Source organism: Ambystoma mexicanum, chromosome 6q (genome assembly GCF_040938575.1).
Source record: "Ambystoma mexicanum isolate Mex_15411 chromosome 6q, UKY_AmexF1_1, whole genome shotgun sequence".
Lineage (NCBI taxonomy): Eukaryota > Metazoa > Chordata > Amphibia > Caudata > Ambystomatidae > Ambystoma > Ambystoma mexicanum.
Window position 1 is genome coordinate 786,074,275 of NC_090937.1, and position 288,358 is coordinate 786,362,632.

Sequence of the window (288,358 nt, forward strand, 5' to 3'; positions counted from 1 at the left end):
TGAAGAACGCCAGAAAGCTGGTGCCTTTCAAAGGCAGAGGGACGACCTGGCGTCACAAATGCAGGCTCTTGGTCATGAAAGGGATACCTTAGGCCAGGAAGTCTGCCATTTAAAAAGAAAAATTGAAGGAAATCACTTGGCCCTCCAGGGGCTGGGTGACCTCCAAAAAGAGCATCAGGGGTTGCTAGATCACACCAGGAGGGTGGAGGAGGCTCTGGCAAGAAAGGAGCAGGCCAGTAGGGATGGGACTGAGGAGGTAACCCTCCTGCAGCAGAGACTGGCCCAGTACCCCAGGACCAATCAGGAGGCACATAGAGAAAAGGAGGCTGTCTGTCAGCACAATGATAGGCTCCAGCAACAGGTAGAGATGCAGGAGAGACTGATAGAGTCTAGTAAGGCCTTAACTGAGGAACTGAAGGCGCAGGCTCTTGCATTGCAACAGGGAGCAGGGGCTGACAGAGATGAAGTTCGCTGGGAAAGGAAACACCTGAGCATAACCTCAGGAGCCCTAGTACCGGAGGCCGTCATCTCTCTCAGGCCCTGGACTCTGCAACCCCCTGTCCCCTGGTACACATGAGCACAGGGCCACAGGGATGGCAGATTACTATCCAGCCAAAAGTATGAGGCTCATAGGCCAGTACCACCTCGGAATGGAGGGGCGGGCATCCGGGTATGGGCACCCAAGCACAGTGCAAATTAGTGGGGAACCCCAGGAGAGTAGGCCCATTAAGGGCATCCTGAAACCCTCTGCCCAGTTAGGTCAGTGGGGGGGTACCCATCAAATCATGGCAGCAAGGAGGGATCTGAAGACTCCTCTGAGCGTTACAGGACACAGGAGACCAGGTCCCCACATTCTGCCAGCCATTGCCAGGCTCGCAGAATCCAGAAAAACTTGGAAGATCAGACGGGCACCTCTGGGAGCAGTGCTTCGGAGTCAGAGGATGAATGGACCAAGGTGACCCGAACCAAAAAGGCCCATAAGGCAAAAAGGGCCTTGCTTCAGGACCCATTTATACAAATAAAGGCAATAAGGAGTGTCATCACGCCTTATCACAAGAACGCCAAGTATTCTGTTTGGGAACACTTGGAGCTTTACGAGCAAATGATGGAGACTTTCCATTTGAAGGACAGCCAAAGCTGTATTCAATATATAAAGTGGACCTTCTCACCAGGATACTCCAGTTTCTTTGCAGGGCTGGAGGACCAAAACCATTCAAGATGGTCCACCTCCAGGGCGGCCATCTTGAAACATTTTTCTGTTCACAAAAATCCCCAAGAGGCTCGCAAGGCAGCCTACAATTTACAATGTGGGGAGGATCAGGCCCCACAAGAATTTGTGCAAGAATTAAAGCGTGCTTTTGCGCAGACCACCAGAAGGGTGCGCACGGACAGCAGAGAGTTCATCAATACGTTTTTCCATGCTCTGCCCAAATACATCGTGACCCAGCTAGTGAGAGACTTTCACGAGAAGAGGTCACTAGACTGGGTCATTGAACAGGCTACACGGATCTATGAGGTGCAGAAGCCCATAGAAAATAAAAGTAATGCGCAGAAAAACCCCAAAACCAACAGCACCCCTGCTGCTGCCAAGGTGGCGGAGGTAAAGGTTGCCCCTGTTTTAGATTTGGAGATGGGGGGGCCTAAAAACCTGCCTGCACCAAATAATTCACAGCCTAGAAGGCCCTCGGGCCAGTCACAGACAGGGAGTCGAGGAGGTAGTCCCACAAATGGGGTCCCTCGCTCCCCTGATTATGTAAGTCCCCGCTACAAGGGAAACAGACCAATCCTGGGTTATGTGTGGACTCCCCCAGCCCAAGGGGGGGCGTCCAGTCAAGCACCTAACCCAGAGAACTTTCCTCCAAACTTCCCACAGGAGGGCAGAAATTCACCAAACCCTGGGTCGAACTTTTTCCCCAGGTATCCACAAGGATTCCAGCCCCAAACTCATCCATCCTTCTTTCCCCAATTCCCTGAGCCCAGACAACCTAATCCGGGAGAGGGGAGGCCAAGGGTGGAGGGGTCCCCAAATCTTCCCAATCCGGGGTAATACCAGAGAAGGGATAGCTACCCTTCCCGGGATCAGCCCAAGGGAGAAAATAGAGCCCCGTATCAGCCTGAGCGGGTTTCACAACTTGAGCGCCAGGTCCAAAGTATGGCACGGGATCTGGGTCACATACTGAGGGCTCAACAGAACCCTCAGATGAGCATGCCACCGCAGAATGCCCCAAACCCTGGGCCTGGTGCTCCAGAACAATGACGGGGGCAGCACCCCGATAACCCACCGGTTCCCAGGGAGGAGGCACAAGGGGAAGGGGGGTGTAAAGCCTTGGAGGAAGCTTCCTTCCCAACTGGTAAACAGCCCCTGGAAAACCAGGAACCGGAAACAAAATCTCCTACCCCTGAAAGTCTGCCACCCAAAGAGCAAAGAGGAGGTAGGAGAAACAAAGGACCCAAACAGACCCACTTTGTGGAGGAGGTACAGGTCTTCCAATTTGAGGGAGAGGGATCCTCAGAGGATCCTGGGAAAAGGATCCTCTCCTTCAGAGATGGGGAACTCCTCCCAAGGAAAAATGGGTCCCAAGAGATTCCAATCCAGACTGGGTAGATGTGGGGATTGAGCTGTCGCTGCCCATCATCCTATCCCAGAACCAACAAAACCAAAAACCCCTGGTTCAAACCCATCCTGGTGACTGCCTCCAAAAAGGCAGGGGTGGCCCAGAACCGGAACCAGGGGAACCTAAAACCGAATCAACACACTGGGGAGATGTGGAGACTGAGCTACCGCCGCCCATCATCTCATCCCAGAACCAACAATACCAAAATCCCATTGGTCCAACCCATCCTGATGACTGCCTCCAAAAAGGGGGGGGGGGGCGGCCCAGAACCCGAAACCAATTCCAGTTGCCAACTTTTTCTTTCAGATTCCCCAGGCTCTCCACAGAATTCTGCCCAAATCTCTTTGCTAGCAATGTCCAAAACCAGACAATTAGCCCACCATTTGTCCAAAAATGTGCATTATCTGTGCCCCCTTGAGGAGAAGGAGGGAAGATACTAGGCCCCGGTACAAGTACAGGGGCAGGGTACAATCTTGGCGCTGGTGGACACTGGATCCCAAGCTACCCTTCTGTCCAAAAGGGCCTTTGATAAACTAAATGCAGGAAGGGGGGAGAATTACCGTATCCCTCTCACCTCTCTTCCTGGACAACTGCAGAACTTTGACGGGAAGGAAATTCCTGTCGAGGGGACTGCAGATTTGGACATCAAAATTGGGCGACACAAGGTGAAACACCCGGTCATAGTAGTGACCCCTTGTTTACTAGGGAATGACCTCCTGAGAAGGTTGTCACCCCTAATAGATTGCGTAAACATGGTCCTCTGGACTCAGACTAGCTGACCAATAAAATTAAAACAGAGTGTCAACCATGTTAGTTTAAATGGCACCTGCCACATGGTTGAACAAAAATCTGACCAAGTAGAATTTCACTTCCAGAACAACCAAATTCCAGACGTGACAGTAATAGCAGTAGGACAACAGACTGGTGATGGGGGGTCCTCTCTATTTCTGAAAATCAACCTTCCTTCCAGTTTAAGGTGGTATTCCACACTGGAAGGAAACACTCTGAAATTCTTTACCAATCCACAATCAGACACTCCCACTCCTATAGTCCAGAAAGAGGTGAAATCAGCTCAGAGCCTGGCTGATATTCAGCAAATTGGAGAGCAGTTGTTCATCCCTGTTCAGTTAAATGATGGGAAGGACTCCGTTCTCGCCCGAGTGTGTGTGAACAACGGTAAGAGCTTCATCAGCGAAGCCATATTCCGACAACTCCCAAAAGATCCAGCCATTCCCACATTCAAACTGATAGACAAATGGGAAATGGACCTGGAAGCACCTAATTCCAAACATCTCCTGCCAAGCAGGTGAATGCTCAAAATCTCCATTGGCAACAAGAGCATAGTCCATAATTGTTGGGTCGTGCGAGACGTCACTGCCGCCTTTTACTTAGGCAGTGACATTCTGAATCGCTTTGCCATTAGTTTGGACCTTATAAACTTCAAAGCTTGGTCCCGATTAGCGGATAATCCCATGGGCTTTGATGATCCAGAAAAAGCATTTAGGTCAGCTCAATTGCTACCTTATGCAGTTGAAATTCAGATTAAAGAGGAAGTCACCATCCCAGAAAGGACCCGACAATTCTCCCTGGAAGTGAAAGTTAAAAGAGGACAAAAATTGAAAAACCCTGATGCTTACATACATCTAAATGCTTCTCTCCAACAGCAAGGGTTGATGTTAAACCCAACTCCATTAGTCAACATAGAACATGACACCATTCTAATAGAGGTGGATAACAGCGACTTAAAGAGTATTACTCTAGCCGCAGGCACCATTATTGGAATGGACCGACATTTTTCCATTGATCTAGGAAATGAACTGTTAGGACCAATCCCCAAGGACTGTTTTGACAGTGACAGTGAGGACAATACAACACCAGGCAGGATTTTCACCCGGCATGGGGGGAACTTCCTGGTGTACACTTCTTGCCCTTATGGTAAGGAAGATGTGACTTGTGACTTCAGGAGGGATGAGGTGATTTTCCAGGTCCATGAGGGCTGCCTTTCCCTCCTGAAGCCTCCAGTCCAAATTAACACTCTGACCAGGGACTTCTCCACCCAGCTGGAGGAGGCCGCTGAGATAGCCAAACCAGAAGTCTTTCCAGGCTTCAGGCAGATGGTGGAAGAGAGAGTCAACCTAGCTGATGCCTGCGTGACTCTGGAACAGAAGCAAAAGTTTGAACAAGTTTTCTTGGATTTCCAAGATCTCTTTGCGGTAGACTCATATGACTGTGGTCGCACCAACATCCACACAACAACAATTCCCACGGACCCTGGCATGACTCCAGTGTTTGTGAAGCAATATCGCTTGCCTCTCGCATCCATGGAGTCCCTTACTGAAATAATTAAGAACCTTGAGTCCTGGGGAATAATCCGTCCAGTCCACAGCTCCTTCAATAATCCGGTGCTGGGAATATTGAAGCCAAACGGCATGTGGAGACTCTGCACTGACCTTAGGGAGCTCAACTAACGGGTCCATACTTCCCGATGGCCTCTGCCCTACATTGACCAAGGGCTGGCCCAGATTCAAGGGTCACAGGTATTCACAGCAATAGACCTGACCAATGGATACTGGACCGTGCCTGTCAGTAGGGAGGACCAATACAAAATGGCCTTTACCTTTGGGGGCCAGCAGTACACATGGACCCGGACTCCCTTCGGATACCTCAACTCCGGCAATGAATTCAACATTTTCCTACATAAGGCCATGCCCGACCTGGGTGCGTGGGGTAACCTGGCTTATGTAGATGATGTCCTCATCAAAAGTTCATCTGTGGAGGAACACATAGCAGAGATCCATTGTGTTCTGACACAGTTGAGGGCCGCCGGAGCAAAACTTTCCTTTCAGAAAGCACAGTGGTGTAGAACCTGTGTTAATTTCTTGGGGCATGAGATTACTCCTCAGGGTCTCTGTGCCCAGGAAAAGAAAGTGGAAGCACTCCAGAAACTGAAGGATCCCACAACTCTGCGGGAACTAAGGAGCCTCCTTGGACTGACTAATTATTGCAGAAAGTTCATTGAGGGCTACGCAGAGATCACTAGACCCCTGATTCATCTCTTGAAGGGGGGGGCAAGTGGGAATGGGGTCCAGAACAATCCGAGGCAATAAGACAACTCAAGAGAAGCCTCTCACAAGCGCCTTGCCTAGCTTACCCTGTCAGAAACAAGGAGTTCTTCCTGGAGACAGGGCTCTCTAATAAGTGCTTGACGGCAGTATTATACCAAAAGCATGACAAGGTCAATAAAGTAATCTCCTATGCGAGCAAAACTTTTTCCACTGTGGAGGAAAAATTCAACGATTGTGAGAAGGCACTCCTGGCAACGGTGTGGGCATTGAAGAATTAACGCCCGTTTATCCAGGGGGAACACATCATAGTGGAGACTCCACACCAGCCACTGCAATATCTCCAAAGTGACAGAATCCAGGCCGGAAATGTGAGTAATTCCCGAATTACTTCCTGGATTCTGTCAATGCAAGGCTTTCCTGTGGAGGTCAGATATGGCCAAAACAAGAAGAGTCCCCTCGCGCAAGGTCTGGCTGACTTGCATGATTGGGCCAGAGAAAACTGTCTCGAGGACGAAAGTCTAAAAATCAAGGACAACTTGGAAGCATACCTTAATTCCCCACACAAAGTCTTTGAAGAAGACAAGTGTGAGGGAATGCCCACTGTCTATGTGGATGGATGCTCGTACCATGTTGACAACAACGGGGAGAAAGAACTGGTGGCCGGCGTAGGGAATGCATGGGTGAAGGAGTTTCCAGAACCCTCCGCAGGATACAAAATTGGTCCCCGAAGTAGTCAGGTGGCAGAGTTGATGGCTGTGCATCAGGCCATCCTCACTGCTGTCCAACATCAACTCCACAAACTGGTCATAATCACAGATTCCGATTATGTACGGAACGGGTTCGTGGAGCACCTGGTCAATTGGAAAACCAGAGGCATGGTATGTGCTAATAACAAACCCCTGAAACATGGGAAGTTAATCCAAAATATTGATGATCTGGTCACATCGAATGGGATGACCATCAACTGGAAAAAGATCAAGGGTCATTCCAAAGTAGAGGGACCAGACAAAACTGGAAATGACTTAGCGGATCAGCTGGCCAAAATGGGGCCATCCAAGGGGATCTAATCGAAATAGAGTCTCTGTTGGGGGAAATCCAGGTCACTGCTATCACTAGGTCCCAGAAAAATGCTCACAATGATCTTTCAACTGCACAATGGAGTAAGGAGACCCCTGATGCTGATTTGATTACAGCTCAGAAGGGGGATCCAATAATTGGTAAATTTTACCAACACATTGAAGACCCTGAGAACTTTCCCCTGACGGATACCGGTTACATTGGGAAGGAGGACCTAAGAGTGTTGATGAAATGTCCAAAAAGGTTCCGAATCCAAGACGGTTTGTTGGTAAGGAAATCCCAAGCTGGCCATGATCAGTGGGTGGTCCCCACCTCATTCCGAAGCCTGATGTTAAGTCATGCCCGTGATGCGGCCACCGCCGGTCATAGGGGGTTTCACACAACACTGGAAATCTTTTTTTTTTTTTAAAACATATTTTTATTGTTTTCATAGGTAGTACAGAAAGTGAATATTCCCAAACTTTCCCATGCCACCCCCCCCCTCACCCCTCCCGTCCGGATGAGAAGTTCATGGTCAATTGTTCTCGGTGTCGATTAAGAAGTGAAAAAATCTGTTATTTTTATGTAGTGCGGGCACCACTGTGCCATATAGTCTGTTTGAAGATATTCTAGTGCTCCTCCCCATTCTTTTGTGAAGGTGCCTTGTGTTCCTTGGATATTGTGTGTTATCTTTTCCATGGTCATTTGGGACCAGACTTTATATATCCACGTGTATAGTAGAAGTGGATCTTTCTTCTTCCATCCCTGTGCGATCGTGGCCCAGGCCACGATGACCAGGCCCATAAGACTCCTCCATTGCGCTTTAGTGAGTGTATTGGCGTGTTGCCCTTTTAGTCCGCAGAGCCACAGTTTTTCAGGAAAATGTTCCGCTTCCGGAAATATTTTCTTTAGTTCTGAGATTACTTCTGTCCAGAAGCCTTTGACCTTTGGGCAGTCCCACCATATGTGCCTCCATGTGCCTATTTCTGAGCAGCCCCTCCAGCATTGGTTAGAGGACTGTGGGAACATGCTGTGTAGCCTCTCTGGGGTGTAGTGCCATTGTGTAATGACTTTTGTCCACATTTCTCTGGTTTGGGCAGCCCGGGTTAGTCTGGGGACATCGGCCCACAGCAACTGCCATTGTTGTGGTGTGATGTCCTCTCCCAGAGTTTTTTCCCATTTTTTGATATACGCCCATTTTATGTCTTCCTCCTGTGTGTTTATGAATTTATAGAGAGTGGAGACTAGCTTTTTGTCTCCTGAGTTGGTGAGGAGAAATTTTTCAAAGGTGGTAAGCTCCCTCGTCGCTGCGTGTGTTATTTCGGGTGTGGATAGCCAGTGTCTGAGTTGTTCATATTTGTATCTGTCCGCATTTGTGAGGTTCCATTGTGTTTTGCAGTCGGCGAAGGATCTCAGTTCTTTGTCTACGAACATTTCCCCAATTTTTCTGCAGCCTGCTTCCTCCCAGTTCTCATAGGCGCCGTGTTCTGTTCCTGGAGGGAACTGCGGATTCCTGCAGATTGGTGTGAACGGGGCAGGAGCGGTAGTAATGTGCCCTTTCCGTGTCTGCTCGTCCCAGGCATTCAATGTGGCCTTCATGACCTCACTGATACGCAGGTTCGGGTGTCTGTGCTGTTTTGATTTCCACAATAGGTCCTCCAGAGGCGTTCTTGCGACCGCCCTGTCCAGGGTCACCCAGATCGTTCGCTGATTGTCTCCCAGCCATTCTTTCATGATCCATAGTTGTGCCGCTCGATAATAGTTTTTGAAGTGTGGGAGTGCCAGGCCCCCTTCCTTAGTGTGGGACGTGAGGACTGATCTGGCTACTCTAGGGGGTTTTCTATTCCAAATAAAAAATGAGACTGCTTTGGTCAGTGTCTTGAAGAAGGAATCGGGGACTGCGATCGGGAGGGATTGGAAGTGATACAGTAGTTTCGGGAGGATGTTCATTTTGATCGATTGGATTCTTCCCCACCAGGAGATATTTAGGGGGCACCACGGTTCTAGGTCTTTTTGTATTCTTGCCAGGAGATAGGGGTAGTTGCTTTTATATAGTGCCTCTACCTTCCGTGTGAGGGTTATACCCAGATATTTTATGCCTTCCTCTGCGACTTTTAGTCCAAACTGCCCTGCAATTCTATTGTGTGATTCCATGTTCCCGGCTAGGGGTAAGATTTCTGATTTGTTTTTGTTTATTTTTAGACCGGATATGTCTCCGAATGTTTCTATTAGGTGGAGTGCCGCAGGGATGGATTGGGCTGGGCATTCGAGAGCCAGTAACATGTCATCTGCGTAGGCTATTACCTTATGTTGTATCCCCGCCATCATGATTCCCATGATTTTGTCCAATTCTCTAATTTTAATTAGTAATGGTTCTAGGAACAGCGCATATAGGAGCGGTGATAGAGGGCAGCCTTGTTTTGTTCCTCTAGAGATTCCCACCCTCTCCGTGACCACCCCGTTTACCGCTATTCTAGCTGATGGGGAGGAGTAGTTGGCCTTTATCATATTTATATATTGGGTCCCGAATCCCATGTGTGCCATAGTTTTGAAGAGCATTGACCATTCAACCCGGTCGAATGCTTTTTCTGCATCTAAAGATAGTAGGACAGCAGGGGTGCGGGTTATGTTGGTTTTTTCTATTAGATGGACTAGCCTTCGTGTGTTGTCGTGCGTCTGTCTCCCTGGTATGAATCCCGATTGATCTGGGTTTATTAGGGAGGGAAGCAGTGGGGATAGTCTGGCGGCCAGGACTTTTGTGTATATTTTTGAATCTAAATTGATCAGGGCGATCGGTCTGGATGAGCCGGGGAGGGAGGGATCTTTCCCTTGTTTGTGGAATACCAGTATTTTAGCTTCATTCATGGAAGGGGTAATGTTCCCACTATCTCTGAAGGTGTTTAGTAGTCTAGTGAGGAAGGGGGTGAGGAGGTCTTGATATTGTTTATAGAATGGGGCAGTAAAGCCGTCCGGGCCTGGCGCTTTGTTGAGCGGGAGATCTTTTATTGCTTTCTTCACTTCGCTTTCCGTTATTTGGGCCTCAAGGTCCGTTCTAGCTTTTTCTGATAGTTTTTGAAAGGGGACCGAAGTCAGGAATCCGTTTTGGTCTGCCTCGTCTGGGTGTTTAGTTTCATATAGGTCCTGGTAGAACTTCCTGAATGTGTCTCCTATATCTTCGGTGCGTGTCAGCTGTTCTCCTTGTGTATTTTTAATGCACCGAATGGTCATTGTTTTCCGCTTTGAAGAGAGTAACCGGGCTAGGTATCGGTCAGCCTTGTTAGCTTTTATATAGTATCTCTGTTTGAGGTATAGGAGGGATCTCTGGGCCCTCCTACTGCGGAGGAGGTCCAGTTGCCCCTCTGTGTGTTTAAGTGATCTTTTTAAGCTCCTGGTGGGGTTCGCCAGTAGTTCTCCGCGGATTTTTGACAGCTTCTCTTCCAGATCAGTTTCCCACTGTTGTGCTTGTTTATCCTTTGCTGATTTGAGGGCTATTAAGTGGCCCCTGATCACCGCCTTGAACGCCTCCCACACCGTACTGAGGGCTGTCTCCCCTGTATCGTTATTTTCAAAGAACTCTGTGATTTTGTCCCTAATGGATTCTCCCATCACTGGGTCCGAGAGTATCTCCTGAGGAAGTTGCCACCTCCAGATTCCTTTCTCTTTCTTTGGGGTCGACAGGTCCATCCAAAGGGTTGCGTGGTCTGACAGAGAGATGGGACCCAGTTCCATGTTTTGAATTTTGCCCAATTTCCCCACTGACACCCAGAAGTAGTCGATTCTTGACATCGTGTTGTGGACGTGTGAGTAATATGTGTATCCCTTGGTTTGGCCCTTATGTTCTCTCCATGCATCGCACAATGCCATACCCTCCATCCGTCGTTTAAGTCGATCCGACGGGGCGCCTTGGTGGTGGGGCCCACTCGTGCTTCTGTCAGTCTGAGGATGCCAGGCCATATTAAAGTCCCCTCCTATGATTATTTCACCCTTCGCATACACCTCCAGCCTCCCCATCGTGTCTCTCAGGAAGCCGTCTTGGCCTGTGTTTGGGGCATATACTGAGGCCAGTGTCAGTGTGGCGTTGTGGAGCTTGATATTGGCAAAGGCGAACCGGCCGTCTTTGTCGGATAGTTTGTCAATCAGGCTTGCTTCCAGACCCTCCTTAATTGCTATCATCACTCCCGCTCTCTTCTCCGCTGCGTTGGATTGTGCCAGTATTTCGTAGCCTCTGAGGCGAATTTTCCCCCTATCCTGTACTTTGATATGTGTCTCCTGGAGTAGTAGCACTTCGGCCTTTTCCTTCCGTAACATGTTCTCCACTTTTTTCCGTTTCACTGGAGAGTTCAGACCCCTTACATTTAAGGTCACGAATCTTATCTTCCCCATTTCATATGCCCTTTGTGGGTGCTCCTTTCGCCTGAGTTGACCATTCCCCTCTCTCTTCCGGAACGGGTACGTCCCTCCCACCCCAAACTGTTAACATGTCCCCAAACTTTAACTGTAGTCCAACTTGTGCTCCCGAGGAGGGCCCAGGTACCTAAGGTAGCTCTGGCGTTCTGCCTGTCGCTCCCTGCCCTCTGTTGGCTCGAGGCGAACCGTGCGGGGAATCCTAAACCCCTTGTCATCCCTTGGCCTTGATGTTAGTCGTTCCGGTACCACACCAGGCCTATTTAATTGCTCTGTCCATGTTCCATCATCGGGTGTTGTTCCGCCTTGAGTGTTCCGCCGTTGGGCACCAAGTATCTTTGGCTATGGATTTACGTCTACTCGGTTGTTTTGTTTGGCGCTTCGTTTCCTCTTCCTTGCCGTTTCCTTTTCTGGCGGACCCTTTCCCACCCCCCTGGTCTGCTCTGCCGTTCCCCCCTTTTATTTTCGTAATTGGTCGATGGTTCATCTATCTGGAAGTTCAGGATGCTCAGCCCCTCTTCCATGGTGGTCACCCTCCTTTGCTTACCCTCCCAGTCGAACAGAAGGCCAAAAGGGAAAGTCCATTTGTATTTTATCTCTTTCTTGACCAATTCTCGAGTGAGTGGGTTCATTTCTCTTCTTTTCTGGAGTGTTGTGGCAGATATGTCTTGAAACAGCTGGATTTCCACCCCGTTCATCCGGATTTGCTCCAGCTGCCTCGCTCTCCGTAGTATAAGTTCTTTTTGCGTGTAGGAGGATATAGCTGCCAACACGTCTCTGGGTCTCTCCCCTGGTGCTCCAGTGCGCCTTGGGCCCACTCTATGAATGCGGTCTATCCCCACTGTCTCTGAGTCTTGTGCCTCTATGACGTCTCTGAAGACTTCCTGCACCGCTTTCCGTATATCCTTGTCCGAGACCGATTCTGGCATATTTTTTATGCGAATATTCGACCTGCGGGACCTGTTTTTGAGGTCTTCGCACTGTATTTCCAGGTTGTGGGTCAAGCGGACAAGGTGTTCCTGGGTTTCGCTGTTTTGCAGTGCCTCCTCTTCTGCGTTCTGCAGTATTTTTTCCAAGGTATCTGTCCTTTCTTCCAGGTTCGCAATGTCTTGTTTAACATCATGGATAGCCTGCTGCATGTCGTGTTTGATTGCAGCGAATTGGTCCTGGACTGTCGACATGAGCTTGTCTTGTAATTCTTTAAACCAGGAGTGCATGTCTTCTTTAGTTGGGGGTAGACCGCTGGAGGCGTTGTGGGCCGCTTCCGTCGCGGGCAATGACGGGGTGGCCTCCGGAGGCCTGCTTCTTGTCGAAACCGGGGTATCCACCGCTCACATCTGCACCAGGTTGGAGTCCTGCCTAGCGGTTTGCTGGTTCAGTTGAGATCCCCCTCCCTTCACTTTAGCTCTTGACATAGTACCCGCAAAATTGTCCGTGACTGTCCTTCTTCGATGGGTGGTGCCCGGCGTTAAAATGGGCCTGCTGCGTGCGTCGAGTTGAGCCGATGGTGATTCAGGGGGGGGGGGATTTCGTCTCCCTTTTGCACTGCGTGGGCTGGGTGCCCTATAGTTCCCACCCGATCTTGCCTTGTAGGGTGGGGGGATGCGGGGTTCCCCCTAGCGGTTTTGGGGTCCGCGCGGGGGGAGAGCTGAGCGTTGGGGGGGGCTCACCTTCCAGTCCACCGGTCCGGAGGACTATTGCTGGCGTCCCTCGGCTCTTGGCTTCGGGTTGAGTTGTTTGTTGCTCCCCCGCTCCCCGCGCGATCCCTTCGGTGTCTGGTGGCGTCGATTCTGCTGTGTTGGGGTTCTCTCCCACCCGGGCTGTCCGTATCATCAGCTTCCTCTGTGCTGCGCGGTAAACCACCTCTCTCCGTTCCCTCGTTGCGCTCCGGGCCTACCCCGGGCCGCGTTGGATGGTTCGTAGGCGCGGTGGGGGGAGGGGTGGATTCCTCTCCGTGTCGTCTCTGGAAGACGGGGATCGGGGAGACTTCCACCGTATGCGTCCTGTGTCTATGGACGATAGTCGGTGCCGGGTATGAGGTTGGCCATCCTCCGGAACGTAGCTATTTACGGTGCTGCTGAAAGGCCCGGCGGGAGCGAGTCTCACACACGTCTCGCTGTGCCGGCGGCCATCTTGGAATCAACACTGGAAATCTTAAGAGAGGTTGCATACTGGCCACACATGGGGCAGGACCTCGACCAATACTTGAAGGGGTGTCTTGTGTGTGCACAGTTTCAGCCATCATCCCCCACACACCGTGCGCCTCTCCAAAAGACGGGGATGACACTGCCATGGTCAGATTTGCAAATCGACTTTGTAGGCCCTGTAATTCGCTCGTCTAGAGGAAACAAGTACATGTTGACCATTACATGCTTGTTTACCAAGTGGGTGGAATGTCTCCCGGCCCCAAACTGCAAGGCAGAAACAGCAGCTGCCCTGATGATTAACCACATCTTTTCCCATTTTGGTCTACATCAAAGGATTGAGTCACACAGAGGTAGCCACTTCACCAGTGAATTAATGACAAAGATGTGGGAGATACTGGGGGTTAAAAGTAAGCTACACATTGCTTACAGGCCAGCTTCTTCTGGAGCAGTAGAGAGATACAACCGAACCATTGTGAGCATATTAAAAAAGTTTGTGGCAGATTCTGGGCCAAGTTGGGATATCCGACTACCTCTGGTCCTAATGGCCATCAGATCTACCCCTTCATCTGCAACTAAAATGTCACCATTTGAGTTGATGACTGGACGCAAGATGGTGCTTCCTCAGCATTTGCTCTACAGGACCCAAGAGCAGACACTGATAAATGCCTCCACAACTCATGAGTATGTGGAGAATTTAAGGAAACACCTCCAACATGCTTTTTGCCTATGCTCAGTGGAATATAGAAAGATCAGCTGAGAGTATGAAAACGCACTATGATTTGAAAACCACCAGGAAGGAATATGATGTGGGGGACCGGGTCTATCTATACAATTTCCAAACGAACCAGGCCAAACAGCGAAAATGTTTGCCTACATGGAAGGGTGTTAGGTGGAAACCTGTGCAGTTCCCTCTGGGACCACTGCAAAAGATTTAGGACTACAGGTGTTTGGCAGTAAACCCACTTGGTAGCAGTCTGTTCCACACAGATTCACTCGGTAGCTGTGGCTGAGCAGTCAGACTTCTCTCAAGAAGAGTTGAGCAGTATGTGGAGTATACAAAATAGTGCAATTCTTCACAGCAAGACAAGCAAACACGCAACGAGGCTTATTGTAAAGATATTAAGGTATTTATTTATAACAGAACATCTATGAAAAACACTATAGCACTAGCACGGCAAACAAATCAAACACAATTACTCTACGAAGAAGAAACGATCAATCCCCCCAGCAATATCTCGACAACTCTAGGTTCTACTGGTACCACTTATTTTCAGACAGAGGTGTATACCTCAACCTAGATGACACTCGAATAGTAGTTAGGACGGGAGAGAAAAAGATAGGCAGGTTACGAAATGAACGCAGTTCAATACTTCGCGGGTAAAATGCAAGGCAAGAAGGCAAGAATCAGAATAGATCATTAAGTTCAGAGGCCAGGGCCACTCGGAGAGAGGCAAGGCGCTATGTCCTGAAAAAGTCTCTAGTGGAGATGCATTCAAGTCTTTGTAGCAAATTGTTATCGGCAGATTGAACCAGTTCAGAACAATAAATGAGAAAAGCTTGGAGGCGACCCAACGGAACGGAGAGGATTAAGACACCTCACTCGAACCGATCGAAAGGGAAGCCAGGCGGACACGGTACCTTGTTGTGGAGGGCAGCTCCGGCGGGGGCAGTTGTTCCTGGTGGTGGATGCACGTCGGGTCTTTGCCAAGAGTAGAGAGGTTCTCGTCATCGAAGAAAGTGAAGTCCGGTGCACCACCAGGGAAGAGACCAGCTGCGGAGTGCTCCGTCACAAGGCACCACCTTTTGGTCGCGGTACAGGGGTAGTGGCTATCCGGTTGCCGAGGTGCACTGCACGGGCAATTCGACCACTGCGTCCTGAGGCGAATAAAAAGCAAAGGGGACTGGTTGCTCCCACCAGTCAGGGGAAGAGACTCTCCGGCAGGGAGATCTCCTCTGTCGTCGGGAAGTGGTGAGTCGGCTTCGCAGGGCTCCACCGGAGGTGTCGTCGTTGCAGGTCGGCTCAGCGTTACCCTCGTCGGATTCTTAGGTCCTGTGGCGACTTCTGAAGATCCAGTCCCAAAAGCCCTGCTTTTATGCAGAAAACCCCCATTCATTCAGCCTAGCTGTCAATCAACACATGCTAAGTGGTGAGCGGGAAGGCTCACCACTTGGGCCAATCACTCCAGAGTGCGACCGGGGTTGGCAAGGCAACTCGGTCCAGGGTGCCTAAAGCCCCTCCCACACCCCTGTGGTAACCCAGACAGAATGGCACCACTTTGGAGGGTCTCTGTACAGAGCCCGCCAAAAGTGGAACAAAGGGCTCAACCTTTAGGAGTCACAGAGACGAACACAGACGCCATTTTACAAACCGAGTTCTGGCAGAAAATACCATCCGATAAACCTATTTAAGATAAGTAAATCGGTGCTACGTTAGAGATTAACGAGAAAAAGTATCAATCTCCAACAATGGGACGAGTCCCATAGGGTTAGGTTCGGGGTCGAACATAACAAGTAGTTTCCACTGCCACCAGCCAAAACTCTACGAGGGGGGACGGGACAGTGCCCCCTCGAGTAACAGGTCCAGGAGTTATCGAATTAAACCTACTAGTATGTCCAAAATAAGATGGTTTGTACTAGTCCTGTTAGTAAATTTAGGTCTAGTAAAGCCAATGGTGACTTTACATGCCCGGAGAGACAGTAGTCAGTCCCCGGGTATGGAGTCTATGGTGGAGGTCCGCTAGGACGCCCTAGTGTTACGGCACGTAGGGTGCAGTGTAACACACATAGAAAAACATATGAGACCCTATGGAGTAAAAGACCCCATAGCCCATAGAACACATTGACATTCAAAGGAATTACACACATACATGTCCAAGAGTGGGAGGAAAAGAGTCTCACCCTTGGCAGGATGGAAAAAACAAACTCCCGAAATCCAGCAAAGCTGCTGGGGGACTCACTAGGTTAGGAAATTCAGCCTAAACAGAGAATTCTCCCTAACACTAGGAGCTGCCACACCTGCCAGATCTCTGGTAAGGTTGGCTCCAAGAATGTGGCACCTTTAGTGCCTCTCCTGGTTGTGGGAGTCCCATTTGAGAGAGTAGGGATTGACATAGTTGGTCCCCTTGATCCTCCAACATCCTCAGGCAACAGGTTTATACTTGTTGTAGTAGACCATGCTACTAGGTATCCTGAGGCAATTCCTATGAGGACTGTTACAGCTCCGACTGTGGCTAAGGCCCTCCTTGGTATTTTTACCAGGGTCGGGTTTCCTAAGGAAGTAATCTCTGACAGGGGGTCAAACTTTATGTCCCACTACATGAAAGCCATGTGGAAAACCTGTGGAGTTACTTACAAGTTCTCAACAGCTTACCACCCACAAACCAATGGGTTGTTAGAACGGTTCAACCGAACCATGAAGAGCATGATAGGTGCGTTAGAGGAACCCCTTAAGCGTAAGTGGGACCTTCTACTGCCATGCCTTCTCTTTGCTTATAGAGAAGTCCCTCAGGAAGGCGTAGGTTACTCGCCCTTCGAACTACTCTATGGTCATCCCGTCAGAGGTCCATTGGCCCTGATTAAGGAGGGGTTGGAGAGTGCTCCTTCCCCCAAGCCAGTCAGAGTGACTGACTACGTGATAGGTCTCCGGAGGAGAATGTCACACATGATGACGGAAGCAAGCGATAACTTGAAAGCTGGACAAGCATGTGTCAAGCACTGGCACGATCAAAAGGCTAACATGGTTGAGTTCGCTCAAGACCAGCTCGTTCTCATTATGATCCCAACAAGGCAGAGGGCCTTGCAAGATAAGTGGATGGGACTCTACCGAGTAGTGGGTAAACTCGGAGAGGTTAACTATCTGGTGGACTTGGGCAATCCCAAGGAGGCTCCGACAGTCTTTCACACCAACCGACTTAAAGCGTATGTCTTACGACCTGATGTAGGAGCGTTGCTTCTAGCATCATCCGAGGAAGAAGAAGAGAGTGAAGCTCTTCCGTATCTCCTCAGAGGCTTACCTTTAGACGAAAAAATTGAAGGAGTAAATCTTTCCTCCAATCTGACACCCGAGCAACAAGACGAGTGCAAATCTATGTTGAATAAGTTTGCCTCCCTGTTCTCGCTTTCACCAGGCTTGACCCCTTGGGGCCAGCACGACATACTCACTGGTGACTGTCTGCCAGTCAAAAGCAGAGGATACCGCATGTCGGAAAACATATGAACCCACATCAAAGGTGAGGTCAGCAAGATGCTTGATCTCGGGGTAATAGAGCCCTCTACTAGTCCATGGTCTAGCCCAGTTGTGTTAGTACCAAAGGCCGGATCTAAAGAACTTAGATTCTGCGTGGATTATAGAGCTCTTAATGCAGTCACCAAGACTGATGTCCACCCTTTACCAAGAACAGATGAGTTGGTGGATAAACTTGGCGCCGCCAAGTTCCTCAGCACATTTGACTTGACATCAGGCTATTGGCAAATAGCCCTGACAGACCATGCCAAGGAGAAAACTGCATTTTCTACCCCCGTTGGCTTATACCAGTTTAAGGTAATGCCGTTCGGATTGAAGAATGCACCTGCTACGTTTCAACGGATGGTAAACCAGGTTCTGAATGGGATGGTCTGTCAGGGCTCAATTTCCAAACGAACCAGGCCAAACAGCGAAAATGTTTGCCTACATGGAAGGGACCCTTTGAAATTATAGACAAGATCTCCCCTGTTGCCTACAAAATCCACATCCCCAAAGGTAATTTGGCAGAAGGGGAAGATAAGTAGGTCCATATTAATCAGCTAAAGTGTTGCCATCCTAGGCACACTCTGCAACAACTGGAGGAATCCTCTGGAATCCCAGAAGGAGCCGCTCCAGAGTAATTCAGTTCCAACCCTAACATATCCCACATATAGTTTCTAAGATATTATGACTCTTGTAAGCGACTGTCTCTGAATTATATCGTGTTTTTCAAAAGAAAAATGCTATGTCTATTGAGTTATAAAATGTACATGCCGCCCCACTAGATCAATAGTAGTGGAAAAATGTCTATGAATAGGTATTGCCGCTTTTGCTTTATCATCCTAGGAGAGAGGAAACCATGGAGACTGACCAAGGAGGACGACTGGGAGCAGAGACCCGAGGGGCCCGGGGTACCGCCCAATATTCCCATCAGGACCGGCGAGGAGAACCGATCGATCCAACTGGGTGGAGAAAAAGATGCTGAACTGTGCCATCTACAGAATTGGAAGAAGGTAATGTGGACATACCAGCACAGGGCTCAAAACATCCTTTGCACCCGACTTCCCCTCGACTCGAATCAAAGCGCAGTCGGGCGGGGTGTTTGTCAAGGGTTTTGACCCATGTTGAATCAATAGACTGGGTAGATGTGGGGATGAGCTGTCGCCGCCCATTATTCTATCCCAGAACAAACTAAATCAATAGACTGGGTGGATGTGGGGATGAGTTGTCGCCACCCACATTCACGCCAGAATCCAGGAGAACTGCGCAGTTGGCACAAGACCACTCCAAAGATACAACCTTCTTGTGGGGGGTTCCACATCACCACTCTACTATAAGGATGCCATCAAAACAATGTTAAGCAAGGGTCCTATTCTATCAAGCAAAAGACCACTCTATTGAAATGCAGTAATTCAAGACAGGTCCCAAAAATGGGTGCAGTACCAGCTTTGTCCACAAACCGGCGCTAGCGGTCTAAACTCTGACAGGGAAACTGTATTTAGGAGTTGCAAGAGGGGCAGGGACTTCAAATCCTGTTGGTTAATTAGAAATCTTAGCCACCTGCTGTTCCCAGAGGCCAAGAGGCTGAGAACTCTTAACACCCCAGAGACTCACAACAGGATGCAGGATATCACATGGCCCTTCTGAGTGAGAGGGAGGGGGTTTCCCCTTCAGACTTGAGGAGAGAGACAATAGCCCCTTTCAGTTGAATGGGGTATCTTAATTTTGAATGTTGGCTGTAAACAAAGAGCTGCCTGTGAGCAGAGACATGTGATCCCTGACCCACCCAGCTTCAAGGGGTGGGCCAGACTTGAGTGTGGATTCCTAATGCAGCAAATATATATTTTATAGAAACATTGATAACTTATTGTAACCAAATGACAGGAATGTACAACTTTGAAATTCTTAGTATGAAAAATGCCCTCACGATTTGAGTCCAAACTCCAATTTCTACGGTGTTCTAGGACCAAACCCCGCTATTTATTGATATTACAGACACCGGGTTTATGCTAGAAACCTAGTAAATAGCTGGAATGTGTGGAGAAGGAGGGTGTACAGTTGTGTTATTTTTGATGAAAATTCAATATTGCAAAACCAGTCAAAAAGCGCAAAAGGTTGTCATTTTTGAATGCAAGCCCCCAGGAAGATCAGAGGCGGACAAGCATGGACCATAAGGAATATATAATGTGTACATGTAATTTCAACAAATTGTGTATCTGGGAAATATGTATTTGAATCAAATATAGATTTGTGGGCAAATTGACCAGTGGAGGATCCTCTGACCCATAAACAGACCTCAACATGATGACAATCCATTTCCTTCCCCCAATCATGGGAGAGGGGAGAATTGGGCCAATGACAAGTAGAGAGGGGCAGGCTCAGTTATGCCAGCACACACCCACTTCCATAACACATAAAAAGAGACTGCTGGGACAGGTAGAGAGATTAATTTTCCATTTCTGCGGAGCATTTTGACAGCCGACATCCCATACAGACAGAGACCAGAACCAGGGACCCATAGACTACAGAACTCTGAACCTAGAAGGCCCACTGCAAGCAAAAGTATTCTCAGCAGGCCTTCAGAATCCAGAAAACCTAACCAAACTATTCAACAGCCGGGCGAGCTGTTTGAAATCTTTGCCAAGAACTTTTGCCGGAACCGCAGACCAGACCCAGACCGCTGTGAGCAGAACCAGAGATCCGGATCGCTGTGAGCAGAACCGGTGCCTGATTGACCCGCCGAGCAGAGAGAACCGCCGCTGGACGTGTTGACCAGATCCGTGACGAGGCCTATTTCAAATTTATATTGTGAGTACCTAGCAGAACTGTGCAGAACCAATCTCTTAGTTAAAATAATCTAATTCAAGCTATTTTAACCTATTTAGAACTACCTCATAGGAATCGTGTGTGGCATTCTGTCCTTTTTAAAGCTGAAAACTGTCACCTGCCATTTTGAACTTTTAAATTTCAAATCTGAAAAACTACCTTCACGAAATCGGCCGTATCTCCGGAACCGTTTGTGCTAGGAGCGATTCTAGGCTTTCCAACGAACCTAGAACCGACTTCCTACTCCTTATAGTGCCTCCGCAATCACGCTCGACGCACGTGATTAAATTTGCCACGATTTGACATTTTGCACAATTTCAGCCACGTGTAAAAATCAGCAGCTCCTTGCTTTCCTTTGCTAAAATTCCTTTTAACCTGCTAGTTACTCCTAGAGCATTGCCAAAGTTAGCCTGAGCTAAGATAAACTAGATATCACCCACCCTGAACCTCTAGAGGGAATTAAAAGCATTTTTAGCACATTTCTCACTTCATTGTCATCACATTCAAAGCATTTTGGGCCTGTGTTTCAAACTTCTACCTGTTTCCTCTAAGCTTGCTGGGGGGGACTGAATTTCGTATTGTATTTGATTGCATTCCTGAGAACTGTGTGCTCCTCTTTCCATCTCCTTCCATTTCTTACATTGCATAGTGGGGGTGAATTGCCAGAGAAAAAGTGATTATCTTATCTTTTGCTAAAATCATATCAAGTATTTCTGTACTGCATTTTATTCCTCATTGCTTTTCCCTTGAAACCATAAAAGTACTTTTGCTACCTTATCCATCCTATACTAACTCCTCATTGATTGTAAACAAGTGTGCTAGTGCCAGATTACCCATTGTTGATCAACATTATATCCATAAGTGTGATATCAATTATTAATTTATTATAAAAGTGTGATATATATCTTGTTAATTTTTCAAATAAACCTTTTAATTTTCAAAACAAACCTCCTTCTTGGCTCACTGGGGTCAGGGGGATTCTAAGAGGGGGGTGTTATACAAGGGTTGTCATCCAGAGCACTGAACTGGACATAAAAATACATCAATAAGGGTTTTCCTCAGCATCCCAGACTAGGCATTGACTTAGCTGTAGTGTTGATGGAATATCGCTTACAGTGTTTACAGTATCGAGTTACATACTGAGGGCTTGGAAAAGAAGAACAGCTAAAGTCTGTAGAATTATTGAGATGTATCGTAAAAAAGTTCTTAATTATGAACTAACACATGAATTAGTATGCTTTTTTATAAATTGTTGCTTTAGCAATTTTATATGCACAGGCTTTTCATATATTTATATCCTTGCTGTTCTTTGCTTAACAACCCAAAAACAACTTCTCTATGGCTGTCCTGCAACCCGTAATATCTCCTGAGATGCCCTGTAGGACAGCACACAGGGTGCTCCTGATGGAAGTCAGCTGGGTGCCCGCTGTGACCTGGTGTTGGCATTTCCTCATCCCAGATGGTGTATGGGGTTCTTCGTGGCCTCTGTGTGCATGCACCCCTCCCTTGGTGCCTTGTTGTTCCTTGCTGTGACAGGTCACTCGGGGTGGTAGGTGGAGTAGAGCTAACCTGCCAATCTGGTGGTGGAGTTGGGGCACCTGAGGTTGCAGAGCTCTGCACACGTACATCACCCTGGGCTTCTGTCAGTGACTATATCTCCTGCTCTGTCTTGTCATCTCCTTCCAAGGACAGCATCTCTGAGAACAGCTCTCTGGCTACATTCTATTATGCAAGAGAATGAGTCAAAATATTGCAGCCACATGCTAGTTTCATACAACTACCCTAATTGAGGGGTATTTCATTACTTGGACATGCTTGGAAATAATCATTGCCCATACTTAATTGTATCATGCCTGTCACACTTCCCTTTCCAATGCACTGTGGGGATGGCAGCCCAGGTGGCAGGATTTTAATTTGGCCATTGTGATGAACTTGTGTACATGTAATCACAAAGTGCTACATTTGGGGCATCTAGCTCATTCATAAATGTGACTGGAAAAATGTCCCCTTATTCACAGAATGGTGCAAAAGACCTTTTGCAAGCAGTTGAAGAAAAATGAGAGCATGCGTCTAAATCAGCCGTGTAATCTAACCTGTTTAGCAAGTAGCCCCAGTTCCAACCAGGTGAAAGTGGGAAAAGCTTCGGGAAAAAAGATTTTACTTACTTCTTGCCCCAAAAGTTGTTCACTTTGCCCCAAGTCTGGTTTTGCGGCACAGCGAGTAGAGCGCTCGCTTTGACATCAGTGCAGAGCCTGCTGACGCAGGTTCGAATCCCGGCAGCGCCAAACTCAGCGTTTCATCCTTCCGAGGTCGATAAATGAGCACCCCACACCGTGGGTAATAATAAGCAGCGCTCAGATACCTGAGGGTTCGTAGCGCTATATAAATGCCAAATTATTATTATTATTATTATTAAGAAAATGTCACTTTCATTGATTTCACTTTTCGCTTATTAATGCTGTTTGTCCCTTTTAGGAACTTGACCTAGAGAGGTACACTTTCATGAATACAGACCATTTGCAGTCACTATGTGTGTCACAAGCAGTGTTTGGGCCCGTGTACTGCATGTGATAAATTGTGAAGCACAATGTGCTCATCAAAATCTGTGTGGTTTCAATTGCAATTTGGGAGTCCAGCAAATTGAGGCTACATTTTGTTTAAGCAGTAGGCAAGTTGGGACAACCACCAAGGTAAAATACATTGGGGACCATTATGTGTTCACAGGAATTACTCAATCACTGTTACCACTTGTAATTGTGAAAAATTGGCTTGATCAGAAGTGGCATGAAGACAGTGTTAATCAAATGTTCACAGACCACTGGACTCAGTGGTAATTCTGCTGCGATAATTCCTCCAGTTTTTGGCAATGTGGAGAAAATACCTCCATCCAGGTTTTGGAGGTATCTCCTCCACATTACTGCCAAACTCATAGTCTGGCGGTTTGGTAACATCTGCTGTAATTCTGTTACCACCACTGTTTTAGCCACATTGGGCCTCATAATATGTCTGGTGGTACCCCACCGGTAAATCTGTCTGGATACCACTACATAGAAATACTGTTTCGGCCGTTTGCTCTGCTGGAATTAAACGGCAGATTACAAGTGGCGGTAAATGCCGTTAATCCCCACTCCTTGGAGTCCTGTAAGACTCCATGGGGGATCTGGCGGTATTACAGGCACTGGTAATACCGGTGCCGGTAATACCAGCATTTTCTGGTGGTGGGGTGCCAGAATTAAAGGCAGCTCGGAGCTGCAGTTAAATCCGGCCACCACACCACCAAACTTGTAGTTTGCTGCTGCAGTAACGTGTCAGTAAATGGGATTACCGCACCAGCACGATTACTACTCAAAAGTAAAATGAACCTAAATGAAAAAATGTAGACTGCAAAACTAGAAGGACCAACCAGCCCTATGGGACCTCCAATAAAAGGCAACAAGTGGGACGTTCTATTAGTTTTAAACTATGATATGGCATCAGAAGCACATAACTTGTGAATATGTGGTGTTGCTGCGATGGTGAATGGGGTATATATTGTGCTGAAATGTAAACCTCCAGTTAAAGCATGCTTCACCGCAGGCTCAGAAATGTGAGTTATGTATCCAAAAGCGCAAGGAAATAATGCCATTTTGATGGTATCAGGGTGAGGTGAGAAGCGGATGCGCTTCGGTGTGTGTCCTCTCTACACTCTGTTCTGTCATATCCTTTCGCGTTGCTTTCCTTGCTTCCCTGTTGATCTTTTGAAATATGTGACTCACGTTATGACCGATGTTGAGGAAGATAGTAATTACAAGCGCTTCTTAAAATAAAAAAAAAAATGTGCAAAGCTTTTCTGGAATCGATAAAGTTCCCTGCAATCGCAAAACGAGCTCAGCCTTTTTCAGAGATAATACGCAGTTGTGTTTTGCAATCCCTTTGATGACATATTTGGCGTCCAATTGCGAAATACGTCTTTGATTATTTGCTTTAGTCTCTGAAGGTTCCTCGCTTTTATGAGCAGTGCAGAGTTTTCATGTAATTGTGCTGCAGCTCTCTGGCAACAGCTAATATTAAACGGCAAGAGATACACTGAAGTGAGCAAGAGAGAAAATATATGGTTTGATGATGGATAGCAAGACAGGAGATGATTCTATATTTCTACACACATGGCTTATCCCTACATGTTCATGGATGAGCTCTGCTGTGGTGTCTTAGAATATATGGACGCTGCTGCTAGAAATGTAATTCTTTAGTTTCACATAAAACAAAAGCATAAAAGCAAGGTGTAATGCATTTATGCTTTCATTTTGTCCTCCATCTCCTTTTTGTGTCACCTGGATTCACACCTGCAAAAGATGTTCATGCAGCTGTAAAACCAGTGGCTGTCTATGGAATACACGTTGCTTTTACCTCTGGTATATAGCAGATGGATTCCACAGAAATCCATTATGAAATGCCCCCGGCAAAGCATAATTTGCAGGCAGTGTTTTATTTCTCACAAAGCGGAGAGTAAAAGCGAAGAGTAAAGGCAACGTGGCCTTGATTTGCTCTTCGTGTTATTTTATGTTAAGTTATGCATATTTGTAATGTGTGCTTGATTTGCTCTTCATGATTACACTCTGCTTTGCTAGAGATGAACATTTTATGTGGGTGATTCAACAGCATGCACGTGCTGACGTTGGCAGGAAAATTCAATTTGCACTTGATTGAAAACGACCCCCTCTGTTTCTCTACAAAGAATCCCAATGTATGCACCTGCTTTTCTATCTGCTTTCAGAGCGCATGCTCATCCTACAAGCTAATTTCCTTTTGGTTAGTTACTGAGCACTGACCTACTTTTGGGATGTAAGGAGGGATTGTACATCGGTAGGGTTTATAGACCCCATTACAGGGGCACAGGGGAGCCAGTAAAGTGCAGCATTATTACTGGCATACCTTTCAGTGTCTCTGGGAATAGTTATCATTTACAGTTAGTGGGGAACAACTAACAGTGGGGGGATCAGAAAGGGGGTGGGTGGCAAAGGTCATTGGTCAGGAAGCATACCGGTTGGGATGGTGCGCAAGGTTCTCCAGTGGAAGGTTCCTGATTTCTTTTGTGAATTGCATAAGGAGGTTTGCAATCCACTGCTTACATGCTAATGGCTAAGACGTTCAACTGTACTGGGGTATACCTAAAGAAAACATGATCCCTGGTTCGTTCTTTCTTGAAATAGTGACTTTGTGGGCCAGGCAGCAGGGAGCATGCATGTAACAGTTTTGTGTATTATTCAGCTTACTTGGAAAATGGACCATGCTTGTACGGGTAGACAGTAACGTTTCGTGAGTGTAAGCTTGATGTGGGCACATTTGTGGAAATCTATGCTGCAGGGTGAAGTAGAATGGGGGACAATTCTCAGAGGTTCAAGGGTGGTGGGTTGGCCAGTATGCATGCTTTTTCCTCTGCTAAGGCTGGTGCAATCTGAATCTCCTTTGCTGTGTGTGTTTTGAAGAAGAGAAGAAGTGGCTGTCTAAGTTGAATCCTGGAGACTTGGTGCCTGGTTTCATCTGAAGGATAAAGCCCTTAAGGTTCTTAGCATAAAAGGCCTAAATGTGGTGGTGTTCGGAGCTGTTGCTGAAGAACAGGGCTTTTGTCAAGGTGGGTTTAAGAGTGAAGTAGTTGCTGGAAATCTAGGTCTGGATCATGGCATGGATTCATAAGTGAATGTCTTTGATGAATGATACTTTAAGTCAAAACATACTGTTGGGTGCTGTGGCTGGCTATCAGAGTTCCCAGGGGACACATGCAGAAGATGAAGATCAAGGGTTAGAGCGTATATCCCTGCAAGACTTCACAGGTGACTGGTACAGAGTGTGATCTAGCGATATCTGCAGGGACAAACAGATGGCTGTTTTCTAGGAGTATGTACACTCTGATGCCAATGGACTTGAGTAATATGATGATAAGTACTTGGTGTCCCCCTTTTCTGATGGCTGCATAAATACTGAGGAGTGCCATGAGAAAGGAGGGTCTATCATCGAGGATGTGGAGAGCCTTGTCTTTCACTTGTATGGTGGTTTTTGCTTCTGGATCAGGAGCTGATTGATAGGTCTGTTCACAGGCACTGGCATTAATGTGTACTTGAAGTTCGGCGGAAGCAGCTCTTTCAAATAAACTGCAAAGGAAAGGAAGTTGTATAAAGGGACTGCAGTTTCTGAGGTAATCACAGTCCACATTGAATTCTTGCTCTTGAGGACTATATATGCGATTTTGAAAGAAGTTGGGGAGGTTCTCTGATTGAGGCATACATTGATGATTACCAGTATTCTTTTCTTTTTTTTTTCTTTTTCTTTTTTTGAGGAATTTCTATCGCGCTCATAAAGAACCAAACTGTAGTATAGAGGGAAGAGCTTACTTGGGTGTGACTTGTTGAAGGCTTGTAAAGTATGCTGTTGTTTTGAGGCACACTAGGGTCTTTGCTAGGTCTTCCATGATGGTAGTCCTGTATCTGTTTTGCATAACATATAGTGGTGGAACCATACTCTGTGTTTGAAAGGAGTACAGAGAACAACTTAAATCATGGTTCAGAGTAATAACCCACTACACCCAATACCCCCATGGCATGAACACAAGACTTGGTATTTCCAAATGCATATATCCAGTTTAAGTCCTACCTTACCTGCTCAGTAAGAATTCTACAGGAACCGTTTCATATACCCAGGTTCCGCAGTGTATCGCCACATACCACTTTGAATGACAGAAATACCTTTGTTTGTTCGTTCGCTACGCTTTATTTTGGCTGTGAATATGTCATGAAAAGTAACACAGTGCAAACAGATTAAAGATGCATCAAAACAGATATATTCTTTGTGCATAAAATTCTTAAAAATCACAAAGAAAAAGAACTATATAACACTCCTAGTATGGGTTACAAAGCTCATAGATCGTACTCCATAACTAGCAGTCAGTCACCTAATACATTTAAGAGTGTAGAAGAACTCTCTAAGCTAAAGGCAAGAAACATGTATAACTACAAAAAAGCAACTCACAAGTTTAGAACAATAAAAGTCGCAAAGACTGGGCTGAAATCTTCCATATACATTTACAAATATTAAAAATGCTCTTTGACTTAAGTGCAATTTAAGATGCTACTGTGCAAAGAAGCAATTCGTAAACCTATAATTCACTATCAGAAAACACCAACAGTCACAAACCCCATGTATTGCCCTTCAAAAAAAGGGCGTATGCCTAATATCGACCTTCATATGCACAGGTTCGTCCTCATATACCCCTTCTGTGCATCATAATCCAAGGTTTAACTATTATCTAACTGGGTATTTCTTCAAATGCCAACATATCAGGACAGTATCATGGCCCATTTCAGCCTCACATGTCTGCATAATGCCTGATATTCTATGTTTTCAATGCCCACATTTAACTTATAATGAACAACCACAATACTACATGCACAGGATCAGCATGCCAATGTATATGCATATATTCTGAAAGCAGCTGTGGGAAAGTCAGAGTTCTGACCTCATCCCAATATGTGTGTGCTACTCTGCTGTTATGGGTAGTACACCTACCACCGTATTTGGCAAGAATAAATGGATACCAGGCATCAGGCAAAGGTGGTATATGCAGTGCGCCCCCCTCGGAATTTATACCCCCTGAATAAGGGGTTATCCCGTCGATGTGCAGGTGTTAAGAAAGGTGATATTCCCTTCTCCTCCAGACCTGTTTCTTTGTCATATTTAAGGTCAATGACAGCATGTCCTTATGCAAATCTAGGGAATTAGAGGATACATGAAGCAAACACATTGCCCTGCATTATAGCTGAAGAGCCCAGGCACAGCAGAGAGCTGCTCAGGCTATACGCGCACAAGGGGAGAAGACAACACCACATCACAGGAACCTGCTCACCTACTTTGGGCTATAAGGAGAAGCACCAAGTGTAGGAGGAGACCAGAGGCATTGGAGCAGGCAGGGCCACTGAGACAACTGGCAATGCCTGGATCTAAATGCAGATGATTGGAAACAAGGTGAGATTTTTGACTGATACAAATAAAGCCCCCAGTCCTTTTGAAGCATCAGATTAGCCTATTATGGCCTCATTTGTATTCAAATACGAAACATTAACCAATACCACGTCAGGTTTGAAAACCCCAGCCAAGTAGGCCCAATTTTAAAGCCTCACATCGATAGACTAAGCAAAGCAATTATGCGAAGCAGACAGAGATCTGGGGACACAGAGATCAAAATGTGAAACCCAACCAGAGGGGGAAATATCTGGGTATGGAAGAAAAGCATGTAGGCTGCTTTATCCTGTGGTGTGAAGTGAGCTGAGTACTATATATAGTGTGTATATTAGAGCATATGGGAAAATCTTGTTCTTATGATAATTAATATCAGGTGCCGGCCCTGTGGTGTTGGTTACGTTGCTCAACCCACAGCAAGAGCAGTTTTTGGACTACTTATAACTGTGGTGCCATTTGATGAATTTGCACGAAACTTTACAAACTATGTATATGGCAAACTCTGAATCAGCTTGTAAAGTTTTGCACGGTTTCGTCGAACAGCGCCAAAGTTATAAGCTGCCCAAAACCTTTGCTAACCAGATAGACATGAATAGGAAAATATTTTGCTTGTGCCTAAAGCCCAAACCACTGGAAGGATTTGCACCAAACTCACACAAGAGGCGGCGGCCTAGTCCCCAAAGCATGTGTTTGCAAATGTGGTGTTAATCCGTCCAATAGATTTTTTTTAAATGCCCAAAATGCAAATCATGACAATTAGTGATATCTGCGTCCGGTCCGCGGACTCACTTCCTGATTCGGTGTCTGCAGACACTCTTAACTAATCAGAGAGCTGCTTAACCTTTACAGACATTGGGGGTAATTCTGAGTAGGGCGGTAAGGGTTAACGGTCACCGGTAACGAGACCAGTGCCGTTAAACCCCTACCGCCCTATTCTGAGTTCCCTTTGCGGGTTGGTACTTTAACGCCTGCTTATAGCAGGCGTTAGAAAACGAACCCGCAAAGGGACTTTGAAGGTAATTACGGTACCGTAATTTACGGTACCGTAATTACCTCCTTCCCCATCCCCATTGAGCCCTGTGGAGGCAAAAATGGGAATGGGGAAGGGCCCTGGTGAATGGGGAATTACCGGTCCCTCCAACCTTGGAATGGACCAGTAATTACTCCATTCACCAGGCCGGATTTGGGACGAGTTGGGAGGCAACTATGGAGCTAATAGCTCCATGGTTACCTCCAAACTCGGAATGAGGGCCATTGTACGTTCCTTTTGATCGGTCAGTTAAAATGAGAGGTGTGTCAAAACTTTTGCAATGGATGTCATGTTGGATCCGCGTTCTGCTCCCGTGGTCCACAGACATCGCAGTAAAAAGATATTAAAAAACACAAAATTACACTAGTCAAAGAAATTAAACAATCTCTGGGGAGGTGAGGGATGATGCAGATGGGCTACTAGCGCCATGGCTGCCTCCAAACTCGTGTCCGAGTCCGGGTTCTCTGAATGGGGATTTACCGGGTCATTCCAACCTTGGAGTACCCGGTAAGTCCCCATTCCGAAAACCATTCTGAAAACCATTCCTGTAGGGCTGATGGGAATGGGGAGGGAGCTAAATTACGGGCCCGTTATTAGCTCCCTGGTCCCTTAGCGGCTCCCACTAAGGACGGAGAGTTTTACCAGCCGGCCTTAGTGGGACCCGCTAAGGGACCTCGAAATGCGTCGGTATGGGGTTAACGGCACCGGCATCCTTACCGGTGCCGTTAACCCCTTACTGCCGCACTCGTAATGACCCCTATGGGCCATGAAAAGCCAGAAATCAGGTGTTTTTTCATCTCCCATGTCTGCGAACATATCAGATGTTCGGGACATTCCTGTGATGTTCACAAACTTGACAAAAGTGTGAGGACATCTATGCATGCGTCTGGATTACAGGGTTGGTAAAGAGCGGTTTTTGGATGGGTTATAACGTTGTCACCATTCAATGAAACTGCATGAGATTTTGAGATTTCATTTTAAACCCATCTTTGAATGTTTTAGCAATGTTTGGAGCCGCTTTGCCAAGAGTGGGCAAAATTAGAGGCGCATCCCAAAATTATTGAATGCCTAATACATTTGGTGCTGTTTGATGTATCTGCACAAATATTTGCAAAACGATTGTAGACCCAACTTTGAATGTTTTTGCAAAGTTTGGTGTGTTTTTGTCAAGACAAGGCAAAATAAAAGGGTGTCTTCATATTTTTAGATGGCACATAACGTTGGTGCCATTTGACGAATATGCACAAACGTTGGCATATACATTGTAGACCCAAATTTTAATGTTTGTGCAATGTTTGAATACATTTTATCACGTGGGGACTCACCATGTTTTGTACCTACATTTTGAAGTTTTCCAAAGAATAAAACACAGACCTGAAAGCATGCTTTTGCAAATATGTGTGCCTTTTATTTTTTGAAAAATGTCATGATGAAGGTACAAAAAATTGAAATTTAACTTTGGAGACTGTGGCTACCCTATGGCTATGGCTGTGGCCAGATTCCCTGGGGTATGCCAGACAATCTGGCCACAGCCATAGCCACATGGGAACGGTAATGAGCCACCAGGCACTGGCTATGTGGTCAAACATTTTTAAATCAGGATTGGCTTGAATGGGAGAATAAAATCTGGGAATGGCAATGGGGATAAAGTGGGCATGGCCACCTGGAACTGGCTATGTGGTAACATTTTCAAAATTGGGATAGGCTTGAATGGGAAAAACACATCTTGAACGTCAATGGGGTTGTCTACTTTGATTTTCCTTTGGGGCCTGTGGAATTGCTGAAGCCCATGCTCCATGGATTGTGGAGATTTGCCATGGCTGCAAGCCATGAGCACTGGCTATTGGTCGCATTATCGAGGTATAACGGGCAGTGGACTAGGATGCAGGCTAGGTGCAGTGGATATTGGGGTTAGTTTGGTGGGGCTGAGGACATGGTCAAGATTTTCAGTAAGATCATTTTCTTTTGGTGGAGATGATGCGCTGCAATGTGAGCAGTAGGAAAGCCAGAACTGCATTTGGAACTCCTAAAGGTGATTAGGAATAGCTGCTGCAGTCTAGCACAGGATTATTGAGAACACTGGCAAAAGACAGTGATGGTAAAGTCATGGCTTAAGACAAATCAGAAGTCATGATGTTGGACAAGTTATGGAGGAAACAATAGGAGGATCCGTAAACCGTTGATAACTATGGTGAAAATCTCAAGTTGTTGCAGAACATTTAACATCACCTCTTCCCACCTCTTGCCCAGAGATTGAGTTGTGCTGTTATCCAGCATTTTCCATTATCGGCATCCCTTAGGGCCAGTTTTTCCTCAGCCCAATGACCCCCAATATGGATTACAAAAGATACCTGGAGATTTGACATTCTAACATGTTTTAAATATTCTGGATCAATGTGACACCCAGCCCACATAAGGGTTTGTTGCCAAAATGTGGGCACATTGAAAGCCCAATATCCCTAAACATCCACTCCTTCCTGTAGGTCAGCCCTAGTGCCATGTCCTCTCTTAACTCCTGGTTTCCTTGGAGAACCATTGTCTTCTACAGGATCCCCAATACCAGTGCCAACTTCACTGGCAGGCCAGCATGTATATAGCGACACCTGTTCTTTCTAGGGACAACCAAAAAAAACAAAGAGTGAAATTATGTTTTGCAGGAGTTTAAAAACACAGAGAATGATGCATGCGTTTGGCAGAAAACAACACAAAAATCTCAGATATCGTCACACAATCTTGCAGATGGTAGAATCGCAGGGAGTATGCATGTCCTTTACATAAGGCAAGATGAAAATTCAAAGATTGACACATAATAAAGGAGGCATTACAAAATTACATAGAGTGAAATTTTACTTTTGCTAAGAGTAAGATAAAATCTAAGAGATGGCTCAAAAACAGATATTGGACATACAAACACACAATCACAGAGATTGACAGGTGATATTTGTGAGTGGAAAGAAATAATCACAGAATGGCACATGAACTCTGTAGGCAAGAAGATAAACTCTGAGTGGTTGTCCACAGATGTTCTTAAAGACAACAGTAAACGAGAGATATTGAGACATGAATTTTGTGTGAGAAATATACAAAATTTCAGAGGGGGTGTGATTTTTGGGAGAGAAAAGTCACAATCACAGAACTTGCTGCAATTTGTGGAACAAGATCATGAAGTTCCAGGGAACGACATAATATTTGCAATAAAGAGCATACAATCAAAGACAGTGACATGGGGTTTATGCAATAGATTATGACATGTGATTTTTCTCAGTACGGAGAGTGACATTATCTTTAGAGGATGCAATACAAGCTCTGAGAGACTGACATTCAATTTTAGCAGGAAGAACATACTTTATAGACATTGGGGCTCTTTACGGGTCCAGCGGTAACCATGCCGGTGGGTTGCCGTTGGACCCATAAATATTTACCGGCGCCTGACTTACCGGTGCCACTGGGTGATTACATCCCTGGTAGCCCAGAAACTCAGGCGCCAGTAAATTGTAAGTCCCCTTTCCCATAGAGTCCCATTGGACTCTATTGGAGAGGGGACCATGGAAGCACCGGCACCGTTGCTAAATGTGCCGGTGCTTCCATGGCGTCTGCCTACCGTGGCCGCTGTGTCCGGCAGGGTCAGACTTGTTGTGCATGGCGGCACGGGCAGTCAGACCTGTAGTATGCTGATCCGGAAAACAACATAGCCGGTAAGCTTACTGGCACCTTTGTTTCTGGACGGCATACTTGTAATGAGATCCATTGACTCAACATTTTTGCAGGAAACGCATACAAAATCAGAGTGCTTATTACCAGATTTTCCATGATGCAATGGAAAGTCAGAGAGATTTACACATGATTGTTGTTGGAGAGAACACAAAATTAGAATGAACGCATTGCTTTTGTGAGAGAGAACCAACAATCGTAAAGACTGCCTGCTGATTTCCTTTCTTAGATCAGACAGTGGCACCTGGAAACACGTGTGTGGAGGTGCCATACAAAGGTCCAATAAATAAAAATAAATAAAATAAGTAAGGCACCTGATTTGAATATAGAACATAAAATTACAGAAAAGGGCATGATTTTTAGAGGAAGGAACATAAGATCATTGAGAGTGTCAGTCAATATTAGTGAGAAAGCACTCGCACAGATTGTGGCATGTGATTTTTACAGGAAAGAGCATGACATTATAGGAATTAATACCAGAGTTTCTGCAAGGTAAAAGAAAATCACATAGAATGACAACTGAATTTTGCTGGAGAGGACAAAAAAATCCATGAGGGTACTGTGGTGTTATTAGGCGAGAAAATGCACAATTATGTGATTTTTGTCGGAAAGAGCACAACAACACGAAGAGTGACACATGATGCTTGATGGTGGCAACAGAAAATCACATAGAAGATACACACCATTCCCAACAAGAACATGTGATTTTTATATGAGAGAAAACAAAATCACAAAGCATGGCATATGTGTTTTGCCATAAGGCGACAAAGTCATTAAACGGTGCACATAATGTGTGCATGTTAATAGATACAATCACAAAGATTAATTTGGGATTTTCAAAGGCGAGAACGCAACTTCACAGAGAGTGATACTTGATTTTCGAGGAGGCAACACTAAATCCCAAAAGCACAAGTGATTTTGTATTAATATGAACCACAAAGAGAGATGTACATGTTATTTTTGCTATAGAGAACAAACACAAGGGCACATTATATATGTTTTCTGGAGACAATACCAAATCACAAAGAGTAAAAAAAAATGTTTTCCATTAAAAAGATAAAATCAAAGGGATTATTGTGTAATTTTCTCAAGATAGGGCAACAAATCATACAGATTTACATGTGATGTTTTCATTAGCCCCCTTAAAAGTCTACAGAAATCAGTTTTTTTCAGGTGAGTATTCAAACTCACAGTGAGTGACATGATTTTTTAAGGGAGAGTACATAATCACAAATTTGGTGGGAGAGAATACAAAATCACTGAGAGATACCAATTTTTTATAGTAATTTGGTTGTCATCTAATCTTTGAAAATTAAGAAACAAGCAGATTACAGAACAAAATGTATCAATAAGGTTGAAACATAAAAAGAGTTGCATATACATAAAATGGTCATGCAACATAATATCAAATTCAGGCAAATCCATTTTGGAAAAGAGATGACAATAAATGAATATGGGTTAAATTCATTCACGTTGCAGGGATCTCAAGTATTCTGTAATTGCAGTGATTATTGAAGTTATACGACCTGCTAAACACAATTTCCAAAGTACTTTATTAAAATCAAAGGTAGGACACGATATGTAATAATTAAAATAACGTTGACATTTAAAGGACAGCACTGAGCAACAACATAGATTTTTCCATTGTCTCTATTACTGAAGTGTCATTCCAGTAACAGCAATATATGAGTTGTGTAGCAATAGATTTGTATCTGAAAATAATTTCTCTGGTTGGAATTAAATTCCAACAAAAGCGGATACAATTGCATCTAATTGAGCGATGAGGGTAAATACTCAATAAAGGTGAGGTTTATAATCGATTTTTATGTGTTTTAACGAGACATAAGAGTGTATGGTGTCAATTGTAGCTGCCCAATCTTGTCCACAAAGAATCTTGTTCACACTGTCAGGATTTGTGAGTAGACCTTTAAGAGAGTGACCTAAATCAAAAAGAATGGATAGACTTCCTTTTGAAAATAAAGTTAAGTGATATGAGAGGCTTGCTCGATTTCTTAATATAATGTCCTTGAGGTCAGTATATAGACAAAAACTGGACCTCATTTTAAAATAGAGACACAAGTGTCTCCATAGGGCTCTTGATCTTAAAGAGTGAAGGCCAAGATCGTAACGCATGGTGGTAACAGGTGTCACGTTAGGGGACATGGAAAACTCTTCTCCATAGATTGGCCCCGATCTGGGACAGTAAGTCACTAATCCAAAAAGGTAGTAACTCTATTGCATATAACAATTGTGGGATTATTTTGCACTCATAAAATTTAAAAACAGGGATCACAGAGTATCTAACAAATCTGAAATCAATGCACAACAATTGATTTCCTAAATTTGCAACGCGGGAAATCAACCAATCTTTTAATTCTGATTTCAATTCAAATGCTTGAATCTGAAAACCTAAATATTTAAAGTTGGACACATGATTAATGGCTTCATTGTCAACGTGCCAGCAAACAGTTTTATGAGATTTGTTAGATTTCGTTACCCATGGCATAACTTTAGTTTCCGTTGGGTTTACTCGAAGACTGTGAGCAACTGCAAACCCAACAAAGGCCTTAAGTAGGCATTGTAGGCCTACAGGAGTGGTATCGAAGCTTAGAACATCGTCGGTGTAGGTAAACCAGACAATTTGAACGTCACCAATTTTAGGTGCAGAAAGTGATGCTTCATTCAATACGGTTCCTATATTGCACACATATAAATTAAATAATACACAACCTTGCCTTACTCGTTTGGTGGTTTCCATTTCTTTTGATAGAGTGTCAACCTGATCTAACTTTATTTTAATATGTGTGTTGGTATGAAGAGCTATAAGTAAGCGAAGAAGGCCAAATGGAATTCCACAGTTATGCAGTTTAGACCACAATATATTGCTTTCGACTGCATCAAAAGCAGTTGAAAGATTGATCACAGCTACATACAGAAGTTCTTTGTCCCTGATTCGAGCCTGGGGATAGCAATTATTTTAGGGTTAAACTGTTTAAAGATGTGCTATGGTTTTTCCTAAACCCAGTTTGGCATTTTGAGATCAAGCCAGCAGCGGATTGCCATGCTTCTAAATGTTCAAGAAGTGTGGCAGAGAAGATATCTAATTGTCGGCGTCTAGTATGGCTATTTGACGATAATTAACAGGATCAGAGCGTGAACCACTCTTAAAGATGGGAATAATAAGTGCAGTCGACCACAAAAAAGGTACAGTGTTAGTTTTTATGATGAGGATGGTAAAAATAGTTGCCCATGTTGACGGATTACCTTTAAAGAGAATATTAGTAAGATTGTTCGGCCATGGTGCGTCAGATGAACTATTGCGTTCAATGGGGCAGAACACTGATTCATAATTGAAATGTAAAGACCAATGTGCGATCCACTGGAACTCAGCAATAGAAGTGGTTCGAAGCACGGACTAAGTGCAATTTGAGTCATTAATCATCGACCAAAAAGCATGGCTGTCTTTGTTATGAAGAGCAAGTAACATTAATTCTGCATCATGTTTCCTAAGTGAAGCTTTGTGTTCTTTCAGCCAGGTTGTGTACCTATGCTTGGCTAACTTAATTTTTTGATAAAGCATATCAGGATTTACTTCAATAGATTGTTTCAAATTTCTAATTTCACATTGAAGGGACCGTTTCTGCGAGATATTCCGGATCAATGTTGTAGACTTCCCAAAAACCCCTTGAATGTGGATGCAACAATTTAATGAAATTGCCAGTCTAGTGTAGTATGTTTAAGAAGAGTGTGCACTTTCATGTTACCTTTCTGCACACAAGCTGGGTTCCAAAGGTAAACGGTTTCCAGCCTGATTAATCATCACTGTAGAGAGAGGAGTAAGAAGGGGGAGACTTAGAGAAGAAGGAAATCGAAATGCAGTAGATAAATAACCATGATCCCTGAGTCCTTTTTTACATGCTGCCAATTTGATGCAGCGAATATAGAGTAAAGGTGTTGCAAACATATAGTCTAAAATTGAGTAAGTCTTACTGTTGGTCCAGAGAGATACATATGGTCGTTGTCCAAGAGAACTCAAAATCACAGAGAATTAAGTGATGTTTACGTAAAGCATCATGAATGCAGCGTCTGACACAGAACAGTTGTGATTGGCAAAATAAAATCACTGTGATCAACACATGATTTTCCTGGAAGAGAACACACAATGCAATGTAATTTTTAGCAAGAAGAAAACAAAGTCAAAATGGTAAGGTAATGTAAGCAATATAATATAGCACCCTTCTGACCCTGCTGCCAATAATGTTGGCCTCATTGCAGTTTACTTTGTAAAAAAGTAGGCAGAGAATGGGTTGTAAGGTGAATAGCAGTGAAGGTTTGTGTGGAAATGTGTGGTGCTAATGAGTACACATCAGAAGTAGAGATTACATGTGTGCCAGGATACACTAGGGTGGGTTAGCGATAAGGGGGATAGTCTGATGGGCAATGCATGTAGTCTAAAATCAAAAATTGTAGTTGTGATGAGTCAGTGAGGGAAGGTAAAGTGGGAATGAGGAATGGGGTCCCTGCTAAGAGATTTATTTGAGGTGGTGGATGTGATGCTGGAAATGCATTGGAGGGACAGGGCCTCCCAATACTTGTCCTGTAGTCCTTTTTTCACTTGTGTTCTGTATTGTTTTCTGCCCAGGAATCCATGTGGGACTCCTGGCAGTGGAGCTCTTCCTATTTATGGTTTGGTGTACAGACCCATGGGAGACCCTTATGGCACCCATGGGTGGGGGTACAACCGTGTGCCCGAGTGTATGTTTTTGGGCACCTGTGTTTGGCCCACAGAGCAGCATACCGGCTGGTGGCACTCCATGCTGAATTTGACAGTTGCTCTGATTATCCCCCATTTTGGGATACCCAGGTACTGCCATTGGAATCGAATCAGTGATTTCTGATATGAAACAAGATGGCCCCAGTGGCCTCTTGCTTTCTATTGCCTGTTACCTTGTTTTCCCAAAGTCCTGGGAAGAACTGACTCTGTCCCTTCCCCCTGACTGGCTGTTGGGTGGAAGTTCCATATATGGTGTTGTTGGGAAGTCCAGGCCAGACTGGCTGGAGCCTTCCTAGTGACTGTATGTTGTGGTACACCCTGTGGGTGCGACCTGGTTGAATGGAGTGTGTGACCAATATGCACTTCTTGTTGTGGGTGTCTGGTTTCTGGTATGAGAGACAAAGACTGTGACAGACCTGCCCAAAACTGGTATGAATGCAGTGGGTAGTGTTGAATGGCTGGGTACTTGTCCCAATAAACATTCCTTGTTGTGAGTGTCTGAGAGGGAGGAGTATGGCCTGAATGCACTGTATGCCTGATTGGCTGACTGACTGCGTGAATGCCCTTCTGCATGATTGGCTTCTGAGTGTGACCCAGCAGTGTGGATGAGAGTCAGAATAGTATATCTGGGGACCTCTCACCACTGGAAATTGTTCAGAAGCTGAGTCAACACTTGAAGAGTAACTGGAACTTCTTACCCTCGACGCCCCGCTGGAAGAAGAAGAACTGCTGCTGCATTTGCTTCGACCCGATCCAAAAGCTGTCGAGTTTGTCGAGGACTGATCCGAGAGAGGACCTGGCTAGGCGCCCTCTTCCCGTGCTCCGAGCGACAATCGAGCACCACCAACCTTCGCCAAAGCACCCTGAAAGTCAGACCCTGGAAAGGCTGCCGACCGGAGATGGGAATCGCTAAGGAAAACGAAGTGAAGCACCCGGACATCGATGTCGTCGAAGTCCATTGCTGTTGACCAGGGTTTGGAGTATCGCCGTAACCGCTGGAGGCCCATCGAAGCCGTGTTGCCCAGAAGAGGGGACCGCTTGACACCGTGCCGCTGACGACCTGAGCCGTCCGCTCCTTTGCCTAAAACTGCTGAATCAAAGGACTCCCTTGTCCGCACCGTCGACCGCTTTATCCCGCTGGAGAAAGTCGAGGACGCTGATGCGCCAAGGAGAATCTGCCGGTGGGTTTCCCACCACTCAAAGACCACAAATACTTCAACGACTCGATGCCCTTGTTGGGCCACAGTTCTTCAGAAACTTTTTGCGGTCCTGAACAATCCAACGCGGAGGTGCCCTGCACACCTCATCCTCACAGGACGTCATCGACGAGCACCGCCTGGATCGAGGCCGTGGTCTCGGCACCCCCGAACATTTAAACAACGCCGTCAACACCAAGTTCACCTTCTTTGACGCCTCTCGACGATCCGTGGCTACTGCTTTAAAGGGAGTCAATCAAGAAGGATCCATCGACGCCTCTTCGAAGATCGGGGGGTAGAAACATTATAGAAGGAAATAAGACTTGTAGAACAATATATGGACTGAGCTTGTTATATCTCTTTATTTTAAAGGTTGCCCAGGTGGGGGGTTCTCCACAAAGAACTGTGTTTAACAGTAGAGGCCAGTATTCTGCCAATTGTTCTAACCAACTGCTTTCCTTCTATGTCTATTATTGGTTACCTTTATTAATTGATTTTTGTGAAATTTAACCAGAGTACAGTTGATGCACTTTAATGAAATCTGATAATAATTGTGGTACCACTTAGAACTGTATATATTTGCCATTGTAGATTTTCTGAGCACAAAGTGAATTATTGTGATAGCGTACATAACCTTGAATATTAATTATATAAGGACAGTGTTTCAGTAATACAGTGTGTGGACATTCCTTTGTGGGGGTTTGGGGACTACACTGTACTTAAGAACCAGCCTGCATCACCTCCTGAGAAGCTAGGGCTTGATTGCTTGCCCATTGCTTCCTTATAGAGATTCTTGGCTGGGGTCCTCTGTGCCTCTCCTCTGCCATATAGAGCAGGAGTACAGACACCCCCCTTCAGTCTTTACGCTGGTGGCAGAGGTGGGATGTTTATGGTTTTAAGAATCAGTGTATAACCGTGCCACTTACAAAATATCTGCACTTTGTTAAATTAAGGTTTAGTTTGGTACAAGGTAACTGCATCACAAGCAATGGAGTCTATTGCAAATGGTAAATTGACTAAGATGAGCTTAGAGGTTCTCCAGAGTGCTTTTGAAGTCAGGGAGTTAGACTTTGTGGATAAGTCTAGGGCTGAGCTCATAGCTGCCCTGGTGGACTACCAGACTGATGATGAAACTCTTGAAGGGGGGATGTAACCAATGAGGACTCTGCCCCTGGGGTTGTTGCTGAATCTGTTTCTTGGAATGCCACCATTCCTGCTTCCTCTGTTCCAAACCCCAGCAATTCTGTGGAACTTGAGTTATTAAGGATGAAATTGGCCTTTGAATACCACAAGTTGGAAATAGAAGCTGAGATGAAGAAAAAGGAGCTGGGACAGCAAGTGGAACTCAAGTATAGGGATCTTGAACTCAAAGACAAGGACACTTAATGTCATAGAATCCAGCTAGAGAAAGCTAGAGTGGAGAATTCAGCTAAACCCGTTGAGAGTGTTAGGTCCCCAGCCACCAAGTTTATGAAAGATTTGGTTGGTGTGTTTGTGGAGGGTTCAGATATCCTCCAGGAAACAGGCCCTGTCCCAGGCACAGGGACATTCTGGATCTATTGGGAGGGTGAGCTCCTTGTTAGTGAGCCCACTAAGCCTGAACCTGGTGCCCTCAAGAGGTTGGTGGTACCCCAGGTTTACCGGCCCCTCCTACTGCAGTTGGTACATGAGGTGCCCTTAGCTGGTCATCTTGGTACCAAGAAGACTAACCAGAGGCTCTCTGCCCATTTCTACTGGCCTCGGATGGGAGTAGAAGTGGAGTCCAACTGCAGGACTTGCCCAACTTGTCAGTTGGCTGGCAAGACTGGAGGCAGTGTCATTTCCCCACTGCAGCCATTGCCAGTGGTTGGCAGACCTTTTGAGAGGGTGGGCATCAACATTGTCGGTCCCCTTGACCCTCCAACTTCAGGTGGACATCGGTTCATCTTGGTCCTGGTTGATCATGCCACCAGGTACCCTAAGGCTAGACCCCTTTGGACTGTTACTGCCAAGGTGGTCACCAGGGCTCTCCTGGGCATTTTCACCTGTGTTGGATTCCCTAAGGAGGTTGTTTCTGACGAAGGATCCAACTTCATGTCTAGTTACATGAAAAGCATGTGGAAAGTGTGTGGGGTAACCTATAAATTCTCCACCTCTTACCACCCCCAGACCAATGGTCTGGTTGAGAGATTTAATTAAACTCTCAAAGGCATGCTAGAAGCTTTGGTAGAGCCCCTAAGGAGGAAATGGGATCTCCTCCTGCCATGCCTGCTGTTTGCTTACAGAGAGGTACGTCAAGAGGGTGTTGGTTTCAGCCCCTTTGAGTTACTCTTCGGACATCCTGTGAGGGGGCCCCTTGCCTTGATCAAAGAAGGTTTGGAGGCCACCTCTCCAGGTTCCATCAAGCAATTGGGGGACTAAGTGTTAGGCCTCAGATGGAGGATGACACAGATGATGGGTCAGGCAACAGCAAACCTCAAGGCCAGCCAGGAGCGAAAAAATACTGGCATGACCTTAAAGCCTTGCAAGTGGATTGGACTCCGGGACAGGAAATCCTTGTGATGGAGCCTACCAAGCCCAGAGCTTTGGCAGACAAGTGGACTGGACCCTTCAGGATCATCTCCAAGATGGGCGAAGTCAATTATCTGGTGGACATGGGAGTCCATGGGGTAGCCCCTCAGGTATTCCATATTAACGGGCTCAAGCCTTTCCACAGGCGAGCAGAAGTCTCATATCTCTTGCTAGCTTCAGAGCAAGAAGAGGATGAGAGTGAGCCCCTTCCTGACTTGCTGCATAACAACCCTCAGGATGGCTCAGTAGAGGGAGTACATCTCTCTCCTAATCTGATGACAGAGCAGCAGAAGGCCTTCAGGGCTTTGCTCCGCAAGTACGCATCTCTGTTCTCACTGACACCAGGACTTACACCGTGGTGTAGGCACAAAATTGACACTGGTGGCAGTGTGCCTGTCAAAAGCAGGTGCTACCGTATGTCAGATACAGTTCAGAACCACATCCAGGCTGAGGTTGCCAAGATGTTGGATCTGGGTGTTATTGATGTTCTCTGATGTTGAGTTTTTTTATTATAGTAAGGGGGTGGTCATTCAGATGAGACAACCCACCATTGACACTGTGATTCTTTGAGCAGGAGGTACAGCTGGCAAGTATCCATTGTAAAGTATAATTGTGATCCTAGTCCCTGTGCGAGTCGAGACATTAGGTTGATGTATTTGAATGCTTTGTTAATCTTATGCTAGACCTTAGTGCCCAGTGGGGTTTGTAATCATGGAATTTCCTTATGAAAGATACTGTGACCTCTACACAGTAAGCACATTGGGTGGAGCAGAGGGTATTTTCTTGATAGGGAGTCAGTGAAGAATATCAAGTGCAGAGATAATGTGCTCAAACCATTTCATCCTGAGAAGTATTCAGACTGCCGTATTTTGGGCTCTTCATAGTTTGTCATTAGGTATTCTGGGAGTCCAAGATAGACGCTTTGTGCATATTACAGTCTTTTTTAGGACTAGTGTTGTCACAGCCAAAATCCTGTGGTTAAATAAGTAAGGTGTGATGTGAAGTGTAGAGTGTGGAGTTGGAAAAAACAGTTTTTGACAAAATAATGTCTGTCACCTCCGGTTCAAGTATGTGGTTCATGTCCTATGTGGTTCCATGGTTCCTTACCATGGAAGATAGTACTGGCATGGGCGCTTTTCTTCAGAGAAAGGGAGTGTGGTGGTGCTAGAAGGATCTGCACTGCAAATATGGGTATTGTTTTGGTGGGGAAACCTGTTTTTGAAGGCATAAACACAATATCAAACTAAATAACACATGATGCTTTTGGTGAGAGCGAACACAAAAACACAGACTGGCACGTGAATTGTCCATGAGAGAAAAGAAAATCACAAAGCTGGACAGATCGTAGAGGCTGCATAAAATCGTAGAGGGTGATGTGATTTTTATAGGAGAGAACACAAAATCACACAGAGACCCAAGACATTGGGGGCGGGGGTCAAAACATTACAAAGATCCTCATTACACGGTAGGCGGTAGCCATGGCTACCCCTTTACCGCATTCTGGGTCCTTGTTCCCGGAATAGGGACTTACCGGGTCATTCTGACCCTGGAGGACCCCGTAAGTCCCCATTCTGGGAACCATTCCCCATTCCCATTTGAGCCCCCATAGAGCTCAATGGGAATGGGGAAGGAGCTAATAACGGTACTGGCGGTAAGGGATTACCGGCACCGGTGCCCTTACCGGTGCCGGTAATACCTTACCGCCTACCGTGTAATGAGGCCTTAAAACTGAAATGTGATGTTTGCCGGGGACAACATAATATCACATAAAGTGCTGCCTTTCACAAAGAAAAACACAATAACTTGGCCATTTTTGAAGCAGAAAACACAACATCACAGAGAGTGGCATGCGAATATTTTACAGGAAGAATACAAAATCACAGATAATGAATGATACATGATTTTTGCAGGAGTGAGCACAAAATTCCAGAGATTAAGGTAATCGCTGTAATGAACAAGTTGGTTTCCTGGGAGAAAATACAAAATCCAAAGTGATTCTCGTCAGGGGAACATAAATGCACAGAGAAGGCCAAAGGTCTGTGCAAGGCCACATGCAGCAGATCATCCCTGATGGCCAGAGAAGTTGGATGAAGCTAAATTGCATGGACATCAGGAAGTGAGAATATTAAGTTGGAGAAGACATTGAAAGTATTCGAGGTTATCCAAGACCAAACCAGGCCATCACTCCTGACCTCTAGATATCTCGCCTGTCCATAGCCTTTTACAGGGCATGAAGCTTACACAGGAGCCACACATTTAAAGACAGAATTGGGTCCCTGAAGATGGTCCACGAGCCCAAAATGCATTGGACACCTCTATGATGCTTATATGTACAGAATAAATGTTTCTTTTTATGAAAATCAATTAAAAAACAAGAACTATTCTTCCTACTTTATATATTTGTGAAAATCACAGAAATTCAACATATATGTATGTGTACAAAATAATGTACCACTCATTCATGTAAATAATTCACAACCGGTCCTTCCAGACGACAGAGCATTTACAAACCCTGTCATTTTCAGTTGTAACTTTATATACACCAGAGTGCAAGTGAGGTGTTTCTGGCAACAGGTTGAAAGAACAGAGAGAAAGCATCTTAATTAATCAAAGTCATAGATTTAATAAACCCAGACACATACAAAAGCCACAGCGGTGCCCACTCAAATAAGAAGTGTTTTCAAGAGAGAACAAAAACCACAGAAAGTGAAATGTAGTTTGTGAGGAGGAGAAAACACAATTGGACCAGCATATGATTTGTGTGTGAGAGAACACAACATCAAAAAGAATTACACATGATGTTTGTGGGAGGCCGTAGAAAATCAAAGATTGGTGTGATTTATTGCAGTGGAGAACACAAAATCACATATATGAACACATGGTTTTTGTTGGTGACAAAATCCAGAAATAAAAAGTTATTGTGAAGAAAAAGACACAAGTGACACGTGTTTTTTCGGCAAAAGAGCACACATTCAAAGACCTTGACAGTTGATTTCTTTCATACAAGGCGTTATTTAGTAATTTGAAGCTGATCGCCTACTCATAATTCTTCTTTAAAGTTTCAGTCTCCCACATTATTTCTCAATTCATTGCATGGCTAGACTTCTACTTCTAGATCCAATCAAGACTTTGAGCTCTGGAAGAGCATGCATGTGTCTTAAAATCATGTTGAAACTGATCATTAAATAGTCAAGAGGCATGCAGTTCCCTTGTTAGTACGTTCAAGCATGTTTACTGCCAAATAGCACGCTTTAATTTAAAGAGTTCAAATGCTCTACTCTTACTCTAGTTTCTTTATATGAATCTCAGTAGAAAGCTCCATCCTTTACACCAAAACATGTTGCATTTATCTTGGCATCTTTGTGTTTAATAGGTCCCAATATGCTTGGTGCACTGACAGCCTCCCACTTTTTACATTTTATGGTTAGCTTCCATGCTCAATGTGGAAAAAAAGGAGAACAGACTACCCCTCCCGCGTAACACCTTTAGTAACCTTGGGCTAGGACCACTGTCCTAAAAATTGATTAAATCATCTGCACTTTCACCAGAAATCTGTTAAAAACAGTTTAAGGATTAATTATTTTTCAGTAAAACAATTTACATAACAAAACCATATAGGGTACCATCCAATAGCAAATCACATGGACGCTCGCACAATTAATGTATCCCAGTAAACACAACCAATTAAAACATACCCACCAAATATCATAAATGATATACAACTCTAACAGACCCACATGTTCTATTTCTAATGTACTGCTAAGAGCACTTCAATTATCTATGTATGATTTTTTTAGCTCTTTCTAAATGTTGCTTGGTTTTATATACTGTTGCAGTGGTATCGTAGGTTGTGGAGTAAGAGAAATCATGCTAATAGGACAAAAGACTAGTGCATCTATCTAGTCAAATACAGGTTGACACACAGAGGGTAATTCATAGAATTTCGCAGAAAAGTGTCGCAAGCGGCTGGCGCAGAGTGTCCGCGTGCGATTGTCTGCGCCAGGCACGTGCGCTAAAACCGATTTCCGTGCACAGCGTATTCATGGATTTTAGGCTCCCAAACCAGCCGTGGCGCAGAGAATCGCAGCGACCCTGCAGCAGTGCCAGTAACGCCCGAAGAACGCCCTCGCGCAAGGAAAAGCCATCAAAATCGCTAAATCATCGCAAAGGGCTGCGCTAACCCTGGACCAGTTCACCGGGCTGGCAAACAGCAAACGCCAAGCGGGGAACGTGTATTTCAGGGGTGCGCGGGAAGTTCCACACGCGATTGGCCCAGTGCGAGCAAGGTATGTGAATTTCAGGGGTGCGTGGGAAGTTCCACACGCGATTTCAGCAGGGTACGTGTATTTCAGGGGTTCGCGTGAAGTTTCTCACGCGATCAGGCCTGGGGGAGCGTGCTACGTGTATTACAGGGGTTCGCGTGAACTTACTCATGCGATCGGGCCTGGGGGAGCGGGCTACGTGTATTTCAGGGGTTCGCATGAATTTTTTCACGCGATCGGGCCTGTGGGAGCGGGCTATGTGTATTACAGGGGTACGCGTGAACTTCCTCACGCGATCGGGCCTGGGGGAGCGGGCTACGTGTATTTCAGGGGTTCGCGTGAACTTTCTCACGCGATCGGGCCTGGGGGAGCAGGCTACGTGTATTTCAGGGGTTTGCGTGAACTTTCTCACGCGATCGGGCCTGGGGGAGCGGGCTATGTGTATTTCAGGGGTTAGCGTGAACTTTCTCACGCGATCGGGCCTGGGGGAGCGTGCTACGTGTATTACAGGGGTTCGCGTGAAGTTGCACACGCGATTGTCCCAGTGCAAGCAGGGTACGTGTATTTCAGGGGTGCGCGGGAAGTTCCACACGCGATAGTCCCAGTGCGAGCAGGGTACGTGTATTTCAGGGGTGCGCGGGAAGTTCCACACGCGATAGTCCCAGTGCGAGCAGGGTACGTGTATTTCAGGGGTGCGCGGGAAGTTCCACACGCGATAGTCCCAGTGCGAGCAGGGTACGTGTATTTCAGGGGTGCGCGGGAAGTTCCACACGCGATAGTCCCAGTGCGAGCAGGGTACGTGTATTTCAGGGGTGCGCGGGAACGCGATACCAGCAGGGAATGTGTATTTCAGGGGTTCTGGGGAGTACTACACGTGAATTGGCAGTGTGGGTCCTCCCAGGTGTACGCTCCACAACCTCCACGGCCCCTGCAGGCAGCCCACACCACGGGGGACTACCCTGCACCCCTACTCATGTCCCGCAGGCAGCCCATTCACCATGGGCATGCCCCCCAGCCAACCCACATGTCACCTTGCACTACTGATTAACAATGCATGTCTCCCACCACCCCCACCCCCCAGCAGTGCAGGGGCAGCCTCCACCAGGCCCCCACTCATGTGTCCCACCACCCCCAGCCCCCAGCATCCAGGGTCACCCTCCACCAGGCCCCCACTCATGTCTCCCACCACCCCTACCCCCCGGCAGTGCAGGGTCACCCTCCACCAGGCCCCCACTCATGTCTCCCACCACCCCCACCCCCCGGCAGTGCAGGGTCACCCTCCACCAGGCCCCCACTCATGTCTCCCACCACCCCCACCCCCCTGCCACCATGGGCAGCACCCACCAGGCCCCCACTCATGTCTCCCACCACCCCCACCCCCTGCCACCATGGGCAGCCCCCACCAGGCCCCCACTCATGTCTCCCACCACCCCCACCCCCCTGCCACCATGGGCAGCCCCAACCAGGCCCCCACTCATGTCTCCCACCACCCCCACCCCCCTGCCACCATGGGCAGCCCCCACCAGGCCCCCACTCATGTCTCCCACCACCCCCACCCCCCGGCAGTGCAGGGGCAGCCTCCAGCAGGCCCCCACTCATGTGTCCCACCACCCCCACCCCCCAGGGGCAGCCTCCAGCAGGCCCCCACTCATGTCTCCCACCACCCCCACCCCCCGGCAGTGCAGGGTCACCCTCCACCAGGCCCCCACTCATGTCTCCCACCACCCCCACCCCCCCGCAGTGCAGGGTCACCCTCCACCAGGCCCCCACTCATGTCTCCCACCACCCCCACCCCCCTACCACCATGGGCAGCACCCACCAGGCCCCCACTCATGTCTCCCACCTCCCCACCCCCCTGCCACCATGGGCAGCCCCCACCAGGCCCCCACCCATGTCTCCCACCACCCCCACCCCCCTGCCACCATGGGCAGCCCCAACCAGGCCCCCACTCATGTCTCCCACCACCCCCACCCCCCTGCCACCATGGGCAGCCCCCACCAGGCCCCCACTTATGTCTCCCACCACCGCCACCCCCCGGCAGTGCAGGGGCAGCCTCCAGCAGGCCCCCACTCATGTCTCCCACCACCCCCACCCCCCAGCCACCAGGGGCAGCCTCCAGCAGACCCCCACTCATGTCTCCCACCACCCCCACCCCCCAGCAGTGCAGGGGCAGCCTCCAGCAGGCCCCCACTTATGTCTCCCACCACCCCCACTCCCCAGCAGTGCCGGGGCAGCCTCCAGCAGGCCCCCACTCATGACTCCCACCACCCCCACCCCCTGCCACCATGGGCAGCACCCACCAGGCCCCCACTCATGTCTCCCACCACCCCCCTGCCACCATGGGCAGCCCCCACCAGGCCCCCACTCATGTTTCCCACCACCCCCACCCCCCTGCCACCATGGGCAGCCCCAACCAGGCCCCCACACATGTCTCCCACCACCCCCACCCCCCTGCCACCATGGGCAGCCCCCACCAGGCCCCCACTCATGTCTCCCACCACCCCCACCCCCCGGCAGTGCAGGGGCAGCCTCCAGCAGGCCCCCACTCATGTCTACCACCAGCCCCACCCCCAAGCCACCAGGGGCAGCCTCCAGCAGGCCCCCACTCATGTCTCCCACCACCCCCACCCCCCGGCAGTGCAGGGGCAGCCTCCAGCAGGCCCCCACTCATGTCTCCCACCACCCCCACCCCCCAGCAGTGCAGGGGCAGCCTCCACCAGGCCCCCACTCATGTGTCCCACCACCCCCACCCCCCGGCCACCAGGGGCTGCCTCCAGCAGGCCCCCACTCATGTCTCCCACCACCCCCACCCCCCGGCAGTGCAGGGGCAGACTCCAGCAGGCCCCCACCTATGTCTACCACCACCCCCACCCCCCAGCCACCAGGGGCAGCCTCCAGCAGGCCCCCACTCATGTCTCCCACCACCCCCACCCCCCAGCAGTGCAGGGGCAGCCTCCAGCAGGCCCCCACTCATGTCTCCCATCACCCCCACCCCCCAGCAGTGCAGGGGCAGCCTCCAGCAGGCCCCCACTCATGTCTCCCACCACCCCCACCCCCCAGCCACCAGGGGCAGCCTCCAGCAGGCCCCCACTCATGTGTCCCACCACCCCCACCCCCCAGCCACCAGGGGCAGCCTCCAGCAGGCCCCCACTCATGTCCCCCACCACCCCACCCCCCAGCAGTGCAGGGGCAGCCTCCAGCAGGCCCCCACTCATGTCTCCCACCACCCCCACCCCCCAGCCACCAGGGGCAGCCTCCAGCAGGCCCCCATTCATGTGTCCCACCACCCCCACCCCCCAGCAGTGCAGGGGCAGCCTCCAGCAGGCCCCCACTCATGTGTCCCACCACCCCCACCCCCCAGCCACCAGGGGCAGCCCCCACCAGGCCCCCACTCATGTGTCCCACCACCCCCACCCCCCAGCCACCAGGGGCAGCCTCCAGCAGGCCCCCACTCATGTGTCCCACCACCCCCACCCCCCAGCAGTGCAGGGGCAGCCTCCAGCAGGCCCCCACTCATGTCTCCCACCACCCCCACCCCCCAGCAGTGCAGGGGCAGCCTCCAGCAGGCCCCCACTCATGTCTCCCACCACCCCCACCCCCCAGCAGTGCAGGGGCATCCTCCACCAGGCCCCCACTCATGTCCCCCTGCACCCCCACCCCCCAGCATCCAGGGTCACCCTCCACCAGGCCCCCACTCATGTCTCCCACCACCCCCACCCCCCGGCAGTGCAGGGTCACCCTCCACCAGGCCCCCACTCATGTCTCCCACCACCCCCACCCCCCTGCCACCATGGGCAGCACCCACCAGGCCCCCACTCATGTCTCCCACCACCCCCACCCCCCTGCCACCATGGGCAGCCCCCACCAGGCCCCCACTCATGTCTCCCACCACCCCCACCCCCCTGCCACCATGGGCAGCCCCAACCAGGCCCCCACTCATGTGTCCCACCACCCCCACCCCCCAGCCACCAGGGGCAGCCTCCAGCAGGCCCCCACTCATGTGTCCCACCACCCCCACCCCCCAGCCACCAGGGGCAGCCTCCAGCTGGCCCCCACTCATGTGTCCCACCACCCCCACCCCCCAGCCACCATGTGCAGCCCCCACCAGGTCCTCACAATCCCAAATCATGTGCGTAATGGTCAGCCTCCACAGCCAAAAAGCCCTACCAAGTAACCCATTCACCCACATGGAAATGGAAATCACATGTTACACCCCCAATGTTCATGAAGCTAATGAACCCATGTCCGTCACACACATTTTTTGCAATTGAATGGGAAAACACACAACATGACATGCATGAAACCAATGAGATGAAACCACACAGTGAACTATGGCAACAAAAATGTATTGAAAAAAATAAAGAATGCTAAAGAAAGAAAACTAACTACAATGTAAATGTGAAAAAATAAGCTGCATGTCCCCATAAAAACACAAAACTGGAAATCCTAATCCTAAAAAATGTTGTCCAAAGTGAAATTTAAAAAACTCTCCATGCAACAAAGAACTATGTACAAAAATAACAAGGGTCCATGATCCCAACTGAACTAAGGAAACCTCCTAAAAAACCTACCTAAATATCAACTATATACAAAAAGTGGAGCAGTGTCCGTCGACTCCAAATCATAATAAGAACGAAAGGAAACCTAAAACTAAAGAACTATATACAAAGGCGGCGGGCAAGTCCAGCGGCTCACTCTGTGGTGTCCCGGGCCAGGGCATCATCGAACTCCTGTTCGATGTCCCGGAGGCGGTCCAGTTCCATGGCCCCGAGGGTCCGCAGGGACGACGCTGTGTCCTCCTCCAACCCCCTGCGGATTGCCACGAGGCACTCGGCCCGCCTCAGGGCCCTCCGCATGGAGTTCTCCGCCCTGACCATTGTGAGCCGCGCCTGTTGCGCCCGCCGCCGCTCCGCACCTATGGCGTGGCCCAACCGCTGCCACACGGAAGACACTCTCTGTCCTGGGTCCCCCTGCCCTCCGGCCGATGCCTGCCCCTCCGATGTCGAAAGCCCCGAGCCTTCTTGTCTCCCACCATGTTGCTGCTGCTGCTGCTCTGCCTCTGCCCGTGCACTGCCTCCTGCTGCCTGCACATCCTCCGCCGGCTGGGGTGCACTCGTTGATGTGGCCACCCCTGCTGGACCTCCGACTCCCGACTGTGGCAGGGATGCCTCCTCCACCAGCCTGGCCGCACCGTCAGAGGCAGCTCCACAGGGCACCCAGGTGACTGATGGGTGGGAAGATGGCACAGAGGACGACTGGCGCGTAGGGGGTCCAGTTGAGGAGGGGGTCGGAGCAAGCCCCATCAGACAGCGGAATCCGGCCTGGGTGACCTGTCCCAGCAGGCTGACGTGGTCAACGAGCCATTCGAGATGACGTGCATTCTCTCCATGAAAAGACTGCAGGTCACCTCGCATGGCCCGTTGACGCAACGCCACACCAGCCAGGACAGGCTCAACCCGGACCTGGATGGCCACATCCGCAGGCAGAGGAAGGCCAGTTGACGTCAGCTCATTCCCTGCCTGAAAACGGGTCTGGACGTAGGCATCCCTGCTGGTGCAAGATGATGCAGGGACAGGATCGGGGACAGGATTGCACACAGGCACCTCCGCGGCCGCCTGTGCTGCCTCATGTCCCTGGTCCTGCACTGCACCACTAGCACCAGTGGGATCCCCACCTCCAGACCCCGTCTCTGGTGCTTGCGTGGCCCCCTCCTCCACCAAACCCCCCACCAACCTGGATGACTCCGTGCCATCTTCCGCTGTTGGGCCCTGTGGGGTCCCAGCTGCCCCTTCTGCTGCCGAGGAGTCCAACTGCAACCTCCGCCTCTTGGACCTCCCCCCGGCAGCTGCGGCCTGGGACGCGGCACTGGACTCCTCACTCCCCGACGAGATGACAACACGGGAGGGGAGCCGGGCCTTGCGTCTCCGGCTGGCGGTCGGATCCCCGCCGCTGTGCTCCACAGCACCTTCTCCGCCCTCTTCATCAGTTGACGCTGCAGACAGGGAGAAACAAAACACAGGCATCAGGGCACTGTACAATGGACACATACACGCATGACAGTTGCACATGAGTGGCATTGGCAAACCTCAGACATGTCATCACAATGCCCAACACACATGTCATTGCAACTGGCACACATGAGCCATACCACAGCCATAGCACAACTGCCAGCACCATCCCTACACATACAACAGCATCAGCAGCCAAAGGGGAGCCAGACATCACATGCAACACAGGAAGTGCACCGCACATGTACACACACCACCACACTTGCATGCATGTCTACACCTCTGCCAAGTGTCGCACTGTTCAGACGGGCATCCATGTCACATCTGCCAATCAGGCTTCCACATACCGCTGTCACATGCATCCATGTTGCATCACTGTTGCACCCTTGTCTAATACACACACATGCACATGTACACAGTGTTCATACATGCAGTCGAAAACAACATACATGCCTGACATCACGGACATGTCTACTTACATACACATTCATCCAAACATGTGTGCACGCACAACTGCATTTGCCATGCAAGCCCACACACACAAGCACCATCCATGTCTCACACATTACAGCCCTCGCATGTGTCAGCCCCACGGCCCTGTACACCCCCACCCATACTCCACCCCATACAAACAGATGTGCAACCGGCACAATGGCGAATGATCACCACACGCCCTGCTCACAACCAGGATGCATGTACACTCCAGACGGGTCTGCTTCTCTAGGACCTGGACGTGGAGCGCTGGGGATATGCGTTCCAGGACCCCCATCTGTTCTTCCGACAAGTGGCCCCGGCGCCCCTTGGCATCCGCTGCCTTCAAGAGGCGCCGGGCCTTGTTCAGGGTCCTGGACCTGAAGTCCTCCCAGCGCTTCCTGACATGTTGTAAGTCCTGGACTGCCACCCCCTCCGCGTTGATGGCAGTCACGATGTCAGTCCAGATCCGAGTCCGTCCTTCCTTGTCGGCGCGGGAACTTCCAAAGAGGGCATCATACTGCCCCAGGACTTGCTCCACCAGGACACCAACTTCGGTGGCACTGAAGCTGGTGCCCCTCTGCCTCTCTGGCCGGGGGTTGTCAGTGGTCGCAGATGGTGTTTGCCCCGACATGACAACCCCAGAGGCAGGAGTGGGGGGGGAACTGGGTCCTGGGGCTGGGCTGTGGAGCGATGGAATTCCAGTCGGGAGTCTTCGGTTCCAGCAGGGGTGGTCACAGCAACAGCACCCCTGGCTGATGTGCAGGCAGCAAATGGCAGTGCACATGGGCAGCAGGCGGTCAGGCAGCAGCAGATGGCAGGTGGGAGCGTGCTCGGGGCTCTGGGGGGCAGTAGTTCGGCCTTCTGGGCAGGAGCGTGGTCTTCCGTGTGCTTACGCGTGGCCAGCTTGGTACGGAGTGATTTGGCACATGAAAATCCTGCACGTCAGCGTGAAAACCGAGGAAAGGCCCTTAGCGCGTAAGCGCGTCAGCACGCATACGCGATTCTATTGGACCAACGGCCCTCAGCGCCTCCCCAAAGCATCTGAGCACATCTATAGGAACCGCAAGCACTGGCATTCCATCAACGTGCAGGTAGTATGTAATGCCAAGGGAATCATCACCTCACTATATGCCAACTATCCTGGGTCAACTCACGACAGCTTCATTTACGAATGTCCACCCTAAGCCGGGACCTAGAAGCTGGCCGGCATGGCGATACATGGCTGCTTGGTGAGTATGAATGCCACTGCACATGCATGCATGTCAGATACTGAGCAAGGTCACAACCCCACCAATGATACCAATCACCACCTCCACAGGGGACAGTGCCTACCCTCTCAACCCCCACATGATGACGCCAATTCGGAACCCCACCACGCCACCCCAGGTAAGATATAACGCAGCCCACATTACAACCCGGGGCATAGTGGAGCGCACATTTGGAGTGCTGAAGTCACGCTTTCGCTCCCTTGACCGTTCTGGTGGGCAGCTGTTGTACGCTCCCCCAGTAGTGTGCAGGATCATAGTGGCAGCATGTGTCCTGCACAACGTTGCAACACGCCGGGGCCTGGCCGTGGACATGGTGGTGCCCCCCCATCCCCAACCACATGCACAGCCGCTGCGCATGGGAGGGGAAAGGGCACGGGGGGAGGCAGCCCGTACACAGCTAGTGGCTAATTACTTCACATAGATATCACACCCCTGTGGAGTGCACACTGCCCTGGCACATTCCATCTGACAATCAATGATGACTCAACCTGACACTGATCCTGAATGTCTGGAGAAAGAACCGTGAAAACCATATCAGCCTGAGATTGTTCACCTGGAAGTGTCACAATGTGTGCATCCCTACCCACACTGACACCACCAATGCAGTTTTGTGAAGTTACAAATTCAAGCAGCTGAAATGAATACCCACTTGCAAAATGCAACAAGAGGACAGTGCCATGTCAGCCAACCCAACCCCAGCACCGCCACACGACACACCGTGCCATGTCATGCTATTTGCACGTAAACAAAGTAATCCCCACAACATGACACTAGTGTCACAATGTACAGTGTCCCTATTAGAAAATTGCAAAACATGAAATGCTCACAGTAATGCCGGACCAACAACAAACTTGAGCACGTACTACCATTAACATGACATCACTAATGTATAATATTAGTAGTCTCACCACCTGGAAATGCCTGCACTCCCACCACTACCAACTGTGCAGTGTTGGCGCCTGTAGAGTTGTAGGTGCACTGCTGCCAACATGGACCACATCTCCAGACTAGAGGTCCTTGTGTAGACATGAGGAAGGGACCTGCAAATTGGGAGGTAGACACAGAAGATGAGTTACACATCAATGCAACACGCAGTGTACAACACAACAGCATTATGCACTAGGAATGTATACACAGTATTGACTACAGACTGCCCACACAGCTCATGGGAGTCCAACGTCACTGTGTAATTCACTGTCACTTGGGCAAACCCTTTGCAAGCCCATGGAAACGGGAAGCAGGAGGGGTGTGTGTGACTCAAACCCAAGCATCTGAACCAAATACATTACAAGCCTGCATGTGCCCAGCCACAATGCAGCGTATGCCCACAGGAACTACGGAAGCCAACAAATCGTCCCAAAAAAATTGGGAATAAAAGAAATAAAAATAAAAATAAAACAAAATAAAAATGAAAATCAAAAATGGCTATTGAAGGGCCCGGGGGGGTTGGGGAGGCAACCCAGGAGGTCCGAGGACAGGATGCACACCAGAACCCACCTGCGTGGATCCTGGGAAAAAAAAAACACCTCCATGGGCTCATGGCCCACACGGCTACCCTATTGTGGGAGTATCACTGCTGTCGCTATTATCACCCTGTGCAGCTGCATCCGGAGGTGGTTGCACTATGGGAGGCAGCCCACGCAAGGCCCTAGTCTGCTCCTCCATGGCTGCAAGCATGCGGGTGTGGTAGGTCTGGTTCTGGAGGATGAGTGTGCGGAGGTCCCCATGCAACAACTCACGGGATGCCCGGACCTCCGCCCTCGTTGCCTGCATCTCAGCTGAGAGCGTATGGGTGAGACGCTCCAGCTGCTGTTCTGTCCTTTGGTGTGTAGAAGCCTCAAGCTCAACAAGAGTCATCCTGAGGTGAAGGAGCTCCTGCCTCAGGGCTTCCCTGTGGCCCTGGGACTCAATGGAGATGGCCTCCTGCAGAGTCGCCAGTGCCGCCCGCCTGTCCCTGTTGGACCCCAGCATGTCCTCCCTGTGTGACTGGCAGATGGTGTCGGTTGCCTGCTCTAGTCGCTCCATCAGCCTTTCAGGGGGGACAATGGAAGTGGCCACCCTATCCATGGCCTGAGCCATCATCTCGGATGATGCTGCCTGTTGGGTTGCCATACCGTAAATGGATTGCTCCCATGCAGTATTGCCAGGTGCCGTACGGCCACCACGTCGGCGGGCACCACACCTGTCTGGGGCAAGGCGAACTGCGCCTTGCTGTGCCGACACTGCCTGAGGCTGCAGGACTGCATTCCCCCTCTGATCTGCTGGCCCAGGAACAGGATCAGATGTCGCGGAGTGTGACCCTGCATCCGTAACCACCAAAGGCGTAGCTGCCAACACTGACATCCCCATTGAGGGTTCTGACCCTGGTGCAGGTGGGTGAGACAGAACAGAATCCCTCCCTGGAACACTCACCTGCGACGGCACGTAGGTCTCATCCGAATCAACACCTGAGTACAGCTCGGGGGTGGTGCAGCCAGAGACACCCCTTGAGAGCAGGACCTGCAGCACTTGTGGGTTCTCACCCACCATCACACCACGTCCCTCACTGGTGGTTGGTCGGCCCTCGGGCCCCTCCTGGGTCAGCACCATCTCCACAACCCCAGCAGTATCAGGTGCGTCTTCCCCTGCAAAGACATAAAAACAAAGAAATGGAAACAGGCATTAGCACCATGGCACACAATGAGGGCTGAGAAGCAAGAGAAACAGTACTTGTTTGACACATGTCCCACATGACTAAATCCCTCCCATGCATGCAGCCTCACTGCGTATGAAGGGCAGGCAAATGGCACACACTGATGACACCAAGATTGGAGATGAACACATTTTCTGCATGCTGCCTGGCAATGGCATCACACATTGGCCTGTGATTGGCAGGTGAAATACACATGCCATCACACAGATGGCATGTACCATTGCTATTGAGTGAAGATGGAGAGGAGGGCAGCACCTATGCATACTGTCCAGTTTCCGCATGTAATAGCTTTTCTAATTCTAACAGGTCAGATTCTTCACCTGGAGCTGCCAGTCCGAAATGGTGCAATTGCACAGGGACATGTTTGAACAAATGACATCCAGGTAACAAAGTCACTCAACTTTACCATAGCCATGTCAGACATGTGACTAGAGAACTGCGACATGCCTAGTAAAAGTGGTGGAATGGTAAATATCTGACTAAATGAACTGTGCTAAATTTTGCAACAATGTTGTGGCAAGGTGACACTTCAAGGGCAACTGGCGTGCAGTTGGACTACATGTCTACTGTTGGCAGAAGGGATACAGCTATGGCCAAATGCAGCTGCGCAGGATGTATTGCATGAAGCACATGGATGACCCATACGACTCAGGCGCACACACTCTCACCTGGCACACAAACAGAAGCCCTCACACACACCATGCACATGGATGACACACACATGCATGTGCACTCACCGGACAATGCCTCGTAATCAGCCAAATCTCCCACGCCTTGGATCTGTTCCTCCGTGACGTAGGTCCCAGCGACTGACTCATGTGGAGTGAGTTCCATGTCTACTACTGGAGACCCACCTCCAGTCACTAGAGTTGCGGCATGACTTGAGGCCAGCTTACTCTTTGCCCTGCGCTTTAGGTCATTCCAGCGCTTATAGCAATCATTGGCTGTGCGCCTCACGATTCCAAGGGCACTTACGATGTCCGCAACGGTCTGCCAGTGTGCCTGGCGTTGTGCAGGTGTGGTCTTGGATCCTGCAACAATGACCATCTCGTTGTCATGTGCAGACACATACTCGACAAGTGCATTCAGTTCGTCATCCGTGAAGCTGGGCTTCCTGGACGGGCCGGACTGTGTAGCCGTGTCTGGGGCATCAGCCTGTGCCGGACGAGCACTCTTCCTCTTCCGCTTGGAAGGTGGTGGTGATCCTGAGTGTCCTGCGCCGCTCTGGACACTAGGGGCAGGAGCCCTGGTGGACTCTGTATCAGGAGTGTGGGATTGCACACTCAGCATGGGAGTTGGTGCAGGCATTGGCTCTAGTGTGATGTGTCAGGGGGAATATCAGCAGCATGGACTAGGACCAACACTGTCCGGGCTGGGTGTGTGAGGGCTGGGGTGGATGGAGCCGCAGCTGCCCCTGCAGCCTCTCCGCCCTGCCTACTTGGTGCAGCAGATGACCTTGCTGCCCCAGATGCACGTGGCATGGTGACATCAACGTGCACCAGCGCACGTGTCATAGGCCTGCTGACCTGGAAATCAGCCATGGAGTCAGCCAGGTCTGGTGCCACAATGGGCTGGTCCAACAAGGGCTGAGCATGGATGGTGTCAGCCACATCAGCCTCAACGGGAGGGGGGGGATTATGGGTGCCCTTGACTGGTCCTCCACACATGGGGGGACAGGCTCACCCTGCAAGTAACGACCACGTCCCCTACCGGATCCACCACGGCCACCACTTGTGGCTCTTCCACCTTTGCCACCCTTACGGAATCCTCGCCTCCCAACCATGGCACTGATGTTGATGTGCGTATGGGAGTGGCTGTCAAATATTGTCCTGGGCAATTGGGGGTCAAAGGGGTTGGGTACCAGATGGTAATTGTACCCTAGTGCTCTTGCAAGGCTGATTGTAACCCCTGGGGAAAGATGACGGGTCACGCTACGCACAGGAGCCCCAAAAAAGGGAGATGACGTGCACGCAACCCCTCCTAGACCACGTGTGCAGAAAGAAAAACCTGCACTACGCTGTGGCACCCAGTAACACAAGAATGAACGTATGCGTGTCACACGCAGCCTAGAATGACCTCTGAAGGGGTAGGCTACACACGGGGCAAGCACAGATGTTAGATGCGTGCGTGACTCACCGTCTGTCAGGTAAACGAGCGTGAAAAAGGAGCGCGTTTGGTTGGCAACACCCCCGCCAAAAGAAGATTTGTACGCTGTCTGAGGAGACAGGACAACAGTAGAAGGGAACACTGTTTGAGGGAACAGGCCCAGGTAAACCAGTAAAAGAGAAAAAAGAGAAAAATCTGTCAGAGGTAACAGGGAATACGAACTTGAAACGCCGTGAAGTAAATCGCGTGTGAACCGACAAGAAGTACAGAATTCACCCACTCGCTCTCCACGAAAAGCACGAACAAGGAAATGGTGTTCTACGCGTACCTTTTATACAGGCCCACACGTCCAACGTCACTTACGCGGCGTGTACGCGCTAGGGCCATTTCCACCAATTACACGCTTTGTGACTTATGCGTGTACGGCCATTTCCACCAATTACACGCTTTGTGACTTATGCGTGTACGGCCATTTCCACCAATTACACGATTTGTCACTTCTGCGTGTACGGCCATTTCCACCAATCACACGCGATGAGACTCTGACGTGCAGTCTTTCCACGTGTGCTCTGTCATCACGTGCTGTGTGGGAAACACCCGTGCGGGTCACGTCACAGACGCGCTTACGCGCTGATGGCCTTTGGTCCAATAGAATCGCGTATGCGTGCTGACGCGCTTACGCGCTAAGGGCCTTTCCTCGGTTTTCACGCTGACGTGCAGGATTTTCACGTGCCAAATCACTCCGTACCAAGCTGGCCACGCGTAAGCACACGGAAGACCACGCTCCTGCCCAGAAGGCCGAACTACTGCCCCCCAGAGCCCCGAGCACGCTCCCACCTGCCATCTGCTGCTGCCTGACTGCCTCCTGCCCACGTGCACTGCCATTTGCTGCCTGCACATCAGCCAGGGGTGCTGTTGCTGTGACCACCCCTGCTGGAACCGAAGACTCCCGACTGGAATTCCATCGCTCCACAGCCCAGCCCCAGGACCCAGTTGCCCACCCACTCCTGCCTCTGGGGTTGTCATGTCGGGGCAAACACCATCTGTGACCACTGACAACCCCCGGCCAGAGAGGCAGAGGGGCACCAGCTTCAGTGCCACCGAAGTTGGTGTCCTGGTGGAGCAAGTCCTGGGGCAGTATGATGCCCTCTTTGGAAGTTCCCGCGCCGACAAGGAAGGACGGACTCGGATCTGGACTGACATTGTGACTGCCATCAACGCGGAGGGGATGGCAGTCCGGGACTTACAACATGTCAGGAAGCGCTGGGAGGACTTCAGGTCCAGGACCCTGAACAAGGCCCGGCGCCTCTTGAAGGCAGCGGATGCCAAGGGGCGCCGGGGCCACTTGTCGGAAGAACAGATGGGGGTCCTGGAACGCATATCCCCAGCGCTCCACGTCCAGGTCCTAGAGAAGCAGACCCGTCTGGAGTCGAGCGGTGAGTGTACATGCATCCTGGTTGTGAGCAGGGCGTGTGGTGATCATTCGCCATTGTGCCGGTTGCACATCTGTTTGTATGGGGTGGAGTATGGGTGGGGGTGTACAGGGCCGTGGGGCTGACACATGCGAGGGCTGTAATGTGTGAGAAATGGATGGTGCTTGTGTGTGTGGGCTTGCATGGCAAATGCAGTTGTGCGTGCACACATGTTTGGATGAATGTGTATGTAAGTAGACATGTCCGTGATGTCAGGCATGTATGTTGTTTTCGGCTGCATGTATGAGCACTGTGTACATGTGCATGTGTGTGTATTTGTCAAGGGTGCAACAGTGATGCTACATGGATGCATGTGACAGCGGTATGTGGAAGCCTGATTGGCAGATGTGACATGGATGCCCGTCTGAACAGTGCGACACTTGGCAGAGGTGTAGACATGCATGCAAGTGTGGTGGTGTGTGTACATGTGTGGTGCACTTCCTGTGTTGCATGTGATGTCTGCCTCCCCTTTGGCTGCTGATGCTGTTGTATGTGTAGGGATGGGGGTGGCAGTTGCAAAATGGCTGTGGTATGGCTCATGTGTGCCAGTTGCAATGACATGCGTGTTGGGGATTGTGATGATATGTCTGAGGTTTGCCAATGCCACTCATGTGCAACTGTCATGCATGTATGTGCCCATTTTACAGTGCCCTGATGCCTGTGTTTTGTTTCTCCCTGTCTGCAGCGTCAACTGATGAAGAGGGCTGAGAAGGTGCTGTGGAGCACAGCGGCGGGGATCCGACCGCCAGCCGGAGACGCAAGGCCCGGCTCTCCTCCCGTGTTGTCATCTCGTCATGGAGTGAGGAGTCCGGTGCCGCGTCCCAGGCCGCAGCTGCCGGGGGGAGGTCTAAGAGGCGGAGGTTGCAGTTGGACTCCTCGGCAGCAGAAGGGGCAGCTGGGACCCCACAGGGCCCAACAGGGGAAGATGGCATGGAGTCATCCAGGTTGGTGGGGGGTTTGGTGGAGGAGGGGGCCGCGCAAGCACCAGAGACGGGGTCTGGAGGTGGGGATCCCACTGGTGCTAGTGGTGCAGTGCAGGACCAGGGACAGGAAGCAGCACAGGCGGCCGCGGAGGTGCCTGTGTGCAATCCTGTCCCCGATCCTGTCCCTGCATCATCTTGCACCAGCAGGGATGCCTACGTCCAGACCGGTTTTCAGGCAGGGGATGAGCTGACGTCAACTGGCCTTCCTCTGCCTGCGGACGTGGCCATCCAGGTCCGGGTTGAGCCTGTCCTGGCTGGTGTGGCGTTGCGTCAACGGGCCATGCGAGGTGACCTGCAGTCTTTTCATGGAGAGACTGCACGTCATCTCAAATGGCTCGTTGACCATGTCAGCCTGCTGGGACAGGTCACCCAGGCCGGATTCCTCCGTCTGATGGGGCTTGCTCCGACCCCCTCCTCAACTGGACCCCCTACGCGCCAGTCGTCCTCTGTGCCATCTTCCCACCCATCAGTCACCTGGGTGCCCTGTGGAGCTGCCTCTGACGGTGCGGCCAGGCTGGTGGAGGAGGCATCCCTGCCACAGTCGGGAGTCGGAGGTCCAGCAAGGGTGGCCACATCAACAAGTGCACCCCAGCCGGCGGAGGATGTGCAGGCAGCAGGAGGCAGTGCACGGGCAGAGGCAGAGCAGCAGCAGCAGCAACATGGTGGGAGACATGAAGGCTCTGGGCTTTCGACATCGGAGGGGCAGGCATCGGCCGGAGGGCAGGGGGACCCAGGACAGAGAGTGTCTTCCGTGTGGCAGCGGTTGGGCCACGCCATAGGTGCGGAGCGGCGGCGGGCGGAAGAGGCGCGGCTCACAATGGTCAGGGCGGAGAACTCCATGCGGAGGGCCCTGAGGCGGGCCGAGTGCCTCGAGGCAATCCGCAGGGGGTTGGAGGAGGACACAGCGTCGTCCCTGCGGACCCTCGGGGCCATGGAACTGGACCGCCTCCGGGACATCGAACAGGAGTTCGATGATGTCCTGGCCCGGGACACCACGGAGTGAGCCGCTGGACTAGCCCGCCGCCTTTGTATATAGTTATTTAGTTTTAGGTTTACTTTCTTTCGAATTATGATTTGGAGTCGACGGACACTGCTCCACTTTTTGTATATAGTTGATTTTTAGGTAGGTTTTTTTAGTAGGTTTCCTTTGTTCAGTTGGGCTCATGGACACTTGGTAGTTTTTTATACGGACATGCATGTTTTTTGTTCTCATTCACATTGTAGTTATTTTTCTTTCTTTTGCATTCTTAATTTTTTTTAATACAATTTTGTTAGCATACTTCACTGTGTGGTATCATCTCATTGGTTTCATGCATGTCATGTTGTGTGTTTTCCCATTATATTGCAACCATTGTGTGTGACGGACATGGGTTCATTAGCTTCATGAACATTGGGGGTGTAACATGTGATTTCCATTTCCATGTGGGTGAATGGGTTACTTGGTAGGGCTTTTTGGATGTGGAGGCTGTCCATTACGCACATGATTGGGGATTGTGAGCACCTGGTGGAGGCTGCCCCTGGTGGCTGGGGGGTGGGGGTGGTGGGAGACATGCGTGGGGGGCTGCTGCAGGCTGCCCCTGGTGGCTGGGGGTGGGGGTGGTGGGACACATGAGTGGGGGCCTGCTGGAGGCTGCCCCTGGTGGCTGGGGGGTGGGGTTGGTGGGAGACATGAGTGGGGGCCTGCTGGAGGCTGCCCCTGCACTGCTGGGTGGTGGGGGTGGTGGGAGACATGAGCGGGGGCCTGCTGGAGGCTGCCCCTGCACTGCTGGGGGGTGGGGGTGGTGGGAGATATGAGTGGGGGCCTGCTGGAGGCTGCCCCTGGTGGCTGGGGGTGGGGGTGGTGGAAGACATGAGTGGAGGCCTGCTGGAGGCCGCCCCTGGTGGCTGGGGGGTGGGGGTGGTGGGACACATGAGTGGGGGCCTGCTGGAGGCTGCCCCTGGTGGCTGGGGGGTGGGGGTGGTGGGAGACATGAGTGGGGGCCTGCTGGAGGCTGCCCCTGCACTGCTGGGGGTGGGGGTGGTGGGAGACATGAGTGGGGGCCTGCTGGAGGCTGCCCCTGGTGGCTGGGGGTGGTGGGAGACATGAGTGGGGGCCTGCTGGAGGCTGCCCCTGCACTGCTGGGGGGTGGGGGTGGTGGGAGACATGAGTGGGGGCCTGCTGGAGGCTGCCCCTGGTGGCTGGGGAGTGGGGGTGGTGGTGAGACATGAGTGGGGGCATGCTGGAGGATGCCCCTTGTGGCTGGGGGGTGGGGGTGGTGGGAGACATGAGTGGGGGCCTGCTCGAGGCTGCCCCTGGTGGCTGGGGGGTGGGGGTGGTGGGACACATGAGTGGGGGCCTGCTGGAGGCTGCCCCTGCACTGCTGGGGGGTGGGGGTGGTGGGACACATGAGTGGGGGCCTGGTGGAGGCTGCCCCTGGTGGCTGCGGGGTGGGGGTGGTGGGAGACATGAGTGGGGGCCTGCTGGAGGCTGCCCCTGCACTGCTGGGGGGTGGGGGTGGTGGGAGACATGAGTGGGGGCCTGCTGGAGGCTGCCCCTGCACTGCTGGGGGGTGGGGGTGGTGGGAGACATGAGTGGGGGCCTGCTGGAGGCTGCCCCTGGTGGCTGGGGGGTGGGAGTGGTGGGAGACATGAGTGGGGGCCTGCTGGAGGCTGCCCCTGGTGGCTGGGGGGTGGGGGTGGTGGGACACCTGAGTGGGGGCCTGCTGGAGGCTGCCCCTGGTGGCTGGGGGGTGGGGGTGGTGGGAGACATGAGTGGGGGCCTGCTGGAGGCTGCCCCTGGTGGCTGGGGGGTGGGGGTGGTGGGACACATGAGTGGGGGCCTGCTGGAGGCTGCCCCTGCACTGCTGGGGGGTGGGGGTGGTGGGAGACATGAATGGGGGCCTGCTGGAGGCTGCCCCTGCACTGCTGGGGGGTGGGGGTGGTGGGAGACATGAGTGGGGGCCTGCTGGAGGCTGCCCCTGGTGTCTGGGGGTGGGGGTGGTGGGAGACATGAGTGGGGGCCTGCTGGAGGCTGCCCCTGGTGGCTGGGGGGTGGGGGTGGTGGGACACATGAGTGGGGGCCTGCTGGAGGCTGCCCCTGGTGGCTGGCGGTGGGGGTGGTGGGAGACATGAGTGGGGGCCTGCTGGAGGCTGCCCCTGGTGGCTGGGGGGTGGGGGTGGTGGGACACATGAGTGGGGGCCTGCTGGAGGCTGCCCCTGGTGGCTGGGGGGTTGGGGTGGTGGGAGACATGAGTGGGGGCCTGCTGGAGGCTGCCCCTGCACTGCTGGGGGGTGGGGGTGGTGGGAGACATGAGTGGAGGCCTGCTGGAGGCTGCCCCTGCACTGCTGGGGGGTGGGGGTGGTGGGAGACATGAGTGGGGGCCTGCTGGAGGCTGCCCCTGGTGGCTGGGAGGTGGGGGTGGTGGGAGACATGAGTGGGGGCCTGCTGGAGGCTGCCCCTGGTGGCTGGGGGGTGGGGGTGGTGGGACACATGAGTGGGGGCCTGCTGGAGGCTGCCCCTGGTGGCTGGGGGGTGGGGGTGGTGGGAGACATGAGTGGGGGCCTGCTGGAGGCTGCCCCTGCACTGCTGGGGGGTGGGGGTGGTGGGAGACATGAGTGGGGGCCTGCTGGAGGCTGCCCCTGCACTGCTGGGGGGTGGGGGTGGTGGGAGACATGAGTGGGGGCCTGTTGGAGGCTGCCCCTGGTGGCTGGGGGGTGGGGGTGGTGGGAGACATGAGTGGGGGCCTGCTGGAGGCTGCCCCTGGTGGCTGGGGGGTGGGGGTGGTGGGACACATGAGTGGGGGCCTGCTGGAGGCTGCCCCTGGTGGCTGGGGGGTGGGGGTGGTGGGAGACATGAGTGGGGGCCTGCTGGAGGCTGCCCCTGGTGGCTGGGGGGTGGGGGTGGTGGGACACATGAGTGGGGGCCTGCTGGAGGCTGCCCCTGGTGGCTGGGGGGTGGGGGTGGTAGGAGACATGAGTGGGGGCCTGCTGGAGGCTGCCCCTGGTGGCTGGGGGGTGGGGGTGGTGGGACACATGAGTGGGGGCCTGCTGGAGGCTGCCCCTGCACTGCTGGGGGGTGGGGGTGGTGGGACACATGAGTGGGGGCCTGGTGGAGGCTGCCCCTGGTGGCTGGGGGGTGGGGGTGGTGGGAGACATGAGTGGGGGCCTGCTGGAGGCTGCCCCTGCACTGCTGGGGGGAGGGGTGGTGGGAGACATGAGTGGGGGCCTGCTGGAGGCTGCCCCTGGTGTCTGGGGGGTGGGGGTGGTGGGACACATGAGTGGGGGCCTGCTGGAGGCTGCCCCTGCACTGCTGGGGGGTGGGGGTGGTGGGAGACATGAGTGCGGGCCTGCTGGAGGCTGCCCCTGGTGGCTGGGGGGTGGGGGTGTTGGGACACATGAGTGGGGGCCTGCTGGAGGCTGCCCCTGGTGGCTGGGGGGTGGGGGTGGTAGGAGACATGAGTGGGGGCCTGCTGGAGGCTGCCCCTGGTGGCTGGGGGGTGGGGGTGGTGGGACACATGAGTGGGGGCCTGCTGGAGGCTGCCCCTGCACTGCTGGGGGGTGGGGGTGGTGGGACACATGAGTGGGGGCCTGGTGGAGGCTGCCCCTGGTGGCTGGGGGGTGGGGGTGGTGGGAGACATGAGTGGGGGCCTGCTGGAGGCTGCCCCTGCACTGCTGGGGGGAGGGGTGGTGGGAGACATGAGTGGGGGCCTGCTGGAGGCTGCCCCTGGTGGCTGGGGGGTGGGGGTGGTGGGACACATGAGTGGGGGCCTGCTGGAGGCTGCCCCTGCACTGCTGGGGGGTGGGAGACATGAGTGGGGGCCTGCTGGAGGCTGCCCCTGGTGGCTGGGGGGTGGGGGTGTTGGGACACATGAGTGGGGGCCTGCTGGAGGCTGCCCCTGCACTGCTGGGGGGTGGGGGTGGTGGGAGACATGAGTGGGGGCCTGCTGGAGGCTGCCCCTGGTGGCTGGGGGGTGGGGGTGGTGGGAGACATGAGTGGGGGCCTGGTGGAGGCTGCCCCTGGTGGCTGGGGGGTGGGGGTGGTGGGAGACATGAGTGGGGGCCTGCTGGAGGCTGCCCCTGCACTGCTGGGGGGAGGGGTGGTGGGAGACATGAGTGGGGGCCTGCTGGAGGCTGCCCCTGGTGGCTGGGGGGTGGGGGTGGTGGGACACATGAGTGGGGGCCTGCTGGAGGCTGCCCCTGCACTGCTGGGGGGTGGGGGTGGTGGGAGACATGAGTGGGGGCCTGCTGGAGGCTGCCCCTGGTGGCTGGGGGGTGGGGGTGTTGGGACACATGAGTGGGGGCCTGCTGGAGGCTGCCCCTGCACTGCTGGGGGGTGGGGGTGGTGGGAGACATGAGTGGGGGCCTGCTGGAGGCTGCCCCTGGTGGCTGGGGGGTGGGGGTGGTGGGAGACATGAGTGGGGGCCTGCTGGAGGCTGCCCCTGCACTGCTGGGGGGTGGGGGTGGTGGGAGACATGAGTGGGGGCCTGCTGGAGGCTGCCCCTGTTGGCTGGGGGGTGGGGGTGGTGGGACACATGAGTGGGGGCCTGCTGGAGGCTGCCCCTGCACTGCTGGGGGGTGGGGGTGGTGGGAGACATGAGTGGGGGCCTGCTGGAGGCTGCCCCTGGTGGCTGGGGGGTGGGGGTGGTGGGAGACATGAGTGGGGGCCTGCTGGAGGCTGCCCCTGGTGGCTGGGGGGTGGGGGTGGTGGGACACATGAGTGGGGGCCTGCTGGAGGCTTCCCCTGCACTGCTGGGGGGTGGGGGTGGTGGGAGACATGAGTGGGGGCCTGCTGGAGGCTGCCCCTGCACTGCTGGGGGGTGGGGGTGGTGGGAGACATGAGTGGGGGCCTGCTGGAGGCTGCCCCTGGTGTCTGGGGGTGGGGGTGGTGGGAGACATGAGTGGGGGCCTGCTGGAGGCTGCCCCTGGTGGCTGGGGGGTGGGGGTGGTGGGACACATGAGTGGGGGCCTGCTGGAGGCTGCCCCTGGTGGCTGGCGGTGGGGGTGGTGGGAGACATGAGTGGGGGCCTGCTGGAGGCTGCCCCTGGTGGCTGGGGGGTGGGGGTGGTGGGACACATGAGTGGGGGCCTGCTGGAGGCTGCCCCTGGTGGCTGGGGGGTTGGGGTGGTGGGAGACATGAGTGGGGGCCTGCTGGAGGCTGCCCCTGGTGGCTGGGGGGTGGGGGTGGTGGGAGACATGAGTGGGGGCCTGCTGGAGGCTGCCCCTGCACTGCTGGGGGGTGGGGGTGGTGGGAGACATGAGTGGGGGCCTGCTGGAGGCTGCCCCTGGTGGCTGGGAGGTGGGGGTGGTGGGAGACATGAGTGGGGGCCTGCTGGAGGCTGCCCCTGGTGGCTGGGGGATGGGGGTGGTGGGACACATGAGTGGGGGCCTGCTGGAGGCTGCCCCTGGTGGCTGGGGGGTGGGGGTGGTGGGAGACATGAGTGGGGGCCTGCTGGAGGCTGCCCCTGCACTGCTGGGGGGTGGGGGTGGTGGGAGACATGAGTGGGGGCCTGCTGGAGGCTGCCCCTGCACTGCTGGGGGGTGGGGGTGGTGGGAGACATGAGTGGGGGCCTGTTGGAGGCTGCCCCTGGTGGCTGGGGGGTGGGGGTGGTGGGAGACATGAGTGGGGGCCTGCTGGAGGCTGCCCCTGGTGGCTGGGGGGTGGGGGTGGTGGGACACATGAGTGGGGGCCTGCTGGAGGCTGCCCCTGGTGGCTGGGGGGTGGGGGTGGTGGGAGACATGAGTGGGGGCCTGCTGGAGGCTGCCCCTGGTGGCTGGGGGGTGGGGGTGGTGGGACACATGAGTGGGGGCCTGCTGGAGGCTGCCCCTGGTGGCTGGGGGGTGGGGGTGGTGGGACACATGAGTGGGGGCCTGCTGGAGGCTGCCCCTGCACTGCTGGGGGGTGGGGGTGGTGGGAGACATGAGTGCGGGCCTGCTGGAGGCTGCCCCTGCACTGCTGGGGGGTGGGGGTGGTGGGACACATGAGTGGGGGCCTGGTGGAGGCTGCCCCTGGTGGCTGGGGGGTGGGGGTGGTGGGAGACATGAGTGGGGGCCTGCTGGAGGCTGCCCCTGCACTGCTGGGGGGAGGGGTGGTGGGAGACATGAGTGGGGGCCTGCTGGAGGCTGCCCCTGGTGGCTGGGGGGTGGGGGTGGTGGGACACATGAGTGGGGGCCTGCTGGAGGCTGCCCCTGCACTGCTGGGGGGTGGGGGTGGTGGGACACATGAGTGGGGGCCTGGTGGAGGCTGCCCCTGGTGGCTGGGGGGTGGGGGTGGTGGGAGACATGAGTGGGGGCCTGCTGGAGGCTGCCCCTGCACTGCTGGGGGGAGGGGTGGTGGGAGACATGAGTGGGGGCCTGCTGGAGGCTGCCCCTGGTGGCTGGGGGGTGGGGGTGGTGGGACACATGAGTGGGGGCCTGCTGGAGGCTGCCCCTGCACTGCTGGGGGGTGGGGGTGGTGGGAGACATGAGTGCGGGCCTGCTGGAGGCTGCCCCTGGTGGCTGGGGGGTGGGGGTGTTGGGACACATGAGTGGGGGCCTGCTGGAGGCTGCCCCTGGTGGCTGGGGGGTGGGGGTGGTAGGAGACATGAGTGGGGGCCTGCTGGAGGCTGCCCCTGGTGGCTGGGGGGTGGGGGTGGTGGGACACATGAGTGGGGGCCTGCTGGAGGCTGCCCCTGCACTGCTGGGGGGTGGGGGTGGTGGGACACATGAGTGGGGGCCTGGTGGAGGCTGCCCCTGGTGGCTGGGGGGTGGGGGTGGTGGGAGACATGAGTGGGGGCCTGCTGGAGGCTGCCCCTGCACTGCTGGGGGGAGGGGTGGTGGGAGACATGAGTGGGGGCCTGCTGGAGGCTGCCCCTGGTGGCTGGGGGGTGGGGGTGGTGGGACACATGAGTGGGGGCCTGCTGGAGGCTGCCCCTGCACTGCTGGGGGGTGGGGGTGGTGGGAGACATGAGTGGGGGCCTGCTGGAGGCTGCCCCTGGTGGCTGGGGGGTGGGGGTGTTGGGACACATGAGTGGGGGCCTGCTGGAGGCTGCCCCTGCACTGCTGGGGGGTGGGGGTGGTGGGAGACATGAGTGGGGGCCTGCTGGAGGCTGCCCCTGGTGGCTGGGGGGTGGGGGTGGTGGGAGACATGAGTGGGGGCCTGGTGGAGGCTGCCCCTGGTGGCTGGGGGGTGGGGGTGGTGGGAGACATGAGTGGGGGCCTGCTGGAGGCTGCCCCTGCACTGCTGGGGGGAGGGGTGGTGGGAGACATGAGTGGGGGCCTGCTGGAGGCTGCCCCTGGTGGCTGGGGGGTGGGGGTGGTGGGACACATGAGTGGGGGCCTGCTGGAGGCTGCCCCTGCACTGCTGGGGGGTGGGGGTGGTGGGAGACATGAGTGGGGGCCTGCTGGAGGCTGCCCCTGGTGGCTGGGGGGTGGGGGTGTTGGGACACATGAGTGGGGGCCTGCTGGAGGCTGCCCCTGCACTGCTGGGGGGTGGGGGTGGTGGGAGACATGAGTGGGGGCCTGCTGGAGGCTGCCCCTGGTGGCTGGGGGGTGGGGGTGGTGGGAGACATGAGTGGGGGCCTGCTGGAGGCTGCCCCTGCACTGCTGGGGGTGGGGGTGGTGGGAGACATGAGTGGGGGCCTGCTGGAGGCTGCCCCTGTTGGCTGGGGGGTGGGGGTGGTGGGACACATGAGTGGGGGCCTGCTGGAGGCTGCCCCTGCACTGCTGGGGGGTGGGGGTGGTGGGAGACATGAGTGGGGGCCTGCTGGAGGCTGCCCCTGGTGGCTGGGGGGTGGGGGTGGTGGGAGACATGAGTGGGGGCCTGCTGGAGGCTGCCCCTGGTGGCTGGGGGGTGGGGGTGGTGGGACACATGAGTGGGGGCCTGCTGGAGGCTGCCCCTGCACTGCTGGGGGGTCGGGGTGGTGGGAGACATGAGTGGGGGCCTGCTGGAGGCTGCCCCTGCACTGCTGGGGGGTGGGGGTGGTGGGAGACATGAGTGGGGGCCTGCTGGAAGCTGCCCCTGGTGTCTGGGGGTGGGGGTGGTGGGAGACATGAGTGGGGGCCTGCTGGAGGCTGCCCCTGGTGGCTGGGGGGTGGGGGTGGTGGGACACATGAGTGGGGGCCTGCTGGAGGCTGCCCCTGGTGGCTGGCGGTGGGGGTGGTGGGAGACATGAGTGGGGGCCTGCTGGAGGCTGCCCCTGGTGGCTGGGGGGTGGGGGTGGTGGGACACATGAGTGGGGGCCTGCTGGAGGCTGCCCCTGGTGGCTGGGGGGTTGGGGTGGTGGGAGACATGAGTGGGGGCCTGCTGGAGGCTGCCCCTGCACTGCTGGGGGGTGGGGGTGGTGGGAGACATGAGTGGGGGCCTGCTGGAGGCTGCCCCTGCACTGCTGGGGGGTGGGGGTGGTGGGAGACATGAGTGGGGGCCTGCTGGAGGCTGCCCCTGGTGGCTGGGAGGTGGGGGTGGTGGGAGACATGAGTGGGGGCCTGCTGGAGGCTGCCCCTGGTGGCTGGGGGGTGGGGGTGGTGGGACACATGAGTGGGGGCCTGCTGGAGGCTGCCCCTGGTGGCTGGGGGGTGGGGGTGGTGGGAGACATGAGTGGGGGCCTGCTGGAGGCTGCCCCTGCACTGCTGGGGGGTGGGGGTGGTGGGAGACATGAGTGGGGGCCTGCTGGAGGCTGCCCCTGCACTGCTGGGGGGTGGGGGTGGTGGGAGACATGAGTGGGGGCCTGTTGGAGGCTGCCCCTGGTGGCTGGGGGGTGGGGGTGGTGGGAGACATGAGTGGGGGCCTGTTGGAGGCTGCCCCTGGTGGCTGGGGGGTGGGGGTGGTGGGACACATGAGTGGGGGCCTGCTGGAGGCTGCCCCTGGTGGCTGGGGGGTGGGGGTGGTGGGACACATGAGTGGGGGCCTGCTGGAGGCTGCCCCTGGTGGCTGGGGGGTGGGGGTGGTGGGACACATGAGTGGGGGCCTGCTGGAGGCTGCCCCTGGTGGCTGGGGGGTGGGGGTGGTAGGAGACATGAGTGGGGGCCTGCTGGAGGCTGCCCCTGGTGGCTGGGGGGTGGGGGTGGTGGGACACATGAGTGGGGGCCTGCTGGAGGCTGCCCCTGCACTGCTGGGGGGTGGGGGTGGTGGGACACATGAGTGGGGGCCTGGTGGAGGCTGCCCCTGGTGGCTGGGGGGTGGGGGTGGTGGGAGACATGAGTGGGGGCCTGCTGGAGGCTGCCCCTGCACTGCTGGGGGGAGGGGTGGTGGGAGACATGAGTGGGGGCCTGCTGGAGGCTGCCCCTGGTGGCTGGGGGGTGGGGGTGGTGGGACACATGAGTGGGGGCCTGCTGGAGGCTGCCCCTGCACTGCTGGGGGGTGGGGGTGGTGGGAGACATGAGTGGGGGCCTGCTGGAGGCTGCCTCTGGTGGCTGGGGGGTGGGGGTGTTGGGACACATGAGTGGGGGCCTGCTGGAGGCTGCCCCTGCACTGCTGGGGGGTGGGGGTGGTGGGAGACATGAGTGGGGGCCTGCTGGAGGCTGCCCCTGGTGGCTGGGGGGTGGGGGTGGTGGGAGACATGAGTGGGGGCCTGCTGGAGGCTGCCTCTGCACTGCTGGGGGGTGGGGGTGGTGGGAGACATGAGTGGGGGCCTGCTGGAGGCTGCCCCTGTTGGCTGGGGGGTGGGGGTGGTGGGACACATGAGTGGGGGCCTGCTGGAGGCTGCCCCTGCACTGCTGGGGGGTGGGGGTGGTGGGAGACATGAGTGGGGGCCTGCTGGAGGCTGCCCCTGGTGGCTGGGGGGTGGGGGTGTTGGGACACATGAGTGGGGGCCTGCTGGAGGCTGCCCCTGCACTGCTGGAGGGTGGGGGTGGTGGGAGACATGCATTGTTGATCAGAGTGCAAGGTGACATGTGGGTTGGCTGGGGGCATGCCCATGGTGGATGGGCTGCCTGCGGGACATGAGCAGGGGTGCAGGGTAGTCCCCCGTGGTGTGGGCTGCCTGCAGGGGCCATGGAGGTTGTGGAGCGTACACCTGGGAGGACCCACAAGGCCAATTCACGTGTAGTACTCCCCAGAACCCCTGAAATACATGTACCCTGATGGAATAGCGTGTGCAACTTCCCGCACACCCATGTAATACACGTACCCTGCTCGCACTGGCCCATTCGCGTGTGGAACTTCCCGCGCACCCCTGAAATGCACGTACCCTGCAGAATTCGCGTGTGGAACTTCCCGCGCACCCCTGAAATACACGTACCCTGCTCGCACTGGCCCAATCGCGTGTGGAACTTCCCGCGCACCCCTGAAATACACGTACCCTGCTCGCACTGGGACTATCGCGTGTGTTACTTCCCGCGCACCCCTGAAATACACGTACCCTGATGGAATCGCGTGTGGAACTTCCCGCGCACCCATGTAATACACGTACCCTGCTCGCACTGGCCCATTCGCGTGTGGAACTTCCCGCGCACCCCTGATATGCACGTACCCTGCAGAATTTGCGTGTGGAACTTCCCGCGCACCCCTGAAATACACGTACCCTGCTCGCACTGGGCCAATCGCATGTGGAACTTCCCGCGCACCCCTGAAATACACGTACCCTGCTCGCACTGGGACTATCGCATGTGGCACTTCCCGCGCACCCCTGAAATACACGTACCCTGCTCGCACTGGGACTATCGCGTGTGTTACTTCCCGCGCACCCCTGAAATACACGTACCCTGATGGAATCGCGTGTGGAACTTCCCGCGCACCCATGTAATACACGTACCCTGCTCGCACTGGCCCATTCGCGTCTGGAACTTCCCGCGCACCCCTGATATGCACGTACCCTGCAGAATTCGCGTGTTGAACTTCCGGCGCACCCCTAAAATACACGTACCCTGCTCGCACTGGGCCAATCGCGTGTGGAACTTCCCACGCACCCCTGAAAGACACGTACCCTGCTCGCACTGGGACTATCGCGTGTGGCACTTCCCGCGCACCCCTGAAATACACGTACCCTGCTCGCACTGGGACTATCGCGTGTGTTACTTCCTGCGCACCCCTGAAATACACGTACCCTGATGGAATCGCGTGTGGAACTTCCCGCGCACCCATGTAATACACGTACCCTGCTCGCACTGGCCCATTCGCGTGTGGAACTTCCCGCGCACCCCTGATATGCACGTACCCTGCAGAATTTGTGTGTTGAACTTCCCGCGCACCCCTGAAATACACGTACCCTGCTCGCACTGGGCCAATCGCGTGTGGAACTTCCCGCGCACCCCTGAAATACACGTACCCTGCTCGCACTGGGACTATCGCGTGTGGCACTTCCCACGCACCCCTGAAATACACGTACCCTGCTCGCACTGGCCCATTCGCGTGTGGGACTTCACGTGCACCCCTGAAATCCACGTACCCTGCAAAATCGCGTGTGACACTTCCCGCGCACCCCGGTATACACGCACACGTATTTTTTGTCAGCGGGTCCGTGTTTGTGGGTACCCCTTTGCACGTCATTTGTCCTGGAGGGCCACAGTATAGGACATTCATCATGGCAGTATATAGGTGCAATTTGTTGGCGCACCTTTTGGCACACATTTCTTACAGCCGCAGAGACGCTACCGCCTGCTTTCTTGTGGCGGTCGTGTTTGTGCCTGTGCGCTGGTTTGAGCGTGCACTTTTTTGCCCTATTCTATTCCATGAATACGTGTTGTAGGCTAGCCTGTGGGCGTTCCGCGCACTTGTGCCCTGTACTTCCCCCGTGACGGCCACGTTTTGGCAAGTTGTTCCCCATTCCGAGTGTTACGCCGTGTTCCGCCTACTTTTGTTGCGTGCGCCGCGCTATGTGCGATTTTCGCTCTGGCCTGTGCGATTTTCGCTGTGACCTGGCGCACGCTGTTAGATGGCCTGTGCGCCAACGTGCGCTGCGCACTTTTTTATCGCACATCCGCTGGTTTTCTTGCGCACAGACTTCCATGAATCGATGTGCGCTGCTTTTCGTGCGATTTTCGCACTTGCACTGCGAATTTCGCTATTCCACTGCGATTCGCACGTTTTTGCCCACTTGCGCCGCGCTAATTATTCCATGAATCGGCCTGACAGTGTTTCGGCCCCTTATACAAATAAGTCCGTCCAAAGACTTGCTTGCTTGGTCACAACCGGGGCCTTCATCAAGACGAAAACATTTCTTAATGTGGGTGTGAATATGGAAACCTCTTCTCCTCATATGGGTAACTCTTTCCTTTGAAACACATCTTTAGATCAAGTTTTTTCACCTCCCATAACAATTTGGGATGTTCTGGTAGGTAGATCATCTTTTCTTTCTTATTTCTTCTTACCTTTTTCTGATACCACAAATGGTATATTGCCAAGTGTCTTCCAGCCTACTTATTGCAGAGTTTTTATGCTCAGACATCGTTTTGTTCATTGGTTTTCACTTTTTGCCCAGATATGTGTCTGACACATATTCCAATATAGTTGAATTGAGTAGAGATGTGCATCAAATCTCGAGTCTACAATGCATTTTGATAAAGGTAATATCATATATGAATTCCTATGTTGTCTATTGAGTATGCTGTTATTACCATCATCAATATGATTTTAAGCTGTCCCAAAGAGTCCTGAGATCATGAAAGGGGCATTGCAGTCTATGAATTCCTTCATTTGTATTCTGAGATCATCAAAGAATATTCTATTGTAAAATATGGTTCTGCCTATGGTCCATTATCTTGTTTTGTGTTAAAGGTTAGAAAATTATTTATTTTATATATTGTAATGGCCACAGAATGCCAGTTAAGTGAGTTGGGTACAGCAAAGACATTCAATCTGTTTTTGAAGCCGATCTGAATGTCAGTGAACGAAACCTAGACATTGCAGTACTTAGTTGGAGTTCTCTCTAATTATCAGCGAGTGGAAATATATTAGCCAAGGATTACCTGGATTTGCTGTGCCTCAGACTATTCATAAGCAAGAATTTGTTTGGTTACAGAGAACTCATAAACAATCAACATGCTAAAAGCAGAGGAAACATTGTTATGTTGCATCCAGTGAGTCTCTGCAGCTGTTTCATAACTTTGACGGATCTGAATTGGAGGTATTGGACTTGAGAGAACAGGTGAGTAAGTGAATTCCACATTTGAATTTCTGCTTTGATTTAAATAATACAAATGTGCTTGCTTATGCCCTTCATTAGGTGTGTTGCGAGTGACATAGAGCTCAGTATAAGGCTTGCATTAACAGGTTTGAGGGAAATGCAAACCATTCAAATTTGAGATGGTTTTAAGGCCTTTAAATGTATCAACATTACCAGCGACACAACATGAAAAGTTACACCAAGTTTGAATCATGCATAGTAAGGCAGGCTGTCACCCCCTCACACGAAGGCACAAGCTCCATTGTCATGCATGGGTGGCTTGTTATGCACTAATAGGCCAGTAAGGCAAGTTGTATAAGCCCCTCCCCATTGGAAATATTTGTGTTTTTCTATTTCTAGTTGCAATGGGACACCTTTAGAAATGTATTTATTGCAATATTTCCTTGGCTGCTGAGTCTTCCCCCATTAGCAATAGAAAACAACTATCTATAGTTTTATGGGTCACCTCATGCCAGAAGTGGAAACTAGGCTTTTCTGTTTCCAACACAAGCACCGACCCACGTCGGAAACATATTTTTACATGTTCACAGATGGACCACAATGTCTTCAGGTCTCTTGGGAGGTAAATTGTGTAGGCATTTTCTCTGTTGATTCATTTAAGAGTACATCTCTTAAACGTTTATGTTATGACGACTACATATCAAGTTGGTCTTCTAATGCAATACATTGGGCCAGTTTTGTCTGACATTGTGGCGAGATTGAATTCTGCCCGGAAGAACTAGAATGGAGTGAAAGGGCTTCTAGGTGCTACGACCAACACAAGTGGAGTTTCAGTCACCAACAGTTAGAAAGTGAGTATACCTCCTTCTCCTTTTTATTTGCAGCAAAGGCTCAAGTCATGCTATGATCTTCAAAGATTTGATTTAGCAATGGAAGGCTTCACGCATAACAGTATGGTGAACTTTAAAATAAAAGGACCCTCTGAAAAAGGTTCTAAAAAAAAAAACACTGCAATTAATCTTATAAAGCAAGCCTGGGATTCAAACTTAGGTTGTTCTGTGCTATCTTGCTACCAAGACAAGTGCGTTGCCCTTGAGCTAACCTTCTTGCCTTTGCTCACCAAAACAGTAATAACCTACCCCTCTAGGGAAGGCACACAGAGTATGCAGGCTATACAAAACACTCTGGAGCTCATTTTTCTAAAGCCTCTCAGCGTAAGACACTGCTAGCTCCAGGATGTCACCTTGGGACAAAGCAAGTTATTCGAGTATGTTTTAAAAAAGACGCTCAATTAATATTTATTTGAGTCAGGCCTCTTTGGATGGCTTAGATCATCCCTTGCCTGGTCTCTTTGTATCGAAGTGTCTCTTGCTGCAATTACATTTCATTGCCAAATCACTTCATGACTGCCCAGGTCAAATGGGCTCTGGTGGGTAATGCTTAGCCCTCAGAGATTCTCCATCTCACATGTAATTAGTGAATGTTAATCGCCATAGAACAATAGACATCCTGGGAACAGACCACTCTTCATCCTCACATGCATGTAATAAACGATAGTTAATGACTGAAGAACAACAGATTTCCTGCACCTCACACCATCCAGCCCAGCTGCTGGGAATCTGTAAAAAAATAAAAACTTCCTTCTAACATGGTCTCTCAATTACCCTTCTCCAATCATAGTCATGCAGGCATTTGGAAATTGAAAAGGTACTTGTTTTTATATGTCTAGCACCCTCCAAACATCCCAATAGGCCTCATTACGAGGCAGAGGGTAACCCACTGGTGCGACCTGTGGGTTGCTTCCGACCCCGTAACAAAGGATACACCGCCTGGCTTCCCGGTGCCACTGAAACATTACAAGACCCGGCGGAGCTGGAAGTCAGGCGGCTGATCTTGTAAGTCCCCATTCCCATGTAGTCTTATAGGACTCCATGGGAATGGGGACTCTGAAGCACCGTCACCCTCACTGACAGTGCCGGTGCTTCCATGGCAACTCTGCCTGCCGGCGCCGCTGCACCTGGCATGGTCAGACCTGCCGGGCTCAGCGGCCCCCGGCAGGCAGACTCGTAGTGTGGCGGTCCAGAAACAAGGGTGACGGTAAGCTTACCAGCACCCTTTTTTCCGGACCGCCATGATGATTTATATCTTTTGACAGTGGGGCTACTCTTTGAAAATAACCTCTATTCTGTTCAAGCACAGTTGGGGGCTTGGCAGTCTTTTAATGTAATACTATATTCTCTCTGGTTAGTAGCTTTGGCTCTTTTAATACCTGTGGTGCCAACTGACAACTGTATAATATTAGTTGCCTGGCCAAATTCCAGATATTTTGAAAAACGTGCACGTGATTTTGCCTACTATATTTAACTCTCCTGAAAGGGGACCATATTTACTATCAGTTGAGGATATTTCAAATAGATGCTGCACAGCAGAAAGTATAAATAGCTGTCTATATATGGATGTTAGTGATTCAGTTATAGACTTTATTGGCTGGCAGGCCCACCTTGTTAGAAAGAAGAACACCAATGTTATGGCACAGAGTACTTTATGACATAGTCTCTGGAGGATAGCTGAGCGGAAACGTGTTTGCCTTGGCAGCAAGACAATGCAGTGCAATGCAGGTTCAATTCCCGCGTCCACGCTTAGAAACCTCTGGGTATTTATGTGCGGTATAAATAGCCTATCATATCATTGATGATGAGTAACAGGTCCAACGTACACAGATAATATGCTTGCTTGAACTTCTCCAATTCAAACAATTAAAAAAAAAAATATTACAAGGCTTTCCCCAGCAGACGAACATGCATCACACAAATTCCATAGCTGAGAAATGGTGAGCTAACTCTCAACTGGATTGCTTGAATTATACCAGCGATGATACTTCTGTGAGCCATTTCTCCTAGAAAATTTTATCACATTATGTTCATCCTTATGAATCTTAGTAAGGATCTGAACTGTTGCATTTGCACTGGCTGTCTTTTTTGGCCAGTAATTCTGGGGCTTTGAATCTCTTAGACCCACTAATAACCTTATATTGATATGGTAAGAGTCATTTATAACGCGCCTGTACACAAGTGTTTCTCAACGTGACAAGAGAAGGAAGTGGAAAACAAAGGGGAACAAAACAAACGATCATATTAGGCCCTGTGTCATTCAGATCATGCAAGTGCAAGAGGATGGGACAGGAGAAGTGCCAGGGGGAGGGAAGGGAGAACACAATAGGCAAAGCTCAGTAAGTGCCTACAGGGTGGCCGGTTCTAAGTAAGTGCAAGGACGCAGGGGCCTGTATGGTTGCAGATACAGTCCCTAGTGTGCAGTAGGCCCAGAAGCACTGCATGGGGCTACTTGCCGTGAAGGAGCCTGTTCTCCATAACGTTCAGAGGGAGGCCAGGTAATCCTTAGTGTAGCAGACGAAGTCAGCAGGGGAGAGAGAGAGAGAAAGCAGAAGCGAAAAGGAAGGTCTTGAGTTGCTTCTGTAACCTGAGGTGCTCCTGCTCAAGTTTGAGAGAGGCATGGAGGCCATTCCAGAGGGAGGCACCAGCCGAGAAGAAATATCTAACTGCCATTCTTTGACTGGAGAAGCATCTGACCTTCAGAGAGTTGGAGGTGGATGAGCAGAGGGCTCAAAAAAGAAAGTGCTTAGGAAGAGCGAGTTGGATGTAGTGTGGTCCCCAGCCTCAGAAAGCCTTGTGGAAAATGCAGAGGGTCTTGAACTTGATCCTTGCAGACAGCAGGGGCGCTTGAGGCCAAGGACACGCCTTGCTGTCCTGTTCTGGATAGGTTGTAGAGGGCAAAGAGTAGACACAGGCAGATTTAGAAAGAGGCTGTCGTAGTCCAGCCTAGAGAGAACCAGGGCTCTGGAGCACTGAGCTTCTGGGGAAAGTGAGAAAAGGAAGACTACCTCTTAGGGGTTGCAGCTGGTAGTGGGACTTCTTAGAGACGTCCGTGATGTGAGGAGAGAAGGAGAGGGAGGAGTTGAAGATGACACCAAGGATGTTTGGCTTGCAGGAAGGTGCGGGTAGAGGGCTTAAGTCGGGTGCACAGAGTGAAAGAGGGAAAGCAGGAGCAGGGAACCCATTGAGAAGTATCTCAGTCTAATTGGTATTCAGGAAGAGATTGTTAGTGGCACACCGTTCCTGATTCGTTGATAGACAATCAGGAATGAGCAAGAGAGGAGGCTGAGGGGAGCCTGAAGGAGAGCTGAGTGTCATCCGAGCGTCATCTGCATAACACTGAAAGTTAGAAGAGAAGGTAGGGCTGAGATGGGCCAGAGATGCTAAGTAATGGTTGAAGAGCCAGAGTCGGAGGTTAGAGCCCTGGGGAACACAACATGTGCATAGAGAGGTGGTAGAGAGAAAAGACCCCAGTTGGACTTGGGAGCGTCGATAAGCGAGGAAGGAGGTCAACCAGGCTAGGGCTTTATCCATGATGCCCAGGTTGTCATGGAGACGATTGATTAAGATGGCGTGGTTGACCATGTCAAAAGCAGAGGAAAGATCAAGGAGAATGAGGACAGAAGGAAGAATAGAGTCCGTATTTGAGAGCAGGTCTTCACAGGTGTATAGCAGAGCGGTTTCTATGTTTCTGGCTGCTCTAAAACCAGACTAATGGTCATGGAGACAATCAACAGCTTCAGTATGGAGAGTAAGATGGGATATGGCCAGCCTTTCCAGGAGTTTACCCAGTGAAGGAGTGATAGAGTTTGGGTGGTGGTTTTCCAGAGCAGAAAGATCGACAGAAAGTTCCTTCAGGATGGGGTGCACAAGGGAGTGCTTTAGGGTGGAGAGGAAAGTTCTAGTGGCAAATGAGTGATTGCAGAAATCATCCAAGGCTGCAGCAAGGGTGTCAATGTGGTCCTTGATGGTTCTGGATATGCAGGGGAGCACCTGCTTGGACAATACTTTCATAGATCAAACTTGCCTAGACACATCATCAGGACTGAACACAGGGAAAGAGGAGAACAGAGGAGGAGTGGTAGAGGCGGCCGGAGAAGGGCAGAGAGAGGGGGAGGAAGAGGAAGAGGAGAGAGAGGACAAGATGTCCTGATTTTTAGTGGTCAAGTGAGAAGCTAGTGCCATGCAGAGTGCCTGGGAGGGAATAGGAGATGTGGAGACTGCAGCAGTATTGACCAGCTCCTTGCAGATTTTGAAAAGTTTGGCTGTGTTGTTAGAGGCCACAGAGATCCAGACTCAGATGTTGGCTCTCTTCTTGGACAGGACAGAGAATCTGTATTGCCTTTGGAGCATGTGACAGGCAAGTTTGTCAGGGGATGCACCTGATGCCCTCGACTTCCTCTCAGACACCCTGTCCTTGCGTCTAAAGGTGCTGAGGTTGGAGTCATGCCAAGAGTTGCACTTAGAGATGGGCTTCAAATGGATCTTCATGACAGGGGCAAGGACATCAAGAGTGTTAGTGATAGAGAGATTCAGGTAAGAGAGGGCTGTGTCAGAGTGTAAGTCAGCCGCAGGCATAGGGGGAGGTGAGAAAGTAGTGGCAAAAGTCTCCACCGACACACGCTTCATGGTCCGGATGGCTTCACCTTGGGGACAGAGTGTCAGGTGGGAAGAGAGAAGAATGGTGAGAGGGTTTGAGAGGGGCATGGCAGAGTAGATGAGAACATCCAGGGTGTGACTGGCAGAGTGTGTCGGGCCAGAGGGTAGAATAGAAAGAGAGAGAGAGTCAAAGAGATTGGAAAAGAGCCCAGAGGAGGGGTTAGAAGCATCCAGGTGTAGGTTGAGGTCACCAAGGAGGAGAAGTTTTGAGGTAGAGGCAAGGAGAGAGGAGAAGAAGTCAGCTCACTCAGAGAGGAAAAGAGCAAACAGGCCGGGTGGCCTGTAAATGGTGGCTGCAGTAAGAGAGCGATCAGGAGAGATAGAGAGCCTGCAGACCAGGCATTCAAAGGAAGAGTAGGCCTGCATAGGAATGACAGAAGCAGAGTTACTTGACCTCCTGGACGGTTGTTTCTGGGCTTGGACAGGATCTTGTAATGATCGGGGAGGAAAATGTCAAAACACGTGACTGAGCTGGCCTCGAACCATGTCTCAATGAGACCAAGGACATCCAGATCAAGTGCTTCGACGAGTCAGCAGATGTCGGAGGAGTGTTTGACAACAGAGCGAGCGTAGCAAGGTGAAGCAGATTGCCACATCTGAAATACATGCGTGGGGTAGTACATGTAAGAGGTACACACTGCAGAGATTGTAGAGGAGGCCGCGAGTGGGCTGAGGAGGAAGAAGGCACTGGGGGCATGCAGGGTCACACAAAGGAAGCCACAGGGGGAGAATGAGTAAACACACAGCAGTGATGGCACACCTTGCGAGGGGATCTAGGGTGGGAAAGAGCCTAAAGAGACCCAGTAACTGTATTACAATAATACCAGCAGGAAGATCTCATGTGCACTCTTTACCTCCAATCCTGTGATGTTTGTTGGCCCTAGTGAACACTCTCAGATGAACCAGTTGCAACCCTGAACAATTATGCAACCTTAGCATATGCCTGAGGAGTGTCTTTTCCCCTTATTTGTATGCTCTTCCCGGGGAAAAGGATGGGGACAGGTCTAGGACAACGATTTCATCCAAAATATTCTGGAATGGGGACACACCTTCCTGTGATGGCATGATGGCACAGGAGGCTCTGGAGGAACTCTTCACTTCAATGGGGCATCAGTTTTACCACCCATGATGTCAATTGTACATTTTCCTGGAGTGGGTTTGATGTTTTATCTTGTGGTCCATGAGATTAGTCCACTCTCAGGTCATGGACAGGAGGTTCACTAAGTGGTAGGGGAATTCATCCTTTAAAACCTAAGTCTAAATGGCATGGTTTACTCCACTTGGGAGTTTACCCAACCATCCATCTAGTAGAAAGTGAAAAGCTAAAAACCCACTCTCAATTCCCCAGGGTATACCTCCAGGGAAAAGGCCATCACCAAAGTTAATATTCTCATTAACTATTGCTGCCTTTGTTAAGAGACATACTACAGGAAGAATATTCAGGGCATCTCGGCCAACCAAGTGCTGTGTAACCAACAAAGGAAAATAGAAGTACTGAGACAGAGTGCTTCTCCACCAAAGACTCCTTGTGGAAAACTGGCCAACTGCTCCTCTGAGAGATCCAATTACAGTGTCACTGTCCTGGGGATAAGTTATCCCACTGGATTTGTGAGAGACTCTGCTGAGGCAGGCATGAGTACGTTTTGACCCCTTCCACTTAACAACCAATCAACAGTTCCTATGTTAGTCATGCAAGCCCTTCTAGGTACTATGACCACTTTTTATAAAAAAATGTACACTCTTTACACCCTCTCTACTTCTATTCTGGTTGTTCTCCTTCTTATTGTCAAATCACACCATATGCTTGTTCCTCCTCTCCCTGACATCTGCAGCTTGGAGTTGTACAAGAAATGTCAGCCTTAAATCAAATATGACAGCTTGTACCTTCTTGCTCTAGCTAATGTGGGCTTTTATACACATTGATGTTCTCACCCACCTCCTACTAATTTCCCGCTCACATGAACCAACCTCCACATGGTGATTCCCACCAACCTCTCTTGAATAAACCTCTTCCTCAAGTTTCCAATCCACTGATTGGTTAATTAGGCCCACCTCCTCCTGATGTTTCCATCTTGACTTCTTATCTCTTTATCCAACCCCCTTCTGATCTTGTGTACCATCCACCTCATGATCACTTATCACCCCATCACTTCTCAAACCTCCTCCACACTCCTTTCCATCTCTCCCATCTCCTTCTATCTCCTTCTGATCTTGTCTTCCTCCATTAAACTCATGTCTAATTGTTCAACCTCTTACAAATCCTTAACTATCTTCACAAACCACTCATAGCTCCTGCCACTAGCTTCTACTCAAAATACCCACCCTCCCTTACGGAGACGCTATTATGCACCTGTGTATGCTTTGGATTGCTAAGGCTTGGTCAAGCATTTAAAAGGATGACCCTGTATTTTGGATTTTTCCTCTCTATTCCACACTGCACAGGTCCCACCTGTTGTATAAAGATTGTGGCGCATATGCCTGGGGTCCACAGTGGATTTACATAAAGTTAATATAAGGGAAAGTATTTTAGAACTGGGCACGTTTTTCTTGCTTTGGCTTCCACTTCCACAAAGCAAACTCTGTGTCATAGGGCACAGATTACTCACAGTGCAAGTATTGAAGAAAAATCTACCTTGCCTCCCTTTTTCTTTCATGTTTCCTGAGTATGCAACACAAGAAACTCTGATGTGCCTCAGATCTCTGTGTGGGCTGGTGGAGTGAGCACTGCAAGACAATCTAGGGTGCCAGTGATGTCTGCGTGGGCTCACTGTGCAAGCACGGTAGTAAAATGTAAAGGGCCTCTTATGTCTGAGTGGGTTTGAGAATGAAGTAATGTTCCGCTGGTTTCTGAGGGCTTTCCGAGTAAGGGCTGGAGAAAAATTGAATGTGCATCTGATGTCTGAGTGGGGTTATGCTTCCACACACACAAAAGGTGTATTTGCAGTGTTACAGAGTTTCTTTGCTCACAGTGTACAATTCACTTGAAGGGACATTGTTTGCAGACTTTTGGGTCTCAGAAATATGCACTGAACTTCTCTTTGGCAAGGTGGAGTGCCTGGTAATAATGATTCCTGTTGTTCTGGATTACCTAGTGTATTTGTATTTATTACTTTATTTGTACTTGTATAGTCTTTTACGCCAAATCGCAGTACATGATTAGGTTGGTACAACAAATGTCAACATGGAGAAAATCCAGCAGAGACTAGGAAGATAAGAGATGCTCTTTAAGGTGTGTTCAGAACAGAGGATAGGAAGAAAGAGAGCAAAGAACCAGTGGCAGCATATTCCAGTAAAAGGGGGTAAACAGAGTAAATGAGCAGAAACAGGATTGGGCACAGGAGGAGCGAGGGGCATTGAGGAGAAATAAAGAGTAGATCGAAGAGTAAGAGTGTAGAAGGAAACAAGATAGGAAAGATAGGGAGGCGAACGATTATGGAGTGATTTAAAGACGAAGCACAGAAAATTGAACTTGAGTTGACAGTGGAAGGAAAGCCCGCACAGAGAGGAGAGTGCAGGATTAAAAGAGTTGTGAGCATATAGAGAGTATAAGAGATACATTGAAAAGTTAAAGATAGATTTGAGTGGATATAAGTGATAAGCCTGAAGACCGAAGCGCAAGGAGGATCAGTAGAAAAGTGAAGGGAAAATAAGGTTGTTTAGTGTTATGATTGACATAGTTTAGTGTTATGAATGGAAAGAAAAGGACTAGCCTTAAACATATTAAAAAGATGCACTCTACAAAAATGAGCAAAAGAGGTTAAAAAAGGATAGAGAAGAATCCAAATAAACCCCAGCATTACAAGCAACATACAAGAGTGTCAGATCAGAGGGGGGAAACAAATAGAAGAAGGGAGCTGGGGATGGAGAACAGAAATATTGGGAAAGAAAACAACTTTACTTTTTGAAGAAGTTAAAACAAGGTAGTGGTCGGCCTTTCAAGATTGGATGACCGAAAGATGAGATGAGATAATAGCAGGAATTTCAGATGAAAAAGAAGAGAAAGATAGAAATATTTGAGCATCATCCACATAGAGGAGTGAGCTGGATGGGGATTCAGATTTTATTCATACATCAATGATCAAGACGACACAAATAATTTGGCAAAGTTCATCTGTTTTAATGTCAAGTATCTAAAACAGGGAGTACAACGAACATCAGCAATTGCTCGGTCCTCTGATTCTTCTTTCTTCACAAAAAACTGATTTCTTATACCCATAATTGGTCATCATTGACATTTTGACCTGAGTCATTACCAACATCATCCTACTTGGCAAACTACAAAAACCTAACGGAGGGTGTGATTGGATCTAAGTGTTTTTCTAAGTATAGGCTCTACATCTCTATAGAGCAGTGGAGGAAGGTGATAGGATACTTAACATCAGGTGGGACAACTAAGCCCTCCCTCAAAAATGGCCACTATGAATGTCATTAAATATATGATATTCCATTGGCTACACAAACTATAGGACCCTTAATTACGCAGTCCCCTACAATTAGTTAGCTCCTAACCCCCATCAGTACTTTTCCACCTACGTCTAGCAGCATGCAGACTGAACAACTAGTTGTGGGTGAGCTCGTCTTAGGACCAGTTTCCCACCAATTAGCATATCATCCATCATCACCTCAATGGTCCAGTGTCAATTAGTGTTTGAAGTTTGGCCTTGAGTCTGTACTGTGTTCTGAGAATTTTTAGGGAGTGTAGGCACCAGCCGGCCTTCGTGCGTAGGTGTGACCATCTTGCCCGTCCAACTTCCCGCTGCTGCGTGAATGGACACCATGAAATCAAGCTTTTCTTGTATTTGATTTTATTCTCCAATAGTCCTCTGACGTCTTTTGTTTTTGCTTGACCTTTCTGAACAGGAGCCTCTGTTCCTTCACGTTAATTGTATCCAATATCAGCCAATTCCAGTTTGATAAGACCATGGCTTTTTTGGCTCAGTCAACTCCTTAGCTGAGCTTTTATTCTGTTTAATTCAATTGCTTTTTCTTAACTGCGACACTGAAATGAGGCCTTCTTGCTTTGTTCAGTACTGCTTATATGTGCAGTGGAAACATCCATGTTTTACTTGTCCAAATATATCTATATATGTATATGTTGGCACTTGCTGTGGTCTAACTATTCAAAGGTATGTGGCTAGCTTCATGATTGTTTTGCTGCTTGCATCTCATTGCATTTGTACACATTCAAACTAAGTATCTTCACCAGATCTGTGGCATAAGTTTCTTCACCTTCATCTCAATATGTCACTTATCCTGGAAACTTTCTTGATGGTTTATTAATCGTCTGCATCCTCTGGTCTGTTTATCTCTTCTATGGGTGTCAACTCGATTTTGTATGACGTCACCATTCATCTTTGCCTTTTACTTTCTCTGCTTCTTCAGGAATCTCGTTCAAATGGCCATCATATTGTCTTGTATGCAGGTATGGTTTCCTTAATGGGTACCTTACCTCCCATACTCTCTTAGGTATAGGTATTCTTATGGTTACAGAGTCCACACTCTTCTCTTTGTTTGTTTAACTGTTCTGTGTATGTCACATACTTTGGTTCATACTTTTCAGGTAATGTAGGCAGGGAAGTTGGATCCTCCTTTACACTCCCCCCCTCTTGGTGATTCATTGACTACTCTCACATCGTTTTGTACATCTAGACATCTTGGTCTGAAGAAATGCTTCTTAGGGATCCATACTTGTATTACGCCCTTCATGCATCCAACTGATTTCACATGCTCATCCTTGTTCCATGTCATGAGCATGCACTGTCCACTTGGACTGCAATAGATCCATCTTCCCACATACTTCTCATGGTCTTTTGGACGTCGTTCCCTAAGGTGCATGGATACTGGCCTTCACAAAGTCTCTGCTTTCTTCATCAGTCAGATCTTTAAGCTTCCATCCTGGTTCAACATCAATCAAGATCTTCATCCTTATGGCTTTCTTTGCCGTTTTCTTGTACTGTGAGATTATTATCTTGATCACACATAATCCAACCATCACTAACAATAACAGGGCTCCAAGAAATTTGAACATTTCTTCCATCCATTGTGGAACCCAAGAGAAGAGATTTCCAAACAAGCTGTCATCAGCAATGTCTTCTACTTCGTCTACCATCTTGCCATGGAGTTTCATCAGCATGTCTATAGCCTCTGTCAAGGTCCCATTCTCGTCATCGTGAGACGGTATGAACGTGCAACATGATTCTCAAAGTTTTTGCACAAACACATCCGTCCATAGCTGTAATCATATCCAGGACGTATCTGTTCTGGAGAGTCATCAATCTTATGGCTCTCAGTCCTTCTCTGATTGCATTGAATCCTTTTATGGTAGTGTTAATTGTCTGCAGCAATTACCATCTGGTGATCCGAAGCCACTTGGTATTTGCTCCAACCTGGATCCTTGGCAGGAAGATTAATGTGAATACTGACTGATTACTAACAACATTAATTTCAAGCTCATGTATCCTGCCATCTTTTCTTGGGACAGGAATAACTATGAAGGTTTTAGGCTGCTTTGTAGTTGCCAAACGTACATCTTCCTTATGCTCAGGAATATACACAGGAGTCTTAGCTCCATTTGCACATATGTAAAATACAGTTCTCACAGTCAGTGAAAGCAATATGAGTATAAACACAATGCAGGTGTAGAGGACACAAAGGTATGTCACCTTACAACATTTACTTTTTGGACAATGTGTGTGTCTGTTCTTGTGGGCCAACACAATGTTGCTGTTAAAATTCCCCATCTCGATCATTTGATGCTAAGGAAGGAAAAACGTATTTTAATGATTCTGCATTGTAGATTGCTCATGGAAGCTGGTGTCTTGATCCAGTAACTCCTCCTCGATCAATCGTCTGCTAACTGGATGCTAAGAACAACTTTATCGTTAAGCCTGGAACCAGTTTTTTCACCAATCAAGATTTAAATGTTCCTTTATTGCGAAGTAAAATGACCTCTGTAAGTCTATACGAGCTCGACTTCGTAGATCAGCTCCCAATCGATACCTCAGATATGCTCCAGTCCAGACGACATGTTGCTTCCCTGTCAGAAATAACAAAGTTTGTCCTTTATACACTTTCTTGATCTGTCCCTCGGAGGAAAGTTTCTACACCGTTCTGTGATTTCTTTCAGAATAGATGCTCACTTGGATTATAATTCCCTCCAAGATCACATTCAAATTTGCAGTGTTTCTTGGATCTCTCAGGAAGGTTACCACATCAGTGTGTTTCCCAACAAGATGCAGGTATTCCTCAATTGGACGAAAGAACACCACACTGACTAGTCTATGAGCTGCTTCTTCTGATAGGGGTATCTTTCGCACTGTACTCTGTCAGCTGCAAGGATTGTTCAGTGATTACTATGAGCAATCTTCTTATAATTTTCTCATTGTCAGGATCTCAAATGAAAGCTGGAATACGGCAAGTTCTCGTTACGGCGAGTATGTTCCTAGAAAGGTCATCATTGGGTAACACCATAAGTGGATCTAAACAAAAATTCAGTTTGGAATGAATCGGGGTATTGTACCCTCTTCCAATTGCTGTATCCACGATCAGAGTCTGGCATACTCCTCTTCTTATCAAGGCTTTAAATATGCCTCAGTCCAAAGTCAAGAAGCTACTGTGGCTTTAAGAATGCAGATCTTCCCTTAACTCTGCAAATAGGATGTACAGAGTGTTTGAATGTTTTCTTTGACCCATTTATGATTAACTCAAAAGGAAGTGTCCAAAGCCAAGCCACACCAAAAGGTTCTTTAATCTTTCCACTTGTCAGGTTATGTGTCCTTCTTCCTTGTCATAGATCTCGTCAGCACGTGCTGTGGTTCTTCCCCGATGATTGCAGCTTCTTCATGGAGGGGTGTAGGCAGAAGAGTTTCTCCAGAGTAGATCTTTACGTCCCCCAGGAAGATCCAAGCGCGTCTACCCTGCAATATGACAGCAGATGGCTTTACGTCCTCAAAGACAAAGGGACTGTTGAAACGGGGGTCATCCCACTTTTTGCTTGTGTGGTTACGCACTAGGACTGCATCTCTGGGGTGAAGTTGGGGAAGACAAAATTGTGGAGGTTAGATTGTTGAAGCATCTCCTTCTGTGTTCTGTACTGCCCTACTCCCTAGTCTCTGCAATATTCCTGAAATGACAGAAATACTGGAAGTCATATATTTCAGATAGTTTCGCAATTCCAATCCCAGCACTTCTGCTGTCCGCTGAGCATCACTTCTAACTCAGGATGGAGGCATTAGGGGTCTCCTAATTCACCTTCCTCTCATGATTATGTGAGTCGTAAAATGGTGGTCAGAGCTTGGTTGGGTCCTCAATGCATATGATGCCAATGGTAGGCCATGATACCACCCTTTCTTCGGAGAAAGCTTTAACTTGGCTATCCTTTCCTTGAGCAAGCCATTGAGCCTCTCACAGATCTCATTTCCTTGTGGATAATAAGCGGATGAAAACGTGTGCGTTATACCAAGCAACAAGCTGATCTGTTCATACATTATCTGACCTCATGACTTCACATACTACCCATCTAGGAAATACTTCCTGTACTAGAAATTTGGCTGCAAAAGTGGAGTCTGGGTGTGTACATGAAACTGCCTCTATCCATTTTGAGAAAGGCCACACCACAACAATTAAATATCCGTATCCATTGCATACTTGTATCATGTTGAATAGTCGATATGCAAGTGCTGAAAAGGGCCATTAGGTCTCGGAATGACTCCCCTAACTGTGTGCAGTGTATGCCCAGTTGTGAACTTTTGACAAACTATACAGTTTACCATACAAAATGCAACATGCTCCTTCAAATTCAGAACAAACCACTCCTCAGAAATAGTTGCAGCTAGAATCTCCCTAGTTGTGTGTGCGGGGTAGTGTAGCTGTTCCAGCACCACCCTTAATAAGGCTATAGGCATCACTGGTTTACCAGTACTGTCTTGTTGCCACAATGCCTCAGAGGAGTTTAAAGAACACCCCCTTTACACACCCATGAATTATTTTCCTCTTGGAGTTCTATTATCTGTGCTTTGGTCATATGACTATATCCTTCAACCATCGTCATCATTACAGTCATTCTTTCATTCATATTACATGCTGCTAGATTTCCACGTGAGATCAAATCTGTCCCTTTTGTGTGAGCTGCGCGTTTAACGACTGCTATGCCCACTGGGAGCTGTAGTGCCTTAATAAGCCAGTCCAATAAGTCTGCGTGCTGCACTGGTGTGCCGTCTGCTCGGAGATAGCCCCTCCTTTTCCAACATGCTAATCCTGTGTGCACCATCGATGTCACATAGGCAGTGTCGCTGTACCATCACTGTACACTGTCACTTCCGGGTCTGTGTGATTCTCGAGCGCAAGTATCAAAGCCAATAATTCTGCAGCTTGTGCAGAAATATAATGATATGGTAATTGAGTACTAACGAGCACCCGAAATTCCCCATTTGCTAGGTGCTTTACCACAGCAGGGCCTGTGTACCTTTGTCCATCATTTTGATTGATTCTCGAAGACCTGTCAATAAACACAATCTCTCCACTGTTAGTGCATTCTCCTTTATTCTAGGGATTTCATCATCAAATTCTTCATAGTTTGTGCAATCGTCTATGGGCTCTCCTTCCGTGTTTGGCTCAGCAATAAACATAGTTAGATTCACTATTTTGCATCAAACTATTTTGATTGCAAGATTTGATATAACTACTTCATAGGCAGAAGCCCTTTGAGAAGTCAATGTGCCTTTTTGTTTTTCTAAAATGGCAAATAATGCATGTTCAACAAATAACATCATAGGGCATCCCATCACTATGCTTGTGGCCTTCTCTATGGCGAACGTGGTGGCTGGCAAACTTTGTTTGCATGGCAAATGACCTCTCATCACTGGGTCTACGATTCTACTGTAATTTGCAAGGGGCTTGTATCCCAATGTGGTTATCTACGTGAGCACTGCTGTCATAACAGTACCATCTCTATGCGAGAATAAAAAGAATGCCTCTGCATAATTGGGGATTCCGAAAACTGGAGCCATACAAATGGCTTTTTTCAATTCATCAAACCCTACTTCCATTGCCTCAGTTCACACAATTGTTCTTGCATTTCCTGTGCTTTCTTCAAGGCTTGTAAGAGAGGCTTTGTATACGAGCTGTAGTCATAGACCCATGTGCTGGCATAATTACATAGTTCCAAAAGCTCTGCATCTTTTTTATTGTGTGTCGCTTAGCTGTTTTTAAAATGGCCTCAGCTCTTTCAGGAGTAATTTTCTTTCCTTCATGTGAAATCAATTGGCCTATGTACAGCAATTCGTGTTGACAATATTGTAACTTTTCCTTTCATCCGTTGTCAGCAAGTATAATCATCAGCTGAACAGAATCACATCTGCACTCTTCCTCCATGGTGCTGCAACCTAAAATGTAATCCACGTATTGGAGCACACCGCTTTCTAAGGCAATATTGCTCAAGTCCATCTGGAGGACTCTATTGAAAATTGATGGGGATTCACAGTACCCCTGGGGCAGCCATGTGCTTTTCAGGAAAACTTGTCTGAAGGTAAGCTAAGTCACATCTTGTGAGTCTTTATGCAACGGGATTGAGAAAAATACATTTTTCAAGTCAATCACCGTGAAATATGGTGCATCAACAGTAATATTATATAGAATTGGAGATGTTTTCGGCACTAGAGGGAACTCAGCCTCTACAATTTGGTTTATTGTCCTCAAATCTTGTGTTAAATGCCACAACCCCCCCCTTAGATTTCTTGATAGGATAAACTGACGTATTACATGGTGACTCTGACATCACTAAGATACCCTGCTCCATCGTGGCGGAAATTGTCTTGAAAATTCCTTAATCGAGACATTGGATACTGCTGTGCTCAAGGTAAAATTGCTCCTGGTTTTAATTTAATCTTCACTTCCCCGACTCCCTTTAGTAGGCCTATGTCATAGGGGCCAGTGGTCCATAATGAGACTGTCATGGTCGTGAAGTCAGGGGCGCAGGCATGCAGGGGTCACATGCACAGGAGACCTGGGTGGACACTGTCCTGGTGCCTTTGGTGCCAGGCTCATGAACAAAAGTAAATAAGAGCATCCATTTAACATCAACAAGTTTTATTATGGACATAGCACTTCAGATGCATTAATCTTGAACATTCCATCCATTAAGCAGGATGCATTAACCTTGAACATTCCATCTTTTAAGCATCCCCAAGTGTATTCTTGGGTGTGACTGCTAATGGATTGCCTTTGCACGTGCTCACTCTCTAGGAGTGGCAGGGTGTGGCTGGTAAACTGGCCCTAATGGGCGTGCCCACGATCTCAGCTATATAAGCTGCCCTGATCTTCAAGACAGATGCTTTGCGTTATTCTGCACTTGCAAGCAGCGTAACGCTCACAGTCGCCTGAGGTCAGACTTACCTTTGAAGATCCTGCTTCCTGGACAACCTTCTTCCTGCCAGCATACTTACCAACTCGGGGAAGCTGTTCTTACCTGTCCATCTCTTCAGCGAAGCAAATATTCATCTTTACACCTTCCGGAACGCCGAAATCCTCATTTTGGCACCGTAGCACGACACACTCCATTGTCGACAGCAGCACCTGCAAAGAAATACAGAAGACAAGGTTAGACATCGAAAAAACCATCAGTTTAAGGTTGCACTTTGCCATACTTCATGCTTGTCCTCAAACCATCACTTACCTGCTGTCAAACATTGCAGTAGCATCCATCTTTCATCCGGCCGCGTCTCGCGTCTCACAGCTGCATTGAGGCCGCATTTCCATCTAAGGGAAGAAAACAGAAGAGAGACATTATTGCGGGCATAAATAGGGGCAACATATAAAGACATTAAATAGAATGAACAGCATCACAAGAGCTCAAGAAAGACTTACCAATCATAAGGAGAAGCATAGTCACAGCTGGACTGGACTAATCCTTATCAGGGATCAGTGAAGGAACTAGATCCCATTCGACGCACCCCTTCCAGAAGTTGCAGGACGGAGAGCTTATCTTCCATAACTAACAGGTGGGCTTTATGGGCCGGCGTATGCTCACAGAAACCGTACTTTGGGGTGAAGGGTTTGAGAGGTACAACAATCACAGATTGGCGCACTCACACACTGTTATCTCCATGCAGGAGCAGTACCACCACATACCCCCGCTCACAGCTTTTCTACTGAGGGAGAGACCTGAAGGGGGTGTTTCAAGTTCAGAGAGGGCTGCAACCGTGCCCCAACGCCTCTGCAGAGACCAGGTGAGCGTAACAGAATGTAAAGCCTCTAATACTCTCTGCCTGGGCGTTATGGAAACTTCAGAAACAGATCAGTTAGCCCTCTTACTAGGGGAATTACGGGCTGAAGTACATGCTTCAAGACAGGAAACCAAAGCATTACAGAGAAATCTTATTGTAACTCAAGAAAGAACTGACAAATTGGCAAGACAAATGCTACAAGCACAAACAGGACAGGTTCCACTTCCTGGAGTGACCCATTCTTCTCATTCTTCCACACCACAACAATCAACACCGGTTCATGTCATTCTTCCAGGAGCAGTGCATCTAACCCCTCCCAAATGATTAATCGGCGGCCCAAACAAGTTCGCTGTATTTATGAACCAATGTCGCCTTCATTTCTTGTGCAGACCAGGAGCCTTTCCTAATGACCAAGCCAAAGTGGCATTTGTACTCTCGTATTTAGGAGGTAGATCAACGGACTGGTCTATACCTTTGGTAAATCAAGATGACCCTTTACTCTGGAACTTTGGGAATTTCCAACATGAGATGGAGAAATTGTGTGCCCTTCATACTCAAGGACAAGCTCTGGACAACCAGTTGTTGTCACTCAGACCAGGGAGTCAAGATCTATTAACCTATATTGCAACCTTCAATCGTCTCATAGCCCAGACCAACTCGCCAGAAGAGAAGAGGACTACACTCTTTTACCGAGGGTTATGTGGCGAACTTAAGGATGTGTTGGTGCAAGTGGTGAATCCCCCTGAGAGGTGTGCGGACTACATAGACCTGACGGTGCAACTCGATCATAGGTTGCAGAATCGGAAAATGGATGGAGCTAGATCAGAGGGACGGTCAGTTTACGTACCACCTTGTGAGAATCAGACTAAACCACATGAACAGTCTGAGCCAATGCAAATTGGTGGATTACAAAGTCCCCTTACCAAGGCAGAAAGGGAAAAAAGAAGACAACAAGAACTATGCTGCTATTCTGGACAAGCAGGTCACTTCCTCCGTGACTGCCTGGTAAAACCACCCAAGAAAACGGTTGGGGCAACAGACAAAACTGATGAAGAAGAAGAACAGAACTCGGGAAAAGCCAATGCCCGGCAAGTGTAGGGGTCCACTTGCCGAGCATGAAAAAGGAATCCGTACAGACCTCACATCTAGTCCTTCCAGTGTTTTTGGTGAATCACAAGCAACCATACAAAAATACATGCCTTGGAGGCATATATTGATTGCGGAGCTGTGGGTAACTACATTGACCAAGATTTGGCTCTCTGAATAGGCCTTCCTCTCTGACAGAAGCAGAAATCGGAAAACGTCACTGCTGTGGATGGTTCTCAGCTATCATCCTGCCCGGTGACACAATACACAGAGAAAGTCAAGGTTCTGTGTCAGGATGGGCATCAAGAGGACATTACTTTAAATCTCCACAGTGCTCCTCAGTTCCAGATGATATTGGGAATGTCCTGGCTGGAGACCCACAATCCTAGGATCGACTGGCGAAAACGAGTTCTGTCATTTCCTCATGATTGTGCCGACACATGTTACAAAAAAGATGACACCAATCTGAAACCAAAGAAAGGAATCATGTTGGGCCTCATCAGCTCCTTACCGCTTGAATACCAAGATTACCAGGATGTCTTCAAAAAAGAGCAAACCAACGTTCTGCTGACGCACAGACCCTACGATTGTCAAGTAGATCTTGTACCCGGAGGCCAGATGCCTTGCAGCTGCATTCATGCTCCGACAGAACAGGAAAATCAGCATCTTAGAACTTACCTGGATCAGTACCTGGCGAACGGTTTCATTTGCCCGTCCAAGTCACCTGCCTCCTCACCATTATTCTTCATGCCCAAAAAGGAAGGGGACTTAAGAACTTGCATTGACTATAGACCCATCAATCAGATCACAGTAAAAAATCGATATCCTTTACCAGTTATACCAGAACTCCTGGACCAAGTGAAACATGCTGAAATCTACACAAAACTGGATTTAAGAGGAGCATGCCATCTTGTAAGAGTAAAAGAGGGAGACGAGTGGAAAATGGCATTACGCATGAAGTACGGCCTCTTTGAATACCAGGTCATGTCCTTCAGACTATGCAATGCCCGGAGGCTTTCCAATTCTTTATGAATGATTTACTCCGTGAACTACTGGATGTTTGCGCTCTTGTTTACATTGACAACATTCTTATATACTCAGAATCCATGGAAGAACATGTAGGCAATGTCCGGGCAGTCTTAGAGAGGCTTTGACAACACCAATTGTATGCCAAGTTGGAAAAATGTTTTTTCCATGTAACCGAGGTCGGGTTTCTCGGTTTTATGCTCACACCACAAGGTGTACATATGGATACACGAACGGTGGATGCAATCCTCCAATGGCCCTCACTAACCTCCACAAAAGGAGTGCAAAGCGTGCTCGGATTCGCCAACTTTTACCGTCGGTTTATACCTGGGTTTTTACAAATTGTACATCCAATTACCTCCTTGTTAAAGAAAAATAAAACAAAAGTTCCATTGGTCGTCAGGCTGAAGAAGCCTTCCAGAAGTTGAAACTAGCATTCACTACAGCACCAGTCCTTCGACACCCACAACCAGACCTACCTTACATAGTTGAGACAGAAGCTTAAAAAATAGCCATGGGAGCAGTATTGTCACAATGAGACCCTGAAACAGGACAACCACACCCGTCGCATTCTGCTCCCGCAATTTTTTAGCCCTCGAGTTGAACTATGCAATCACAGATAACAAATTACTGGTGATTAAAGCAGCATTCAAGGCCTGGAGACATTACCTTCTTGGGGCGAGACATACAGACAGTCATCATGGACCACCGTAACTTGCAATACTTGAAAACCGACAAAGCACAATCCTCGCGTCAACTTTGTTGGGCTCTCTTCTTCGTGGAATACGATTTTATTATCACTTATAGACCTGGAGTACACAATGGGAAAGCATACGCTCTATCACGCATGAGTGAAGAAAAAGAGGCTTTTACAGCATCCAAACCTGTGGCTATAATTCCTGAGGAAAGGATTCAAACCAGTTCACAATTACATACTATTTATATGCCATTTGCATGTCATGAATTGCCAACATGTGTTTCGTCCTAAGAACTTTTTCAAGGCATGAATGGGCAGGCATGGTGGGGCAGTTATGCGATCACCGTGAGCCTGCACCTCGCAACGCGGCCCCTCCGGGCTCTAGAAGCTACTCAGCTACCCACATACAGTTCCTACCTTGCCTGCCCATAGACAAAGCGACCCAGCTACCTACACCCAGGACCCTTTTTTATAATCACTAGGACTTCAGGAGCTCTGTCCCATTGGAACTTCAATACCAGGCTGCAGGAAAAACGTTAATCCAGCTAGACAAAACAGATCAGCGTGGGGGTCAATTTTTCCTATAAGCCCTTTATACCTTCCCTAAGGGTGCCAAGTAAACACCATTAAGACATCCCTCTGGTTACTATGCAAGCAATCTGAGTGGCTGTGACACAAGCCCATCGGATCATAGGCAAGCATATATCAGCCCTGGTGGTGGTGGTGCAAGACAAACTGCATTCAGTCTGTTCCTGATAACATCCCTGGAAGTTCTAGGTAGACAACTTCTGGACTGTCCCAAATAGCAAGTGTGTACTAAGCAAAGGCAAGTCAGACTTTCCCAGATACTGGTCCTGGTGGTGGTGTGAGGTAAATAGCATTCAGATTGACCTTGATGCTAGCACTAGGGATGCCAGATAAACAACACTCATTCTGTAACTGGGTTTGGGGATGTTAGCTGAAAAGCATTTAGACTTTTTCGATACCTACCCTGGTGGTCTTGCTAAGTAAACAGAACTCAGACTGTTCCTGCTACAAACCCTGGTGCTGGTGGTGCTAGCTAAGAAACATTTGGACTGTTCCGATACCAGCCTGCTGGATGTCCAATATAAAGGGCTTATACTGTCGCCGATGCCAATCTTGGGGTCTTAGGTAAATAGTACTCAGTCAATCCCTGATGCCAGCCCCGGTAGTTGTAATAGGTGAACAGCATTCAGACTGTCATGGCCACCCGCCCTGATGGTGTAGCTTATGTTATGTTATGTTAACTGGATTTAAACCATGCTCAGGTGCCATATACATAGTGTTTAGAGACTATCTGATCTGAAGGAGAGATGGGTGGATTAATTTAGTTGGGGGAATTGAAAGTGCAAGATAGCCTTGGTGTGTTGATTCATGCAAACCAAATATGCACTGAACTCTCTGTGTGGGTCAATATGGTCCTCAACCACACTGGCAAACTTCACTTGAATTATGACATCCTACTCATCCAGTTATACAGGATTTCTGATGTCTGAGTGGAATTGTTTTACACCACATGCAGACCAAAGTTCATTAAGGTACCATCACACAAAAAAAAGATAGGACATCCCAACCAAAGCAGACCAAAAAAAGAAAATTAGTAAAAGAATTTTAAGAGATGAACAGAACATCAGGAGGTTGTTCTGCTGCATAAGGTCACTTGCAGTGCATTCCCTAACCAAGGCACTGCTACAGCGAATCTTTGTTCATCTCTTGGTTTATTGGTTTAAAACTTGACTTTGGGGTATAAAGGAATACCTTAATTCTGTAACATATAGTGCATATATGATATAAGGATGAATCTATTGTTCCAGATATTTTGACACCAAGCCAAGTAAGCATTTGTAATATGAGGCAGAAATTCTTATTTACATAAAATATTGTTTTTTTTTCAATAATTGAATTGTATAAAAAGCCGACTTTAAGGTTTTGTTGATTTGAGTTTTAATATTAAGATCAGCATGCCAACGGCCACCTATACTTTATTTTATATTGAAAGCCAAGCTGACTGGTAGGCAAAGAAAGGGAGAAGTGTTAGACCAAGATGAAATAGCAGAGGAGAGTTTATTTTGTGCTCCAAGAGAATTACCTTTATTTTATTTGGATTACACACAGGGACAATCTTCAGCATCCATAATTCTACTTTGGATATACAGCTCATTAAAGTAGATCATGGTTAGGGAGATTTTTAACTGTATTTGTTGAAGAAGAAAATAATTAACCTTTTAAAAATATTACATAAATACACATTAATAAATACATACAACAAGATAGTTCACTTTAAAATAATCTGTAGCACACTCATTATTTTTGTTTCCCAAGAAATCTAATTTTGGATAGACAATAGAAACCTGTTTTCCATACCATACATTTTCAACATCACAAACATCCATGCTATAAACTAATTGTTTAAAGTGCATAATTCGTACTGTGAGAACGGTAGGACATTTCATAACCAAATGCTTTAAATTCTCAATTTCAGTCACACTATTGCAAAATTGACAAAAGTCTAACTCTTTAGGTAGTTGAATATGTACATAAAACCTTTCTATGGTAGACAATAAATTTAATCTAAACCTCATATAATTGTTATGCTATTGGGCATTTGGAAATTTTATGAGGTAAGGTGCCAGTGTTCCAACATTTTTGTGTTCTTCCTTCAAATGGGCATAAAGGCTATACTTTTGGATGGCAGTGCAGGGGTCAATCCAATCTTTACAGGTTACAACCAATTCCACCCTGCATGGGATCTGTATGAGCATTTCACGTGAGACCTCCTGATCCTGCAATAAATTCATACAATTTGTAACACATACATTAAACAGATTAACTTTAAATTCTAATATTATAGAAGGAAAATCAATAAAAAGGGAACCCGCTGGAGGCTCCAGGAATTTATGAAAAAAGAACAATTGCTTCCACACTACCCAACCTCTTAAACATTCATAATAAATTACAGAATTTGGCAAAATGTGTGTTTTATGCCACATCAACATAATCAAATGTTTCCACAATCCAGGGTTGCATAGTCTCAACACCATACATTAATGTGGGCACTAGCGTGTCCACATAGAATTTGATTAATGGGAATAGAGAAAACCTTTCATTTTTCCGATGTACTTTACACATTTGGGCAGATAACATTGTGGCTTTATGATATAATAATCCACATTGTAGCTTTTAGTAGATCATGTGAAAATTGGAAACCCCATGTAAATTGAGTTATCCATAATTTCATGCTTTTAATATTAAATATTTTAAAAATGTAGGTCTTCAAAAATTTGAATTTACTGGTTTCAAGGCTGATGAAAGCTAAGATCAGTCAGCATCATTAGTATAGTTAGCCTTGCTAGGGTTTGTAAGACAAACAGCTCTCACCCTCCCCATATCACCCCCAATTGAAATAGTTCATTCCTCAAACTGATGTGGGTGTAACAAGTCAGAGATGAATATTATACTGGAACTATTTGTTTGATTCCTTATTTCAAACATCATAAACAATTTTCAATGGTATAGACAGAGTTACTCGATCAGTTATTGTTGGATGAATAAACTCCACAAATTCAATGTCACGAGAAGAGATAAATCACGGACTTGGGTTTTTAAAAAAAACAGTGCCAGTATATTTGATCTATTGAATATAATTGTGCAGTCTTCTGTAAAGAAGTATTTTAATAGAGGCCTGGGAGGGAGCTTTGACATATTAGTCGCCACCTTCCTTTTCAGGTAAGATGAAGCATAAGATTCCAAAGTCATTAGAGGAGATAACAAACATTGAGATTTAAATCCTATACCATTTCCCTTTAAATACTTGTAGCTGTGAATTGTGAAGGCCTAATCTGCAGCCCTCTCATTGTTTCACCGTGAGTAGCAAACGGGGCACTTCTTGATGTTGAGCAGAGATCACCCTGGGCTTCCAGAAGGGGTGTAGGCACCTTGTCAGTTGCAATCCCTTCCTCGGATCTTTATTGGTTGCCACTTTCTTCTGTTTGGATTTCAAATTATTTAGATCCTGAGGCACACTCTCAGGGTCAGGAACATAGTTACTAGACAGAGTCTCATTTACCGTTAGGTTATGTATAGATTTTCTAGACAATCTCCTGTTAACTGTTTGTAGGATTTTACTTTTGTTTATTAAAGGCAACGTCACAGTTTTAGGACTTCGGGAGTTTTTACTGCTTGAACCTATGATAATATTTTGACTGTCTGCCCTTTCTTCTAGGGCCCGTTGATAGGTAGCACTGTTCAAATTGATCACCCACCATTAGAGGCGTCTAACAATGGCAACACCCTAGGTTGAAGGTCAGTCATTGTCGCACATTCCTACAATGAATTCTACTGAGATTGCACATGAAGGAAAGTTCTTAAGGCTTTCCCTAAATCCCTAATATTGCTTCTGTTTTTATGGCATTTAAATATACTCTATGGAGTTTCATTCCACACATATGATGCCATATAAATTGGCAATGACATTAAAACAAAGATTAAAGCTTTCAAAGCTGTCAGGGCCCATTTACCCTGTTTTATTATGGTCAAAAGAAGTCATGTTTCTTTCATGACCACTTATATAAGAGGAAAGAGAAGACAGCTTGTTTAGAAAACTATCAAAGTCCATAAAATTATGAGGAGTATTTACAAATGGAGTCTTGTGTATCAAGTGTGTTATAATCATTTATGATTGCATTTCTCCCTTTCTCTGTTGTAAATATAGCTACCACATTATCCCTTATAAGGTTAGGGGACAGTTGCAGACTAGTTGGATCAATGTCTATGCCCTTTTTGCCACTGTCACTTGGGAGGACAGTTTTCATGATCTTTGCCTTTATGCCTATAGTCAAAGGTTGAAAAAGTCTTGTGATCTTAGCAGGTCTATTGGAAAAGGAATTTGATAAAGTTGAAGTTATTTTAATTTACCAGAGTAGAAGAGAGCGGTCAATAGGCAAGTCACGTAATGGTGGCACCATCGCAATGTCCATTATCTTGTTCTCAGGCATCATTACTTGCAAGGCACATTTACTTTGAAAATTGTACATATATAGAAAAAATGCCACCCTAGCAAAAGGACCTATATGCATCTGCCTATAGTCAACTGCTATGCATCTGCACTTGTCTGCACTCCGTGAAGTGCTTTGTGCTAAATTGTGGTCTTTCACGGCACCATGCGCCCCTTCCAAACTGATCTGGGGAGAAATAACAGCCCACAGCATGTCCAATCCTCTGCTGTGCAACTGCACTTTTGGTTGGGGATTTTAATATTTATTTAGACCTGCGTGCCATCTGTGTGAGAATGAAGCTTGAGTCCAAACTTGTCAAAAATATCAAAAAGTTATCAAATATAGATGTTAAATAGTAGCTGTAACACGGGGAACTCTATGGGATATCCCAATTAATCTGCATTCATCTTAACTTTACTTGTTGCATTCTACCGGATAAATATAAATGAAACCATGTAACAACGTCACTTAAAACGCTGATTTGGTTGACTAGTCTTGACAGTAAGATACCAAATTCTGCTGTTTCAAATGTCGCAGATACACCTAGCAATACAAAGAGTATCAAATGACCATTATCAACGTTGGACAAAATATGGTCCCATACGATAAGCAGTATGGTTTGTGTACCATGCTTGGGCTGAATATATGTGTGGTTATCATAAAGCACTGCTTTTGAGTGCTTTTCCCTAAAATCAAATTTTGGTGTGTCTCCAACTGTGTATCCATCATTTTCTACTGTTATTGAGTGCTTTTGGCTCAAATGGAATTTAGGTGTGCTAACAATTTGTTAATGATTTGTAAATCCGGGCATTTCCAGCATGCTCACTGATTTCTATCTGCCTGGCCACCTGGTGTGATTCTGTTGTTGCATAGTGCCTCTGACCCTCCCCCTACTTTCCTTTCGCTCCCTGACCCTCTTGTCTCTGCCCTCATGGTGCTCTCCTTCTCCCCTATCTTTTCTAACTGCTTATCCAACTCCTATCCTCCATCTCTTACAACGTCTGGAGGGAAGAAACTAAACAAGGCACTCCTGAGTTCCAACCCTGGTCTGCCCATTGCAAACACCTACATAAATGCTACCTCCAGACATACTATCACTGACATTCTCGGTTCTGTTCCTTCTTCTAACCTATGGACCCCCTATATGGTCTCTGTCCTCTCCCCTTTCTTCTCCTCACCCACTATTGGCGGCGCCAGGTGGGAAGTGCTCTTGGCTCATTTCTCATCTTCCAAATGCACCATTAATGTCTATCCTATTGACACTATCATGGAACAGGGCTCTAAGCCCTACCTCCACCTTCTTGACAGGCGTCTTCCTTCTCTCTTCAACTCCCCCCTCTCCTACCACCCATCCTTCCTTCACCCCCTCCGGTGGTGGCACCCCATGCCTTCGCCCCCCTCGCAAATCTTTTAAAGGGGACAACCAACTTCACTTAGCTACCCTCAATTTTTGTACTGCTATAACACACTCCTCTGACATCTGACACCTCCTTGAGACATGGTTCAAGGTCAGTTCTGTCATTGCTTTTGAGGGCTACAAGATCCTGTCCAATCCCAGGACCTGCCAGCCTGATGGTCGAGTGGCTCTGATCTTTCCTGAGTGGGTTCCTGCCTCCATCATCCCCACTCAAACCTACCTATCCTTTGAAAGCATTGTCTGCAGGCTGATTGTCTCACCTACTTTCTCTCTTACTATTGCTACCATCAACAGACCCCCACTGACCGTTCTTCCTCTTCTTCTCAGAATGGTCTGACCTGTCCTCCTCTCTTCTTGTCTCCTCCCCCAAACTTATCTTCCTTGGGGACTTCAACATCCATCTTGACAATCCTTCCTTCTGGCCCAACCCACTCTGCCAGACACACCATGGATGATTTCATCTCAATAGACATCCATCTCTCTAACCCTCTCACTACCCACCTTGACCTACCCTGTGCCCTGATACCTCCGCCTGCACTGCCAGCCTCCTTCTCCATCATTCGACCAATGAAGCGTGTGTGCATTTGCCTCTTCCTTCACCTCTCCTGTGCCCCCTTCATTAGACTCTCTTTCTGACTCTATTCTAGCTAACCTCCATCTCTCTATCTGTAACACCATGGACATCCTTGCCCCCATCATGAGTATCCGCATGAAGCCTGCCCCCAAAGGCAACTCTTGATAGGACTCTGACTTGGGCGCTTTGAAACGCAAGTGCAAAGCTGCAGAGCAGAAGTGGCAGGCATCTAGTTGATCCTATGACAAACTGGCCTGCCGCCTGCTCCAAAGGCAATACTGTCTCTCCATCTGCTCCAAGAAGAGGGCTCATGTCCAAGCCTGCATCTCTGGAGCCACCAATAACTTGGCTGAGCACTTTAAAATCTGCAAGAAACTTGCCATCCATACCACAGTCTCCTCCTCCCCTCCTACTCCCCAGGACCTGGGAGGCCCTCTGCTCTGCAATGGCCATCCACTTGTCCTACAAAACTCTGGACATCCTGTCCTCTGTGTCTTCTGATCATCCCCCCTTCTCCCATCTCCCTTGCCCCCTATACTCCTGCTCTCTCTCTCCCATTGCACCAGATGAGATCTCTAGAGTTGTCCGCTCTCTGAAAGTCTCCTCTAAACAGATGCTTATCTGCTCCTCCAGGATCATCAAGGACAACATTGCCTCTCTCACTCCAGCCTTGGCCGACCTCTGCAACCACTCATTTGCCACTGGCTCCTTCCCTCAACCCCTCAAGATCTTTCATGTTCACCATCTCCCAAAAAAGCCATCTGCTGACCCTTCTTGCCCGGCTAACCATTGCCTTATCTCCATCACCCCTTTTTGGGCAAACTCACAGAGAAACTGATCAACCCCAACTGACCATCCACACTGAAATGGCCAGCTGCCTCACGACCAACAGTCTGGTTTTAGGGCTGCCAGAGGAATGGAAACTGCTCTCCTGAACACCCCTGAAGACCTACTCTCTAATCTGGATTCTAACTCTGTTCTGATCTGCCTTGATCTCTCTTCTGCTTTTGACACATTCAACTACTCCATCCTCATAAACCGTCTCCATGATGCGCTAGGCTTCACGGACTGGGCACTGGCATGGCTTCCTTTCAAACACACCTTCCCAAGTGCAAATGGCCATTTTCTATCCTCCACCTCACTCTCTACCTGTGGAATCCCTCAGGGCTCTTTCCTATCACTGTGGCTCTTCAACATCTACCTGGCCCATCTGGCCCACTTGACCTCCACTTTCTCCCCTCATTTCCAATGTTATGCAGACAACACACAGCTCTCTTTTAAGCTGCCTTCATCTACCTCCTCCTCCTCCCTCATACCTGAATTTCTGGCTGCTATTCAGGCTTGATGCTCTGCCAATGATCTCTGCCTTAATGTCAGAAAGACAGAGATCCTTCTCATTGGGATGCCTGCTCCTTCATTCCCCCCCACTCTCTGGCCTGACTCCCTGGGTCCTTTCCCCTCACCCACTTGTGAGGCAAAAAACCTTTGGATCAACTTTGTCTCCTCTTTCTCTTTCTCTCCACACATCATGGACCTTTCCAAGAAGTCACATTTTCAGTTGCGTCTTCTAAGGGGCAGTCTACCTTTCCTCACCTTCCCTAAGAAGCTCAACATCTCCAAAACCCTGTTTCTCTCTAGGCTAGACTACTGCAACATCCTCTTCCTCAACCTGCCACTTTCCCCCCTTTGCCCCCTTTAGCTAATCCAAAATAGCACTGTGAGACTTACCTTGACCTCAAGCCCAGGGACTGCATCTCTCCAGCCCTAAAATGTCTCCACTGGCTCCCGATCACCGCAAGGATCAAATTCAAGACACTTTGCATCATCCACAAGGCTGTGTGGGGCCTGGGACCTCTCTGCAGGTCAAACACTTCTCCAGTCAGAGAGTAGGATGTAAATCCCTTTTATTGGCTGGCTCCTCCCTCCCTCTGGAATGCCCTCCCCCTCTTGAGCTGGATTTTCTTAAGTTCCGGAAACTTCTCAAGAATTTCCTTTTCTCCTCTTCCTTCCCTCTTCCCATCCCTTGCTAACTCTCCATCTTCTGCTGCAACTGGGGCTTGGTCCTTCCTTTCAGAGTCATTCATGGGCCAGACCACCCCTTACCAGTCCCCCAAGCATCATTTGCCAGCATTTGGCCTCAGGCTCCCTTCCCTGGACTAGCCCAACGTGGTCCTCCTGTCCACTGTACTCATCCTCCTCCCACCTTCCCCTAGCACGTGCCTCCTTGACCTGCCCAGCACTTGCCTGCCCCTCCCTTGGGGGTACCCCACTCCTGCACTTCTCCTTCTACCCCCCCCCACCCCTGTACTTACCGCCTTGTCATTCACTTGCATGGTAGGATTGTTACAAGGCCAATATAACCATTTTTGTTCTACTTTTTTGATTCCAATGCCCCTCACCCCCATCTTGTCTTGTGGCACCTGCAAACACCTGTGTATAGGTGCCATTCAAATTGTCCAATAAAATAAAATTAAAATAAATGTGTTGTCTTCTATATGCTGTTGAAATTTAACTGTCACTACCTGTTATTATATTTTGGAGGGCAATTGAAAGCCAGCTCCTGGGCGGTAATTGCTCAGAATTTAGGGGTTGACAGAGTATTTCTTAAAAGGCGGGAAAATAAATGAAAGCTTCAGCAAATCTAACAACTGCAGTTGAAGATTTACTAATGAAAAAATGTATATGACTTAAAATGGATGTCACAAAACAATTAGCTGACATTGGCAGCAGTGCGTCTCAAAGAGATTGGTGGGACATAAATTCTGTAGAAGAGGTAAAATGTCCACTGATGATCCAGACGAGAACTCAAACTGAACTGAAGAGGGGTTTAAAACAACCTCTCCTGGTTTCAGAATAGCTTCATGCTTGGTGGTGCTCTGCCAGGTCTCCCTCTGATATATTGAATTGAATAGCCACAGTTTGGTCCACAAAGATATTATTTAGAGCAACACAACTTTCACAAGATGTCATCTTGTAGGTAGGCTTTATAGAGTGTTTCATAGTTTAAAAAAGTATTCTGGGTGCATTTTGTATTGTTGTATTTATAAAGAAATGTTACACAGACACATTGTATGCCCCTAATCTAAAAATCTAAACCAACATTAGAAATGCAATGCCGGTTGTAAGGGTGCAAACGTAAGAAGTAAGGGGTCATAGTTCTGGCTATAAACATTTATTAGAAGATAAAAAGGGAAAAAAAAACGATCTCACCCTAACTCTAAGAGGGGTTTTCCTGCCTCAATTGAAATGACTAGTGTCAGAATGTCCAAAGCAAAAAGTCCCAATGTCCAGTGTCAAAATCCAAAATCTGTCCCTTACACACTAAACTAACTAAAGTGAAGGAGATGTCTTCTTGGCCCAGAACAATGACTCCCTTTCTCTGAACAAAAGGCAGTTCTTTGTCTTCATTAGACTTTTCAGTCCAGTGTCAGCCACACCATGACCGTTGGGGGCAATGTCTCCCTACCCCTAACCTTTCTCAGACTTATAAGATAGTTCTTGGGGTCACCGCATCATCGACCCTGGTTGGCAGCTCTGGTGTTGTCTTGCGGTGAGCTGCACTAAAGAAGGACAGGTTGGGCACACTTCCAAGCTGCACCTGGGCTGTAGACCAGTGTTCCCTCTCACCAGGTACTATGATGAAGAAGAATAGCCTGGATGCATCCCAAGCTGTGGTGGTTCCTTACCAGTCCCACCCCTTACCAGTCCCCCAAGCATCATTTGCCAGCATTTGGCCTCAGGCTCCCTTCCCTGGACTAGCCCAACGTGGTCCTCCTGTCCACTGTACTCATCCTCCTCCCACCTTCCCCTAGCACGTGCCTCCTTGACCTGCCCAGCACTTGCCTGCCCCTCCCTTGGGGGTACCCCACTCCTGCACTTCTCCTTCTACCCCCCCCCACCCCTGTACTTACCGCCTTGTCATTCACTTGCATGGTAGGATTGTTACAAGGCCAATATAACCATTTTTGTTCTACTTTTTTGATTCCAATGCCCCTCACCCCCATCTTGTCTTGTGGCACCTGCAAACACCTGTGTATAGGTGCCATTCAAATTGTCCAATAAAATAAAATTAAAATAAATGTGTTGTCTTCTATATGCTGTTGAAATTTAACTGTCACTACCTGTTATTATATTTTGGAGGGCAATTGAAAGCCAGCTCCTGGGCGGTAATTGCTCAGAATTTAGGGGTTGACAGAGTATTTCTTAAAAGGCGGGAAAATAAATGAAAGCTTCAGCAAATCTAACAACTGCAGTTGAAGATTTACTAATGAAAAAATGTATATGACTTAAAATGGATGTCACAAAACAATTAGCTGACATTGGCAGCAGTGCGTCTCAAAGAGATTGGTGGGACATAAATTCTGTAGAAGAGGTAAAATGTCCACTGATGATCCAGACGAGAACTCAAACTGAACTGAAGAGGGGTTTAAAACAACCTCTCCTGGTTTCAGAATAGCTTCATGCTTGGTGGTGCTCTGCCAGGTCTCCCTCTGATATATTGAATTGAATAGCCACAGTTTGGTCCACAAAGATATTATTTAGAGCAACACAACTTTCACAAGATGTCATCTTGTAGGTAGGCTTTATAGAGTGTTTCATAGTTTAAAAAAGTATTCTGGGTGCATTTTGTATTGTTGTATTTATAAAGAAATGTTACACAGACACATTGTATGCCCCTAATCTAAAAATCTAAACCAACATTAGAAATGCAATGCCGGTTGTAAGGGTGCAAACGTAAGAAGTAAGGGGTCATAGTTCTGGCTATAAACATTTATTAGAAGATAAAAAGGGAAAAAAAAACGATCTCACCCTAACTCTAAGAGGGGTTTTCCTGCCTCAATTGAAATGACTAGTGTCAGAATGTCCAAAGCAAAAAGTCCCAATGTCCAGTGTCAAAATCCAAAATCTGTCCCTTACACACTAAACTAACTAAAGTGAAGGAGATGTCTTCTTGGCCCAGAACAATGACTCCCTTTCTCTGAACAAAAGGCAGTTCTTTGTCTTCATTAGACTTTTCAGTCCAGTGTCAGCCACACCATGACCGTTGGGGGCAATGTCTCCCTACCCCTAACCTTTCTCAGACTTATAAGATAGTTCTTGGGGTCACCGCATCATCGACCCTGGTTGGCAGCTCTGGTGTTGTCTTGCGGTGAGCTGCACTAAAGAAGGACAGGTTGGGCACACTTCCAAGCTGCACCTGGGCTGTAGACCAGTGTTCCCTCTCACCAGGTACTATGATGAAGAAGAATAGCCTGGATGCATCCCAAGCTGTGGTGGTTCCCTCGCCCTAGGGGGCAGACCTGGTTCCCTCTCACCAGATACTGCGATGAAGGATAGATTGGATGCTTCCCAACCTGTGGTGGATCAATGACCTTGATGGGCAGAACTGGTTCCCTCTCACCAGGTGCTACGATGATGAAGAATAGCTGGGATGCTTCCCATGCTATGGTGGGTCCCTGACTGTGGTGAGCAGACCTGATTGTCTCTCAACAGGTACTGTGACGAAGATGAATAGCATGGATGATTCAAAGTTGTGGTGGGTCCCTGACCCTGGTGGACAGACCTGGTTCCCTCTCACCAGGTACTGCAACGAAGAATAATAACCTCAATGCTTCCATCAGGCTGTAGTGGGTGATACAGGCTTGGTTTACTAACCTGCCAAGCACTTTATGAATTGTTCAATAAGTCCCAGTTGTCTTTATTTGGGTGTGAGTCCCAGACTTGCAGATCCAATCTCAGTTTTCCTTCTCCTGCGCTTGGTTCAATCTCCAGACAAGGCGTAGTACACCTATGTGTACTTCTTTGCCTTCTTACGTTAATATTGAGTTCCCAGACCCTTCTTTCCGAATTTCGACACAACTTCCTACGGCCTCCATCACCTTCCCGTCTGCATGCGTGCCTTGTGAGATGGCAGGCGAAGTTGTTGGCTCTGTGGTGACCGCTGGGCTCGTTCGCAGGGTTCTGGCACCTTCCTGGAGCTTCTCGTGCTCTGTGGCAGATCTTCAGTTGCTTTCGTTTCCAGGCCGGCGTAGTCTGTGCTTCCCACGCTTCCTGTGCACTCTGATGTTTAGTATGGGCTATGCAGTCCTTGCATCCTGGACCACCTTCAAACTCTTTCCTTCTTCTTGGTGTGCCGGTCAGCACCCATCTGCATGTCAGGTTCCTCCTGGCTCTCACGGTTCCTCCAGGGAGGGCTTGATGACCTGTCAAGTCCTTCTTTTGTTTTTATCCTGTTTCTCCCAATCAATGTCTCTGAACCTCTAGAGTTGTAAAACTGGGTCCAATAGAGATTCGCTATAGCTCTGCATCCCCTCCTCATCTCAGTACTAAGCCAGTGCGGGTGTGGTAACTCACTAGGAATGGTATATTCTCAGTACTTTATATATGGACTGATTCATCAAAGTACATAGGGTATGAAGGTAGGGGTGAAGAGGAATGAGGTGATTGAAAAGAAGGGTAACTGTGGGAAAGGGTTCTATGGTCATGGGATTGGTCACTGGTCCTAAAGGGAGTTTCCCCTCCCACCCGCTGAGTACTGACCTCAGGGAGACTGTCGGGTAGCGGCCTCACCACCCTGGCCTCATGGGAAGGGGCTCCCCCTTTGAAAGCAGTGACGATATTGTGAGATTCGTCACAAAGTAATATGGCTCAGTGGGATAATGCATCTATTGCTATTATATGGCCCCAGCACCATATAATAAGTTGAATGTCCAAGGTTTGCATCTCAGAGGATCTGCTCAGCATTCTCCTCCTCTCAAGATGATAAAATGTGCACTTTCCGACACTTATTATGAACACCTAGATACAATTTAGCAAAATTATAGATATGTGCATCTCAAAAATAATGCATAAAATGGTTTACCACTATAATGGGATATTTATTCAACTAAATTCTGGGTCTATCCCCCTACACAATGCTGACAATTGTCCACATCAAGCCCTGACCCAGCAGACCACTAAGCGAGTGGGTCAGTACATATGACTGTGCACAGATTCTCTTTGCAATTGGTGCCAGAGAACCCCTTGCAATGACTGCCATCACATAGAGACCAGTACATTCCAAAAGATGGCAAGTAAGGGTCGGAAGCTGAAGGACACACAGTGTGATCACACCATAAGTCAGTTGTCAATTATTGTATAGCCCATATTTTGTGAGGCACACATTTGCAGTCAGCATCTGTGATGTCTGTATGTTATGTATTCGCTCTGCATTGCAGAGCTCATGTGCTTTTTATGACACAAAGATAGATTCATTAAAGAGCCCACCTGGACTTTGGACAGTGAGTGGCTACAATCAATCACATGAAGTCAATGGTGAAATGTAGTGAAATATGAGACACAAAAGAGAAAGCGAGGGCCATGGGGCGTTGAGGAAGACTGTGTGGGTGAAAGGACGAAAGGAAGACAGAGGGGAGGGAGACACTGATAATACTCCGGGCAAGCCTGCTTGAAAATGGGCTACTGTGTCAGGTGAAAGCAAGCCTTCACACCCGCTTATTGAAATATATCACCTTCTCCTTAGAAACCATAACCACAGTGCAGACTGGTCAAACTCAACCATCTCAGTGCAAGCACGCCTTCCTTTGCAGTTGCCTTCAAGTAATACATGAAACTAATGTTTAATGAAGAGTCAGTTGTCCCCACTTCACAGTGCCATTAATTCATTAATCTTTATAATGCTCTTACCGGAACCAGTCACTCAGAGCTGGACTGGGATTCAAACCTGTGCTGTCTTGATTCCTAGACAAACGTGACGCCACTAAGTTATCTGTTGAGGGTGCGTAGACGGACACCAGAAGAATTACGCAGATAGGAGCTTTAGTGCAACATACCTTTAGTGGTAATTTAAGTCATAGCCATAGAGCTCAACTGTGTCAAACCATCCCTCAGCATCCCCGCAACGGCTCTGCTCCCCTGCTCCGTGCCAACCACAATGCAGCTCATATCCTGCATCATGGTTACCACAGCTTGGGGAACTAGATCCACTGTGCGATATGAGACGCAGTACAAGCTCAACACTGCACACCTTCCCCCTTAGACAGCAAACTCATCACAAAGTCCTATAGCTTGGCATGAGCACTCTGCAAATGAGTGCTCCTTCTTGTTCCTTCTGCCTTCACCTGTTGATATTGAAATCATGTCTGCAGCAGCTCTCCATTGGTCCCTTCTTCATCCCTTGACATGGTGCTATCATTGTTCGCTGTCCGTCCTGTCACTACCTCAGGTCCTACAACCATTCCTGAAACAACAGTTTCAGATGGCCCATCCATACTTCCATTCCATACACTAATCAACATTCCACATGCAGACAGCCCTGCTGTAGGATTGACCTCCTCACTCCCAGTCATACCACTCAACACTCCTTCCTCACACTTCTTCCTCTCATAAACTCTCCACTCACCTTCATGAAACGTAACAGGTTGTCTTACGCTCCACTGTGGTCCATCAAATATTATTACTCTAGCTCCAAGAGCTTTCCTTATCTTCTTATATCTCAACAAATATGGAACACTTTTCCCTCTCACTATGGCATTCCAAACACAAACCTTATCACCTACATGGCACTGTTCCACATGTACCCGTTTCCGTCCCTAAAATCACTTCTTGTACCTTCCCTGGCACTTCTCTGCCCTTTGGATGAACTCTTCTTTTTTCACCTTAACTGGACCAGCGGTACCCAGCCATTATGGTACCAACTCACTAATGGGTTTCGTCCCCCTTACAGACACAAATGGAGATACTCCCATAGTGGAGTGTGGAGCAGTCCTACATGTCCAAACCATGTCACTAATTTTATTTATTTATTTATTTAAGATATATAAAGCACTGGCAGGTGCGGCAGGCTCAGAGAACTAAAAGCAACAGATTAGCAGGAAGAAAAGAAACGATTGAACAATTGCATTTTCAAAACTCTCCCAAAAACAGAGTAGTCAAAAACAGTTCTCATGTCATCAGGAAGGGCATTCCACAAACTGGGTGCCAATATCAAGAAAGATTGAGTACCCAGACATTTCCGGCAAAATGTAGGAACCTTAAGAAGCTGGTGCCAATTTGAGCGCAGATTTCTTGCTGGACAATATTTTATCAATTTGTTTTTCAAAAAGTGGGGGCCAGCAGCATAGAAGGCTCGATGGACTACACATAGGGCCTCATTACGAGATTGGCGGCAGCCATGGAGCTAGTAGCTCCATGGCTGCCCCCAAACCGGTCTCCTTTACTGGGTTCCCAGAATGGGGGAATTACCGGGCCATTCCGAGTATGGAGGGCCCAGTAATTCCTCCCTCTGGGAACCCGGGCCCGGACCTTCCCCATTCCCATCTGAGCCCCCATAGGGCTCAATGGGAATGGGAGAGGGTGCAAACAACTGGCCGATTACGAGCAGCCCGTTGTTTGTTACCTCTTCCCCTCGCGGGACCCAGTAACGACGCCTGGTTTGACCAGGCGTTCCTTAACGGGTCCCACGAGGGGAGCTTGTAATCATGCGGAATGGAGTTAACGGGTCCGCACCCATTTGCGGAACCCCTTAAACCAATCCGCCGATCTTATAATGAGGCCCACATAGTCCTAAACTCAATGCAAGCAATCAAAGTCATGGTCCCATAACATCCAATTTTGACAAAAGGGCCAATTGCAGGGTCCCCCTTACAACTTGATTAAGTCTCTCCACAAACTCGTTCTCATTGGGATAATATAGGGAAGTTGTTTCATGATTCACCCAAATTGAACCACATTTTCAGCCATCACTACTGACGGAAACCCTTCTTTCCGGAACAAACCATCCAACCATTCTACCATCACATCATCAGGCCATCTTACAAACAGTCATCTACTATGGTAATCCATCAGAATGAACATGAACTTCTTTGCCTGATAACAGCTGGGCAGCAGACCAATAATGTCCAGTCCTTCTTTTTCACAGGGCTCCATCAGTATTATGACTGGACACAAAGGTGGTTCTACTGAAACACACGACTTGTCACTCGCTGCACTCGGGAAACAATTAGCCACCATATGCTCTACTTCAGCATCCATGCTAGGCCACCAACACATCTCCCTATTTCTCCTTTTGGTCATGTTTTGACCTAATGCGCCTTATGAGCCAAATCCAGAGGCCTCATCTTCCTGAGGGGAACAATGTTCTACCCTCTAAACAGCGTGTTACCCTGAATCCACAATTAATTTCGAAACTTGTTAAACTGTGCACTCACCTCTGAGGAAAGCTTCAGCCATCCCCTTTACAGTAATTGATATACTCTATTCAACTCAACATCAGCTGCACGCTCTTCACAGCATCTCTCCCACTCCAAAACACACCCCTTTGGTCACCTGTGTGATCACAGCTTTCTGCTCATAAGGCAACATGTGCATACTCTCTATGGGGAGCCGTGACAGGCAGTCTGCAACCACGTTACCTAAACCAGACGTATATGCCACAGAGAAATGATACTCTCGTAAAGCGAGAGCCAAACGGTTTATCGTAGGTGGCACACACATATTCCTCCCTACCCGTTCCTGCACCAACTGCTTGTGATTGTCTTCATTACGAACTGTACACCACACAAGAAAAACCTAAAGTGGAACACTGCCCAATAACACGCCAACGTTTCTCAGTCAAACGTAGAATAATCCTTCTCTGCCCCCTGCAAGGCCCTAGAAGCAAATGCAACCACTACCTCATGTCCATCTCTCAACAGTGTGATTACTTCTCCTTATCCCACCACACTCACATCAGTGGTTAGTAGCGTCTTCCGGCAAGGATCGAACAAGCACAATGTAGGGGCAGCCACTATCTTCCACTTGATCTTCTGAAACACACTTATGTGAAACTCAGCATAATCAAAATCTACATTCATTTTCAGCAAAGTATTTTAAGGGGGCACTCAACATAAAAAATCCCTCCACAAATTTGCCATAATATTCAGCCAACCCTAGGAAGGCCCTGAGTGTATCCTTGTCATGTGGCGCTGGGGCCATCACTACAGTTCTCTTAAGGGGACACTCAACATAGAAAATCCCTCCACAAATTTGGCATAATATTCAGCCAACCCAAGGCCCTCAGAGTATCCTTGTCATGTGGTGCTGGGACATCCACTACAGCCTCTACTAAGCTCTGTGTTGGCTTGATACCTAAATCATTTATCATATGCCCCCCCCCAGGTATGATACCTCTCTAATCTTTAACTTACATTTCTCCTTCTTCACAGTTAGCCCAGCTTCCTGGAGTATTCCCAGTACCCTCCTCAAACACACATTATTCTGATGTGAATTAGAGTTGAATCTTCAAATGTCATCCTGAAAATATCTTACATTCTCCATCTCACCAAACAGAAACTGCACCACCTTCTGAAAAACTGCAACATCTGGTGCCAGGCCAAAAGGTAACCGTTGGAACCCGTAAGCCCCAAAGGGCATCACAAATGAGGTAAGCACTCTCAAATCAGGGTGTAGTTCAATCTGGTGGTAGGCACTGTACTGGACAAGTCACTTGACTTTTAAAATCAAAGACTCAGAGGTTAGGGTATCCAATAAGGTGAAGGCACTAGGTGTTTATCTGAAAGCATCTCTGGGAGCTGATGCTCATGTAACACATCTTAAACAATCTTGCCAATATCACCAGAGACTTCTCAGATGGATTAGGCCCATGCTGATTAAACAAAATAGCTCCATCATCGCCAGAGCCACAATTTTATCTAGATTGCACTATAGGAAATCACTGATGATGGGGGCCAGCAGTAAATGTATTAAACAATGCCAGGTCATCCAGAACAATGCGGTAAGGACAATCACCGGAAAATCAAGAAGGGAACACATCACTGAGGAGAGAAAGTCCCTCCATTGGTTGGCCCTGGAAGACAGCATTTCCTTTAAATCAATGTCCTTTGTCCATCACTGCCTATTTGGATCCGCCCCTGCCTATCTAAAAAAAGAAAATCATCACTCCATATGAACCTAGCCGTGCCCTAAGGTCCAAAACCCAAGGTCTTGTGAAAGTCATGCACTCGAAAAGAGCAAATGAACTTGGTTGGGCTTTTCCCATCAAGGCAGCTGCCAAATGGAATGAACTTCCCAACCAACTAAGATTAGAGCCAAACTACTTACAGTTTTGAAAAAAACTGAAAACCCTGTTGTTCAAATAAATGAACTGTAAAAAGACAAGACTTAAGCACTCTGACATATTGTACCTATGCCATGTTGTCCCGTCGCTTCTTGTTGTCCTAGTCTCATTGTAATGCACCCTGATTCCTGCGGGCTGCGGCACTACAGATATTAATAAATAATATAAAAAAGAATAAGTCTATCATCGTGATTATTCAGTGACCTTAGGTCGACACACATCAAAATCATACCATCTGTTTTTTTAGCAACCACAAGTGGTGATACCCATTCTGCAGCTTCAAAGAGTTACAAATATTACTTCTGTTTTACAAAATATGTATAGTTCCTTCTTGAGCTTATCCCTTAACATCAAAGGCACAGGTCTAATCTTCCAAGCTACTGCCTTTGTTCAATTTTTTAGAATAGTAGTGTGCTAGAAGCCTTTCAAACAGCCCATCCTGTCATTAAAGATATCTTTAAATTCATCGCACACACCTCCTTCCACTAGCATCACTGGTTTACTAGCATTTGGATCCAGCACCCTTCCTAAAGATTTCCGATACTTCCAACTTTGCAATGACACACCCTTATCTATAACATACACCATTCGCTGAGTGTTCTTGCCCCTAAATTCAACCTCCACCACCCTTGAGCCCCAAATCTTTATCAGCATTCCTCTGACAATTTAAAACCCAATCTGCTGAATGCCTCGGTGCTGATCATTGTGTACTTGGACCCTGAGCCTACCATCATTCGCTATGGCAGACCATTAAGCCTCACTTTTCACCGCAGGCCTTTTATCATCCTCTTCTACTGTGGCAATCAGGAGATAATACAGATCAACTTTCAGAAACTGCAAATCACCATCTACACACCTCACATTACCACTTATCTTGTTTTACAGAGTGTATTCGCACTTGCCACACTCTACATTCTTCACAGGACAATGATTCTCGTTGAGATGTGCTCACTGTCACTACACACACAGCAAACAGGCTTGCACCATTGGGCCTGCTGGATGATGTTTTGCTTGGAAGTTTCCACTGTGGTTTGGGACCTTTCTGGGTACCATCCCCTTTCTTGTGCACCTTCGTAGTCCTAGTGTTCGTGCAATTAAAATCACTCCAGAGTGCACTGGATAACGTCACTGAATAGGCAGCTGATTGCTCTGCCAACTTGCCATGCTTTTGGCCTGTTCCAGGGTGAGCTCTTTTATCATCAACAGTCTTTCCTGCAGCCTTTTGTTTGAGGTATACCACATAATCTTGTTCTGAATATGCAGTGCGTCAAATTGCCAAATTCATAGTTCTTTGTTAAACCATGCAAAGCCACCACATACAAGCTCACATTCTTATTGTGTTCCTGCAAACATGGTGTTCCATCATCACGTTTATGCGGGGACGAAGTGTTCACTTAGTGCATGTTCTGTTGCCTGATATGCATCCTACATCCTACACATCTCCTTCTTCCTCTCCTATCTGCACCAGGGGCAGCATCTCAAAAGCTCTCCTTCCTTCTACACTCAGACTGTTCAGCAGTATAGCTTGCATCCTCTCTGAAAGAATGTTCATCGCACCCATGGAAAATTCATCAGTGTTAAGCTAAAAGGACATCAGGGATTGAATGGTTACCTCCATAGTACATAAGATAATTAAACAACCAGTACAAATTAGTTACTCTCAGGGGGACACAAGGGCAGAGTGACTCCTCAACAATGACCACATGCAATCCTTCCAGTTAAGTGCTTTCCACTCTCATCCATGCACATAAAAACAAATATGGAAGGAACTGCAAAGGGCAATGACTCTTCTTGCTCCTGTAGCACCGTCACCCAGGTGTTCTCAGCTGATCATTCAGCACAGTGGTGCTGCACAGCCACCACCCACCAAAGGACGCTGCGTCTTCCAAAACAGATCTGCAGTGCCAAACATATCTTTGAACAGACGGGCACCAGTAAAAGGATGCAGAGAGGAGCTTAATTGCAGCACACCTTTAATGTTAATGTTAACTCATAGCCATGGAGCAGCGGCCCATCCAACCATCACTCAGCATCCGTGTAACTGCTCTGCAACTGCTCTGCCCCCCCTGTCCCATGCCAAACCCAGCATCATGATTTTCACAGTGAGGGGATCCAGAACTGCTGCGAAAGGACGGACACGGCTCAAACTTGCCACTATACTATCCTCCAGGACAATGAGTTTAACGCTTCCAATGCCTGCACCTTTGCACTTCCAATGATTTCCCCTTTAAAGGTGACATATGTATCTCTAGCAAAATCAAATACAATATATCTATATTTATAAAAGTGAAAATGTGTGTATTTGTGGCTAGGTTTGTGGCATTTGCACCATAGTGCACTGCACCAAACTGCACATTGCCAGGGTGAGGCAGCAGGTGGGGAGAGAGCACAGTAGGTCCCAGCATGCAGCAACACACCAACTCTCGCCTCCCCACAACATCTGCTCCAGGCTATGTCAGCCAGCCACACAGGTCCATTCTCAGTGCAGTTTACTTCAGAGTGTAAAGCACAGCAAGCGATAAGCGAATTGCAACAGCGACCTAGAGGATAATTGATTTTCAACAATTGATGAGATTGTTGTCATGTCTGTCCACAGAACCTGTTCAGAGAACGGGTACTTTTTGCTAGTTACTATTAAAGTAGAAAAACAGCATGCAGTGAGATTAATCTTATTCGACAGGCTTCTCAGTACTGGTGGGAAGGGGGTGGAGGGAAAGGCGTGTCATCAACGTGTCAGAGGACGGATGGAAATAGAAGAAAAGCTAGCACACTGATACAACTGTGCCCCAGACACGAGGATGGGCCTACTTAGGTATTAGATGACAATGGGCGTGAAGTGACTGGGCTGGAAAATAGCTAAAGGGGGCTTGCAATCCGCGTGTGCTTCCTCGTATATTATCATCCCCCATGTGTGTACCTTTGACTGAATAGGTGTTGCTTGCAAATTACTTCTTTCTATAAATACTGTGACCCTTACTTAAACGTATCCTGAGATTTTGCAGAAACAGTTGGAAATATGCATTCAACAGTGACATCCATATTTTTAAAAAAATGTAGTAGACCGTGAATATCAAATTCATCTTATCGCAGTCTCCAAATAAACGCATAGCTGTGGGCATGCGCAGCAGACCGAATAATAAAACATGAGCAACAGCAAGATTCAGCACCCTTATCTTTCATCTCATTGCCCTTAGACAGCGGCTTAGACATTTGCTCAGTCAGAAAATTCGCGAATTTAATTACATAAGCAGATGTTAAAAATGTAGCCAGGCCAATTCAGCAAACTACTGTGGAAGTTGTAACAACGGTTAACTGCGCTTGAATGCCTCAACAAAAAGACAGCAGCAGAACCTGTCTAAATTGTAATCAATAGTTATTTGATTGCGAATGCACCTACATTAACTCTTAGGACAGTACCCACCAAGAAACCAAGGAAGGAATTTTTATGGGACATGCCCCAGCCTGGATTTTGTCATGGAGCTCCAATTATGCGGATGTGTCAAATTCATGAGGTATTCTTTAATGCCAACATGAATGTTGAGTTCGCTGGGAAGACATGTAGCACGATTCCCATCCTGTAGGTCCGCAAGCTGTACGAACATCCTGCTTCTGTGTTCTTTTGCCACTGTGTCCTATTTGCAGGGTCAAACCATGCAGCTATAGCACAATCCACACAGTTACACATCGCGAGTCTGGCATTGCTGTGTTTATTCAGGTTTTCCCATATGTGCAAACCACTGGGATGGCAATGCAGTCCCCACCACATCTGCTTAGAGAAGGCCATAATATGCACGTTTGGCTTCAGGCCCTCAACCTGACAATGCACGGAGCCGCGGGTCAGACTGTGCCAGAATCACACTTCAAAAGACAACGTTAGAGAGGAGTGTCAATTGACTTCCCTCCACATGATTTTGGTCTCATACATATTTTTGATTTGTTCAGTTTAGTAAATCCTGTAAAATGTGTTATACATAAGAATGGTTGGCGTATGAGCTGTTTAACACAGTGTGCCTGGTCTGGAGTGTTCACATGACTGATGAATGCAACTTTATGCTCTACTGATGTCAGCTGGAGTAAAACCTGGGCATTAGGTGTACCTGGGCATGAGGTGAACCTGGGCATGCGGTGTACCTACCTGTTGGTTCTCAATGTACGTGTTACTTACTTCTTTAAAGTACCTCTGTAACGTAATACAACATTTTTCACTTTACCTCTGTCATCCAGTTGGCCAAAGCTCATATGCTAACATGCTACTGTCACATTCACAGAAGAAGACATGTAATGTGGCGCCAGGGGACAAATCACAAAGCAAAAACTCTGAATTACATTGACATATTTCGACCACCAGTACTTTTTAGTACTTTGACATCAAGTACTTTCTAATACTGGATGTCAAAGTACTTCAAAATACTTTCATTAACAATATTTTGAAATACTTTGACAACCGGAAGTACTTTGACAGAAGTACATTTCGAACCACCCTATATATCCAGCTCACACACAGATCTTATTCCAGCTGTGCCCAGTAGAACGTTCAGTCACATCCTGGATTCGACTGAATGTTACCTCTTTGAATGTGACAATTTCACATCAGTGTTAAGCAAGTGAATGACAGGTGATCAGGAATAATGGCACGTGAAACCCAGCCTTAAGAATATTTAATTAATTGCAACTTCCAGTTTATTGTGCCCCAAATACCCATATGTATTTAGCTGATGAGAGCCTAACACACGCACATGACAATAGTGTCACTTTTGTATACCTCTATACCCTCATCGGTGTAGGGAGTACCATGTGTGGCGAGGAAGATCTTACTTGTCCAATTATGCAAAGCAGATATGTCAGGTAAAGTTTGAATAACTTTGGAGCCAGCAAACATCCCAGATACAAACCTTTGTTTTAAGATATTGCTTGCCCAAATACTCACTTCCTTTATACCACTTCTATCACTCAGTTCAAAGCTTTCTTTAATTTTAGGATTTAAAAAAAAGCCTAAAGCCATGGTTCATTCAAGTCTATTTTTTCAAAGACTTGAGGTCCGCAAAACAGCAGTATACATCGAATCCCAACCTTGTGTACCACAGGGCTGCCTGCCACTGTCCTTAATGGGAGTGCCAGTTCTCAGATCCTAAATCCCGCTTGCACTCATATTATACTGGTCTCTGCCCCCTTCAGGTACCTACGATGCAGTTTGGAATGGATCTCAGGGATTGAGTCCAAAGGGGCATTCAGGTAACAGAGGCAATAATCTTGCATCTGGCTTCTGAAATGTGAGAAAAATATGGGAACATTTACAGGGTGGAGGCATCTTTCCTATTTAATGTACCTCTGCACAAAGATGGCAGAAGATATTCCAATGTAACTGATGCCTCCTGCTTCCCCAACTAATTGCACATGGTCTGTTCTATCAATATATTAATCAAATGAAACTGTAGTATACAAGGCATCTTCAAAATGTTCCCCCCAAAAATATTACGCAGGTACAAGATCGAAGTTATGACACTGATCCCCTTGAATGTGCCGACTACAAGCAAAAGGGAAAAATACTGGCCGACAAAGCACAAATCTAATACCAATGAAGGAAAATAACCAATCAAGACATTTGATAAACGAAGTACCCAAGTTTATCTAATTCTAAAAAGGCACTAGCATCTTCTACAGCATGGATGCCCTTATCTAGAAACATATCCGATTTTGAGGATACCCCACATTAATATTGTGAAGAATTCTAACCGGGCGTCACACACTGGACCAGGACCTTCGCCCTCAGCTTTAGATGTAGCGCACGATTAGAATGCTTTTTCTTTAATTTCAACAAATTCAAATTGTGCTGATACCCGACTCATTTCACACCCCCTTTTATGAATACCCCGGTTCACAATGGACCATGAACCAGGCCGGTGGGTGGTAACACAATATTTATTTATTTTAATTTCAAAGAAAATCACACAATGTTTATATTGGGTAGCAATCACCAATGGGGTGATAATTACAATGAAAACCACTGAAATACACTAGGGCAACCTTCTACAAGAACATATCCAAAGCACAAATGAATAGGAACACTTTTTCAATTAGGATAGATAACACCAGAGTTAAGATTTCCCCCTGCAATGTTCCCTCAACCCACAATTAATCTAATTCTAAGTGGATAGACCGAAGCAGAAGGTAGTCAGGGATATGGGGCAGCAAACAGAATCCGACCTTCCCTCACAAAATAAGAGGCACAACAGATTGTAAAGCCCCTTGCAATGGCATAAAATGACACTTGGAAATAGACAAATAAATAATGAATGTGCGGTTAACTCTATGAGACAAATATGATTTCTTACAATAGCAGGAATGTAGGTATAAACACTGGCAATCACCAGACAAGGTACCAACAAAGGCATACAGTTCAAAACCAAGTTGAAAGTAAGAACACGATGCAGCCGGAATCACACGTTGGAAAGTTGCATTTTACACAGATGGAGTTTTAAGCATAATCTGTATTATGTTGCTTTTTATCTAGTTTTTAGGGTTGATTTAGATTTAATTTTATACACAGACCTGGTACTTAGGATTTTTGTTTTGGGAAGGTGCTTCTACAGCGTAACACAGTATTCCAGCCACACAAAGTACCACTACCTTGAAGGTTAGCCTGCTGTGTTAAGCTGGCATGGGTGAATAAACAGTAGTAAGAGACTTCACAGGGGCGATTTATATAACTGATTTTATAAAATCCTGTTTTTGAGATTGTTCCTCAGCAGGGTTGGATTACACCCTTGCCTAAAAACCTCCATTGGCTCCTACTGGTTGCTCAATCTATAGACCAAAGACCAATGTCATTGTCTGGTAAAAAATTGTCTGGAAAAGTATGCAACCAAGCATTTACAAGAACATGTGAATGACCATTTTCTTTACCGATCCCTGCTTCCTGAGCTGACATCAGTGGGCAAAACATGTTTCTTTTCTAAAACTAAAGATTGCCCCTTACATAAGTCTTTAATTGGACCAAATACTGTCACAAAATGACCCTGTAAGTGGTGAGAGCCCCCTTTTAATTGATACATCTGGAAGGGGTAACAGTGTGGCCAAATTCCTAACCACTAAGGTGAAGATAAGGATCTTCAAGTACAGAGCAAGACCTTCTCCTCACCCATTTCAGGGGAACATTTGAAGTTACCTGTTGCTAGATCAGTCCTGCATGCCGCACAGAAATGAACTCCCAGGACTCTGCCAATTGGATGTGCCAAAGCTGCAAATGTTCTCTGGCGACATCGTAGCTGGGAAGTGTGAAAGAAGGACTTACATTTTTCTCTGAGATCCTGGGCATGAACCCACAGCATCCTAGGATCAAAACTAACAGACTTGGCCTCTATTTAGTGCTTCAAACTACTTTGAGTCAGCTCTACTGCTGCTCTTGACCAGTTTCGAGCCACTGCAAGACCTGAAGGAGCTGCCTTTGACATTCTACATGTTCAAACTGCTTTCAAGCCGCTGACTCGACCATCACCTGTTTCTTCTGCAGCTTCCCAAACTGATTGCCACTGTGGAAACATGGTTGGAGCCAGTCAGTCCGACTCATCTCTGCAGTTGAATCACTGCATCGAGAGACAGTTGAGACTTTAAAGTGCAAGGATATACAAATCACCTGTTTCTAAGGTTCCTTCAAGTCAAATTGATTGCCTCTTTTTGAAGTGCTCCTTGTAAGACTGCCATCTAACCGGCCCAACTGTCTTGGTGCTGACTAGACCCCATTGAAAACTCACAGAAGTCTGGATCAATGCTGTTAAGGATACAGAAGAAGAACACAAGTGATACCACAGTAATTCTATCCCTGTGGCCTGGCTGAAAGGGCCCCAGTGACAATTAAAACCCCACTTGATACCTTTTAAAAAAGACATATCCTTAAAATTGAACATTGCTGCAAAGACAGTTGCATGCATATACATTTCTTCACTCAGAGAGACACTTGAAACAAACAGAAAAGTGTATATATTCTGGGCATTTCATTACAGGAGTGGGTTGGTATTGTTTTCACTAGTTTGTCTCTCCTTTTACAATGATGTACGCATCATATTGTTATAGAATATATTTCTGGCATTTCCTTTGTTTTGGGACCACATTATTATTGTTGTTTTGCATGCTTCCTTACTGGCACATGCATCTTCTTAAAGTGTATATCCTGCACTCAGCTTGTCTTATCATGGAGGTGAAGGAGCTTGTGCCTGCGTCATCTTTGCAATTGAGGTGACTGCTGGTTTAGTAGTAGTATGGAGCTTAGCAGGAGTTTAGAAATGGCTACTCCTGCATGCATTTTGTCACAAAGAGCCACTGAGAGTTTGATGTTATTGGACCTTTAGGCAACTTCTAGCTCCTTTGAGCTCCTTCGAACTCCCTCCTGCTATTGCATACGAAGCAGGCAGTAGAGAGGTTAGAAGAAGCAGCCGTTTGCCTTAAGTCCTGCCTGAGTAAAAGGATAGTGAAAATGTAGGTTAAATGTTACACAGGGGTCGCGTCTGACACCCTTACATTTTCAATGTATATATTAAGATACTTCTTGATTTAATTTTCTTAGACACATGCAAATCCATGGATTTTCAGGTCAGCCCTATTACTAGCTCCAGTAGTGATTATCTTATTGTCTTATGCTGCTTAGGCATCTCTGGCGATTAATACAGGAATTTCATTGTGCTGCTATCCGTTGTCCTATAATAATAACGGGGTACCAAGATAGATTACTGCAACCCATTCATACTTGTTAATTCAAAACAGTCCCTTCAACAAATCCAGATATTGCAGAATGGTGCTGCTATAGTAGTGTCAAGTACCCCCACCCCAATGCAATCACATATCACATATCACATATCACCAGTTCAGAAGAGATTACATTGCTTCTCTGTGAGAGAAAGGGTTATCTTCAAGACCCTAATGATGCCTCATAGAATCCTTTAGGGTTAGTGCCTTAAAATCTGCAGAACCGTGTCAAATGACCCTCTCATATTATAGATTTATGCTCCAAGATTAAATGCATTGTGGCCATTCCATGTTCCAAGCACACCAGGGCCATAAGCAGGTCCTTCACTATGCTAGAGGCCAAACAATGGAATGTTTTGCAGGAGGAGATTCAGTGATCTTACCATTTGCAGGGTTAGTACCTGATCCCTTCAACTGCCCCACCCGATGACAGAGAATGCATAGCAGCTGGACATGTGAAAGTATGTTTCAGGGAGTTTAAAATCCCATATCACAAAGGATTCCCAGGCCCATCTCTCAAAGATTGATAATAGGAGTGTGGGCATAGCTTCTGAAGTTTAAACTGATGAAACGTATTTTTTACTGTATAAGTCAAGTTATCCCAATGTTGAGTTCTGGCATGAATGCTTGCTTAATAAAAGAAGTGTTTTTGATGAATGATACAGACAGCATTCTCCTAAAGAAACTATTTTGCCTCCTGAAATGTATTCACGTGGAAAGGTTACAATTCAAAATGATGATATTTAGACCAAACAAGAGAATAGAATTGGGTGGTACTTGGATATTGGAGTCCATTAATTTCACTGTACAATTCTACCAAATTATCTGACCTCAAAGTAACAAATTAAGCAGAGTGGTAAGTAGTGTGGTCTCTGGAAATCTAATTCAACAAACTTCAATACATGATTTATATGGATATCGAATTGGAAAAAATATATTATGTTTTATATTCCAAATGTTGGTTATGACTTGGGTATTAGGAAGTTTACATTTATACAATATTTTAATGGTTATACCTGTGACATAACAGAGCCAGAGCTCACTGAGCAATACATTTCTGAATGGCCTAAGGAGACCTTTTGGCTGGTTTCCTTAACATGTAGGTTGGGGATCCTTCCCTTCTTAGACTATGAAAGTGGCTGACAAGGGATACATTGTAAATTGAGGACATGTTGATTTTGTAATTTAGGCACAGAAACATAAAAACATAAAAACTGATTTGAAGATTGTGCAGTTCTGGAAAAAATAGGAAATAAGAGATAGGTGTTTGACTAGAGTAGGCTCATGAATAGTGGGATATGGGAACATCGTTATGAGGATATTCTATACATTCTAGTCAAACAAGTTATGTACCTCTTTTAATTGATGTTTCTGTGAAGAATCAGAAAAGCTGAATAGTCTGTAATGACAGTTCTGAATTTTTGTAAGTACAAATTGTTTTTTTGTACTTCTATCATTTTAATAAACAATTACAAGTTGGTTTATCCTACCGAATACTACTTTCCCGGTCTTCATCTATGTTGATTCATTTCCATATGTCTTTTTGGTATCAATGTGCTGTGGTCAGTCTTATTCCAATCGTGAACATGCAACTTTTCTAGGAATGACCCTTGACCTCAGGAGACAACAAATTAGTCAAGGGAGGATGCGCCTCATTTTAGTTTTGCTGAAATATCAATTTAGAATCAACCATTTTCCATCTGAGATTCAAAGACTCCGAGCGGAAAAGCCAAACTTCACCTCCCTTGACAATTTGTTTCTACACTTGAACAATAGTCTGATGCACCTGAGTTCTTCAATGTCTACTCTTATTTGGTCCAGTAATTGTTCTTGTACTTATCTTGCATTTAAATTGTCACCTATAATGAAATCTTGTTCAGGATATTTTTTGTATTCTGGTTTCAAGAATTCAATTAATCATTTGCCTAATTACTTTATTTTAAAAGGAAGAAGAGGAGTGTGTTCTTTAATTAAACATAGGTGTAGAAGTGGGTCAACAAATGTGTTTATAGAGACTGCCATTTAAAAGATTTTAGAACTGAAAAAAAAGTAAATGCCATACTTTAAAAATCAAAATAAAATTTCAACCCTGTAAGACACAACTACAATATTGTTGTGGCTCACCATGTAACAGGTTCTCCAATCAAAACATAACATTAATCTACTTGCAAAGACTGCACCTAACAAATCAGACAATTTTTGTCTGATTTTTGTCAGACAAATCAGAGTGCTATATTGCAGTCATGTTACACACAATTCATTCTTCAATGTCAATCCACAATGGAGAATAAATAGTATACATGGAATAAACATGAAACAAAATAATTACACTTACTAGTGGCAAAGAGGGTAACATCTCCTTACCAAATAAGAAGCTTTTTGCAAATGAACCCACTATGAAACGTTGGCTAATGAAGTCACACACCAGTAGGGTTGGGTGTAATTTCTGCTTGCGAAGCAAAATCAGTGAAATTCCGTTTCCAATGTCACTTTGCTGTAAGAGTGGATTATTTTCCTAGTCTATGTCCTCAGCGAATTTCATTTTCCTCGGTGAGGTTACATTCTTTTCAGAAGTTTTGCTTCAAATTGACAGAGAATTAGGGTGCTATAACACTGCAAAACACCGTAAATAGTTGACAATTAGTTGCAAAACCACCCAGATCATGTAACTCTGTACAGGGATTTTACACAGAATCCTCTAATTCTGACTGTTTTAGCCAGCCCTACCCCCAGGTCACTTTAGAATCTCTGCTTCAAGAATTGTCGCTCACAAGAAACACAATAGTTTAAGGGCCTATTTCACAGAGGCGTTTCATAATGGCAAACCCCCCTTTGGAAACGTTGTGTGAATTAGGCCCTATTCTCCACAACGGAAACCAAACAGATCTGAAAATATTGTTTTACAGATTTTCAGTCAAGGGTCCTCAAATTATAAAGCCGGAAGACAGTGTGGAACCGTTGTGGCACAAGTTTTTTTGTTGTTTGTATTTTTTTTTAAAATTAGCATTCGGTTTGAAAATTAAACTTTACAGCTATTTATAAAACAAACAACAAACATCACTCAAGTTAAAGGAAAACATATAGAGTACGAAACACAGAATACAGTGCAAGTCGGAAAACTGCAAATTAAAATTAAAATACCACCATGGCTCCATAGGAGGTCCGAGCCCCCTATAGCAAATTCTGTAAGGCCAATGAAATGGGCAGCTATCAACATATGATATAATATGATATAATACGGTGGCTGGCTTAATGTCTTTCCAATATTGAAAACACTGCTTTCAAAATGCTAGCAGAGCCAGTGTTAGTGAAATTTGATTGCCTTGTAGCAAAGTAGACCACCAGTCGTCCACTGTCTAGGTGGTCAATTGCACCAAAACAATTCCCAACCATCTCACTATTTGCAGCTTTAACTCTGGGCATACTAGAGTCAGAGGGAACAGTGTTTCCCTCTCGACTTTACATAACCTGCATTCATATTTCGAAGATTATTTGCTTTCGTACTTCAATTATTTCACATGTACGCATCAAGTTCTGTCGAAAACGCAGAAATTGGCTTCTTAAATGTGGGCTTGGAAATGTTTCCAAGTATCACAAAAGTGTCCCTCTAGATCTATGTTCCCACCCCTTGTGGCCATAAAGATTAAATTCTCTCACCCTCTCCCTGGTATTGATCCAGTCCTGATAGAATAGTTTTCTTTTTGCCTTAGCAGGATTTCTCATCAAAGTATCTTCTGAAGAACTCAAATCCAGCAAGATCTTTATGCAGGAATTTTTCCATGTCACCAATATACATGTCACCATTGTTGTTCTGTAACGCTTTATTTAATACTTTAAAGCCTCCCTCAGACAAGTTATTGGAATTGGCTAGGGCCGACACAGACCTACAAGATCATTAAGAGGTGCGTAGCTTGCAGCCAACAGATATGACTCTTTATACATCATGACTACCCAACAAAGTAAATACTTTTACAATCTAATACATGTGTGCATGTTTGTATCTGTGCAAAATAGCATTACTAGATCACACAGTAAAAATACCTCTCACCATCTTGCAAGATGAATATCATTTTACTATAGCTGTTAATACGCCTATATTATGCAACCATTCGCTTTTACATGAGTTTTATGCTGTAGGTACTTGGTATATAGGGCATGTGTCAATAAGATGTGCCTCACATAGACTCACTGATCAGTGCCAGGCCTAAAACACACAGCTGATTGACACCACAGGAAAAGATTCTATGATGGTCATGGTTGGGGATTGGATGAGATGTTGGTGGAGTCATTTCCCTGGCCATAAGCATGAGGTAAGTGGGACCATAGCCAACAGATGCCTACATGCCATGTGACCGTCCTCGCATCCCCTCTCCTCCATACCTGAAGTCCCATGCCAACAGGTTTGGATCATAGGTGGCACTGTTGTGTGATAAATACTCATAGCTAAATATATGGGGGAGAAAGTACAGACGCATTTTCAGCTTCGCAGAGCAACATTTCAGTTTTCCCTGAGACCTACTTATACTTGAATTCACTTTGATTTCATCTGTGTGGGTCATTATGCGGAGGTAGGAATAAAGGGCCGTTGCTGTGCAGGCTGAATAGATAATGTGTCTTTACCTTAGTCTCTTTGCTTTGTGATCTTTGTCTTTTGTAAGTTACTTGCTGCTCAGATATATTAAAGACATCCTGCCAACCTGCATACAAGATCAATAATGTACTCGGATGTTCAAATGTCTGAACCTGCAGGCATTAGCACACCATGCTTTCCTATATTTGCTCAGACATTTTCTTAATTCAGCATTAGGTCATTTAAAATAAGCATTAACAAAGCCAGTATGCCAAATACCTTTCAGCTATTTTTTTTATGTAGAGTGATCACCAATGTTTAAGTTTTGATGGTGCAATGCATTAAGTCCCACACACATATTTCTCAGATGGTGGTCACAGAACAAAATGAGTAACACAAAAAATAAAAATAACATAGACCTTTTTTAGATCTAGGTGTACAGATCACTAACAAAAGAGAAACATGGCAGAGGGCGTCTGCCAAGGGTCTTGACATGCGAGGTCCTCTCTCTGACCCCCTCCCTCCTCTCTGCTTTCAGCATGCCCCATTCCCACTCTGTGACACTCAACAGTGTCTCTGAACACTTGCCCTTCTCCACATCTCTGCGTATCACCAGGGGAAGCGTGTTGCACTGTTGAGTATCCACATCGTTTTGCTGCTCCTCTGGTGTGTTGCGCTTCCTCGTGGTCATGCGTAGACTGCAAATGATTTTTTTCACATCAAAAAAAGAGGGTCTCTTCTCTTCAAGTCACCATATTTACACAACAATACTTTTAGTATCCAGACAGATGCATAATGGTGCTCCTGGAAAACATTTTACATTTCTAGCAGTTCTGGAAATTGCATTTTAGGAAAGCACAACATACACTCACAAAACTGTTGCACATAGTGGACCCTATTAAATAAACATTTCATAGATATAACAACCAAATTCAATTACATTTTTAATTGTATTCCCAAAGTTTAAATGGTGCTATTTCCACGGTAATCCCAGTGTGCTAATAAGTGTCAACCATTTGAGTTTAGATATCAATGATTGCTGTTGTTGGTGCCTTGTGTCTACACCCAAAAGAGGATTTGAACGTTAGTGTGCCACAGTTGTTGCTGAAATGCGGTACTAGCAGTTTGTTTACTGGCATTGCTAATGTGGTTATCTTGACAGTCCCTGGCTCAAAGTTGGCTGTATTGTGTCGTGAATCACATATTGCTGACACCCTCTGTGTTTTATGTGGAGCATCTTTAAGTACTTCAGCCCCCTCGTTGTCCTGTGTTTGCTATTGGATAGTCCTTCTTTCAGTGCTGTCAATGATAGTTCTTCTAGTGTGTGCTGATCCTAAATAGTGAATTGAAATGACTTCCACCCCACAGGAGTACAAGAATGAGTAGCGGCTAAACCGACTACTCAACCCACACACAAAACAAGAGTGATTCCAATCATAAAGGTGAAACCAGCACAGTTTCGAGATATATCTCATTTGCCTTTTCTAATAATGTGGACCAAGGACAGGTTATATAGTCTTGAGAGTGTTATGAATGTGAGAATTTTGCAACCCACACACCAATAGTACAACAATCCAAAAATAAAGGACTGTTCAACCAAGATTCTATAAAAATATAAACATTTTAATTAAACACACCAATATCCAATAAAAAAAGGTTCTAGAAAAAGCTAACAAAAACCCATCACTCTAAAGGAAGACAGAGACATGCAGAAAAAATCAACGCTTGCAAAACCAAGACAATTAAAGCATGCAAAACCAAAGCAATTATACTTAAGGGCTCTAGGGCAGAAGGAATTTGAGGGAGAATGTAGTTCTCAATGGCCAGTTCATTGAGCAGGTAAAGGTGTATGATTATGTGGGGCCTATGACCATGGAGGACTGTAAATGGACAACAAAAATGGAAAGGGCTGCCGTAAACCTGGAAAGGCACAGTGGTGCACTAGGGAGATTTGCCATAAGCTCGGGAAATGGACCATGCAGTATGATGCTGTGAGCCTATAAAATGCAAGCAAGGCAGGCTGTTTTGTATGGGACATAGTTGTGGAGGGCCAGCAACTGCAGTAAATGATCAGTGTTAGAAAACAAGTTTCTTAATAACATATTAGGACTCCTGCACCGTTGTGTTTATAATGCTGTTATAAAGGTATACCGCTATTTTTTGTAGCTACATTATGACACTTGTCAAATAATAAAACACTGGCACATTTGCAAAAACATGCTTGTAGGTCCTTGCCAATACTACGTACACAGGTTTGCTGGAAATCCACCCATGTTTTATTTTTTCAAAAGTGTCAAATGTATGCACATACAATCATCATATAACCTAGCCCCCACTTGACAAAATCCATTCAGACTTTACGAAACATCTAAATCTAGATCTATAATCTTTTTGCAAACCTTTGTGTAGATTTGTCAAATGGCACCACATTTATAAGCCTTTACAATATTTTGGGACCCCCACTCTAATTTTGCTCCCTCTCGACAGGATCCCACCAAACTCTGCAAAAACATGTATATCTTGATCTATTATCAGTTTGCCAAATGAAGTTTAAATTTGTCAAATGGCACCTCATTTATAAGCCTTTACATTATTTTGCTACCCCCCCTCTAATTTTGCCCCCTCATGACATAATCCCACCAAACTTTGCATACTCACTCAAAATCAGCCCAGAAATATACATGCAAAACGTCATGCAGTTCCATTCAGTGGCGCCAAAGTTATAAACCATCCAAGAACTGCATTTCACCAACCCTGTAATGCTGAGGTGTTCGCAAACTTTTCAGGACTGTTTGCAAACATCCGAACTGTTTGCGGACTTTCGCGGTAAAAACCACCCTTTTTTTGCTTCTTGCGGCCATATTCCATCCCATCCTCATCACCTCTCACCTCCCCAGAGATTATTTGATAAGTTTGACAAGTGCCATGTTGTGTTTTTTAATATGTTTTTACCGCAATGTCCGCGGACACTGGCCAATGTCCCAAGATGGCGGGCGTTTCCAAAAATCTGACGCACCTCACGCTTCAAGCCAACCAATCAGCGAACACGTTGGGTGTCCGCGGACATGACGCAAGTCGATTAGCCAATCAGTGTCCTGTCCGCGGAGCGAACAGGGAAGTGTGTCCGCGGAGATAGATATCACTAATGTTTTTGCTTTATGTTTTGGTCATTACGCCCCCTCCCCCTGGCACATCACACATATATTTATGGGATTTGCCTTACACTAAAGCGCCTAGGCGGGTGAGATAGGTTCATCTCCTTCCCAACATACCCCCCTTATGTTACTTTTACATTAACAAATTCCTCTGCATACATGCGTTCATTTTCTCCTGTCACTCCAGGCTCATATGGCAGTGTTCCCTTTATTGGCACCCAAGCTCTACATACTGACCGCAAACCTTATCCTACTTGCACCTATTCTTCCGGTGTGTTTGTCATATAAATACATACCCCATCTCCAGCTAGATCTACCCAAATGTCATTATAATTTTCACGGTCAGGGGGTGGGACAATGATGGCGTAGTATAAGCGGTCTACTTCATCTCCATAGTAAAGAGGGTGCATTTGGGGAGTGGAATGGTCAGTTTGTATTTCAGTATCTTTTGTATTGCGAGATACCTTTGAAACACCAATTGATACCATCAACATTGTGCTACTGGGCACTGCTTTGGCACAACAGCCGAGTCCCATTTGGCAGGTGCAGAGATGACAAAGATGAACATGATAATAGGTACCAACAGGTACCAACAATGGCTCCTAACCAGGACGGGGCCCAATTGAAAGTCAGATTCAAATCCCTCCTTCTTTCTTCATGCGAGCACCTAGTCCATGTACTGCTGCAATTATATGAAACAGTGACTTGTTCTCTTCATATTCTGGAGGCACGAATATGCAGCAGGAATCGCCATTCTTGTGGCAAACACTTCATTCCATCACCGACAGCATGTCATTCACATACCTGTTCTGCATTGTCATCAGTCTTAGTGCTCTCAGTGGGACCTTTATGATGTTGAATCCATGTTCAGTATCATTTGCCATCTGGACCAGTACCCAGTGTACAATTTGCAGCCACTTGGCGTTGGCTGCTGCTTTTAAGCCAGGTAACAGTAGTGAAGCAAAGAGTGTCTCTGCTGAACTGAAAAGTCAGTATTCATCTGGTATCTTGGCTAGCAGAGTTTTGCATAAGTAGTTAGACCTTTTTCTTATTTTCAGTTTTTCATATTGCCCCCTTCTGGGTAGGATGCAGAACTCAGGTGATGTTAGTGGGTTTTGTTCTTCGAATGTTGGCGGAACGGTTGAGGCAGTATCTGGGATCGGCCTCCATTTCAGGTGTTCTTCTGGGACTACTAATAGCGCTGAGTGCAGCGTGGCCAGCGAACAATAGCCCCTCCATGATAGTGGGAGGTGACAGTATGCATGTTAGTCACAGACCCAGCTTTAGCCCTTACTGCCACTGTGCCCCTTTTCAAGACTGGAATCAACAATGTTATGTTACATTATTCATTACAGCCGATGAAGACAGTGCCCTCCCTGTGTTCATAAATCTCTCCTCGGTGCACTTTCACTGGCTTTTCCATTGTTGCAAACCATGTCAATTTTGTAATGTGTTCTGTCCATATTTGTGCACAGGTGTTTCCCACTAAGGCCACTACTTCTTCCTCATCCCCCAGAAAGCCAGCCGCTATGCAGCTGAGCATTGTTTCTTGCCACTTGTTATTTAGGTATTTGAGTCTCTCAATAACTAAATATGGTTGCTGTAAGCATTTGAGGTTTCTTTGGTTGTTGTTGCATTGCAGGGGGTCTGGTTCCACAAGCTCTTGTTGCATGCTGTGTGCCTAAAGGTGCCTTTTATTCAACAGAGTGTAAGATGAACCAGGCATTGTGCCTCTATAATTGGAACTTCCTGTGGTCCTAAAACCTTGGGTACCCCCGATATGTGCGGTATTAATGAGCATACATAGCAACTGGCATTGATTGTTTGTCTTCCTACCACCTCATGTCAGTATACCAGCTATTGGACAGCTCAGGATGCCAAATATCTTCAATGGAATCCAGGCCTACGTCATGGTATGCATCATATTTGGGCCTACATGCTTGCCTTCTCATTCTATCATGTCTTGAAATATATCTTTTTGTTAGTGTACTACTGCTAACATTGTTACTGGTATTTGTGTTGCAAAATATGTCTTTAAAAATGGTAGATATACAAAATTGAGAACTGGCTACCCCTCTCTCACTGCTGCCAGGTTAGGCCGAATAAACTACAGAATCATGCTGGGCAAAATAAGTCACTTACCAATTAGTGAATCTTGTGCATATAACAAGAACAAAGAGCGAGAGAGAAATAACCATCTTATTCAAAAATTGAAATACAGTCACAAAATGACATCTTTTATATTAATGTATTAGTATCAAAAACCAATCAAAAATTAGTTAAAAAAGGAAGAACAAAGCGAGAGGTGCAGCACCAGTATTAAAGTGAATATAAGACATCACTGACTACTTCTCGCTTACTTTTAAAACAACACAGTATACTTCATATGGGGTTCGTCATCTTAGTCATGGCCACTCTATCTATTTAGGTGGTTAACAGATACAAGACTATATACTTTAGCTAGTCTATTGTCATGTGTCGACATGTTTCGGCCGTCTAAACATATGAAACACTATCCCTAGTGTCTCTACAGACGATAAGTTGTAGGGCCTTCTTCAGGACAGACAGATTTCTTTTCAGATGGTAAGCCTCTTTTCCAATCCCCCGTTGCAGAATAAGTACAGTCTAAAAACAAACATATATACATTAATCACATTATAAAAAATGGTTCCCTTCTCAGCAAACATCTCTAGTTTTTTGTTTTTAACATTTAAATGCATACATGTTATTGATCTCTTATGCTCATTTCACATTATACCAAAGTAAAATTGTAATAAAATTACATTCTGTAGGTTACATTGGCCTTTACTTACATCATGGTAGTACTTGAGATTTATACTAGGGAAGACCTAGTAAGGGTAGGATTAAATCACTATTCCCAGGCATTCATGGATCACCTCCCGGCCCGATTTTGGAATTTGCAGGCTAGTTTGGGCTCTGAAAAGAAGCCCAAACATATGTTTTAGTTTCATACTTCTTATAAATCATCATGTCACTTCTTAACACACTGAGTGACTCATTGTAAATGGTTAATATTAGTAAAAACTTTATTCTAACAACATTTTTATTTTTTGTCGGTCAAGTTGTCCTGTCTCGTTTAAATGAATACTATTATCAAACCTATTTAATCTCAAATAGATTTATTCTTCAAGTTTTTATAGTTATTCTCACCACAGCACTGTTATTTACAGGGGGTGTTTACTTTAAAAGAAATTAATTGGAAACACAACTCACTCAACTTACGTGATTTTGTCTAAACCGATGTGAACTTTGTGTGCAAATTGTTAGGAAACTCGTAGGCGAGTGCGGACATGCATACACTCTGGAATTCCACGGGTAGCCATGCAGCTATCACAGGACACCAACGCACAGTTGAGAATCGAAGCGTCTTACTCGCAAAACCTGCGAAGATATAAGCAGCGAGAGCAGGCAAGCCATCGGTAAAGAACGTAAAGAACCCGTCATTCTATCTAGGAAATGCCCTTTCTAGCATAAGCACTATAGCATTCTTCCAGACAAAAGTCTGTGAGAGCACACACAAAGCACCGACTTAGTTCTCTAATTCAAACGGGGGAAAGGAGGGGGGGAGGCAGGAGGGGGAGGAAAGGAAGGGAGGGAGGAAGGGGAAGAAGGGAGGGAGGAAGGAGAGGGCAGGGAGGAGCACCGCGAGACCACTCAGACATGAAAAAATTCACACATACCAAATGGGTATCGGACATTATAGCGCTCACCTAGAACTCTGATGGTTGACTCCTTCCGCAAAAACACGGTCGCATCACAGCGATCGTGGTCCAATTGTATCGTTGTTTGCTTCCGGTTAAATGCATGTCTTCCATTGTCACGTGGAAACTCCCATCAGTCCTGTTAAACCTAGTTAAAGGGACAGCACAGTCCAAATGTGGCTGAGACCGCTGTATACGCGATGTTGAAAGTATGTTTGTGTTTAAACCTTCTCTGTTCAAAGTTACTTTTGAGGGCTGATTAGTTTGAAAAAAGGGGAAGGAGAAAACAATAGGAGGCTCCACCGCATATTTAACGGCATAGAGTGGTAGACAAAAAGGGGGCAGAACTGTCTTCATGTCTTATTTGATATTTTATATTTATTTTTCAGAAAGACATGAATTGTCATAATGTTCTCAAAAAAGACGCCAATTTATCTCAAAGTAATAAGAGAATTACACTCTACTGCTGAATTTAACCCTGTAGTTGCCGTATTGAGGGAATAAATCCTATTTTGTTCACTCAAACTCAGTAACATTTCTCTATTACCTCCTCTTTCCCTTAATGGAATGGTTTGTAAAACAAACCACAACATATCAGTATATTTATGTTTTTCTGCCTCGTAGTGGGCAACTAATGGTTTATTTGGAACTTTGTTATTCAGACACGACTTGTGTTCGCAAATACGTTGTCTGATGCATCTTTTGGTCTTACCAATATAGATTAGATTGCTTGGACATTTGATTCCGTAAATAACCCACATTGATCCGCAATTGGTAAAGCTGCGAAAGACCAAACTTTTGCCATTTAGCTCTATTTCTTTCAAATTGTTTGTGGAGGCACAGGCAACACATTTGCCGCATTTAAAGTGTCCCACCACTGGTGGCATTCGCCACAACGTGGTCTGAATAGACAATTTCTCTTTTCTGAGATATGAGTACACTACTAGGTCTCTCACATTCTTTTGTCACCTGAAGGCGAAACGTGGGGTAGCTGGTTCAAAATCCGACGTTTTTAGGATATGCCAGTTCTTTTTTATAGTCCGTCTTAGTTGGTTACTTATGGGACTGAATGTGGTTACACATGTCATTTTGTCTTCTTGTACTTTGGGTTCCGGATGTAAACATCTGTCCCTATTGGAGTGTTTTGCTCGCTTATATGCCGTGTTTACTATTCTCTTTGGGTAACCCCTATTTTTGAGTCTTTCTTTCAGATCTTTTCCTTCCTTCACAAAATCTGTGATATTAGAGCAGTTTCTCCTGATTCGTAGAAACTGCCCAATGGGCAGATTTTCACGTAAAGCCAAAGGATGGAAACTATCAAATCGAAGCAACCTATTCTTATCTGTGGGCTTGCGGAACTGTGTAGTCGACAAATGACCACTCTCAGTTTTTTGAATCAACAAGTCCAGGAATGGGATGGAAGATGAATTCCATGTCATTGTGAATTTGATGTACGTACTCTGGTTATTCAGCCATACCAGAAAATCCTCCAGCAGCGCCACGTCAGCTTTCCAAATCATAAAAACATCATCTATATACCTATACCACTGTCCCATCTGTTCTTTGAAGGGGTTGTTGGCATGGTATATAGATGTGGTTTCATACTGGTCCATATACAGATTCGCCAGATCAGGGGAAAATGTTGCCCCCATACTGGTACCATGGATCTGGCAATAGAACACGTCATCACAAAGAAAATAATTCTCTGTTAAAGCTAGGCGGATTCACTCCAAGATAAAAGGGATAGGAACAAGATCATGGGTTGTTGTTCTTTTGTTTAAAAAAATCTCCATAATTTTCAAACATTCTCCTTGGGGTATACTAGTGTATAGAGCTGTTACATCTAATGTGACTTGTAAACTGTCTTTTTGACATGGTAGGTCATTAATGATATTAACCATACTTGTTTTATCTTTTACAAACAACCTCATCACCTTGACAAAAGGTCTTTGGAACCAGTCTGAATACATCGACAAAGGTTTGAGAACCGAATTTATGGTAGACACAATTGGTCTGCCTGGTGGAGTAACTGCATCTTTATGCACTTTCGGCAGAAGATAAAATGCCGGAATTGTCAGATTTTCTTTGACCAAAAAGGAGTATTCGTCCTTTTCTATCCATCCTTCAGTTATTGCATGGTCCATCAGGCCTTTGATTTCATCCTTCAAGCATGTAGTAGGATCGCGGTCGAGTTTGCGATGGAAACGAGGGTTCTCAAGGTGTATTTTGATCTCTCACTCATAAAGGAGTTTATCCTATAGGACAATACCTCCGCCTTTATCAGCTGGTTTTATGTGAAAGGTCTGATTTTCTTGTATCGATAAAAGGGCTTATCTTTCCTCTCGACTCATATTGTCTTTGTGTCGATTATTGGAGGATATTCGTTTTTTGCTCTCTTGAATGATTTTATTTTCAAAAGCCACGATAGCTGCAGATACCATACTGTTACAAGGAACAAAAGATTACAGAGGTTTTAAACCTGTTATACTTTGTTTTTTACTCGATGTGGTGGAGTCTTTAAAGAAATACTGAAGTCTGATTACTCGAAACAATTTCTGTAGTTCTAGTTGGGTTTCAAAATCTTTGGCTTTTGCTGTGGGAACAAAACTTAAGCCCTTTTTCAGGACTTGTGTTTCTGCCTTAGTCAATTGGTGGTTAGATAAATTGAAGACTGGGATTACCATGTCATCGCATGGCCTCTATTTTACTCACACTCATCCGTTTAGGTACATGTGCTTGTGTGTTAACACTGTTATTTCTCTCATGGGAAATGTTATGCATCTGCACAGTGGCATTGTTGGTTCTGTTTAACAATAGAATTCCCTTTATGTTCCCCCTCCCCTCCTCTTTTAGATGGCTTGCCCAGGTGGCTGTGATGTGTTGCTAGGAGCTGTGGGATGGGTGATGTAGCTGATCGAATGCAAGTGCTACGAGATCCACAGGCATAACCGCCTTCCCAGTGCACTCTTGTCGCCATAATAGATCAGTAGATCAGTAGGGTGTTGTTTAATCCCTCTTTTGGACCATGGTTCATTTTCTTCATTCAGTGCCTTACCCTTCAGCTCGATAAGCTGTGTAATGGGTAGCGCTGTGTATGGTGTGTTTTATTGATCATGTGATGGTGTAGTTATCATGTACCGTCTACAGAAAGAGGAAAAGGAGATGTGATATTACGGCAAGTAGTCACGTGACTAGGACACGGATGCAGATCTCAGCAGGCGCCGGAAAGAGCTTGAGTACGCGCTGCAGTACACAAGAAAAGAGTCCAAGCAACATCAAAAATACAGCGCAGCGGTGAAAAGATAATTTCGATCAGCCCAACATGGTCGCAGCTAAAGCAGCATGATATGCTCAGTCTGTTGCTTTGACAAAATACAACAGCGGCCCAAAACGAACCTTCCATTATAAGAAAACTTTCCATTACCCCTGCTACTATTTACAAGACGGCAGAGAGGTTGGAGCTTCACATTAATAGAAAGCCACCCTAAAAAAAGAGCTAGCTTCCCGTTTGCATCAAGTTGCACAGAATGTATACTGAATAAATTCAGTCATGGACATGCTAATTGTTGATTAAAAAGTACTCCCCTGATGAATTTCCCGTTATCAATCTTTCTAAGGACAATGGGAATGAAACATGAATTGTACTTAGAATCATTTAAAGAATCCCGTCATTTGTATAGGAGACTCCAGTTAGACATCACAACTGTATACTTATCACAGATGCTAATAATGCAATGTGTGTCATCTGTTCTGTTTAGTATACAATCGAATGTGTTGTTTGCATTGTCGATTGCGACCACGCATGAAATCATACTTTGCTCTCAGTAATTTCTTTTTCTTTTTTTATTAATGGTGTTGGTTTCTAATATATAAGCAAATATATTTCATAGTAGTTACCTGGGTCCTACCATAGGACCACCTCTTTAGATTTTCTTTCACTTTTTCCTTTTCAGTTATTTTTTTGTCTATTACACTGAGATTTAATGTGTTACATATGTATTTTAAAAGATTTAAAAAAATATTTTTGTAATAAAATATAGAGTTATATATATTCTTTCAGAAAACAATTGTGAGTGTCATTTGTTGCAACTGAGGAGGGTAGTTCTCAAGGATTCTGGACAGATGGTCTTAGATCCCTAAGGGTGAGTTTTTAGAGGTGTTAGGATCTTTCTGTGGACGGTACGTGTAGCATGGGGCACGGTTCTAACCTCTGACTCTAAAAAGAAAACAGTCCTTTCTTAGTTTTACAGTAGTTATGACGTACTCTGAAATTACTGGGACAGGGAGATTTTAGCGGCAGCTTCTACTGCAGCGTTCCCTAATGAAATTTCATCAGTGTTACTGGTGTGGGCGGTGCATTTAATGACCGCTACCACAGAGGGTTGTGCGGTGTGTGGCGTGTTGTACGTATTGTACTGGGCAACCATCTGCTCTGCAGAAACCCCTTATTTTCCATTGTGACAACCCAGCATGCACTATTGTAGTGATGTATGCCGAGTCAAAATAAATGGTCATGTGGCATCCTTGTAATGCATGTCGTACCTCGATAAGCACCACAAGCTTTGCCGCTTGTGCGGAATAGTGCATGGGTAATCTCATCATCACTAGTGTTTCATAGTCTCCTCCCTTGAGGTGCACAACTGTGCCCATATGCCTTTGTCCTATGTCTTGGTCAATTGTTGCTGAACTGGCAACAAAGAGTACTTCCCCTTCCTCTAATGGGCAATATTTTGCTTTCATATGTGGCACAGCCATGTTGTTGTCAGTCCTCGTCTGTACAAACTTCAGTTAGGAACATGGCAGGATTTACTGTTTTGCATCGTACAATATTAATTTTCGGGCTTGAGATGATAATCTCATACGCCGAAACTCTCTGTGTGGTTAGGGTAGACTTTGGGCTTTCTAAGATGTCGAATACGGACTGCTTTGCTTACAGAGTTATTGAGAATCCCATTACAATTGTGGAGCTCTTTTCAATTGTGAAGGCAGCAGCTGCAAGTGCTTGTTTTCATGCAAACTGGCCTTCCGTAACTGAATCAAGTGTACCGCTGTAATAGGCCAATGGCGTGTGGCCCATTGTACTCTTCTGGGTCAATACAGCGGTCATAAGTGTGCCGTTTGAATGCAAGAATATGTAGAATTATTGTGTGTAGTATGTGGTTGTGAGAACTAGGGCTGTGGATATCACTTCTTTCAGATCATTACTGTGCATTGAAGTTTGTGATTGCCTTTCTCTGCTTCTTTGAGGCGGCCTCGTGTATGGGGCATAATCTAGAATGTAGTCGTTCCACAACCCTAGGAACTTTTGCATGTCCTTCACTGTCACAGGACTGGGCGTGGCACGCACAGATGCTGCTCTGTCTGGTAATATTGTCTTGCCGTTTACTGATACCAATTGACCCAATGGAGTCTGGCCCTGTCACCTTGTACCCCTTGCAGGCCAAACAGAGAGTAATGGAGTCCCTTTGTCAGTCCTGCTCACTGTAACTGCAAACAAGCAAGTCATCCAAGTAATGGATGACAGTGCTGGGCCCCTGGACATTACTTAGCTCAGCATGACATATCCTGTTAAAAATGCTTGGACTTTCACAGCACCGTTGGGGCAAATAAGTGTGTTCATAGCACGTTCTGCCAGGTGTAAAGGCAGTGAGGTATTGTGAGTCAGGATGCAAAGGAATGGAAATGAAGGCATTTTTTAAATTGACCACGTGAAGTGGGTCACTTCTTTAGATATACTAGATAAAATGGTGGCTTGGTTTGGGACTACTGGAAATTCTTTCTGTAATACATCATTTAGAGGGCTTACATTCTGGATCATTCTTCGCTTGCCCCCCATGGCCTTTTTCATAGGGTAAATTGCAGTATTGCACATTGAGGTGGAGGGCACTATTATCCCTTGGCTACGTAGGCCTGTATTGTGTCTTATATTCCTTCTTCTGCCTACCTTGATAGAGGGTACTGTTTCACTCTGGGTTATACTGCTACAATCTTTAGTGTAATGCGTGCTGGGGTCACTTCTTTTAGAAGCCCTACATCATGTTGGTTGGTCATCCACAGTTGTGGGGGCAGACACTACAAGTCTGCCTCAATAAAGGGAGGTGGTGCGACAACAGCCATTAGGGGCACTGCACCCTCTATTACTGCACCATAATCTTACAGAGATGCAGATCTCTAAGATGATTTTTCCGTCATTGTCATTGTTTTCGATAAACATGTCTGGGTCTACAGGTATTCCTCAGACCACCAGCTCACGTGCAATGGCATGTATTATAACCATCACTCCCCCCTACTTTTACATACAAATCTTTAGTATATGGAACCATAGAAATTGCCCCAGAAAATCCCTTCATGTTGAGAGCTTTGCCAGATAATGTGAAGTTCACTTCACTGATGCATGATTTCTCAGTGCCAAGTCAACATTAAAAATGAGTTGCTTGTTTCCTGTCTCTGCCCCCACGAAGTGTTCCTATTCAGGGTTAAGGGTCATCGACAGGAGCGGACATGCAAGTGCTCTCTGTGGGCTACCTAATCAGGGTATGTATTTGTCCGCGAAAATGAGGTGGGGTTTCCTCCCACCACGGTTGTGACTTGGAACGAGGTAACCGTTTCATTGGGTGCTCCGTTAACAGGGTTAATTTTACCTGTCTGCTGGAAAGTGTTGTGCAGTATATATTGATGTATCATTTGCTGTGGTTGCTGCTGTGGGGGAGGGCCTGGTATCTGTGGGGGCAATGGCATGTAGGCTTGGTGTATTTCTTGGTATGGAGGTTATTCTGGGAGACAGCCTTTGAGGGGCCCCTTGAGGAGGTATACCATAATTTTGTTGACTGTAACTGTACCCCATCCCCAGTCTGCTTCTACACTCTATGGAGAAATGCCCCCATTTTCCACAGTTCCAACAGTGTGATGGCCCCACACCTCCTCCACTCTGTCCCATTCCTCCAAATCCCCCTCCTCCAAATTCTCCCTCCTCTTGATCCTCAAAACCCACCTCTTCTTTGCTGTTGTCCTCCTTGCCACTGTGGGCCGAGGTACGGTGTGTTCCCGCCCCACTGTCCTTGTCCTCCTACTGACCACACCACAGATATTCCAGCATTCGCAAAACCTTGGGTGTATCTTGCCACTTCTGTCTATGCTGGCGTTGATGATGAAGCCTCCACAGCGACCTTAGGTAATTTATTTTTTACTAGTTTTGCCTCCTTTGCTTGTTGCCTCTGAGTTGTTTCCTTGTCTTAATTGTCTGCAATGGTGAACTATTATGCTCTATATTTCCAGCCACCAATTTGCCTCAGCCCCCACAATTGTATCTAGTGCCTTCTGTACCTCTTTGGGCAGGCCCTGTTAACAAAGAAGTAGAAAAAGGGTATTGATAGATCCCATGTGTTACCTGTTTCTGCTCTCCATATCTCCTAAACTTTAAGAATTAATTGAGCTGCATCTTCATCGTCGCCCATAGTACATTGCATGATCATCTGTCGGGTGTGTCAGGAAATGCTTGCTGCAGCTCATCCCATATTTTCTCTTGAATCTTATTAAAGGATGCTCCATCATGTGTGTCATTTCCGTTTCCCAGAGTTACTCTTGGGTACCCCGCTTTACCCACACATCGGCAGCCTGATCTCCAATAGTAGCTACCAATAGGTTTTGATGTCTATCTGTTAGGGGTGATCCTGCTGTCTGTCTTTCAAATGCATAGATCCACTTCCCCAACCTCACTGCAAGGGCCAGGAGTGCTTTAACTAGATTATATTTGTCCATCTATGCCCATGGCACATAATGAGGCCTGCCTGTCCCCTTATGTATGAGAGGAATTTGCAGTTGTGCTTTGTTCCCCTCAATCTTCTTCCCACTTCCCTTTTTGCTTGCTACAGCCATCTGGCCAAACCTACTCCTTAACCTCCCATCCCATAAACTTTCCACCCTAGGAGTCCCTTCGGGTGCCTGTTCTGCCTCCATATCCTTGTCATCCTCAAACTCAATGAATGTACTCCATCCGTCAGCATTGTCATATCCTAGGCTGTCCACCCGTTAACTTCCCTCTCCTTGATTTTCCACATGCATGTTTTTATGGTTGTATTATCTATCCTGAATAGGAGATCTCCTGCCTTCCATCCATCTTGTGCCTGTTCTTCCAGTCTGTTAGCTTTCACTTCACTCTATTCAGTTTTGCTCTTGCTGAGGCCAGTGCCACCTCTAAATCTCTCTTATTGACATTGACATGTCCTGGGGCATCTTGGTGCATCCAGAGGGGGCACATATGGGGGCACATATGGGGGCAGTGGGGCTGTTGCTGCTGTGGACACATATGTATGGTTAGTATAGCGTCTGTCGCTGTCCCGCACTCTTGTCCTCGCAATCGCCCTTGCTACTGTCTGTCCATCGTCCCCCTTCCATTCTTCTTTGTCTTTGAACATCTTCCAAAGGTCTAATATCTCCTTCCTTCTTTGTAATTTTGTCATTTATATTTGGCTGTTAGGGATATGTACATATGTTCTAGCATGCCCTTATTGTGGGAGCCCTGCTCTGGCCAAGAGCAGGCTTCCCCCCGCCTCTTGTTTCGTTCACCCACCATTGATGGTACTTCTCAAGTCGGTAGGGCATTCCACATATACTCGATTGGGGTCTTTCCTCCCATGTTGGTGGTGGTCACCCCCTTGTTGCCATTATGCTTGTACTAGCGTTCTACAAACACGATCACTTTTCACCCCCCACCCCTCTGTCAAAAAATTCAGAAGTGTTCTTTTCTTACTCCCCATTTTCGTCTCCACACTGTCGTTCACACACTCCACACACTCAAATATTCCACATATCAGACAATGCTCCTCATGGGCCTCCACACTACACAACAAAAACACAAATAAAACAAGCTAAAATAACAAACTAAAATAATAACTATTACTTTTCCCAAGCCCTCTAATTATGCAGGGCTCCTATATATTTTCTTTTTCCTCCATTAGACAGTAAGTGTGGTGCCACCTTCTTGCCTGACTCGGGGAGGCTCACTACCATTCCATTTTCCTTTCCTTAATGTATAATACCAAAAAACAAAATGATCCACGTGTGTGCCACACTTACAATTTCAATATCTGTGTGTCCATGCTGTTCACACCCTCCCATACAGCCCCCTGCTTGTTATCCCATGCAAAGCTATACTCACGTATGCATGTTCACCTGAACCCTCTGTCATGGGATTCCAACATCACCAGCCTGCACTTCTCCTCGGAGCCACGCCACACTACAAAGAGCAGACAGGAATTCTGCAAAGATGGCTCCTGCAAGGCCACTGGGAAATATGTGTTCTTTGGGACTGTTCTCTGTAGGTGGGCTGCCTGGATACCTGCACAGGTACGGGGGGTGCCGGGATCACTTCAGGGTTACCAAATGAAGACACGCCCACAAAACGCTCACACCAGATATAATACAACCCTGAACAGGGGGTCCTGCTTCCCATCTTGCATCAAGCACCAGGAATCTATGAACACTTCATTGTCGAGACAGAAGCAATAGAAATTAGACGCCTGGGAGGATTTTCATCATGGTCTTTATTTGCTGAAATAACGGGACACACTCAAAGGCATTTTTGCCTCTAACTTGCTTTATAGTGATGATTATACAACATTTTTATGCAAATGACCACCTTGTACAGGGTATTCTTTTAATAGGTCACTCTAGTCAGAGAAAAGACATTCCTTCAGTATCATTGGATAGCTTATCGTGTGTGTACAAGAAGCCCACATTAGCATAGGTGGCATCCAAAATGTTCCCTGACTTACAAAGCTGATATGCTTATTTTAGACTTGGCTGGACACAACTATGGCGGTGCTTAACTCCTGCCAAGAACATTTTCATTCACAAATATATAATCCTTATCTGATTGCTAAGGTCCTGCCAAGTTAGTTAGTGCTTTGTACTGTTGGAGAAATATATATATACTTTATTTTGTGTTTGCCAATATAATACAGCTGTTCTCTCAGAATAGTATGCATGACACACATTGTGCCCTCTTCCATAAGTACATAGATACATGTATCTAAACTTCCTTTTTTTATCAGGCCTTATCACAATCTTGTTTGCATTTTCTGTAGATGTCAATACTTATCCTGACAAACCTAATTATCTCACTGTGAGATGCTGCCAAAGACGGTCTCCAAACGCATCAGACTCTGTTGCTTGTCTGAAAACTCCTGGCATGGTTCATACTCCTCCACACCTGGTTTAGGACTGAAAACCATTTTGTACTTGAGTATCCATTTTGAAATATATTTTTGTCTGGCACTGTATTCTTCTTCAGGGAACTATTCTTTATTTAATTAAGCATCTCTCACTTTGTATCCTTTATTCATAATATATCCGTATACACGTATGGTATGTGTGTGATATTTAAAGCACCCTTAATTTCCTGGGCCATCGCAACTCAAATGTGTGCAGTGCCATGTGCACTTTTTACTTTTAATCAAGGCAATCTAATCCTGATTTCTACAATGATGGAACTATTTGTTCTGCCTATCATAATATCTATAGTCAGTTGAAGGGGGAGGGGTTGACACACCCTATACAACCCGCTAGCAATAAAAAGGGCAAGAGAGTCTTGCAAGGATAACACGTTTTAATCAGACAGAAATTAGGTTTGCCAGCAAAGAACTGCGCTGCTGAAGAACGTTCTTCCAGAAAATGGTACAAGCAGAACATTATATGGAAACAAATCATCATCAGTGACGTAAACATATACAGTAGAAACATGTGTTGCTGGTTGGTGAGATCCTATACATGGTCAGCCCACTCCATAGAAGATGCCAGGCCTTTGGCTCCTGCCCCGCCCATACGTCTTCCCTCTTAAGGGGGTCTGTAGAGCTCATCACCTCCAGGGAGCCAAGGTTGAGTTTGCTATTAGTTACTGTGTAAGACAATGCTACTCTATCATTATGGCATGCACCTGGGAGGCTTGGGGACTGGCATAGGGAGAGACTTAAGATCGAGCTGATCCACACATTCTTCGCTCATTCAGTATCGCACTATCCTTACCCAAGGATTCCACCCTCATTTTGGACTATAATTTATTCCACCCATTACCTCACATTACAAATTGTGTCATATAAGAAATCAGGTGGAATGGTTGTCTTCTTTTAGATCTTTTATGGCCAGTGAGTTTATGGTTGGTGGTCTGGGGTCAAGTACAATCGTGGAATTCAGGGGTCTTGGACTTAGACAGTCTTGGGTGTCATAACTCATGGTTGGCTGGGTGGGGGTCTGAGGCCTGCTGTGGGCTGGCTGCGATGAACATGCACTGTGAGGCACCTAGTACTGTTTCTAGGACATGCAGGGCACATTCCTTCTTAGGATAACATGTATATCAACAGTTGTGGAACAAATGAAAGTTTCTATGGAGGCTAACAGCATGGGTCCATTTATAATCAGCGATTGGTCCTATTCAGGTTTTTTCATTAGGTTCATGAACTATGTTTACTGCGCAGTCATGCAGGCGCAAATGTTTGTACCATTAATACAAAATAGCGCCTGTTTATAAGCACGTACTAAGTCTAAGCATCTACACTTCGAATGGTATTGTGTTTGTGCAGGGTCTCTTGATGAGCCCCCCTCACTCCTTTCACATAACACATGTATTTATGCAATTCCCCTTACTCTAAAGCACCTAGAGGGGTGGGATATGTTCACCTTTTTCCCAATAATACTTATACCAAAAAATTGTACATAGTGCTCCTATAAATGCACATATGCAATGTGCAGTGACAGAAGTGCGTACATAAAAGGGGCAGTACAGATGGACAAGTGCTGATGGGAGCCCAGAAGGGAAGTGTCAAAGGATCCCAAGATGGCAGAGCACTAGCTAACTGCTGGGGCAGAGGAGTTCTTAACCGTATTGTCCCTTTCGCAAAAAATTTTTCTGTCAATTGAATACCTTTTCACAAGCGAAATTGTTTCATAATGATACATCTCTGTATACAAGTTATTAACAATTCCTCTTTTAAGATATATAAAACAACTATAATCCTCATTTAACAAACATATTTTTTATAATGCATACTTATGTGAGTCTTTATCAAAAGCGCATACCAAAATAGGCAAATCCGAGTAGACGTTTGTCTTTGCCGAAAGCCAGGACCTCTGCCCACAGCAGAAAAGTTATATCACTATTTTTTATACTTAAGTTTTGACAATTTCAAAAATGTAAAACACAGGACAGATTTCCAAAAGCATTTTTTCGGGCCCTTGCTGATGCTTCTTACACAACTTTGCTGCAATCCCATCCAGCACTCTGGGCTGCAGCAGCAAGCATATTTTCTTTTCCCATTTAAACCCAAAGCTTGGGGCATGCTGCATACCCCAATAAATAAATCAAAGTAGGCATTTGTCCATGCCGAGGGCCAGACCGATTGTGCATGCACCAAATTTACTTACATCACTATTGTGTGTGCTTACATTTGGAGACTTTGGAAATATAAAACACTAAACAGATTTGCAAAACCATGCTTTCAGGTCCTTGCTGATGCTCCTCGCACGGGTGTGTTGTCCTTCAGTACAGCACTTCAGGGTGTAGCTGCAAGCAAAATATTTCTTCCCATTCAAATCTAGGGTTCGGCCATGCTGCATGCCCCAATAATCCAATCAGAGTACACGATTATCAAGTAATTGCAGATCGGTAGAATGGGCAGATCACTGCGCTTCATCTAGTACTTAAAACAGATTACCCTGCTGCTGGTAATAGGGTTCTTTTGTGAAGGTGCCCTTCCTTCTTCAAGTGTTAGGTTTCGAATAGGAGAGTGAGCCCTGTTCACCTCAGCACTGGGTTATTCAATAAGCAACTGTTGTCGATTGCAGCAGTAGAGGCATAGACAAGGTAGGGCCTGAGCGGGCAAGGCTCAGCCAAAATCTGTAAATGCCCACTCAGCAGATCTGTGTGGGCATTTACAGATGTGAATGTCACTGCGGTGATCCCAACAACACTAGATTCACGCCCCACGTGTTAGAAAATCCTGGCTACGTCTCTGATAAGCAGTCTTCAGAACCATTCTTGATGATATATTTATTGTTAGAACTCAGTCGACACGTAATTCGACTCTCTAGAATCTTTCTCAAGGCATGTGGATTGTGGGCCAGTCATTGCTGCGAGGCTGCGGAAATGTGTCCAGGATCCAATCCCAATATCCTGTCCCACTATGTTCACAAATAAGGGTGGATAATGATTTCAAGGACTGACCTGGTGACCACGTGGGCGCCTGGTTTGGCATGCTTGGCAGGGCTTTAAGTGGGCCGGGGCCTGCCGGGGCTGAGCCCCGGCACGCTCCGAAATTTCGTTTTGAGGCGGGGCCCTGCCGGGGCCCAGTAATCTCCCCTGACAGCCCCGGCCACTACACGAAAAGGCTTTTTTTTCTACAGCCTGAAGCTCTCGCTCGTGTGCGAGAGCTTCAGGCTACAGAAAAAAATGCCTTTCAGCCATAATGGTGGCGCCGCACCTGCGAGGCATCCCTTTAATCAAGAGATTCCCGTCGGCCGGCGCCACCATTATGGAGAAACGTGAGGCCGCTGGAAGCAGAGGCCTTGCTTTCTAAATACTGGAGCTCCCGCGGATTCGCGGGAGTTTCAGTATTTAGGAAAAAGGCCTCTGCTTCCAATGGCGTCACCCTTTCAGCCTTAATGGTGGTGCTGCCCCTCCCCAGCTGGCGAGGGGCAGCACCACCATTAAGGCTGAATAGGCAGGCGCCGTCCCCTGCCAGGCAAGCCTATACAAAATAAATGCAGAGATCAGCACCCTCTCCCCCATAGGGGAGAGGGTGCTAATCTCTACAAAAGGCTGCCTGGCAGGGGTGCCAGTAGCCCATTGAGCCGGGGCTCGTCAAGGGGGCGTGGCCTAACGGGCCATCAAGACCCCCGCTGTTAGGCCACGCCCCCTCGATGAGCCCCGGCTCGATTTGTAGTGCCACTTAAGGCACTGATGCTTGGTAATTATCTGTTGATTAGTATTGTCTCGGAATGTATGCAGAGATAGTCATGGCAATCTGTTCATGCAATTCTGTACAGCACTTCCGCTGTAGCCACAGACAGAATTTTAGCCACAGGGCTGAATTTATTTTCCCATTCTCGATTTTGAAAAGCTTCACCACATAGCCAGTCTGGCCACAGGGCATGACTCGGACAAACTGCCCACTGTCCACGGCCAGCGGCTATACTTCAGTTACAAATTGTATATAACTATTTTTTTACCTACATTATGACACTTATTCACGCAAAAAACACAGACACATGTGCAAAACCATGCTTTCAAGGCCCTGCCAATGCTCTTTGCACAACATTCTTACAAATACATCCATGTTTTATATTTTGGAAAGCGTCAAAATGTATGTTCATATAATAGTCATGTAACTGTGCTCCCAGTTGGCAAAATCCATTCAGACTTTGCAGAAAAATGAAAGGTTCGATCTATAATCTTTCTAAAATCTTGTGTGCACATTCGTCAAACAGCAACAAAGTTATAACCCATCTAAAAATGTTGAACCCCCCCCTCTAATGTTGCCCCCTCTTCACAGAATCCCACCAAAAACATTCAAATCTGTGACTTAAATCGTTTTGCAAACTTTTGTGCAAATATGTGAAATTGCACCAAATTTATAAGCCTTTCAAATATTTTGGGACCACCCTCTAATTTGGATCTCTCTTGGCAAAACAGCACCAGACTTTGTAGAACCATTCAAAGTCACGTCTAGAAAAATATCACACATTTTCATACAGTTTCATTGAGTGGCGCTAAAGTTATACGGCGTCCAAAAACTGCTTTTCACCAACCCTGTAATGCAAAAATATGTATGAATGTCCTCGAACACCTGACATGTTCGCAAGCATTACAGGGATGTCGTGAACTTCGAAGGTGGAAAACTGCCTGTTTTTTGGCTTTTTATGGTCATATCCCAACCCATCCTCTTCACCCCTCAACACCCTAGAGATAGTTTCATTAGTTTGACAAGTGCAATGTTTTGTTTTTTAATATGTTTTTACTGTGATATTCAATGACAATGGATGCTGTCCTCGAATCCAGCATGGCAGGCGTTTCCAAAAAATAGGACACACCTCATGCTTTCCACCATCGGGTGCATCCGATGTCCATGTACATCACGCCACCCTCTGGGCCAATCGGAGAAACGTCCGCAGACCCCACAGGGAAGTGAGTCCGCAGACCGAACCCAGTGATCACTAATTTATTTGTGTCTACTTTCGGGCTGTTTTTAAAAAATGACTCACCAGATGTACACCATATATACAAAAACACACTTGCGGGACCAATCCGACGATCCTGCACAAATTTGATGAAAATATGTCCAGCGGTTTGGGTTTTAGGCGTGAGCAACCTTTCTTTTCCATTGTGTCTCTGGGAAAACCACACATTTTGGGACCATCCATATAACTTTGTTCTCCTGCATGAAACCTCACCAAACTCTGCAGAATCACTCTGACAGGGCCATATACTTTTTAAACATTTTTGAGAGGATTTGTCAATGGGGGGCAAAGTTATAAGCCGCCCAAAAAGTGCTCTTTCTATGGGTTGAGCAGCTTCACGATAACTACAGGGTCGCTACTGAAGGCCCTGTGACATATGTGTATATATATATATATATATATATATATTCAGTAAAAAAACTTTGTTAAAGGGACGTTATGGTTAAGTTGCGCTACTAAATACCTATGAAATTCAGTGAAAAAACGTTCTTAAAGGGACGTTATGGTTCAAAGTAAAACCGAGAAACAAAACCTGAAATTCGGCAGTTATGGTAAAATAAGCAACCATAACTCACGCCGCCACCGTGCACTGCTAACACTAACACCCAGGACATCAAAGATGACATCACAAATGTCATTGATGACATCACTGATGACATCACATGTCTGACTCCCCCTTTTTTCCTTTCCTGACATATCTAGGCCACATGATTTTCTTCAGTAACAGTCAGGAACTAAAAATTGTAAATTACTATATTCGTAGACTTATCCTTCAAGTATGTTCTTAGAATAATTCCCTTATGGTCCAGTCATATCATATGAAACATATACATAGGAGAAGTCACAACCTTGAAAGACAGCAATCCTTTTTGTGCATTAAAATTATCAGTAGATTTATCAGCACTTTCTGATACTTTTGATGTTTTTTTATTACTGTACTTTCCATGTATATGCTCATATTTTTATATGTTGTACTCACATTATTTTCCTTAGGGTCCAGACACATCATGTGATATATATAGATAGGGTAAGTAACAGCTTTGAAACAGAGCAATCATTTCTCTGCATAAAGGTAATCAGTTAGGTTATGAATACTTTCTGCTACTATTGCTGTTTCTTTTTCCTACTTCAATTCCCTTGTAAATATTCATATTTGTATGTGGTGCTGTCTCTTTGTGATTTGTGTATAATAATGCAATTATGTAGTAAGTGGGTTTTATTACCTACTTATCACAAGTTTCACTGTACGCAAAACTCTAATATGAAAACAGTTATCATTTCAATATTCAACATGGCAAGCTTATGAATATTGCACCTCCATCATGTATGCTGCACACAATGCCTATGTTTCTACATGAGTACCTTAGTATACTGGATTGAAGTTAATAATAGAATGCTATTTATATCAATGCATAGCTTAATGCACTGATTAGCACTTGATATTTATTCCAATAATCTTTGACACTTTTTTTATTAACAGTACACTAAGAATCCCTTGTACAGACTTTTCATGAAAGGTAAATGCACATGTGATGTCATCAGTGATGTCATCAATGACATTTGTGATGTCATCTTTGATGTCCTGGGTGTTAGTGTTAGCAGAGCACGGTGGCGGCGCGAGTTATGGTTGTTTATCTTACCATAACTGCCGAATTTCAGGGGGTTTTCGGTTTTACTTTGAACCATAACGTCCCTTTAACAACGTTTTTTCACTGAATTTCATAGGTTTTTAGTAGCGCAACTTAACCATAACGTCCCTTTAACAAAGTTTTTTTACTGAATTTCATAGTTTTTTAGTAGCACAACTTAACAATAATAACTTTGATTTTATGTACATATAATATGGAACATACTGAACCCTTTCTACTGAATTTGACGGTCCGCAGACATGTTTGGACAACACCTAAAAACTCTGGGGAGGTATGTGTAATAGTTATATCATAACATAGGAACATTTAACAAATTCACAAAGCAGCACACATACAAAGTATATGTAGTAATACTTAAAAAATGTTACCCATATATGTAACACACTAACCATTCATGTAAATACAATATGTTTTAAAATGGAATATACCAAAAGAAGATAAAGTGGCTTCCACCATAATTACCTCACAGACGCTCCACAACCAACAGCAAGACCAGACGCATACACTACTGATTACATATCTCACCAGATAGAGTAAGTGCACTTCTTTTTACTCATATATGTATAAACTTTCTATATTAGAAAAAAAAAACATATTACTTTTTTGTTTTCTCACAGAAATGTGTAGTACTCTCGACTGGCTAGAGGAGCATTTCCCACGAGAGGAAATGTTAGAAAATAGTCCACCTAATGGTACACACTTTACTATATAAACCAATTAATAAATATTATTTTGTATACATTTAACATATACATTTTTTTATTACAGACCATACAACAATTCCAAGCATCTCACAACAACAATCAGAGGATATCACTCTACAGCAGATTAATAAAAAAATGGACGACCTTATGCAAAATTTTATGGATTTGAAAAACTTTGTGGAAAATTATGTGAAACCCCCAACAGCACACCATTGTCCAACCTGCACTTGTCCCCCCTCACCCTATCCCACGCAGTTAACCCCAAACCCTGTCTATGGACAAAAGCGTTTCGATGAGATTTCCTTCCCTTCTTCACCTGATCCCAGTTATCTAGAAATCCCTAATTCTCCTGTTTTTGTTTCCGTTTCTGCCCCACCTTTCCAGTCATAATTGTATATATATATGAAATAAAGTTACTTTTCTTATATTGTGTTGTAATTACTTTCAGTTCCTTGTGATAAAACCAATTTAGGTGTCCACAGACACCGCGGTTGTTCGGAAATGTTTGTAAAGAAACGAAAATGTAACTGTCCTGAGGACACTACATCTGTCCGTAATGTTCTCATGCAAGTTGAAAATGTTCTAAGAACACTCGTATTGTCCTGAAATGTTCGTTAATAAACGAAAATGGAGGTGTCCTTAAGAACACTATGCCTATTCGTAGTGTTCGATAGCAAGCAGAAACTGTTCTAAGAACACTCGTGGTGTCCTGAATTGTTCGTAAATAAACAAAAATGGAGGTGTGCTTGAAACGCTATGTCTGTCCTTATTGTTAGCAAATAAATTAAACTGTGCTAAGAACAAACGGCTGTCCGTAACTGTTCGTTTTACATGTGACTCACTTTTAATTAGTTCAGGACCCGAACACTGTCCGCAGAACATCAACACGCATGCGCAAAACAATGTCCGTACATTGGGTGTCCTACGGACGACCGCAACCTTAGCGAACATGCTCACAAAACAATCATGTGACCGCACCCACGCTCATCTCGTGCTCTAAATGCGGACACTGTTCGTGTCCCCGACCAGTTTAAAAGTACATTTCCAAGTAATCCACAATATTTCTCATTAAAAAATCACCATACCACAAATCCCACATACTAATCCTAACTTTCCACATAGTTTTTGTGACTTTTTGAACCTTTTTTGATGTTCGATCTGTCTTGCGGATGGCGCGCATGTCCGCGACCCACGCACAAGCACCCCAATATAAGACCACGTCCTAGAGAGCATTCTCATTGTGTTTCTGACTATTCCACAGAGCACACAGCATTTTGCTGCATACTTTGCAGATTTTGAGATTTCCATCTCCAAGCCTATGATATCCATGGCTCGACTATTACCACATGGTGCTACATCTACCTCAGCACCACCCCCACCCCCTCCACCACCACCATTTCCCCAAGGGCCTGAAGAGGGGAACAGGAGTGAGGATACAGAGGAGGAAGAAGAGGATGACGAGAATGAGGTAGAGGAAATCCCTACTACCCGCCGTCGGCGTGAATCTTGGGTGTGGCGGTTGTTTACCGTTCATGGAAACGGTCCTAAGTCTCATGCGAACCGTGTCACCTGTAATGAGTGCAAAATGGTACTCAGTCGCGGGAAGCATGGTTCGTATAGCTTTGGGACCACTACCATGAAGCGACACCTGCGCTCATTCCACACAGGGGCCATTCGCAAGGTTGTACCTTGCGAGAAGCGTAGTAGGTTGATTGCCTCTACTTCATCCTCCGTCCCTGATCCTGTCACCACAAGGAACACCTCTGTGGGAGAGCGTCTTCCTCAAGCTGCCTCACAGGCCATACAGAATTCTGATGACCCTTACCTTTCGAGGGTCACAGTTGTATGTGTGTACTGTGACACAGTACTCTGCAGGGGGGAGCGACTTCGGAGTGCTTTTGAGATGATCGTCTCAGAGCACCAGAAGACCTGCTCACTACCCAAATAAAACCCACTCTACATCTTCCTCTCTCAGCTCGCCCTTTCTAATCCCTTTGGTTGGTGTCCCCCCCCTTTACCCTCCTTTCCCTCCTCTCCTAGTGTGTTGTGTATAAAAAAGAACAAAAAAAATAAAAAATAACAAAAATCTAAAATAAATAAGGCTCTTTTCAGAGCCGCCTTTCACAGTTAAAAAATAGAAGTGAAGATACAAAAAGCATAGCCATTTCCATTTCGTGAAAGTCTGCAGACGGTCCGCGAACAGAAAAACAATTGCATTGCTACCCTATTGAAACCAATGGATTTTTCTCTAACAGGAAGTGGTGGCTCTGAAAAGAGCCTTTGGGAGGTGTTTGAATATAAAACATTTTAACTACGTAAGACGTACTTCAAAACGAATGCTGTATTTCTAAAAAAGGTTGCAATGCATTTTGTACATTTCTCAGAAAAATCTGATTGCAGGCATAAGTAAGATGGACTCCATCTTTGCGAAAAATGTATGTACTAAGAAACAAAATATTTTCATTGTTAAAAGAGCACATGCCAAAATCTCTTAGGAAGGCACAAACAGCCTTTTTAACATCACGCCTTGCTTTCTCCATTTGTGGACCACATGAGAAAGAACGAAGCTACACTTGTCTCTGCGCAATCCGTGAAAAAATTATTTTAGAGTTTGGAAACATGTCCATTATCTTCTGAAGTCCTTCTTTCATTGCAAATTGCAAAGAAATTCCAGACACATGTCCTAAACTGTTCCCTCCACAATGAATTACAATTATGTCTGGATGTTCCTCTATCCTCAAAGTTGCACAGAGAGGTAGCAAGTCCAACCACTTCATTCCACGCACTCCATGCCAGTGCACTTCCACATGTGGGAATCAAGATCTATAGATACTCCACAGCTTTCTGCATGCACCTTCAACCAATGAATCCACGAGTCTCCCAAAATCCATACAATCTGTGTTTTGAAACACTCAGCCATAGCTATCTGTTCTTCTCTCTGCAAAAACAATATCTGAGAAAACCTCTCCTAGCACAACACACTCACTAAACTTTACTAACCAATCCCTTGCTTCATCCAATCTCATTTCCATACCTCCCCTCCCCAAATTCCCCGGATGTAATACGCGGTGTCCTAGAACTACCGCCATGTCCGCGAACGTATCGTAACATATACAGCCCTTCTACCATTTCGATTTCACTCTCTGTGCCATTCCCTCATTGGATGTAGCTAAGCAATCACATGACCATCCACCAATCAAATCCAATAACTCTACATGTAACTGCATCATCATAGATCAGCACTACAAATGTACGGTGTATCTCTCGGAGTACAAGTCTCATACCATTGACAACCACGATCTACGAGAAATACTATACAAATCTCCAATATTTCTACTTGCAGCTTGGTCCATATCCATATACATGAACAGAAAGTACAGGTATGCATATTTTCTACACAGTACATGAACACATTTTCTAACCGACTTTTCCCTTCTATAATCTGAAAAATGAATGGACGATCATTGTTTCATTGTCCTAAAATGACCTGTCACTTACAAACCTTTATATCGTTTAATTTCTTCATACACACACACACACATGCAAATACTATTAAACTAACATTTTTTAAATAAAATATATACATGACATATAATCACACAAAATTAACATACACACTCTATGATCAAATCTCAAACAATAATATTTGTACAAACACATAATTGGTTTTAATGTTTTTCGTTTATATAAGTACTTACATACATTTATATAGGACAAGCAGACTATGACATTCACTCACTGTTACATGCAAAAGCAGGCTATGACACATAGCTCTCAACTCACACGCTTTTGGTGGGTGTCACCCGCCTTGTAAAGGACTGACTCACCCGCCAAGACTCCTGCACGCCCATTCATTCCAATGGGCGTCTCACCCGCCAAAAACAAAATCAGGTGATTTCACCCGCCTTTGCAACACACATGGTTGAGAGCTATGATGACAATGACTCACTATTACGTGGAAAAGCTTAGTTACAAGAATAGTGGTATACGTTGGTAGATTATGAATTCCACAAACCATAGTAAAGATATTTTCTTTCCTACTCTTAGTCATAATATAGTTTTAATGGTTTTCTGGAAGGCGCTGAGCATTTCAATTTAAAAAAATCTATGTCTAAAATGAAAACAGTGCTATATAGCAACCAAATTACTAATTTCTTTCTTCTACAATTGCAGTGAAGCCCATTCTCCTGAATAGAAGCAGCCAATTTTGATTTACAAAGAACAACTAAGAAGCAAAAGTAAGTAGATTGTTACCATAATATTTGATTTATAACTCACACACACTGTACGGTGCATCCATGGTATTTCTGTGCCTAAAAATAGAGATTCTGCACCATTCTGACCAAAAATCCCCCCGGTCTTAAACGGTGATCTCCTGTCAGAATGGCCCTCAAATTCCTATTTTTCGGCACACAAATTACCCAACTCAGCCGCTAGAATGTAGATGTTGTAGAACAAACAACTGTTTTAATTGTATAGCTTTACCTATATTATTCATTCTTCTCCACACCACCGGCTTACTTTTTTCTGTCATCTGAACCCCAGTTTAGTAAAACATTGATTGAAGAATACCCATCCCTAGTAGTTCAACTTCCCAGTTCACAATCACACACCATTACATACATCTTTATCATCTTACTCAAACAATCATGCACACAACACACATGCTTTGCAGAAAACCCCAACCCATACCTTCTGTATTTTTTTCAACAGACGCTAAAGCATGCCCACCAAAAAGCAACTCCGTAGAAAGGGACGCAGAAGTAGAGCATATGAAAAGAAAAGTCTCCAACATAAACACCCATCTATAGCAGAATTTGTAAAAAAACGTTGAAACACAACAGCTAATACAGTCATGTTGTGAAACAGAAGAAGTTTCTAGTGCAAAAACTTTGCCTCCTCTATCACAAAGTAAAACGACCCAAAAAAATATTAACAGAAAATCAACTATCACTACAAATAAAACGTCTTCTATAAATCTTGATATAGTACAAAGTAAGCATACCAAGAAAAGTATATTAGCCAAAACGCTCCGTCACAAAGTCCTTCAAAATCTGATAAAAAAAGGAGAGAAACCAGGTTCAACACTTCAAACCTATCGTAGGAAAGTAATCTTAGAAGCGTTGATAGACAGTGCAATTCTTCTCAAAAGAAACGTATTTATTGTTGTGTTAAACAGAATTAAACCACTAACAAAACTAATAACTAAATTACAAAAAAGACTTCTCAAATAAACAAAATGTCAACATAAAGAACTTCTTAAGTATCTGCAGAGGTGAATGTAGTCACACTATGAGCACAGAACCATACTTTAATGAAGAAGCGTACAAACAAAAGCAAACAAATACAATTGCCATACATAGCAGTGGTCGAGGTTATGAAAAAGTTAATAATACCATAATGGAACAAGAAGTACTCCTTACAAAAATATGCCCTGAAAACTTAGAATTACCCCTCCATTCAACTGAATCAGAACGTCTAGTGTACAAATGGCCATGCACGTCAATATGTAACATTCCTAAACAATTTTTCAAGTCTTTACGCCAATTCCTCAATCAATATGTAAAAAGCAAAGACAAAATCAAAATTAAACTACTGCAAAAAATGGATACCTGTCCAGTGCGCAAATACACAGGACTACAAGGACATTCATTGGTCTGCATTACAGGACCTACTTGTAAAACCCCCTTCCATGATATCAAAAGAATATCCACACATTATTCAACTATAAGAAATCTAGTCTATAAACTGTACTATGCTAAAAGTCCTGCTTTAGCACTAGCAAATTTAAATAACATTCTTCTACATGGTACAGCAAAAGACCTACTTCAAGAAATTGACTGTATCCAGAAAAAATATTTTGGAAGTGAAAGCCATTTACAGAATGAAATTGCTTTAAACCAAATTAGCAACAATTCTACACATGGCAACCTTTTGCTAAACACATACAAAAAAGAAATACTCAAATTTAAAAGTACATCAGCTGAAGTACCAAACCATGTATGTGTATGTTGCCGCAGAACTTTTTATAAACGTAACACGAAAACTGTAGACCTATCATATAAAATAGAAGACAATGAAGATTCTAAATGGTTTGAATTAGCTCTCTACCTTGTAGCAGAAAACAAATACGAAGTAAGTGACCCCTTAATACTTTGCAGTTACTGCACTACAAAACTTGACAACAACCAAACTCCTTCACATGCTATCACAAATAATTTGGAATTATACCCACTACCAACACCCCTACAACAACTTAATTTATATGAGAGCATCATAATTCAAACAGTACACCCATTTCAAACAATAATACGCCTTCAACCAAAAACAGCGGTCGGAAGCGGCTGATACTCTGCGCACAGATTTTCAGTGCGGCTTGACTGCCTGGACTGACAGCGCCGAGTAAGCGTACGTGTGAACGTGCGTTTTGTGTGGGTCCTTTCCTCTAACAGGAAGTTGCAGGACCCGGACCATCGTTCGAGCAAACGACGGCATCGGACAGAGCGAAGAGCGAAGACTGCGCTTAGCGTGCCCAGAAGCAGAAGCTGGAGGCTGTGGCGTGCCCGCGGAGGCGGCGGCTCGAAGCAGCCTGTGGGAGCGAACTCGGTGATCCCAGCGATCCCAGCGTTTCCTTTATTTACATACTCGCGAGCCGCGAGCCGCAGAGGGCCACAGAGGTGAGTGCTCGCATTGGATCCAAGAATCATCACGTTTGGTGGGCCACATAGCATCGCTAGTATTAACTAGTATTAATGTGTGACCAATATTGACCAATATTGACAAACTAGTGAAATTAGTAACACCCACCCTGATTTGCTCTATTAACACCGACAGCATCCTTGCATGATCCTGAGCTTGCTGGACAGACAGTGAGACAGTTAGCGAATCCTGGGTTTGTGCTAGTATTCAAAACACTAACATCGGTATTGATAGAGGGTGGGTTGTTGCGATTCACATTCATTTTTATATAGCAGTGCTCTTGGGCTGCAAAGTCCCTTTACTAATCTCCTTAATGAGTTAATGAGTGGATCAGAGATAACTCTGAGTTAACCCGCAGTTCGATAATAGAACTTTTGGAGCTTAGGCAACTTGGTCCTAGGCAACTTGAAGTGGACAGTAGAAAGGAAGTGGCCGGGTTCAGACAATAAAAGCAAATAAAAAGGGGGAGACTGCGGGAGATTTTACTCCTTTGATCCCCCTTTTTTGTTCCTTGGCCTAATCTTTAATCAACGAAGGGATAAGAAATGGCCCGTTATAACTTAAGGAGTGGACAACACGTTGATGACTTAAGAGCCCCAGAATGGGATGGTTCCTATATTGAAAAATCACTGTATAAGGATGTAAATCCCGCTAATCTCCAAACTCCGATTGCCTCGACAAGGAGCAACATTATAATAGAGGCACAAATCCATCAAGAACTTCGAGTAGATAAATTAACGGAGGGAGAAATTACAAGAGACTCAACAAGGAACACCCCATTCAGACAGGTGAAAGAATACACCTTGACATCAACTAATATAAAAGGGACTATTGATTATTATTTCCAGAAACCAGTTCAAGAAAATTTAAATGAACCTACATCATATTCTCCAAAAAATTGTAATCAAAACATTAATTCACAAACGGAGATCAGTGGATCTCAATCATCTATCATAGCTACGGAACCATTAAAGACCCCAAATCATCTGTTGAACTCGGTGCAGAATATACAATTGCATGAGGAAAGATTAAACTCAACAGCGGCATCGAGAGGGGATACGGCCGCGTTTGATGGAATCTTATTGGACTTACCAGAGCAAATACCGAGTATGATACAGGGAAATAAGAACCAAGACCCAAATGATGGTGACTCCTCTCTCTCGGCTTTAAATTTTGTTTTAAATTCCTTGGTGAAGGTCTTTGACCTTCTAAAAAAAGATGTGCAGACCCACACAGGGATCTTAATGGAAATGACAAAAGACATTGAACAACTAGAATTTTCAGTCACAGGCCAAAACAATGTAATAAACTGTTCAGTTCTGCCCCTAATGATAAAGATGGAAGATGGTTACACAAAGCACAGTGGAGATTTAATGGAAATTAAGCACCAAATGACTTCTCTTATGAGTGAGAATAAGGAGATAAAGGAATTGTTACTACAAATGAATGAAAGAAATGTACCGCCTTCTTCATTAATACAAGATCTAGCAACTAAAACTATAAATTTAGTCACTGAAACGAGTACTTTTGAGGATGATACTCCATTATCAGAATCAATAATGGAAGAATTCTGCCGATTAGCACAGATTGCTGAGTCAACGGTGGAACAGCCGGTGGAAGGTCGACGGGAAATTATAGAGAATCTTGAAGACGAGGCAGAAAATAACTACATGTGGAAGAAGAGCTCGCAACAATCTTATAAAAGAAGGAGGAGAGAAAGGCGGAAGAATCAAAAACAAAATAATACAGATTCAAAATCGCGAGGTCGACAAGAAAATAAAACAAAAAATGTGAAGAATATTGGATCAAAAAAATCAAAGATAAACAGCTTTGTCAAGGGGATTTCAGATCCTGTGAAAATCAATGAGAACCAAAATATCTTGGATAAAGATGGTAGAAGTAAAGGCAACAATTCTCCTCAACAAGAAAAAATTGCCGGGATAAATAAATCCAGAAAACAACAAAGGAAAAGACTTGAGACTGTTAGGATTCCCGAAATAGAGGTAGAAGTACATCTGGTAAAGAAATCAACGAGTACCCAAACAGAAGGAAAAACAGCTGATCTGGATAGAAATCACCCTCGACAAAACGTGATTAGATCAGAGATTACAGGGAAATTGTTAAAAATAGCTCCAATATTTCTTCCAAAACAGAAAAATGTTTTCAAAGCACCAATGCAGACCCAGACTGGCATAAGAATCGCTCCAATATTCAATCAAATAAAAACAAAGACTAGCGATTTGGTAATCACTCAAAGGTCTAGGCTGGGATTTGCAAAGGACACAACATGCATTCAAACATCAACATCGAATACGGATGACCACGATCAAACCAAAGAGGCAAGAAGAGAAGAGACTATAAATATCCCAGCGGGAAACTCATCCTCCGATATGGTAATTGAAAGAACAACATATCTCCAAGAAGATCTGAATCCATACGCAATCCCGAGACTGTGGTTTACTAATGAGGAAAATCGTAAGTCTGGTAAACCATTGAATAGGAGCTCGATTCTATCACTGGTTAAAAAACTTCCAGAATTATATCTATTCTCAACAAAAGACATTGAATATGTTCGGTTCCCGGAGCCAGAATGCATTAGCTTAGTTGAAGTTGGATTTGTTTCTAAATTGGGGGTAAATGCTTTTTTAAATCTACAAGAAAGATTAAGGGAGGTGGGTTTGGAAGTATATGAGCAATTGCCATCTTACATAAAAGAAATGATCGCAACTGAGGAACATGAGTTAACCAAGGGAAATATCTCCTTACTGCATGAAACCAACCGGGGGAAAAACGAAAACATTATTAATGATGGATCACAAATAACATCGTGGTCAATGTTACCAGAGATAATTATGCAAGTCTGTCAGAAGTTGGGTGTATCACAAAGGTCTCTTTAATAGTGACAAATTGAGAATCACTAGTTGGAATTCTCGGGGATCCAGTTCATTTAAAAATAATAAAATGAGTGCGTTGTTGTTTGGGGGAAACGATCTGATCTTGCTACAGGAAACATGGTTAGTAAACACCCCGGAACTTGAAGGCTTTGCTTTGATATCACAACCAGCTAACTGCAAAGCCAAGGGAAGACCGACGGGAGGTTTGCTGATCGCCTGTAGAAAGATTTTATTTAAAGAAATAACAATGTTACCTTGTAAACAGGAAGGAATACTGGTGGCAAGAGCGACCATTTCCCCCAAAGGTTCACCGGGTAAGGAGATAATAATTGTGAATCTATATTGGAACCCCGTGAGGGAAAAACTCTCTGAGTTTCTAAAATCAATTGCGACAATCCTTTGTGACATCAATATAATACACTCTAGAGCACACATATTGGTAGCAGGAGATCTAAACTCGCAATGTATCAAATCCAAATGCCATACAGGGAAAATGAAAGAAGCAACAAATAATGGAAGAAAATGGTCGAACTTCTTTGAAGACTGGAATTTAAAATTCCTAAATGGCTCTATAGAAGGTGATGTTCAATCGACCACAACATGGGAGAGGGGTTCCTCGGAATCGACACTAGATTATATGCTTTTATCAACTGAATGTTTTCGTACTTGTACACAGTTTTCAGTGGTTGATGGTGGAACAAGTGATCACAAGCGATTAGTCGCTCATTTAAATTGGTTCAGTGAGGAAAAAATAGAAATCTGGGACCAAAGAGTTGAAGTTAATGCACAAAAAAATCAGTTGACAAAATATAAGAGAGAAGGGGAGCGGTTAAACAAAGCCCTGAATGGATTTGCCAACTTGGGAGAACTAAATATCTTGCACCAGCATTGTGACCCATCACGATTTCACGAATTTTTATGGTCAATCGATCCCCCGTCCAGTTCCCAAAAGGGTTTGCAGCGAGTACACAAACACTTTTTTGATGAAGTAGTTTGGGAAAAAAAACGTGAGACGCAAAAACAATTAAGACTTGCTAAGAAACAGGCCAAAAATTTACTAGAACTAGAAATAGTATCGAAAAAAATTAAAAATGATCTGAAGAATTGGACTAGACAACATAGAGGAAAATTATGGCAGAAAGATGGAGAAGAGATGCTGCGCGCTTTACAAAATAATTCCTCGCGGAACTTTTGGTCACTAATAAATGCTACCCAAACACATCAAACCATTGCTCAGACGAATAATGTGTCTGAAGCAAGTTGGTTAACCTATTTCGGTACAAAATATCAAGAGCCAGTGGGAGGACAAAAATATAGAAGTGACAATGGAAATTGGGGTTTAAATTTTGACAAAGATTATATTTTAAACTTGATCATTAAATCCTCGGCGTCGAGATCTGCGGGCCCAAATGGACTAACCTATCAAGTCCTTAAAGGAAATAAGACACTGTGGGCCGAAATCTTATATACCTTATACATTAAAGTAATCACAAATAGAATAATTCCATCTTCTTGGAAGACAGCAATTATAATCCCGATCTTCAAGAAGGGGGATCGTAAAAACCCAATTAGCTACAGGCCAATCACACTGCTTGACGTAGAAAGCAAGTAGTTCACTAGTCTAATATTAAAAGAGCTTGAAACATGGGCGGAACAAAACAATATAATCCCTAAACAGCAGACTGGATTTAGAAAAGGCCATTCAACTGCTTTGAATGGCATAATATTAGCTTCACTATCAAATCCGAAAGATAAAAATAATAAAGGAAGACTTTATGGAGCATTTATCGATTTGTCAAGCGCATTTGACATGGTAAATCGAGATAAATTATGGAGTAAGTTGGAACAACAAGGGGCTCCCAAAACTTTAATTAACATACTAGTAAAACTTCATGAAAGAAACACAGCTAGGGTAAGATTAAATATGGATGATTATTTGTCAGAATACATAAACATAGATAGGGGGGTCAGACAGGGTTGTATGGTTGCTCCATTTCTCTTTAAGTTTTACTTGGGCGACTTTGGAGCTGCCCTAGAATCCTCATCACTAATAAGCCCTAAGGTGGGGTCCTTGGCCGTTAGATGGCTCATGTATGCGGACGATATAGTCCTTTTTGATAGGTCTCCCATTGGCCTACAAAGATTGTTGAACGCCCTTGACAAGTACATGAAATTAAACGACCTGGTGGTTAACCCTGACAAATCTAATATCGTAATCTTTGAGCAGAAAGGTCGCAAAGAAATAAAATATCGGTGGTCAATTGGCAATAACCAGATACCGGTCGAAAAAGAAGTAATATACCTTGGCATCACAGTGCATGCAACCCCTATAGTTGAGAAACAGTATGGTGAAATCCTGGCTAAAGGAACTCAACTGATAGCTCAGATGAAGAAGATTGCCAGCCTGTATGGCAAATTTTCAATTATACCCATTATAAACTTTTATGTGGCCAAAGTAATCCCAGTACTATTGTATGGGATTGAATCTAAACCTTTATTGTGGTCAATAGACTGGCAGAAAATAGAAGGTTACATTTGGAAACAGGTATTAGGATTGCCTAAAGGACTACATACGATAACTCTCAGATACGAACTTGGATTAAAATCTCTAAAATACGCAGTTGATTGGAAACTCTTGTCTTTGTATAGGTCTATTACTGTGCCAATGACTAACACATTGGCCCTCATTACGACCCTGGCGGAGTGGGTTTACGCCAGCGTTATTCACGGCGGACCCGTCCGCCCTACTACGAGTTCCCGTAGCGCCATGGAACGTTTTCCGCCTGGTTTTTCCGGGCGGAGAAATCCATGGCGCTACGGGACCTTGATGTTAATTACGCCACCGTATTTTGCGGTGGTGCAATTAACGCCTTCCCCACTCCCATTATACCCTATGGGGCAAAAATGGGAATGGGGAAGGGTAAAATGGGGAATGGGGATTTACCGCCCCGCCAAGGTCGGCAGGGGGCGGAAAATCCGCCAACCTCCATGGCGCTATCGGCAGCTTTCCGCCGTGCTCCGCGGTGCATTTAGCACCGCGATTTCCGCCAGGGTCGCAATGAGGGCCATTATATGAAAATCTCCTAGAAAATATGAACTTAAATTCCTCATTCACTTTGACAGAACTCCAAAAGATAGCAGAAAACCTGCTAACTTACTGTGAAACAGATAAATTAACACTGAGTTTAAACCCGCTGAAAGTTAAAAAGTCCTTATCTTTGAGAGATTGGATTACAACAGGGGATATGGTGAGATCAACCTCTGTTCGCGAAGGGTTTTTTAAGTACGGGAAAAAACAAGGTGTAGTACCAAGATACTTGATGAAGTTCCCTAACCCAAAAGGAAGACAAAATTTTATGAGGGTACGGTTAAACTTGATTAAAACTGGATCAGTGTTAACTAAATGGGGAGTCACTGAAGGGGCCCGTAGTCTATGCACGGAATGCACAGACCTAAGTAAACAAACGCTAGAGCATCTGCTAAGATTTTGTGAAGGCACCTGGAAAATTAGAGTGGAATACTTAGGGAATTTAGTTGGGTCTTTGGATAGACTATCCTCCGATATTTTTTGGGAAAGAATGATTGCGGGTCATGAAATAAAATTGACATTAAATGTCCTTAGGGTCTTGCAAAAGACAGGTTTTATATCGTCAGAATACTGTTGATCTATTGTTAAAATAAGGGGAAAACTGCTTTTTATAGGTAAACTAGTCACAGATGTGATGAATTTTAATATGCTAATTTTATAAATTTGTGACGAAGTAATTTGGGAATGTGATCTAGATATATTTTATGAATATGATGTTGTTGTTTTTTTTTTATATATGTGGATATATGTACTGTCTTTTGAATGTGAAAAAAAACCCAAATGAGGTTATATCACAATTAAAAATAAAAAAAAAAAAATAAAAAATTACCTCCCTCTGAATTGGTAAAAGGCATTTGTGGAAAAACAGTTTATTTACCATTAGATCTAAAAGAAAATGTGCATACTCTAGGAGTGAAGCGTCCAATGCAGTAATTTTTAATTATTTTAGTAAATGGAGTACCTACAAAAGACAAAAAATATGGCAACTGCTGGTAGATTTACATAAAGTTAGACAAGCCTTACAATATCTTAAAGAGAATAATGAATATTAGAAAGAAATTAATTTTGAAGAAAACTTGAAAGATACAACTGAAATAATTCAAGACACGCAAAAAGCTGGTCAATTTGAGCTACAAGATCCTGCTACAATATCAAATACTTTAGACCATTATACAATTCATCCTTTGCACTCTAATGACACCATAGAAGATGCACTGGAAACATACCAAATGGGTCAAACAAAAGGATCACCAATCAGCATATGGGAAAAAAGTATAGAAGCAAGTGCTTTTCCTCTACTCTTTCCTACTGGCAAAGGAGGAAGGTATGATGATAGACCTATTCAAATATCAGCTTCAGAATACCACTCATTACGGATGTATTCTGAAGATCCCAGATTTAGACAAAACGTGGAATACATATTCCACCTACTCTTTGAAAGTGAACTAGCAACTTTATGTTACAGAGTTGCACACATATTAAAATCAGGATCCCACTTTCAAAATATGACAGCTACACAATTATTACAAAAAGTGCAACAAAAGGATGAGGTTTTACAATCAAATATTACAAATCTATTAGCAAATATGCGTGGTACTAAAGAGTACTGGTTTCGACGTCACAGAGATGTACGTTGTATGATCAGAAACCTTGGCCCACCCACTTGGTTTGTTACATTAAGTTGTGCAGAATATGCATGGGAAGATTTACATGATTTCCTACGCATATCAAATAAAAACAAAACAAACATAGATATACTAACACGAGGAGAACTTTGTTCTTTGGATCCTGTTAATGTTTCAAGATATTTTCACCATTGCTTCATTGCTGTGCTACATTTTATTTGTAATAAAACTGTTCCTCTCCTTGGAGAAGTGCAACACTTCTTTTGGTGAAAAGAATACCAGGCCAGAGGAACACCACATATCCACATGCTTTTATGGATGAAAGATGCTCCTAAACTTGGTCAAGACAGTGATGCCACTGTTTTACAGTTTATTGAAAAATATGTCACTTATAAAATTCCATCAGAATCCACAAATAGTGATCTTCATGCACAAATTTCACAATTTCAAAGACATAAATGTGGCACATGTTGTCGTCGCAAATACAAAAACAAAGGGAAATACTACACCAAATGCCGATTTGGTTTCCCTAGACCAGTTACAAATACAGGTCAAGTGAACAACCTCATGTCTTCAGTTAGACCACTTTGATCATTAAAGACATGTTAGAACGGTTGTCTAAATAGCCTGTTTCTTTCACAGAGACAAGTTTAACGTATGCGTTTCACCACGCATTCGCAACACACGTGGCTGGAGCCATGAGGGTTGCAAAAAGAATAGCCTTTTGGGGCTTACCAGATTTGCATGAAAGTGATCAGGTAGGACACTCTTCTGTCCTTATACTATGTACATAGAATTTTGTAACGCTGATAATAAATGAAAATTCTGTTTTTCATTTACTTTTTCTGGCGTACCAATTGAATATTCGTGGGACAAACATAATGGTATGTGTGAATTCGATTATATATTGTATATAAATCATTCAATGAACTTGTATTAACATATGTATGACTATGTGTAGCTTGATGATGTAATCAAGAGCCTATATACAGCCCTGATGAAGGTTTACACTGAAATGCATTGGCTTAATGTATATTGATGGCAAAATATAATCGCCCAACAGATCACATTCAGAATAAATTTAATTATAAAAACAGGGATGTGAATAAAACATTCCTGGCCAAAACTGCACAGATCTAATTGATGCTTTGATTTGAAGCTTTGATTTGAATTTATGAGAGCGTTGGATTTAAATATTTTGGGAATTTGCATCCCTCTCTGAGGGCCAACTGAGAGGCGCCAGTTATAATAAGGCAAAGTTGCCTTGTATTCTTTTGTTTGTGGTTTATGGAGGTCCTTGTGCTATAGGACCAGTTCAAACAGGCAGCTTCAGGTCAAAAAATTACCTGAGAGAAGCAGACATTGAGTAGAAGCGAGTAAACATTGTGGTGCCCACCTCTCCGGTATTTCTTCAAGTAAAGAAATGCAACCAATAATGGAAATTAGCGCCACAGACGAACTAGATGTATATGGTATGACACTACCTATGTGTGACCAAGCCACAACAAGACTAAATAGTTTAGAAAAATCAATCTCAAACACAGCAGGCTTATAAAAGATATTAAAATTATCCTTAAATTGCAGAGTAATGCTTAAACGTAACCTTGACGTGGACCAAGGACTAGTTAATGGAGCACTGGGTACAGTTGTTGGCTTTCAAATATACCCACGTGACAACAAAATTCAGTTTGTCAATATACTCTTTGACAAACTTTCAGAAGTTAAAAGGATAGGATGCTCAACAGCTCGATTCCTTCTCTTCAAAAACATTTATGTACCCAGAGAACAATTTTCTCTAACTCTTGCATACGCAGTCACGATTCATAAATCACAAGGTCTTATCCGAGTCAAAGCAATGATAGATATTTGTAACACAGTCTTTAAAGAAGGCATGAGCTACATAGCACTATCACGCTTACGTACACTTGACGGTCTATTTCTAATCAACTTTGATGCAAGTAAAATAAACGCTGATATTCCTTGCATTTTAGAATACTATGGACTTTGCTCACTATACACTCCCCATCTAAACACACATTCACAAAAAGTAAAACGTTATAAAAGAAAAATAAATCAAACAGAAAAGCAACAGGCTGTCACTGCAAATCCTCCAAAGAAAGTAAAAGAAAGTAATACTACATCAAGTACCACAAACAAAAAAGAATCAATTAGGGAAAGTAAACCAGGTACTTCTTCAAAGAAGGAAGACAAACTCCAAAAAAAGCAGTCAGATACAGAACTACTTGGTCCATTTAAACTCTCAAATATAGTTGCTGTAAGTTGCTATGCAAATGTAGCAATGAATATTCTATTTCAATTACCACCAATTGTTGAGAACATTTACTTACACAGTACAGACCCATTGTGTTTGCAAATGTTAGTACTACAGAAATGCAGCAAACAATCCTGACAACACGTATAGTGTTTATGGAATAAGACAACAATTCGACTACTGTGCTGGAATGGTGAAATTCACTATAAACTTACAGGAAGATCCACAAGAATTTCTAATGTACTTACTACAAGTACTGGAAAACAAAAACATACCTCTACTAAATACACATTTAGAACAAACTTTCACCACGCTGTCTGCGGACGTCCGCGAATCCAAGATGGCGGGCGCTACCGAAAATCTGACGTGCTTCACGCTTAACACCGTCCAATCAGCGAACATGTCGCATGTCCGCGGACATCACGCAAGCCGATTGGCCAATCAGGAAACTGTCAGCGGAGTGAACAGGGAAGTGTGTCCGCGGACCGAACACAGATATCAATAATTTTTTTTTACCTACTTTTTGGTCATTTAAAAAAGAACTACTGGACGGATTTTCACTAAATTTGCAAAAGCACGCTTTCGGGACCAAGCTGCTGCTCCTGGTCCAAATTTGGTGAAAATCCGTCCAGCGGTTTGGGCTGTAGGCGCGAGCAAATTTTCTGGGACCCCCCTATAAATTTGCCCCCCATGGACGAATCCTCACCAAACTTTGCAAAAAAATTGCAAAGTTTGGTGAGGATTCGTCCAGGGGGAGCGAAGTTATAAGCCGCCCAAAAAGTGCTCTTCCTATGGAAACAGCAACTTAACCATAACTACATGGCCACTACCGTGGCCATGTAATATATATATATATAATGTATATATATATATATATATATATATATATATATATATATATATATATATATTCAGTAAAAAAACTTTGTTAAAGGGACGTTATGGTTCAAAGTAAAACAGAAAAACGCCTGAAATTCAGCAGTTATGGTAACATAAGCAACCATAACTCGCGCCACCGTGCACTGCTAACACTAACACCCAGGACATCAAAGATGACATCACAAATGTCATTGATGACATCACTGATGACATCACATGTGCATTTACTTTTCATAAAAACTCTGTACAAGGGATTCTTATAATGCTGACCAAAAACTGTCAAGGATCATTGGGATAAATATCATGAGCTAATTAGTGCATTAAGCAATGCATTGATATAAATAGCATTCTATTATGAAGTTCTATCCAGTATACTAAGCTACTCATGCAGAAACATAGGCAGTGTGTGCAGCATACATGATGAAGGTGCCATATTCATAATCTTGCCATGTTGAATACTGAAATGATAACTGCTTTCTTATTAGAGTTTTGCGTACTGTGAAACATGTAATAAGTAGATAATAAAACCCACTTAATACATAATTATTACGGACAAAACACAAAGAGACAACAACACATACAAATATGAGTATATACAGGGACAGTAAAGTAAACAAAAAAGCAGAAGTAGTGGCAGAAAGAGTTCATAACCTAACTGATTGTCTTTATGCAGAGAAACTATTGCTCTGTTTCAAAGCTGCTACTTACCATATGTATGTGTATCACATGATGTGACTGCACCCAAAGGAAAGGAGAATCAGTATTATGTATACAAATATGAGCATATACAGGGAAGGTATAGTAATAAAAATAAAACTATGAGAAAGTGCTGATAACCCTAATGATTATCTTCATGCACAGAAAGGATGGCTCTCTTTCAAGCCTGTGTCTTCGGGTATGTATATGTTTCATATGATGTGACTTGACCCTAAGTCTACAAATATAGTACCTTTTCAATTTTTACTTCTTGACTGTTACTGAAGAAAACTATGTGGCTTCGATATGTCAGTAAAGGATAAAAAGGGAGAGCGAGCCATGTGATGCCATCAGTGATGTCATCAATGACATTTGTGATGTCATCTTTGATGTCCTGGGTGTTAGTGTTAGCAGTGCACGGTGGCGCGAGTTATGGTTGCTTATGTTACCATAACTGCCGAATTTCAGGGATTTTTCGGTTTTACTTTGAACCATAACGTCCCTTTAACAAAGTTTTTTTACTGAATTTCTTAGGTTTTTAGAAGCGCAACTTAACCATAACGTCCCTTTAACAAAGTCTTTTCACTGAATTTCCTAGGTTTTTAGTAGCACAACTTAACCATAATATCCCTGACTTCATATACATGTAACATAGAACATACTAACCCCCTCGTAGTGATTTTCATGTCCGCGGACTACCGCCATGTCCGCGGACATATCGAAAATCTGAGCGTGGAGAATATAAATTTAAATAGTGTGCCCCATTTCCCCTTTGAAGTTGGCTCTGAAAAGAGCCTTTTTTTTGTTTTTGTTACAGATGCTTGACAGACACCTGTTATTTTGTATTTGTTTTCTTGTTTTTTTCTTACTTTACTCCTAAAATCTTCACATAACCTTCTCCAAAGCAACCCTTACATTCCAAAATAGAAAGGCATTTCCCGTAAAAGATAAAGAAATGCCATCTTCTTTAAAATTAACAGCATTACTGGCATCAATATTCTCATTATTACAGAAGAACATACCAGCTCTAAGCATGAAGGCACACATGCCTCGGTTGATGACACACCTAGCAATTTTTTGCTGAGGACAAAAAACTGAACTATTGTCCCATATTGCCCTAGGTAGTAATCCAGAAAAAATTACTTTCGCATTTGGAAGGATCTTCATTACGGCTTGAACCAAGCGTTCCAAATCAGCCAACATAGTAGGGGCACTGACGTTGCCCAAATGGAAAGCACCATAGTGCAAAACTACCACATGCGGACTGTTCATCGTGGCCATATTCTCACAAACTTGTACAATTCCCTGTACATTGCAATCAGGCACAGTGCTCCACACCACATCCACTCCTTTCACATCAAAGTTCTTTGCAACATGCCTGCATTGAGCATACTGTTGTAAACCATACACAAACATATCTCCAAACACCAACACTCTGACTTTCTCTACTTCTGCCATCTTCACCACACACAGTCTCTTTCAACACAAATCCACAACCTCGACATCTGATTGGCTGATCCGTACAGTCTTCTTTCCATGTTGGATTTCCTGGAAAAACCCGGATGTAGCACGCCCTGTCCACGAACAGCCGCGATGTCCGCGGACAGCGTCCACTTTACTCTCTGTGCCATTCCCTCATTGCATACAGCTAAGCAATCACACAATACGAATAACGTCCTCAGAACACCCCCATTTTGTGAATTTTCGAACATTTCAGGACAATTATCATTTCATTATTCAACATATTAACATTACAAATATTATACTTTCATCTTGTACTCTGCACACAATGCTATGTTTCTCCATTAGTAGCTCAGTATACTAGATAGAATCCCATAATACAATGCTATTTATATCAATGCATCGTTCAAAGCACTAATAACAGTATGATACTTATTGCAATATCCTTGACACTTTTTTCGCAACATTATAATAAAAATCCCTAGTACACAAATTCCATGAAAAGTACATACACATGTGATGTCATCAGTGATTTCATCAATGACATTTGCGATGTCATCTTTGATGTCCTTGGTGTTAGTCGTAGCAGTGCACGGTGGTGGCGCGAGTTATTTTTCATAGCTTACCATAACTTGCGATTTTCAGGGGTCTTTCGGCTGTACTTAGAACCATAGCGTACCTTAAACAAACTTTTTTTAATATCACGCAAACAATATACAAACATGGTGTGCAAAAACCAACTTCTCACAGATGGCTTTACACAGAATGTTGCAAAGTAAGAATTTATGCTCGTTCACAGTGAAGGTCAGCTGCTTCCATTTTTTTCTCGGGCCCCGGAGAGGCTCACGAAGCGGACTATAAGGTTGTATTGTGTTTTGACCTTGACAGACAGAGATTGTGATGAAAGACTTCTCTTGAAGGAGTGTTGCTAAAATGTAAGAGAAGATAAGGATGAAATTTCTGAAACGAAACCACTTTTATATATTATATCACTATGCGAAAGATCGTTCGCACACGCAGAGTCGTATTTTGGGACTGCACTACTCGTAGACAATGGAAATTGCAATTGTACTGTAAGTAACCCTTTAGATTATTTTATACCAAATATAATTATAATAGCGTAGCATTAAAGACCGCTCAAGTTGAACTTTTTGTTGAAAGTGGCATAATGTTTTCTACCGCGCACTATCACCGCTGAATTTATCCCCTGTCGTTTAGAGGGCTCTGAAAAAGGCAGACGACACAGGGTGGGTTAATAGAAATAATGTAACCGGTCTATAGGCGGTCAAGCGCTCTACTCGCTGTGCCACTTCACTGTAGCCTGTCAAGTGGCACAGCGAGTACAACGCTCGCTTTGACATCCGTGCAAGGCCAAACTCAGCCTTTCATCCTTCCGTGGTTGATAAATGAGCACCACACACCGTGGTTAATAATAAGCACCGCTTAGATACCTCACAGTTCTTAACGCAATATGAATGGGAAAATATTATTATTTTATTATTAACATACTCCGTTGCACTATCTTCGATAACAAATAGTTTCACACCCTAATAAATAAAATGATGATTTTTAATGAAGATCGGCTGGTGAGACTAATTTATGTTTTTTAAAACAGATATGTGGCCCCATTTTGCCTATGTAACGATTTACAGAGTACAGCGGATGGGGTCTTCAACTGCCAGGTGCAGGTCCAAATATGCAACTTCATGACCCTCACCATTTTATGGGACAATCGCCAAGTACCAATATGCCCTTACGCAGTACTAGCGGCTACAAACAACATACCAACCAATAGGGTGGTCTAATGGCTCGTTGTTGGAGCAACCTTCCGATTATCAGAACGACCATTTACTGCTTTTATCATAAACCAACAGCCTATCTACCGCAAAGGAACAACGTGTGGCTCAAAATAAACTTTTGCTGATCGACAGCAGAGACAATAGCAAATCGCTGAATATTCACTAAACATTTCATGTGAAATAAATGTACTTTACCAAATGTACAATCCTGCTGTTTACTTTTAAACCACAGTTTCATATTCCGAATTGTGGCGCACTGAGTTGTAAGCTGATCTAACACCCTCTGTACCGCAAAGGAACATCGCGTGCCTCAACGTGAACTTTTGCGGATCGACAACAAAGACAAATGCAAATTGCTGAATATTCTCTAAACATTTGATGTCAAATAAATGTACTTTACAAAATTTACAATCTTGCTGTTTGCTTTTAAATCACTGTTTCATATTCCGAATTGTGGCGTACTGTGTTGAGACATAATGGGGGTAATTCATAGAATTCAGCGCACAAGTGGCGCACGCGGCTGGCGCACAGTGTGCGCGTGCGAATCCCTGCGCCAGCCGCGTGCGCCAAAACCCATTTCCGCGCACAGCGTATTCATGGATTCCAGCCACCAAAACCAGCCGTGGCGCATAGTGGCGCAGCGACCTTGCAGCAGCGCCAGTTACGCCCCCAAGAACGCCTTCCGCGCAGGGAAAAGCCATCAAAATCCCCAATCCAGCGCAAAGGGCTGCGCTAACCCTGTACCAGCACGGCAAGCGGGCTACGTGTATTCCAGGGGTTCACGTGAAGTCACTCACGCGATCGGGCCTGGGGGAGCGGGCTACGTGTATTTCAGGGGTTCGCGTGAACTTTTTCACGCGATCGGGCCTGGGGGAGCGTGCTACGTGTATTTCAGGGGTTCGCGTGAACTTTTTCACGCGATCGGGCCTGGGGGAGCGGGCTACGTGTATTTCAGGGGTTCGCGTGAACTTTTTCACGCAATCGGGCCTGGGGGAGCGGGCTACGTGTATTTCAGGGGTTCGCGTGAACTTATTCACGCCATCGGGCCTGGGGGAGCGGGCTACGTGTATTTCAGGGGTTCGCGTGAACTTTTTCACGCGATCGGGCCTGGGGGAGCGTGCTACGTGTATTTCAGGGGTTCGCGTGAAGTTCCACATGCGAATAGCCTGGGCGCGTGTATTTCAGGGGTGCGTGTGAAGTTCCACACGCAATTTCAGCAGGGTACGTGTATTTCAGGGGTGCGCGAGAAATTCTACACGCGAATAGCCTGGGCGCGTGTATTTCAGGGGTTCGCTTGAAGTTCCACACGCGAATAGCCTGGGCGTGTGTATTTCAGGGGTGCGCGAGAAATTCTACACGCAATTTCAGCAGGGTACGTGTATTTCAGGGGTGCGCGAGAAATTCTACACGCAATTTCAGCAGGGTACGTGTATTTCAGGGGTGCGCGAGAAATTCTACACGCAATTTCAGCAGGGTACGTGTATTTCAGGGGTGCGCGAGAAATTCTACACGCGATTGGCCTGGGTACGTGGATTTCAGGGGTGCGCGAGAAATTCTACACGCGATTGGGCCTGTGCGAGTGGGGCAGTGTATTACGTGGGTGTGCGGGAAGTTGAAGAGGTGAATTGCCAGTGTGGGTCCTCCCAGGTCTCCCCTCTACCCCCTCCACGACCTCTGCAGGCAGCCCACACCACAGGGGACTACCCTGCACCCCTGGTCATGTCCCGCAGGCAGCCCATCCACCATGGGCATGCCCCCCAGCCAAGCCACATGTCCCCTTGCACCCCCACCCCCCAGCAGGCCCCCACTCATGTCCCCTTGCACCCCCACCCCCCAGCACTGTGGGGCACCTGCCAGCAGGCCCCCAACCATGTCCCCTTGCACCCCCACCCCCCAGCAGGCCCCCAACCATGTCCCCTTGCACCCCCACCCCACAGCACTGTGGGGCACCTGCCAGCAGGCCCCCAACCATGTCCCCTTGCACCCCCACCCCCCAGCAGGCCCCCAACCATGTCCCCTTGCACCCCCACCCCCCAGCACTGTGGGGCACCTGCCAGCAGGCCCCCAACCATGTCCCCTTGCACCCCCACCCCCCAGCACTGTGGGGCACCTGCCAGCAGGCCCCCAACCATGTCCCCTTGAACCCCCACCCCCCAGCAGGCCCCCACTCATGTCCCCCTGCCCCCAGGTCCTGACGAAATGCAATCATGGCAGTAATGGGCAGCATACCCAGCACAAACACCCAGCCAAGGATTGCATCCACCCACATAGTAGATGCAATTACATGATACAACCCCAATGGCAAGTATGTAAATGAACACATGTCCGTCACACACACATACACAATGGGTGCAAGTGAATGTCAAAACCCATATCATGACATGCATGAAACCAATGAGAAAATACCACAAATGTAAGTAATAAATATATGTATTAAAGATGAAAATGAAGTAAAGAAAAAAAACACACAACAATGGGGATGACAAAACAAATGGTCCATGTCCGAGAACTAATAGAAAAAATCAAAAAACAAAGGAATCCAAAAACTAATGTAGTCCAAAGCAAAATAATGGGGGGAAAAAATAAGGAAAAACCATTGCCTCATGGTGAACAGAAATATAAATCCAACAAATGTTTTCCAAACATCAAACTATGTACAAGAAGATCCCAGGGTCCATGAGCCCAACACCATAAATAAAACCTACTACTACTAACTAATGAAAAAAATATATACAGAAAAGTGGCCATTGTCCGAGCGGTCCAAAAAAAACTTAAAAAATAAAGGAAACCTAACACTAACTAACTAAAGAACTATATACAATGGCAGCGGGCAAGTCCTGCGGCTCACTCTGTGATGTTGCCGGCCAGGGCATCATCGAACTCCATGTCGATGTCCCGGAGGCGGGACTCTGTCCTGGCCCCGAGGTCTCGCAGGGACAACCCCGTGTCCAGCTCAAACTCCCTGCGAGCTTCCTCGAGGCACCCAGCCCGCCTCAACGCCCGACGCATGGAGAACTCCGCCCTGACCATGGTGAGCCGTTCCTCTTCCGCCCGCTGCCGCTCCGCACCTATCCGCTGGACCAACTGCTCCCACACGGAAGACACTGCCATCCCAGGGTTCTCCTGCCCTCCGGCCGATGCCTGCCCCTCTGATCTTGATGGCCCCGAGCCATGATGCCTCCCACGTCGAGCCTGCTGCTGCCTCCAACGCCACTGCCTCTGCCAGCACGACGGCATCCAGGCTGATGGAATCCACCGATGCCGTCGTGCACGTGCCCTGCCAGATGATGCCGGCACATCCTCCATCTGCAGGGGGACAGTTGCTGGTGTGTCCACCCCTGCTGGACCTTCGACTCCCGACTGTGGCAGGGATGGGGTCCCCACCGAGCTGGCTGCGTTGGTCGGGGCAGGTCCACAGGGGGCCCTGGTGGCATCTGGGCCGGAAGACGGCATGGAGCACGACTGGCGCATAGCCCCCACAGAGGAGGAGAGGGTCGCCAGAAGGCCACACACATGTAGGAAACCCCCGACCATGGCGGCTCCCAAATGGTTCACGCACGCACGGTGCTCTTCGTGATGATGTGCATGCTCCTCCCGGGAAGCATGCACCTCATCACGAATGCCAGCCGTGCGCAACGCGACACCAATCAGGACCCTCTCCACACGGCCAGGGGTCCCCTCGTCCGCAGGTAGAGGAGTGTCAGATGACATGGACATCTCCCCTACCTGCGGACGGGCCTGGGATGGGGCATCCCTGCTGGTGCATGGTGGTGCAGTCACAGTGTCAGGGACAGTGACATGCACAGGCACCTCCACGGCGACCTGTGCTGCCTCCTGCCCCTGGCCCTGGACTGCACCACTTGCACCAGCGGGGATGCCCCCACCAGGCCCCATGTGTGGCTCAGTAGCGGCCTCCTCCCCCTCTGTGGAAACCACCAACCTGGATGTCTCCACGCCGTCTTCCGCCGGTGCAAGCCCCAGTGGGGGCTCACCCACCCCTTCCGCTGCAGCCGTGGCGGCATCCCCGCCGCTCTGCTCCACAGCGCCTTCTCCGCCCTCTTCTTCACTTGCCACTGCGTAGAGAGAGACATAGAACACAAGCATCAGGGTACTGTACAATGGTCCCCTAGACAGGAAGCAACAGCAGATGAGTGGCACTGTCATACACCACTTCCATTATGTCCCTCCACAACACATGGGTCAGTGCAGGCAAAACACATACAGTAACAGGCATGGCGCATGCCATGGACATTGGCATACATGACCAAGGGACTCATGATTCATACAATGTTGGTTTTAAACTCACATGCATCATGGGTCTTGCCATCACATGCACACACCTCACCGTAGTTCCATCCATCTGGCCTCGTACACCACAGACGCAGTGGATACAAGGATGACTAGGCTGCATCAGTGAATCTGAACATTGTCACAGACATGTGTCATGCATCCATGGCATTTACAAGTCACAGACACGCAGGTCAGACACACACACATGGACACCATACGTGTACATGGGACCAGTACCCATCCCTCACCCCCACCCATGTCCAGGAACAGAGACTGCCATGCTTCCATGTGTCCATTCCGCACAGAGCCCCCCATGTTGCAATAGAACACATCACTGTACTCACATGCCTGACCATGATGTCCCTGCACACACACATACGTACATGGCCTATGTCACACATACAGGCAGGTATCAGACAACCAGCACACTGCAACATGCCCTGTCTCACACAGCAATGCTTGGCCACTTACCGGCCAACTCCAGATGGGTCTGCCTCCGAAGGATCTGGGTGTGGAGCGCTGGGTCTACGCATTCCAGGACCCTCATCTGGATGTCACTCAGGCGTGCCCGGCCCCCCTCCGCGAGGCGCCGGGCCTTATTGAGGGTCCTGGACCTCAAGTCCTCCCAGCGCTTCTTGATGTGCTTGATGTCGCGGGTTGCCACCCCCTCCGCGTTGATGGCAACCACTACATCGTCCCAGATCCTCTCCCGTCCTTCCTTGTTGGCGCGTGGTCTTCCGAAGAGGGCATCATAATGCCCCAGGACATGCTCCACCAGGACACCAACTTCCTTCTCACTGAAGCTGGTGGCCCTCTGCCTCTCTGGTTGGGGGTCGCCACTGGTCTCAGATGGTGCTTGCCCCGACATGGCGACCCCCGAGGCAGGCGTGGGTGGGCAACTGGGTCCTGGGGCTGGGCTGTGGAGCGATGGTATCCCAGTCGGGAGTCTACTGTTCCAGCAGGGGTGGACACAGCAACTGGACCCCTGCAGATGGCTGATGTGCAGGCACCAAATGGCAGGGCACGGTGGCAGCAGGCAGGCAGGCAGGCAGGCAGCAGCAGATGGCACGTGGGAGGCTGCTCGGGGCACTGGGGGGCAGTAATTCGGCCTTCTGGGCAGGAGCGTGGTCTTCCGTGTGTTTTCGCGTGGCCAGCTTGATACGGAGTGATTTGGCACGTGAAAAATCTGCACGTCAGCGTGTAATTCGAGGAAAGGCCCTTAGCGCGTAAGCGCGTCAGCACGCGTACGCGATTTCATTGGACCAAAGGCCCTTACAGCGTAAGCGCGTCTGTGACGTTTTGCGCACGGGCGTTGCCCTGGCAGGGCTTGGAGATCCCGCGTGCCTTTATGTTCTGTACGTGCTTTTCGTGCGGTGCGTGTGTTTTCCATCCGTTGGGGTTCACACGCTATTACTTCACAGTGGGTGTTGGCTACGCGTTCTACTACACGCAAGGCAGACGGTGAGTGGTACCCCGCTCCCCCAGGCCCGATCGCATGAAAAAGTTCACGCGAACCCCTGTGATACACGTAGCCCGCTCCCCCAGGCCCGATCGCGTGAAAAAGTTCACGCGAACCCCTGTGATACACGTAACCCGCTCCCCCAGGCCCGATCGCGTGAGAAAGTTCACGCGAACCCCTGTGATACACGTAGCCCACTCCCCCAGGACCGATCGCGTGAAAAAGTTCACGCGAACCCCTGCGATACACGTAACCCGCTCCCCCAGGCCCGATCGCGTGAAAAAGTTCACGCGAACCCCTGCGATACACGTAGCCCGCTCCCCCAGGCCCGATCGCGTGAAAAAGTTCACGCGAACCCCTGCGATACACGTAACCCGCTCCCCCAGGCCCGATCGCGTGAAAAAGTTCACGCGAACCCCTGCGATACACGTAGCCCGCTCCCCCAGGCCCGATCGCGTGAAAAAGTTCACGCGAACCCCTGCGATACACGTAGCCCGCTCCCCCAGGCCCGATCGCGTGAAAAAGTTCACGCGAACCCCTGCAATACACGTAGCCCGCTCCCCCAGGCCCGATCGCGTGAGAAAATTCCCGCGAACCCCTGAAATACACGTAGCCCGCTCCCCCAGGCCCGATCGCGTGAAAAAGTTCCCGCGAACCCCTGAAATACACGTAGCCCGCTCCCCCAGGCCCGATCGCGTGAATAGGTTCACGCAAACCCCTGTAATACACATAGCCCGCTCCCTCAGGCCCGATCGCGTGTGTGACTTCCCGCGAACCCCCGGAATACACGTACCCCGCTCAATCGCGTGTGTGACTTCCCGCGAACCCCCGGAATACACGTACCCCGCTCAATCGCGTGTGTGACTTCCCGCGCAACCCCGAAATACACGTGCCACGCTCGCACAATTGCTGTATGTTGCCACTTTTGTAATGCGCAGGGACGCTACCGCCTGCCTTCGTGTGGCGGACGTGTATCGGCTTGTGCGTGTCTTTCGCTGTGCGTGGCTTTGCCCTATTCGGTTCCATGAATACGTGTGGTTCGGGTGCGTGTGGGCGTTCCCTCTGCTTCCCTGCAGTACATCCCCAGTTACGCCCTTGTTTTCGCAAGTTGTTCCCCATTCCGCGCGTTACGCCCCGTGTTCCGCCCACTTTCTAGTGTATGCGCAGAGGTTGTGCGCTTTCACTGTGCGCGTCGCGCACGTCTTTCGGGATGTTGCAGTGACGTGTGCGCCATGCACGGGTTTGGCGCACATCCCGAGGAAGACACGCGCAGGGACTTCCATGAATCGCCCGCGTGCGCATGCGCCTCTTTTTTTCCGCTTGCGCCTGCGTGCGACTGCTTGCGCCTGCTTGCGCGTAGATTTTCGGCGCACGTTTGTTCCATGAATCGGCCCCAATATGTGTTGTCTTCCGGGTTTTGTGTAAAGCCACTTAGGACTGCAGAGGACTGGGCGCGTTTGATGACGCACCCTGTAACGTCACGGAGAGAGGCGGGGAATATGAATGCTTTGATAATATCAGGCTTAGGGGCGGGAGATATGATTTAGTGTCGCAAAAGCAAGGTCAATAGCGCCAGTCATAGGATTATCACATAATGTTCGCGCACACCAGCCGGATTTATCGTTTCTTTAGTGGGCAAAAAGTCGGTTGACGCCCACAGGAAATTGTACTATTAGCAGGCAAAAGGAGTGGTCTTAAAACACTTTCACCCTGACAACGAACAATACAAACAACGTTCTCAGAACACCCCCATTTTGTGTAATTGCAACCATTTCGGGACACTGCGAGTGTTCTTAGAACACATTCAACTAGACAGATTACAATACGGACAGCGTCCTGAGGACACCCCCAGTTTGTGTATTTACGAACAATTAAGTACACCGCGAGTGTTCATAGCTCATTTTTACCTTCCTTGTGAACAAAAATGACACATACTCCATCCTCTAAACACCCCACCATTTAGTTTATTTACAAAATGTCAGAACAGCCGTGTTCTCCGCGGACAAATCGAACGCAACAAAAACGTCTAGCACATAAAAAAACAAAACATTGAACCTATCTCATACTCCCCCCCCTCCCCAAACACTCTTACACACCAACACACGGCACTAAATACAATTTTTTATCCATGTTTCACCGCGCTGTACGCGGTCGACGGCGAATACAAGATGGCGGGCGCCACAGAAAATCTGATGCTCTCCACGCCCCTCTGCGTCCAATCAGCGAACACGTTGCATGTCCGCGGACATGACGCAAGGCCATGGGCCAATCGGGGTGCTGTCCGTGGAGCGAACAGGGAAGTCCGTCCGCGAAGCGAACACAGATATCACAAATTTTTTTGCCTTACGTTTTGGTCATTTTATAAAAAACTACTGGACGGATTTACACCAAATTTGCAAAAGCACGCTTTCGGGACCAAGCCCCCGCTCCTGCCGCAAATTTGGTGTAAATCCGTCCAGCGGTTTGGCCTGTGGTGGTGCGCAAAGTTTTTTCCCATTATGTCTATAGGAAAAAAAAAAGTTTTGGGATCCCCCCTATAACTTTGACCCCCCTGTACGAATCCTCACCAAACTTTGAAAAAAATTAAGAGTGACCCAAATACTTTTTTTGCAAAGTTTGGTGAGGATCCGTCCAGGGAGAGCGAAGTTATAAGACGCCCAAAAAGTGCTCTTCCTATGGAAACACCAACTTAACCATAACTACATGGCCACTACCGTGGCCATGTAATATATATATATATATATATATATATATATATATATATATATATATATATATATATATATATATAATATATATTCAGTGGAAAAAACATTGTTAAAAGGACGTTATGGTTAAGTTGTGCTACTAAAAACGTATGAAATTAAGTGAAAAAAACTTTGTTACAGGGTAGTTATGGTTCCAAGTAAAACCAAAAAATAAATGAAGTTCGCCAGTTATGGTAACCTAAGCAACCATACCTCGTGCCACTGCTAAGACTAACACCCAGGACATCAAAGATGACATCGCAAATGTCATTGATGATATCACTGATGACATCACATGTCTGGCTCACTCTTTTTTCCTTTAGTGACATATATAGGCCAGTAACAGTCAGGAACAAAAAATTCAAAAAGTACTATATTTGTAGACTTATGCTTCAAATATGTTCTCACAGTAATTCATGTAGTGTCCACTCATAGCATATGAAACATGTACATATGGAAAACACAGACTTGAAAGACAGCAATGCTTTCTATGTATGAAGATGATCAGTAAGGTTATCAACACTTTCTTATAGTTCTGCTGTTTTTTTATTACTGTACTTTCCCTCGATATGCTCATATTTGTATACATTGTGCTCACACTACTTTCTTTAGGGTCCAGTCACATTATGTGATAGTTATACATAGGGAGATAGTAGCTTGGAAGCAGAGCAATCATCTCTGTGCATGAAGGTAATCATTTAGGTTATGAAGAATGTCTGGTAATACTGCTTTTTTTTTTCTTTCTTTATTCTCCGTATATGTGCTCATATTTGTATGTGTTGTTGTCTGTTTGTGTTTTGTTTGCAATAATGCAATTATGTAGTAAGTGGGTTTTATTAGGTACTTATTAAATGTTTCACAATACGCAAAACTCTAATAAGAAAGCATTTATCATTTTACTATTCAACATGGCAAGATTATTAATATTGTACCTCCATCTTGTATGCTGCACACAATGCCTACGTTTCTTCATGGGTATCTTAGTATACTGGAAAGAACTTCAAAATAGAATGCTATTTGTATCAATGCATTGCTTAATGCACTATGTACCTCATGACATTTATTCCAATGATCGTTGACACTTTATCAACATTACAATAAGAATCCCTCGTACAGACTTTTCATAAAAAGTAAATGCACATGTGATGTCATCAGTGATGTAATCAATGGTATTTGTGATGTCATCTTTGATGTCCTGGATGTTAGTCTTAGCTCTGCACGGTGGTGGTGCAAGTTATGGATGCTTAGGTTACCATAACTGGTGAATTTCAGGGGGTTTTCAGTTTTATTGGAACCATAATGTCCCTTTAACAAAGTTTTTTTCACTGAATTTCATAGGCTTTTAGTAGCGCAATTTAACCATAACGTCACTTTAACAAAGTTTTTTCACTGAATTTCATAGATGTTTAGTAGCACAACTTAACCATAACGTTCCTGTAACAATGTTTTTTCACTGAATATAGATATATAGATAATGTCAATTTGATGTTTACTAGGATGCCCTTAGATTATATACATATAACATACAACATTCTGAACGCCCTACCAGCACTAGTGGGTCTGATGTCTGGGCACCATGCACCTGTTAGCAGACGGACACGGACAACATCAACACTATCCAAAATCTCAGGGGGTATCTTACATTGTTATATCATCCAAAAAAAATACTAAACATGTTAAAAAACCAGCACATAAATGAATTACGTTCAATAATAAATAAGAAGTGAAACTGTGTATATAAGACAGTAACAGTCCAATTACATAGCATATGCAACATAGTGGAATATACCAAAATACATTAAATATGCCTCCCACAGAATTACCTCACAGAAATTCCACAGCAGAAATCAACAGGACACCTACACAGCAGTAACAGCAAAACTTAGCAAGAAACTAGTGAGTACACTATATTTATTGTATATATTTATTAACTTTCTGTATTACGTACACTAAAACTATTTTTTTTTTTACACAGAAATGTCTAGTAGATTGGAATGGCTGGAAGAAAATGTTCCTCTGGAGGAAATGAGTGAAGACAGTGGTACTAACGGTAGACACTACACTTCTCTATATAAGCCAATTGATAACCACTAGTTTACGTGTACTTAACACATTTTTGTTTAACAGGCCATACAGACATTAAACATAATATACGAAAAGAGACATTAGAAGATCCTCTGAAATCAATGGAGCTAAAAATTGATCTGTTAATGAAAAATATCATTCTTGTAAAAAACTTAGTGGAGGACTGCATAAGAGAAAAAATTAAAAATCACTGTCCCACATGTACGTGTACCCCTCTCCAAACGTCCTAACCAACTATCGCCAAAAACTCACCAGCAGGAAAAACATTATGATAAGACTTCAGTCCCTTCCTCCCCTACCATCCATCATGTCCAAACCCCTAATTCCCCTGATTTTGCATCCGTTTCTGCTTCTGCCTCTCTTATGTATTTTTTTTACTTTTATACAGTAATAAAATATTAAATGTGTTGTTAGTATATTCCTCTGTGTCTTATTTTTTTTAAAAAGGCAGTTAGGCTGTCCGTGGAGAGCACAACTGTCCGGGATGTCCTCAATTAACCAAAATGGTGGGTGTCCTAAGGACACTATACATGTTCACACATTCTTGAATCAAGATGGAATTGTCGTTAGGACACACAAGATGTTCACCTATCTGTAATTAACCAAAATGGGGGTGTCCTAAGGACACTATGCCTGTTCAAATTGGCCGTAGTCAAAATGGACGTGTCCGCAGAACACTAAACACGTCCGCATATTCGTAGCTATGCAAAATAAAGTGTCCTTAGAACATTACCCCTGTTTGCATTGTCTGTAACCAGAACAAATATGTCCGTATAACACATAGCCCGTCCTCCTATCCGCAAAGTTGTGACACACATTTGTTTTCTTTGGGGACCTGAACACTGTCCATAGAACACCAGCGCGCATGCGTAGCACACCCTTGCCCTTCGAACATCGTGCCTGTCCGGAACTGTCCGCTGCACGAGTGTCACATTTTTAATTAGTTTGGGGACTGCAACACTGTTTGTAGAACACCCTCACGCATGCGTCGACCCAAACCGCGCATTTGGTGTCCTACGGACAGCCGTCCCATTTGCCAACGTGTCCTTGACAGCATCATGTACCCGCACCATCGCTAAGTGTAACAAACACTGTCCAGGCCCCTGGACACATAAAAATGTTTTTTCAGCAATCCAAGGTATTTCCCTGGGAAAGTTCACCCTTGCACATTATGTCCCTGGCGATCTACATACTTTATGGAATTCTTTTTAGCCCTTTCTTGGTGTTCGAAGTGTCCAGGGACAGTGCAGGTATTCGTCGACACATCGAAAAATCAGAGCGCATAGATTTAAAATTTAAATAGTGTGCCCAATTTACCCTTTGAGGTTGGCTCTGAAAAGAGGCTTTTTTATGCAGATGCTTCAGAAACACCTTTTATTTTGTATTTTTTGTTTTTTTCTTCCTTATTTTCCTCCAAAAATCTTCACATTTGCTTCTCCAAAGCATGGCATTTCCCAAAAAAGATAACAACATGCCATCTTCCTTAAAGTAATCAATATTACCAGAGTCAATGTTGTCATTGTCACAAAAGAACATGCCAGCTCTAGTCATAAAAACAAACATGCCTTTGTTGATTAAGCACCTTCCAACATTTAGCAGAGGACAAAAAACAGAACATTGTCCCATATTCGCCTTGGTATCAAACCAGAAAAAATTATCAACAACACACACAGCTATCTAACAAAGTGTCATTTCGTGTTAAAGGATGGGAGAAATAACAGTATAATTATGGAAAAAGTCTTTCTAGTGTGTTATAAAATTACACGCAGCCAGGATGAGTACATGCATCTTTAATTGTGCACACAGGCCAATATCATTTGAAAGGCTCCCAACTGAAATAACACCGCTGCCTCTACAACTGTTCTTCCAATCTACACCTCTCTCTCATTCCAGCTGGTTGCCCATTCTATTCTAGATTTCACAACAGCATTCAACTATGCCCAGGTGCAGTCATATCTATCACATCATCTACAACTATGTAGAGTGTTGTAAAGCAAGACATACAACATTTCCCACCTTCCCTTCAGTCTGCAAAACAAGCACCAGGTCCTTCCTTGCAACCTTTGCTTTATTTCAGACTCTCCCATCTCCAAGCACCACAGAATCACCCAGTACTTAGTAATCACCTACTGAGTAATGAGCTGCTAACCCCATCAAATCCTTCTGATTTATTTCCCACACCTTCCCAAATACATACATTGCATACTTTTCCATACAATTCCTGCCATTTACCCTGTAAAAATAGCAAACAAAGCATACAATCATTTCTTCTATCTCCCAACATCCAATAACACCGCCTTACAAAGCCAAGTGTGCTCTATGCGCTTACTATTGTGCTCATTTCTAAAACACATTCAACTAACAAATTCTAAATAAAATATACAGAATGCACATAGGCAAAGAAAAGTGCATGTACATGCTATGCACAGTTATCAGAAAGCACTACTACTGCAAAAATGAAATCTATTTCTACATTAACAACAGTGCTATTAACACACATATTTACTAACTTCTTCCTTTCACAATTGCAGTGAAGACCACTCTCCTGAAAAGCACCAGCATCTGAAGTACGAACTCAGAAGAAACCTACTCTTTCCATCCAAAAAAGTAAGTGCAATACTGCCATAATGTACTAACTGTCACTCAAACACTGTAAAATTCTAGTATTCTAGAACAAACAATTGTATTAACCCTGCAACATTAGATTCAGTATTAGTACTTCCCCTCACCAGCTCCATACTTGCTATTGCAATCTGAGCACCAGTATAGTAACACACAAATACAAGAATAGCCTTCCCAACCTGATGTAGCAGCCCATTGCACAATCACACACCTCTACATACATCCTTACCATCATACTCAGACACTCATGCACTAAGCACACATACACTGCACAAGATCCCAACCGACACTTTCTTTTTTTCTCCAACAGACCCCAAAGAATGCCTACCAAAAAGCAACTCTGTAAAAAGCAACGCAAAAGTAAACAAAATCAAACTAGAACTCTCCAGAATAAGCATCTACCTCTAGCAGAATGTGTACAAAAAGTTCAAACAAAACAGCTAATACAGTCATTAAACGAAACAAAACAAGCTTCCAGTATAGAAACGTTGCCTCCTCTTCCAAAATGTAAAATGAAACAAAAAGTGATTAACAAGACTGCAGCTACCATTAGTGCTAACACTGCACCTATCAATCTTGATGTACCAGCAAGTGAGCATACCAAAAAAATGATTTTACAAAAAATGTTCCGCCACAGAGTCCTTCAGAACCTTATAAAAACAGGACAGAGCTCATGCACAACCTTTAAAACCTACCGTAGAAAATTAATCCTAGATGCTCTCATAGACAGTGCAATCCTTCTCAAAAGGAAATTATTTATTTTAGGTTTAAACAGAATGAAACCACTAACAAAACTAAGTACTAAACTACAAAAAAGACTTCTCAATAAACAAAATATCAACAAAGATAACTTGACAAACATCTGTGGAGGTGAATGGAGTCACACCACTAGCACAGAACCATATTTCAAAGAAGAAGCATACAAACAAAAGCAAATAAAACCAATTACCGTACATAGCAGTGGACGAGGGTATGAAAAACGTAATAATACCATTATGGAACAAGAAACACTGCTCACACAAATATCCCCAGAAAACTCAGTATCACCTTTCCATTCCACTGAACCAATACGTCCAGTCTACAAATGGCCGTGCACATCAATGTGTAACATTGCCAAAAAATCTTTCAAATCTATACGCCAGTTCCTCAATCAGTATGTGAAAGGCAAAGACAAATTCAAAATGAAACTACTACAAATATGGACCCCTGTCCAGTGCGCAAATACACAGGACTACAAGGACATTCATTAGCCTGCATTTCTGGACCTATTTGCAAAAGCACCTTCCACCATATCAAAATGATATCAACACACCATACAACTATATGAAATCTGGTCCATAAACTGTACTATGCCAAAAGTCCAGCTTTAGCACTAGCCAACTTAAATACCAATCTTCTACATGGTATAGCCAAACAACTACTTGAAGAAATAGAGCATATCCAGAGAAAATATTTTGGAATTGAAAGCCACTTACAAAATGCAATACATTTACAACAGACTACCAACAACTGTACAGATGGCAACCTGCTATTACACACATACAAAAAAGAAATACTAAAGTTTAAAAGTACATCTGCTGAAGTACCCAACCATTTGTGTGTATGTTGCTGCAGGACTTCTTATAAAAATAGCACAAAACCTGTAGTCATAACGTACAAAATAGAAGACAATGAAGATTCCAAATGGTTCCAATTAGCTCTCTATCTGATAACAGAAAACAAATACAAAATGACTGACCCCTTAATACTTTGCAGTTACTGCACTGCAAAACTTGATAACTAAACACCTTCACGTGCTATCACTAATAACTTGGAATTATTCCCATTACCAAAACCCCTGCAACAACTCAACTTATATGAGAGCATCATAATTTAAACAGTGCACCCATTTCAAGCAATATTACGCCTTCAACCAAAAACAGCAAAACTATCTTCCTCTGAATTAGTGTAAGGCATTTGTGGCAAAGTTGTTTATTTGCAATTGGATCTCAAAGAAAATGTACACACTCTGGGAGTGCAACGTCCAATAGATCAATCTTCAATTATCTTAGTAAATGGAGTACCTACAAAAGACAAATACATTTGGCAACAACTCGTGGACTTACAAAACGTTAGACAAACCCTGCAATATCTAAAAGACAACAATGAATACTACAGAGAAATAAATATTGAAGAAAACCTGAGGGAAACTACTGAAATAATTCAAGAGTCATCAGAAACTGGTCAATTTGAACTTTTAGATCATGCTACAGAATCCAATATTTTAGACCATTATACAATTCACCCATTACACCCTAAAGACGCCATAGATGATGCACTGGAAACGTACCAAATGCGACAAGCCAAAGGATCTCCAATCATCATATGGGAAAAAAGTATAGAAGCACGTGCCTTTCCTCTACTCTTTTCTACTGGCAAAGGAGGAAGGTACGATGATAGACCCACACAAATAACAGCATCAGAATACCGCTCTTTACTAATGAATTCTGAAGACCCCAGATTTCGACAAAACGTGGAATACATATTCCACCTTCTCTTTGAAAGTGAACTAGCAACTCTATGCCACAGAGTTGCACACACATTGAAATCAGGTACCCATTTTCAAAATACGTCAGCTATGGAATTACTACAAAAAGTGCAAGAAAAAGATCTGATTTTACAGTCAAGCATTACAAATCTTTTATCAAACATACGTGGTACAAAAGAATACTGGTTCCGACATCACAAAGATTTACACTGTATGATAAGACATCTTGGCCCACCCAGTTGGTTTGTGACATTAAGTTGTGCAAAATATGCATGGGAAGATTTACACGATTTCCTATGCATAGCAAACAAAAACAAAACAAACATAGGTATAAAAACAACAGGAGATCTCTGCTCTCTAGATCATGTGAATATATCAAGATATTTCTATCAGTGCTTCATTGCTATGCTACACTTCATTTGTAATAAAACTGTTCCTCCCCTCGGAGAAGTGCAACCCTTCTTTTGGAGAAAAGAATACCAAGCCAGATGAGCACCACACTTCCACATGCTTTTGTGGATTAAAGATGCTCCTAACTTTGGTCAGGACAGTGCTGCCACTGTTTTGCAGTTCATCCACAAATATGTCACTCATGAAATCCCTTCACAAACAACACATAGTGACCTTCATGCACACATTTTACAATTTCAAAGACACAAATGTGGGAAATGTTGTCGCAAATATAAAAACAAAGGGAAATACTACACCAAATGCCGCTTTTGTTTCCCTTGACCAGTTTCAACAATAGGTCAAGTAAACAACTTCATGTCTTCAGTTAGACATACTGTCAAAGGTAAATCACCTAAGAACACATATTACATAAAAATAACAGAAGTATCAAAATACATCAATGATTACAATGCAATCATTGCCCTCCTGTGAAATGCAAACATAGATGTGCACTACAATGCAGACGATTCCACTGCAGTTGCAAGATATGTCACAGCCTACTTAACCAAAGCAGAGAAAACAGAGCTTCAGGACCTCTGGGATGACATATCAGATGACAAAACACTATCACATAAATTGTACAGCTTAGGCATAAAAATGCTATCTCATAGAGAATGTGGCTGCTATGAAGCTGCAGACCGTTTAACCACTACTGCCTTGTCTGGAAAATCTGACAATATAGTATTTCTTCTTCTTGGTCCTGCTAAATCTAGAGAAAGAGTTCTCAAATCATTTGAGGACATAGAAACAATAGCCAAAAATGATCCCAACAGCCAAGACCTTTTGAAAAACAATTTACTAGACACATACTACCCAAACATGAGTACCTTGGAAACCATGGGTCTCTACCATGTAGTCCAGTTTAGTGAAACTTACCAATACACAGCTTAATTAATCATATCAAATTGTCATTAAAAACTCCTCAACATAAAGAACTGTATTACATGTCCCTGCTACAACTTTTTAAACCATGGAGAAAAGAAGAAGGGTTACTAGATATGTATGACTCCTATGAAGACGTTTTCAAAGCAAATGAAAACACTATAAACTTTACACATTACCAAACAATGTTGCACAATGAACAGCAACACGAAGAAGAACTCCAGGCCCAACTAGATGATCACACTCCTGACAGTATTCAACCTTCTGTAACAGGAAGCCAAGAACCACTTGGACAGCCACTCATAGCAAGTGAGGCAGAATTAGCCATGGCAGAAGTAGAAAACACCATGTGTCAGTATGAGCAATTTGCAGAAGACTTTGCTGTACTGAAAACACAAATAAACAATGAGCAGCGTAGCATTTTCCAAGAAGTAACAAAACAAATTGAACATGGTGTGCAACATGAAAATAAAAACTGTACCTGCCAAGATTACAAACCTATACACCTACACGTGAGTGGTCAAGATGGTTCAGGCAAAACACTCTTAATCAAAATCATCAGCAAGTTCCTCCAACAATTTACAAACAACAAACTTTCAGCTGTTGTAACTGCCCCCACAGGTTTAGCTGCCTACAACATAGGCAGTGTCACTTTACACCTATTACTACTCCTTCCAGTAGAACACCAAAACATAGTGAACTATTACAAACTTTCTACAGAAGCTGTAATGGAATTACGCAAAGTTTTCCAACAAATGAACATGCTGCTAATAGATGAGGTGAGCATGGTCTCCAGCCTAATGTTGGCTTTGATTCACCTCAGACTACAAGAGGTCCTGAAAAACAGACTTGGAAGAGCTCTTTGGAGAAAAACACATTATTGTTTTTGGCGATCTTCTTCAATTAACACCAGTGAATGCTGAACCTATTTTTAAAACCTTAGGGCACAAACTGTGCCATAAAACTCTTGGCAGTATAGGAAATGTCAACCTTTGGCAACATTTCCAATTCAGAGAATGAACTGAAAATATGCGTCAGTCTGCAGACCTCACATACGCCAACATTTTAAAAAAGTATTAGAGTTGGTGTACTATCTCAAGAAGCACATCCATATTAAAAACCAGGCACATCCATACACTCTATGACCATAACTCATGTGCTACTGATGTCATGGAACAATTAGCAGACAAAAATGTCAAGTGTATGCCCTTGATGCCAACTCTTGCAAGCTGTTCAAAATTTAATGAAACCATGTTAAAAAAAGAAATGCAACCAATAGTTCCAATTGCCTACACAGACAAACTATTATATTACACTACTCATGTGTCAACAATCCCCAACAAGGTTAAACACCTTCTAAATATCTCTCTCTAACACAGCTGGTTTGGAGAAAACATTTAAATTATCTGTAGACGTAACCTTGACGTGGAGCCAGGACTAGTTAATGGAGCACTCTGTAAAGTTGTTGGCTTTCAAACATACCCACGTGACAACAACATTCAGTTTGTCAATATTCTCTTTGACAAACTATCCGAAGTTAAAAGGATAGGACGCTCACATCCCGCCTCCTTCTTTTCAAAGACATGTATGTACTCAGAGAACAATTTTCTTTAACTCTAACATACGCAGTCAGCATTCACAAATCACAAGGTCTTACCCTAGATAAAGCATCGATAGATATTGGTAGCACAGTCTTTAAAGAAAGCATGAGCTATGTAGCACTATTACGCTTACGTACACTCGACAGACTATTTCTAATCAACTTTGATGCAAGTACGTAAATGCTGATATTTTGTGCATTCTAGAATACAATAGGCTGCTTTCACTCTACACCCCCATCTAAAAACCTATCCTGTTCCGCAAAAAGCAAAATGTTGTAAAAGAAAACTACTTCAGACTCAATCTATGCAGGATCTCACAGCAATTCCACCAAAGCAAGCAAAAGAAGCTAATACTTCATCAAGGACCACAACCAAAGAAGAATCTACTGCTCAATGTAACTCAACTACCTCTTCAAAGAAGCATCGCACACTCCCAACAAATGATTTGGAAACAGAACTGTCACATTTTCAAATATAACTGGTGTAAATTGCTACGCAAATGTAGCAGTACATATTCTATTCCAATTGTCACCATTTATTGACAACATTTACTTACACGGGACAGACCAATTGTCTTTGCAAATGTTAGACCTTCATAGAAATGCAACCAACAATCCTGAAAACAGTTACAGTGTTTCTGGAATAAGGCAGGAATTGGACTACCGTGCTGGAATGGTCAAATTCACTATAAACTCACAAGAAGGTCCACAAGAATTTCTGATGTACTTGCTACAAGTACTAGCAAACAAAAACATACCTATAAATGAAATCTTACAGATTTCATACATGTGGAAACATACATGCACTCTTTACAGGCATGTAGTACAAGAAGAAGTTTCTAATGAACGCTTCGTGTATGTATCCATACCTAACTGTGAATCCATTCCATTTCAGCAACTTGTACAAAATGCAAACCATGGCAGATTATGTACTACCTGCAATTCGAATAATTGTTCCACCTTACAAATACAGGCACATAGTAAATACGTAATAGTAATGCTTTTACATTATAATGCAGATGGTACCAAAAACAACTGCAAGCTGGCTGGATTCCCACATGGTCAAGTATCACTTGGTAAGAAAACCTTCAAAACAATAGGTATAATCTACCACGCAGGAGCCAGAACCAATGCAGGTCACTACACTGCATATATAAAAAGAAATATGGATGGTTCGATTGTAATGATACTACCATTACTCTAAAACAGAGATAACCAGCAAATCTTTTAAACGCTTACTTAATATTCTTAACACCAAAATCTAATAACTAATCTGTGTATACATAAACAAAACTTGAACTTCAAAACTATAACCATCTAGAATACACCAACAGGTATCTAACTGCTCCAAGATTCTGCAACAAACAAACAGATAAATAAATACCACTAAAATGAAACAAAAAATAATCAGTTAGAATACATCAACAGGTATCTAACTGCCCCAAAAATCTGCAACAAGCCAACAGATAGAAGAATACCACTAAAATGGAAAAATAAATAAATAAATAAATAGAATACACCAACAGTACTACCACCACTTCCAAATCAAAAACCATACACCTATTCAATTCCTCTTACTGAAATCAATGAAAGAAATATTTTGTACCACAGCGTAGAAAGTTGTTTTTTAAGCCAGCATGGATTTTTTTTTCCCACAGACCCAATGATTTAATGAACAAACACAGAAATTGAGCAAATTGCACAGTACACTGGGTGAACTATAGTACTTCAATGAGGGTCGACAAAATACAGAAATGTCTACTATGCAATGCAATACTCATTATAAACTACCTACACAAACATGTGATTTTTTTTCTTTTATCACAGTGATTGAAAATGAATGTCTGCTCCAACTACCCATGTCAGGAAAAAACTGCATACAACCACAAAAAGTCAAACAGTAAGCATATAACAATTGGACTCACAAACACCACAGCATAACACACCCATTAAAGCAAACACCTCACCATAAACCGATTCCAAAATGTTTGCTTCCATGGGTATCTTATGCTGCACTGCTTGTTGCCAAACACTACAATCTTGACTGCATGGACTGGCCAAAACTCCTCATACAGCCTCAACAAAGGAAACAGTAAGTTTATAATAATTAAACTCACAAACACTGCAACATAACACATCCATGCAAACAAACACCTCACCAATAAATACAACCCAAAATGCCTGGAGTCTTCAATACTAACAATCTGAACACAATCCAACAAACAAACAAACACACATCATCTCACTATCCTATAAACACTATTACACTTCTACCAATCAGTACTCACATTTTTGAAAATATATCCCCTAAGCAGCCCAGATACGACAATCAAAATGTTTGGTAGCATTGTAGAGTTATGCTGCGGTGGTTGTGGCTAGGGCCTAGAGTCTTGGGTGCATGGCCAAAGGCCGTAGCCACAACCACCGCAGCATGACACACCCATAGAAACAAACACCTACCAAATGACCACAACTCAAAAACATAATACATCCACCTCAAAAACATGCACTTCAATTAACATACAAAAAAATAATTACAGCCAATGTACAAACTCTTCAATACATACCCCCTTTCCCTAATGCTCTTCTAACGACCCAAAACCAACATCATACTAAACTAAAATAGCCAGCAGTGCGACAAGTGTTTAGTATATCCGCGGACAACCGCAGTGACCGTGAACACAGCAAACACATCACAGCCTTCTCCCACCTAAACAAATACAGCATTTGACACATCTCTTACTCCCCCACCCTCTCCAAGCACACATACACACCAACACACTCTCCAAAATTGGATTTATGCTCACTTCCAGCGCATGTCCGCGCATCCAATATGGAGGGCGCATCGAAACAATTTGACGCACCTCAAGCCTCATCCCAGCCAATCAGAGAGCACGTTGCGTGACGTCTAATCGGCGTCCTGTCCTCTGGGCGAACAGGGAAGTGTGTCCACGCAGCAGTCATAGATATCACTAATGGTGTTGCCTTACGTTTTGGTCATTCAGATAAAAACTACTGGACGGATTTACACCAAATTAATGAAAGCACGCTTTTGGGACCAAGCTGCCGCTCCTGCCGCAAATTTGGTGAAAATCCGTACAGTGGTTTGGGCTGTAGGTGCGACAGAAATTTGTTCCCATTATGTCTATGGGAGCAAAAGAAATGTTGGGACCCCCCTATAACTTTGCACCCCTTTGACCAAACCTCAAAGAAATTCAGAGTTGGCCATATACTTGTTATGCAAAGTTTGGTGAGGATTCGTCCAGGGGGAGCGAAGTTATAAAACGCCAAAAAAAGTGCTCTTCCTATGGGTTTAGCAACTTAACCATAACTACATGGCCGCTACTGCAGGCCATGTAATATATATATATATATATATATATATTTGAAGCAAAAAAACAAACCGCGAAGCAGCGGCTCACAGCGGCACTCCTCCATCCAGCGTTCCTCCAAACAAAGTACGCCACTCACGCATATTCCATTTGTAAAAAATTTCCTTTATTTTTGCTATGGACTACAAAGAGCACACCTGTGAAAAATTGCAATAACGCGTTTCACCCCAAACTGGGCTTCGTCAGATTGTGATTAACACCATGTTTACATCTACTTATATTATGTTTCCTGTTTGGCTTCGTTTCCATTTCCTGTGTTATAACCACTAGACCACTATTTTTATCTTTGTTATTGGTCTGTTGGAAGCGGCCATGTTGGGTGAGTATATTTTGCTGCTAACTTTTAAAGTTACAGAGAAAATCAATATTATGAAATACAAGTGCAAACATTCACATTGGAGACATGTAGCACTGTGTGTGATTAAATATGACAAAATATAGCAAATCTTCATAAAAATGATGACATATTTATACTTTTAATTATGCAGGTGGAATGAGAGTGCACATGTATATGTATATATACACATGTGCACATTTATCATCATTCTATGTTATCTAACCATATGCTTAAGATCTTAAAGTGACTAGTACTTAACTTAGATTTAATATCAATTAATCTCTTGTGGGCAATCACATGAACTTATATCTTTGGCAAATGTTATTACTCACTGGATAATTATTTGAATCTTTATTAAAAGATGTTACACTTATTTGATTTAAAAGTTCAATACCAACTATGATAAAGTGCCTGGTGCATAGTGCAATATCAACTGATTGTAATATCCTGTGCAAATATGCTGCATATGCTTGAAGAGATTGACAGGGTAATTCATAGATTTTCGCACAAAAGTGGCGCACGTGACTTGCGCACAGCGTGCCTGTGCGAATGTCTGCGCCAGCCGTGTGCGCTAAAATCGATTTCCGCGCACAGCGTATTCATGGATTTTCGCATCCAAAACCAGCCGTGGCGCAGCGTGGTGCAGCGATCCTGCAGCAGCACCAGTAACGCCCCCAAGAACGCCCTCGCGCAAGGAAAAGCCTTCAAAATCCCCAAATAATCGCAAAGGGCTGTGCTAACCCTGGACCAGTTCACAGGGCTGGCAAACAGCAAACGCCAAGCGGGGAACGTGTATTTCTGTGGTTCGCGGGAAGTTCCACACGCGATTGTCCTGTGTACGTGTGCATCAGGGGTGCGCGGGAAGTATCACACGCAAAATCAGCAGGGTACGTGTATTTCAGGGGTGCGCGGGAAGTATGACACGCGATTCCAGCAGGGTACGTGTATTACAGGGGTGCGCGGGAAGTTCCACACACAATTTCAGCAGGGTACGTGTATTTCAGGGGTGCGCGGGAAGTTCCACAGGCGATTGGCCCCGTGCGAGCAGGATACGTGTATTTCAGGGGTGCGCGGGAAGTTCCACACGCGGTTGGCCCCGTGCGAGCAGGGTACGTGTATTCCAGGGGTGCGCTGGAAGTTCCACACGCGATCTCAGCAGGGTACGTGTATTTCAGGGGTGTGCGGGAAGTTTCACACGCGATTGGCCCTGTGCGAGCAGGGTACGTGTATTTCAGGGGTGCGCGGGAAGTTCCACACGCGATTTCAGCAGGGTACGTGTATTTCAGGGGTGCACGGGAAGTTCCACACGCGATTTCAGCAGGGTACGTGTATTCCAGGGGTACACGGGAAGTTCCACACACGATTCCATCAGGGTACGTGTATTTCAGGGGTGCGCGGGAAGTTCCACACGCGATTGGCCCCGTGCGAGCAGGGTACGTGTATTCCAGGGGTGCGCGGGAAGTTCCACACGCGATTTCAGCAGGGTACATGTATTTCAGGGGTGCGCAGGAAGTTCCACACGTGATTGGCCCCGTGCGAGCAGGGTAAGTGTATTTCAGGGGTGCGCGGGAAGTTCCACACTCAAAATCAGCAGGGTACGTGTATTTCAGGGGTGCATGGGAAGTATCACACGCGATTCCAGCAGGGTACGTGTATTACAGGGGTGCGCGGGAAGTTCCACACGCGATTTCAGCAGGGTACGTGTATTTCAGGGGTGCGCGGGAAGTTCCACACGCGATTGGCCCCGTGCGTCCAGGGTACATGTATTTCAGGGGTGCGCGGGAAGTTACACACGCGATTGGCCCCGTGCGAGCAGGATACGTGTATTCCAGGAGTGCGCGGGAAGTTCCACACGCGATCTCAGCAGGGTACGTGTATTTCAGGGGTGCGCGGGAAGTTCCACACGCGATTGGCCCCGTGCGAGCAGGGTACGTGTATTTCAGGGGTGCGCGGGAAGTTTCACACGCGATTTCAGCAGGGTACGACCGAAGACTCCCGACTGGGATTCCATCGCTCCACAGCCCAGCCCCAGGACCCAGTTGCCCACCCACTCCTGCCTCTGGGGTTGTCATGTCGGGCACTACAACATCTGGCACCACTGACAACCCCCGGCCAGAGAGGCAGAGGGGCACCAGCTTCAGTGCCAGGGAAGTTGGTGTCCTGGTGGAGCAAGTCCTGGGGTAGTATGATGCGCTCTACGGAAGGGTGCGCGCCGGCAAGGAAGGACGGACTCGGATCTGAACTGACATCGTGACTGCCATCAACGCGGTGGGGGTGGCAGTCCGCGACTTCCAACATGTCAAGAAGCGCTGGGAGGACTTCAGGTCGAGGACCCTAAGCAAGGCCCGGCGCCTCTTGAAGGCAGCGGATGCTAAGGGGCGCCGGGGCCACTTGTCGGAAGATCAGATGAGGGTCCTGGAACGCATATCCCCAGTGCTCCACGTCCAGGTCCTTGAGAGGCAGACCCGTCTGGAGTCGAGCGGTAGGTGTACATGCATCATGATTGTAAACTGTGCGTGTGGTGATGTGCCAGTAGTGTGCCGGTTGCACATCTGTTTGTATGGGGCCGAGTATGGGTGGGGGTGTACAGGACCGTGAGGTTAACACATGCGAGGGCTGTCATGTGTGAGACATGGATGGTGCTTGTGTGTGTCGGCTTGCATGCCAAATGCAGTTGCGTGGGCACACATGTTTGGATGAATGTGTATGTAAGTGGGCATGTTCGTGATGTCACGCATGTATGTTGTTCTCAGCTGCATGTATCAGCACTGTGTACATGTGCATGCGTGTGTATTTGACAAGGGTGCAACAGTGATGCAACATGGATGCATGTGACAGCGGGATGTGGAAGCCTGATTGGCAGATGTGACATGGAGGCCCATCGGAAATCTGCGACAGTTGGCTGAGGTGTACACATGCATGCAAGTGTGGTGGTGTGCGTGCATGTGTAGTGCACTCCCTGTGTTGCATGTGATGTCTGGCTCACCTTTGCCTGCTCATGCTGTTGTATGTGTATGGATGGTGCTGGCAGTTGCAATGTGGCTGTGGTATGGCTCATGTGTGCAAGTTGAAATGACATGTGTGTTGCCCATTGTGATGCCATGTCTGAGGTTTGCCAATGCCACTCATGTGCAACTGTCATGTGTGTATGTGTCCATTGTACAGTGCCCTGATGCCTGTGTTTTATTTCTCTCTGTCTGCAGCGTCAACTGATGAAGAGGGCGGAGAAGGTGCTGTGGAGCACAGCAGCGGGGATCGCACCGCCAGCCGGAGACGCAAGGCCCGGCTCCCCTCCCAGGTTGTGATCTCGTCGGGGAGTGAAGAGTCCGGTGCCGCGTCCCAGGCCGCAGCTGCCGGGGGGAGGTCCAAGAGGCGGAGGTCGGAGTTGGACTCCTCGGCAGCAGAAAGGGCAGCTGGGACCCCACAGGGCCCAACGGGGGAAGATGGCACGGAGTCATCCAGGTTGGTGGGGGGTTTGGTGGAGGAGGAGGCCGTGCAAGCAACAGAGACGGGGTCTGGAGGTTGGGATTCCACTTGTGCTAGTGGTGCAGTGCAGGACCAGGGACAGGAGGCAGCACAGGTCGCCGCAGAGGTGCCTGTGTGCAATCCTGTCCCTGATCCTGTCACTGCATCATCTTGCACCAGCAGGGATGCCTACGTCCAGACCCATTTTCAGGCAGGGGATGAGCTCACGACAACTGGCCTTCCTCTGCCTGTGGACGTGGCTATCCGGGTCCGGGTTGAGCCTGTCCTGACTGGTGTGGCGTTGCGTCAACGGGCCATGCGAGGTGACCTGCAGTCTTTTCATGAGGAGACTGCACGTCATCTCGAATGGCTCGTTGACCGCATCGGCCTACTTGGACAGGTCACCCAGGCCGGATTCCTCCGTTTGATGGGGCTTGCTACGACCCCCTCCTCAACTGAACCCCCTATGCGCCAGTCGTCCTCCGTGCCATCTTCCCACCCATCAGTCACCTGGGTGCCCTGTGGAGCTGCCTCTGACTGTGCGGCCAGGCTGGTGGAGGAGGCATCCCTGCCACAGTCGGGAGTCGGACGTCCAGCAGGGGTGGCCACATCAACGACTGCACCCCAGCCAGCGGAGGATGTGCAGGCAGCAGGAGGCAGTGCACGGGCAGAGGCGCAGCAGCAGCAGCAGCAACGTGGTGGGAGCCATGATGGCTTGGGGCCTTCCACATCGGAGGGGCAAGCATTGGCCGGAGGGCAGGAGGACCCAGGACGGGAAGTGTCTTCTGTGTGGCAGCGGTTGGGCCACGCCATAGATGCGGAGCGGCAGCGGGCGGAAGAGGCACGGCTCACGATGGTCAGGGCGGAGAACTCCATGCAGAGGGCCCTGAGGTGTGCCGAGTGCCTCGAGGCAATCCGCAGGGGGTTTGGGGGGAACATGTGGACGGCCCTGCGGACCCTCGGGGCCATGGAGGAGGAGCGCCTCCGGGACATTGCGCAGGAGTTCGATGATGCCCTGGCCCGGAACATCCCGAAGTGAGCCGTCGGACTAGCCTGCTGCCCTTGTAAATAGTTATATAGTTAGTGTTAGGTTTCCTTTGGTTTAGCATTTATTTTGGACCTTTTGGACAATGGGCCACATTTTTGTATATAGTTATTTTTTTTAGGTAGTGTTATTAGATAGGTTTCATTTATTCGGTTGGGATCATGGACCCTGGATTGTTTATCTGTACATAGTTGACTTTTGGATTTTCAATTTTTATTATGATTTCGCCATGGAGCAATGGTTTTCGATTTTAATTTTCCATTGGATTTACTTTTGTGGACTGTGACTTTGGACACCTTTCCTTTGCATTATGATTTGTGGTTTAGCATTATTTCACGGACCTGCTGTTTCTTTTTTTTTTAATTTCTATTATTGTTTGTTTATTTTTGATTCAATTTATGTTGTTTTTAATACATATTTATTCTTCAAAGTTCAATGTGTAGTATCATCTCATTGGTTTCATCCATATCATGATATGGGTTTTGACATTCACTGACACCCATTGGGTGTATGTGAGGGACATGTGTTCATTTCCAAACTTGCAATTGGGCTTCTATCATGTTTTTGCCATTTCTAAGTGGGTGGATGCAATACTCGGGTGGGTGTTTGCCATTTGGAGACTGACCATAAGGGCCAGGGATCTACATTGTGGTGACATGTTGGCTGGGAAACATGGGTGGGGGCCTGGTGGAGGCTGCCCCTGGTGGCTGGGGGTGGGGGTGATAGGGGACATGAGTGGGGGCCTGGTGGAGGCTGCCCCTGCACTGCTGGGAGGTGGGGTGGTGGTAGACATGGGTGGGGGCCTGGTGGAGGGTGTCCCTGGTGGCTGGGGGGTGGGGGTGGTGGGAGACATGAGTTGGACATGAGTGGGGGCCTGGTGGAGGCTGCCCCTGCACTGCTGGGGGTGGTGGTAGACATGAGTGGGGGCCTGGTGGAGGCTGCCCCTGCACTGCTGGGGGGTGGGGTGGTGGTAGACATGAGTGGGGGCCTGGTGGAGGCTGCCCCTGCACTGCTGAGGGTGGGGGTGATATGGGACATGAGTGGGTGCCTGGTGGAGGCTGCCCCTGGTGGCTGGGGGGTTGGGGTGATAGGGGACATGAGTGGGGGCCTGGTGAAGGCTGCCCCTGCACTGCTGGGGGGTGGGGTGGTGGTAGACATGGGTGGGGGCCTGGTGGAGGCTGCCCCTGGTGGCTGGGGGGTGGGGGTGCAGGGGGACATGAGTGGGGGCCTAGTGGAGGCTGCCCCTGCACTGCTGGGGGGCGGGGGTGGTGGTAGACATGAGTGGGGGCCTGGTGGAGGCTGCCCCTGGTGGCTGGGGGGTGGGGGTGGTGGTAGACATGGGTGGGTGCCTGGTGGAGGCTGCCCCTGGTACTGGGGGGTGGGGGTGCAGGGGGACATGAGTGGGGGCCTGGTGGAGGCTGCCCCTGCACTGCTGGGGGGTGGGGGTGGTGGTAGACATGAGTGGGGGCCTGGTGGAGGCTGCCCCTGCACTTCTGGGGGGTGGGGGTGCAGGGGGACATGAGTGGGGGCCTGCTGGAGGCTGCCCCTGGTGGCTGGGGGGTGGGGGTGATAGGGGACATGAGTTGGGGCCTGGTGGAGGCTGCCCCTGGTGGCTGGGGGGTGGGGGCGGTGGGAGACACGAGTTGGACATGGGTGGGGGCCTGGTGGAGGCTGCCCCTGCACTGCTAGAGGGTGGGGGTGATAGGGGACATGGGTGGGGGCCTGGTGGAGGCTGCCCCTGGTGGCTGGGGGTGGGGGTGATGGGAGACATGAGCGGGGGCCTGGTGGAGGCTGCCCCTGGTGGCTGGGGGGTGGGAGTGGTGGGAGACATGAGTTGGACATGGGTGGGGCATGGTGGAGGCCGCCCCTGCCCTGCTGGGGGTGGGGGTGGTGGGAGACATGAGTGGTGGCCTGGTGGAGGCTGCCCCTGCACTGCTGGGGGGTGGGGGTGGTGGGAGACATGGGTGGGGGCCTGGTGGAGGCTGTCCCTGCACTGCTGGCGGGTGGGGGTGGTGGTAGACATGGGTGGGGGCCTGGTGGAGGCTTCCCCTGGAGGCTGGGGGGTGGGGGTGATGGAAGACATGAGTGGGGGCCTGGTGGAGGCTTCCCCTGGTGGCTGGGGGGTGGGGGTGGTGGGAGACATGAGTTGGACATGGGTGGGGGCCTGGTGGAGGCTGCCCCTGGTGGCTGGGGGGTGGGGGTGATAGGGGACATGGGTGGGGGCCTGGTGGAGGCTGCCCCTGCACTGCTGGGGGGGTGGGGTGGTGGTAGACATGAGTGGGGGCCTGGTGGAGGCTGCCCCTGCACTGCTGGGGGGTGGGGGTGATAGGGGACATGAGTGGGGGCTTGGTGGAGGCTGCCCCTTGTGGCTGGGGGGTGGGGGTGGTGGTAGACATGGGTGGGGGCCTGGTGGAGGCTGCCCCTGGTGGCTAGGTGGTGGGGGTGCAGGGGGACATGAGTGGGGGCCTGGTGAAGGCTGCCCCTGCACTGCTGGGGGGTGGGGTGGTGGTAGACATGAGTGGGGGCCTGGTGGAGGCTGCCCCTGCACTGCTGGGGGGTGGGGGTGCAGGGGGACATGAGTGGGGGCCTGGTGGAGGCTGCCCCTGCACTGCTGGGGGGTGGGGGTAATAGGGGACATGAGTGGGGGCCTGGTGGAGGCTGCCCCTGCACTGCTGGGGGGTGGGGGTGGTGGGAGACATGAGTGGGGGCCTGGTGGAGGCTGCCCCTGCACTGCTGGGGGGTGGGGGTGGTGGTAGACATGAGTGGGGGCCTGGTGGAGGCTGCCCCTGCACTGCTGGGGGGTGGGGGTGCAGGGGGACATGAGTGGGGGCCTGGTGGAGGCTGCCCCTGCACTGCTGGGGGGTGGGGGTAATAGGGGACATGAGTGGGGGCCTGGTGGAGGCTGCCCCTGCACTGCTGGGCGGTGGGGGTGGTGGGAGACATGAGTGGGGGCCTGGTGGAGGCTGCCCCTGCACTGCTGGGGGGTGGGGGTGGTGGTAGACATGAGTGGGGGCCTGGTGGAGGCTGCCCCTGCACTGCTGGGGGGTGGGGGTGCAGGGGGACATGAGTGGGGGCCTGGTGGAGGCTGCCCCTGCACTGCTGGGGGGTGGGGGTAATAGGGGACATGAGTGGGGGCCTGGTGGAGGATGCCCCTGCACTGCTGGGGGGTGGGGGTGGTGGGAGACATGAGTGGGGGCCTGGTGGAGGCTGCCCCTGCACTGCTGGGGGGTGGGGGTGGTGGTAGACATGAGTGGGGGCCTGGTGGAGGCTGCCCCTGCACTGCTGGGGGGTGGGGGTGCAGGGGGACATGAGTGGGGGCCTGGTGGAGGCTGCCCCTGCACTGCTGGGGGGTGGGGGTGATGGTAGACATGGGTGGGGGCCTGGTGGAGGGTGCCCCTGGTGGCTGGGGGGTGGGGGTGCAGGGAGACATGTGTTGGTGATCAGTAGTGCAAGGCGACATGTGGGTTGGCTGGGGTGCATGGCCATGGTGGATGGGTTGCCTGTGGGATATGAGCAGAGGTGCAGGGTAGTCCCCTGTGGTGTGGGCTGCCTGCAGGGGCCGTGGAGGGTGTAGAGGGAACAGCTGGGAGGACCCACACAGCCAAGTCACGTGTAGCATTCCCCGGCACCACCTAAATACACGTACCCTGCTGAAATCGCGTGTGAATCTTCCCGTGCACCTCGGAATACACGTACCCAGGCCAATCGCGTGTGGAACTTCCCGTGCATCCCAAAGTACACTTACCCAGGCCAATCGCATGTGGAACTTCCCGCGCACCCCGAAGTACACGTACCCAGGCCAATCGTGTGTGGAACTTCCCGCGCACCCCGAAACACACGTACCCAGGCTAATCGCGCGTGGAACTTCCCGCGCACCCCGTAGTACACGTACCCAGGCTAATCGCGTGTGGGACTTCCCGTGCACCCCGAAGTACACGTACCCAGGCCAATCGCGTGTGGAACTTCCCGCGCACCCCGAAGTACACGTACCCAGGCTAATCGCGTGTGGAACTTCCCGCGCACCCCGAAACACACGTACCCAGGCTAATCGCGTGTGTGACTTCCCGCGCACCCCGAAGTACACATACCCAGGCCAATCGCATGTGAGACTTCCTGTGCACCCAGGTACACACGCACACGCTATTTTTCACACAGCCGGTGTCCGTGTTTGTCGGTACCCCTTTGCACCTCATTTGTCCTAGAGGGCCACTGTATGGACCATTCATCATGGCTGTATATGGGTGCTTTTTGTTATCGCACATTTTGGCGCACATTTTTTTCAGGCGCAGGGACGCTACTGCCTGCTTTCTTGTGGCATACTTGTTTGGCCCTGTGCGCGTCTTTGACCGTGCGCTGGTTTGCCCTATTCGATTCCATGAATACGGGTTGTAGGCGAGCGTGTGGGCATTCCGCGCACTTGCCCCCTGTACTTCCCCCGTGACGCCCATATTTTCACGCGTTGTTCCCCATTCCGAGTGTTACGCCCCGTGTTCCGCCTACTTTTGTGATGCGCGCCACGCTATGTGCGATTTCGCAGTGGCCGTGGCGCACGCTGTTGGATGACCTGTGCGCCAGCGTGCGCGGCGCACATTTTCAGCGCACATCGAATGTTTTTCTCATGCACGGACTTCCATGAATCGATGTGCGCTGGTTTCCCTGCGATTTTCACACTTGCACTGCGATTTTCGCACTTTTCCTGCGATTCGCACCTTTTGGCACCTCTGCGCGGGAATTTTCAGCGCACATTAATTCCATGAATCGACCCCTGAATATCTCCTCAAATAAAGTGCCTAGTGCTTTATGCAATATTGGCTGATTGTAATACTGAACAGGGATATACTATATACATCAAAAAGTATTCCTTATTTTATCTTATAAAGTGCAAAGTGCCTTACAATACATTAGTACTATGTACAATATGTGTAATATTGAGTATTTCATTACATTATATTTTGACATTCAAATGTGTTCACACCTGTATATTAATTTGGTTGAACTGAGTGAATTCACCTGCTTTGTATAGTCGCCACCTGTCAAGTGAATATATACATATTCCCACTTATAAAACTACATTCTAATGTCTTATCATTTCTAAAGTGACTTAATTTATCTTTTCTCTTTTGTTCGCCTCACTTTGTTTAAATCTAAGTAACATGGTGTTAGTGAAAACATCTTAAGCAATTATGCTAAAAACTAGGATGTCTAAATGTGCTAATGTGAACTAAAATTAAAACCTTTATAAATCACAGTTAAATATACATTTAAGAAAAAAGGTCACACTTTAGAAAATCACACTTAAAAAGACACTTAATCAGTGAGAGGACTCGATTGCAGTTCAATTTCAACATCAACACCAGAATTCTTATTGTCATTTAATGTCATGCGATGAAGTATTAGTTGCTTGACAAATACCCTCCTTGGTTCCCTCCTCCCCCTCCTCACCTGTACTGAGTTCTTCTGAGGTACTGTCTGTGTCTATGGCTCTCCTTTCTCTCCAGAGGTCCAGTCCTTTCCTGTTGAGTTTGGGACGAGCTCCACTGGAAGCCACCCTGCCCGCTGTCAAACAGCAAGGCAGAAGGGACCCTCAGGGAGTCCGCCCCCAATTCCAGGGAAAAGCGTGGCTGAAAAACCCTGGTGTGCTTGGATGTAGTATCACTATGAATATCAAGGCTGAAGGCTTTCCGTTGAAGTAGATGAGAGGACTTCAATTCCCAGAAGACACTGCTGGAGTCGAGCTAGCGTACATAGCGCTGTTTGGATGGAGACCGTAGCCGAGGAATGAGGAAGAGGTCTGCAGAAGGCTGCGGTGGGAAGGAGCATACAATCGTAGATGTATGTACAACAAGTTAGGGAAAAGCACTAGAGCGGAAGAAGGAACAAGGACTACAAAGCGGGAGGAACAGAGGAGTGGAGGAAGCACCATGAGAGATCAAAGGCTAGGAGCTGAGCGGGCAATCACTGAGGACTTGAGAAGAGAAAACAAGCGGGAATTAACAAGGGGAGTCAGAGAGGAGCACTAGCGTACGAAACCTGGCGAGGAAAGCAAGGTTGCAACGCATTGATTACCGCGTGTGATGCCTATATATATGCGTCATGACGGTAACGTGCAGTGCGTGGGAGACTAGACCGCTGGTGGAGGAACGGAATCAGCCCTTCCATCGCCTCCATAGCTTCCATGGAGCGCGCGTCATGACAGTATAACCCCTTCGCCAAGGCCGTCCTCCAGGCTTGCCTGGATGGTGTCTGTGGAATATGCGTAGGAGTCTGGTGGCATGTAGATTTTTGGCTGGTTCCAAGATCTTTCCGTCCAAGGGTATCCTTTCCACAGTACGAGGTATTGTAGGACTCCGTGTTTGTAACGTGAGTCTAAGATGCGTGAAACCTCATACTCTTTGGCGTCATCATCCACACTGGGTATCTTTCTTCTGGAGGTTCTCAAAAAAGGATCAGGTTTATACTCCTTAAGAAGCGAGGTATGGAACACTGGATGTATTCTTCGAAGAGAGTGCGGGAGGTTTAGCCGAAAGGCCACAGGATTGATCCGTTGTTTTATGGAAAACGGTCCAATATATCTCGGAGTGAATTTACCTGGGTGGACTCTCCGGGGAAAGTATTTAGTGGATAACCATACCTTGCTTCCTTTCTTCCAATCAGGATTAGGTCTTCTGTTTTTGTCAGCCCATCTCTTGTAAGTCTGGCGACTGGCTAACAGGGTTTCTTGAGCAGACTTATGAGTTTGTTTCAGAGTGTCCAGTAGTAGGTCTATGGTAGGGACATTAGTGGGTTGAATAGTAGGAAATGGGATGTGTTTGGGTTCGTACCCATATGTACATTTGAAAGGACTCATTCCTATTGCAGTATGTTTGGTGTTGTTATACGAGAATTCTGCAACCGATAAGAGATGATACCAGTTATCCTGAGTCTGGTTGCAGTAACATCTTAGAAACTGTTCAAGTGTAGCGTTGAGGCGTTCGGTCTGTCCGTTTGTTTCTGGGTGAAAGCCAGAAGACAACGCTCTCTGAATCTGCAACTGTTTACACAAGGTTGTCCAAAACTTGGAGGTGAACTGGGTTCCTCTATCAGACACAATTGAGGAAGGTAGACCATGGAGACGTACTATCTCCTTTAAGAACACGTCTGCTGTGGTAGTGGCAGAAGGAGTGCCTTCAAGAGGAATGAAATGAGCCAGCTTACTGAAGGAGTCGACCACTACCATGATAGCAGAACATCCTCCCGATCTGGGTAACTCAACGATAAAATCCATAGATATATGTTGCCAAGGTCCGGCAGGTGGTTCATCTTGTTGTAGCAGCCCCAATGGTTTAGCCGAACTGTGTTTGCTTTGAGCACAGACTGGACAGGAAGAGACGTACTCCACAACATCCTTATTCATCTTTGGCCACCAGAAATGCCTCTTCAGTAGTTCCAGTGTAGCAGTACGGCCCTTGTGACCAGCCATGGGCAGATCGTGGCACCACGAAAGAGCTTGGTTCTGGAGATCTTGGGTGGGTAGGTAAAGCAAGTCATCTTTAAACAGGTATTCTCATTTGTAGGATAGAGAGGGGTCTCTTGGAAGAGAGGTGGTTTTTTGGGCTTGCAGAACCTGTTGTAAATATTTATTTACTGTTCCTATGAATCTCTTCCCATTGAGCAGCCATTCCTGTTCGGGGTGATTCCCTGATCCTTCTTGATGGCTACGGGAGAGTGCATCAGCTAAGTGATTGTCTTTACCCGGTAGGTATGTGAGTATGAAATCAAATTGGGAGAAGTAATAAGCCCAACGAGCATGACGAGAGTTCCTGCATTCCATCTGTTGGAGAATACTTAGGTTCCTGTGGTCTGTTCGTACCTGAAACGGGTATTTCGCTCCTTGCAACAAATGGCGCCATTCCTCACAAGCCTGTTTAATTGCTAACAGTTCCTTTTCAATCACCGAATAGTTTCTTTCACTGGAGGTGAGTGTTCTGGAATAATAGGCAATGGGATGTTCGAGTTGATCCTCCTTCCTTTGTAGTAGAGCTGCTCCAATAGCCCCTTGTGAGGCGTCAGCTTCTACGATAAAGGGTTGAGACTAATCAGGCTGCCTGAGGATAGGTGCGGAGGTAAATGCTTGTTTGAGCTGATGAAAAGCGAAATCTGCTTCTGGCGTCCAACGGAACTTCACCCCTTTCTTTAGCAAAGCTGTGATAGGTAGGACTATGTTGGAGAAGCATGTGATGAATTTTCGATAGAAATTTGTCAGCCCCAAGAACCTCTGGATGTCCTTGACTGAGCTGGGAACAGGCCAATTGTTAATAGATGTAGTCTTGTTAGGGTCCATCTCAATGCGGTTTTCTGACAGAATAAAGCCCAGATATGAAACTGTAGAAACCTCAAAAAGACATTTCTCTGGCTTGACTAATAGGTGGTGGTCTCGAAGTCTCTTGAGCACTTCTCTTACGTGTAGACGATGTTGTTCGAAAGTGTGAGAGTAAACCAAGATGTCATCCAAGTAAACTACAGTGGACTTAAACAGAAGATCACTGAAGACTTGTCCATAAATCTTTGGAACTGGGCTGGCGCGTTAACCAACCCAAAGGGCATTACCTTGTACTCGAAATGACCTAATGTAGTACGAAAGGCGGTCTTCCATTCGTCCCCTTGTTTGATTCGTAGGAGATGATAAGCCCCTCTGAGGTCTAGTTTGGTAAACCATTTTGCCCCTTGTACTGCTTCCATGATCTCCTTTATCAGAGGCATCGGGTATCGATCTCGAATGGTTTGACTATTTAGGCCCCTGAAGTCAATACAAGGTCTGAGTTCCTTGGTTCCCCTCTTTGGTATAAAGAACAGAGAAGCTCCAGCCGAGGAAGTAGATTCTTGTATCAAGCCATTCTGTAAATTGCTGGCTAGGTAGTCTCTTAATGCTTCCTTCTCAGGGAGGGATAAGGGATACATTCTCCCAAATGGAACCACCGCATTAGGTATAAGGTCGATCTTACAATCCTCGGCTCGATGTGGAGGAAGAGGTCTGGGAAGAGTGTCAGCAAAAATGTCGGTAAATTCTTGATAGGCAACAGGAATGGAGTTAATACTCCTTGCTGGCACTGTGTCACCCTGATGTGAATGTTGCCCTTCCTCCTTCAAACAGGACTGCATACAAAGGGCTGACCTGAACTCTATAATGTTAGTTACCCAGTCGATTCCCGGATTGTGTTTTCTTAACCAGGGTATCCCGAGTATCACTGGAAAGTGGGCAGCCTTAATCAGATCGAATATCACGGTTTCATGGTGAGTCTTCATCTTAACCATGACATCTGTGGTTTCTTGTCGGATAAGACCGGAAGACAAGGGGGTACCATCCACTCCTTCTACAGGTATGGGTTGAGGCTTTTCTCTCCTAAGAATGGCTTATCTACTGGCCCATTGGTCGTCCATAAAGTTCCCAGCTGCACCACAGTCAAGCATTGCCAGACACTCAACTGCTTGGGTAGAGGTCCATTCCAGGACAATCTTTAGGACCATAAGTTGGTTTGAGGGGGTACATGGTATAGGTGGATTTGTAACACAGGGATTAGCAAGAGAAGCCCCTTCCGCGTCCCTGCTCAGGGTCGGGGTCTGTCGTTTCCCGATCTTCGGGGAGGTACTTCCGGACAATCTCTTAGAAGGTGCTTCTCAGAACCGCAATACATGCACAAGTGCAGGTCTTTTCGTCTCTTTCTTTCTGCTGCGCTGAGGGGACCCCTTGCTGCACCTATTTGCATGGGCTCTTCAGTCTGGGAAAGAGATCTGTCTGGAGCAGCTGGCGTGTAGGAGGATGGTGTAGAAGGCGGATTGGATCTGGTCTTCCTTCTTTCTGCTCGTCTCTCGGAAATTCGAAATTCCATCTGGAGGGTCAGAGCGACCAGTTCTTGGAAGGAGGAGGGTCTTGCTACTCGAGAGAGTTCATCCTTCAAGTCTTCATGTAGCCCTCTCCGAAAGAGAGTCTGCTTAACTGAGTCAGGCCATCCTGTCTCCAAAGCTATCCTCTGGAAGTTCGAGGCATAGGTTTGTACATCAACAAGACCCTGTTTGAGGTCTAGTATGTTTTCATAGGACGCGTACAAAGTCTCGGTCCTTTCAAAGCGTTCTCTGAATTGTAGTACAAAGGCATTGTAATCATTCAGCACAGGATCAGTTTCTGTAACCAACGGGGTGGCCCATGCTAGAGCGTTACCCCCAAGGTTTGAGACGAGGAAGCCAACCTTTGCTTTGTCGGATTCACACATCTTTGGGCGAAAAGTGAAGTATACTCTACAGGCATCGAGGAATTCCTTAATCTTCTTGGGGTTCCCTTCATACTTCCCACAAGGTAAGGGCATAGGTGGGAGATCTCCCCGAACTTCTTCTCTCAGAATCATTTGTTGTCTCAGAACGGCATTGTCAGCCTTAAGGGCGGTGTTTTCTACCCTCATGGTTTGGAGCTCAGCAGTTATCCCCTGTATGGCATTGACCAGTTCTTGATACTGCTCTAAGCTAGCCATCCTTTGGCGTTGCAAACTGTCATGCGATGAAGTATTAGTTGCTTGACAAATACCCTCCTTGGTTCCCTCCTCCTCCTCCTCACCTGTACTGAGTTCTTCTGAGGTACTGTCTGTGTCTATGGCTCTCCTTTCTCTCCAGAGGTCCAGTCCTTTCCTGTTGAGTTTGGGACGAGCTCCACTGGAAGCCACCCTGCCCGGTGTCAAACAGCAAGGCAGAAGGGACCCTCAGGGAGTCCGCCCCCAATTCCAGGGAAAAGCGTGGCTGAAAAACCCTGGTGTGCTTGGATGTAGTAGCACTACGAATATCAAGGCTGAAGGCTTTCCGTTGAAGTAGATGAGAGGACTTCAATTCCCAGAAGACACTGCTGGAGTCGAGCTAGCGTACGTAGCGCTGTTTGGATGGAGACCGTAGCCGAGGAATGAGGAAGAGATCTGCAGAAGGCTGCGGTGGGAAGGAGCATACAATCGTAGATGTATGTACAACAAGTTAGGGAAAAGCACTAGAGCGGAAGAAGGGACAAGGACTACAAAGCGGGAGGAACAGAGGAGTGGAGGAAGCACCATGAGAGATCAAAGGCTAGGAGCTGAGCGGGCAATCACTGAGGACTTGAGAAGAGAAAACAAGCGGGAATTAACAAGGGGAGTCAGAGAGGAGCACTAGCGTACGAAACCTGGCGAGGAAAGCAAGGTTGCAACGCATCGATTACCGCGTGTGACGCCTATATATATGCGTCATGACGGTAACTTGCAGTGCGTGGGAGACTAGACCGCTGGTGGAGGAACGGAATCAGCCCTTCCATCGGCTCCATAGCTTCCATGGAGCGCGCGTCATGACATTTAAGCTCAAATATAGCCTGAAATTCAAATTGCTTTTTCCCATATATATCTTTCCATTTCAGGATATTGGACTTATTACTTAGTCATCTTACTTCCCTATAAATGTGTACATCTCTTCATCCTTATTGTGTCCACCGGGGGATTTAGTGTTATAGTTGATTATATATCGACTTTCCAATTGTTGCAATTTGCGCTCCCTGTTGCCCCCTCTGATTAGAGGCTGTACATGATCAATGCCAAAATACTTAAGGGGCTGGATATCTCCTCCATGGACATCAGAGAAATGTTTGGCTAGGGGGTAAGTTGGGTCCAAGTTTTTGATCGCTCTGAGATGCTGTAGAATTCTAACCTTGACTTCCAGCTTCGTACTTCCTATGTACCAGAGATTGCAACTACAAGTTATCACATATATTACAAGTTTGGTACTACAATATATCGTTTTAGTTATCCTAACATCACGCCCTGTTCGAGGGTGGATGTATTGCTTCGCATTTTGTCCAAATTTGCACGCTTTGCATTTTGCACATCTTTGAAACCCTGCTGGTTTTTCTAGCCAATTTGTTTTCGATTTAGACTGGAACATACTGGGAGAGACTTTAGATTGTAGAGACTTGGCTTTTCTGAATGTGACACTTGGATTAACATTTATCACTGGTCTGATGTCTTGATCTTTTCTCAGGATATACCAATGCTTGGCCAACATTCTCTTGATTTCTTTTGCCCCATTGTCAAAGGTTGTAATGAACCTTATGTTTTTTCCTTCTTCTTTGCTGTTATGATCCGCCTTTGTTTCTGCATTTTTGTTGTTGTTTTAGTCAGTAGTTCTAGGCTGGTCTGTTTGTTGCATCCATTGTAGGCTTTGTTAATAACTGTTTTTTGTAGCCTCGAGTTTGGAATCTCCTTGCTGTTATTTTGGCATTTTTAATGAAAGTGGAAGTTTCACTGCAGTTTCTTTTCATGCGAAGAAATTCTCTGTATGGGATGCTGTTCTTAAGATTCATTGGATGAGAACTTTTGGCATGTAAAACTGTGTTGGTACTGGTTAGTTTTCTATAAACCTCTGTTGTTATTTTGTTATTTGCAATTTTCACTTTAATATCTAGGAAGATCACTTCAATTTTACTGTGGTATTCTGTAAATTTTAGACTTCTACCACAGGTGTTTATGTTTTGAAAGAAGTCTTCCCACTCTGTTTGTGATCCTTCCCATAAATATATATATTTTATTTTTTTTTAGTTTTTTTTGTTTAGTTTTTATATGGAAGCTCCATGTGGCTCTTTGTTTCTGGAGTGGCTGGTTTTCTTGTTCAGGCCTCTTAAAAAAACAGGGAATTCCATAAGTCTAACGCTTTGAGCAGTCACCCTACAAAAGAAAGAATAGGAATAACAAATAATGTGTCTTCTGCAATTCTATACAATAATTGCTAGACTCATTAAAGGTTTATTTCAGGCACAATTCAAGGGGTGAGACTGTTCTTAAACACTTTAAATACACAATGCAGACAAAAACTTCCAAAAAGTATTTAGAGTAGAATAAGCATCCATTTCGGACTATGTATTTTGCTTTTTGCAAGTTGCAGTTATTGCATGTTTTTTGTGCCATTGTCTCTGTTACGATCTTGTTATGTTGATTTATACCACGCACCGCTACCACCCAAGGGCAGGCTACATGCATAAAGACCTTCCATCTCAGTGTCCTCGGTCACTTGACAAAATCCTTGTGCCTAAAAGCTTGTTTACAGTGTAGAAATGTTTGACCATAGCACATAAAGTGACCTTTGATTTCATTGTGCCACAGTAAACCTTTGTTGTAATGTGTCTATCTTTCCTATCCACCTATCCACCTGGCATGTTTTTCAGGATGTTTGTTTGCATGTATGAGGTAACGAGTGCCCAGAGTACGGGATGCCATGTGAGTGCACTGCCTTCCCTGCCATACTCTAAATTCTTTAATACACAGTTATGAACTTTTCCAGTGGTATGTTTTAACCCGAACCTCTGAAGCCCAAAAAGTAGATCCATGCAGACTTGACATGTGGTCAAATTTGAACCAGACCTGCAGATGAACTGGCCTGCCGTTGAATCTCAGTTAACAGATTAATGGTATCCACTACAGAGGGTAATTTGCTTTCTGACTTTGAGAACATTCAGACAGGTAATTGCTCCTTTTACTATAGCCACTAAGATAGCTCTAGCCAGTAAGATAGCTCTGTGGGTTGAGCGCTCACTTCTGTGATGTGTGGATCTGCAGGTTGCAGTTTCAAATCCCGGCAGGTCCAACTCAGCCTTTCATCCTTCCGAGGTCAATAAATGAGTACCAACACAGGTTGGGTGATATTGTATGTATATGTGTTCTATATAAAGCACTTAAGCGTAAGTGCTATATAATAACACATCATTATCATCTGGTCTTGGACATCTTGCATTGACAGTAATTTGGTAATATGGGCTTATATGCATGATATTAACCATACATATGGTGATCCATTCTTGTTTGAAATACATATCACACTACAGTGATATTGTTACCATATTTTTCATAGTGTACTTAGGCCAATGCTATGTGATGCACTTCCTGTTTTGTCAAGGGGTGAAATGTTGTGTTCCATTGCTTCCTGTGATGTCAATTCAGGGTGGGGTCAAATGACATCACTTCCTGTGATGTCTTCAGAGGGCAAGCAGTGTGTCTTCAGAGGGCACGCAGTGTGTGACATCACTTCCGCGACCCAGGCATTTTGGTGAAATTAAATCTCTGCTTGCCATGTATGGAAGGCATCCCAACTAGGGCTAAACCCAATGTATGCACAGACGCAACTCACAGTACTGTGTTACTGTGAAAAAATGCCATCCCAGACGTTGGCTACCCACACCCTGTACAGCAATCTGCTGCTCTCAAGCTTGGTCAGTGATTTAAAACATGTTTTTAAAAAGACATATGCTTTTAACTTTATCAAAGTAGACATTCTTGCCCCTTTAAAGGAATCAAGTAGCAGTAGATCTGTGGAGTGAGCAGCACATGCATGCTCACCTCACTTTGTTTGGGTGCCTAAATCACATACAAATCTACAGTGAGAAATACAGGGACCTGAAGTAAGACAAGAGGTTTGACAGGCTGTCAGGCAGTCCCAAACAATGAGAGCTAAGGGGAAGAGCTCATTTGGAGAAGGCCGGAGAGGTGAAAAGAAGGACATTGTGAAAGAGCTGAAGCAATAGCAGAAGATTGGTGAATGGAGGAGGGCTCCTGGAGCCTGAAGAGACAATAGACTGGAGAAGATGCCCTCGAGCCTGTGGAAAGAAGAAGATGACCAGGAGGCACGGCAAAGACCGAACCTGGAGCTGGGGAGTTATGAGATCTGGAGGTTTGGGAAATGAGGACACAGGGGCTGCAGAAAGAAGGGCCCAAATGCAGGGAGAATAGTGACATAGTTGGAGGAGAAAGACCCAGAGGCCCTGGAGGAGAAAGGCCCAGAAGGTGAAGAGGAGAAAGAACCAGAGACTTGGGAGGTGAAAGACTAAGAAGACTGATAGGAGAAGGACCCGGGAGATAGGGAAACAAATGACACACAGTGACACAAGGCTTGGAGAAGGATGACGTGACAGGGTGACAGGAGGAAGACCCAGCCTGAAAGAGTAAGACCTGAAGGGCTGGGTAGAGTTATCAGACCATAAAATGTGGGCAAGAATAGAATAAGGGATAGAGGAATTAGATAATGAGTTTGTGGAGGAGTTATTGAAAGAGCTGAATATGAGTAGGAATATCAGAAAGGGAGAAGGAGGCGGTGATCAAAGGAAATGAAGAGGAGTTGTGGAGGAACCTCAAGGAGGTGAAAGAGGAGGGGATAGATATAAGTGTGGAGGAGTGGGATATTGTTTAGGAGGCGGACGTCTTTACATTGGAGAAAAGATGGGAGATTTGGAGTGAAGAAGGGAAGGTGAAGGACATTAAACTGCCAAGGATACACATGGAAGTGGCAGGGGAATGAGCATGTGGTAATGCATTGATGAGGAGCAGGAACAACATGGAAGGAAGAGTGAGAAAGAGGTACTTTAGGAACAACTCTGAGTGAGACACAGAGGGGTTAAGGGAGTCTGGGTCAAGTGGTGAAAGAACTAGGAAAATGAGAGAGAATGAGGTGGTGAGAGGCTTAGTGGGAACCCCATCAAGACCGTAGAACAACCTCCTTTATTTCTGTGGATCTGAACATGTTGGAAGGTCACTAGTCTTGGCCCCACTTACAAGGCACACCAATAGACTCTTTAAAACTTGGGAAGAGGCTCACCCTCATGGAAGAGAGAAGAAGGATGCAGGAACAACTTAAACCCAAGACTGAGAACCAAGTATAGAGAGGCTTCCAAAGCACCATGGGAGAATGGTGTGGGAACCCCTTGAACTTATAATTGAGAACCAAAAAAAAAGAGACCCTGAGAAGACTGTAGAAGAAAGGGTGGTGGAATTCCTTCCATCCCAAGACCATAAGCATACAGGTTATTGTCATAACCTTCTGGGATAAAAACCAATCCAAAGGTGAATTTGAAGAAGTTTTTATTTGGTCACACTTTAGCTACCTTGTGCAACACTTTCTATTTAAGACGCCCTGAAGCACTGGTCACTGCCTAGCAAATCATCATCCTGACAATTTAGTTAAAATCCTCCCTGTTTATTATTCTGGCCCTACGTTTTCCCCAAATAAAGCTTTTGATAATCACATCCTTGTTTCAGGCCCGTTTGCGACAATCAATGTCAAGCACATTACAATGCTTTGGATTTCCACGGCTACCAGATACCTGTGGGGTACTCACAGCGTTTCATTTCTTAGACAGCAATGCACATCTGTTCCTAACACTGATTTGGCATTTCCCTTCCTCCACAATGAACTTATGGTTCTCACTGCTGTAGGCTCTGCTTCTATCAACTAAATAAATGTGTGCATAACACTGCTCTGGCCTTCACCTTTGCCAACAAAAGACAACACTACTTTGACCTTCTCCAACTACAATCTCACATAGGATTCTCACGGCCTTGCCCTTCTCTGCCAGCCAGAGACAGGCATGGCTTACACGTCTTTGCTGCTCTTCCATGCCTATACAATGCATTTGCAAATAACATGTGGGTTCTCGCTGATATGGCATTCTCCTCTGTCAACAAAGGGCAGGTATTACGAATGGTACTTGGGTCTTCTTATTCTTAAGCAAAGGGCACATGTGATTAACACTGCTTCAGTCTTCCCTGCTACAAAAATGCACATGAGGTTCTCACTGCGTTGGCCTTTTGCTCCACCAACAAAAGCCATGCGTGTCTAACACTGCTTTGGATTTCTACACCTACAAAACTGCTGCAGGGTTTTCACTGCTTTGGCTTTTTCTTCCACATATAATAGCCAATTGTATGACACTGCTTTGGATTGCTCCACTTACAAAATCCACCTGGTGTTCTCGCTCGTTTGGCCTTCTACTCTGCCAGCAAATGTGCCAGTAACCACTGATTTGTCCTTCTCCTCTGCCAACAATCAGGAATGTGGCACTTGTTGGTTTGGTGTACACCCCCCTGTCCATTAATAAAATGCCCCCTATCTACACAGTATTCCTTAACATTACACAGGCCCTCGTGTAAATGTAATTCTATTATGTCCTACACTATCACTTATCTGATCCTACACTTTCTCTAAGTATAATGAACTCTCTTGCCTTTTCAATCTTGCCTTTTCAAACTCCAATCACCCAGTGTTTCAAGTTTTCACTCAGCTAACTTTAGATAGTCACAAAGTTGAACTTTTTTGAAACTTGCGTTTCTAACCTCAAAAATACATAAGCAATTCCAACCTTAACACACCAGTTGAAATTTGATAGGTTTCATTTCTGCACAAACGGTTTTGCCCATGCTCAGAAATTGCAATTCTGATGTTCAGAAACAATATAAGCATTGGGCAGGCTGAGGGAGACCCTAACGGCTGCATTGCTATCTACCCAGTGCTATATTAAGAAACAAGGCTTCCCCCTAACATGGCTGCATAGGTCTATGAGAGATTAACCAGCTTCTTGGATACCGAGTGCCTTGGAATTGGCAAAGTTGATATCGCCAACATTAAAATGCAGCGACTGCAATCTTGCATGCAGTTAAAAATATCTTTCAAAATCCGGGTCATCCAAATAAGAGGATGGAGAAGTTTCGAAGTGTATAGAGGTGCACACATCCGTGTATAAGAAGGTTCTAACAGATATGCCACAATACAGTGATCTGAATATGAAAAAATAAAGTGAATGTCTTCTTTATTCACGCCTACACCAACAGGTTTGTCGGATAGACTTATGTTGGGCCTCTGGTAATTTAATAAAAACCAATGGCGCGCTCAGTTTGCCTGCTAAGTGAAGCTGCCATTGCAAAAGCAGCTCTTAAGGCAGTCCTAAAAAAAGGTGGACTGACAACAAAACAATGACGTAGTAGATAGTATATGGCGTGAGGGCCAATGAAACTTTCATCGGCACAGGGCCCACTTTGTCACAATTCAGCTGTTTTTAAAGCGGTTCCTGACAGATGAGAAGTGTGCATATTTGATTGATGTGCAAAAGGTGTTACATTTCTTGTTGAATGGCAAATGTCATTCACTTTATGCATAAGGAACAAGCAGGTTCAAAAAAATATAATGGGCATGTAGCTTCCCCACTGTGTGTATCCATGTCTTGCAAAGTAGCACTACAGTATCAACCGTGTTTCATGTTCTCCCACCAGGTGTGAAAGAGTCATACAGTTTTGGGGTTTAGGCTCACAGCGTAATGCATTATGGTACTTGTAGTCCAATATGAATAAACTGTACAGAAATACAAAGTAACGTGCGCTTATAATGCCAAGACTTACAGAATATGACTTAGGAGATCATGTGTTCCTCATATTTTAAAGTGAGAATGGTATAGTTGAGTGTAAAAAATTGGGAGAGGTTTTCCTGCATTACTAGCTTTATAATGTTTCCAACCAGCATTTACTTTGCATGCAGATTATTATGTGGCAGGAGAGAAATCCTACATTATTAGGATGTGCATAATACAGGGGATTTGCAAAGGGCTGTACAGAAAAGGGGAGAATACACACAGAGAGATCACCAGGGAGAGCCAGGGAACTATGCACCAATTAAGAGGGACATGTTAGTGGATCCTGCATAGATATGCTGGAATTCTAAAAGGGTCCCTTTTGCCTTTCATCTGTACACAATATATATGCTGAGTTCCATTCAGGTTGTTAATAAAATCTCTGTTAGATGGAATTAAATGAAGGTAGGCTATACAAGCTTAAGCATCGGCCTGGTTAAAGGAGCATGCAAAAGAAAACATGGACATTAAATACATATATATCTTTTGTTCAAGAGGCCCTCTACCCTACATCCATATGTAAACGGTACAGGCCAACTCTGCAGTGAAATTATGTCAACGCCACTGCAACAAATGCTTCTAAAACTGGTCTTTCTAAAATACATATCACGTGCCATACAAAACACAAAGGGCCTGATTTACAAAAGCCTTTTTGAATGTGAATTTCCCATTTAAAAACGCTCTGTAAACCAGGCCCAGAATTAGCTCAAGCATATGCGATTTTAGCTGCATTAAATTCGTATTGTCAGGAAGTAATTAACACATTTGTTATTGGCAGATAGTGAACAAGAACAGTGGGGTGCCAGTATATTAGCAATGTAAACTATAGCCCACCTGCATGTGGTGTATCATGCATGCAGGCAGCAGGAAATCACTCCAGAAAAACATTCTCACTGCCATTTGTCTAAACGAATGTTAATTGCTCAAATGGGGCACATCTTCTTTGCTAATTCTACCCTTAAGAGATCCTGCAATTAATCAGTATTCAAAATAGTGTTTTGTGTCACAAAGCTATTACTTGTGTAGTTCTGTAACAGTTTATCGAGTGGCCACCCTCAGCACAGTGAGATCCTTCCCTCCCCAATCTAGGAGTCACACAATAAACAGTTTAATGTTAGTTCTTTGTTCAGCCCTATTTCTGATTCATCTAATACCCATTGGAACCCTCTTCCTGAGCTCCGTGAGAAACCATCGGGTGGACCACCTGACAAACTGGCCTGCAGCCTCCTTCAAAGGCAATATAGATTCTGCATCTGCTCCAAGAAAAGAGTCTATATTCAACCCTGCATCTCTGTGGCATCAAACAACACAGCAGAACTTTTCAAAGTCTGCAAGGAACTGGCCATTCCTGCAGCAGCCTCTTCTTCTGTCACACGTCGGTGTGGCCTAGGTCGGGCCTTTGCTCAGCCCTGGCTGCACACTTCATCACTAAAATCCAAGACATCCTCTCCTCCCTCTTTTCCACCCCACAGCATACACCAACACCAGAGCCTCCCTTGACCCCCTCCTCTTACCCTCTCCTCTCTCTCATCCTTGACACCTGTTGAGGTCACCAGAGAAGTCTGTATTATGGAGGCCTCATCCAAAGACGTAAACCCCGGCCCTCTAAAACAATTAAGGACAATATTGACTCCCTCGCCCCATCCTTGGCTGATCTCTGCAATCTCTCCTTTTCCACTGGAGTTTTCCAAACTGCCCTTAAAAACTCCCTTGTGCACCCTCTGCTAAAGAAACCCTCAGCTGACCCCTCCATTCTGGCAAACTATCACCCTATCTCATCACTCCTTTCTTGGATAGACTCCAGGAGAAGTTGGCTCTCACTCAGCTGATCCTCCATGCTGAAACTATTGGGTGATTCCCTGACCATCAGTCTGGCTTTAGAGCATTCAGAGGCACAGAAACTGCTCTTCTAAAAACCCGTTAAAACCTGCTCTCAAATCTTGACACTAACACTCCCTCTGTCCTCATTCTCCTTGACCATTCCTCTGCCTTTGAAACATTAAACCACAACATCCTGATTGAACGTCTGATGACACCCTGGGAATCACAGGTCAGCCTCTGGCGTGGTTAATCTCCTTTCTCTCTGACCGCCCATCCCGAGTTGAACTCTGAGTCTTTCTCTCGACTATTGCTCTCTCAACCTGTAGTGTTCCCCAAGGATCTAACCTCTCCCCTTGGTTCTTGAATGTCTACATGGCTGCCCTGGCACCTGTGTTTGCCACTTTCACTTCTAACTTCCAGTGTTATGCGGATGACATGCAACTATCATTCAGGCTACCTTCAGCTGCCTCCTCCTCCTCACTCACATCTGAATGACTGTCCGGTATTCAATCATGGTGTGCTGCAAACAACCTCTGCCTCAATGCCGGTAAGATTGCGATCAATCGCATTGGGACTTCTGCTCCCGCTTTCCCACTCTCACTCTGACCGGCCTCCCTTGATCCTGCACCCGCACACACCTGCGAGGCAAAAAACCTTGGGGTCATCCGTGACGCCACTCTCTCCTTCTCCTCTCACATTTCAGCTACACCTCCTCAGAGGTACTCTTCCTTTTCTTACTTTCCCCCTGCAGCTCACTGTCTCCAGAGCCTTGGTTCTCGCTAGGCTGAGCTATTGCAACAGCCTCTTCCTCAACCCCAGATAAAGACAAAAAAGCTGGGCTTAAGGTTACAGCTGGTCTGTTGGGTGACTCCTTCGACCTTAATTAAGTGCAAAAAGATCCAAAGTGTAAACAGGGATCAATAACCCCTCTATTACTGACATTCAATGGTCTGTCGCAAATCACTGGACCGACGGTAAACCGCAAAGAAACCCGTCAAAAATAGTAAAGAGAATATGCAAAAGCATAAAAGAAGATCCAGGACATTGCGCCTTATTTAAGGTGATTGTAAATGTTTTTTATTATCTTTTTTTCTTTTTTTCAAAAAAGTTGCCCTTATAATATGGCTCAACCCCCCTTCTTCTACCCTGTGTCCTCTGCAACTCATCCAGAACAGAATCGCAAGACTTATCATTGGCCTCAAGGCTAGGGACCACATCTCTCCACCACTGAATCTGTTCACTGGCTCCCTGTGGCTGCAAGGATCAAGTTCCAGACCCTCTGAATTGTCCACAAGGCTTTCTGGGGCCTGGGACATACCTACCTAAATACTGTCCCTCACAAGCCCAGCGCTCATCTACCTCCAACCTTCTGTGAGTGAGCCGATTCTCCAAGCAGAGATTTCGAGGGAGATCCTTATCCTCAGCAGGGGCCTCCCTCTGGAATAGCCTGCCTGCCACCCTCCGTCTTGAACCTAGGCTTCTTAAGTTGCGGAAACTCCTCAAGACCTTCCCCTGCTCCTCTTCCTTTGCTCTTGCTCTACCCTGCTAACCTCACACTCTACTCTCTCCACCTCTCCATCCCCTTCCTTACTGCTCGCGGAAAGGCTGTCTGGTTTACCTCAGAGTCTCACTGGTCCCGGGGACCCCCGCCAGTCCTTTTTCACACTAGCATCAGGGCCCTGCTCCAACCCAGCTCCACTGCACTTAGAATAACGCAAGTGAGTGGCTCTATCTGCACTTACCCATCTTTCAATGACTGGGTGCACTTGGACCCACCCCCCCTGTGATCTTCTATGCACTTGAATGACCTATATGAATGTGCCTGATGATCGTTGGTCTGTTCTCCCTTGTCTTCTATCCTTAATTGCACTGTAAAACTGCAGAATCGCTGTCAGGCCTATTTGCTGTGTCTCAACTGTTAAATGTATTTTACGCACTTACTCTGCCTCTGCCGACTATTATCGTCTCAGAATTTCAATTTCAAGGGCTCTGAGTGACTGATGTTTTTTTCCCAGGTTCCCATCCTTCATGAGCGCCTTGAAACACTTTCATGTGTGTAGGCGCTATACCAATAAACAATACATACATACATACATACATAGCAGTGAGCCAAGAACCAGGTCGGTGTACAGGACAAATATTTGAACTGATTTGAATGAAAAGTAATGGAGATCACACTAAAAGAACACACACCACCTTCTTTGTGGCTCACAAGTAGACTTCTTGTTACACAAATAAATTATACCAGTTGCTTGGGAAGAACACACATCTCAATTCTTTACTTTCTACAGATTTCACTTCAAGAAATAATCAAATTGGTCAATGAACAAAATCAATGACATATTATTTATTTATTGTGTGGCATAGCATTATCCAGTAAAACTTCACACACATCCATCAACACAAACAAGTAAAAAACTATTACAAGCAATTTATATACATAAACAGACTCTTAAAATATCAATTGTAATAATGTGTTCCAAAATTTCATTTGATTTACAAAATACACACTTAATTGCTGTAACTTATCTACTTCTGGGGCACCAATGGTCCTGGGATGAATACCGGTTTCTAAAACATCAATCAACCCCACACCTCTAGTACACCAGAAGGGACCAAACAGATTGGAATACAAGCACATTATAAGACCTCCTTGTCCAGTTTTGGTAACATTGATGGAACAGCAGGATTTTTTCTGCAAGGTCGTGGATCATTGGTTAGTTGCAACACAGCAAAAATACAATTATCACCCAATTATAAAAGGCACTGTCTAGTCATGGTTGTATAAAAATACCTACTTTATTATTAGTACAACAAACAGTTCTAGCACACTAAAATTACAAGCCACACTGTAAAGGAACACAGTGGACAGACAGTTTCACAAAGGGAAGGGACGCACTCTGGTTGCTGACAGGAGGGTAGATGGTAAAGTAATCGTTTTATAGTTCAAGATTATTTGGTTTCAACACCGAAGGGGCAAAGGGTCGTAACTGTCTCTAGGGGCCTTTGGAGAATGACCAGGGGAGCATAACCACAATGTACCTGGTGCTGAAGAAATTCTTGGTGCTCAACAGCGTCGAGGCAGTTCCAGTGAGCTTCACAGAACGTTAGACAGAGTTAGTGGCAGCAGACAGCTGCAAGTACAAGGCAGCAGGCAGTTTGGCAAGTGAGGCTGGATGGACGTCTGCAGGCTGTCCGGCGTGGCAGCTTGGGGTCAAGAATCGTTGTCTCTGTGCTGGTTGGCAGATCTGAAATGCTGGTCAAGGTTTCTCGGACGGCTCTGGCGACTGAGGCATGACAACAGTCAGCGGTGAAGCCAGATGCGGTTCGAGGACTCGACTGTCTCGAAATTGTCCTTAAAAAGATGGATGCTGGATGATGCTTGCCTGGCACTCCTCCTAGCTTCTTCGCAGGGCTTGTATCCTTTCAAGGCGGACCGCCCAAAGCTCAGGAGAGTGATTACAGGCACAGCCTTGTCCTTTGTCCAGAGACTCTCTGGCAATTCCCACTTCGGAAGCTTGCTGTCAGAACCTAGCAGGGCATTCTGTGTGCTGGCTGGGTACCATTTCTGGAGCTTCTGGATGGGTCCTCTGAGTCCAGTATCTCCCTCTGTTACCTAGTAGATGTTTAGGGGAGGGATCTTGCTTCCCTCTTGGAACTCATGGCCTTCCTTCACTAGCGGAAGATGTAAGGTAGACTGAACGTTCAGCTTGGATCCAAATTAGTCCTTCTTCTTACTCATTGCAAAGTCTTCAGGTTATCTGATCAGTGAGGAGTTCAACCCTCTTTTAAAGCCAAATGGGCCCCAGGGATTGGTGCAGGCTAAGCCCACCTTAATGAACCAATCATCGGTCCCCACCAACAATCTTCAGTGATGCTTCAGGTCAGAATCAGAGCACTTGGCAACAGACAGGGAAGGGTGACAACATACACATCTAAGTCCCACTCATTTTCCTGTCTGCTGGTCATCAAAGTGTCGCCCTAATTAACTGAGCCCTATGCTGCGCTTTATCACTTTGAAGTAGGGGGTTGCTGACAGACATTTGTCTCCTAAAATTCATATACTTCCCTGCTCTGAAAGGAATGGTTCCAGACAGGACGTTCACTGCCCTTTCATACCAAGGATGGGTGCTAGTACCAAGTTGACATATTGCATTACAAAGAGGTGTTGGTCTCTGGTCTCCAGTGTTACTTCCTGCACCCAGGCCTTCCCTGCTAATTAACATTCTTCAGTATTTGCCACCACCAGCAAGGTGTAACAATGGAGATGCTAATCCATGGGGCCTTGAAATGCTAATCAGGCTGCCCACGGCCAAAAGCTTTTGATGTATCCATAGCTGTCAGTGTCATCTACATATGACAGGGCAAGGCGAAACTGGTAAGCTGTGTCCTCCAGAGTGCATGACTATTTTTCTGCTGTGTGGTGAGCATTGAAAATATGTGCGGGAATGGCCCCACATGCTTTCCGGAGGTTGATCTCCCATTTTTGATTCTTTTAAATAAATAGAAAATCAAAAAGCACAGGCAAGCGCACTCTCTTTGTGTGGATGGTCGAATTCCTCACATTTGCTTAAAACAGATCTTTTACAAAATTAATTGCAGCATTCACAAATTGCTCACTAGGTTCTAAGAGCAGAGACCACCACACATAAAAACAGGTATTTTTCTAAATTGTAATTTGAACATTACTTCACGACAGGCAGAAACTGCATTGCAGTCTATGATCACATGTTTTAAAGTTTCCTTTGACATCATACAATTGCGACAAGAGTGGCCCTTTCACAACTTGTTACACGCACTCAACACATCTTTTGTAGGAAAGAGATGAAGCTTCAGGCATAGCCAAAATCCCAATATTTCTTCTCAGGATGTCTGGTCAAGCATTTATGTACTGAATTATAACATTTTATATCGTACACAAGATGATCAAAGATTTCATACGGTTGCAAACAAGATCTATTTACAATCAAATCTCTTTCATATATTTTCATTCTAACCTTCAGTGGAGTATATTCCAAATCTCCCAATGAAGCATCATAAAGTTGAAGAATTTTGACAGAGCCAATTATCCACTCAGTTAAGCTAGCAAAATCGCCTCGTATTACAGAGCCGTTAAGGTGTTCAAATGAAGTGCTCACAGGTGGAAATAAAATACATTTTAGCAGCTGCATTCGACACCGAGAGAGCATAGCCTCTAGTGAAACCAAACCCAGTATGTGCCGCAACACGGCTAGGGGAATACTTTGAAGGAGAGAGCATGCTTCCAGTTAGTTGACTCTACTATTGACCACATCACGTTCTCCTCCCCTAAATCAACCTGGGGACCAATGTATGTTTATACATTTTGATCACTTACGCTAGAGAGAACCAACCATACTTTTTATCAGAGACTCTGAGTTGGGATGCCGCTTCAATAGCTTTCAATTCCAAAGCCTGGTTAACCAAACCCACAGATGCTTTGTCTTTGAATAACATCCCCAAGTATTTAAATCCAGACACCACCTCCATTCTTTGGCCAACCATTTGCCAGCAAAGATTAGTTCTCCCAGACAAAGGCTTACACCTATTCATAATCAAGAACTTAGATTTAGGGACATTATTGTGTAAGCCAACGTCCTTAAGGTAATCATCCTCCATAGTCACGGATCTTTGCAGGCTCACTATGGTATAATCTAAGAGGACCACGTCATCTGCATATAAAAGATACTGTAATTTCAGGGACCCCAGTTTAGGTGGATTAGCAATAATAGATCTCAAAGCAGCGGCTATGCCAAAAATATACAAATTAAATTAAAAAGGTGTACGTACACAGCCCTGCCGAGGCCACGTGTCACATATATCCATTCAGTGAAATTCCCCTTTTGATCCAGCCTGACATTTAGACAAATATCTGTGTGGAGCTGCTCCAGGATATCAACCAAATATTCGGGACAACCCCAATCCTTTAACATCTTCAAAAGGCGACAGCAATCTATGCAATCAAATTTCTTAGTAATATCCAAGAATGTAACAAACAAAGTACACTTTGGCGCACCCTTGTTTAGGCAAGAGCCGGATCAAAAAGCAATTAAGGGCTGAGATAGTACACCTCCCAAAAACGAATTGGTTTATATTCATTTTACCAGCACCCTCCACCCAATGTTCCAAGGCCTGCAATAGGAATCTCAAGAAGGTCTTATACGAAGCATTCAAAAGGGAGATCGGGTGGTAGTTTGCAGGATCCACTCTATCTCTCTTATTGAATATTATCACAACTATTGCTTCCTTCACAGTAGGAAGGAACTGATGAGTCCCTATTATCTTACAGAATAGCGACATCAAAACTTCTGCCCACAACTGTGGAGCTGATTTAAGAGTAAGATTAGTTAGCCCATCAGGGCCTAGGGCATATGATTTTCTTCACCCTCTTAATTACCCACAAGGTACCCTCAATGGCAATTGCCAAGTCCTCCCATAAAGCAGGAGTCACTGCCCAGTAATAGGCTGAGCTTGTAGGGATACTTGAACAGCCTGACCACGAATGAGTCTCCAAAAATGGGAGAGATCGCTTGAGCTTAAGGCTGTTAACATACCCTCAGCATCCTTGTGGAAGAGGAGATGCCTGCGGTTTTTTATCGAATTTCTATATGATTGAGATGATTTCCTTATAGTTGTGACTTCTGCAGACCCCAGTTTTCTGGCTTTTCTAATGTCTTGTCTTAATTGTCTTTTTCTTTGACTCACAACTATGTTAAATGTGTGCATAGGGTCAGGGGGTTTGGGTTTATGGGCTAATAATGTGGGAGGAATTAAGCCATGGAGTATGTTTTGAAAGTGCAAACTGAAAGTATTCGGAGGCATACAAACAAACACTCCCTCCAGTAAGTCCTGTTCCACCCTAATGTTAAAACGGTCCACAACTCGGGGACGCCACAGAATTGCGTGATCGCTAAGTCTCACTTCAATAGAATCAAACGGTTGTGACACAGCCACCACCCTATTAATCCCCCCCAATAACATGGACATCTGCAAATGATCACTTCTGGGACTACGCGTTACCTCCAAAGTAAGAAATATAGAGAGCATGTGCTCTGAGGTAAAGATATTGTCGAGGGTTAAATTATACATACAACTTGATCAAGTATATTTGGGAGGAATAACCTCCTCAGTGTTAATGTTGAATTGTTTTAGGTCACTTTTATCAAACAACGATCAAATCAAAATCCCCCTATCTCTGGCACTCTATGAACATTGCCGAGCAAATCCTATGTTGTACCAAGTAGCATCCAAGCATTCAGAATTAAAATCACCCAATATTACCACTCCCCCTTTGTTCGAAACACCGTAGGATTCAGTACACTTGGAAATTGCTAACAAGAAGTCAACCAAACTTGTCGACAGACGATTATAACATGCATTTAAAACATTCAGTCATTTACAACCAGCATCTATACAGTCCAACCAGGAAATCTTCATACCCAAAATGTCACTACGAACCAAAGACAGTTTTTCCACATTGGAGACGAAATCACCTGCCAAGCATTAAGTAAGCTACCGAATGATCTACCTGTTAAGCAGAATTATATGCAGTACCCTTTGGGAACACCACACACAATTAAAACTACAAGTGACAATACAAATTCACCTTTGGTACAAGCATTTACTACACAGTAAAGTGGTAGCGATGGCTGAGCAGCCAGACATATCTCAAGAGCAAGTGAGCAGTACCAATAGTTACACAAAGGACAGGAATTACTATGATTCAAACAAACACTGACTCAAGGTTTCTTAGTAAAAGAATATACATTTATTTACACATCAGTTGTAAAACAGTTCACTAAAGTAAAGCAGTTGAAAAATCACACTCTTATTACACCACACCACCCCCAATAGATTCTGGACAAGCTAAGCTCAAATTGAAGTGTGAGCAAAATGGCACTCCAATAATTTAAAAAGTGAGGGAAAGACAAAGTTAGGTAACAATTGGGCAGCACCAACATGTAAGTAAGCAGGGCAATCTAGAAAGAGGAACTACAGTGATGGAATCAAATCAAAAAAGCTTAGGGCCAAAGTCAATAGGACAAAAGTCTTTTGCTCAAGATCACACAGTTCGCAGTTCGGGTAGTTCGCAGTTAAGTCTTTGCCAAGAGTTCCAGATGAAGTTGGTCGGCAGAAAAGTTAGTTTAAAGAGTAGGGAAGGACAAGCCCTCGGATTGGCGAAAGGTTTCACACACCTTCACCACAGCTGGACGAAACGAACAACCAGATTTGCACAGTACCTTTCAATGGAGAAGAAGCTATAGCTGAGTCGGACGTTCCTGGCAGGTCCTGCAGGCTCACGGTTCCTGAAGTGACTGTCAGACTGACATGAAGAAGGAAGACTGGAGGGTCCTGCACTGCCCAGGGAAGAAGGCAGCAGCAGAGCAAAGCAATGAATACAAGGTGCGCTCCTTAAAACCCAAGCAGGGTCTGACCTTCCTGGCTATCCGGTTCACTGTAGCTCTGTACAGCAAATTCGACCAGAGGAGGGAGTCCTGGCTTGCAGTTTGGGCAAACTGGTTGGTCCCACCAGCTCAGGGGAAGAAGATTCCTGGCAGATCTCCTCTGTCATTGGAGTCTGAAGATTCAGACCTGCAGCAGGGCTTCACTGGGCAGTTCAGTTGTTGTGGGGGTCCACTTCTGTCAGCTCCTCATTGGCTCTTTCGTTCCAGTGGCAACTCAGCCTTTCAAGACCCAGAGACCTTATTTTTATGCAGCTTTCCCCCATTCACACAGCCTGGCTGTCAATCACACAGCAGGGTGGCTGTCCTGGCGGGACAGTCACCTAGCCAATCAAACAGAAGTGCGACTTGGGTTACCAAGGGAACCCATGGCAGGGGTCCTAAAACCCCTCCCTCACATCCTGCCTACCCAGACTTTCAGGCACCTAAGGAGGGCTTCTGTGTAGAAGCCCACAAAAAGACGGTGAACAAAGGAACCAAACATGGTTTGGCATGCAGAGTAAAACAGGAGAAAGACATTTTCAAAAAGAAATGGCGAATAAACCCAGCCGGAACCATATGAAAATGTACACGGTCTAGCAGATTTAAGTTTGACGCTATCAAGATAGCCTAAAACAATACCAAGGTTATTTAAGATAACCGCAGTAGGAAAAATCGGTTAGTTACCACTGCCACCAGCCAAGTCTTGAAGAAAAGGGAGCGAAACAAAGCTCCAAGAGAAACAGACAAAAAGGGATAAGTATTAACCCCCTCCAGTACTCTATGTAAAGTAGTTTGTACTGGGTCTGTGGTTTTTAAAGAGACTATTAAAGTCAATGGCAACTTAACATGTTTTGGGAGAGAGTAGTCAGTCCCAGAAAATGGAGTCTGATTTGGGAAGTCTAAAAGACAACCCTGTGTCAATGCACTTAAAGATGATGCCTATGGAGTTGGTGAAACTCCACAGTCTATGAACACAAGAACATGTTAAAGACATACTGCAAAACACATGTAAGTGTGGAAAAAAAAAGGCTCACACTCTTACCAGGTGAAAATAATAAATCCTAGAAATCCAGCAAAGCTGCTGAGAGGACTCGGTAGGTAAGGGAAATTAGCCGTTCTGGAGAATTCTCCCTAACACTGCCCCACCTCTCCCTGCCAAACTAAGGGACAGGAGGATTTAATCCACTCCTGGATGAATCTCTACCTCTAGTCTACTAAAAACATCCTAGAGAGACCATCTGCCTTTTGGTGGTGACATCCTGCTCTGTGCTCAATGGTGAAATCAAACCATGCAGACAGATTGACCATCTCAGAGGTTTTGGGTTTTCCCCTTTCATTTGCATTAACCATCTCAAGGGTTGGTGGTCTGTCTGAATCACAAAAGTAGATACATACAAGTATGGTCTAAACTTCTTCAGAGACCACACAATGGCAAAACACTCACGCTCTATGGTTGCCCACCTTGTTTCTGGTTCCTTCAGTTTCCTACTGATGAAGCAAATGGGGTGCTCCCTACCTTTCTCATCCAGTTGACTATGGACTGCACCTATGCCTGTATTGGAGGCATCCGTCTGCACAATGAAGGGTTGGTGATAATCAGGAGCACTTATGAGTGGAGCTTGACAAAGGGCTTTCTTCAGGTTTTCAAAGGCTTGAGTGCACTCCTCATTCCATCTAACCTTTTAGGGAATTTTGGAGAGGAGATCACATTCAAGGGTGAAGCTATGGTCTCATAGTTCTCTATGAAATTCCTGTAGTACCCAGTGAGACCTAGGAAAGCTCTCACTTGGGTTTGAGTAATAGGGGTGGCCAAGTTTTGTACAGCTTGTACTTTGCTAGGCAATGGGCTTATTTCACCTCCTCCTACCTCATGACCAAGGTAGACCACTTTGCTCTGACCAATTTGACATTTTCTTGCCATTATGGTCAGATGGACCTGCTCAAGAGCCTGCTAAACATATCCTTGGTGATCAATATGTTCTTTCCATGTAGGGCTGAACACTGCAATGCCATCCAATTATGCCATGCAGAAGTCCTCCATCTCATTCAGAACTTGATTGACTATCCTTTGGAATGTAGCAGGTGTATCCTTTAATCCAAAAGGCATAGCCTTGAATAGGTAGAGGCCTGCTGGGGTTGAGAATGCAGTTTTCTGTTTGGCATGGTCTGTCAGGGTTATTTGCCAATAGCCTAATGGCAGGTCAAATGTACTGAGGTACTTGGCTGAACCAAGTCTATCCACCAGTTCATCTGTCCTTGGAAAAGGATTGGGATCAGTTTTAGTGACTGCATTTAGAGCTCTATAGTCCACACAGAATCTCAACTCCTGGGATCCTGCCTTTGGTACTGGAACAAGTGGAATAGATCATGGACTGATAGAGGGCTCTATAACCCCTAGATCAAGCATCTTGTTGACCTCTCCTTTGATGAGGGATCTCGCATGTTCTGATATTCTGTAACCTCTGCTTTTCACAGGTAGACAGTCACCAGTGAGAATATCATGCTGGCCCTAAGGGGTGAAGCCTGGTGATAGTGAAAACAGGGCGGCAAACTGATTTAACAGAGCTTTGCACTCCTCCTGTTGCTCAGAAGGCAGTTGAGAAGAGAGATTGACTCCTTCTATTTTCTCATCCAAAGGATGGCCCCTGAGGAGGTCAGGTAGAGGCTCACTCTCCTCCTCTGGAGCTGAAGCTAGAAGCAAAGCTCCCACTTCTGGTCTTGAGACATATGCCTTCAAACGGTTGGTGTGAAAGACTCTGGGAGCCTCCGTAGGTCTGCCTAAGTCCACCAAATAGTTCACCTCTCCAAGTTTTCCCACAACCTTGAAGGGTCCTGTACATTTGTCCTGCAAGGCCCTTTGCCTGGTTGGCACCATAACTAATACAAGCTGGTCTTGAGTAAACTCAACCATGCTGGCCTACTGGCCATGCCAATGTTTGACCAAAGCCTGACCTGCTTTTTAGTTATTACTAGCTTTTGCCATCATGTGTGACATACTCCTCCAGAGACCTATCACATAGTCAGTCACTCTGCTTGGCTTGGGGGAAGGAGCACTCTCCAACCCCTCCTTGATCAGGGCCAATGGACCTCTGACTGGATGGCCATAGAGAAGTTCAAAGGGACTGTATCCAACTCCCTCCTGAGGGACTTCTCTATATGCAAAGAAAAGGCATGGCAGTAGAAGGTCCCACTTTCTTTTAAGGGGCTCCTCTAAAGCACCTATCCTGCTCTTCATAGTACGATTAAATATTTCTACCAGTCCATTTTTCTGTAGATGTTAGGCTGTAGAGAAGTTATAAGTGACACCACAGTTTTTCCACATGGCTTGCATGTAGTGGGACATAAAATTGGATCCCCTATCGGATATCACTTCCTTAGGAAACCCTACTCTGGTAGAAATACCAAGTAGAGCCTTAGCCATAGCCTGAGCCGTAACAGTTCTCATAGGTATGGCCTCTCGGTATCTTGTAGCATGGTCTACTAAAACCAGGATAAACCTGTTCCCTGAAGATGTGGGAGGGTCAAGGGGGCCAACAATGTTGATTCCCATCCACTCAAAAGGAACTCCCACCACTGGAAGAAGCACCAGGGGTGCCACATTCTTGGCTTCACTCTTGCCAGAGGTCTGGCAAGTGTGACAGCTCCTACAGAATTTGTCAACTTCTGAACGCATCTTAGGCCAGTAGAAGTATAAGGAGCGCCTTTCCATGGTATTTTTGAAAATCAAATGACCAGCCAAAGGTATCTCATTTGCCAACTGTAGGAACTGGAGTCTGTTAGCAATGGGCACTACAATTCTTTTGCAGTCCCCAGGGATAGACTCAGTCGGTTCACTGTAGAAGAGGCCATCTTCTCAACTTAACCTATGCTTCCCAACTTCGTGCCCATCAAGCTGGTTAGCAGCCTGTTCTCGAAGACCCTTGAGAGTAGGACACTCTCTTGGTCCTCTGCTGAAGTCTGCCCTGTTGGGTCCGCCTTCTGCCAGTAAACACTGCAGCTCGGGAAGGTAAACAGGGTCAAGATCTCCAACCAAAACAGTGTCTTCTTTCAGATCTGACTCTTCAGAAACTGGCTCAACCACACATGGTTGTACCTCATACTCTGCCTCAGCAGGTGGAGGAGTCACAGGTGTGACCTTGGACAATCTTGGGGATTTCCTTGTTGGTAGCACAGGGGTGCTGTCTGACTTTTTCCTTGAGGTCATGGGTTTCCCCTTTGCCTCTTTCTTTCCAGAAATAGCAGTGAGCAACTCCTGTGGAGTGGGACTGATAGTTTCCCCTATCAACTCCTCTGGAGAGCCTCTCAAGGTCCTCTCCCTTGCAGGCCTAGTGAGCTCCTGTCTCCTTTTACTGGGAGGCCTGAGGGTACTTGACACAACTCCAAGAGTTTTCAGGTCATTACCCAACATAACTCTCCCAGGCACTTCACTCTGCACACTAACAGGTATTTTGACAGTCATATCATTACACTGGATGAGAGCTGGTAACTGGGGAAGCATTTGCACAGGGCCTCCAGCTAACTTGGTGAGGCGTTTGGGTGCCTTAGCAACATCCTCCACCTTCAAAATGATTCATCCACCACAGTTATGCTGGCTCCAGTGTCTCTGATGGCCGGGGTCTCCTGTCCATTCACAAGAACATTGGGCCTGATTACACGGTAGGTGGTAAGGGTTTACTGGTACCGGTATTTTACCGGTACCAGTAAATCCTTACCGCCTTACTACGAGGTCCCTTTGCGGGTTGGGGAATTTAACGCCTGCAGGCGTTAAAAACCAACCTGCAAAGGGACCCAGCGAGCTAATTACGGTACCGCAATTTGCTGTGCCGTAATTAGCACCTTCCCCTTTACCATTATGCCCTATGGGGCAAAAATGGAATGGGGAAGGGCAATGGTGGAAGGGGGAATTACCGCCCCGCCAACCTTGGAATGGGGCGGTAATTCCCCTTTCCACCAAGGCGGTGCCGGTATTTTACCGGCATGAACCATGGCGCTAACTGCGCCATGGTTCTCCGCCTACCGTGTAATGAGGCCCATTATCTTTGTAATACTCTTTACTATTATCTGGGATGGAATTATATACATCTAAATTCTGTTGTTCCCACACGCCCAGGGACACTAAAGAAACACTAGATGAGACTCTCATGGGTTCATCAGCCAGCACGTGAAAGTTTCCACTGGCCATAGGTACTTCTTCCTCTGGGAGAAGGCTAAGGAGACCCCTGAAGGTTTACCCTTATATCTGGGATCCCCTTTCACATGGTCAGTTAACCCACAAACATAACATTTCCCAAATGTCTTGATGAATGGGGGTTTGTTCTGACCTCCATCTGGTTTGGGTCCAGATGGTGCACTAGCCTGATTCAGTTTCCCTTGTGGTGTACCATTATTTTGCTGCTTGTGGCCCTCTTTTGGATTGCAGTTATTAGAATTCTCCTTGTTATCTTTCTTTGGCTGCTTTCCCTCATCCTTCTTCTGAGTTGCCCCAGAATCCTTGTGAGTGGCCCTGTTGGCAACCCACAAGTCTGCAGCCTTAGCTAATTTCTTTGGATCTATCTCCTTAGAATCATCCAAGTGCTGTTTGAGCACAGGAGAGCAGGCATCATAAATTGACTCCAACATAACAAGATTCCTCATACCTTTATAAGTGTTTACTCTGTAACCCTTAACCCAACCATCTAGGTTTTTCAAACAGTCACATACCTAGGTAGCCCAAGGGTTACCATCATGCTTTTTGAATGTCCTAAACCTCTTAAGGTACTGGGAAGGGGTTTTCCCAAATCTACCAATTAAAGCTAGCTTCACACACTCAAAATCCATCCTATCCACCTCCCCCAACTCATCACAACATCAGATGCAAAAGGTGGGTAGTCTAGAGAAGAGCCAGGGAAGTAACTAATTCCGTGAAAGACCTTGAATCCCATGGTTATATTCAAACATAGCCAACCAATCCAAAATATCAAGCTTAACCTCATACATACCCACAATTTGTTTAGGCATACATGGTCTCTTAGGACTGAAAGACCTAGAAGACTCTGGGAGAGAAGCATTTTCAAGAGATAACCTTTTAATTTCTAGTTCATGATTCAACTCCATTTCTCTGAGCTTAAATTCTTGGTGCTTTTGTTCAGTTTGAGCTTTTAAACGTTTGAATTCCAATTCAAGCCTCATCTTTTCTAGAGCAATGAATTAAGGACTGAGTGTAGGACCTGGTGGGGTCCCAGTGGACAAAGGTTGAGGTTGTTGAGCAGGTAAGGGAGCAGTGTGGCCTATATTATGAGACACATCTACTTCCTCTAACTCATCAATAATAGAAACATTGTCATTATTTTATACATTTGCTGAGGGGTTAGGTATTTCAGACCCACCCTCCAGACTTTTTTTCTCAAACAACCTTTCAATAAATTCAGACTTTTTGCCTTTACCAGAGAGATTCCTTTCTCTACACAGATTTTTTTAAATAATCCACATTGTAACTAAGGAGGGTCTCCTGTCTGTAGCTTTCCATATCAGACCTGATTAATATTGCTTTTTATTGATGTTTAGCCTTGTGTTAGTTGATCCAAGGTATTAGCAACACTCTAAGTGTAATTACTATATTTGATCCTCACCGCTGTTCACCAGTGTTAGGCAGAATTTTATGCAGTACCCTTTGAGAACACCACACACAATTAAGACTACAAGTGACAGCAAGAATTCACCTTTGGTACAAGCCTGTACTACACCGTAAAGTGGTAGTGATGGCTGAGCAGCCAGACTTACCTCAAGAGCAGGTGAGCAGTACCAATAGTTACACGAAGGACAGCAATTACTATGATTCAAACAAACACTGACTCAAGGTTTCTGAGTAAAAGAATATACATTTATTTACACATGAGTTGTAAAACAGTTCACTAAAGTAAAGCAGTTGAAAAATCGCACTCTTAATACACCACAACACTCCCAATAGATTCTGGACAAGTTAAGTTCAAAATGAAGTGTGAGCAAAATGGCACTCAAATAATTTAAAAAGGGAGGAAAAGACAAAGTTAGGTAAAAATTGAGCTGCACCAACAGGTAAGCAAGCAGGCCAATCTAGAAAGAGGAACTACAGAGATGGAATCAAATCAAAAAGGTTTAGGGCCAACATCAATAGTACAAAAGTCTTTTGCTCAAGATCACACAGTTCAGGGTAGTTTGTGGTTAAGTCTTTGCCAAGAGTTCTGGACGAAGTTGGTCTGCAGAAAAGTTAGTTTAAAGAGTAGGGAAGGACAAGCCCTCGGATTGGCAAAAGGTTTCCCACACCTTCACCGCGGCTAGACGAAACGATCAACCAGATTTGCACAGCACCTTTAAATGGAGAAGAAGCTGTAGCTGAGGCAGACATTCCTGGCAGGTCCTGCAGGCTCACGGTTCCTGAAGCGACTGTCGGACTGACATGACGTAAGAAGACTGGAGGCTCCTGCACTGCCTAGGGAAGAAACCAGCAGCAGAGCAAAGCAAAGAATAAAAGGTGCGCTCCTTAAAACCCAAGCAGGGTCCGACCTTCCTGGCTATCCGGTTCACTGTAGCTCTGTACAGCAAATTCGACCAGAGGAGGGAGTCCTGGCATGCAGTTTAGGCAAACTGGTTGGTCCCACCAGCTCAGGGGAAGAAGATTCCTGGTAGATCTCCTTTGGCGTTGGAGTCTGAAGATTCGGACCTGCAGCAGGGCTTCACCGGTGGTTCAGTCGTTGTAGGGGTCCTCTTCCGTCAGCTCCTCATCGGTTCTTTCTTTCCAGTGGTGACTCTGCCTTTCCTTACCCACTGACCTGCTTTTAATGCAGTTTTCTCCCCATTCACACAGCCTGGCTGCCAATCACACAGCAGGGTGGCTGTCCCGCCGGGACAGTCACCTAGCCAATCAAACAGGAGTGCGACTTGGGTTACCAAGGGAACCCATGGCAGGGGTCCTAAAACCCCTCCCTCACATCCTGCCTACCCAGACTTTCGTGCACCTAAGGAGGGCTTCTGTGTAGAAGCCCACGAAAAGACAGTGAACAAAGGAACCAAACCTGGTTTGGCGCGCGGAGTAAAACACGAGAAAGACATTTTCAAAAAGAAATGGCGAATAAACCCAGCCGGATCTTTGTAAAAACTTCTATGGTCTAGCGGGTTTTAGTTTGAGGCTACCAAGATAGCCTAAAACAATACCAAGGTTATTTAAGATAATCACGGTAGGAAAAATAGGGTAATTACCACTGCCACCAGCCAAGTCTTGATGACAAGGGAGCAAAACAAAGGTACAAGAGAAACAGATAGAAAGGGATAATTATTAACCCTTTCCAGTACTCTATGTGAGATAGTTTGTACTGGGTCTGTGGTTTTTAAAGAGACTAATAAAGTCAATGGCAACTTTACATGTTCTGGGAGACAGTAGTCAGTCCCAGAAAATGGAGTCTAAGTTGGGAAGTCTAAAAGACAATCCTGTGTCACTGCACTGAAGGTGCTGTGTAACACACAGTAAAAAGATGATGCCTATGGAGTAGTTGAAGCTCCACAGTCTATGTACACAAGAAAATGTTAAACACACATAGCAAAACACTTGTAAGAGTGGTAAGGCTCACACTCTTACGAGGTGAGAATAATTAATCCTAGAAATCCAGCAAAGCTGCTGAGGGACTTAGTAGGTAAGGGAAATTAGCCGTTCTGGAGAATTTTCCCTAACACTACCTTTGGCCCCTATTTGTGCCGGCTCATGTAAAACAACAAAACCATTCAAAACCAGGAGATCTAACATAAAGGTTTCTTGGAAGCAGATTGAATCAGCCTCGTCCCAGGTGTCACGACTACAGCATAGATGGTTGAACCCACAGGTATTCCACGAGAGCAGTCTAATGCTAGAACATCATTCAGGACACATTGCCCTCCTTTTATGATGTTCCAGAGTCAATCACATGTGCCCAATCATATGAAACTAAGCGTTTATCCTGAGAACACTGCCCTATGGTAGTAATGCAAGTCGTACCTACTTTGAAATTAATCAACAGGGGTTCACAGGAAACAGGAACAACGCAGAGCGAAGACCTTGGTGCATCAGGGAAGGAGCTTTCACAATCCTCAGAAAGCAAGTAACCCATAAAGCGCAAACACTGCGATTCGCCCAACATCAGCTTTTTAATCAAATGTGAGAAAAAACCCACTTTTACCACATCTACACATCTAAAATCCACCAAGAATATTCTGTCAATGGCCCTCATTACGACCCTGGCGGAAAGTGACTGACCGGACCGCCACAGCGTAAATAGCGTTTCCGCCATTGCAAGAAGGAGCAAAGTGCGGCCCATTCCGACCCATCGGGCACGAGCACCACGGCATGGCGGAAGTGCAAAGTCCGCGATGGCGGAAATGACCCCAAAACGGCCCACACCGCCGCCGTACGGCGCCCTAGGTGCAATACCGCCACCCATCACAGCGGACACCGCAGTGTGCGCCTACCGTAAAGTACGGTGACCGGAAATATACGGAAACGGAAGTAAAAACACGGGCCCGGAACGGGAAACAACCCGCCGTACACCTATAAAACCACTAAAACCACACAACCACTAAAATCACCACCCTGAGACACAACCCAACCCGTCATCCACCCTAGCGAAACCAAGAAAAATGGGAAAAGTAGCGAAGAAAGCGTGCGACCGCAAGCGGCAGGTCCACTTCTCCCGTGAGGAACTCACCGTGCTAACAGAGACCCTCCAGGAGAATGCTGCCGTCGTCTTCTCCAAGCAAATGACCAGGACGGCACTCGCAAACAAGAAGGCCATATGGGCTCTGGTGGCACAGCGGGTAAGTGCGGTGGGGACCGCACCCCGCACCCCACAGCAATGCCGTAAGCGATGGGACGACCTGCGGATACGCGTCCGCAGCATACTCTCTGCCAACCGCAACATTGCCACAGCCACCGGGGGAGGGTCGGAATCACCAATCAAGCTGACCCCCTGGGAAGAAATCTGTGCCTCCACCATCGGAATGGAGAGCATAGAGGGAGTCGGAGGGATGGAGAAAGGAGTGCAGACATCCGAAGAATCAGGTAGGTGGGCCTAATGAAACAATGCCAAAACCACAAAGTCCATCCATGTGAAGCACCATGTGTCCCCATAGTGCAACAGAAACACATGTCCAGGAGAACGTCCACACACATTGGCCTGATAGCGCACGTTAAAACCCACAATAAATACATAAATAATTAAAAACCCCTAAAACACGCACTACACGTGCAGCAGGCACACCCTAACTGCAGGCTGCCAAACAACTGCACCCTCACTCCACACACAAATGAAAGCACCTCCAAGGCCCCGACCCAAATCACCCTCAGGTACCACCCCAATGCATGTGATACATTGCCATTCCAATTCCCACAGACCCATCAATAACCCTCGCCCTCCTTTACTCCACCACAGGGTCCGATCCAAACGACGAGCTGCAGGACACCCCTACCAGCACACCTGCAAAGAGGGCCAAGACCGACGGCCAAAGACCCTCCACCTCAGCTGCACGCATCAAGACACGGCAGCAGCACAAATCAGGTGGCAGCACACAGGAGGGAACATCAACAGGCACCCCAGCAGCCAGCATACCCACAACACCACCACCACAGGTCCCCCCAACGGATGCCACAGAAGGCACTGCCTCCGGTGGCAGCAGCACCATAGGTGACACCCCATTGATGGCAGCATGCTCCGACACAGAAGACGGGGATGTCGAAGTCAGATCCATCCATGACCTGTCCCAATCCCCCTGTCTGTTCCATCCCGTACCACATGAGGATACCACGCAGGGGCACCCACAAGACGACGACTGGCCATCCCCCACAAGCCCTGTGGCAGGGCAACATGAGGACAACAGCCCCTCTGTGACACCCCCGCAAATGGCCATGGCCCAGCAGAGGCAACAGTCCCTCGACCAGTTAATCGTGCAACAGCAGCAACTGGCCACGCTCCTCAAGGACCATGCCGATGAATGTGGGGGCACTAAGGCAGACATAGAAACATCAACTGAGACACTTAGGGCAGAAATGGAGAGAGGCACAGAGACACTAAGGGCACAAATGGAGAGTAGCACCGAGAGCCTGAGAGTCCAAATGGAGAGAAGCACCGAGAGCCTGAGGGGGGAACTGCATGCGACGTCCAAAGACGTATGTGCTGAACTTGCCGCAGTGCACCGTGTGCTCACTGAGCTCTCGCAAACCCTTAGGGACATGCATGGACGTGAGCAGGCAGAGACATCATCCGTTGCAAGTTCCGTCCAGGGCAGCCCCCAACGTAGATCTGGGAGGAACCTGCGCTCCACAGGCAGGGGTGCCCCTGATACCCGCAGAGGGGGCTTGCAATAGCGACTGCCCACGGACGATGAGCATCTTTGGACACTGGTGTTCGGGGGGGGGGTGGGAGGGTGGAGGGGGTGTGTTGGGCTCACTTGGGTGGCGGGTCGATAGGGTGTACAACATGATATCACATATGCCATAAAAAGTGCACGATCAACCAATGAGATGTGTGGACATTGATCTTTGTGTACTAGGCCATCATAGGCGTACAGTCCATATTGTGCATGTCCCAGACACACACAGTGCCACGAGTCCCGTGTCCATGTATCAGCCACCAGGCGTGAGTGCTAGAAGCATACATCAATGAGATGCTGACGAATGTCACGGGCCTCCGGTGCCTCGCAGACTCCTTGAGGTGCTGCCACATCCCCACCCTCATCATGAACATCTTCAGGTGCTTGCAGTTCTGCGTCAGGGGGCATGGGCACATTTCTACGTACGCACATGTTGTGGAGCATGACACATGCCATCACCCTCTTTGCAACCTTCTCATGGCGGTACAGGAGTGCCCCGCCAGACCTGCTGAGGCAGCGGAAACGACCCTTCAGTAGGCCGAATGCCTGTTCAATGACTACACGGGTACGTGAGTGGGCATGGTTGTAGTCCTCCTCATGCTGGTCCCGTGGGTTCCGGACTGGTGTGAGGAGCCATCTCTTCAGTGGATATCCAGCATCACCTGTATGTGGACGAGAAACGTATGATGTGGAATGCCATTGCTACGTACGCACACCCCCCCCGCCCCCTTCCTGCCAGGTCATTGCCGAATCACATACCCCACATCATCATGCATGAAATGAGACTCACCGAGTAGCCAGGATCTGTTCCCTGCGTGTCGCTCCATGTAGCGTGGTATTGTAGAGTTCCTCAAGACCATAGAATCATGGGTTGATCCAGAGAATCGGGCACAACAATGTGTAATGATCCTGTTGGAGTCACACACCATTTGTACATTCAGAGAATGAAATTGTTTTCGGTTGCGGTACTGGGCCTCCATGGCATGTGGGACGACCAATTCCACATGGGTGCAGTCGATGGCACCAATGCAACCCGGTATGCCGGCAAGTGCATGGAATCCCACTTTCGTGTTGGTAATTTCCAGCTCCGAGCGTGGTAGGGAGATGTAGTCATCTGCGTGCTTCAGGAGGGCATCGAGCACTTGCAATAGTGTCCGTGAGAACAGTGGCTGAGAAATGCCATGCAACTGTCCGACTGTGTGCTGGTAGGTGCCTGTGGCCAGGAAGTGGAGTACAGACACCACCTTCAGTAGGGGTGGGATGGCGGTTGGGCTGTCTATCATGCTGACAAGGTCAGCCTGTGTCATGTCCACAATGGCGGTTATGGTGTCCCGGTCCAGACGGTAGAGGGTGTGGATCTGCTCATCAGTGAGGTTGAACGGATGTGCTCGGAGGCGTGGGATTGCGGGCTGCCTGCGTGGTGGTAGTGGCTGTGCTGGCGGCCCTTGCTGGCCCTGCCTTGGCCTCCTCCTCCTCCTGCGTCTCCTCCGTGCGGCCGGTTGTAGTTGGTGTTCGTCTTCTTCTTGGAGTTGGAGTACTTGCAGTGCTATCAGGTCCCCCAGGGCCAACATCGCGAGTCCTGCCGGTAGCATTTCGGTGTGGTTGTGGGAGGAGACTGGCTGTGCAATTTATGTGTTTCCAGGCTGAATGGCCTCCACCTGTGGTGATTCATTCCACCTGTGCAAACTGCTCTCCCCTTTGGCCGAGCACGTCCCGCGCACAACGCTGCAATTCGTGGAATGGCATCTTGCTATTGCAATCTTGTATTTGTACCCGATGGCCGTGTAACATTGGTTGATATGTACATTCTGTTGTGGTCCCATTGTTTCACATACTATCTGTGCAGTCGCGAACAGAGTTGTGAAGGGTCAGTGGAACGTAGTACTCGAGTAACGGTGGGCCCTCATTCATCACTGTACCGAGTTGCAACGACGGGCGGGGCGTCCCATTCGTGGGTGAAGGCAGTTGCCATTTTCACACACAGCCGCACTCGATGGATTAATTAGTGTTTTCAAACGGCCACAGATGCCTCTTCGACGTGATGTTGCAAATGAGGAATTCGAAGGGCGGCGCTTTCGGTATTCAGCTAGCGGCGAGGAGATGCCCACAGGTCTGACTGCAAATATAACGTTCTATTGTTCAATGTCCTTGGGACAGGGGCCATGGCGAGAATGCTATGATTGATATGAATAGTATGGGATGCGCAATTGCGTAGTGGACGATAAGGCAGGACGTTCCCAAATACATGTTACTTCACTAGACTGGAATTATGTGCTGGGGCACTGTGGATTTTGCAGGCTGCATAACGCACAGACTCAATGGATATTTCTAATGTTATGTGAGTAAATATTCAGGCGTTTTCATTACGGGATGAGGGAATGATGAATGGATGCATGGGCAGGTGATTTGATACAGTGTTTGCCATGTACAGGGCTTCTTGGGATCTGTCCGCCCCCCCTGCGCTATGTGATGCAGGGCTGCCATAGTGGGCCCATCGTCTATCTGGCCTTGTTGAGCCCTCCCTGTCTCGACGCGCCTTCAGACACTTGTGTCCATGCACGTTACTAATCCCATCTGAAGGATTCTGTTTTCACAGACGCATGCACAGGTACACTCGTTTGTGATGGTGTTTACACCTCGATATGGATAGTTATGTGTCGCAAGTGGTTTTGGGGTGGTGATGATCCTTTGGAGTGGGCTTGCATGCATATGGCTGTGGATCTAGTGTGATCATTGAAGTGAGTTGTTCGAATGTAGTTCTGATGGCCATTCCATTCTGTTTCTTTTCTTTTGGTTGACAGGTATCTCCTCCCCTTTTGCCACTGCCATCTGTATGCCACTCCTGCAGATGGATTATACTCCCGACACCTGCTGCTTCGTGTTAATCAGTGGAGCAGCATTACGATCTTATGGGACGATCGCCAATGGGCCACATGCCCCTACGCAGTACTGGTGGCTCGGAGCAACATTTCGGCCTTTCAGCTGGACTAGTGCCTCCCCATTGGGACGGCCCTGCGGTTCTGTGCGCTTCCATGTTGCCTTTTCGTACGTGAATGTGGCTCTGTGTACCATGAGGGAACAGGGCGTCACACAAGTAGTGGCTGGTCATTTCTTGCGGATGCAGCCCACAATGGTGAAATGTGTTTTGGAGTTCATGGCCTGATGGATGTATGGGCTTGGTGATATTGATGTGCATTAAAATTCTATTCTGATATGGGCCGTGTAGCGTTCTTCTTTGCAAGTGATGTGGCATATTCCTATTTGGGGAGCGATGTATTGTGAGGGGATCTGCATTGGGTTCCAGCTTCGGAGTTTTGTTGCGTGGTCCTGTACTGGGCGCGTTTGCCTACGGAGCCCATGAGGTCAGGGATGGGGGCTGCCAATATGACAGTTTGAATGATGTCATGCTCAGGGGCGGGGGATTAGCTTTTGTGTAACAGATGCCGGTCAGCCAGGTGGATTGGTGGAATGTTGTGATTTTCTGAATATTGCTGGTCACAGGTGCCTGTGTTTGCGTGCGTTTCTTGGTGGGGGACTGTGGTCATGTCCATTGGGATGGCTTCTGTATTCGTGCCATCTGTGCCCTGCAGCTCCCATTGGCCCCTCTTGAGGTTCATTTGTTCGTTGGCATGCATGGGTGACTTGTGCATTTCACTGGTTGCATTGTGGCTTCGTTGCACCTACGGGGAGTTGTACTTTGTGGGCAGGGAGCGGTGTACGGGCAGTCAGTGGAGCCGTTTACGGTTGATTCGCGATGCCGTACTTCTCACCATGGCGGAATGGTGCATTCCGCCATGCTTGATGGCGTTAGGTACATGTCCGCTGGGGTCGGAATTGGCGTACCGTTGCGCCATGGTGGTGTTTACGGTTTGGCATGGCGCGCGCGCGCGTGCTTGGTGCAGTTTGCATTGGCGTTCACTACGGTGTCGCTAATGGCATCGTACTTTGCGGTGACGGGTCATAGTCGCACCGAGCGCTATTCGATGGCGGTATTGCATTTCCGCCATCGTTTTCCGAATTCCGCCAGGGTCGTAATGAGGGCCAATGTCCCTGATGACTATGATTGCAATGATGGAATTTCTTTAAACAGGGCCAAATTGTATTGGCGATTCAACAGTTATGATCTAGACGGAATACACTGTGCTCACCACACGCTCCGCTTGCTGAAGGGATTATGAGGACTGCCTCCTGGCAGTAGACAGAGAAACTGGACAAGCACAGCACTGCACAGCAGAGTTCTATTGCAGAAGGAACACACTGCGCACACCAGTTATATAAGGAATGCTATGCAATTTCGATTTTCCTGGGTGCTTAAAATGGCTAGCAGTTTAGTATAGAGATTTGTACAAATGTATATGGCAATTATTATTTCACCCACACTTTTGCTTTGAAATAAACACAGGGTGAGTCAGCAGTGTGTTCTTTAGGCCCCCCGCCTGTGTTGGGATGATTTGAGAATTTTGGATTTCAGAACCCCCATCCCCTACTTAAAGGCTTGTGTTGGGGAAGCTGGACCAATAGAATTACCCAATTAAATTACAGTCTATAGTTTTCAGCGCACAATGGGAATGAGCTTTGTTAATTTTGAATTGTAACAAAAATAACCCTGTGGTGTTCTACCAAGGGGAATTAATTAAATTATAATTTTTAGTTAAATAGACTAAGGATCTACACAGTGATGCACCCCCCACTATAAAGGGAACAGATTTAAGGAAAGCAGACTCTGCCACCTTTGGTCTTAATTGCCTAAATTCTACTTACATTGTAAACCTCTTTTTAAAGTTCAGGTAAACCAGCTGCATTTCAGGACGTTCTTGAAGGACAGGGCAGTGGTCTGTTCACTCCACTTTCAAGGATGGTCCCCAGCTCGTCACCATACGCCCAGTCAGCTTTTAATTACCTGCTGTTGCTGTTTCTTTTTCTGCTGAAAAGTGGGTCTGAATTGTCACAATGCACCACCTTTTGATTGGTGACAGTTTCAGTGAAAAATGTTGCATTTATTTTCCACCTGCAATGTGATGTGCTTTTCTAATCTGCGCTCGGATTACATTTTTGTTTTAGTTTTCTCTGGATTTCCACTTCAGAAAGACATACACACAGCCTGCCTAAATAGGCCCATCTTTAGTGCCAGATTTCTGGATGCTGGCAGGTAATTTCCCCAGTGGGCCCTTCAGTTTGGTTGGTTTGGGGACTTTGATTAAACCCCAAATGGCCGCCACCCCCCCTGTTCTTCCATGATTCTTTTGTGGGGAAGAGCAGGGCAGATTGGGGTTTTCATCTGATGTCTCTCTTTTTGTTATGTTTTTCTTTTTGTTGGAGCCCATCCGGCTCAATTTCCTTCATTAGGGAGTGGGCACTCCGGCCTTTACTTCCATCTTTGGGTTGAGGGTGTAGCACGGCACCCCCTTTCCTTTCTTCATCCCTGGGTCCCTGGAGATTTTCCCAGACTCTACTCTTGTCTACAGCCTGGAAGTGAATACAGTTCATAAGCTAGCAAAGAGAAACAAGAGAGGTTCAGTACATTTTACACAACATATTTTCCTGGAAGATTTTACACAAAAACAATAAAAACATTATAACACAAAACTTTTCACCATTTCACAAAATCTTATTTATTTATGTTATTTCTCTTTACATTGTACACTAAGTTAATTATGTCCTGCATATATAAATGGAGACCTCTTTGTTGCAGAAGATGGTGTAGACCTAATAGTCATCAGGACAAGCAGTAATCGGATGTCCCAACTGGGTCCAGAGTCTGCCACAAACATTTTTAAGATACTCGCCATTGTTTTGTTGTATCTCTCTACCCCTGAGGCTTGAGACCAGGTGGAAGGCAATGTGGAGTTTTCTTTTTTTACCCTTAGAATCGCTCACATGTTCGCCATCACCTCACTTGCAAAATGGCTTTCTCGGTCTGACACAGTCCTTTGTGGGAGGCCAAATGAGAGAAGATGTGGGTGATCATTAATGCAGTAGCTGTCTCTGCCTTACAATTCAGAGCTTGTTTGTTTGTTTGTTTATTCATTTGTTAAGCGCACCAGACTCGTAAGTAAAAGGGCGCAATGACAAGGAAATGCAAGGCTTACATGATTACACAGGTTACAGACAGGATATATACAATATGAACAATAGGGCTGTGGCTAGTTTGCAAGAAAGCGGGATATATACACTATGAACAAAAGGGAGGCAGTATTATATGATTACAGGATATATACAATATGAGCAATAGGGCTGGATCAAAGGTGCGTACACTAGGATATAAAACTTATATGAGTACACATGCATGGGCAGCAGTATTTACATAACGAGAGAGTATAGCAAGATATAATGTTTCTTGATTGCAGGATAGTGTCCTCAGGGAAGGGTGGTGGGTAACTAAGGATTGGTGGCAGTGATATGCTTTATTAGGTTTTTCCTGAAGAGTGGATATGGTTGGTCAGCTCTTAACTCCTGGGGCAGTGAGTTCCAGCTTCTGGCTGCCTTAACAGTGAAGCTGTTGCCCCCGATGGTAGTCAGTTTGTATTTGGGGATATTTAGGCAGTTAGTGTTCCCTATTCTAGTGGGTCTGAGAGGAGTTCTTCTCTGAAGTTTGTCTATGAGGTAACTGGGGGCTGCGTTGTTCAAAGCTTTGTGTGTCAGTCAGTGTGTTTTTAGAAGTATTTTATTGGGAGTGGAGAGCCATTTGTGTTGATGTCTCAAGGCAGAGATGTGGGTTTTCTTATTTATGCCAAGGGCTGCTCTTAAGGCATTATTCTGTAGGGTTTGGAGTTTATTAGTGATGGATTTGTTAGCCCCAATGTAAAGGGCATTGCAATAGTCGATTCTAGAGAGTATAAGAGCTCTAGCCAGGATCAGGCAGCTATAGTCAGATAGGAATGGTTTACTAGCTCTAAGAAGTTTGCATGTGTAAGCCGTAGACGAGGTAAGGGATTTGACCTGTTTGTCAAAGGATAGTGTGGAGTCCAAGTAGAATCCCAGGGTTTTTACTTCCTTGGAGACTTTAATGGTGTTGCCGTCAATGTTGAAGGATGAGTAATCTTGACCTAGTTTTTTAATATTAGCCTGCGAACCCAAAATTATTAGTTCAGTCTTATCGTCGTTCAAGCATAGGCCGTGAGTGGCCATCCATGCTTGGATGATGAGGTAAATTTTGTTCACTAGGCCCGTGTCCGCACTGTAATCCCCAGAAAGTGGTAGGAGAATCTGAGTATCATCTGCATAGTTAGTGTAGGTGACACCCAGCTGGTCCAGATCGTCGAACAATGGCTTAGTGAAGATGTTATATAGGGTGGGCGAGACGCAGGATCCTTGCGGAACGCCGCATAGGATGGGTGTAGGCTCGGCGGATGCTGAGGAGGAGAAGACTCTCATGGTCCTCTCACTCAAGAAGGACTCGATCCACTTGATAGCGTCCGTGGAGAAGTGAGCTGCAGAGTCAAGGTGCCGACATAAGACCTTGTGGTTGACCAGGTCGAAAGCAGCGGAAAGGTCGAGTAGGAGCAGGAGTACCGTCCTTCCTTTGTCTCTCAGTTCGTCTATCTGGGACTTAAGGTCGATTAAGGCAGTCTCAGTTCCGTGCATTGGACGGAAGCCGGATTGTCTGTTGCCCAGGAGTTTGTGCAATTCTAAGTGCTTCTGTATTTGAGTGTAGGCGGCTTTATCCAGTATTTTTAGTAAAAATGGGACCGTGGTGATAGGTCGATAGTTAGTAGGAATGAGGGGATCAAGTGTCTGTTTCTTGAGGAGTGGCAGCACCCAGGATTGCTTGAGGTTGGCGGGTATAGTACCTGTAGCAAAAGAGGCATTTATCAGTTTGGTTATAAATGGGGAGAGATCTCTAGCAGCGTCTTTTATTAGCTGTGCAGGGCAGATATCCCCTTTACAGTTTGAGGGTTTTAAAGATATGATGATTTTTTCTACCTCTAGGATGGACATTTTAGAGAAGTGGAATGTGGCATTATGTGCCGGTAGTGGCTCATTGGGCTGGAGAGTGTTAGGCAGGTGCTGTAAGTTTAGAGCCTTCTTTTTTAATTGGATTTTGTTTTGAAGTGTATCGATTTTATGCTCTAAGGCTTGTTGTATGTCAGTACACCAGGATTTGTCCTTGGTGCAGACGTCCGGGGTAGCGATAGGGGACTCTAGTTCTTTGAGTATGCAGAAGAGTTCCTTCATGCTTGAGTTTGAGCTAGCAATGCGTTGGTCATATGAGTTACGTTTTGCTTGGCAGATTTCCTTTTTGTAGAGAGAGGAGAGTACAGATAATTTGGCTTTATTCTCGCTAGATGGGCATCGTCTCCAGTTTGTTTCACTTTTGTTCTTTAGGGTGCGAAGGTCTTTGAGTTGTGGGGTGAACCATTTGTTTAGGTGGGCTATAGGTTTGCTCGGTCTGAGTTTGATAGGAGCAATTTTATCCAGAGTGGTAAGCATAATATTATTGAATTCCTGAACTAGGCCGCTGGGGTCGAGATTATCAGACAGTGTATTGAGAGTAGGCAGTATGGCGGGGATGATTTTTTCTACCGTAATACTTTTATTACTTCTGGTTAGGCATGGTGGCGCTCGTGGTCGGGCCAGTGGAGTGGGTCTGACAGTGGATAAGAGAAAGGAGATCAAAGAGTGATCGGTCCATGCTAAAGGCAGGATGGATGTGATAGTGGCAGAGCAGTTGAGGTCGGCTACCCAGTCCAATATTCTCCCTTTAATGTGGGTGGGTGTAGAGACTTTTTGAGTAAGGCCTAGTGCTTTGATCGTATTGGCTATGTCTGTGGCATTTTTGTCTGTTTGGTCGTTGAATCCTAAGTTGAAATCGCCTAATATAAGTAGTTGGGTGGAGGATTTCAGGTTGTTCATAATTATATTATGCAAGTCTTCCTCGAAGGTACCAAGAGGGCCAGGTGGTCTGTATATGAGGTGTATGGTGATAGATTGTGACTCATTAATCTGCATTTTGGCGGCGAAGGTTTCGCATGATTGTAGCGATTGGGTGGGGGCTAGTCTGAGACCAAGAGCCGTTTTAGAGATGATAGCGATGCCGCCTCCTCGTGTATTATCACGGTCTTGTCTGATAATGGTGTAGTCGTCTGGGACAGCTAGCATGAGGGTAGGTCCTGCTGCCGTATGGAGCCACGTTTCCGTGATTGCGAGAAAATCCAGGTTCCCTTCTGTGATTAAGTCGGCAATATCCGTAGCGTGAGCGACTAGTGATCTAGCATTAAGGAGCGCTCCCTTGAGAGGGAGGTCCTCGGGAGTTTTGTTGACTCGGATGGGTTTGTCTGTGGTAGTGCAAACTTTAGGAAGGCGGTTATTAAGCTGGAGGGTGTTCTCATTCGAGGTAAATGTTTGAGTAGGCCGTTTGGAATGGCTAGGCATTCGTGAGCTAGGTTTGTAATTGGTTTTGAGGTTGGAGGCCGGCAGGGTTCTTCTCAATGGTTCATGTAATTTGGTTAGTCTTGCGCGGAGTCTATTGTTTCTATTAGGAGTGGTACAAGGAAGGGAGGCATATAGTATTGTTTCTTGGGCCTTGCAGAATGTGGGGAGCTTAGGTTGCATATCGTTAGTCGTGAGTTGGCTTAGGTTTGAAGTAGGTGTTGGTGACTGAGTAATGTGGTTGTGACTGCTGAGGACCGAATGTGTGATTGTAGCCATGACGCAGAGGGCTAATGCTAGGTGTGGCATCCTTCCAGTTCTAGGAGAGAGCTGTCTGTTGGGGACCATAGGGCACAACGCAGAGTTCAGCATAGGTTAAATGTGGTCTGTTGGCAACCATAGGGCACAACACAGAGTTCAACATAGGTTAAATGTGGTCTATTGGCGACCATAGGGCACAACACAGAGTTCAGCATAGGTTAAATGTGGTCTAATGGCGACCATAGGGCACAACACAGAGTTCAGCATAGGTTGAATGTGGTCTAATGGCGACCATAGGGCACAACACAGCTTCAAGACATTGTACCCAATTTGTGAACATGCATGTCACAGTCAACATGTACTTGTTTCCTATAGAGGAGCGAATCACTGGCCCAATGAAATTGACTTGCAAATCTGACCATGGCAGTGTCATTTCCCTTTTTTGTAAGGGAGTTCTCTGTGTGAGTGAACTGGGATGAAATTAAGTACACACAAGACATCCCTTTAGGTAAGTGTCCAGGTCCTGGTCCAAGTGTGGCCAGTAGGTTCCTAAACATATTTGAAAACTTCATCAACACCCGGAGATCCTCTTTACCGGTATGATCCAAATGTGTTATAGGGAAACTCACGGGGTCTTCAATGTGTCAACAGAATTTCCCAATGATTGGGTCCTCTTTCTGTGCAGTGATCAAATCTTCATCTGGCATATCTTTAATCCACTGTCAATAGATCGATGTTAGCAAAAGATTGTGAACTGGTGACAGCTGCAACTTGGATTTCCCCCAAGCGAGATTCTGTTTCTATGACATCCCCCTGTAGAGCTCTAGTTTTAGCCGACTGGTCAGGTCATTCCCAATCTTATCTGCCACTCTATTTTGAAATTACCCATTGTTTTCTTCCAATGGATGGTCATCTCATTGCAGGTCACCAGATAATCAATTGACTGGATCAGTTTGGCATGGTTTAAGGGTTTATTGTTGGCAGAAAGCATACCTCGATTCTTCCATTTAATCAGGTGCTCCACAAACATAATCAAAGTCAGTAATTATGACAAGTTCATTGAGTTGGTGGTGCACTGCAGTGAGGATGGCTTGATGAATGGCCATCAACTCTGCTACCTGACAACTTCAGGGTCCTATTTTGTAACCAGAATAGGGTTCTGGGGTATCATTAACCCAGGCATTCCCAATGGCATCCACTAGTTCTTTTCCCCCATTGTTATCAATGTGGTAGGAACACACATACACATAAACTATGGGTATCGCCTGACACATGTCTTTTTTGTAGACTTTGTGTGTGGAGGTTAAGTATGCCTTCATGTTTGTGTTGGTCATTAGACTTTCGTCCTCGAGACAGTTTTCTTGAGCACAATCATGAAAGTCCAACAACCCTTGGGCTAGGGGACTCTTCTTATATTTCCCATATCTGACCTCCACAGGAAAGCCTTGAATGGACAGAATCCATGAAGTAATTCTGGAAATACTGATGTTCCCTGCCCGTATTCTGTCACTTTGGAAATATTGCATGTGTTGGTGAGGAGTCTCAACAATGATGTGCTTCCCCTGGATGATTGGGCAGTAATTTGTCAATGCCCACACCGTTGCCAGGCGTGCATTCTCGCAGTCATTCAATTTGTCCCCCACAGAGGACAACATCTTTCTCATGTACAGGAGGACTTTGTTGAGCTTGTCATGCTTTTGATACAAAATTGATGTTAAGCAAGTACCTAAGTACCCTGTCTCCAAGAACAACTCCTTGCTCTTTATGGGGTAAGCTAAACAAGGAGCCAGGGAAAGTCTTCTTTTATATGATATGATATGATAAGTAATTTATAACGCGCCTGTACGCAAGTGTTTCTAGGTGCGACAAGACAAGGGAGGGAGGATAGAATGAGGACAAAAAAACAATCTTACTAGGCCTTGTGTCATTCAGATTGTGCAAGTGTGGAGGAGAGTTGCCATAGGGGTAGGAGGAGGAGATAGTGCAAAGTAACAAGCGCAGCCTGGAAGTGGCTCATAAGTGTAAAGAATCAGGGGACTGTAGGGTTGCAGATACAGTTACTTAAGTGGTTGGGAGGCCCAGAGGCAGTGTAAGGGCAACCAGTTGTGTGAGAGCCTGGTGCCATAAGTTCATTGGTTGGCCAGGTAATCAGTATGCGCAGCAGACAGGGACATCATCAAGGGAGAGAGAGAGAAAACGGAAGCGAAAAGGAAGGCCTTGAGTTGCTTTCGGAGCCTAGTGTGGTCCTGCTCAAGCTTGAATGAGGCAGGGAGGCTGTTCCAGAGGGAGGCCCTAGCTTAGGACAGAGATCTACCCCCCACTCTCTCATTGAAGAAGCGTCTGACCCTCACATAGTTGGCGGTGGATGAGCAGTGGGCTCAAGAAGGAAGATGCTTCGGAAGAGATAGTTGGATGTAGTGTGGTGCCTGCCCTCAGAAAGCCTTGTGGACGATGCAGAGGGTCTTGAACCTGATCTTAGCAGCCGCAGGGAGCCAGTGGAGAAATTTCAGGGCAGGAGAGATATCATCCCTGGACTTGAAGCCAAGGACAAGTCCCACAGTCCTGTTCTGGATGAGTTATAAAGGACGAAGACTAGAGGCAGGCAGATTTCGAAAGAGGCTGTTGCTGTAGTCCAGGGGCCAGGGCTCTGGAGACAGTGAGCTTCTGGGGTAAAGTGAGAAATGGAAGAAAACCTCTGAGGAGGTGCAGCTGATAGTGTGACTTCTTAGCAACGTCAGAGATGTGACGAGAGAAGGAGAGGGATGACTCGAAGATGGCCCCAAGGTTCTTAGCCTCACAGAAAGGTTGTTTAACTGCCTTTGCTTGTTCCGGACCCCATTCCCACTTGACTCCGGCATTTAATAAATGGACCAAAGGTCGAGTGACCTCTGTGTAGACTTCAATTAACTTCTGACTATAATTAGTGAGCCCAAGAAGGCTTCTTAATTCTCGCACAGTAGTAAAGTATTTTAATTTCATTAAGGCTTCCAACTTCTGCACCTGGGGATTAATACCCTAAGGGGTGATTTCATGCCCTAAGAAGTTCACTCAGATCTTACACCACTGTGCCTTCTGAAAGGACAGTTTTGCTCCGGCTTTCTACAACTGGGTTAGAACATATTAATGTTAATGTTAAAGGATATTTGTACCGCGCACTATCACCACCGGAGAGGTCCTCTGGCGCTCTGGGGGCTCTGAAAGAGGGAGGGGGGGTGAGTTAGTGGGAATAAGCTGGAAAAGTGCAAGAGAGCAGTGATTTGCTCTTGGCAGCCTCAGCTCGGTGGGTCAGTTGGCTGGGCTTGGGGTGTTTTACGTTCTGTAGTCGTCATGCGCTGTTGTGCAAATCTATGTGCGGAATGTTTTGTTGTTGCAGTGTAGTGAAGTTTGTGCGGAATGCTGCGTTTCAGGCTTGTGGTTGTGTTTGGTTAGAGCTTGAGAGGTGTATGCAGAGGGATGACATTGTTAGTGGATTGGTTAGTTGGCCTTTCTGTCCTTGTAATTATGTCTAGGTGTGATGCTTGCTATCATTCACTATTCCATCTGGGTGTGTGGCGCTTGCTAATTTCAAAATTCTATCTAGATGTGAGGAAGGCTAGTGATCATGATTCCATTTGGGTGTTGCACTTGTCATCATTCACAGTTTCATCTAAGTGTGGCGCATACTAACATTCACATTTCTATCTAGATGCGACGCAGGCTAAAGTCAGGAATTCCATCTAAGTGTAGTACATGCTAGCATTCATAATCCTATCTAGCTGTAACACAATCTAGAGTTATGGATTCCATCTAAGTGTGGTACATGCTAAAATTCATAATCCTGTCTAGATTTGACGCAAGCTAAAATTGAGAATTCCATTTAAGTGTGGCACATGCTAACATTACTAATCCTGTCTAGATGCGACGCAGACTAAAGTCAAGAATTCCATCTAAGTGTGGGACATGCTAACATTAATATTCCTGTCTAGATGTGATGCAGACTAAAGTTCAAATTTCTGCTATGTGATCTCTTGGTTAGAACATCATCCACATAGACCAGGTTTCCCCTTTTGCCCAAGTCGGGCATGTCCTTATGCAGAAAGATGTTGAACTCATTGCCGGAGTTTATGTAATGAAAGGGGGTTCAGGTCAACGTGTACTGCTGGCCCCCGGAGCTAAAGGCAAGCTTGTACATATTGGTCTTCTCTACTCATGGGTACTGTCCAGTAGCCGTTGACAAGGTCAATGGTGGTGTATACCTTTGACCTTTGGATCTGTGCCAGCTCTTGATAGATGTAGGGAAGTGACCATCTTGACATGTGGACCTGTTTGTTTGACTGCCTCAGGTCTGCACATAGTCTCCATTGGCTGTTTGATTTGAGTATCCCCAATACTGGATGTTAAAGGTACTGTGCATCGTACAAATTATCCCATGGGATTCTTACGTTCTTAGTAATCCCTGTGAGTGATGTCCCTGATGACAATGATGGAATTTCTTTAAACGGGTTCAAAATGTATTGGTGATTCAACAGTTATGAATCATTTACCTTAAACATGTGTTTGAGTGACAGATAAACCAACTCCTCCCCTGAGCATGGACTGGGCCCCAAGCGTTTTAAGTCTAGGGCATCCACAACAGCTTCCCATTTTACTGGGAGCCTAAAGGATGTACACCTAGGTGAACTTCAACTGCATTAGGCAACAATTGAGTTGACAGGTATGCTTTTTTGGTGTTGTCAAAGCCTGTGGGGTTACCTCCCCAGTCGGGACCAGGCTTTATTATTAATTAGGTCCAAATTGATTGCAAATAGGTTCAGAATGTCACTTCTAAGATAAAAGGCACAAGTGACATTTCTCACAACCCAACAATTATGATCTATGCTTTTTTTTATCAATGGAGTTCTTTAGCATAAACCTGCTAGGAAGGAGATGTTTGGAGTTTGGAGTTTCAAGACCTACTTCCCATTTGTCAATCAGTTTAAATGTGGGAGTGGTCTGAATGTTTCGGGAGTTTTCTGAATAATCCTTCGCTGATGAAGCTCCTTCTATTATTCAGGGTTACTATGTCGAGCACAGGCTCAGCCCCTCATTTAACTGAATGGGGAAAAACAACGGTTCACCCTTTTTCCAAATGTCCGTCAGAATTTAAACAGGTTCTTCCTTGTCTGATTTCACGGGACTCGAGGTTTCTTCTGATTTTGGACTAGTGTAAAATTGTACGGTGTTCCCCTACTATGTGGATCGCCACTTAAAACTGGGAGAAAAGTTGATTTTCAAGAATGAAGAAGGGTTCCCATCAAAAGTTTCTTCTGCTACCGAGATGACAGTGATGTCTGCGACTTGGTTATTCTTGAAATGTAATACTACTTTCTCAGAAGGTTGATCAATTAAATGACAGGGACCATTCCTGCATGCATAATTGGTACTCATTTTTAATTGTATAGGCCGGTAATTCTAGGTCCAGAGGACCTTGTTTACACAGTTGATCTGGGGTGACAACCTCCTCAGGAGATTGTTCCACAGTAAGCAAGGTGTGCCTTCTGAAGTCACGACTATCACCAGATGTTTCATTCGATGTTGTCCAATTTTTATTTCTAGATCCGCAGTCCCTTCGACGGAAATGTCATTCCCGTCAACATTTTGGAGTTGTACGGGAAGTGGTGTGAGGGGAATTTTGTGGCCCTCACCCCTGTCCTGAATTGAGTTGGCCAATGGCCCTTTTGGACATGAGGGTGTCTTGATATCCAGTGTCCAGCAGAGCTGATCATTCACACTGACCCGGCACCCTGGCCGATGCATATAATTTGCCTTCTTTCTCCTCTAGGGTGCAAAGAAAGTATGAGTTATTTGCGAATCCGGTGGTCATTTTCTTAGTACTGCACTCTGACAATGTGTGAACGTGGGAAATGTTTTCGTGTTAGAGTTTGTGAATCTGTAAATAAAATGTTACAAATAACAATTAGGTGGATTTGTGGAAACCTCTTTCTCCCCTGATTCTTTGCCGTACCTCTTTTCCTTGGGGGCAGTTCACAGAACCTGTTTGGGGAAGGATACCTCAATTTCTATTCTAGCTGATTAACATTTTAGGGTTTGAATAGTGTATTGTTTTGGGTCTGTCTCCATACTTAAACAGAACCAGAACTGTGTTTTGCTACACAGTGAGCCGAAATGCACTCCTAAGGGAACCTAAGTCCCAATGTTGATTAGTTGCCAGACATATACATTTTGACCCAAAGGGCATGTATTCGTACCAGGGAGTTGCTAAACACTTTTCTAAATTTAACTGGGTATTTCACACAGCTTTCAGCAGAACATTCAATGAGCATTGTACATTGCAATGAACCAAATATGCAAGTCAATATTCAATTTATTTAGAGAATCAGTCTTTAATTCGCAAACATTAAACCACATATCATTTCCAACGTGACTGATATATTCTTCAGGTATAAAATATCCTACCTATTTACAAATATAAGCAATACAAAGTGAGCATATAATGGAGTACAAAACTGTTTTAGTGTTTACATGACTTTTTAAAGACATCTGTCTCATGAACTGGTCAACTTCCTCCAAGGAAGCCCTTTGGCTGTTTTTACAAATGTCCAACGCATTTCAGATCATGGATCCATCTTCAGGGTAGGGGCTTCAATGTTCCTATACAGGGTAAGATATTATTGTGGGTAATTTCCTTAATTCTGATCCTGTGAGAAATTCAAATAAACATCTATTTTAGTCACAGCTTTTAGTAAAGGAAAGCTGGATAGCGGGGGAAGAAAGGGGGAAAGCCACTAACCTCTCCTAGGTGGTTGGTGAGGTCCAAGAATTGACCTAACAACAGTATAGGAAAAAGTAGATACGGTCAGTACCTGCTAATCTATGTAGAGGCAACTCTGTATAGAGTAGCGATATTCAAGTAACACCAATTTACCCTCCCCAGTCTTCTGGTAGCTATCTCTGGAGACTGGGCAGCAGCAATGCATGGTCGGCAAAACCCTAAAAGAGGTAAATGCACTAAGTAGTTTGTTTGCAGCAATCACCAAGAAGATAACTTCCGTAGCCCTAGGTCGGGTCAATTTAAACATTCCCACTTTGTGTGATATTAACTACCCGCGAGACATTGGTCTGCTCTCAGGTGTATGCATATGACCGAAAGGGCGGTCATCAGCGAGTAATTAATGGTGCGGTACAAGCTCGCTTAAGGTAGTGTGGCTCCCCATAAACTGAGGCTCACATTCAGTAACTACACAAATCTCGCTGTTCAAATCTCTGCTCGCTAGAATCAGAACACTAACCTGATAACCAAGCTTCTGTGTTCGCACCGGCCGCTGCAAAGAGCGCAGTGCGACTGAGGAAAGCATTCAAAGTTGTCCTGGAAACTCCACGCATGCGCATGGGGCGCCAGGACGGTAGCCATATTTGTGTGGGCGCTATGCCGAAGCATTGTTGTCCTGGAGACCAAAATGGCTCCCCAGTGGTAACAAGCATACCGCTTATAGTGAGTATAAGGAGTTTTTCTTTATCAGCGCCGTCAGGGCTGCATGATTTTAGGGCAATGGGAGCTCAGTGGGTATAGTGTAAGTGTATCAAATATTAATGGGAGTAGTTGAGGATGCGCGTGGGGGCACTACCGTGGTTCAAATGAATCTGCGGGGTGCCACTATCACGCATCATTATTAGACAGAGGTAAATATAGGGTTTTGGGGGGTCATCCGTGCAATAGCTGCCGCTGCAATGACAAGCATTATACATCAGCCCCTCGAGGCCAAAAGATGCCAGTGATAATATAGTGTATGTAAGGTATGGGAAATGTTATAAACAAATGACCTTTACGCAGAAATACATCATTATTCATCATACAAGACCCAAATTCAATGCTTTACCGCAGCAATACAGCATAATTCACCAAAATGACAATGGCAATACAGTGGGCCTCATTACGACCCTGGCGGAAATCGAAAAACGATGGCGGAAATGCAATACCGCCATCGAATAGCGCTCGGTGCGATTATGACCCGTCACCGCAAAGTACGATGCCATTAGCGACACCGTAGCGAACGCCAACGCTAACTGCACCAAGTACGCGCGCGCGCGCCATGCCAAACCGTAAATACCACCATGGCGCAACGGTACGCGAATTCTGACCCTAGCGGACATGCACCTAACGCCATCAAGCACGGCGGAAAGTACCATTCCGCCATGGTGAGAAGTACGGCATCGCGAATCAACCGTAAAGGGCCCCACTGAGTGCCTGTACACCGCTCCCTGGCCACATTGTACAACTCCCCGTAGGTGCAATGAAGGCACAATGCAACCAGTGAAATGCACAAGTCACCCATGCATGCCAACGAACAAAAGAATCTCAAGAGGGGCCAATGGGAGCTGCAGGGCACAGATGGCACGAATACAGAAGCTATTCCAATGGACATGACCTCAGTCTCCCACCAAGAAACGCACGCAAACACAGGCACCTGTGACCAGCAACATTCAGAAAATCACATCATTCCACCAATCCACCTGGCTGACCGGCATCTGTTACACAAAACCTAATCCCCCGCCCCTGAGCATGACATCATTCAAACAGTCATATTGGCAGCCCTTATCCTTGACCTCACTGGGCTTCGTAGGCAAACGCGCCCAGCACAGTACCACGCAACTATACTCCGAAGCTGGAACCCAATGCAGATCTCCTCACAATACATCGCTCCCCAAATAGGAATATGCCACATCACTTGCAAAGAAGAACGCTACACGGCCCATATCAGAATAGAAATGTAATGCACAACAAATTCACCAAGCCCATACAGCCATTAGGCCATGAACTCCAAAACACATTTCACCATTGTGGGCTGCATCCGCAATAAATGACCAGCAACTTCTTGTGTGACGCCCTGTTCCTTCATGGTACACAGGGCCACATTCTCGTACGAAAAGGCAACATGGAAGCGCCCAGAACCGCAGGGCCGACCCAATGGGGAGGCACTAGTCCAGCTGAAAGGCCGAAATGTTGCTCCGAGCCACTAGTACTGCGTAAGGGCATGTGGGCCATTGGCGATCGTCCCATAAGATCGCAATGCTGCTCCACTGATTAACACGAAGCAGCAGGTGTCGGGAGTAAAATCCATCTGCAGGAGTGGCATACAGATGGCAGTGGCAAAAGGGGAGGAGATACCTGTCAACCAAATGAAATGAAAAAGAATAGAATGGCCATCAGAACTACATTAGAATTACTTACTTCAATGATCACACCAAATCCACAGCCATATGCATGCTAGCCCACTCCAAAGGATCATCACCACCCAAAAACCACTTGCGAATCATAACTATCTATATCGAGGTGAAAACACCATCACAAACGAGTGTACCTGTGCATGCGTCTGTTAAAACAGAATCCATCAGATGGGATTGGTAACGTGCATGGACACAAGTGTCTGAAGGCGCGTCGAGACAGGGAGGGCTCAACAAGGCCAGATAGACGATGGTCCCACTATGGCAGCCCTGCATCACATAGCGCAGGGGAGGCGGACAGATCCCAAGAAGCCCTGTACATGGCAAACTCTGTATCAAATCATCTGTCCATGCATCCATTCATCATTCCCTCATCCCGTAATGATAACGCCTGTTCCCATACTCACATAACATGTGAAAATTCCATTGAGTCTGTGCGTCATGCAGCCTGCATAATCCACTGTGCCCCAGCCCGTAATTCCAGTGTTGTGAAGTAACATGTATTTGGGAACGTCCGGCCTCATCGTCCACTTCGCTATTGCGCATCCCAAACTATTCATATCAATCATTGCATCCCCGCCATGGCCCCTGTCCCAAGGACATTGAACAATAGAACGTTATATTTGCAGTCAGACCTGTGGGCATCTCCTCGCCGCTAGCTGAAGACCGAAAGCGCCGCCCTTCGAATTCCTCATTTGCAACATCACGTCGAAAAGGCATCTGTGGCCGCTTGAAATCACAAATTAATCCATCTAGTGCGGCTGTGTGTGTAAATGGCAACTGCCTTCACTCACAAATGGGACGCCCCGCCCGTCGTTGAAACTCGGTACAGTGATGCATGAGGGTCCACCGTTACTCGAGTACTACGTTCCACTGACCCTTCACAAGTCTGTTCGCGACTGCTAAGATAGTATGTGAAACAATGGGACCATAGCCGAATGAACATATCAACCAATGTTACACTGCCATCGGGTACAAATACATGATTGTAATAGCAAGATGCCATTCCTCGAATTGCAGCGTTGTGTGCGGGACGTGCCCGCCCAAAGGGGAGAGCAGCTTGCACAGGTGGAATGAATCACCACAGGTGGAGGCCATACAGCCTGATAACACATAAATAGCACACCCAGTCTCCTCCCACAACCACACCCACTCCGAAATGCTACCGGCAGGACTCGCGATGTTGGCCCTGGGGGACCTGATAGCACTGCAAGTACTCCAACTCCAAGAAGAAGACGAACACCAAACACAACCGGCCGCACGGAGGAGACGCAGGAGGAGGAGGAGGGCAAGGCAGGGCCAGCAAGGGCCGCCAGCACAGCCACTACCACCACGCAGGCAGCCCGCAATCCCACGCCTCCGAGCACATCCGTTCAACCTCACTGATGAGCAGATCCACACCCTCTACCGTTTGGACCGGGACACCATAGCCGCCATTGTGGACATGACACAGGCTGACCTTGTCAGCATGATAGATAGCCCAACCGCCATCCCACCCCTACTGAAGGTGGTGTCTGTACTCCACTTCCTGGCCACAGGCACCTACCAGCACACAGTCGGACAGTTGCATGGCATCTCACAGCCACTGTTCTCACGGACACTATTGCAAGTGCTCGATGCCCTCCTGAAGCACGCAGACGACTACATCTCTCTACCACGCTCGGAGCAGGAAATTACCAACACAAAAGTGGGATTCCATGCACTTGCCGGCATACCGGGTTGCATTGGTGCCATCGACTGCACCCATGTGGAATTGGTCGTCCCACATGCCATGGAGGCCCAGTACCGCAACCGAAAACAATTTCATTCACTGAATGTACAAATGGTGTGTGACTCCAACAGGATCATTACACATTGTTGTGCCCGATTCCCTGGATCAACCCATGATTCTATGATCTTGAGGAACTCTACAATACCACGCTACATGGAGCGACACGCAGGGAACAGATCCTGGCTACTCGGTGAGTCACATTTCATGCATGCTGATGTGGGGTATGTGATGCGGCAATGACCTGGCAGGAAGGGGGGGGGTGTGCGTACGTAGCAATGGCATTCCACATTATTCGTTTATCGTCCACATACAGGTGATGCCGGATATCCACTGAAGAGATGGCTCCTCACACCAGTCCGGAACCCACGGGACCAGCATGAGGAGGACTACAACCATGCCCACTCATGTACCCGTGTAGTCATTGAACAGGCATTCGGCCTACTGAAGACTCGTTTCCGGTGCCTCAGCAGGTCTGGCGGGGCACTCCTGTACCGCCATGTGAAGGTTGCAAAGATGGTGATGGCATGTGTCATGCTACACAACATGTGCGTACGTAGAAATGTGCCCATGCCCCCTGACGCAGAACTGCAAGCACCTGAAGATGGTCATGATGAGGGTGGGGATGTGGCAGCACCTCAAGGAGTCTGCGAGGCACAGGAGGGCCGTGACATTCGTCAGCATCTCATAGATGCATGCTTCTAGCACTCACGCCTGGTGGCTGATACATGGACACGGGACTCGTGGCACTGTGTGTGTCTGGTACATGCACAATATGGACTGTACGCCTATGATGGCCTCGTACACAAAGATCAATGTCCACACATCTCATTGGTTGATCGTGCATTGTTTATGGCATATGTGATATCATGTTGAACACCCTATCGACCCGCCACCCAAGTGAGCCCAACACCCCCCCTCCACCCTCCTACCTCCCCCAGAACACCAGTGTCCAGAGATGCTCATTGCCAGTGGGCAGTCGCTATTGCAAGCCCCCTCTGCGGGTATCAGGGGCACCCCTGCCTGTGGAGCGCAGGTTCCTCCCAGATCTACGTTGGGGGCTGCCCTGGACGGAACTTGCAACGGATGATGTCTCTGCCTGCTCACGTCCATGCATGTCCCTAAGGGTTTGTGAGAGCTCAGTGAGCACACGGCGCACTGCGGCAAGTTCGGCACATACGTCTTTGGACGTCGCATGCAGTTCCCCCCTCAGGCTCTCGGTGCTTCTCTCCATTTGGACTCTCAGGCTCTCGGTGCTACTCTCCATTTGGACTCTCAGGCTCTCGGTGCTACTCTCCATTTGTGCCCTTAGTGTCTCTGTACTTCTCTCCATTTCTGCCCTAAGTGTCTCAGTTGATGTTTCTATGTCTGCCTTAGTGCCCCCACATTCATCGGCATGGTCCTTGAGGAGCGTGGCCAGTTGCTGCTGTTGCACAATTAACTGGTCGAGGGACTGTTGCCTCTGCTGGGCCATGGCCATTTGCGGTGGTGTCACAGAGTGGCTGTTCGCCTCATGTTGCCCTGCCACAGGGCTTGTGGGGGATGGCCAGTCGTCGTCTTGTGGGTGCCCCTGCGTGGTATCCTCATGGTGTACGGGATGGAACAGACAGGGGGATTGGGACAGGTCATGGATGGATCTGACTTCGACATCCCCGTTTTCTGTGTCGGAGCATGCTGCCATTAATGCAGTGTCAGCTATGGTGCTGCTGCCACCAGAAGCAGTGCCTACTGTGGCATCCATTGGGGGGACCTGTGGTGGTGGTGGTGTGGGCATGCTGGCTGCTGGGGTGCCTGTTGGAGTTCCCTCCTCTGTGCTGCCACTTGATTTGTGCTGCTGCCGTGTCTTGATGCGTGCAGCTGAGGTGGAGGGTCTTTGGCCGTTGGTCTTGGCCCTCTTTGCAGGTGTGCTGGTAGGGGTGTCCTGAAGCTCGTCGTTTGGATCGGACCCTGTGGTGGAGTAAAGGAGGGCGAGCATTATTAATGGGTCTGTGGGAATTGGAATGGCAATGTATCACATGCATTGGGGTGGTACCTGAGGGTGATTTGGGTCGGGGCCTTGGAGGTGCTTTCTTTTGTGTGTGGAGTGAGGGTGCAGTTGTTTGGCAGCCTGCAGTTAGGGTGTGCCTGCTGCACGTGTAGAGGGTGTTTTTGGGGTTTTTAATTATTTATGTATTTATTGTGCGTTTTAAAGTGCGCTGTCAGGCCAATGTGTGTGGACGTTCTCCTGGACATGTGTTACTGTTGCGCTATGTGGACACATGGTGATTCACATGATTGGACATTGTGGATTTGGCATGGTTTTATTTGGGCCACCTACCGGATTCTTCGGATGTCTGCACTCCTTTCTCCATCCCTCCGACTCCCTCTATACTCTCCATTCCAATGGTGGAGGCACAGATTTCTTCCCAGGGGGTCAACTTGATGGGTGATTCCGATCCTCCCCCGGTGGCTGTGGCAATGTTGCGGTTGGCAGAAAGTGTGCTACGGACGCGTATCCGCAGGTCGTCCCATCGCTTTCTGCATTGCTGTGGGTTGCGGGGTGCGGTCCCCACCGCACTTACCCGCTGAGCCACCCGGGCCCATATGGCCTTCTTGTTCGCAAGTGCCGTCCTGGTCATTTGCGTGGAGAAGACGGCGGCAGCATTCTCCTGGAGGGTCTCTGTGAGTACGGTGAGTTCCTCACGGGAGAAGTGGACCTGCCGCTTGCGGTCGCACGCTTTCTTCGCTACTTTTCCCATTTTTCTTGGTTACACTAGGGTGGATGATGGGTTGGGATGTCTCTCAGGGTAGGGTTTTTAGTGGTTGTGTGGATTTAGTGGTTTTATAGGTGTACGGCGTGATGTTTCCCGTTCCGGGACCATGTTTTTACTTCCGTTTCCGTATATTTACGGTCACCGTACTTTCCGGTTGGCGCTCACTGCGGTGTCCGCTAAGATGGGTGGCGGTATTGCACCTAGGACGCCGTACGGCGGCGGTGTGGGCCGTTTTGGGGTCATTTCCGCCATCGCGGACTTTGCACTTCCGCCATGGCGTGGTGCTCGTGCCCGATGGGTCGGAATGGGCCGCACTTTGCTCCATCGTGCAATGGCGGAAACGCTATTTACGCTGTGGCGGTCCGGTCAGTCACTTTCCGCCAGGGTCGTAATGAGGGGCAGTATCTATAAAGTTCAGGCAGTGTTCTAAATGCAAGACCTATACGCCTTCATATAGCATTATTAATCCAGCAATATGAAGATTCAGTGTTTAGCCGAATCTTCAGCTAAACACTGAATGCAACTGATGATTTCTGACTCTTGGTGCGAATGTTAGACTTGTGTTCAGTCCTTCTCATTTCCACTTTTCTAGTCGTCATCCCTACATAGTAGAGTCCACATGGACATGTGAGTGCATATATTACATTCTGGGCATCACAAGTGCAGGAATGTCTTAATATTATGGGTTTCCCAGAGTGAGGGTGTGCAATATGGTTGCCTTTGATAATGTTCGCACAGTGCTGGAAGTTGTGGCATGGGATCGTGCCCTTGAATTGACTCGACGTACAAAGGGATGGGATCTCAGCTTTCACCAAGCTCTTACGTAGTGACTTAGTGTTTCTATATGAGAACGTCGGAAGTTCTAGAAATAGTTGTTACAGCTGTGGCTCCATTCGCAACATTGGCCAGTTCTTTTGTATAGCTCTCTTGATTTTCATGCTCTCCATCGAGTACGTGCTAACATACACTAATAGTTCTCCAGATTTTGCTGGTTTTGGTATTAACAGGGTTTCTCGGTCTATGTTTCTGACTTTCCCCGCTACATTAGTGATCAATGCAGGGTTATAGCCTCTAGCTGTGAATTTGGCCTCCAGTGTAGAAGATTGACGTTCATATTCAGTGTTAGCTGAAATGTTCCTTCTATAGCGCAGAAGTTGGCTAAGTGGTACGCTGTCAACTGTTCGTTTTGGGTGAAAGCTTGTGGCTAGTAGTAGGCTGTTTCTGTCAGTCTTTTTGGTGGAGATCCTGGTCTCAAGTGTAGCCTCAGTAGCGTACACCTCCATATCCAAAAAGTGGGTAGTTGTCCTGATTGTCTCTGTTGTAAATTTAATGCGGGGGTTGATCTCGTTCATCATCTCAAAAAAGGTTTCTAATTCGTCATGGGGGCCTGTCCATATCCCAAAGACGACGTCAATGTACCTGACGTAGAGTGATAGATGTCTCATCCATCTTGGTGACGTTAGGACGTGTTCATGCTTTAGGTAGCACATAAAAGGATTCGTGTAGCATGGTGCCATAGCTGCACCCATGCGGGTGCCTGATGTTTGTATGAAGAATCGATCCTGGAATTTGAAGAAATTATTTCTAAGCACAACTTTCAAGAGAGTAAGGACAAAGAGTCTGTCTCCTTGGCACTTGTCCGATCTTAATATGAGCCATTCAATTGCTTCCAATCCTGCTTTGTGCGCTATGTTCGTGTATAGTGATGTGATGTCCATGGTGAACAGCAGGTCTCTTTCTCGGACAAATTGAACGCTGTAGGAAGTGCATCATATCTTTAACGTATGTTGAAGTTTCCTGGATCAGAGGTTGAAGGATTTTGTCCAGATATTGAACAAGAGGTTCGAGGATACTGTCCGTAGCTGCTATAATCGGGCGTCCCAGAGGTTTTATCAGTCTCTTATGTATCTTGGGTAATATATATATATCACTGGCAAGATGGGGTGTTTATTCTCAAGGAAACGTCATGTTTTTTCTGAGATGACATCATTCTCTCTGGCCTCATTCAATACTCCATTGATCAGTGATCGTACTGCTTCCGTAGGATTAATGGGTACTTCTAGATAAGTTTCTTCATCTCTCAGTTGGCGCTCAATTTCCTCAAGGTAATCTTGTTTATTCATGAGCACGAGGCTCCTCCCTTGTCTGCTGGTTTGAAGATGACGTCCTGATTATCCAGGAGATTTTTTAGTATCTGCCGCTACCTTGTGGAAAAATTGCCTTAAGTGTTGCTTTTAAATTGTATCCTTTTGAAGTCCTGCAAGACCGCCTTCTCGAAAATAGATAGAATGTGATTCTGTATCGATGGATTAAACATGCTTTTGGAATTTGTGCGGTTCTTTCGCTATATTGTCCTCATCCAATGAATCAAAAAATACCTTTAATTTCAACTTTCGCATACGTTTAAAGAAGTCAATTTTCTCTCGCAGTAAGGTACTGTTGTTCCTAGGGACAAAGGATAGACCTTTCTTAAGGACTTGTATTTCCACCTTCGAAAGGCGATATGATGAGATCTTGAAAATTAGGTTTTCTTCGTCCCCTTTTTCCTCTGTGGGTTTCTTCTTTTTTCCTCTTCGGATTGGCTTTTCTCTAAAAAAGCCGCAGCGGCGTTGGCTGCCTTATCACTGTCAGAAGGTCCTGGTGTTGCCTCTGGGCTCTTGCCCAGGGTGACTTCTAGTTCCGTGCTGGATGCGTCGGATCAGGTTTTTTCAGTTGGCAGTTGTCCTGGTTTCCACAGGTTGCCAAAGTTGGGTTTATTTGGATAATGGCAATAATATGCCTGCCAGCTCTAGACAATATCAATATTGTCAATATCCTGCTTGTAGTCTTGTGTGTCGCGTCTAAATTTTCTGAGCTTTTTAACTTCGAGTTCCTGTTTATAACTTGCCGATTTCTGGTTTGTCTCCTCCAGGATCTGTTTAACTTGATCCGCCGTATAGCCCTTGCTCAATGAGGTCTTTAACCCCTCAATGTCCTCATTCAATGTTTTCAAGGCGTGCGCTAGTCCTTCAATCGTTAAAAGTATCAAATCGAGAGAGCACTTATTAAGAATTAGATGCCACCGCTTTACAAAGGCAGGATTCTCTTTACAGAGTGTGGGTTCAAGGTTTACACATAAGCCCCTTGGTATCCTCTTCGTGGTATAGTATTGGGAAAGAGTAGGTGCATGCAGCTTGAGATTAATTTATCTTCGAATCTTCCATTCCAGTTGTCGGATCAATGCTTCAGGTTTATCGGTTGCTGTTATTTCGGCTCCTGCTGTTTTGATTAGCCCCAGTATTCTTCCGCTTCCTCTTCCATAAAGGTGAGTGTCTCTGCTCTATTAATTGTGGTCTGGTCTATTTTTGAAAAGGGCATATTCAAGTTCAAAAGTGATTGTACTTAAGATATTTGGTTAGAGAAGTTAAATGGGCGCGTGCTACCCCTTTGGTGTGGCCAGGAAAAGGAACAAAACAAAATTTTGGGAGTAGGGTGTGCACAGCTCTTTTTTATGTGGCAGTTTACACTCTTTTGGAGTTATTTAACTTAAGGACATCTATCTTCTTAGATTCAATGTGTGCTTAATTAAAATTTCAGGTGCAGGTGGGCTAACGTCACAAGGCCACTTGGGAAACAAAATTGAACAGAACCAGAACTGTGTGTTTCTACACAGTGAACCCAAATGCACTCCTAAGGGAACCTAAGTCCCAATGTTGATTAGTTGCCAGACAAATACATTTTGACCCGAAGGTTGAGGATCACATTCTGTAACTACACAAATCTCGCGGTTCAAATTGCTGCTCGCTAGAATCAGAACACTAACCTGGTAACCGAGCTTCTGTATTCGCACCGACCGATGCAAGGAGCGTGGCGTGACTGGGGAAACCATTCAAAGTTGTCCTGGCAAGCCCGCGCATACCCATGGGGCACCAGGACGGTAGCCATCTTTGTGTGGGCGCTATGCCGAAGCATCGTTGTCCTGGAGACCATAACGGCTCCCCAGTGGAAACAAGCATACCGCTTGTAGTCTGTATAAGGAGTTTATCTTTATAAACTTTATTCCTTGGAGGAAGTTGACCAGTTCATGAGACAGATGACTTTAAAAAGTCATGTAAACACTAAAACAGTTTTGTACTCCATTATATGCTCACTTTGTATTGCTTATATTTGTAAATAGGTATGAGATATTATACCTGAAGAATATATCAGTCACGTTGGAAATTATATGTGGTTTAATGTTTGAGAATTAAAGACTGATTCTGTAAATAAGTTGAATATTGACTTGCATATTTGGTCCATTGCAATATACAATGCTCATTGAATGTTCTGCTGAAAGCTGTGTGAAATACCCACTTAAATTTAAAAAAAGTGTTTAGCAACTTCCTCGTACGAATACATGCCCTTCGGGTCAAAATGTATATGGCAACTAATCAACATTGGGACTTAGGTTCCCTTAGGAGTGCATTTGGGCTCACTGTGTAGCAACACACAGTTCTGGTTCTGTTCAATTTTGTGTCCCAAGTGGCCTTGTGACGTTAGCCCGCCTGCACCTAAAATATTAATTACGCACACATTGAATCTAAGAAGATAGATGTCCTTAAGTTAAATAACTCTGAAAGAGTGTAAACTATCACATAAAAAAAGCTCTCTACCCCTACTCCCCAAATTCGGTTTTGTTCCTTTTCCTGGCCACACCAAAGGGGTAGCACACACCCATCTAACATCTCTAACCAAATATCTTAAGTACAATCACTTTTGAACTTGAATATGTGCTTTTCAAAAATAGACCAGACCACAAATAATAGAGCAGAGATGCTCGCCTTTAGCGAAGAGGAAGCGGAAAGAATACTGGGGCTAATCAAAACAGCAGGAGCCGAAATAACAGCAACCGATAAACCTGAAGCATTGATCCGACAACTGGAATGGAAGATTCAAAGAGAAATTAATCTCAAGCTGCATGCATCTACTCTTGCCCAATACTATACCACGAAGAGGATACCAAGGGGCTTACGTGTAAACCTTGAACCCACACTCGGTAAAGAGAATCCTGCCTTTGTAAAGCGGTGGCATCTAATTCTTAATAAGTGCTCTCTCAATTTGATACTTTTAACGAATGAAGAACTAGTGCACTCCTTGAAAACATTGAATGAGGATATTGAGGGGTTAAAGACCTCATTGAGCAAGGAATATACGGCGGATCAACTTAAACAGATCCTGGAGGAGACAAACCAGAAATTGGCAAGTTATGAACAGGAACTCGAAGTTAAAAAGCTCAGAAAATGTAGACGCGACACACAAGACTACAAGCTGGATATTGTCTATAGCTGGCAGGCATATTACGCCATTATCCGAATAAACCCAACTTTGGCAACCCATGAAAACCAGGACAACTGCCAACTGAAAATATCACATCTGATGCTTCCAGCACGGAACTAGAAGTCACCCCGGGCCAGAGCCCAGAGGCAACACCAGGACCTTCCGGCAGTGATGAGGCAGCCAACGCCGCTGTGGCTTTTTTAGAGAAAAGCCAATCCGAAGAGGAAAAAAGAAGAAACCCACAGAGGAAAAAGGGGACGAAGAAAACCTAATTGTCAACATATCATCATTTTCGCCTTTCGAAGATGGAAATACAAGTCCTTAAGAAAGGTCTATCCTTTGTCCCTAAGAACAACAGTACCTTACTGCGAGAGAACATTTACTTCTTTAAACTTATGCGAAAGTTGAAATTAAAGGTATTTTTTGATTCATTGGATGAGGACAATATAGCGAAAGAACCACACAAATTCCTTGAACTCAGCCCCAAAAGCAAGTTTAATCCACCGATACAGAATCACATTCTATCTACTTTCGAGAAGACGGTATTGCATAACATCAAAAGGATACAATTCAAAACCAACACCCATGGCAATTTTTCTACAAGGGAGCGGCAGAAACTACAAAATCTCCTGGATAATCAGGACGTCATCTTCAAACCAGCAGACAAGGGAGGAGCCCTAGTGCTCATGAATAAACAAGATTACCTTGAGGAAATTGAGCACCAACTGAGAGATGAGGAAACTTATCTAGAAGTACCCATTAATCCTACGGAAGCAGTACGATCTCTGATCAAAGTAGTATTGGATGAGGCTGAAGAGAATGATGTCATCTCAGAAAAAAACACGATTTTACCTCGAGAATAAACACCCCATCATGCCAGTGATATATATATTACCCAAGATACATAAGAGACTGATAAAACCTCGGGGACACCCGATTATAGCAGCTACGGACAGTATCCTCGAACCTCTTGCTCAATATCTGGACAATATCCTTCAACCTCTGATCCAGGAAACTTCAACATACATTAAAGATAAGATGCATTTCCTACAAAAATTGAAGAGTGTTCAATTCATCCAAGAAAGAGACCTGCTGTTCACCATGGACGTCACATCACTAAACATGAACATAGCACTCGAAGACGGATTGGAAGCAATTGAGTGGCTCATATTAAGATCGGACAAGTGCCAAGGAGACAGACTCTTTGTCCTTACCCTCTTGAAAGTGGTACTTAGAAATAATTTCTTCAAATTGCAGGATCGATTCTTCATACAATCATCAGGCACCAGCATGTGTGCAGCTATGGCACCATGCTACGCGAAGACTTTTATGCACTACCTAGAGCATGAACACGTCCTAACGTCACCAAGATGGATGAGACATCTATCACTTTACGTCAGGTACATTGACGACGTCTTTGGGATATGGACAGGCCCCCAAGACGAATTAGAAACCTTTTTTGAGATGATGAGTGAGATGAACCACCCCATTAAAATTACAACAGAGACAAGCAGGACAACTATCCACTTTTTGGATGTGGAGGTGTACACTACTGAGGCTACACTTGAGACCATGATCTACACCAAAAAGACCGACAGAAACAGCCTGCTACTAGCCACAAGCTTTCACCCAAAACGAACAGTTGACAGCGTACCACTTAGCCAATTTCTACGCTATAGAAGGAACATTTCAGATAACAAGGAAGATGAACGTCAATCTTCTACACTGGAGACAAAATTCACAGCTAGAGGCTATAACCCTGCATTGATCACCAATGTAGCGGGGAAAGTCAGAAACATAGACCGAGAAACCCTGTTAATACCAAAACCAGCAAAATCTGGAGAACCATTAGTGTATGTTACCACGTACTCGATGCAGAGCATGAAAATCAAGAGAGCTATACAAAAGAACTGGCCAATGTTGCGAATGGAACCACAGCTGCAACAAATATTTCCGGAACTCCCGACGTTCGCATAAAGAAACAGTAAGTCACTACGTAAGAGCCTGTAGAAAGCTGAGATCCCATCCCTTTGCACGTCGAGTCAATACAAGGGCACGATCCTGCGCCACAACTGCCAGCACTGCGGCAACATTATCAAAGGCAACCACATTGGACACCCTCACTCTGAGAAACCCATAATGTTAAGACATTCCTGCACTTGCGATGCCCAGAATGTAATATATGCACTCAAATGTCCATGTGGACACTACTATGTGGGGATGACAACTAGGAAAGCGAAAACGAGATGGACTGAACACAAGTCTAACATTCGCACCAAGAGTCAGAAATCACCAGTTGCAGTCCACTTTGGAGAAGCATGACATACTATTGCACAGCTGAAATGTGTCATCCTAGAGCAAGTGACATCAGGGAGCAGAGGGGGGGATGTGCAACGCAAATTGTCACAATGAGAAATCCTATGGATTGAACTTTTGGACTCATTGAGCCCTCGAGGCATGAACACTGAGTTTGATTTAATGTGCTTTGTGTAAAACTTACATGCCCCACCTATGTGGTGATATATAGTTATTTCACCTGTAGGTGGGGTAACAAGTGCCGGGTTTGTCACTGACAAGGTATATATTGTGCCTCGTGAGATCGGGGCCCGTCTCTCGGCACCCGATGTGAATTTGTGCCCTGTATCTCTTTTACTCTGTATTTTGCAAATTGTTTTTACGTTACTTTATGGTTTCCTCCATTATGGTTTTCTAGATTTTTTGCTCGACTTAAGTTTCTTTCCTCAGCTGGATTAATCCTGATGCCTTGTGGCACAAAGATCATGCAAGGTGAATATTGAGTTTGTTGGATTAACAATGCTGTCCTACTGCTGCTAAACACCGAATCTTCATATTGTTGGATTAATAATGCTATATGAAGGCGTTTAGGTCTGGCATTTGGACCACTGCCTGAACCTTATAGATACTGTATTGCCATTGGCATTTTGGTGAATTATGCTATATTGCCGCAGTAAAACATCAAATTTGGGTCTTGTATGATGAATAATGATGTATTTCTGCATAAAGGTCATTTGCTTATAACATTTCCCGTACCTTACATACACTATATTATCACTGGCATCTTTTGGGCTCGAGGGGCTGATGTATAATGCTTGTCAATGCAGCAGCGGCTATTGCACGGATGACCCCCCAAAACCCTATATTTACCTCTGTCTAATAATGATGCGTGATGGGGGCACCCCGCGGATTCGTTTGAACCGTGGTAGTGCCCCCATGCGCATCTTCAACTACTCCCATTAACACTTGATACACTTACATCATACCCACTGAGCTCGACATTGCCCTAAAATCATGCAGCCCTGACGGCGCTGATAAAGATAAACTCCTTATACACACTACAAGCGGTATGCTTGTTTCCACTGGGGAGCCGTTTTGGTCTCCAGGACAACGACGCTTCGGCATAGCGCCCACACAAAGATGGCTACCGTCCTGGCATCCCATGCGCATGCCCGGGGTTGCCAGGACAACTTTGAATGCTTTCCTCAGTCGCGCCTTGCTCTTTGCAGCGGTTGGTGCAAACACAGAAGCTCGGTTACCAGGTTAGTGTTCTGATTCTAGCAAGCAGCGATTTGAACAGTGAGATCTGTGTAGTTATTGAATGTGACCCTCAGTTTATGGGAAGTCACACTAGCTGAAGCGGGCTTGTACCGCACCATTAATTACTCACTGATGACCGCCCTTTCGGTCATATGCATACACCTGAGAGCAGACCACTGTCTCGCGGGTAGTTAATATCACACAACGTGGGAATGGTTAAATTGACCCGACCTAGGGCTACTGAAGTTATCTTCTTGGGTGATTGCTGCAAACAAGCTACTTAGTGCATTTACCTCTTTTAGGGTTTTGCCGACCGTGCATTGCCGCTGCCCAGTCTCCAAAGATAGCTACCAGAAGACTGGGTGAGTGAATTGGTGTTACTTGAATATCGCTACTCTATACAGAGTTGCCTCTACATAGATTAGCAGGTACTGACCGTATCTGCTTTTTCCCATACTATTGTTAGGTCAATTTTTGGACCTCACCAACGACCTGGGAGAGGTTGGTGGATTCCCATTTTCTTCCCCCGCTATCCAGCTTTCCTTTACTAAAAGCTATGACCAAAATAGATGTTTATTTGATTTTCCCACAGGATCAGAATTAAGGAAATTACCCACAATAATATCTTACCCTGTATAGGAACATTGAAGGCCCTACCCTGAAGATGGATCCATGAGCCGAAATGCGTTGGTCATTTGTAAAACAGCCAAAGGGCTTCCTTGGAGGAAGTTGACCAGTTCATGAGACAGATGTCTTTAAAAAGTCATGTAAACACTAAAACAGTTTTGTACTCCATTATATGCTCACTTTGTATTGCTTATATTTGTAAATAGGTAGGAGATTTTCAGCCTGATTCATGGAATTATTTGCGTGAAAAATGCAGATTTGCGTGCCTTTCTGCCCGTAAATCCCTGTTTGAAGTATGGGGATTTTCAGGTAGAAAGGGGTGCAAATCTGCGTTTTTCGCGTAAATAGTTCCATGAATCAGGCAGCTAATACCTGAAAAATATATCAGTCACTTTGGAAATTATATGTGGTTTAATGTTTGAGAATTAAAGACTGATTCTCTAAATAAGTTGAATATTGACTTGCATATTTGGTCCATTGCAATATACAATGCTCATTGAATGTTCTGCTGAAAGCTGCGTGAAATACCCACTTAAATTTAGAAAAGTGTTTAGCAACTTCGTCGTACGAATACATGCCCTTCGGGTCAAAATGTATATGGCAACTAAACAAAATTGGGACTTAGGTTCCCTTAGGAGTGCATTTGGGCTCACTGTGTAGCAACACACAGTTCTGGTTCTGTTCAATTTTGTGTCCCAAGTGGCCTTGTGACGTTAGCCCGCCTGCACCTGAAATATTAATTACGCACACATTGAATCTAAGAAGATAGATGTCCTTAAGTTAAATAACTCTGAAAGAGTGTAAACTATCACATAAAAAAGCTCTGCACCCCTACTCCACAAATTCGGTTGTGTTACTTTTCCTGGCTACATCAAAGGGGTAGCACATACCCATCTAACATCTCTAACCAAATATCTTAAGTATAATCACTTTTGAACTTGAATATGTGCTTTTCAAAAATAGACCAGACCACAAATAATAGAGCAGAGATGCTCGCCTGTAGCGAAGAGGAAGCGGAAAAAATACTGGGGCTAATCAAAACAGCAGGAGCCGAAATAACAGCAACCGATAAACCTGAAGCATTGATCCGACAACTGGAATGGAAAATTCAAAGAGAAATTAATCTCAAGCTGCATGCATCTACTCTTGCCCAATACTATACCACAAAGAGGATACCAAGGGGCTTACGTGTAAACCTTGAACCCACACTCGGTAAAGAGAATCCTGCCTTTGTAAAGCGGTGGCATCTAATTCTTAATAAGTGCTCTCTCCATTTGATACTTTTAACGATTGAAGAACTAGAGCACTCCTTGAAAACTTTGAATGAGGATATTGAGGGGTTAAAGACCTCATTGAGCAATGGCTATACTCAACTTAAACAGATCCTGGAGGAGACAAACCAGAAATTGGCAAGTTATAAACAGGAACTCGAAGTTAAAAAGCTCAGAAAATGTAGACGCGACACACAAGACTACAAGCTGGATATCGTCTATAGCTGGCAGGCATATTACGCCATTATCCGAATAAACCCAACTTTGGCAACCCATGGAAACCAGGACAACGGCCAACTGACAATATCTCATCCGATGCATCCAGCACGGAACTCGAAGTCACCCCCGGCCAGAGCCCAGAGGCAACACCAGGACCTTCCGGCAGAGATGAGGCAGCCAACGCCGCTGTGGCTTTTTTAGCGAAAAGCCAATCCGAAGAGGAAAAAAGAAGAAACCCACAGAGGAAAAAGGGGACGAAGAAAACCTAATTCTCAACATATCATCATATCGCCTTTCGAAGAAGGAAATACAAGTCCTTAAGAAAGGTCTATCCTTTGTCCCTAAGAACAACAGTACCTTACTGCGAGAGAACATTTACTTCTTTAAACTTATGCGAAAGTTGAAATTAAAGGTATTTTTTGATTCATTGGATGAGGACAATATAGCGAAAGAACCACACAAATTCCTTGAACTCAGCCCCAAAAGCAAGTATAATCCACCGATACAGAATCACATTCTATCTACTTTCCAGAAGACGGTCTTGCATAACTTCAAAAGGATACAATTCAAAACCAACACTCATGGCAATTTTTCCACAAGGGAGCAGCAGAAACGACAAAATCTCCTCGATAATCAGGACGTCATCTTCAAACCAGCAGACAAGGGAGGAGCCCTAGTGCTCATGAATAAACAAGATTACCTTGAGGAAATTGAGCGCCAACTGAGAGATGAAGAAATTTATCTAGAAGTACCCATTAATCCTACGGAAGCAGTACGATCTCTGATCAAAGTAGTATTGGATGAGGCTGAAGAGAATGATGTCATCTCAGAAAAAACACGATGTTTCCTCGAGAATAAACACCCCATCATGACAGTGATATATATATATATTACCCAAGATACATAAGAGACTGATAAAACCTCCGGGACACCCGATTATAGCAGCTACGGACAGTATCCTCGAACCTCTTGCTCAATATCTGGACAAAATCCTTCAACCTCTGATCCAGGAAACTTCAACATACATTAAAGATAAGATGCATTTCCTACAAAAATTGAAGAGTGTTCAATTCATCCAAGAAAGAGACCTGCTGTTCACCATGGACATCAGATCACTAAACATGAACATAGCACTTGAAGACGGATTGGAAGCAATTGAATGGCTCATATTAAGATCGGACAAGTGCCAAGGAGACAGACTCTTTGTCCTTACTCTCTTGAAAGTGGTACTTAGAAATAATTTCTTCAAATTCCAGGATCGATTCTTCATACAAACATCAGGCACCAGCATGGGTGAAACTATGGCACTATGCTACGCAAATGCTTTTATGTACTACCTAGAGCATGAACACGTCCTAACGTCACCAAGATGGATGAGACATCTATCACTTTACGTCAGGTACATTGACAACGTCTTTGGGATATGGACAGGCCCCCATGATGAATTAGAAACCTTTTTTGAGATGATGAATGAGATGAACCACCCCATTAAATTTACAACAGAGACAAGTAGGACAACTATCCACTTTTTGGATGTGGAGGTGTACACTACCGAGGCTACACTTGAGACCAGGATCTACACCAAAAAGACCGACAGAAACAGCCTACTACTAGCCACGAGCTTTCACCCAAAACGAACAGTTGACAGCGTACCACTTAGCCAATTTCTACGTTATAGAAGGAACATTTCAGATAACACTGAATATGAACGTCAAGCTTCTACATTGGAGACCAAATTCACAGCTAGAGGCTATAACCCTGCATTGATCACCAATGTAGTGGGGAAAGTCAGAAACATAGACCGAGAATCCCTGTTAATACCTAAACCAGCAAAATCTGGAGAACCATTAGTGTATGTTACCACGTACTCGATGCAGAGCATGAAAATCAAGAGAGCTATACAAAAGAACTGGCCAATGTTGCGAATGGAACCACAGCTGCAACAAATATTTCCGGAACTCCCGACGTTTGCATAAAGAAACAGTAAGTCACTACGTAAGAGCCTGGCGAAAGCTGAGATCCCATCCCTTTGCACGTTGAGTCAATACAAGGGCACGATCCTGCGCCACAACTGCCAGCACTGCGGAAACATTATCAAAGGCAACGACATTGCACACCCTCACTCTGAGAAACCCATAATGTTAAGACATTTCTGCACTTGTGATGCCCAGAATGTAATATATGCACTCAAATGCCCATGTGGACACTACTATGTAGGGATGACAACTAGGAAAGTGAAAACAAGATGGACTGAACACAAGTCTAACATTCGCACCAAGAGTCAGAAATCACCAGTTGCAGTCCACTTTGGAGAAGCATGACATACTATTGCACAGCTGAAATGTGTCATCCTAGAGCAAGTGACATCAGGGAGCAGAGGGGGGGATGTGCAACGCAAATTGTCACAACGGGAAATCCTATGGATTGAACTTTTGGACTCATTGAGCCCTCGAGGCATGAACACTGAGTTTGATTTAATGTGCTTTGTGTAAAACTTACATGCCCCACCTATGTGGTGATATATAATTATTTCACCTGTAGGTGGGGTAACAAGTGCCGGGTTTGTCACTGACGAGGTATAGATTGTGCCTCGTGAGATCGGGGCCCGTCTCTCGGCACCCAATGTGAATTTGTGCCCTGTATCTCTTTTACTCTGTATTTTGCAAATTGTTTTTACGTTACTTTATGGTTTCCTCCATTATGGTTTTCTAGATTTTTTGCTCGACTTATATGGCAACTAATCAACATTGGGACTTAACGTCCCTTAGGAGTGCATTTGGGCTCACTGTGTAGCAACACACAGTTCTGGTTCTATTCAATTTTGTGTCCCAAGTGGCCTTGTGACGTTAGCCCGTCTGCACCTGAAATATTAATTACGCACACATTGAATCTAAGAAGATAGATGTCCTTAAGTTAAATAACTCTGAAAGAGTGTAAACTACCACATAGAAAAAGAGCTGTGCACCCTACTCCCCAAATGCTGTCTCCATGCTTACCGTGTTCCACTCAGGGTCTTTTGGGACCCATTTTTCTTTGGGAGGGATCCCCCCATTCCTGAAAGAAAAGATTCCTTTACCTGAATCCTCCATGGATTCTTCTTTTTCAAAGGGAATGATCTGAAGTTCCTCAACAAAGTGGGTTCTTCTTTGGCCTCTTCTACTTACCCTTTGCTCTTTGGGTTCTAACATTTCAGAGGTAGAAGAGTCACTTTCAGGAGTTCTGCCTGTGTGACAAGGGAAGTTTCCTCTAAGGCTTGTCATCTCCCCTCCACCGGGGACCCTCCTCAGGAACCTGTGGTTTGTTGGATGTTTCCTCCTGTCACCCCCCCGGGGGTATCAGCTGCGGGTGTTGCGGAATTCTGGGATGCAGGGTTAGGTTGAGGGTTAGACTTAGCCCTCAGCATGCGCCCCAGGTCTTTGGTCAGTTGCTGCTTCTGTTGCTCCAGCTGCAAGACCTTTTCTGGGTTGTAAGGAGGTCTCAAGTCATACCTCTGCTGCTCCTGAAAAGGGTAACTGCCCCTTCTCCAGAAATATCCCCCATAATTTTCCATCCTGAATCTCCCTTCTCCTGGGTTCAGGGATATATTGTCCTGGAACTGGTAAGAAAGAGGGGGATTATTTTGGAAGTTCTGATTCGCGGGATATCTGGGGAAGAGGTTCAGGTTGGGAGGTGGAGTGATACTTCTCTCCTGAAGCAAGTTTGGAGGGAAAATTCCCGGGGAAGTACTTACCTGATTGCCTCCCCCTTCTGCCCAGTGTATACAAACCACAGGATTGGTTTAGCACTTTTGTACCTACGGCTTACATAGGTGGCAGGGTCAGTGGGGTCATTGGTCTCAGATCCTGCCTGACTACCCTTCAACTGGTCTGGGTCTGAGGGTCTCCTCTACCTTTCATCCGGCTTGTTGGCAGAAGCAGTATTCTTTGCCCCCCCCACCCCACATTCATACTCTCAGTTGGCTTCTGGACCTCATAGATCCTGGTGGCCTGTTCAATCACCCAGTCCAGGTTCCTGTGCTCGTAAAAATCACACACCAACTGAGTCATTATGTATTTGGGGAGTGCATGGAAATATGTAGTTATGAACTCCCTACTATGGTGTTCAGCTGCCAGGAAATGTGAGCAAATGTCAGCTTTACCTCCTGCACAAACTCAATATATACCTGATCCTCCCCATATTGCAAATTATATGCAGCCTTACAGGCTCTTGTGGGTTCCTATGTGTGGACTTTTGTACACAATGGCTGCCTTATAGGTCGACCATTTATAATGATTCTGGTCCACCAGTCCCTAGAAGAAACTGGAGTGCTCAGGAGAGAACGTCCATTTCACAAAATCCATGCAATTAACATAATTTTTAATACCAAATGAGGATATCATTTGTTCATGCAATTATAGATGTTCCTACAACGAATACACAGCATTTTTATGGTATGGGGTCATGAATCTCTTTGTAGGCTTGATCTGTCTAATTGGGACTTTTACACAACCCTTTATTTGTTTCCCTGCCTTCCTTTTTCTATGCACTTGAGTCTATTCACCTTCTGACTCAGAGCTGCTATTGGCACTCCATTCCCTATCTTTTAGGCGCTCCCTATAGCTATGAGACTGGGAATACCTCCCAGAACCACAGGGATAGTTACCCTTATCTCTACCGCGCAAGTCCAGCCTCTCTCTAAATATTGGTTTAGGAATCTACAGCAGACATATAGCACTGACATTGTACCACAAAAATACATTTTGCACAGGTCTATGAATCAGGGTTCATGTCGGCAGTGCAAAGTCACTTTTCAGAAATGCAAAGTCATTTTGAACCACGCAAATAATTCAATGAATCTGGCCCTTTGTGTCGGTACAAGTGCCCTAAGCATGAGAACACAAAATTACCTAGAACACAAACCTATACTTTTTGCAGCAGGGCAAGTAATTATAACGAGGGCAAACATCGCACTAGTCCAAGAACCTATTATTTCAATGTGTTTTTGCTTCAGGGCAAGGTATTTGAAGGAATGTTTGCCTCCAGGCAAGCTATTAGAACTAGAGCAAACATTGCACTGGTGTAAAAACCAATTATTACAATGGAGTCTTGTAGCAGGGCAAGTAATTATAACTAGTACAAAAAACTATTATTCCAATGCATTTTTGCACCAGGGACTAGCAAACAGACTAAGCAAATAGTGCCCTGTTAAAAAAATGCCTTAAAAGAATATGTTCTTTGCACTAAGGTAAAATGTTGCCCTTGTACTAATTGCACTCGCACCAGTGCAACACCACCAAAGTCATCTCTACTTCCCTAACGAGAGCACTGCACCTTCGGTCACACGTATTACGATGGAAATTGGGAATAGCTATTGCAATCGATGCATTAGGCCTCTAACCCCAACTGCTCAACATATTCTATTCTAAGTTGATCAATGAATCAATTTCTGATGCAGAGTCAGCAACGAAAATGTGCAGTCCTGTTATCTTGAGCGCACTGCGTCTCAGAGCTGGCACCACTGCAGAAAGCAATTTAAATTCTTTGCACAGCACTACAGCCACTCTCAGGAAAAAATGAAGGGAACTGAACATCTTAGTGTGTGAGATGAAGAACTAATGGCACGGGACTCTCACAGGCTCATGTCACATATTGTTCGGCACTCAAAGAAGCTCTAGGGTGTAACATATTTTAAATTACTGTACCATGGGATTTGAAGCAAAGGAATGTAATAACGCTCCCATACAAATTCTGCCCTTAAACATTGTCCCTGTTTACTGCCTGAAGGTTTTTCATTTTGTATCCATATTAACCTTTTCCCAATTTAATATCTCATTATTCTCTTTTCAATTAAAGTTACATAATTCAAGGTAACAAACATTATTGTGATATTGTCAATTGTGAATTATGGAATGGAGCATCACATCTATAAATTACTTCCTTTACATCTGTGAACAAGTATACACAACCAACACATGAACAATGGAAAAACCAATAACGTTTTTAACTTTTGTAGTTAGCCTTAATGCAAGTAAATAAAATTCCCCCATCATTGATCCCACAGTTCCAGTGTTCCTACATAAGCATGCCGACCATTTAGACACACCTAAAAGACAAACCGTAATGTGCCATCAATAATGGACAACAGGTTATATTGTGCATCTCATGCGGAAAATAGACTTATGAATATCTCACTATTTACAAGGTGTAGACATATTGTACACAACAGCCTGCATAAAGGTAAAACATGAGATGATTACTGGTTAGTAGTTACATTAGCACCCTTGGCAGGGGAGCCAACCAATCAGGAGACTTGAAACGCAGGATGAATCTCCCGATGTTATTCCAATTTCCAAGCCACCTAATGGCTGCCTTTCCCACCTGCCATCTTCCCCCCACCCCTGGACATGTTTTTAAATCATCCCCTCTCCCCCTTATCTCATTGTGACAGCAGCGGCACTCACAGCCACCAATGCCGCTGCTTCCTTTCCTCATGTGTGAGGCCACCATGGAAAGGGAAGAGGGAGGGCTTTGTATGGAGCCCCGCCTTCCCTTTCCATGGTGGCCATCTTTGAACATTTTTTTCGTTGTGTAAATGGGATGGCAACCTGTTCACGGAAACGAAAACCTTTTCAATTAGCCCCGTCCCAGCCCATGGGATGGGAGCTCATGGCGTTAAGCACCCATTTCATGGGCTGGAACGGGTGGTTTTGGACTGGGCCCTCATTAAAAGCCCTAGTTTCTTTGGGGCATTTAACTTGGGCCGCCTAGCCGTTACCACCCATTCCAGCCCATGCAACGGGTGCTTAATGCCACATTGAGCCTCACCTGCGATAAGAAAGTGGCATCACAGCTGCTCTGTTGTCAGAAATGTTCACTTGTGATGCCACAATGCATGCTGCCTGAGTCAGGACAGATCAGAATGCCAGCTGTCATGGCAGCACTTAAAGCCATGGCAAACCTCTAAAATTCCATTATTTTAAAATAGTTTTTTGTGCACATAACAATCATTAGCACCCTTGGCCGGGAAGCCAGCCAATCAGGAGGTTTGAAATATGGGCTGAATCTGCGGATGTTAGCCCGCGCTCCAAGCCACCTGAGGGCCGCCTCCCCGGCCTGCCATCTCCCGCCATAAAAAACTTTTTTTACTATTCCACCCTCCCCAATTACCTCATTGTGGACATCTTAGAACAATATTTTCGATCCGTGAACCGGACGCTGCGAACGTGCATGCAACAAAAAAACATTCAATTAGCCCCATCCTAGCCCATGGCGTTAATCGCCCATTCCAAGGGCTGGAACGGGTGGGAACGGGCCAGGGCCCTTGTTAAAAGCCCTTGCTTTGCTCGGTCCTTTAACTTGGGCTGCTGGGCTGTCACCACCCATTCTAGCCCTTGAAACGAGTGCTTAATGCTACATTAACTGATAATGAACAAGTTACGGCAGTATGTTTAATTTGTCCACTTTAAGAGTTTTATAGCTGAGAGCACCATTTTCTAAAGCTAGTTAAACAATTCTTCTGTAACACATTAGGAACTGCATATTCGTTCAATTTAAACAGATTCTAAATGTATTATATCTATCAGCAACTGGAAGATCTCTGATATTTCAAGAAGCAAGAGGCCAGGCAATAAAAGTGATTACAGTGTGTGGCCATGTCTTATAAGGGATACATTATTGCCTTCACTTCAGTATGTAAAGAAAAGATATTGGAACTCACATAGTACTTCAGTGACTTTATAAAGGAACTCCGCCTTTGGCCTTGTTCCTCTATGTGGTCTTTTCACTCGCCTGTGGCTTACAATATCCTTATAACCCATAGTAGTGCGTACTTTCTCCCATAGTACACGGTTAAAGTCACAACCAGTCCATATCGTTAAGAGCAGTCTATTAGACGAAACCGCCCAAAATGTTCACAAGAATGTACACCTTTGTACGTTTTTGTCAAGGACTGGTAAATGTATATGGGGTTCCCAAATTGTTTAAATTCCTGATTGACTTAGATTCGGAACATTTCCTGCCACGCCTGTCTTAGAAACCAAGCTCACACATCAGTTTAGGAAATTGTTAAACCAGAGACAGCTGTATTTGTCTTTCAAGACAAATAACCAAATACATCTTCACCTAACGGAAACTGACCGCAACAGCCTGACCCGCCCTCACGACATCCTGCCTTTATAGGTCACTTTTCAGTTGACTAACTCAAAACTATGGTTGAGAACTTACTAGAACTATACTTTGGGTCTTCCGGCCGAAGAATACCTCCTGTCCCAGACAAATACGTTATAAAACCCCATGGCATGAGTCTACTGTTGATGTAGATATCTGGGTGATGTATCACATGACAAGTTCCTTCTGTGTGCTTTTTGCCGAGGACTTTTGGTTACCCCTCCCGTTGAATCAACTCCCCTTATTTCTTCACCCGATCCCTTGCACAAGTTGGACAAAACGAGTTCCATCAGTCACCTAGTCCAACTTAACCTTGGTACAGAAAAGTGGTAGGCATTCGTTTTGTGAGTATGATCTGTGGTGCATGTTTAAGAACGAGTTTTGAGGGTAAACAAGTATTGCCAAGATGAAAAAGTAAAGACATCTCATATGAGTAAAGTCTTCTGTTAAGATAACTTTTGTTAGGTGAAATGAAGAAATGCATTATAAACACAACACATCTGAGACCAGTAATACAAGAAGAAATTGCATCGGGCCTAATTCATAAAAAAGTGGTAAGTCCCTGCAAACTACTTATCACCATAAAAAAAAATTGCACCTATGAAAGGCTTTGTACAGTCCGCGGATTCATGGATTCTAAAGTACAAAGTAAACTGCTACACAAAGAACAACGAGTTGCACCTGGAATGCCCACAACACGCCCCCATGCAAACAAAAACCAGTAACAACAAACAACCTTTACGCCAGCATTTGCACCACCATTCACAACCCGGGCGATACCGCATACTGTCCCTCATAACTCAAGGCAGCACTCCGGCAAAATGGCGGACTATCACCCTAACTTAAAGTGGCACCCTTAACTCCAAGCAGAGACTACACTACATAGCATCAGCCCTAAATTGAAGGGGCACCCCAACACACCTGTGAACTGCCTCCACAAGGCAAGCCAGAACCCCAGTGAAAATGCAACCATCACCCCTAGTTTCAAGGCACCAAAACATCAGGCCTACACCCCTAGGTCATAGCAGCACCTCAAGTCCTGACAACAGCCCCACTCACCTCCGCACCAAACCCCAGGCAGACCCCTCAATCCCTGACACCACCAACACTGAACTCCAATGCAACCTCCAGGCATCAACCTCAAACCCTACCACCACTGCCACTAACCTCTGCCCCAACCCCTAGACAGCCCCCTCAAGTCTTGATACCACCCCACTCACCTCTGCCCCAAACCCTAGGCAGCCCTCTCAAGCCCTGACACCACCTTCACTCACCTTCACCCCAACCCCCAGGCAGACCCATCAAGCCCTGACACCAACGCCGCTCACCTCCGCTGCAGCCTCCAGACAGCACCCTCAAGCCCTAACACCACCCCCATGCACCTCTGCCCCGACCCCAGGCAGCAACCTCAAGTCCTGACACCAGCCCCACTCACTGTTGCCCCAAACCCCAGGCAAACCCCTCCAACCCTGAAACCATCCCCTCTCACCTCTGCCCCAATCCTCAGGCAGCCCCCTCAAGCCCTAACACCACCCCACTTGCCTCAGCCCCAACCCCCAGGCAACCCCTCATGTCCTGACACCACCCCCACTCACCTCCACCCCAACACCCAGGCAACACCCTCAAGCCCTGAAACCACCCCACTCACCTCCGCTCCAATCCCCAGGCAGCCCCTAAGCCCTGATACCACTCCACTCACCTGTGTCCCAACCGCCATGCAGCCCCCTCAAATCCTGACACCCCCACTCACCTCCTACCCAACCCCCAGGCAGCCCCCTCAAGCCCTGACACCATCCCATTCACCTGTGTCCCAACCCGCATGCAGCCGCCTCAAATCCTGACACCCCCACTCACCTCCTTCCCAACCCCCAGACAGCCCCCTCAAGCTCTGACACCACCCCAACTCACCTCTGTGCCAAACCCCAGGGAGCCCTCTCAAGCCCTGACACCACCCCCAATCACCTCCGTCCCAACTGACATGCAGCCCCCTCAAGCCCTGACACCACCCCCACTCACCTCTGCCCCAAACCCCAAGGAGTCCGCTCAAGCCCTGACACCACCCCCACACTCCTCTGCCCCAACCCTCATGTAGCCCCATTGTCACGACCCCCATCCAGAAGACCCCCTGGCAAGCCCATGGGCAAGGAAGGGTCTCCACTAAAACCAGACATCCTTGGCCTAGGCCTTCTTGGGGCCAGTCCTGGCTATGCGGTATAGTATTTTTGGGTGTGGTACCATAGAACTATTTTACCTGGACTACTTTCTTGAAGATATTTAAACCACACCCGACTGGGATAAAACGCTTCGCATTACTTTGCAATTCTGCAAAGTGACGCTCACCGTGTTCAGCTGCACCCGCAAACCTCGGAAGAACAGCATCTGTAAAGGAGAAAAAGGACATCGTTAGCAGCAGCAGCTTACCTGTAATTACTTTGTTAGCTGTCCACGTTAGCTGTCCACGGCTCTTGAGATCAGCATCCTGGAACCAGCGCTCCTCCCGAACCGACGCATCTGCAAAAAAGAAAGAAACAAGGCATTAGACATTTTTACAATTTAATTAACGGTGCCGAAAAGCTTACCTCGCAAGCATCTCCTCGACCAGCAGCGCCTCAGGAATTCCATGCACTGCGTGAGCACCGCGACCTGTGGGAAGACAGGTTAGCAAGAGGCAACGCATCATAGCGCTGCGCTTAGCGCCTACTCACCGCATCAAGGCGCTCTAAAAACGCCATTACTTACCGGCGAGACTCAATTCAGTCTATGCCACATATTGGGCTTCCGCGCACCTAAGGAAGAGAAAAGACATTAGTTAAACAAAAAAGGCAAGCAAGGACAATAATATAGCACAGCAATAAGACCTACCTGAAAGACTCAAAGCAGGCTGGCATCAGTGAAGTAACTCGATCGCAAACGCCCACCAGGCGCAACGCGCCCCTGCCAAGAAGGCAGGACGGAGAACACACCTGCATTAAAAACAAGGTGAGGAGAGGTCCAGTGAGGCCACGGGTGTACAGGGTGGTGGGAGGCTGTTTACCCCAGTTGCCCAGTCCTGAACATTGCCCACCTGTATTCCAGGAAGAACCCTCCCGCTAGTCACACCTGGGAACCGCAGGGAAGGATACTTGAGTCCCAACTGCTGGGTGGCGTCCCCATGGAACCAGGTGAGCGTAACACCCATCGAGTGATGACACCACACCCTCTCACCTTCTTCCCAAACGCCGGGCAGCCTACTCAAGTCCTGACACCACCCCCACTCACCTCCGCCCCAAACCCCAGGCAGCATTCTCAAGTGCTGACACCACCCACACTCACCTCTGCCCCAACCCCCAGGAAGCCCACTGCTAGTATGCCCCCCTAACAGACAAATGTGGAGCTTCAACATACTTCAGCTCCTATGGCCTGCCTCCAGCATGAAGTATACCTGCCACATGTCTTCCTCTGACGGAGAGCACTGCAGTTGAATTCTGGCCTGGACCATCTTCTACTACTCCCTGGTAGACCCCTCTCAGCTCATGTCAACAAAACAGCACACTGTTGCACCACCTACACTGTGACCACCCCATGTACATATAGCATGGTAATGCAATGCAATGTGGCATTTGCATACTGCCTTTGGTTCATTGCAGGTACTGTAAGTGAATGCCCTTGAAGGACAGAAGTCCAAGGAATCAGAGATCAGGCCTAATTATAAAGAATGCCTGGGTACAAATCAGCCTCCACAAAAGTAGGTAGTTAGGGGTGACAAAGTCCCTGCTACTGACTAAAGAAGAACAGGCCTGTGTATGGGTGATGTGAAGCCTTTCACAGAGTGTGCGAGTGGCAGAGCAAGCTACCGGAAAGACCCAAAAAGACCAAATATAAAAGACTGAATGGGACATTTGGTCAAATTTCGGGCAAAGGAAAAAAATGTGAACGGCCGAAAAATGTGTCCAAATGCCCCATTCGGGGTATTATAGTGAACAAGGAGAGCGGGGGATGCGGGAGTGTGCCCCGCAACCTTGTTCACTATAATGTCTGTAGGGATTGCAGAAGTGGAGTGACCCCTTGTTTTTTTTTAACAAATAACCTTTCGTCATTTCTTCCTTGGTCATTTCGAATACGGACAATTCACCCAAATTCCAATCTAACATCTACTGCACAAGTGATGAGTTTAGCCCACCCATCAACAGTGAGGCCACATCGCACTACAACACCCACAATGCATGGGCACATACACATTGACAAGCAAGTGCCATAGGAATATCCAAACATCCATTGACCAAGAAGGAACTCAAAGTACAATACAATCAACCCCCAGTAGCAAATGACCAGTGTTGAATGCGCTGTCATCACATACAACAAGCAAGTAAAAAATGATAAACATTTGGTAATACACCTGATTGAGTGAGTACCTGTTAGTGAGAATTCTCAGAAATTTGCCAATTCCTTCTACCTTAGAGACCCCCAGCAACTTTGCTGGATCTTCAGGACTTGATTTTTTAAAACTTCTCATGTAACATTTTGTATGTGACCCTTTCCTCACTGAATGGCTGGTGACAGTGGTTTTGTTTTTACTACCATGGTGTGCATTTACTGGGGGCTACGTTCGCAGCTGCAGTAAAGCACCCAAGGGTGCCATTTTTGTCAAAATGGCCCGTTCTTTTTTTGCCATTTCTTTTTGGAAAGGTCCTTCTTGAGATTTACCAGGTTTGGCGGGATTCATTAGTGAAGCCTGCCTCTGGCTCCCGGGTGTCTGGGGTAGTCAGGAAGTGAGGGAGGTGCCCGAAACTCCATGTGCTTAGTCTCCTAGGAGACCCAAATGCACTCTGTGATGATTGGCTGGCTGGCTGTCCAGCAAGGACAGCCACCCTGCTGGGTGACTGACAGGTAGACTGGAATAAAAGGGAAAGAACTGTATAAAAGGTGAGTCTTTTGGCTTGGAATGCAGAGTCGACCACTGGACAAAAGAACCGAAGATGAACTTGAAGAGGATGCCTGCTGCAAATCCTGGACCGTTGGTTTGCCCGATGAAGCCCTGCTCCAGTGCCGAAATGCCACATTTGCATCGACAGAGAAGCCCCTGCAAGGACGACTTCTCCCCTTGAGTTGGTGGCACCAATCATCTCCAAAGTAAGCCACCTGGACATCCTTCTTGGAGCTAGTTGAATTTCCACAGAGTTGCTGCAGGAATCCGTAGAGCCAGGTTGAGGACCACCAGTTTGTGTGCGTTGCTTTTAAGAAGGCCAAGAGCTCCAGGAAGATCCTCTGGACTCCCAAGAAGCAGGACTGACTCAGCCTGAGCCCCCTCAACAGAGTGTGGGACCCCAGAAGCAAGGAAAGCCCATCTCAACAGCCAGGAACCGTGGTATTGCTATTTGCAGTAGACGTGAGGAGCTGAAACACTGAGCAGCCACTGAAAGTGAAGTTTGCCAGTTGCA